The sequence below is a fragment of the Lepeophtheirus salmonis genome, chromosome 6 (assembly GCF_016086655.4).
Source record: "Lepeophtheirus salmonis chromosome 6, UVic_Lsal_1.4, whole genome shotgun sequence".
NCBI lineage: Eukaryota > Metazoa > Arthropoda > Copepoda > Siphonostomatoida > Caligidae > Lepeophtheirus > Lepeophtheirus salmonis.
This window is the reverse complement of record NC_052136.2, coordinates 55324225-55612582: the sequence shown is the minus strand read 5'-3', so window position 1 is coordinate 55612582 and position 288358 is coordinate 55324225. Positions and strand designations below refer to the sequence as shown.

At 32.1% G+C, this 288358-nt stretch overlaps 13 protein-coding genes, 2 long non-coding RNA genes and 1 pseudogene across 23 annotated transcripts; 11 read left to right on the top strand and 5 right to left on the bottom strand.

The window, feature by feature from the left end:
- The first annotated feature begins 20802 nt into the window (after positions 1–20802).
- Positions 20803–25136, top strand: MED16 (mediator complex subunit 16). 3 transcript variants are annotated; one of them, XM_071889745.1, is made up of 6 exons: positions 20803–21231; positions 21311–21933; positions 21999–23427; positions 23494–23687; positions 23744–23936; positions 24007–25136. In XM_071889745.1, the coding sequence occupies exons 2-6, from the start codon at positions 21781–21783 to the stop codon at positions 24378–24380; spliced, it is 2343 nt and encodes a 780-aa protein (XP_071745846.1). In that variant the 5' UTR covers positions 20803–21231; positions 21311–21780; the 3' UTR covers positions 24381–25136. The 3 variants fall into 3 exon arrangements, with proteins under 3 accessions (XP_071745846.1, XP_071745848.1, XP_071745847.1); XM_071889747.1 differs by having other exon boundaries at positions 21128–21231; positions 21343–21933; XM_071889746.1 differs by having other exon boundaries at positions 21128–21231; positions 21331–21933.
- milt (trafficking kinesin-binding protein milt) lies at positions 24491–57296 on the bottom strand. 4 transcript variants are annotated; one of them, XM_071889742.1, is made up of 7 exons: positions 56524–57296; positions 29935–30317; positions 29437–29607; positions 29092–29359; positions 27498–29007; positions 26225–27377; positions 24491–26155 (listed from the first exon to the last, which is right to left on the bottom strand). In XM_071889742.1, the coding sequence occupies exons 2-7, from the start codon at positions 30289–30291 to the stop codon at positions 25583–25585; spliced, it is 4032 nt and encodes a 1343-aa protein (XP_071745843.1). In that variant the 5' UTR covers positions 30292–30317; positions 56524–57296; the 3' UTR covers positions 24491–25582. The 4 variants fall into 4 exon arrangements, with proteins under 4 accessions (XP_071745843.1, XP_071745844.1, XP_071745845.1 ...); XM_071889743.1 differs by lacking the exon at positions 56524–57296 and adding an exon at positions 35669–35853; XM_071889744.1 differs by lacking the exon at positions 56524–57296 and adding an exon at positions 34600–34731.
- A 5618-nt stretch (positions 57297–62914) lies between these two features.
- Positions 62915–64303, top strand: LOC121120987 (uncharacterized). Its single transcript, XR_005865300.2, has 3 exons — positions 62915–63104; positions 63172–63565; positions 63642–64303. It is a non-coding gene; the product is annotated as an uncharacterized lncRNA (long non-coding RNA).
- A 2955-nt stretch (positions 64304–67258) lies between these two features.
- On the bottom strand, positions 67259–183941 carry LOC121119773 (retinoid isomerohydrolase). Its single transcript, XM_040714561.2, has 10 exons — positions 183721–183941; positions 168093–168258; positions 105492–105747; positions 103600–103759; positions 84319–84475; positions 84034–84251; positions 83811–83960; positions 68096–68191; positions 67813–68028; positions 67259–67757 (listed from the first exon to the last, which is right to left on the bottom strand). The coding sequence occupies exons 2-10, from the start codon at positions 168256–168258 to the stop codon at positions 67455–67457; spliced, it is 1722 nt and encodes a 573-aa protein (XP_040570495.1). The 5' UTR covers positions 183721–183941; the 3' UTR covers positions 67259–67454.
- LOC121119771 (uncharacterized) lies at positions 77107–83751 on the top strand. Its single transcript, XM_040714560.2, has 3 exons — positions 77107–77492; positions 77562–82821; positions 83100–83751. The coding sequence occupies exons 1-3, from the start codon at positions 77198–77200 to the stop codon at positions 83176–83178; spliced, it is 5634 nt and encodes a 1877-aa protein (XP_040570494.1). The 5' UTR covers positions 77107–77197; the 3' UTR covers positions 83179–83751.
- Positions 120941–122351, top strand: LOC121119776 (cathepsin L-like proteinase). Its single transcript, XM_040714567.2, has 3 exons — positions 120941–121265; positions 121338–121529; positions 121600–122351. The coding sequence occupies exons 1-3, from the start codon at positions 121013–121015 to the stop codon at positions 122283–122285; spliced, it is 1131 nt and encodes a 376-aa protein (XP_040570501.1). The 5' UTR covers positions 120941–121012; the 3' UTR covers positions 122286–122351.
- LOC139905886 (uncharacterized) lies at positions 137675–138899 on the top strand (annotated as a pseudogene).
- Positions 140281–146987, top strand: LOC121119775 (cathepsin L-like proteinase). Of its 3 annotated transcripts, XM_071889740.1 has the most exons (5): positions 142896–143170; positions 143255–143446; positions 143516–144032; positions 146119–146188; positions 146249–146987. In XM_071889740.1, the coding sequence occupies exons 1-4, from the start codon at positions 142921–142923 to the stop codon at positions 146183–146185; spliced, it is 1026 nt and encodes a 341-aa protein (XP_071745841.1). In that variant the 5' UTR covers positions 142896–142920; the 3' UTR covers positions 146186–146188; positions 146249–146987. The 3 variants fall into 3 exon arrangements, with proteins under 3 accessions (XP_040570497.1, XP_071745841.1, XP_040570499.1); XM_040714563.2 differs by lacking the exons at positions 142896–143170; positions 146119–146188; positions 146249–146987 and adding an exon at positions 140281–140549 and having other exon boundaries at positions 143516–144266; XM_040714565.2 differs by lacking the exons at positions 146119–146188; positions 146249–146987 and having other exon boundaries at positions 143516–144266.
- Positions 140627–141711, top strand: LOC139905887 (cathepsin K-like). The gene is made up of 2 exons (XM_071889741.1): positions 140627–140817; positions 140873–141711. The coding sequence occupies exon 2, from the start codon at positions 140911–140913 to the stop codon at positions 141559–141561; it is 651 nt and encodes a 216-aa protein (XP_071745842.1). The 5' UTR covers positions 140627–140817; positions 140873–140910; the 3' UTR covers positions 141562–141711.
- Positions 148632–150136, top strand: LOC139905615 (zinc finger MYM-type protein 1-like). Its single transcript, XM_071889053.1, has 2 exons — positions 148632–149780; positions 149837–150136. Exons 1-2 carry the CDS (start codon positions 148632–148634, stop codon positions 150134–150136), a joined length of 1449 nt encoding a protein of 482 aa, XP_071745154.1.
- Positions 151229–152627, top strand: LOC121119774 (cathepsin L-like proteinase). The gene is made up of 3 exons (XM_040714562.2): positions 151229–151538; positions 151616–151807; positions 151877–152627. Exons 1-3 carry the CDS (start codon positions 151244–151246, stop codon positions 152563–152565), a joined length of 1176 nt encoding a protein of 391 aa, XP_040570496.1. The 5' UTR covers positions 151229–151243; the 3' UTR covers positions 152566–152627.
- On the top strand, positions 158023–161750 carry LOC139905888 (uncharacterized). The gene is made up of 2 exons (XR_011780999.1): positions 158023–158502; positions 160708–161750. It is a non-coding gene; the product is annotated as an uncharacterized lncRNA (long non-coding RNA).
- On the top strand, positions 164367–166100 carry LOC121119777 (cathepsin L-like peptidase). The gene is made up of 3 exons (XM_040714568.2): positions 164367–164939; positions 165001–165195; positions 165267–166100. Exons 1-3 carry the CDS (start codon positions 164690–164692, stop codon positions 165947–165949), a joined length of 1128 nt encoding a protein of 375 aa, XP_040570502.1. The 5' UTR covers positions 164367–164689; the 3' UTR covers positions 165950–166100.
- An 82927-nt stretch (positions 183942–266868) lies between the features above and the next one.
- Positions 266869–270911, bottom strand: LOC121119847 (TATA element modulatory factor). 2 transcript variants are annotated; one of them, XM_040714652.2, is made up of 8 exons: positions 270523–270887; positions 270014–270466; positions 269638–269955; positions 269401–269535; positions 269069–269252; positions 268861–269005; positions 267234–268808; positions 266869–267184 (listed from the first exon to the last, which is right to left on the bottom strand). In XM_040714652.2, the coding sequence occupies exons 1-8, from the start codon at positions 270710–270712 to the stop codon at positions 267071–267073; spliced, it is 3114 nt and encodes a 1037-aa protein (XP_040570586.1). In that variant the 5' UTR covers positions 270713–270887; the 3' UTR covers positions 266869–267070. The 2 variants fall into 2 exon arrangements, with proteins under 2 accessions (XP_040570586.1, XP_040570587.1); XM_040714653.2 differs by lacking the exon at positions 269401–269535 and having other exon boundaries at positions 270523–270911.
- A 3069-nt stretch (positions 270912–273980) lies between these two features.
- Positions 273981–275205, bottom strand: LOC121119840 (uncharacterized). Its single transcript, XM_040714640.1, has 2 exons — positions 274908–275205; positions 273981–274843 (listed from the first exon to the last, which is right to left on the bottom strand). Exons 1-2 carry the CDS (start codon positions 275203–275205, stop codon positions 274362–274364), a joined length of 780 nt encoding a protein of 259 aa, XP_040570574.1. The 3' UTR covers positions 273981–274361.
- On the bottom strand, positions 275086–276411 carry LOC121119838 (schwannomin-interacting protein 1). Its single transcript, XM_040714639.2, has one exon. The coding sequence runs from the start codon at positions 276276–276278 to the stop codon at positions 275244–275246; it is 1035 nt and encodes a 344-aa protein (XP_040570573.1). The 5' UTR covers positions 276279–276411; the 3' UTR covers positions 275086–275243.
- Between the last annotated feature and the right edge of the window lie 11947 nt (positions 276412–288358).

Sequence of the window (288358 nt, the reverse complement as noted above, 5' to 3'; positions counted from 1 at the left end):
TAGATAGTGAAGGGATTTAGACCTCGTATTGAGGCAATTATAAGAGCTGAGGGTTCAATTATTGACCTCTTGTTTAAGTTTGACTCTTGAAAAATTGAAAATAATAAAATCTGTACTATTAGATAAGATCAATCTTGTGTGTATAATTACGTATAACCTCCTTATAACTGTGTTTAAAAGTCATGAAGAAGAATATAGTCTTGTGCGTGATCATCACAATACTATCCTAAAAATTTATTAAAAATTAAGTATTTGGCAAGGAATATTGTGAATTAATCTTCATAATATATCAGAACGTGATCTTTAAGATATCCTCCCTTCACAGCGACTAGCTTTTGGAAATAGACAAAGATCCTATGCATATTCCTTTTAGCTATTTTAATTGAATTTCATCAAATTAGTTGACTCTTGTATGATATAAAACAGCTGACTCTACGTAGTATTAACTCAAAAAGGGTAAAAGATAAGATTTTGAATTTTATATTGATTTATAATAATCAAGGAGTTTAATTCAATGTATATTGTATATACAAGGGCGTCCACAAATTTATATATACAGGGGTGTTCAAAGGTCTTACACCCCTTAGATTTGGTGGTTAAGTATACAACCTGCAATCTGATTGGTTGTTATGCAATCTGAGTGCAATCCTGCTCTTCTGATATAAAAAGAGGACCATTAAAGATACTTTTATTAGTCAAGATGCATCATCTAAGAAAAACATAGGAGAGTCTTCATCGTGCTGGTAAATCATCCCTTCAAATTTATCAGATTTTGAGACCTTCAATCAGCCTCAGTTTTGTTAAATATAACGTTAAAAAGATTCGAGGGACTTGAAACGTTGATGATAGAGAAAGAGGTGGACACCCAAGGTCCGCTCGGAACCCGAATAACGTCCGGAAAGTAAAATTAAAAATGTACAGAAGCCCTAACAGATCAATGGCAAAAATGGCTAAAGAGATCAAAGACTTCGATGAAGCAAATCATCCATAGGGACCTAGGGATGCTTTCTATGAAGTTTCGTTACGGTCAGAATCTCACAGAAGATACACAGATGAAACGGATTCAATAAAGTTAAACGTTATTAGAACTATGAGAGGAGAGGAGATATTGTCTTTTCGGATGAAAAAAAAGTATTTTTTTTAAAGTAAACAAAGAAATGTCAACAAATTTTTAAAAAAATGCTAGTTGTGCAATTTCGGCCCAAATTTTTTGCTTCGTTGCCTTACCCCCCCCCCCTAAAAAAATATCATCTCCTGTGCTTACATATATAAGCACGTAGAAATATTATATCTTTATCACCCGTATTTCATCAAATTTATCATGTTTACATTTGAGCTTTTTTTATTACATTTTTATGAGCCCCTAAGGTGTTTAAAATTGGACTAAAGTAACTTTTGTCTAGACCATCGAGTCTTTGTACATAATATATAATTTGATAGTTTTCATTGAATAATGATATTTGTGAATGAATGTATGTATTTAGAAAAGCAAAAAAGAAATGGAGAAGTTACTCGTGTAGAACTTTGAATTCTTGATTTATTCATGGAAAAGCATGATTCTATAGGAGTATTATAATCGATATTCATAATATATGTGTAGGTACAATGTTTTCATATCAACTATAATAATAATAGAGTTATTATTATACCGGACCAACCTTTAATATTTACTCATCTCTATTATCCAGATTTTGAAAGGTTTTCACAATCTTCCCATGAGCAATGTTGTAGAACACATAATTAGCTGTCTATTGCCAAGAAACACATTGTACTAGTCGTCACCATGAGCATATAGTACGAGAAGAGGATTGAGATAGCGGAGCTCCTCCACGCCGAATTTCCTAGAAGGCCTTTCTGGAAAAAACTGGGGTCTCGAGACAGACGATTTTCCATGGTTCCCAGCGGTGGAAGGACTTTGTCTCGGCTTGGTATGGATCCTTTTTGCAAGCATGATGAGGAGCTCAGATACTCTCTAGGAACATACTGGAAACCCTCCGTGTGTGTCAACCGCCTGAAATCCCTCTTTAAAAAAAGCCAAAAGTCCTTAAATTTCCTAATAATATAACCTAGCTTCGAAATGATTTGGTCTCGTCAGGCTTGACGAAGTTAATATTGCCTAGAGCTCACCATCAATTCCGAGTTAGGATACATTGAAAAATTTATAATATTTTATATAATTATAAAATATATAAAACTTTTATACATTTTTTTATATGTAAAAAAAAAATATTCCTGTAACCAAACCCATATCTAGTTTTGTAAATTGTGTGATTTTTTTTACCGTGCGCATTTTTTTGGAATTGGTAATTTTAAGAAGGCATTTTCTTTTCCTTAGCGGTTATTGTTATAATTTAATAGTGTGATAGTAGTGATTTATATTCAAAACCTGATTCAACATTCGTTTGTGCTCATAAAAGACGGATCGTAGTCCCGAGGATTTTTTGCGGAGTTATAATTGTAATTGCTTTTTACACATAGAGTAGAGTTGAGAATCGACATCGGAGTCGTTCATGGCTTCTCCCCCTACTCACTTTGTCTCAGCTGATTGTAGCTGATCTAATGAAACCTCATGACAGCTAAGTGGCTACTCCTCCAAAACATTCTTCAAATTGTCAGAGTTACCATGTTGATTTTCAATTTATTTTTTAACATAACCAAAATACGTACGATTTTCATTTCTACCGATGCCCCTGGAGGGATACTCCAAATTCGAGGAGGGCGAGGATTGTGATTTGAATTTCTCATTGGGTTTGACTAGCTAAGGAAGATATACATATAAATTTCACATTTTTTTCAAATGTCGATTACGTCTAGTTCGGAAAAGTTATTATATGATAAGAAAATAACCAATGCAAAATAATTAAAAATGTCCACACGGAATTTTTTTTTTGATGAAAACGAAAAAAATTTCCCCGTTTTGGGCGTGTATCCAAATGTTTTATCATATTGAAAACTATATTTTTTTTAAATTGGTTCTAGAGTGGAAAAATCGTAAAACGTTATTATTTTTTCAATAGGGAAATCTCAAATGGTCAATGACGACATTGTCATAGCGTCAGTCTAATTATAACTATTAATTAGATTAGAGTGTAGTATTAAGTTGATGATTTGTACTCAAACGTAACACGGAGTAGTAGCTCCACTTCGTCATCCGTCCACTTAATAGTCCCAGGATTTTTACTTGTCGACATTTTCTTCTTCTGAGTATGATATTTTAATCATCCTGAATGTAATCACCATTCATAACCGGCTTGGATTAAGCAGATTTTTTCCCCGTGTGGACAAAAATTTATTTGAATCCGAATAAAAGACTATCCTTAGTATCTATGTTGACTGAGTAAAGAATTATCGCCTTTTTTCACAATTTGATCAAGATGTGCGACCTATAGATGACCACCCAGGACATTGCAATTTTGCATTGATCATTTTCATACCATATGACAACTTTTCTGAACTAGGCGTTGTCGTGATTTATATATTGTATTATTGCTATCTAGTTAATTTATTCTTCTTTATCACTGATGTACGCCACCTGTGCTTACTAGAATTTATTATTAGTCTTTGTCCTACACTCTAACCTGATACAACAGCATGTTATCTACTCCCAATATCCCATAATTGGTGGCCGCAGTGAACATGGAGCAGACGGGTGTTACCATGGAAGTTAAATCTTTAAGGGGAGTATGAATTAAGGGTTTCTTATTTGAGTTGAAAGATCAACCCAGTAAATTACACCCATACAAATAATGAGATAATCCTCGAGAAGAGCATTGGTTTGACTTTGTTATTTCCATTGCAGAAGCCAAGGGTTTGTAGGGTGCATATTTTTTTGACGACGGGGCAATGAGTTGTAAATCTTGATGTATTTTATTTCACAAGAATGGCTTAGTCATTGAACATCCCTCTCGAAGTGCATCGCCTGATCTTAAATACTCCAGCTCATCTTCTCCTCCTTCCTCCTCTAAAACACCACTCAAGAAATCGAAACACTGAGTCGGAAAATCTACGCTACGACTACAGGCTTGCCATTGTTGAGGATCGTAGCTAAATTTGGGAACAACAAAACATAATTATCAGTAATCATGTATCGGAGCATCGGTATCTATCGTCCCGATTTCGTACATTAAATAGATTACATTAATCCTTCTTCTCTCATTTTAAAAGCAGCAAATAACGCTCCTATACAAGTGGTCGGAGAAATTAAAACCAGTGTCTTGGTCAGCTCTCTTAGAAGAAGTAATTCTTGGACTTTTATCGTGACAGACGTTTGTGATGCAATTATCAGAATGAATTTTCCACGCCATCACAACTTTCAAATAAACTGCAAGAAATACAAATTTATAGTTATAGTTAAAAATAACGGTATATCCTGTAAGGCCATATTTTTTAATCTTCCTCCTCTACAAAAAGACTTTATAACTTATCATGAAAAGGTAATATTATTCCTAATTTTGCAAGAATTGTTTACCCTTTGATCGAAAAGCTGCATCTTTATGATTTGAATTCTCACCTTGTGGGGTCTGTAGAAGAAAATTCGGCATTTCAAAAAATCAAATCTGCACTGAAACAACAGAGACCTTACCCTTTTTCAATCATGGATCACATATATTTTCCTTAGTCACTGCAGTACGCACCTAAGGAAGCTGCAGGAGCAGCGTTACACCAAATTATTAATGGTTATTCCTATCTTGTTGATTTTTATGCCACTAATTGAAGGTCAAACGGTTAAACTTTTACAGACCATAGACCTTTGGAATCCGCATTTAAATCGAATAACCAACCAAAATCTGACTCTTAACAAATATATCAAAGCCTTTTGATTGAATTTATTCAAGATGTACAATACATTCGTGGAAGAGATAACGTAGTTGTTGACTATCTATCTCAACAAGTGAAGGCTGTCTCTTCTAGTGTAATTGATCTCTCTAAAATAGCTCATGAATAATGATCTACTATGTAAGCTAACGATGTTTTTAAAGAATATTTCAATCCCAATAGGGAAAACTTCAATCAAGTTAACTTGTCTCAAGGACTTTGAACTCATTTGTGAATCATCTTTAAAAATGATTAAATCATGCTACTTTTGGTCACCATGAATTCGGATATCAAGCAGTGGGGGATGTATTAATGCCAAGGTAAAAAGAAATGACAAATCCGAAAACTCAACTTTTTATTCCGCTGGAAGATTTGTAACGGTACACTTGGATATTGTTGGACCTTTTCCTCCTCTAGACATACCCGTAGAAAAATTCGATTAACCATAGGTTATGTTTAGATAATAATGATGACGACTGTTTACTATTTTATTAACACAATAATATTATATTATATCATCAACTAATAATCAATACATTAAATATACAACGTCATGGTAAATCCCATATTAAAATGATTTCCCTTGTCCAGTACCTAATGCTAGAGAGAGCGACTTTCTAACCTGTTTAGTAAACTCCAACATCTCCCTTCCTAGTACAAATTCTTTTGAACTCTCAGCGATCTTCTTAATTCTTTGCCTTTAGGAATATCGATCACCTTCTTAAGTTTACTAACTCCGTATTCCACTCTCAAATACCTCCGGTTTCTCCATAATATTTTCCCGTACTCAAATCGGACGCGGTAGCTTCTATTGACTCCCTTTTCTAAGACACTACCTACATCTGACCATCTCTGAGTTCTATAATTTTGGACTTTTACATTAGTTCCCACATCAAACTCAGGTAAGTCCCTTGTATTTAAATTGTAATAATCCATCAATCGACTCTAGACCATTGTATCATAAATTTTCCAATACTATGAGATGCTAAATCTGACTTGATGACCAAATAACATTTCAGTAGGTGATTGTTCATCAAATTTCGATGTATTCCTAAACTCAAGTAATCCAAGAAAAACTCTTCTGGCCAATAATTTCCATTTACTTTTTCAAATAATGCCTTCATTGCATTTACTATACTTTCAGCGTGACCATTACATTGAGGATAACAAGGAGATGATGGTCCCCTTAATTATCCTCCATCTCTTCAAAAACTCCTTAAATTCTTTAAAATTAAACTATGGACCTTCATCCATGCTTAAATTATTAGGAATTTCAGTATCCGAAAATAAATTCCTCAACATTAAAATTACATCCTTAGAATTAAGAACTCTCTTAAATTCTTCTATGTATGGGCAACCCGATAGTGTTTCACAATAAGCTATATAATGTTTACTTTTAATCTCAAAAAGGTGAGTCGATCCAATTTTGAACGGTATTGTTGGTGTTGGATCACACACAAGTTATTCCTTTGGTAACGTTTCTATACATTTTCTACTTGACTGTACCATTTTTTGAATTTCAATATTCATTCTCAGCCAATAAACCGTTTGTCTGGCTCTTCTCATTGTCTGTTCTATTCCTTGATGTAAATAATGAAGGTTAGGTTGGGTGAATATTATTATAATCCATATTCACGCAGCCTTTCCAACTTATTATATTTACATTATTTAATAAATATTATAAACGTAATTGACCAAAAATCAATCGAAATCGACCTTTTTCAAATGCAATTTTTTTTTAAATTGAAATATGAGGTCTATTCTATAAGTTCAGCTATAATATAAAGCATTTGAAGAAAAAATAATATCATGTTGAAATATGGCACTGAATCTTAGTTATACCCTAAAACCTTTATTTAAAAAGAAAGACTTTAAAGGCCAAACCTTCATGACTTGAAAGTTTTAATTGTCATATTCGTGTTCTACGGCTTAAATAACAATAATAAATGTGGGTTTCAGCCTGCGTGCAAAAATGTTGTTGCATTGTATTATTTATAAACACCACTGTTCAAAAGGGTTGAAACCCCCTCAATTATCCGTCAAGGAAATCATGGAGTCCTAACGGCTTTATTATAGAGCCCATAGTTCTGAAGAAGTAAAATGCAGATAACTTTCGTTATGACTGTGCCAGTGTTTAGGTGAGCCCGAGTCATTCATTTTTTAGTTCTATTCCGAGGGGGTCTCTAATTTTCTTATCCACAATTTCCCTTACAGGTACAACTCTACTGCATTAATAAAAAAGATGGAAGGATGACTCCGTACGATCCTTGCAGAAAGAGTAGAGCCTCTCCGTTTAATCTTTTTTTGACTTGTTGGTGAAGCCTGTTAACGTAGCAAGACAATACAGTAGCCATCTCTCTTGAGTCGGTGAATGGATATACTCTTGATCTCTTAAAGACTCCACACGAATACCTTCTACTAATGCATCAACTATCAGTGACTTTTTAATTTCTTCCACTTCTTCATTCATTTCATTATTTAATGTTGTTATTCAAATCTAATTAGGGAAATTCCCCGGAATTAACCGAAGCTCTCTACATACTCTTCATGAAAAATACACTTCAGTAACATTCTTACATATAATTGCTGATTCTTCTACTCAGATATTATTTCAAACAAATGATAGTTATATTGTCCCCCTAATTCTCAACTTCGACCCATCGACACTTGATAATTGTCCTACAACATTGTTCTCCAGCATTTTGGTCGATAATCCCATACTCTTAAGATGATCAATACCCGCAACGGTTATTTTAGCTCCGGTATCTAGCACTGCTCTTAACTTTTTAATTTTTCTTTGTCTATACATTACATCCAGGGATACCATTCTATCATCTACATTCTTTTTTTTCACCAATCATTTTTACTGCATTATATTTGAAAAATACTCTCTTAGACATACACATTAATTTAATATGACCTATTTTTTGACAATGATTACATTTATTCCCACATAATAACACATTTTCTCCAATTCTATGATAATTTCTTCCACAATAAGAACATCTTTGAGTTTCTCTTATCTATTCCTTTTTATGATTTGTTTTTATACTTGATATCGAACTTGATTTATGTACCAAAAGTTCCTCTTTAATTTACCCTTTTCTTCGCTTCAGAAAATGAAAATAACTCCTAAAAGTGACAACCATTTTGTTTGTTTCATTCTGATCCCCAAATCCAAGAGCTAACAATAATTATCCCCTAAAGTCTTCTAATTTACAAATCTTTTTTTTTAGGTTTTTTTCCATCTGAGTTAGAGATTTAAAGTATTTTCATTTCTTCATTTATTTTTGTGACACTGATTTCCACCAAAGTTCGTTCTTCTATTTTGTCAGAATTTTTGCAATTAAATGCTTTAAACGATTTTTCCACCATTTCACGTTGTTGTTCGTCTCTTCTGATGGACTATTCAAGAGCTCGATTTACTCTTCCAGCAAGATTATCATCACTCTCATCGTCGGACCGTCTTTCTTATTTTTAGATTTCCTCTAACATTTTGACCTTCTCTTTCAAACCTCGATTTTCTTCTTCTAATTAACCCTTCATAAACATTCTTAAATCTGTCTGTGAACTCGATCTTGATAACCTTCCGACTGCGCCATGTCATGTTTAAAACGATCAAATAATAATGATGACTGTTATTATTAACACAACTATATTATATTATATCATTAACTAATAATCAATACATAAAATATACAACGTCATGGTAAATCCCTAATTATTAATGATTCCCCTGTCCATTACCTAGTGCTAGAGAGGGCAACGTTTTAACCTGTTTAGTGAACTACTAAAACCCCAACGCCATACAGCTACATTCTTACGTCTATGGACCGTGCTACCAGATGGGTTGAGGCCCAAAATATCACTAATGTACCATTATTCATAAAAACTGATCATGGTACGCAATTTGAAGCCAATCTATTCAAACGCCTTTCCGAATTAGTAGGTTTTCATCTACTGTGAAAAACTTCCTATCATCCCAAACAAACGGCACGATAGAACGTGTTCATAGAGTAATTTAAACTGCTCAAAATGCTCTTCAAGACAATTGGTGTTCATCTCTTTCCCTCGTATTGTTAAGTATACAGTTGAGCCCAAAAGTATTCTTACTCTTTCAATATTTCCCCTATCTATAACTGAAATCTTTAACAATTGTTTTTAATTTTCTTTTTACTAATGTTTTTGATAATAGTTAGTATTTATTGACTAAAAATAACAACTTCCTATATTATTTATTTATTTTTTTGCCTCGAAAACAATGTTTGTTTGTTTCAAAAGTATTCAAACACCTCCAAAAAAAATGAAGATTATAAACACATTTTCTGGTTTTTTTATCATAATAAAGTCTGGAAAGATTAAGAGACTTCTATAAACTATTCGAGAGATGAAGAATACCCCTTAACTATCTTTTGAAGTATAAAAAAGTGATGAACCATGTTCTTACTTCAATCTTATTCAACAGCAAATTTTAAAAAATGATAATTTCAAGAATCTTCCTCGACATGGTAAGAAGTCCAAGCTGAGCTCATACAAGTGAGATATGCAGTCTGAGAGGTTGCCAGGAATCTAATAACAACTCTCAAAACTATGTTGCAGGAGTTGGAAGCAACAGGAACTTTGGTTAGACAATCAACGGTGCAAAGGGTTTTGCACAAGAATGGGTTCTGGGGTTGAGTGCTAAGAAAGACTCCATTCCTCAAAAGTAGGAACATAAAGGCCAGGCTAATAACCATGAAGATGATGAGTGCATTTCTGGCGCACTGTGTTGTGGTCAAATGAGACAAATGCGGAGTTTTTGGGCACTACCAGCATTGACCCATTTGATGACAGAAGGGCCAAGCCTATAACCCCAAAAACAATATTCCAACAATGAAACTCGGTTGTGGAAGCAACATGATTTGGGCTTGCTGCCAATTGAACTGCGGAACATCACAAAATTGATGGCACCATGAAAAAGGAAGACTACATCGAGATCCTTGAAATGCCTCTGCATCAATCAGCCAAGATGCTTAGGCTTGGAAGACATTGGTGGTTCCAGCAAGACAATGACCCAAAGCAACCATCCAAAAAAAGTTCAAGAATGCTTCAATAAGCATAAGGGTAAAAGGGTTAAAGGGTAGTGTAAACACTCTGCCAACCTCTGTATTATATGTACATATATTCTTATCTAGTTAATATATTCTTCTTTATCTGTGATGTATTCTACATATGCTTATTATAATATATTCAGTCTTTGTTCTACATTGATATAACACAGTCCTAATGCTGATAAGAGCGGTCCTGAGACAGGACTATACTGAATAAATAAAGACTGACACTACACTAGTTACAAGTACCATGTGGTCCAGTGAAATCTGAATACTTACTAAAGAAATAAAAAATGATAGTTCAGGGATTGAAATTAAGTCTATTTTCGAAATATTCAAGCATAGATACTTTGTTACAAAACTTAAAAAATCTGAACACTCTAGCCTACGTAGAAGTTGAGAAAATGACACTTGAACGTGATAGACAAATTTCAATTCGTGCACTCCAAGCAGTTGGGTGTCTCCAGGACCACTGTCTACAGCGTCAGGAAATCCAAAACATTGGAGAAGAAGAAGGGCTCTGTCAGAAATGCCAAGCTTGAACTGGAGGAGTAAACAAAACCAGCCCAGGTCAATCCCTTGAAAATCATGAGGGCCTATACAATAGATTTCTAGGTTTCACACCAGACTGTCTAGAGAGCTATCAAAAAAATTGGTGAAAAGAGACTTGTGAGGGTGGAGAGGCCACTTTTGACACCAACAATGAAAGGAACCCATTTCTTGCGTTGCATGACTCTTTTTAATGAGTCTTTTGACTTCTTTTGAACTCTTTTTTGACAATTTTGGCCCACTTACAACCCTGATGCCAACCACCTTTACTACACCTATTGAATACATATCATGAGCAAGGCCTGCAGCATTTGTCCTCCAACCACTAAGGTCCTCAAAGCCACTATGAGCCAGCACTGCGTCGCCATGATAGATGAATACATCTACAGTGGGTGCTAGACATTTGTCACCAACTGGAAGCCATCATTGCTGCTAAGTACGACTACATTAATGATTAATAATGCTCAATCATACATCTATTTATAGTAATTATTTTGTTTAAGTTATAAAGTCAATTAATGAATTAGATCTTGTTGAAGTTTAAAATTGAAAGTTTTCAAGTTTTTATTGATCCCTCGGTATATAGATAAATAATAGAAGCATAATCAACATACATCATTGAAGTTTATTTATTCATGTGTTAATGACAATCACAAACTTGATGTGATTTCTTCAATTTTTGCCAGTTGACAGTTGAGAGACAGACTGGCATTTCCTCATGAATACTTTGAAGAGTTCCTTTCTATTATTACACTCAATTGTGACGAGTGTTAAAAATCCCAATTCACATAAATATGAGGTGGAAAATTGCAATGAAAAAATCACAACTAAGTATAGCAGCTTGCTTTTGATATCTGGAGTGGACAAAATAGATATTTGAGGAATGGAGCATATCTGAAAAAGCTGTGGGGCACCCCAATCTACCTGGGGGTACAGTTTGAGAACCTTTTCTTCAGAGTTTCAATATAATTTTGTTATAATAATTAATTTCAAAAATATCCCTAGTTAACAAAACCAAAAATCTTTTGGTAATGAATCGAAGTTTTTTGATAACTTTTTTTTACAAGTTTTAAACTAATTTTAAGAACGAATAAATATATAAATAACCAAAGATATGATTAATATTGCATTACTCCTACAATTGCAAAGCAGGATCAGCACAAGGTCGCCCGGACCTGCCAAAGCTTATGGCGTCTTGTGGCTAAGGTTATCCAGAAAGGCGAATGTCATTAAATGTAGGTTTCAAATAATAATAAAATTATGGTTCTAACCCATCTAGTTTGTTCGTAATACCCTTTAAAGATTTTCTCAATTTATCTGGACCACCCTGTACAGCTCCATTTAAATTGTTAAATCCTAGGAATTATTTAGTGTGGGATTTTTTTTTTTTTTTTTTTTTTTTTTTTTTTTTTTGTTGCTGTTGACAGCTTGAGCGAACTTTTTTATTTTCTAAAACTGTTAAGATTATTCTTTCATTCTTGAATAAATAACATCCAGCAAGTTTGAAGTGTAACCATGAGTGTTTTTGCTCATGATTGACGGTGAGTAACGGTGATGATTTGTTGGGGATTTATAATTGAAATTAAAGATATAAAATGGAGTCATGCCTGTCTGTGCCCTTCTTGATACAGAATGGGCCTTGGGTTTACTTGCTTCTTCATCGCTAATTTCATTTTAATCATACGTCATGACAGTTAAGTTCCTTTCCTCCATAACATTTTTCAAAATGGCAGGGTTACCAAGTTAATTTACAACCATGGTTATGGGATAGTTTGCGGAATTCTTTTAGAATAATAATTTGTCAAAGAATTAAAAATTTTGAGAAAATAAATATACAAAGGAAATTGTTAGTGAATCGATATTATCATAGATATTATAATAGCGTTCCCTAATGTACAAATAGTATAATGCATTAAAGATGATGCGGCAAAATAACAAGAATACACAAAAGGGATCGTAATAGATATTGCTGTTTGCAGCATACATATTGGAATATGCCCAAAACTCACTGATTTCAAATAAGTAAGCCTTTTAAATGCGTCTTGTACTTCTTCTTTTTCTTTTATTCAAGATATTAGATTTGGAGTAGATAATTTTGGGATTTGGTGTAAAATTACACAGTGACTGTCGGATTGATTAGTGCATTATAGTTTCAATTGACAAAAGATTCGTAGATTTTCAATTATACATAAGACTTTGAAAATTAACTTGGTGTAAATTGCAAGACTTGCAAGTGGTCCTTTAATGATGTCAAATATTTCAGAATCAAGCCTTGCTGTATTTATATTTATGGATAATTCCACGGCCCGCATGATGGAAGAAGTTGACCTACCGAGGTGTCCATTAAAATCTGAACAATTTTAATTTTGAATTTCAACAAAATATTATTTATTAATTAACAATAGAATTTCAACCAAACTTAAAACCATAAATAGATGTAGTCCTCGTTCATGGCTACTGCTTGCTGATAATGGCTTTAAGGGTCTCGGTGTTTGGATGATGGACACTGCAGGCCTCCTACACCTTTTAAGTGCATGTCGAGGGTGTAGGAATCAGGCTGTAGAGGGACCAAAAGTGTCAAATAGAAGTTCAAAAGACTCATTTAAAAGGATTCTTCCAGTGTAGAAGATTGGTTTCTTTCATTTCTGGTGTAAAAAGTACCCTCACAATGCTCTTTCCACCCAATTTGTTGATAGCTCTCTAGACAATCTAGTGTCAACCCTCTAGATATCTTGCATGGGCTGTTTTTTTAACTCCTCCGGGTCCAGTTTGGCCTTTTTGACAGAGCCCTTCTTCTGCTCAAACGTTTTGGACTTGCTGACGACGTAGACTGTGTTCCTGGAGACGCTCAACTGCTTGAAGTGAGTGAATGGAAATTAGTCGATCACATTCAAGTGTAATTTTCTAGACTTGTGCTTAAGCTATAGACAACCCGATATGTAGATAGATATCTTTTTCTTTGAGTATAAATATTCATATATAAATTGATAAAACCAAGTCATTGCTAAGAAAATCGAGCCTGTTTAAATGCAAACTTGATACTTTGTGATGTCTTTCCACCTTGATTATTTACATACCAGTAATGTGATAGGGTTACTTTTTAAGCTATATGGTATTATACTTACTTTATCCCCGATTATAAATAACAGTCATGAGTAAAAAATGAAGGATGTATGACGTCAATTGTATAAAAATAAAGAAGAAGGAAACGTAACATGAAACATTATGCGTCAAACATAAATTTTAAAAGACCAAATCATTCAAGTGATTACTATTAAGCTTCATCAATTTATATAACATAAAGAGCCTACTTTAATCATTACAGGGTTCTATCCGAAACCGATTGCATGGGTCTCAAATAAATTTCCATTTACCTTTCATATTTTTAGAAAATACTTTCAAATTTTATTTATTGACTTAATTTTAACTTTTTAATCTTTAATATGGGCTCCATTACTGTGTGTTTGTAGTAAAACCGGTTTGTATGGGTATGCAATGAGGGTAGAAAAGATTGCAACGTTTAAAGGAGCATCACTTTAGTCTTACAATTAGTCCATCTGATCTAGGTATTGTCTATGAATTCATTACACATAATCTATGTGGACTTCTCTAGGAACAACTGAGACACGAACCTATGCACATTATGTTCAAGAGAATAATTTTTCCCGAGGACGTTGTCCATTGAGCGCCGTCGTTCCACCAATTTGAATTTGATTAACAAGAGCATGTCTAAAGTTACACATTTTCAAACTTTCTAAAAAATTGTCAAAGGAACACCAGCTGACAACATCGAAAGCTATGTTACTTTTATGTTGAATTGAATATAAATAAGCCTAATATTTTCCCCCCTCCCAAAAAAACAAAACTGATTTAACGCATTGTTTATTTGAAGCAAAATGCATTAAGTAAAAATAAAAAGAAGACCCTATATTTTTTTAATATTAACATTAATTATAACTCTTTAATTAATATAATACACTGTGATCCTCAATGACTCTCTCAACCTTTCCTCCAAAAAGAGAAATAAATGATTGAATGACGTAGCTCAATGAACAACGCGCTTTGTGTATAAAGAGGGTAGGTGTGTAAAAAAAATTAAGTATAGCGATTAGAAAAGAAAAGACGGTTGCTGCGTGTGCTCTTTCTTCTTTTTTGTTCGTTATTTAATAAGTCACGATGTGTTTATACCTCTTCTAAAAGTTTGGGGCAAGAGTAAACACAAATTCAATTTTAGTTTTAAATTTTAAATTTTTTTTGGATGCAGAATGATATTTTAAGCACTCCAGGGGAAAAAATACGGCCAACCGCCCTCCCTTACACCTATAAGTATTTTTTTAACCATGCATGGGTATTTTTTTAATCTATTGTTAAACTAATAAGAAGAAACTTGCGAATTTCGAGATCATTAAAGCCTTTTTATGCTGAAAGCAATAGACATGTAGCCATATTCGATAATTATATAATTCATCCATTATTGAGCCACTTTTGTTTCAATAGAATATAGAAAAAATACATTTAAAATGAATTATAAGTGTCGTATTATTTGTACCCAAAGAGTCTCAATTCTTTTGTACGGACCAGTAGAAGTCAAAAAATGCTCATTGAAGACAAAAACTTTACAAAGATAACTTTTTCATTAAAATACAACAGTAGATCGAATTAACGGGTCACTCTAAGAATTGGACACCGTAGTAATTTTTTTTTAAGGAGAATTGACCTTTTTTGTGACCTTTGACCTTGTATATGACCTTAAACCCTTACTTTATAGACTTGAAATGTTATATGACTATACCTTTAATCATAAAAAAGGTTTCAAGAAACACGACATTCTCGAGTTTTTTCTTATTACTTTTAAAATTGATTAAAAAAATACGCATTCATTAACACAAAAACAGTCTTGAACAAAACTCAAGAATTCTACAGATATCTTGTGTCTTTGAAAGAGGTTATGAACTATGATTAAACTTCAGCGACTCAAATGACGTAGTTAGTAGTAACTACGTCATTTAGAACCGGTCCTAGGACTGATAAATTTTATTAGGAATAGAATGCAGTCTTTTTTAGACCCATCCAATCCTACAGGGAACAAACAAGGAAATGTCTACAAAGTATTGTCATGGCCTTAAACAATCATCTGTGCTCCCAAAATACTTAGAGCTGTATATTGCTCCACTACCTTCCTTTCCTCATCCCCCTCATTTACAGGAGCTCATTTAAGCTTCTTCGTTCTCCCGTTGTTCTCCTTCCAAAGATCCCACTGAGCTCCCACTGTTTTTAAAAAAAGAGAAAAAACTTCAACCTCATCGTAATCGAGCTCAAGGTAACACAGAACGAATTTGCAGGCAACACTTGACGTACGGTATGTCTGCAAGGACATGTTTGGTTTCCAACTGCCTATTCAATGGACTCCTGTAAAATAATTAGTCCTTAGCTCTTCAGATCTAAGGTAACCAACAGTGATATTGAACTGATTCATGTGAAGGACAGTCTCAGGAATATATCATTCCTTGTTGACTCAGGAGCTCAAGTCTCCATCTTACGAACGACTTTAGTCAAATCCATCAAAAAAGAATCCAATCTCTCCCCCATTATTGCTTTTGGAGGGCAGCAAGTCATCCCGATCGTCATCAGATACTCTTGGAGATTTTATATTTTTGACAGCGCCATCCCTATTCTTGGCATGCACTTTTTAAGAAAGCATCATTTTTGTATTCATGTTGTAAATAAATAACTTTTCAAACAATGGCATCTGAACGTGACACTCTGTAATTTGAGCCTCCCAACCTCGTCACCTCTTCTCAAAATCCCGATCACTCACAATCTCAGGAATCATATGAGAGAGCAAATTGAGATATTCAAGACATTCTTATGATGTGACTACCTGACATCAAGACAAGTAAGTTGACTGCTGGATAGTGGTTGTTTCAGTATGATAAAAATAACCACTTTCACTAAGGTATTGGGCGAACATCATACGAATCAATGTTTGGTCATCCGATAAAGGTCGGACTTTATGGCTTACACTTATCCAAATAGTGTAATATATAATATATTGACAATTTGCTCAACACAGGCTAGTGCAACAGAAAGGAACAAATCAAAAACAAAAAGAACAAGGAAACAGTAACTCTTCTCAAGGCAGTTTCAGGAGGCTGAGGTAGGAAAGTGCGTCAAAGTCCAAATTCAATATATCGATCGTGGAAAACATATCTCACTACATCTTGGCTGTTGTGATCCATATAGCTGAAAACAGATATTCTACATTAGGGACAAATCATGATGTCTTAAAACAGCTCAATGTAAGAAAGCAATTTGAGCTGGGACTGACTGCATCAATTCTGTCGATGGAAATGAACAAGACTTTATGTAAAAAATTAGGCAAGATTAGGTATGTTAAAAAAGTTGATTTTTTGAAATTATTACATTTGATGTTGAAAAATATATCTAAATAAATTTTTTGTGAATGTCTATTTTGAAGAAAATAATATAATTTATATGAAATGTACAACTGTGTAGTTTGAATATTATTAAATAGGATCAACAATTTTAATGTACATTTTTATTAGATCTTTACTTGTTGCTGTAGTCATACTGATATGACCATATTTTATCACGTTCATTCAAATTGCTCACCTTTTTGGCTTACATTTTAGTATTTGAAAACACCTGAGCCATCCGGTTGCAGAGGAGCTGTATGACAGTCATAAGCCACCACTTAAGTTAAACATACCTTTACAGAGAAACTCTAAGTATAATACCAAAATTAAATTTAATCCTTTGAGTTGTGTGAATAACGAAGGTTCTTGATGCTCAATCAAGGGGTGGCTAATGATCCATCTTTTTGGCCAGCAGTTCGCTTGCACAACCCATAGGTTGGGGTGTATTATGGGATATTGAAAGAGGTCCTTGATACTTAGGGAAACGGTGGCGGTGGGCAATGATCCACCTTTTCGACCAGTGGTACACTTGTACAACCCGTGGGCCGCGTTGTATCATAGGATATTAGAAGGGGTCCTTGATACTCAGGATAGCAGCGGCGATAGAATTGATCTCCCTCGTGGGCAAGCGGTTCACTTGCTTAATCCGTTGGTCGGGGTGTTTTATAATATATTCAAAGGGGTATTTGATACTAAGGATAGTGGTTGTGATTGGTTTATATCCCCATTAGGTACCAGCTGTCCACCTGCACAACCTGTTGGGCGAGGTATATTTTACAAAATAGAATTGAGTCTCTCGTGATAATTTCTTATCATACAATTGTTTGATTTTGTGAATAAAATCTAAATTTTAAAGAAAATATACTAGAGTATCAAATTGCTTGCAATGAAATTGTATTATAATCTAATCCTTAATGAACAAATTACTTAACAATTAATTGTTTGATAATCAAATTACTCACAATCATTTCACCATGAAATATAACTGAATTTAAAATGAACATTGACAACTCCATTAGAAATTTTATAGATTGCCTGGGAATTTAGGAAAATGCCCGATTTTCCATATTGCCTGTAACATTTATATACCAGTTGGGCACTACGTGCCCAACTGGTATATTGTACGACCTGTGGGCATAAAAGTTTTTAGAATGTCAAATAAGGGTGTCCATTGCCAATTACAATGTTTTGGCGGTGGGTTATGAACCTACTCCGGGTCATAATCACGGCTGTCATACATTACAGCGATATTTTTTATCAAAATATATTTGGCCGCGCTTTTTTCAACGAGGATTTTTTTGTCGTGTTTTTTATAGTGAGACTCATAAAAATTTTATGTTGCAAGTCTTCACAATCCAAAATCCACCTTTGGTAAAATAAAACCATTGAGAATTCACTTAAGATTCGTTGAGGAACTATATGTTGTCCAATTAATATATTGCACCAAGAACTGTTTGGATCAATTTGCAAAAATAGAATAGCTTTATTCAAATCTTATGTAAATCAATTCAAAGAAATGAAAAAAAATTGTAAACTCAATAACTGAAGTAGCGGTTCCATTAATTAAGTCGTCTATAAATGTCGCCAAATGTCATTAAATTAAAAAAATTTAATTTACAACATCTCATCATAGCGACTTCAACCCCCCCACCCCCCACCTCCAAAAAAACCATATAGTAAACCTTAGTATTATTATTATGAATATAAAAAAATAACCTGTTATGGACTTCAAATAACATACCAACATATATGCATCTAAAAAATTGTCTAGATGAGAACTCCATTTTCTATTTTCTTAAAAAAATTCCCAACTCGAAATTCGCGAAGTAAAATGCAAAAAACTTTTTTTCCACTAATTTTGGAAAAAAGTAGTTTATAGCATTTATTGGAATTGTAAAAGAAACACAAACCTACCAATATTTTTTTTCGTACTTGCAAAAACAAAAAAGTTATGAATAATAATGTTGTCGAAAAAATAATCCTCGATAACTGGTTCATTTTTGCAAATATTGCAAAAATTATGTTACAAATTGTTCTGGAAATTGAAAATATTTCCTTTCTCAGAGAGAATCTCAAATTTTATGTCCAAAATGTATCCGTTTTGTGGCATATCTTTTAAAAATATTGAAATTTGACATTTGATGAAAAAATGGGGGGGAAGAGAGAAAAATAGACAAATTATTCAGAAAAGGGCAGATATTTCAGTTAAACATCAATTTTTATTTGAAAAATTTATATGTAAAGCAATCTCCAGACAAATTTCTGCAAACTTTATTTTATTTACTAATCCCATTATCCATTGGATTTTTTTTTTCTTGGCCCGGATTTAGTGCGGTTTCTTGTCCTCAAAGTAAACACATGAAAGTAACAGCAACATAACTACCCTCCAAACAAACAAACACTCAATAAAACATATAATATTTACATATCTAAAACTAGTTTATCATTTAAAATATACCACTCATAAGCAATAAAACGTCCATCCAGAGCTTTTGATTTCTTTTCAATCGATAATAGTCTATAAACTGTAGATACAAATTTCAATGTAATAATATTAGCTTTCATTAAGTAGATATTCTCATCAATAATTTCTAAATATTGTTTTATTCTTATTCTTCGATTCTGTGAATAAGGACACTTCATGAATAAATGAATATCATCCTCTTCTTCCTCCTCACACAGTCTACAAATACTTGTACCATTCTTTTTCACTCATTTATTTGTAGGCAGTGAATTTGTAATCAGCCTATAATTTACCCACCATGTGTAATGGGAAATCAGAGGGATTTGAATACTTTTTAAAATGACCTTGGCACATTTGTTGATCCCCCATCTCTTCCTAAATTTTGCGATAATCCTCAAACCAGATGAAATACTTGGAGTTATGAAGTTATTGATCCTCTACTTCGAAACACTCCTTAATTATTGGAAAAATGCATTCACAGGTCTTTCGGGACAAACCAACGACGTATTTCTTTTAAATACGTATACATTTATCGAAGTGAGCCCATCATTTTGTAACTCCTCCAATTTTATATCCGCCACCACGTTCCATCCTCTTTGGGTCAGTTTCCTCTGACCGTGTTCTCTGAAGATCCGAAAAACTCTTGGATTTCGAACTAGAGGTTCAGCTCCTTTCATACCCAATAAAACATTCAGAAGCTACTTCGAACATGCAGGACCTATACCACACCATCAGCTTCCCTCAATTTCAAATAATTTAATAAGGTCGGCATGACCATACTCAAGATGGTCTTGAAGATCATAACCATATATTCATTTCATATCCACCTATATGATGCTTGTCCATGTACTTTGACTCACATTCAATCTTCTAAACTATCTGAAATTGCTCATAATCCAGCGTTTCTCGGTGTCTACAAGTCCAAGACCCCCACAAGAACTTTTTTCATGAAGTCTAGTCCATGATATTGTGCCACGCATTTTCCCATCGAAGATTAATCTTCTCTTCATTTGGCCAATTATTTTCTTTTTCTTCAGTGTATGGAACAAAACACATTAAATGACTAATCTTGGACACGATCATTTGATTCCACATAAGTACTCTTCCAGGCGGATCCAAACGGTAATTTTGAAAATGAAAGCACATTTGTTTCACTCTACTTTCTATTTCTTCAAAGTTTAGGTCACTTGTTCTCCCGACCTCCATAGCTAATAGCTTAGTATGTGTAGTTATTCTTAGTTGTGATTTTTTTTCTTCGGTTTCCCTCCCCATAGTGATCACTTCAGTTTTCCTTTCCTTTATTTTTAATTTATACTTTTACTTCCAACGCATTCTAGCACTTCCATTAATTTTAAAATTGCTGCTTCTCTTTCTCTTTCTTGAGAAGGTTTCTTGAGACTGTCATGTACGTCTTCTTTTGTTGCCTAGAACTTTTTTGATTTTGAATAAGTTTAAAGAAAGTAGTCATTCATATAGTTGTTGTTTGAAACGCCAATCTTTTTTTGATAAATAACTCAAATCCCTACCTAGTCTCAATGAAAACGGTTTTTGTGTTTTGGGCATAGCATAAACTACCCTCATATGCCCCCCTAAAAAAATCGACACCCCCGTCTTAGCACGTCCAAGCTCAAAAGGGGGACCCAACCAAAATTTCAGCCCCCTAGGTTCAACGGTGTGGGAACGTATAAAGGACATCATCCACACACACACACACAATTTTTCTTTTATATATTTAGATTAGATCAAGGACTAGATAGATAAAATGTTAGTATAAGAATGTACATACTAACATTCACGAATGCAAGCTGAGATTATCAAAGAAAGTAGAATAGCTTCTTCTACTATTGGAAGACGAAGAATATGTATGCAAAATTAAGTAAGTTAAAGAAATTATTATTAAAGTAATTATTCCATTTTTTCATGATAATTAAGCTCAAATAAAATTATTTTTTTAGTATTCATTTATTGTATTAAGTTTTTTTTGGAGCATTTGATATCTGTCACAAGGGACGCTGAAATCTCGTGACGTAACTCTACCAATAGGGATCTTTGTACAAGAACTGAAGAATGGAAATTTATAGATTTTTAGGACTGATATTCATAACTGAACTGGAACTGAAGATTGACGCAAGAGTAGTTCAATTTCATGAGATCTACAAAAATAAAAATTTAATTATCCAACATATTAATGTATATTATATTGAGCACAATGATTAATGATGAATGAATTTTAGTTAATACGTTATGGATTATTTCTAATTAATCTAAACCAAGCAATGTTCTGGGGAACGTAAGAGAAAGTGAGTTTTCAGAGCATTAGATGATGGAAAAGAAGAAGATGTGTTGGAGGTTGTGTGAGAGAATATTTTCCTCCTCTTGTGAGTGGAGCCGATTCTTTCAATTAGTGGAATAGAATCCCGAGACGATGGAGCTCATTTATTCTGTTTCATCAGAGGGAATCATAGGGAAAGGTACGTGTTTCATACATTCCCGTGATGAGGGCTTTGTCTTGAGCACTCCGGAAGGGATTCGAAAAGTGGATCCCAATGTTCCATGGGAGTCTGTGAATCGAAAGATCGTAAGTAATTTTGTGAATTGAGTGTTGATTGAAGTGGGCTGACTCCTATTGTTTGTAATTTGTAGACGTACAATGTCCGTTCGCTGGCCGTGAATAGTGATGGAACTCGGGTGCTGGTGGGAGATGAGAGCGGGATTGAGCTCTATGATGAAAATGACGTAGTTTTAGGGCGATCCACCAAGTTTTGCGGGGAGACTTTCCCCACTTCTGGGTTTATTTGTCGGAAGGAGAGAGTTTACTTGGAAGCTCCGGATCAAGTGTGTCTCTACGACAAGTTCAGCTGCACTTTTGAGGAGGACGCGGAGACTGAGGACGTGGGAGTCCTTGTGACCACCTCTGGGATCCTCATTGCAGTTCAGTATGACTCGGAAAAGAAGACATTAAAAGAGTATGCCAGGTCCCTGGACAATGGGATTCGATCACGGGTTGAGGTGGCTGAAATGGCTCGCATCAAGGACGGTAAATTTGTTTTAGCCACCTCGGATGGGCACCCAGAGGGGCCTATTAAAATATATGCTGTCTCTTTGAATGATGGGCAACTCTCTATTGAGACTTATGTGAGTTTATTTCCAAGTAGTAAGGGTGGAGATGATCATTCGGATGTTCTCATGATTACTCGTCTTCACTTCATTAATCCAGACGATAGTGATGCTCTTCTCATTGCTATGAAAACAGTGTCTGGTGTAGGACGTGTAGAAATGTGGGAGCTCAAGGACTCGTATGTGAGTACTCACAAAATTCTCTCGTCCAGTGATGCCTCCTCTCCTGATATAAACTCAATCTCAACTAAAGGACTGACTATACGCATGTGGGTTTTTGCGGAGTCTTTCTCAGGACCTGTAGCGGAAGTGGTTTCCATTTGCAGCCCTCCATCTTCCCTTGTAGCTTCTGGGAAATCATCTGGGCCTTCATATTATATAGCAATTGCCTATTCCGATGGATCTATTCAATGTTTACTTAGACACTCACTCCAGCAGGTAGAAAGTGTGGATCTCCCTTCCATTGGGGTTTTATCAGACGAATCAAAAATGCTTCGTATGTCTGTTAAAATATCGGACATGGCATTCACGCCCACTGGAAACGCTTTAGTTGTAGTTGACACCTCAGGACAACTTTATTTATATCGCATGAGTCCTATTTCGGACCCCGGAGGTCCTCATACCGTTAATTATGCTGTTACTATGTTTGAATACTGCCTTGTGTCAGGTCGAGATTGGTGGGATGTTCTCATCTGCTGTAAGCCCTCCATGGCAGAAGCTATATGTGATAAATTGACTGAATCATTTCAAAATCAAACCCAGGATACTCAGAGATATCTTTTTGGGAAGTATCTCGCCATAAAAATGTCATTGTATAGGCTCAATTCTTCTACAGAATATAAAGCAGCAGATTGTTTTGCCAATTTGATGCTCACATCTGTTGCTGGAGCATTTGAGTCCATACTTCGTCCTACAGAACTCTCAGAAAACGTTTCTACTATTTATAAGTTACAAGGTAGTCAAGGCTTACATATTTATAGATGCTGAGTAAATAATAATATACGTTTATTTATTTTTAAAGTCATTTTACAAAATAACCAAAAAGGAGAATGGGACATAGACAAGTTGGTTGAGAGGCTCAAATCTGTCCATATGGAATTTACTGTAGATCCTCATATACTCCAATCTTTTCAACAGCTAATCCAATGGACAAGTACATTAGCATTACATCTTATGGCTTCGGTTCCTGAATTTAAGCAAAGGAAAGGGCCTGGGGTAGCATTTTCGTTTTTATATATTTATATAAATGTTTTGATTTTGTTGTCTTACAGTTTGATTTACTAAATGACAAAAAAGTTCTTACCACACTTCGAGAGCTTTTACTTCTTATTAGAATATGGGGACTTCAGCGACAAAGCTGTTTACCAACGTTCACACGAACAGTTGACAATTTTGATGTTATCGCCAAAGTTTTTTCATTGATCACGAAGTTCAATGAAAACTCAAATGACGAATCAATTTTAGGTATAGTTGAACCTCATTAATATAATTAGAGTGTTTCACATAGCAGATGTATTTATCTTTATTTATATAGATGACTGTTTACTTCTACCGAGTCAGGTAATGATTCCTCCATTGAATTCTCGAATCTCTAATCGAGGTATCCTCGCTACCGCACGCATACCATCATTCTACGCATTTGAAGATGAACCTGATTATCCACAAGAATCATCCCAAGAGTCCTTATTCATAGAGGGCACCATGGGTACGAATCAGTCCATTGACATTATTCGCTACGTATTCCTTGGGCGAAACCCTTGCAGCGTGAAAGAATGTACAAGGTGCTGCGGAGTTACTTTAGTGCAAAGCTTTATAAAAAATTGTCCCTCACGCTCATGGGATAAAAGATGGTTGAGGAACTGTCCATGTGGAGGTTATTGGCGCATCAAAGAAAGGAAAAGGCGATAATATAACTTGATTCACACATTTAGTTACATATTACGAAGCATTAATTTCCTATTCTCCACATGAGAGGATTAAAAAAATAAATATTTGATTTTCTTCATAATAATGATGAATTTTTTTATCGATATATTATTTATATATTTTACTACTTTAATTCACGATTTCAAATTTTCATTTTTTATAAAAAATAATAAGTAACAGAAGTGTGTATGATATAATAATAACAGCAAGAATTTGAGATACGCTTACAAAGACTAGAGAAATTTATATAATAATAAATATAACACACTTTTCTTTGTAATTTTCTAAATAATTTCATAAATGTCAAATTTAATTCGTTCAGAACAAACTTAATAATAATTCTTATTACAAAATAAACGGAATGGGGAAAACTATAATTTCGATTCTTTATCTTTAAAAAAACATCATGTCAAGTAATTTTTTATAAGTGAATATAGCACCTTTGCCACTCTACAAAGATCAAAAACAGAAGGAATAGTTATTTATGTAAATAATCGTTTTCTAGTCTGGGATAAAGATAAAAAGAAGATGATGAATACTATCTGTCTAATAATTTTTAATAGATTTTGTGTTTTAAGTTTTTTTATATACATCTTTTGAATACGAGTATAATAACATTAGTAACAAGTCATCCTGGGATCAAAAAGTGATATTTAACATATGCGTGATGATCAAAATGAGAATAACTTGTAGATGATGACATAAACTGCAGCTCAGATAATAATAAATACAGAAAAATTATTCAATTTGTTGTTACAATAATTTAAGTCATAAGAGGGGGAAGACCCCTCTCTCCCTACCTAATGCATTTGCTTCGATAAAACTTATTAATAATAATATCGAAAAGAAAGCAGTAGTTGATCATATATAATTTTTTTTTTCATTTCTGTTTTTTTATAACTATAAATAATCATTTGAGACATGAGCTAAGCAAAAAATAGGGTATTTTGATTTGATTTTTTTTTATTTAAAAGAAGAAGAATTAAAAGGCAATAATTGTTTTATTACGGAATCCATTAAGCTCAATTCTAATTTAAAAACTCAGACGATTTTTAATTAAAAAAATATTTCTCTTTAACTGGATTAATAATACTTCTTCATTTTGTAATAAATAATAATTAAATAATCACACTTTCACTACAGAGTTTTCTCTAAAAATAGCTCTATTTTTTTCTTCTCCTTTACTACAATAACCCCCCTTTTCGTCCAAAGAACATGGTCGTAATATTTCCCATGACACTTGATGAGTTCTTCATAGATCGATTCTCTAAGGTGATGGGAGACAAATTTTCCGGAACTGAGCCAAGATCAGGCCTTATTTTTTGCAATGCGTCGGTTCCAGGGATTCCTGGAACCCCCAAATATCCTACATTTAAATTGTCTCTATGCAACATAATTCCAGGACCATGTTCGTCCAAATCTGGAACAGTTCCTAGCTCTGCGCGATTTAGACTTGGGCGTCCATACGTTGTAAAAGAAGGAGGAACAAGGACCCCACTGAGATCAGTAGCTTGTATAGATTCTAGAGGAGGTGGGGAAAAGCTTTCTTCTCTGGAATTGGAGCTGCCAGGGCCATGGCGAAGAGTTATTGACCCTGGAATTATATCTCTGAGTTCATCACAATCACCTAGTCTTATTTCCTCAAACTCAGTAAATAAGGAAGAAACGCTGGACGAATGACTGAGTAAATTATCCAAACCAACCTCTTCCACTTTCTTTAAAATGCCGAATCCTCTCCTCTTCTTTTGAACACCACCCTGGAAATTAATTAAAAAAAAAGATGAGTAACTCCATGGCTCTTACATCAATTATAATATGTATAATACCTTTAGTATACTATTTCTAATATTTTTAGAAGGCTTCCTAGAGGAATTACCATAAAATGAAGCCTTTAATGAAGCAAATATAGAAGAAACAAAGCCACTTGATTCATTGGGGGGAGAATGAAGAGGACTATTAGTTGGAGTTCCAGTAGGGGAAAATATTTTATATTCTTCGATAACATCATTGAGGTCTGTGATAGATGCCCTTCGAGTTCCTATTCTAGATGACATTCGACTCGTAGTAGACATAATGGATGGATCATAAAAACTTTCAGCTATTGACGGCTCATAATAACTTCCAATTTGCGACGGTTCATAAAGGCTTCCTATTTGTGAAGGTTCATATACACTTCCACCTATCGAAGGCTCATATATGCTCATGTTACTACCCCCGTGAATATTTCTTTCGTTTAAGAGAGAAGCAATTCCAATATTCGTAGAAAATGTTGATGTTCCAAGTCCAGATCCAACGAATTTATTGGTGGTTCCCACAGCTCTTAAATCTGTTGTTGACTGAAGTCGACTGGAAAACCGACTAGATGCGAAACTCGAAAAACGACTCATTTTGTTTATATTTTTAAATCCACTAGCAAGTTGATACTCGGAATAAGTGGAAGTAGTTTCCGGATTTTCTGGATGAATTACAGTGCTGTCTGTATAAGTTTGGCGGGTATTAGTATCAGGAATATTATGGCTATGATCAAAGCTGTTAGTACCACTTCTTATGAATGAAGAGTCACCACCAAAGTCGGAATATCCAAATTCTGACGAATCAAGTTCATCACACGTGATCCCCATGATGTTGCCACCTTTAATGACAATACCCGACTTTTCCTCTAATATACCACTTAGAGAAGGACGAGCTAATTGGGACCAATTATGAAGGGTCAGAGAGCCTTCAAGTGGTTTAACTATGCGTAGTTTATCATGCAGTTTCCAATTACTATTGCCATTAATGTTGTAGTTGCTACCACTTAATCTTCCTGATCTTCCAACATTCCAGTCTTTAGAAGACAATGAATAAATGCTATCTGGAGTTTGTACTCCATAGGGTAAATTGTACTTATTCGATCTCAAATGTTCTTTAGTATGAGGATCTTTTGAATCTGCGTTGACATTTGGAGGACTTCCATATCCTTCAGACCCAAGATCAAAGCTACAACGAAAACATATATACAATTAATATTTATAAGCATAATATACAGATGCATATTTAAAATATAAAGTATTATTAGAGATATAATTTATTTATTATAACTAAGGAGTAATGACTTGCCTGCAGTGTTGACCTATGAGTTTTCTTCGTCTTCTTTCTATGTCTACTGGATTAAGCTTTTGAAGTGCTCTTTCAAGTTCTCCATTATGAGTGGGAACAGAAAATTCAATATCTCCACTTTCAGAGAACCCATCAGCGGCACCACCTCTAACTTCATTATAATCGCCGGATAAAACACCGCTATCCCATGATCCAGTTATGGCAGAGGAGGCACTTCGTTCCTGAATTGTAGTGGGTTTATGCTCATCAGAATTTGAATCTTTATCATTGGAAATTGATGTGACTGTAAGAGGGGGTGGCTGATTCAAGGTATTAGGATGAATTGTAAGATTGAATGCTGGTTCGAGTAATTCATTTTCATAATCACCGCCACCAATAGCACCAAGACTTTTATTTTTAGAAGATTGAGAAAATCCTGGAACAGATCCTAATGGAGCAGATCCCAAAATACCGACAGATAGAGACTGTGGAGGTAGAGTAAGCCCACTGGTTGATTCTAATTCTTCAGATTCATTTTGATCTTTCATTCCTGGAACTGATCCCAAGGGAGCAGATCCAAGAACACCAACAGGTAATGATATTGGAGGGAGTGTAAGATTGTTAGCAGATTCGAGTAAATCTTCTTCACTTCCGTAAGTAGTTTCGCCACAAAGACCTGGCACTGATCCCAAAGGAGCAGATCCTAAGACTCCAATGAGTAAAGATTCTGGAGGTAGAGTTAGATTTGATGTTTGGCATTCAGCGTGAAGTGAACCACGTCGGCCATGACTCATTGGAAGTAACTTCTCTATATTATTAAAAACATCACAACTTTGCGATTCCTCATTGGGAATAGATGAATGCTCTGGAACTGGCCCCAATGGTCTTCCTCTATTCCTTATTTTAGAAGGTACGGAACCCAGTGGAATACCTCCGGGAACTCCTTGTATATCTGGAGAGCTCTCAAGCCAAGAATTGATGGAAGCAGGCTTATCTTGTCCAGGCACATATCCTAATGGCATAGCCAAAGCTCTTAAATTCCTATTGGATTTTGCTGAGGGCAAACTTAGTTCTCCGACTGTTTGCACTATCACATTATTATCTTCTTCGATCTTAGCTTCATTAGATTTAATTTCAAAATCAACGAGTTTGAGAGGCTTTTCCTCTTTGTGCGAAGATATTAATGACAAGGAAGAGCCGTATATTGACTTGGTAGATAAGGGTACCGCAAGTGGATCCTTTCCTAAGGGTCCACTTAATTCACACAGATCTAAACAACTATTGTCCCTAGAAATGGTGTATGATCCATACGCATTTTCAGATGCTGTACGTGCAAGATAACCCCCAGTCTGATTGGCATATCGATATGTATTAAACGCTCTGTTGTAAGCTGTACCACCAGACAAATACTGATTGCTTCCGCTTCCAGTTCTTGAAGAAAATTCAATCTCTTCATTGCTCACATTAGGATGTATCGTTTTAGAAGCCTTAAGAGTATCGTGGATTTCATCCAACAACGAATCTCCCTTTCCTAAAAGAAGATATAAAAATGTATTTAGTATTTAAGTACATATTTGTAAAAAATTTAAAAATGAAGAAGAAAAATGAATCTCACCTTTTTTGCTGGGAGGTTCATTCTCGGATGGGAACATTCCATGTAAATTATGTGAGCCAAGACCAGGATAAAAAGCTCCTTTTTTCCTTGATACTTTAAGTTCTTCTTGAGCATCCTTGAGCAAATCTACTACCTCTCGATATTTTTCTTTAAACTCCGCCAATTCTTTTGTAAGTTCATCTTGAGTTTCTTTGTAAATCAAGACATTGGCATCCAGATCCTCATTTTCCTGTTTAAAGGTTCGTACCTTAGTTTGCAAATCGCAAACCTAAAGAAGAAAAAAACATTATAAATTAATAAAAATGTTTCTTGTCTTTACAAATATGTAAGAAGTATGAATCATACTTGGGCCAACAAATGAGTTATCTCTTCTCTCTGTTTGAAGGATTCATCCTGTTTGACAGTAAACTCTTCATTCAAGTAAGATATTTGAACATTGGCTTCAGTTAAATGCTTAACGGCATCCGACACTAATTTTTCCTCCTTTTCTTCGAATTCATAGGCTTCCTTGGATAACTAATAGTACAAAAATAAAAACAATTAAATTTATAAGGACATTTTTTGTTTAGTATGTACACACAATGCAAATGTCTCATGGGAAAGCTTCTAAGGTGTGTTAACGAATGACACTTAACACTTGAAAGTGAGGTTAATAAGGTCTTAAAAATTCAAATATATTCATCATATCAATAGGGGAGCATTTTTCTAATTTATCAAAGCTTCATGTCTAACTATGACTTAAAGAGAGATAAGTTCTTAGAAATTCAAATGTGATCATACTTTAAAGGGTTTCTATGTTTAACAGGACCTGAATAAATGTATAAAAAAAGATATTTGTCTTACTTCGGATGCTTCTTCCTGAAGTTTCTTATTATCATCTTCAAGATCTTTAATTCTTTTTTTAAGAAGATCAATATTAACATTCCTCAATTCGTCGGGACTCGCATCATTTAAAATACTTGAATTATCATCATTTGTGTATGCCCTGAGTAGACCTGTTTTAATAGTAAGGTCATGTCGCAATTGCGTAATGAGTTCATTGGAGGAGAGTGCTGAGCCTTCGAGGGAGGTCACTCTTTCATCAAGATACTTGTTTCGCTCAAGTAATTCTTGTCCAATCTTTGCTGCAAGTTCGAGATCCTTTTCCTTCTCTTGCAGCAACCTGGTTACGGCCTCTATGTCATGGTATGTTCGAGTCATTTGGCTGAGTCGATCCCCGCACAATACTGAAATAATGAGATAAGGGATTATCAGGAATTCCTATTAACAGTAATATATGAGAATAATCAATTAAACAGTAAAAAAGAAAACAGATGTATGTACATAAATAATCAAGAGTGGCTTGAGCCTGCTCTGCTGAAATGGAGGCTGTGGCCTCCGAGGCCTCTTGCGAGAGAACAGGAGTCTTTATAATGGAGAAATCCTCATTGGAATACCCAACAAACTGAGTGCGATAATCTGCTTTAAGTCGATAACAAGGGGTCTTATCTTCCTTCAGCAGGGACACAATCTCCACTTCCGGAATGTCATCCGAACAGGAGATTTCTGTGAGAGACCAGGAATCTTTGAAGGAAGCCACCGTGATAACTTCATTCAATCACTATTCATTTATTAATTAGTTATTAGTATGACTGGAAATGGACTCTTCACAAATGACTAATTCTAATTCAACTAAACGCGCAGGAGAGTCCAAGGAAGCGACAACGTTGCCAAATTTAACAATTAACACATACATATGCTGCACTCTTAATGTTGAATAAGAACAATCATTTATATTCAGCTCATCGTTGCCACAGTAGTCTGTATCATGTATGTATGGACTATGGTCTGAATGGAATGGAAAAAGAGAACAGAAAAGAGAGAGAGAGAGAGAGAAACAGAGCAACAAAAAGCGCCCTCTGTTAAATCCAAAATCCCCCCTCACTAAGTAATCATTCTATAGAGCAGAAAAGCTATCGATCCCCTCCCTTAACGCCTTTCATTATTTACGCGATCCCTTATTTTACATAATTTATGTCCTTCTTTAAGTAATGAATCTGCATTATTGTCGTTATATACAATTACCGTCTTGCTCAAAAAATACAAAAAATATTTCTTCTGACAATTTTTAGTTTCTAAAAAGAGGTACGGAAATCTAGACTCAGTCTAGAATTCCATGAAAAAGATAAAACACTAAAATTATACCGGGTGCTCCATTGAAATCTGAATACCTACGAATTCAATCGTTAATGTAGAATGAGTGATTAACATCATTCATGTATCGATATATTAAAGCATAAACAATTAGTTACAAAACAAAACAAACTTAAGCTCTCTAGCTTAGGTACAAGTTGAGAAAAAGATAGTTGAACGTGATCGACAAATTTCCATTCGCAGACTCAAAAAAAAGTAGGGTGTCTCTAGGACTACTTTTGACACCAGGAAAGAAAGATCTTTTGAATGGCTATTTAAACTCTTTTGGTCCCCCTACAGCCCTTGTGGCAACCCCCTCGACTAAACCTTATGGTTGCATATCGAGGTTAAGGCATGTAGTGTCCGTCATCCCAACACCGAGGCCCTCAAACCCACTATCAGCAAGCACTGGAATACCATGATAGAGAACTACATCCGCAGTGGGTGCCAGGCCTTCCTTTTATTATAAATCCCCAATTGTTTGTATGAGCAGTCTCAATTATATCAATTCTAAAAAAATATTCCCCACGTTGTATGTATTTCGTCAGATTTTTATGTTATATTGGAAATATTTTTCGTAGAATAAACCCCTCCCCATAATTGTGTATAGGTTTATGAATTTATCATGTCTACTAAAGGATAGAAAGCCATCCTAATAATTAATCTACAAATTTTGCATGAAAATTGCATCATCATCCTAGCTATAGAGTGTTTTCATCTGACGTCAGCATTGTTGTTGTCGGCCATTTTAGGGCCCTAAACAACTGTATTTTATAGCTATAAAATATCTTTTTATATTAGTATTATAGAAAATAGTGAACTATTGAATTTAAAAATGGGGCTAACAAATGAATAAACTTAAACCTTACTGTTCTTTCACAAATCGATACCTCTGTTGCCTAGTACTATTACAAATCTGAACCTAAAATGTATTAAAAAATATGTTGTAACAACGTTATAACATATTTTATTTCCATATTGTTTATAAAAAATAACTATTACAATTGAAAGAATAAGGTATTTTTATTTAATTATCCCATTTTTCTAGTCCCAAATCGATAAAATAATAATAATGAATTGTACAAATCTACCCATTTTGAGGGATTTTCAGTACATATTACATTAATTGAATTCAAATATCGTGTTTATCATTGGTATTAAGAAGTATTCAATGCAAATGTTCAATTTTTTTTAAATTCTAAAAACCGTTTGATGGAGTTTAATCTAGACTTATTAGAAATTTGTTCATTTTATGTAGTAAAAATATCAACTTTGAACCCCAAGATGGTGTTTCCTTCAATTATTATGTTCTATTCATGTTGACAGATAAATGTTTCAACATAGGAATGAATGAAGAGCACTTCAAAGGAGTCAAGACAACAATTAACAACTACATAATCAAAATGTATTCAAAATAAATCACGACAGCTCTTCTATATATATTATGTGAAGGCTTCATTGTTACAAATGATAATAAAAGAGCTGATTTGTTGCTTATTAATTAGTGAATACAAGCAAAGCTTACTAACGATATCATATATTTTTATACAAATATGATTCCCTTTTAACTTCAATTCAAACTAATAAGAGAGGAAAGTTGAGTGATTCTAAGATATTGAAGAAGATACCATTTTAATATTATGTATGCAATACTGATTATTCTTGTTCCTACATATTAAGTAGACCTTAAAAGGTTGATAAATTCTAGATAATATTTAAAGTTCTGAATGGAGTTTAGACATTCACATAACTGTAGCAAGAGGAGGAGAAAAATACTTTTTTTAAAACTAATCACAATCATGAACGCTGTACATCAACTATGCATTTTACTGATGAAATATTATTCTATAAATATAGTTAATATGATTTGGTAAGAAATGTTTTGAATAACCTTTAGAAAAATCATGATTTATTAAGTAACTCAGTCACACTGCATTACTCCCCCCTCCTATATATGTATGTATATAAGTATATCTACGTGTCAACTACTTTAATTAGTGGACTAATTGTGTAACAATTGTGGATTGAAGACTTAAAAAAAATATATATGTATTATACACAATTTCCTAATTTTATAAATTAAATAATAATATGCCATTTACAATATTTGAAGCTCACACAATATAGCTACCAAATAAATTTAATTACAAACGATGATGATAGTTTATATATATATAAATCACTAAAGAGGAGAGAAATCATGAGAAATTGAGGAACCAGATGACATGACCACATACAATATATATTTATACCGTGTACAAGTTATAATTTGTTCGGCTACTTATTTAATTACAACACCAGCCATTATTTTAAATGTCAACTAAGAAGCAATGAGCTATCACTTCATTTTGATATACAGTAATACCTTGACATATGAGTTCAAGAGAGCTCAGACACACATCTATTTATACTATTAATTCTGTTGAAATTGTAAGGTTAATTAATAAATTATATCTTGTTGAAGTTTAAAATTCAACGTGTTCAGATTTTAATGGACCACTTGATATGGAACATTTAATCAAACTAAACATTTTATGTATTATGTACGTCAATTTATTACAAATTCGATCAGTCCGATTTTTGAAATTGAAAGTAAATTCGTCATTTATATATAAAAAGATTAAAATTTTAGTTGTTCGTAGCATTGGCACACATCTTATGTCTCGAACAGTCCGGTAGTATTTCGTCTAGGCCCCCTCGCCCGAGTTTAAAAAATATTTTTACAAAAGGAAAATATTAGTCAAGTAACTTTGTTTTGGTCATGACATTGAGACATTGTCGTGACTACAAGGGGGATTAGCAGGCCGTGTAGCCCAAACAATGTTTGTCCCCCAACTGAAATATAGATATCAATAAAAGTAAAAAATTTATTCTACTAAAACTGCAAAATTGTGATCACATTCAAAATTTATTGTGCTTGACAATTATATATTTTTTAATGTGTCCTCCCTCCCAAACCTCTGACTACGGAAGGTTGATGTAAAACAAAATATTATTTTTTTTTAGAAACCAAAGTTTAGTAATTTAAATTTCGGGATTTTATCAAAAAAAAAAAAAGTCATTAAAAAATAATTAAATCGCTCTCAGAGTCGACTCGAAAAGAAATCCCCCTCCTTGAATATAAGTTTGATTAAGGGACTTCAAAAGTAGATCTTGAGAACCACATCAAACAATCATTCATGTCCCCAAAATTTATGTTACAAACTATTTGTATACAACATATTTATATACAAATATAAATTAATCTATTATGAAGAAATCACTAATATATTATAAATAATACAGGATGATGATAGATACGAACTATGCCATGGGGTGTGTATAACTTAATCTTACTTCGGTTTTTCTTCCGTCTTCTCAGTGAGGAATTTATTGTTTCAATCAAATAATCTCTTTGCCAAGAACTAAATTGATTCTTTCATGTTACAACTTAAAGATGTCTAATACTAGTAAACTTCTGTTGCATTAGGGGCGAGAAGATAAGGACAAAGAAATGAACGTAAAAGAAACAGTGTCAATATTTGAAAATTCATTTTCTAAACATAGGTTTTACTAAATTTAGTTATAACTTTAACAACACTTCAAGGATTAGAAATAATCATAAAAAATGAATTATATTGATATATGATTCTTTTTTTTATAGAAAAAAAAGATAAGACGGTGAGAGATTCATTATAGATTTAATATGATCATTCTACATATTTATAATCGACCTTAAATATTGTGATGAACTCAATCGACAATCATATATTTAGACGGAAATACCTTTTGGGCTCACTCTTCCAATAATAGTATCTTGAGAAGACGTTTTCACAACCTACTATCAATACAAGGAAATGCACTCTCGAATAAAAGCCCATGTTGTACTCATTGGATTAAACATATCGCATGTACATTGTAAATATGTATACATTTGATAAGATAATATTTTAATACCGGAGATTAAAATTGTAAATTCAACTCCAGGATATCAAACAAACTTATTGAAATGAGTAACTAACATTTAAGGCAATAAACATTTTGGGAAAAACGCGTTCAGGAGTTCGAAAGAGGAAAATTTGAATCCATTAGTCATCATCATATCTTTAACAATAAAATAAAGCATCAATTAGGTCTAAGAGACCATAAAAGTACATATACACTTAGTGCTAATTTAAATTTGTAATTTTCTTAGATTAACCGTTCCCTATCCATGTCGCACGTAGAATCTAGCTAGTTACAACCTACATTAGACGTAATAAGAGGACATTCATATGATGCAATATAAAAGTTGTCAAATCACATGTTTTTATAGCTAAGAGAGCTAAAGAGAGAAAATAAAAAAGGAGATAGATGGAAAGAAGGAAAAACAAGATTTAAAAAAAAACAAAAACCTATCATGACTTATTTAAATAAATATCCTTACCAAAAGGCCTATATCCATAAAATTAAGAAGTGTAATAATACAATATTAATATACGGTTCAGTCATACCACTCAACTGAAGAACATTTATATACACAGGATAGCCAGTAGCAACTAAGACAAAATTTCCTTGAAAACAAGAAGAATAAGAAGAGGGGGGGGGGAACTTCTTCATAGATTTTTTGCCAAATAAATCTATTATAATTTTTACTTCTATTGCACGCGCTCATAAATTGTTCTTAAAATAGTCGCTAGAGGGTGTGCGTACTTAATGGAGACTATATTATTCAAGTTCTTAATAATTGAATTTATATTAATATACATGTTACATTTATTATAAATACATTCTTTAGCTAGGACCTAAAAAGACGTTAAGGATATATATAAATATAGATGTTAAAAGTATAAATAAGATCTAACAACTATTGCTCACAGGTGGATACATGGCAACAGAACACTTATATATACATACAAATAACGGCACATGATACAATCTAAAATGTGTAGACTTCTTTATATTAGATGCTAAGAGCTTTGTTAAAATTTGAGATATAAGAGCTGAACTTTATATTTCAAAATTGATGTAGAAGGTTTTTCTATGACTAAAAAAGGACATAGTGGGATAAGGGAGTTAGTTCGCAGGATAATATATACATTTTTTTTGTTTGAAAAAAAATCCAAAAATTGACATTTATTGGAAAAATTTTAATAAATTAAATTTTTCTAAAAAAAAATTGAAAAAGTAAATTTATAGGAAAAAAAAATTAAATTTACTGGAAAAAAAATTCAAATATTAACAAAAAATTCAAAAATCCAAAACTATTCACAATATTTTTTTATAAATCTAAAGCTGTTCACAAAATATTAAATTTTTGGATAAAAATTTCTAAAATCCATAGCTATTCACAATATTTTTTATAAATCTAAGTCTGTCCACAAAATATTAAATTTTTTGGAGAAAAATTTGAAAAACCTATGGCTATTAACAAGAAATTTGAAAAAATAATTTTAGTTTCAAATAATAAATACAGCTTTTAGGCTACCCCCTGTGGTCTCTTGGGGCAGAGCGGGGCTAGTTAGCACACGGAACAATTTAGGTTTCTCCATTTTCAACAAGTTTCTACGAGCTGTACTCCAGCTCTTTCGAAGCATAGTCACTTAATAGTCTTTGAATATGATGAGTGCACCCGATCCTAAGTTGTGACTCAGGGGTCTAAATTTACATACTTGGAGTAATCTATTAATTTCCTTCATGGTTGATTTTAGATTTTAAAAGAGTCAATTGGTTTTGTATTCAGTGAGATACTAATGTTTGAAGTCATGCAGTATCTAGGAAGCAAGCTGCCCACGCTAGTTGGGCAACAAAAAAAGAGAACTATAAACGAAAAAATACTAAGCCAAAACCCTCCAAAAAAATAAATTAAAAATGTATTTTAATCTTAAATATCAAGCTGTGATATTTTCTATTATTATTTATCGATATAACAAAATTCAGATCTTGGAACATGCACTCGCTAAACCTTACATTTATAATTGTAGCCGTAGAGTAGATAAATCACCATTAAAACCTTCGACTGCAATAGGTTTGGTCTTTACAGCCTTTTAAAAAAATCACGTTTTTAGAGTATAATTTTGATTTAAAGCCATATTTTGATGTGAAATTACTAAATGGATTAAAATTAAAGGTAATAAGGAATGATAAAAAACATTCCAACATTCGAAAGATAAATAATTATTTATTAAGTCATCTAGAATACAGTTCAATATTTTTATATTTTTTAAATTGCTTTATTATAGATTTAAAAAAAAAAAAATAACCAGAATAAGGTTATAGAAAAAGAAAATCTCTCTTTTCCTCTTAATAGTGACGTCATTTGCACATTTGTTTGAGTAAATTTAATTTATCAAAAGTAAAAACTGTAGTCATTTAATTTTGCTTCTTTCATTGATTCCTTATATATTAAAGCTAAATTTAGGGGGTTCAATAATTATCTATCGTTATATTCCTGTATTTGGGGTCCCCATGACGTCATTTATTATGCTAGTAAATTTTCATTGGGAACTAAAAATCGTTGCTGACTAAACTTGTTATAGTAAGAAACCTTCTTTAACAACTTCAAAATATTTTTTGTAAAAAAAAGAGGTTGATTTTTTTAAAATTAACTTTTAATTTTCTTAAAGAGTCTATATTTAAAGGAAGGTGCGTCTGTAGATATTTTGAAAATAAGTCATTTTTGAGTGTAGATACTTAATTTAAAAATAAGAATCATAATCGAGCGAATGTGTCATATTAAAAGAAAAAAATTATAGAGTATTTGTATTTGTAACTATATTGTATAAAAACGCTATGAAAAAATAATTAAATCTCGCAGGAGTTTTGATCAAAAAATAAAATAAAATGGGAAGTACTTTATATATATATATAAAAATAAATGTAACTTTACATAGGATTCAACAACGAGCTAAAGTACTCTCTGGCACATCAGAAATATATATCTATATATTACAAACTAGCATATCCCAACATGATGGTCTAACCTTGTATTTCTATTAACCTTGCTATATATTAGTCATTAAACACTGTCGCAGAACCAAGTAAAACAACTCCCTAAAGGATAATATTTTTTAACTAGCAGTAGTACCCGGCATGGCCCAGAGTTATTAGGTGTCGGCAACATACAAGTTTTGCTTAAATAATGTGGAAGATAAAAACCCAACATATCCTTGGCGTTACACGCCTTTTTTCCTAAGCACACTCACACTTAGCTACTTACTCAATAATTAGATAATATGTGCCCTTAAGAAATACACAGATTGATAAATAATAAATATGATTTGATGACTTTAGGTCGTTTCTAAACCTCATCTTAAGTCACATTCATTTTTTTAAGTTGAATTTTATATAAAGTACTTCCTGCTTTTTTTCTTTTTTTTTAATATGAGTTTAACTAAACGGCTGCGAGATTTCATTCACTTTAGACGGTGCCACTTGTATATTACTTGTACATCACTACCTTTATGTAAAATTTTTTAAATGACCATATTTATTTTTAAAAAATCCAAAATAAATGTTTTTAGTTGGAAGTTCGTGTTTTAATCATTAAATATACTACTTTGAGGACCTTTAAAGGCGTTTGAGAGTACAAAAGAAGCGCATTTAAATCTTTTTCGGTAGAATTAGAGCAAAAAAGGATTTAAAATGAACATATTTTTTTCCAAAAAATCCAAAATAAATGTTTTTAGTTGGAAGTTAGTGTTTTAATAATTAAATATAACCCTTTGAGGGCATTTAAGGGTGTTTGATAAACAAACTGTATTGGTTTATGAGTGAGAGTGTCACTATGTACTGTGCACCCGCGGACTCATTTTCATAAATTATTTTTTACTCGCTAGATGACTCTCTAGTTGAACCCATGTTACTATTTATAGACCTTTTTCTGGACAATTTGCAAGATTTTTTGGAAAAATATAAATATTTAATTCAATTCAATTCACTCTAATCACATGTACCTCATGCTCACATAATGAAATACTATAATTTCCCTAATGGATCATCCTTTTAGATTGAAAGAAGTAAGTGTTGATGTTATTATAAATACTCCGGAGCGCAAATTTATTTCATTAATAGAAAAAATTATTTATAATAAATAATAATGGTAATGACAAATTTATAAATAATAAAATGAGGTTATTATCATACATAGAGGGCGCTTTAAGCTATTATGTATTTAATTATTAAGTAGGAATACATTTATAAATGTATGATATTGCACAGCCAATCTAAGTAGTTTCAGAACAGATAATAGGTATTTTAACAAATGCCAATTTACGGAGAGAGAAAATTTTACAGGAGGCGTGTGCGGAAGTCTTGAAGTATTTGGGGGATCCCCGTAGAAATGCTGGATGTTTATTGGGGAAATCAATTTGACGTCATTTATATTAAATATAGATATACTCTTAATCTTTCACCTAGTCTATTTTTTTTTTCAATACGTTGCTTCGTTTAATCGCACCATTCGATGGCAAATAAGTAATCTCAAGAAGATGGCGGATAAGGTACAATGGATCGAATTAATTTATAAAGGACCATAAACCATTTATTTATCTAGTTTCTTGTAAAGTTTTTAAAAAATTCGTTTATGCAACGTACATCAATATCAACCCGACATTAGCACCACCAATCTTTATTATGATTTGATTCCTGAGTTGTGAACATCCTTTCCTAAATAGATACAATTATTCATAATCTGATAGATCATTCGTGTTTGCTTATATTAGACGGAGCTTAATCCTGAGGATTCCTTGGTGAGCTATAATTGTAAGTCCTTGTCTGATTCAGAGTAGAATTGGGGATCGATATCGAAGTAATTCTAGCAAATGTGCATATTTATTTCCTTTTCTCCTCCTTCCTCCCTTGTCACAACTGATTGTAGATGATCAAATGAAACATCATGAGCAGTATTCTTTCTCTCCTCCAAAACATTATTCAAATTGTCAAGGTTATCAGCCTGGTTTTCAGTTTTTTGTTGTTTTTTTGACATGCCCATTGTACACAAGATAAACTATGGATTAACGTCCAGACTTGTCTGAAGAATCACGGCACTGGTATCACAGCAAAACTCAATAGGATTACATTAGGAAATGAAATAAATCCAAGCTCAAAGGAAAGCTTATATCATAAGAAAATGATGCTACGAATTAATTTGAATTTTTCGACCGAAATTCGACTACCTCTTAGTGTTTTACAATTTGAGGTTTTGATTGGATATTTGCTTCCAAATATGATATACTTCATTTTACTTGATTTTTGTATGATTTGACACATTTTGCAGGAATACAAGGTAACTTAAAAAATTATTTATCTTTCGAATATTGCAATGTTTTTTCATTAATTGCTACTATTTTTAATTTTCATCTATACTAGAGTAGGTATGCCCGGCATTGCCCCGGATATTCATCAATTAAGAATTCTTCTGCTTAATAAAAAAACAAAAATAAAGACTGTAAAATTTGAAGTATTATTCCCATTGCATGTTGGTGTTGGTATGTCACTTTGCACCCTTTTTTATAAGGGTGCAAAGTATATTTGCCCGGCGTTGTCCGAGACAGTAAGAAATTAAATTTAATTATAAACTCTTCGGCGGGATTTCCGTACAAACACACACATATATTTGCATTTTATATGTGGATAGTTATTACACGTCGAAATATGGCTGTGAATCGTAACTATATTATATAAGAATTTGATTTTAAAACTATAACCTATTCCAGTTGACGGTTTTAATAGTCATTTCAGAGTTCTATGGCTTAAAATACAATAATAAATGTAAGGCATAGCCAGTGGGCAAAAATGCTGTTGGATATGGTGTAATTAATCACTACTGAGCAAAAATTAACATTGATATTAAAGCTAAAGTCGTATTAACAATATTATGAAATTGGTGTGGAATATTTTTTTGAAGTTTGCATATTTAAGCATAAAATCCATAACCGTCAGAAGGGGAGGGGGCCCTTTAATTAATAAATAACTCCTCTCTATTTTTTTTGGGGAAACAGCTGTTTACGAAAATTCAAAATTAAATTTTTTGGACAAATATTTCAAAATTTAAATAATAAAAAATTCAAAATTTAAATTAAAAAAAAATCAAAATTTAAATTCAAAAATGAAATATCAAATCTTTAATCTGTTGGAAAAACATTTTCCAAAATCTATAGCTTATCACAAAAAAAAAAAAAATTTGAAAAAAAATTGAAAAATTAAATTTTCCTAAATTTTTATATTGGGGGTGGGGGTGGGGAAGGGTAGGTACACCACCTCCAGTCCATCCCCCACGGACGCCTCTGGCGTCGATTATGCTTGAATATTACTCAATAACTATATTACTCCATGAATTCAGCCTTTTAACTGAATTAACAAGGTGAATTCTACAGAAGAAAGAAAAAATTACATACTTTATGGTGAAAATAATAAAGTTACGTCATCTGTGGTACCATAAAAAGGGACTTCTTGCACGGGAAATCTATCCCAAGCTAACAGTTAGTTGCGTTTTGACACTTTGTTTTAAAGCTTTAGATCTCAATATCACTTGTACAAGCTGAGAAGTAGTATTCCAAAAAAGTAAAGAGTGTACCAACTCGTACCACTCACTAATATATAAATCCATTTGTCTCCCTTTCTTATATTTGTTAATAATGTCATGTCTGTTTGTTTCTCACATATTTATAATATTCTATAAATTATATATAACTATAGTAGAACCCGTATAATCCCGATCTCAAGGGACCCACAAAATCTCTCTGCTAAAAATATAATTGATTGTATACTATTAAAGGAATAACTTGGGACTTGTGCACCAAGAACGAAGAATATTCGTATTAAGGGTTCACGCCTTAATCACTGGGTTTTACGTACCTTATAATAAGAAGATGCAATCATTATTATGTGTAAAAAAGGGTCTTTCAAAATAAATACAAGCCCTCCACAATGACCTTGCCTCATGTATGTATGTACAATATTAGTATATACAGAGCCGTAGAGTCAATCAGCACAAAAATCCTTAAATTTGTAATTTTTACAAAGACTAGGCATAATATCAATTAATCATCAAAGTTCATCATATGTTTCATTGTCTTACATTAATTTGTTCATAATTTATTTCAGTTTTAATGCATGATGCATTTTTACTTAGGCACACTGTACAGGGTAAATCTGGACAAAATTAAATTGATAATAAGACTGGTATCCTTGCACAAAGGTCACATCAGAGTGTTTCAACTAAGAGGTTGCAGTCTTTTGTATAATATTATTCCAATGTTTTATCAAAATAAGCACTTACAGTCAAGTAGCAAACCAAAAGATCTACTGTCATCGAACTCTCTCGTACAGGCCATGGAGCAGTAGCTATCATCAAGCTCACGGGATACGCTAAGAGCACTGTCTACAACATCTACACCAGGTTTAAAAATGGAGGAAAGATCCCCACATAGCGCCAGAAGGGATCGTAAAGTCACTCCTAGGTTTCTGGTAAGCCTGAAGAGGACCGCGACAGCTGATCCATCCTTGAATTAGATAATACTGACCAAGAGGAAGGGTGTGGCTCCCAGCACTATCCAAAAGGCATTGGGGGAGCTTGATATGACCTTCTACAATTTGTCTGTGCGTCATCTGTTGACTGAAGAACAGAAGGGGTAAGGTTGGCCCACTGCAAGACTCCGCTCTCTAGGGTCAAGACGTCTAATGCAGGTCAACCCATCATTTTCTCAGATGAGAAAATATTCACTATTGAACACTAAAGGAACTCTCAAAATGATAAATGGCTCTCCACGTCCAAAAACTATGTCAGTCCAAGAACTCCAGGTCCATCATGGTCTTGGGCGTCATCACCAGCACAGGTAAGGTCATGCTACCATTCTTCTTCAAGAAGGGAGAAAAGGTCAATTCTAGTGTGTGTATGTGGAGTGATTGAGGTCCACAGTGCTTCAATGGGTGCAGGCAAACGTCCCTGAGCCCTACGTTTGGCAACAGGACTCTACCCCCTGCCACACGACCAAGATCAGCTAAGAGTTCATCAGTACCAAGTTGGATTACTTCTTCTAGGGAAAGTTGGAGAGGGAGGTTTGCTCAAAGCCAACCATAAAAGAGTTGGCGAGGATTAAAGGAGTTGGCGAGGATCTCTGCTGCAGATGTGGAGAATGCCTGCAAGAGCTTCATGGCCAGTATCGAGAAAGTGATTGCCACCGAGAGCAGCCATATTGAATAAAATAATACATAAATGTCAAGCAAATCATTTTTGTTTTATTGCTAACATCTCTATCTAGTCTACAATTTTAGAACGACACTTTTAAATTTTGTCCGGATTGATCTCGGCAACCCTGTACATATAAAAGCACAAGTATTCACAACACAACAATTGGTCACCTTGAATATTATAATATGGATATAAAGTTATTTTAAATAACTTAATTAATAACATAAATGAGGATTTTAGTATTATGATCACTTTAAGAATGTATTATGTCTTGTCCACAAAGGGAAGAAAAGTACATAATTATTCATATATTCATTTGAATAAGGTATGCAGCATCCTATAATGGATTTTAATTATTTCACAGGAGTACATTGAACCAATGTGTTGGTGAGTCGTCAACGTCTACTAAATATACATATTTACTGTAAGACGCTAGGCCACCGGGTTTAAGTGTAAAGTGGGGCCTGGGGCAAAGATAAAAAGACAAAGATCCTTACTTTAAGAAATCATATAAATTTCATTTCCTTATTTTATTCCGATTGACGAGTTTTTTATATAAGGTAAATCCTTTTTATGGCTCTTTTTTAATAAATTGGCTGTATATTTCATTGAATGACGTTTTTAGGGGGAAAAAAATTACTTTTTGTAAATGACCTCTCCTCATTTTAATTGGTATTTTAATAGCCCTTTTATACTGTTTATGGTCTTTTTGTAACAAAAACTTTCGGTCAAAATATTATCCAGCGTGGAGCCACAATCAAGGACGGGGCCTGGAACACATGCCCCTAAGCCCCTCTCCTCTGGTGGCAGAATGTATTTTCGATTGGGGGATGGGCAAATTAAATAATAGTGACGTCATTAGGGGTGACTGCAAGATAATTATTTTTGGTTGAAGGCTGGTTTTTTTTTGAAAATTTTGTCTGGAAAGATATAATGTATTTTATAAATACCAAATAGTTTTTTTAGAGAAGATAAAACACTTTTTTCTTTTAATTTTTACGTTAAAATTTTACCAAAGAGAATAAGAAGAATTTAATTTAAGAAGGGGAAATGATTTTTTTCCTTTCGAAAATTAAGACATTTATTATTTGTTAGACAAGAGGATTTTTTATCATTGTGATAACTATAAAAATCTTGCAAAAGTGGGGAGAGACAATAGTCCCTATTGTTCCGACACAGCCAACCCCCCCCAAAAAAAAAAAAAAAATTGATCCTGGTAATACGTCAAATTTAAGTTTGCTTTAAAAAACACATTAAACAAATAACTCATAGTGGCATATTACCGAGTGGTACATTAAGATCTGAACACTTTGAATTTAAAACTTCAACAAGATATAATTGATTAATTAACAATTGAATTTCAAAAAATTAATACTATAAATAGATGTCTGTATGCGCTATCTTAATACATAATATAGCCGCTCTTAGTGACGACAAGGATGACTTCCAGGTGGCGGTGAAAGGCCTGGCACCCGCTGCAGATGTATTCATCAGTCATGGCCTCACAGTGTTGACTGACAGTTGCTTTGAGGCCTCGGTGTTTGATAATGGACACAAAAAGCCTTCCCCTCGATCATGCACCTTAAAGGTGTAGTCAAGGGGATTGGTATCAGGGCTTTAGAAGGGCCAAAAGTGTTCATAAGAGTTTTGCAACGGAGGAAATGAGTTTTTTCATTATTAAGGTCAAGAGTGGCCTCTACATCCTTACAAGGCTCTTTCCACCCACTTTTTTGATAGCTCTCTAGAATGTCTGGTGTGAAACCCCGATATTTTATGCATGGACTTGAGGGGATTGGCCTGGGCTGGTTTTTTTTAGCTTATCCGGGTCCACTTTGCCTTTTTAGACAGAGACTTTTGTCCTCTCCAAAGTTTCGAACTTGCTGACGGTGGTCCTAGGACGCCCAACTGCTTGGAGTGTGCGAATGGAAATTCTTCGATCACATTCAAGTGTCATTTTCTCGAATTGTGTATAAGCTAGAGAGCTCATGTTGGTTGTGTTTCGTAACTAATTGTTCATTCCTTAATATAAAGAAATATAAATAAATTTCAATCACTTGATCTTAATTCATTATTGAACTAGTGAGTGTTCAGATTTCAATGGACCACCTGGTACAATATTTGGCGGCCAGGGTGGAGGTACTTTAAAGAGGGGGAATTAATTAAAGACTGTGTGGTAAAAACTCACCCAAAACAAAACTCAATTATTTTTCTATTAACTATAATGATTATATAGAATAATTAATAGTTATATTCATTTAACATTAAGATAAGAAATTAAACCAAAAGAAGAAATAATTCGTTTAGCAGCCACCTGTGACAATATTATCTCTACGAAGTTATCCCAGGATAAGGATATAATTATTAACATTAATTTATGCATTTATGTTCAATGAGTATGTGAATGAATTGATTACAGCCAACTGAATCGAATATCTTTTACGTTTAACTTCTAGATTAAGAAGAAGTCTTTGAAATGATCTTTATATTCTAAAATAATAATAATAATAATGTAAGATTATGTGTATTTCATTAGAATAAGATATTGCTAATCTCAAAAAGCCTTACTACGGGAAATCATTTTGATTGGCGTATAAATAGTATAAGAAACATATCACAATTGTAATGAACTATAATTTATATTGATATTACTATGCAATTTTATAATTTATAAAATAGAATCCGTAGTCATGTAATTTAAAAAAAAATTAAACTGGATCAAGCGTCAACTATGGTCCCCTTCAAATGATCATTACTTCTGAATGGGATACCACTGAGACTTTTCTTCAAATCTCCAATATGGTGTTGTCCATTAATGGAGCATCAGATGAGTGTGGAGGTCAACCTTCCTTTGAAAAGAAGCTAGGAGCTTCATTTATCAAAATATCTTGCGTGACTTTGGAGCTACAACAGCTGTCGTTGTCCTGATGTAGCCACCAGTCCTTTGCATAGGTTCTCCTGTCCCAAGGGGAAGATATATTTTCTCAAATAATTAATAAAGATGGATGAATCCAACTTCTCACTAGGTTCAAGGAAGACGAGATCGACTTTTGTGCATCCGATCCAACCACTGCAATCATTTGCAAGTTGGCCGGTTTGTTTTGCCACTTTTTTCAAATTCGATTAGGCAAGTTCGGAAACTTTGGGATTTGGTAACAAAATAATCTATGCAAATTTCATTTTGCTACGATGTCATCTTTAAGTAGCACATCCTGTTCAAAGTTTGAAAGGAGACAAAAGTTCTTTATTTCATAAATAAGGATTAAAATACAGCATTAATTATCAATTTATACGAATGAATTCTAATTGAATATAAAAAGATTAATAAAGAGTTTTTTTTTTTCTTTCTAAAACTACCCTATGTAGCAAAAAGAGTGAATAACATAAGAAAAATCTGATACTTCTTTTCTGAAAATGTAAAAAAATAATGCGCGCTATACGCAGATCATCTAATTTTAGAATCAAACTTTTTTTAAATACTTTTTTATAGGTAAGAAAAATGTCTATCAAAACTATTTAATGCAAAATAACTAAAAATATGTTTTTAGTATCTATATTAGCTAAGTAAAGACTAACTGTAATCAAAAATTTCAAAAGAAGTTGAATATCAAACCGCTCTAACCGGTAGTCATAAGTATCGAACTGACCATCCCATTCCTAAGAATGGACTGGACCGAATATATACGGACTCACACAACACTACTGATGTATATATGATGGTACCATTAAGTTAGGCAAATATTTTTCTTTGGGATTGCTTTTGCGTCCGATTTTGTTAATCTTTAGGTGAGAGTCGGATGAGACGTCAATTTTTTTAGACTGCTACATCCCTCAATTAATGGTTAATTTATTTAGAATAGGAAATCTAAATCGGGAAAGAGAAAATGATATATAATTATATATTTGAGAGGCATGTCATTGCCTATTTTCTATTCTCATGACCTTCTTTTCTCCTCCATGTACGTAGCATTCTCACGGATTCACTAATTGAAATTGTATGCATAAACTTATAAAACTATCTTCACGTTTTTGTGAAAATTTTATATTACATACGTATATGTATTTTGAGGAGAAACTATTCAGAGAAACTCCTAAGAAGCAATATATTGTGAGACTAATCCACGTACTTCTACTGGGGGGGGGGAGAGAGAGATAATTTTGCAGTGAATGCAATTATTATTTTAAAAGCTTTTCCTCTTATAAGCAAATATTTTATACATTTTCATGGAAGATATGTAATATTTCCTTTAAAATATTACATGGAGCAAGAAAATATTTTTCAGTTAAAGATCGTGACAAAAATTTGATGACAACCAAAAACTAATGACTAAATAACCAATTAATATCTAAGTACATAATTGGTCATTTATCTTTTATTTTGTTAAAAATCACTTTTACAGTTACATTCTTAGTAAATAGAGATGTGAAAATTGTTTAAATCTTCGGCAGCATATATTGAAAAAAAAGTATGTGTTGTGCACTAAAAATATATTAGTACTCTAATTAATTATCCCCAAAGCTATAAAATAAAGTGACAAAATGTGCTTGTTAGCTAAAATAGCATATTTGCAGGGGGTCAACAGGGGAATCATTGCTTTTTACTAGAAAATTTAATATTAAATTTTTGAAATTTTACAAATTTTGTTTCCAAATAATTAAATTTTTCTAATTATTTTCCAAAAAAAAAAATTTTCAGTGAGAATAGATATGGTTTTTGTAAATAACTGGATTTTTTCAAAAGAAATTCAAAAACCAAGTCATCCAAAAAAAATTTATTATTTACACACATAACGTATGAAACTTCTTTTCTTCGCAGAACTTAGTTCGGTTAACCTCCATGAATTCATGGAGGTTGTTGCATGGTTAGTTATGGAGCGATATTCAAGTTGACTGAACGTCCTTACCAGGAAAAAAAAATTATTTAACCAACGGTATTTGGGTAAATATTGATCACGTGGTTTAACATCTTTGGCTTACAGCTTTGATTATTCCTCCCTAATTTGAAAATTATAAGGTCTAATATTACCGAGCAAGGATAATTATAACTCATGTAGCAATTTTTGTTCGTGGTGTTTGTCTAAGTTACCAGCATATACCTACATTTTTTCTTATCACTCACGATGATTTCTAAAATTTTCACATCTCTATTAATAGTCTTCACAAAAGAGTAGCTCATTTGAAATAATACATGTATATAATAATTAATTATAAGTTAGAAAGTGGCTATATTATGTGTGAGAAAATCACACAAATAACGAAAACTATCTCTTGTTAAAAAAAGTATAATCGCACTTCAGGATCAGTTTATTTCTCACGTCCTTTTGTCTTAGGTTAATTAATGGATGAATACCATTTCCTACTCAAGATGAAGTAAAAAAATCTTTATAATAACAGCATAACTTTATATCAAAATCATCGGTAATAAAGTGAATTCTGCTTGACAAAAAATTGTCAATCAAAAAATGGGTACGACTTTCTCTCAAAAAGCCCCTTCGAATGTATCTATTTGTATTTTCATATGTTATTGTTCATTCCGTATTCACAAATGATTATGTATTGATAGATGATTCTACTTATTCCAGATTTTAGATTATGTATATGAGTCAATATGACAGCCTATTTGCTAAATGACTGTATAAATAAATATTAAGTAGGAGTATACATGCAACCGTGTGTGTTTATCAAAAGATGCTTTAAGTCTATTATATAGAGGTATTGTTAAAAAGACATTGATCTACATATAATGGAAATCAAGAGTCTAGAGATGTTCAAGAGTAGTTTATTAAAAGTATCAAGTCTTTGAGCTGAAGTTCGAGTCTAGTTTAATTAAACTTAAGTCCAATTCGATTCCAAGACAATCAATCATATAAACGGAGCTTAACACAGTGTTATTTAAGTAAAATAAAGATTCAAGGGCGTCCGCAAGAATATATTTTAGGGAGGGCTTGGTTTTTGGATTTTTTTTTCTTTCAAAAATCCATAGCTATTCTCAAAAATTAAAAAATCCACAGCTGTTTACAAAAAGTAAAATTTTAAATTTTCTTGTAAAAAGGAAAAAATCTTTTTTTTTGGGAGGGGGGGGGGAGTGCTGGCTAAAGCTCTTCCAGGCAACCCCCTGCAGACACCCCTTGAGATTGAAAAAGTATTTTGCAGTCAGTTGTCGATTTTTCTGCTTCTTGAAGCGTTATCAGGGAACATTTGTGTAAGATCGGTTGAAAAAGACTGCAATCTCGTCCTAATAAAATTTGTCAGTCTTTTAACCGGTCCTGAACTAGCTGAAATGACGTAGTTACTAACTATGTCTTTTCAGCTGTTCACACATAACCTCTTTCAAGAAACGATATAGTCGAAGTTGAAAGTACGATGTGTGTGGTTAGAACTTATCACGTATTATACGTTCTAGCTATCATTTATTATTTTCTTAGTTTTTATGAAGGTTAATAGAAATATATGATTATTCCATCATATAATCAGGCTTCCCATAATTTTCAATTTGATGTATGGTACCGACTGCTGTGGAAGACAGCCAGATTTCTACGTCATAGAGTATAACAGTAAAGGAAGGCAATATATAGATACTCTTAGTAATAGTATATACTCTTTGACGTCACTATTAAAAACGTGGTGGAAGTCAAACATGAGTTGGAAAAGCGTTATGGTATAACCGGTGTTGTGTTGTTCCTGATTTAGGACAGAGGACTACGGTCCAGTCCGGTCCGATTTGTCGGTCCTTACAGAAGGTAAAATCGATCCCTCGTGACAACAATGAGGGTGTCTTCCCTTTTTTTTAATTATGCCTTTATATAATAAAATAAATAATATGACTAATTAACATAATAATATGTTCGTACTATATAGTAATGAAGAAAACAAAAAAATTCCCAAGATATGTGTAATAATCTTAATAAATATTCCATATATCATATTTTTCTTAATAACCATCAATATTTTTATGAAAAATTCCAATGATTGGTCCCAAGGACTGATAGGGCCGGTCCTATGACTGGCCTGGACTGAATAAATAAGGACCGACACAACATTAGGTATAACCTTGTATTTCTATTAACCTTGGTTCTTTTATTATTCAATCCTAGCTATGAGTGAAGAATAGCTATACAGATAGCTAGGACGGTATGGCCGAAAGACGGACGTATCGGTCCGAAGGAACGTTAAATGGGAAAAAAGATCGGACTGATTAAAAAAAGACTGAAGAGGGGGGAGGGGAGACTGATTAGGCAATCTGGCCTAGGACCAATCCAACACTAATGAACGTTGATTGGTTGAGTTTGAATTAACTCTTGTTTAATTTTACGTAATTATCACCAATTATTGAATGGTAATTCTATATTTGGGAAGAAGAATTGGTTATCTTAAATCTACCAACTGATTTTGAGCCTTGTTTCGTATTCCCTTTGCAGGAAGGGTTTGAGAACCTGTTAATAGAGGTATAACGTGTTAAATAATATTAATTTGAAATAAACAAAGTTATAGATGTATCGACACTTCTTATTCAAATATGAATCTTATAATTTCAGATTTGGCCTGTCTTTTCACGTCAAATCTAAAGTACGAGCTTAATTATACTAAAGGCCAACTCGAGTAGACAACACACTCAGTTAAGTATTATACGAAATTGTGCTCCAAAGTTGAGTATATAATTACATGATATCAGATGTAAGATCCCAAAGGCCAATACCATTCTCTTTATTCACCCTATGAAAGTTATTAAAAATAACACATTTATCATAATTTTATGTATCCTCGTCTCCCTTTGATACATCAAAGACACTTGGAGATGAAGATATCAAGGATGATATCATAATGAGAAATGAACAACATATGAATAAGTAAGTATCTCAGAGAACTTAACTAACAATAAGTAGACAACAAAACATGTATTTTGTATATGCCTACATGATATATATATACTAAATAAGGGAGCATACATATCACAAGGAGTTTGAAAATGACCATACAAAATGCCAATAGTGTGCACAAAGCAATAAACTATGTAAGGGGCGAAACGAAGAACACGTGATCAATATTTTCCTAAATATAGATGTCTACAGGACAATTTTATAGTCTCTTTTATTAGCCAACTATCTACGCAGTCTATATTTTCTCTGACGTCTTCAATTATTATTGCATAATAATTGAAGGAGACGCCATCTTGAGAAGCTCAAAGTCGATATTTTACTACATAAAATGAAGTAACTTCCAATAAACCCTGATGTAACTTCATCAAAATGCATTATTAATAAATAAAAAAACTTAACACCTGCATTTAAAACTAATTAATGTCAATGATAAATAGTAATATTTGAATTCAATTAAAGTAATGTATACCTTAAATCCGTCAAAATGGCTAGATTTGTAAAATTCATTCATTTTTATTTTAATAGATTTGGGACTAGAAAAGTAGGATAATTAAATGAAAATACATTATTAAAGTGTCCAAAAAGAATATAATAGATTTCAAAAAGAGTCTAAAAACGCAGGAGATGGGATTCTTTCATTAGTGGTTTGATAGCTCTCTGGACAGTCTGTTGTGAAACCCCGAGATCTCTTGCATGGGCCCTCATGGACTTGAGAGGATTTCTCTCACTCCTCCAGGTCCAGTTAGGCCTTTTAAATAGAGCCCCTCATCCTCTCCAACGTTTCGGACAACAGCTCAAATGACGAAGTTCCGAACTAGCTAATTAGTATTTCATCTGTGCAACAAAGCCTCTTTCAAAGAGACAAGATAGCTTAAGTTCAAAGTAGGAAGTGTGAGGCTAGAATTTATTATTATACGAGGTATTGGCCCAGGAGCCGTCGAATGGTTATAAAAGATCGGACTGATAAAAAAAAAGACTGAAGGGGGGGAGAGGAGACTGATGAGGCAATCAGTCGTAGGACCAATCCAACACTATACATAAAAGTACTATAAAAGTCGAATATAATGGGAGTAATTAATCTTTATACAAAGATGAATAAAGTTATTTCTTGTGGTTCGTTTAAATACATATAAATTTGAATGCATTAATCATCAAAAACAAGGTGCTCAAGCTGTAATGACATATAACGCATCTAATTAAAATGTTGCATTATTTTGAAGTGGGCGCAACCATCAAGGCAACAAAATCCAGAAAAAATTGACAAAGGCATATAAAAGGAAGTATGCAACATTCAATCAAGCCTTTAATTACTTTTATTTCTACCAAAAATAATACGGAAGGAAGAGAAATGTCAGTATCAGTCATTAATGATTCGATATATAGGAGAGTTCGCAGGAGGGGGGCTAGAGGGGCTATATCCCCCAATTAAGGATTTTTTACTTGTTACTAGAAAATTTAATATTTGAAATTTCATTTGATTTTTCAAATTATTTTTCAAAATAATTAATTTTTTTGTGTATAGCTATGAATTAATAAAATTTTTCTCCAAAATATTTTATATTTGAAATTTGTAGTCAAAAAATGTAATTTTTGGTTAATAGATGTAAATATTTGAAACTTTGCTAACAAAAAATTAATTTTTTTGTGAACAGCTGTGGAGCTTAGAATTTTTTTTGCAAAACATTAATTTTTTTTTCTAGAAATGTAATTTTTTGTGAATAGACGTGCATTTTTTGGAAAAAAAAAGTAATTGTTTGTGCATAGCTATGAATTTTTGAAATTTTTTTCCAATAAATTTAATTTTTACTGAGCAGCTGTTTGATATTTTTTGTCAAAATTTTTGAATTTATGTTTTTAAAAAACACCAAAAACCAAGACCCAAAAAAAAAAAAAATATATATATATCCTCCGGATATTTATTAGAAAAGCTAATTATTTCATTGAAATTTATAAAGATAATTGCTTATTAAAAGTCAAAAGTACTTCTTAGAGGATCAAGGCATGAATGATATATAAAAAGATCTTTAAATTCTTAAAAAAAAAATTGTCATAATTCGTAGAAATATCTACGAATACAAATATTGTATATGTACTTGAGAGCCAAAATGTCAAATTTTATGAAAGTTTACAATGTGCCATTTATTATTTTTATGTTAGAAAGAATAAAAAAATTATATTATTCATTTGTTCTCATGGAACCATAACTTCCAATATATACATCCACTTTATAATATTTAGACAAATGATATATGTATGTTCCTACAATGACTTAAGATAAATCAATTTCTGATTTTTTGTTCGTTCTGTTAACGAAAAATTAATCAAAAAATCATCGATATATCACGGTGTTATCCCACTACAGTCTACTCAGCGTTACCTCCATGGCAATAAATATATACAGTTTATTTTACCGTCGACTGTCGATTTTTCACTAACATAAAAATGTACACTGTATTTCGTTGTCTTTTCCTATTATGAGTATTATTAACGTTGATTGATTTAACTCAAAATACCTCTTGTTCAGCTGTGAATAGTTATACCTACTTAACAATGAAAAAGAATTCCACAGTAGGGTAAAGATGGGTTAAGATTTGTATTTTATATACAAGGTCTATCAGATAAATCCCGTCAAAATTTTACTTCCTCAAGATCAATAACTACAGTTACATGCTCAAGGCCTACGGTCTTTATTTAACAATATAAGCATAGAAATTTTATTTAATTCGCCGGCGTCCTCCACGAGCTCTATCTTGTACCTGAAGGTGGTAGAGGTGTTTCTGACGTAAACAGGATCCAGCTTCTTGGCCTAACGCACTATACTGTCCTTGAAGACCTTTGCAGAAGGGTGAACTTGGCATAAGCCTTGCCCTTTAACTCCCCCCTAGACGTAGAAATCAAAAAGGTTTATATCGGGGTAGCTGGAAGGTCAAGTCTCGACGTCAAAGAAAGCTGGGACATTGGATTGGAGCCAATCTTGGCGCCATGAGTCGGTGAAGAGTCGTGTTGGAACAAATAAAGAGGCCTAGCTTATTCATCCACTGGACGACAGTGTTCTTGAGAAGGTTATTTATATCATGCGGCGTTTGTCGATGAACTGGCAGAAGGTCACCTTAGGTTAAGCGTTACTTGTTCATCTGGCCTAGCAATAGTTTTTCTGGACGAGCTTTCAATTTGTCTGGAAGAAGAAAGGCTGGATGATGTCTCCCTCACTCGAGACGACAACCATGATTACATCTCTTCTAGTTCAGTATGCCCTCAACCTTTCTCTCGGCGATCCACCTATAGTTATTTTTGTCACTTAGAGGCTTTTGAGGTCTTCTAGTGATGTAGCCGGATTCGTGCAGGTGCTTTAGTAAATCTTAGAGGGTAGTGCTAGGGTACCCAGTTGAGTTGATTAGAGGCCTAGCACCATTTCCTATTCGAGCTAATTCAGTAATAGTCGCTCTTTGCCTCACTTCTAGGGTTGTTAATATTTATAAGGCAAAACTGAAACCAAATGGTTTGGTCAGACTCTCAACCTCTGACATATCGACATTAACTCGATCACAATGCCCTCGTTATTCATCTTGATAAAGTCAAACGTTGTCCGGATTTATCTTTTATATCTGGAGTCCCAGGAAAAGAGTTCCTATTTAGTATTCTGAATGATGATTGATTGTACTCGAAATCAGCTTTTGTTAAGTTGATGATAACTATTAACTAATAACATGAGATTAAGAATAGTCGTTATTTCACAGTTTTAAAGAATTGGCTAGCTACCAACTGATTTTAGGCCTTTTTTCTTTCACTTTTTTGAAAAAAGGTTAAGAGATGGATGAAATAAATATATTACTGTGAGATGTAAAAATGGAGACAAATTACAATACAATCTTAACAAAGGCACGCAGGTAAAAAATCATTAACTAATGAATGTGTACACATTTTATGCCATATGCTAGGGTGGAGTAAGGCATTCTTGTCAATTGTAATTGTTATATATTATGGACATTGTAATAATTATTTTAATTCAAATAATTAATAATTAGAATAGAGAAATAAACCCTTTTCAATGTCTTTTAATACATACCAACCCAATTAACCAAATTAACGTGGGTGTTCAAAAGAATAACACGAGTGAATAAAGAAATAAACCAGTTTTCAAGTGCTGGAAAGACAAAAAGAGACACTTTGAACAGAACCGATTTATGCATATACATATTAAGTATCGATATAATGAAGGACCAAATACAGTTATTCTCCATGAATGAACGATTCTATTAAGTCGAATAATACTTTAATATCCTACAATGTTATATATTGTCTCCTTTACCGTTAAAAACGAGAAATTCTGTCTGATAAGTCTACTTAATTCATCATTTCTCAATCCATTAAGGCCTTAAGCACATACAATTTAAAAAAAAAAATTAGTATTATTATTTATGATTTCCTTTTTGGAAATATTATGTACATATTAGACAATAAGTTTTCACATAATGTGCACACAAGTAGTGCTACTCATTAGCCTGTATACGTATCAAGAATGCAAATATTTCTTTAATAAACACTTAATACCTACCATCAATATTCTTCACTAGCTAAATAAAAATAAATGTTATATTTCGCAATAGTTTTTTTCCATAAATATTGTCTGAATTACCATGTCACACGTGAATTTTTTACATCTATATATTTGATATTTACAAAAAAAAAATAAGAGGATCAGTGTAAATACTACATACAATCGATACGTTAATACCAACAAATCTCATTTTAGACATTCATCTTTGAGTATAAAGAATTTCAATGGAGAGGGAACTATAATTATAATTTATAATCTATTAAGAAACAATAATAACTTCATGAATGTATGAAACGGCATTAAGCAAGCAAATATTTTTAGATTATGAAAGTAATGCCTTCAAAAAAATAGATTTGAAAAGAGGTCTATGAGGAAAAATGGATTATGATGGATGTGTTAAATTAATGAACGGAATATTATATACTAGGCACTCGTCCAAAATTGCGTGGAGTTAGTAGCATTATCTTACGTTAGATGTCGCCTTTCTTTTCAAAAGAAGTGTGCATTATACATATAACGATTATGATAAATAACTAATAAGTCGTACGAAAGTGAAAAAACTCTCTTGAATTCTCTCTCAGTATGAAATAAAATACACACTCAAGAATTGCTCATTCATTGTGATGCAATATACCTTTACTGAATGAGGCAAGACTTATTATTTATTCAAGGCTTACCTTCGTTCCTTGGGCCTATATATTCAATGGTGCATCCTCAGTAATATGTACATTAAAGTCCTTCCAGATGTATCATGAGTGACCAAAGTGAGTTCCAACTCTTATACACCACTTTAGTTTATCAGTAATACAAATTTTGAGACTTGTAGTTTAATTTGAACAAAAATAGTATGCTGTATGTGTGCTAAAGTGGGAGAAGAGGACGAGAACACTACGACAAGGAGAGGGCCTACCTTACTACTTTCTTCTTATATGCTGATAAATACGACCATTTGCGACTTATATTATTAATATAATATATCACACAAAGGGAAAGGCTTTTTGCTTCGATCAAAAAGTCATCCCAGTAGAAATAATAATAATAATACGTCACTTTCATGGAGTAAGGAAGCACTGACGTCCTAAGAACATAGTATAAAACAAATGCAATGTTGTGCTACATACAATTTCAAGGGTGGACACACTCGCCAATACAACTTAAGCAGCAGTCTGCTCTCCATGTATGAATTATTATTATTATTTATTATACAGTATAGTATAGACTATAGACTTATAGACTATAGACTAAATAATCCAGTTGTCGGCAAGCGAGAGAGTGTGTGAATGATTCCGGCGCACAGCCCAAGGAATTCCACATATATATTAGAAGTATCAAAAACCGGTAGTAGGTACAAAACTTTGCAAAAATAAAATCAAACTACTTCTCGTACATGTATATTGAAGGCAGATTACATATATATAATATTGACTCGATTCATGTCAATCCTCATACTGCATGATTCATCGCAGGTATTCGAGTCATGAGGTACTTCATGCTATTATTATGTGTTGACCCTTGATTTCTTTATTTGCAAAAATAAAATGGAAAATTGCAATATATATCAAAATCCTGCCTTGAAAATATGCCAATAAACAAGGGAAATGATGGCAAATCATAAAATGAATCGATTCAAGCTTTGATCTAGGAATAATTAAGTCGTTTTTTGTCGTTATGTAGAAGACAACAAGTATTTCGGCTAGGCCTAGCTTCTTACTTAGCCCCTTTTAGAGTTGCTATGAGTGATTTTCATTGCTCACAATCTCATTAAAAAAATATTTTGAGAATGATATTAAGGAAACTTGTTTGCAAGTGCATACCTTCTATTCAGGATGTCTGAAGGTTAGACTATAAATTTTTGATAAAAGCAATCCCCTTTCATTTTTATATGGAGATACGTTCTGACTAACGATGAACTACTATGAACATAGAAATAAATAAAATTTCCTTTCAAATGCATTTATCATAGAACGTAGTCTTGCTGATAGAAATCCTTTTTCATTCGAAAGGCACATTATCTACTTTAACTACGAAACTTTTATGCTTTATAATAACGCAACCTCGCAATTTATTTATTGACTACATCATTGGCAGTGATGAAAATCCGGCGTATTTATTAGCTGGCCCGTTTTTTAGAATGGGTAATTTGAAGAATGAATTTTCTTTTCTTTAGCAGCTGTTATTTTATTTAATTTATGAGTAGTGAACATCCTTTCTTAAATATATTCAATTATATTAAAAACCTGATTGAACATTCGTGTATGCTCATAAAAGACAGAACGTAAACCCTGATGATTTGTTATGAAGTTATAATTGTACGTCCTCGTGGGACTCAAAGTAGAATTGGAGATCAATTAGGGGTAATACTAGCAAATGTCTTTGTTTATATCCTTTGCTCCTTTCTCCCTTGTTATTGCTGATTGTAGCTGATCTAATGAAACGTCATGAACATTATTTCTTTTTTTTAACATGCCCATTCTACACTGGATTTTCGTTACTTATTATAGGTAGTGTTGAGTTGTGTATCATTCTTGTTTTATTTACTTTTATTAATATGACGTAAGGATTTTTTTAGCAGTAGTGTTTACTTGTACATATATTTTATTTATCGTAGTTTTAAATAGTAATACCTGACAAATATAAGCTAGTTTATTATTGTACCCCCAATCCAATCCCCTACATTTCCTCCTGTCCGTTACTTCCGTACTTAGGAAGCGTTCCTGGAACGTTACAGTTATGCTATTCATTATTTATTTGGTCCAGTCCATTCTTAGGACCAGTCCTTCGGACTCTCATTACTAGAACTGATTAAAAAAGAAGAAATAAAATTGGTTTACGTTATCAAGGACCGAACTTTATTGGTTTTTAGGACTGATATTCAGAACTGAACTATCCGGAAATGTAGTCTTCAGTCCTAAATAAAGACTGACACAACAATAATTATAAGGTTTTATGATCCTTAATAATAATATGGAACTTGAAAAGGGTCGTTTGAAAAGTTTAAGAGGTGACAGTACTGGGATGTATCGAGGTTATGTTGAGTTAGTAGTATCTCTTTGGAGAACACACGCCAACTTTCAGCCAGATCGGTTTATTTCTTTCTGTTTGGCATTTGTTTGAATCGGCCGGAAAGATTATGGCGAAGGAATCATCCTCATCGACTATCTGGAAAAGGGTAAAACTATTACAGATGCATATTATTCATCGTTATTGGACGGTTTGAAAACTGAGTTGCAAGAAAAACGCCACGATTGACCCACAAAAAAGTCCTTTCCCATCACGACAATGCACCAGCTCAAACCTCAGCAGTTGTGTTCGCATAAGTATTGCAAATAGGTTTCAATTTAACATGCCCATAGCACTAGTAAACCCATGCACCTTCACTCTTCTGTCATTCATCACAATGTCATAAACAATGATTTATTGGGTAGTATCCTCAAAAGGGCGTCCAGAACATTCAGTGTCGCTTGTGCCCATATGGCCACTCCAAAATTTTGAAACCATTTATAAACTTATAATCAAAGGTGCAGAGTCCCCATAATGTTTATCAAGGTTCTTTTTAGTTCCCTGAGGCGTTTTGTCTTCCATAAAGTAGTGTTTAATCAACACACGAATTTTTTCCTCGTCCATTTTTTAAAAAACACTCCACTTCCTCAATTCAAAGGAATGCTTAACAGAAAGAAATAGACCATTATAGCTGAAATTTTGTGCATGTCTTTCAAGAGATGCTACTAACTAAGAAAAAACCTCAATACGGGAAAATAGTGACATCTCTAGAATTTTTCACGGACTTTTCAAACGACCCCTGTAATATAGGGGTCTATTACCAGTCCTTCAAAAACGTCACATATTTTAAAGTGTTCTCTGCTAATTAGCAATTTCATTAATATCATCGTATTCAAAGTTTTTGAATTAGTTTCTTAGTTTTTTTTTTTAATCTGATACCTGATGATGTTGTGATCAGTGAGTTTCGTTTCGTGGAATCTTTGTTTAGTATCCAGGTTTATCTTCTTTATATATATATAGCGTAAGAGATGGGACGATTAATCGGAATTTATTTTTTTGAAAACAGCTGGTGATTTTGGAAAATTTCTCCGAAAAATTCAATTTTTGTGAATGGCTATGGATTTTTGAAATTGTTTTCCAAAAAGTATAATTTTTTGGGAATAATTGTAGGTTGTTGAAAAAATTTTAAATATCAAATTGTAAATTTTAAATTTTTTATCCAAAAAAATTAATATTGGAAATTTAATTTAATTTTTCAAATTTTTTTTCCAAACAAATAAATTTCTATGTAATAACTATTAATTTTTTCTCACAAAAAAATTTAAAATTTGAATTTTTTTCTTCAAAACATTTTATATTAAGAATTTAATTATGAATTTGTTTTTGAGAAGTGGAGATTTTGTAAATTTTTTGTAAATAGCTGTGGATTTTTGAAAAAAAAATCCCAAAAATGGAATAATTTTTGAATTTTTGAAAAAAAAAAAAAAATATCCCCCCCCCCTCCAAATATATATATAAGTATATATATAGTCCTTTGGACACATTGAACGCAAAATGGTATCTGTTATCTGTAACTATTATTTAAAATATTAAAGAATCGGAATTGATATCAGAATCGGAATCAGTATCGGGAATTTTTAATAGAATTGCTTCAGAATGGGCATCGATAAATTTTTTGGAATCGTCCAACCACACGTAATAATATCATTAATGGCATGTCTATGGCATAGTTTGATAATTTCAAATCTTTATTTTTTGCAAGGATTTTCGTCGATATCTCCCAATGAAGTCAACATCAACACAAACCTTAGATATACCTTTTCCAGGGACTTAATCAAATTGTCTCTGGAAGGATTCTAGATTTCAGATCTAAACTTTATTCTGTAAATAGTTTTTGGATTACGTTTTTTATACATATTTTGGTGTAATTAGTCATTGGGTCTTGCACGATATTAAAATTGACACTGCATCATCTTTCTCTTTTAAACAAAAATTGAAGCCTAGAATCGCTCTTTAATATACCTTTCCTCATCTCATTTGATTTGAGACAATAATTTTTCATTATAATATGTACTATATATTAACATAATTAGATTAATGGAATAAATTTGTATAAAAATAAAAACAGAGTGTTCCTAAAAAAATAAAATAAAAGCTTTGATTTCAATAGTTGAGAATCATGATTTTTTTTTACAAATAAATATATAGACGATATATGAGAAGCTAGTAACAAAATTATTGATATAATTTCTAACAAAAATATTTCACGAATTCTTTTGATTTAATATTCAATATATACCTAGACATATGTTTACAGAAAATTAATTTTTTTGAAAGAAAAAAATGATAAAAACTAATTGTAATATATTAAATCAATTCCATAATTGAGGAATGGTCAATTAATGACGAGTTATAAGGGAAAGTTCTTGTTGGACTAGGACCAGAATTGAGTATCGAAGTCGGAGTGATTCCTTATTGAATTTGGATTAGCATTTATTTCATTCCTCTAATAGTTGATTGCAGCTAATCTCATTATAAGTCATTAGGTGGGTGGTATTTATCAAATTCTGGGGAATTCTTTCCAATTATGGAATTCATAGCTAAAAAACAAAACATTTTAGTTTAACGAATCCATATTCAGAACACTGATTATAGAAAAAAAACATTGACAGCTGACAACAAAATGATTATACATTTTGTGCTCGTAAGGTAACGCCGTGAGCCAGAACTAATTTATAAGTTAAAGAGACGGGGAATTTTTTGACTATAATTATGGTATTGATGAAATTAATACATATCTTTTAGCTGGCCCGTTTTTTGTTTTTTTTGAATTTGTAATCTGAAGAATGAATTTTCAGTTCCTTAGATGTTGTTATAATTACTTAACTCCTAATTCCCTTTCTTAATAGATTAAAAGCCTAATTGATAATTCAGGTGTGCTTGGGGAGTAACCTTGAGAATTATTTCGGTATTATAATTTTTAAGTCCATGTTGGACTCAGAGTAAAATTGAGGATTAACATTGTTGTAATTATTCCCAATGTCCTTGTTTATTTCATTATCTACCTCCTCCCTTGCAGGGGCGTCCGCAGGGGGTGGATTGGATGGCCAGTAGACCCCCAATATAAAAAAAAAAAAATCATATTTTTTTCCAAAAAATTAAATTTTCTATGAATATGGATGGATTTTTAAATATTTTTGAACAGCTTTTGATTTAAAAATTTTTTCCCAAAAAATGTAATATTGTGTGAAAAGGATTCGATTTTTGAATTTTTTTCCAAAAAATTTAATTTTTGAAATTTTTGTGAATAACTGGATTTTTGAAATTTTTTTCAAAAAAATTTAATATTTGAAATTGAATTTTTGATCTTTCTTTGTTATGCTCTATAACAGTGATAACCAAGTACCCTCAAAAAAAATTTAAATAATACTGTAGACGCACCTGGGAGGTAATGACCCCATAGTTCTACCAGTTTCAATGTAATCCAGAACATAATCTTAAAAACAATATATTGTACTTCGTCATCGTGCATATAAATAAATATTTTTTCGTGACTTCCTATGTATATAAAAATAAAAGAATTTTCAGGTTAAATGTAAATCTATATTATAATTATGTGGTAAAATAAAAAAATAAGAGATTTCACTTAGGTATATTATATTACCAAGAATGTCATCATGTCAGAAAGTTTTCAATTAAAAATGAAATTTAAAGACCTATTACTTCGTTGTTCACAAAGATTCGTTTGTAATCATAACAACAGTACGTGGGGCAGTCTGTTGGCAAAATAATAAAGTTCCCTTAAATATAATATGTAGGTATGTTAAGAAAAAATCATAATTTTGTATTTTTTATTTAATAAATATTATTGCCTTTTTAGCTGAAAAATGCAATGATGCAAAAATTATCTTACTTGGTTGAATATAGACGGAGTAATTGCAATTTTTCTTTGTCAAAAATTATAACCTTTTATCATCTGCAATCGTTATAGTTTTTGTTAGTATTTCTTTGTTTAGTCTATTTGAACACTAGATGGTGCATCAATTTTCAAAACATCGTCATAAAAAAGCATTGTTATTAGGACTAAATAATTTATCTTGAGGTTGGCGTTAAGACTATTGCTATTCAATATAGCATAATAATATTCGGCCACTTAATAGATCAAAGACCATAGTTTACCACAGATATATTCAAATATTCCTCAGATCAACCAGAGATACTCGGAAGTCGAAATATATCAAACATATAAGCAATGAAGGTATGTGAAAAATGTTACAATTTCTTAAACAAAAAAAGGTTGTTAATTAATTTGTTTATTTCAACAGGTATACTTGACTACTCAAATCATTACTTCATCTGTAGAAGATGGGGTCGAGTTCTGTAATAAGGATCTTCAATGACCAGAGTTTAGAAACTCTGAAGGAACAGTCGAGTATCTTAGAAGATTTGATAGACTTTTTGATTTCAGCAGAAATCCATTGGCAAAAGGATTCAAATCTCCTCTGAGAATTGAAAATGAAGGCTATTGGAAACCAATCGTTCAAGATATGTTTTTATATATTTCTGAATTGAAGGATTAATTTGGTAACCTTTGGTCAAAACGCGTAAAAGAACTGATTTTATTGGATTCATGGCATCAATTACTCAATTTGCCACATATTTTACTCTTTAGTTAAATCTAAAAGGATGAAGGATCTTCTAACTTACAAATTATCTCAGGTAGATATTTTATGCATTTAACCTAGTGTATGTTAATTCTACTTTAATATTGTTCCAATTTTTAATTATTTTTCAGAATCATATAGCGTTATTCTTTTGTGCCATAAGGCCTCATTTAGGAAGCAATAATAATCCAACATGTCCCATGTTTTCCTCCATTTATAAGTGGCCATTAGTTAGGTGTCATGTGTTTGACAGTGGTGGTAATTGCACAAGGTTGGATAAAAAAACAGTTGCATATTTCACTACCTCAAAGAACAAGAGGAAACCATCAGAAGTTTTCCTATTCCTTGATGATGACAAAGATGTCCTCCTTCCGTCAATAGCCTTTCTCAATTTAAAAAATGTGTTGTTGTTTATTTTGTTGGATATGTTATCAAATCAGTCTCCAAGCATTTAGTATTTCCTGAGTGCTTGGAATCTCTTTACAGCTATGTAACGGACAGCCATAATTATTTTTTATAGCAAAAAAAATATAATGGTGGTATTTTGTTCTATCAAAAGACGTAATAGAAATACGCAAAGAAACAGAGAAATGTCTTTTGAGACTAAAAATCCAAGGAGTTCTAAAAACCAAGGCAACATTAATTCAAAACGCTATTGCCAGCTGCGTATTACAAAAATGTAATGACAAGTCCTACATATTTAAGGATCTTGAACCGCACACTTTCGAATGTTCTCCTTTAAATAACCATGTTCTAAAATTACAAAAACAAATTATATTCATTTACTCTAAAATTCGATTGCATCATTCAGCTAAAAACATCACGGAACATTTCAAAACAGATCTTTTCCGTAAGTCCCTTGCTAAGCAAATCCTTTTTAAGAATCAGTGATTCAAAAGCTTTATATATCCTCTATAAAAGTCATTAAAACAAATTATAATTATACATAATAAAAACACATGATCAAAATGAAGTAGACATATTTAGGATATTTGTCTAGATGGATATAATAATAAACATAGATGTAGGTGTAGCCATAAAATGGCTGCCGACAGCTGAAGGGCGACTCTCCTTTTTATTGTATAGGTTGAGTGTCCAGTTATTATATAAGGTCGGTGGTCTGAAGTAGACATTTTTATGCAATAGATATCAGGATGTAGTAATTAAATTTTGAGGTACTTTACTGACTTTTTCTCTGGTCCTGCTCTTTTATCAGTTGTCCCCTAGTTTATTGTCATTACCGCCTGGGACTAATAAAAGGGGGGACTGATCAGATATCACTTATTTTGATGATCTACAACTGGAGCCAAAAGAGGAGAGAGGAACAACCGCATCTATTTTCCCTACATTTAGTATCTACGTCACTAAAACAACAAATAGCTATTTCATAATTAGGCAAACTCATGATAGAGTGACGTCATCGCCCTATCGTAACTAAAAATTCTGGTAATTTTAAAGGGTGATTTAGCGGTAGAGTTGAATCAAAGTGGAAGAATGCCCCCTTCGTGTGGGATGTGGATCAGGCTATTCTATTGAGCGCAAATATAATCATATTGTTATTCAGCGGTTCCCCTTTAAAAATGAAGAACTTTTTCAGAGTTGGGTTCGTGCTAAACCAAGAAAAAACTAGGAAGTGAATAAAAATTCAAGATTATGTAGCAAACATGGAAGAGGATCAGTCATTTGAAAACGAAATATAAGATATCAAATCTATTACCAATTTCTTCAGCTTTCTATCGTCAAACTTTACTTTAACTTAATCTCACGCAAACATGTTATTTTTCATATCTGGATATATGACATCTTCTATAATTAAAGCATTTAAATTAAAAGATTGTGATTGCTTGAAGTTCCTGGTCTCTAATAGGACAATCAATGAATGTGTAGATTGCAATGGAGAGGATCGTGAGCTGATTGAAATTTTTCAAGATCAAATTGATAGAGGTGGCCTAAAAAGAGCATCGGATTTGCTGTATTTAACTGCACTTTCCGAAAATCAATTACACGAAATTATATTTTGATCAAAAGAAGTAAAAGATGTCTTAATGAATTCTTCAAATCCTGGAAGGCTATTTGTGGAAACATTTTTCAATATATTAAAATGTGGAGAATGTATAATTCCTACTGAATTAAAGTGCGATGAAGGAGATCATTTCTATGGATTATGCTGTACATGTTGCTTTTAAATGTTGTAACTTTTGTTAGTAAAAATTAGTTAATGAAAAAAATAGCTTCATACATCAACCTAAAAAACGTTCTCTCTCAAATTGTCCTGCAGGTAGATGTTTACTTCAAAATCTTGAATTTTTGTTTCGCTCCCCTTTTAATAAATAAAGTATTTGTTAAATGCTAACTATATTTTTAAAAACATAACATCACATTGTATTTGGAATTATTGTGTTCTACTGGAATGCATAACATGATATTGAATATTGATTCATTGTGTCTGAGAAATTCATGCTACTTAATAATTTATTGTGTCATTCTTATGATAGAATATATATTAAAGGAAGCAGAACATTGAACAGGACAGAAGTCATGCAAGGAATGTTCCTGCAATAGGAACTTAAGTAATGTAATGTACCTACTACTACTATTCCATCTTCTCGGCTCCAACAGTAGAGAGGTTTAAGTGATTGAAAATAAGTGATCAGTCCCCTCTTTTATTAGTCCCAGTTATGGCAATGCAGGCTCAATTTCTCACTAGGCCATCAAACTTCGATTAAACAGACAATGTATTCATCAGAGCTTTGTAAATCGGAACAATTGGTCTTTTCAAAATGAAGAATTCACAACTCCTAAAAGCTCATTCGAATTTAATCAATCAACATTCAGAATGGCAGTGAAAGAGTAGAATGTGAGAAAAATCAGCAGCAGGAAAAAAAATAAGGTTTGACATTATGCTAGTGAGGTAATAATTCTTCAATTATCACGGGGGAATGTGTACAAATGAATTGAAGACAAGAATCAAATTTATCTATGAGCGCAGAATCTAAAAATGATCTCAGTTTTTCTCTCAGTAATTTGAATTCTGAAATATCTGGGATTATAGTAATTTGGAACTATTTTCCTTCAGAGTCATTTTTTAACCCTAAAATAATCCTCAAATTGAAAGTAGTCTACCTCGAACTCGATATATTTCAATTTTTTGGCTAAAAAATGAGAAAAACGACACTCTTCTGTGTGCCCTTACCTACAACTTATTTATAAATCATAATACATATTGATGAGGAATATCATAGCTTATGGTATGGAAAAACATTCAATATATAATTTAAAGTCAATTAGTTATAAGGATCTAAAGAAAAGTGTCGTTTTTTTATCATTTTTCAGCCTCAAAATGGAAATATATCGAGTTCAGATCAAGATACTGAGTAAAAAAATAAAACACTTTTAAATAAGTTTTAGTACTCCCACTTTTAAATAAGTTTTAGTACTCCCACTTTTAATTTGGGGATTATTTAACGGTTAAAAATGATCCTGAACGATAATAGTCCCGAATTACTTTAATCCCAGATATTTCAAAATTCATATTACTGAGAGAATAACTGAGATCCATTTTGATAACTACACTCAAAGATAAATTCCTTTTTTGACTCGAATTCATTTGTACAAAATGATTGTTGCACTGTATTATAATTCAACATGTAATAGGCATGAACTGAACTCCTCCTTAATCATTCCTGGTTCCACTACATCATTTTTTTTGTCGAAATAAATAAATAAAACTCCAATTAAAATATCTAAATTTGAAAAAAAATGTACTTATGTATATATTATTATTATAGTAATTGACGGATCTCTATATAAAGTTTAATATTTATACATATTTTATTCTTTGTACTTTGAAAGGGATTTCAATTAATTAATTATGTAATAAATGTATATAATAAGGTTAAGAGGGGGTGATCCTGGTTCATCGTTTGTATTATTCTATTTCGCTCCTAATATCTAATGATTTGATGATTTCGTCGAACAAAGATCCCATGAAAACCTTCCACAACTTCTCCCTTTGTCAAAAATTTAATCCTTGCCAACTCCTTAAATGTCTTTCCATCAAGGATTACGAGTTGAACTGTATTATAAGGAGATGTGTTCAATAGAGTAAAAATCACAACACCATCATCTTCTTCCATCTCTTGTTCAGGCAAATGTATATTCCGAGCTACGAAAATGGGCTCGGACACAAAGTGACCAGGCTCTTTCCATACGACTACGTCACGAGACTCTGTGTCAATCTTTAATATCTAAATAAAATCATGGATGATTAAATAAGTTTAATTCTCAATTATAGTAGGGTACCTTATTAGGATGCAAGTACTCGTTTCCAAGTCCATATAGATATCGATATTTCTTTCCACTATATTCGTAGTTTAACCGAGGAAACTCCAATGTTTCAGGGACGAGATCTTCTGGAATCAGTTGGATTTCTATACCTTTCCTTGTGCTGGACACAGATTTTACATTGACAGAGAATCGGTTTTTGTAGAGAAGATCCTCACCATTTTGAACTTGAGTCTAAAAAATAGTATATTGATTGTATTATATTAATTCATATATGTATATATCTATTCAAAGGACTCACGAGATCTACTGTCAAAGGCAGTACAAATCTTTTGATTTTGGCTGTGGGACAACGATCTGTTTTTTCTATTTTTGCAAATTTTAATTCGTTTAGGATCTGAAATTGAGAGAAAAATAAGTTTGGATTGTAGATTTTTCGTAAGATCATTGGACAAGTTGCAATTTCTTCCTTCTAAAATTCATTATTTAATTAAATCCTTTTTCATTCTAATTACCAACTACTAAATGCCACTACCATTTAATTTTAATTTATTAAAATACTTTGATTATTTTGATATTATTATGTATTTATGACCAATATAACTGTGGCTATTTGAACTTTATAATGTGCTACAGATTAATTATATTTTAATAATTTGTATTAAAATGGTCAAAAATTACAGCATTGATCTGTCTATTATCCATGGAATATTCAATTATTTCATTATCCTACAGCAAATCCATTATTTAAAATTATTCATATCCTTTTTTGACTGCAACCTTGACAAATTGGTTGTACAAGTTGCAAATTAGACAAACTGCAACTTGTATACAACATATACATAATAAACCCATTTATACAAAATTAAGAATTTTTTTTTTTTGCTAGAAAATTTCATATTTGAAATTAATGTTATTTTTTCAATTTTTTTCTAAATTTTTTCCTAAAAAATTTAATTTTTTGTTAATAGCTATTTGTTTTTGAAATTTTTGCCAAAAAAAATTAACTGTAGCTATTGTTTTTTGAATTTTTGCCAAAAAAAATTAATTATAGCTATTGTTTTTTAATTTTTGCTAAAAAAATTAATAATTAAATTTTCTTTTCAAAAAGGCCTCCTCCCCCCAAAAAAAAAAAAAAAAAATTCTCATCCTGCAGACGCCCCCCTGCCTCTTCCAAAAGTATATTCTATATAATTTGTTAATATCATTATTTATTTATCCTAACAACAATTAGAGTGAAAGTCTCAAATCGTGGAATCTGTTTCTTATTAGATTTAATCTATTATATTATGTCCCACGCATCACTTTTTGCTATTTATTTTTATCCATTAGCAAATTGAAATAGTAATAATTAAGCGTGAAGAGAATCCGTCAAACATATTTTACAAAACCTATTACAAATATGGGATGGATTCAATAATATGTAGTACATACCAAGGTTAACAGAAATACAAAGTTAGATCATCATGTGATCTGGCTTGCTAGAATTCTCAATTTGGCGTATCGTACCGACTTCTGGGCAAGACAAATAGATTTTGACAAAACACGCCACCAGTCATAGTCTATGACGCCATCATTGCTACTATTTTCAATTTGATGTATCGTATAGACTGCTGGGTAAGAAAGACCGATTTTCACGAAACACACAGCTAATCATACTTTATGACGTTCATGATGGAAGTACAACATGAGTCGTACATACCTTAGGGTATGACCTTGTATTTCTATTAACTTTGGTACATACTACTAAAGAGAATTTAAGGGAAAGATGCGTCCTTTATTCGATCAAGAATGTTTTTTCTTATCTCTAATTCTGATTTAACTAAATCTTGAATATGCGCTATTTTCATCAATGCGCAGTTCATTATTTTAATTTCTTTTGACTAAGATTCATCTAATTTAATTTAATAGAAGTCAATGTTTCGGATAAGCTGATGCATTTTTCCTTAGAATAAACCAGAAACATACACAATTAATTAAAACCATAGTTTATAGTATCTGAACTATAATTATGCTCTAAAAGTTATTTTTGAACAAAAATACATAACTCTAATTATCTACGAAGGGTATTTATATTTTATATTTTTTGATAGAGGTTCCATGAATCTTGAACTTAATTTATATGCATAGTTTTTGAAAATATTTCAAAAATTACATTTTAAATCCTAAATTTTTGAAGAATTTTTTTTCTCGAAATTTTTTTCAAAAATCCATAGCTATTCATAAAAATTAATATTTTTGGAAAAAATAATTGAAAAATTAAATTAAGTTTTCTAGCAAAAAGCAAAAATTCCTTAATTTGTGGGAAGGAAACAGCCCCTCCAGTCCACCCCCTGCGGACGTCGCTTTTCTTCATCTTATCAGTGTTCTTAACGTTAAACTGGTTGAATTTGAATGAACACTTCGAAACTATGAATAATATTCAATCATTGTCTAATAATTAGAATATATTTATGAAGTATTGGCTTTCGACCAATTGAATAATAAACTGTCTTCTGTTATTTTTTTTAGGAAAAGTTGAGAGATAAAATAAAATTCACGAGGTGTAGATTAGTAGACATAAATGATTTCTAAGAAATTTGAGAATTATAGTTTTCAAACATCAACAATTTTCCTTTTCAAAATAAATAAGTTTTGTGAATGCAAAAAGTATGAAAGAAATGAATGTATGTAGGAAAATGCCACGAAAAATGTGCAATGACCGGCAATGACTAAATTTTATTGTAAGTAATTGTATTTTGCCTTCTATGAAATAGGAGATACAAAGTATAGATAACTGCTTGAGGGGGCTGATGTCGCATAAATTCATGTTGTGCTGATTTGGGAAAGCCGCACCAATATAAAATTCTAGTATGACAACAGATCTATTAACATCGATTTACGCTGTCTAGCCCTATTATCTATGGAGTAATTTGGGCCCACAATGGAGGTCACAATAATATCTGCACGGCGTTCGTATTCGGGGGACACCTCAAGGAATTGTATTTTTTCTTGTACAGTTTTTTCAGCTAAATCTGTTGATTACACATCGTTAACTTAGACCTAAGGGTTACCAAGGTTAATAGAAATACAAAGTTAGAATATCATGTGGGGACGACCAATTTGATTTTGACCTTCGCAAAATTCCTTCTGAGATTAGTTTGAATATCTCCGCCTTAACTATAGTCTATAGCTTCCTTCTCTGGAGTTATTTGACGAGTACGCGAGTTACAAGAGTGCCCTATTGTGAAGATCTCGTGTTTGAAACCATGATGAGGCTCAGGAACGTAATTTCTCCTGAGAATGAGGGGTAGAAAATTCGAAAAATAATTTATTGGCTATATAACAGTGCTCTGCTATTGCTGTCAACACTTCGTTACGTCGTAACATCCTACATTCCATATCGACAGATAAACTGAAATGGTATAGGAAATCGGCACCAATGACACCGTATTCTATGTTTGCCATAACAAACTCCCATTCAACCAGGTATACAGGCTCGAATTCGATCCATAATTTCCTCAAGACATATTTTTCTACAGGAGCTCCGTTGGGAGCAACAAGCTAGGGAGGCGCTCGATCAATAAGGCTAGAATAGGATGTTTTCAGAACTATGGACCGCTGAGATCCAGTATCGATGAGGAACTGTTTTTCATTACTACTGACAAATAAAATATTATTAAGTATTGAACCTGAGTCTATACTTGATGAACTGCAAATTTTTAACGTCGAGTTGTACACTCGACGACTGATCCGTTTTTTGAACTATTAAGTTTTTGGACAAATGCGAGGCGTTTTGCATTTTGTCGCTTTTTACCAAATTATGATGATAGAAGCATTTCATGCGTTTACTAGTGGGGAGAAGTGAAGAACCAGAAGGGATCTCGATGGTACTAAGGGTACTAGGTTTGTCAGATGCAGACGAATTGTATTTAACAATCATAATGAAGTCCGACAAATTATTATCAGAAAACAACACGGACAATCCATCTCTTTGGCCCTTTGGAAGACTCCTCACGAGGATTTGTTTGATGATCCCCCAACGGATGTCCGGGATGTTGGAGATGTAACTCATAACAAGGAGAATTTATGGCTTATTTAAGGAGATGAATCAAAGACTTTGTCATTAATAGATTGAAAGGCCTAATTATTTTTCTTAAAACCGATATTATACGAAAGCTGCCGCTCTACAGGTAAAATTATAGGCCCCACATGTCGGCATATTTAACTTGGGACTATATATACTATTTAAATAATATAGGCTTGTTGTAATGATGTGATGTAATGAATAATCAGATGCAAATTATGCCTTTAATTTGATAAAATTGTTGGAGTTTCTAGCAGGAAATATTATGTTTTCGATTATTTTGGGCAACTTTTTTTTTCTCGTCTGCTGTTGCTGTTATAAAATATTTTAAGGCAAAATTACCTAGCACCAGTAAGAACATATAGGCTGGAATGATTCTGATGCAGTTATAACTTCTTCTTAAGAATTAGATAATAATAATAACAGCTTTGAAAAAAACAAAAAGCCTTTTCCGTTTGTCAACTAGAAAAAGCCGTTCCCACTTTCTAGGACATATTTTATGCATCTTTGCTTGTACATATAAGTTCTCGTCATGGATACAATTTTGTGGTTGTATTTAAAGAAGAAAATCGAGTCAACATACTTTCCTGATAGAATATGGAAAATATGATAATTATGAATTTTCACTTTCACCAAGAGTAAATCATTCACTAGTATGCAAATACAGTCTTAACTACCTATGTACATATTTATTATGGGAAAATCATTTTAAGATCAATTCCCTTCACTTAATATCAACGTACAAATTATGTAAATCATCCATATGAATAAGTATTCCCCGAAGGCTTAAAATATAGCTTTACATTCTATTTTTGTCCTTTACATATCTACCTAATGCACATTAGGTAGATATGTAATATCTAATTACTTACACATTAGTAATGTGTCAGTAATAGCTTAAAACAGTGATTCCCAAACTGTCAACCAATTGATACATAGAACGTTAAAATTGTCTACACTCCCTCAATGTATTAAATTGTGGGCTTTTTATTTCTATTTAAAGTAGGAGGTTTAATTCAGACTTGATATAATATTAATAGAGATAGGCTTTTTGCATGGATATCTCAAGCTATCAGGACTACATGCAAAAGAATAAAAAAGCGCGCCGGCTCCAAGACGAGGCTTATTTTAAAATTGATTAGTCATTGTTTTTAGTAGTGAAAGATACTTATGGCTTTATTATTCCGATCGTTACTCTTAAGTTTAAGGTGATGGGATGGAAGTGCTGTGCCCGCGGATACCGTCAAGGTTATGGGGGCATCCCCAAGAATCGTAAGATCCTATACCAGTTTTCCTGGATTCAATGTGCCTCTTAATCTGGAACTTGAATCCAAATGGGAGTGGACTGTTCCAAGACAGAAAATGGATCTCAAAGTGAATTCAAAAATACATTCAATGACTGTGCAGCCTCCATTTCACGAAGTGGGGTTATATTACCCATTCTGTAGACGAAAAACAGGGTACTGGTCGTCAACTTAATCGGCAACTGGAACTAAGGTATGGCTATGATGGGCACAAACTCAAAAACAGGTTCTAGCTTTGGGTAAAAGGCTAAGTTACTTTAAAATGAAAATATAAAACTAATTCAAGGATTGACATAATGTGTACTTAATTGAATTACTTAACTTTTCTGAAGACTGAAAAAGAATAGTCAGCCTTGAGTGTGGCCAGACCTTCCGCTCTACCTCTCTTCTTCTCCGCCTCTTCCTATATCCATCCGAGTATCCACTAGTGGCCTACAAATCCAGCTTCAGACATCCATGGTTTTTTGTTAGAGCACAAGGAGAAGGCAGGAGTGAGACATATGGTACACCTGAATAAAGACCTTTGTGAATTTCAGGTGCCTGCTTTATAATTTTGGAAGGAGAAAGTGAATTACTCCTATGTAAGGATTCAGTGATAGTTTTTCCCATCTGTAGAAAAACATTTGAACATGGATAGCTGCCGTCGAAGCTTCCATTATGAAAAAAATATATTGGAAAATTAGAAGGGGTATATAAGCTCATTAAGCCGTGACTTCAGAATCTACTCGAACTTTAGCTAAAAGCCTCGTCTTTACTCATACTCGTCAAATGACTTGTGATTAACTATGTTACATACTATGATTATTAATTAATCAAGGTATTATCATTTTTAGATGCAATCCTAATTATTCCATCGTAAAGTAAGATGAAAACATATTTTATTTTTGAAAAAGATACATTACTATTCTACTTGATATTATTGAAAAGGATTTTCATTCTCTCAGATCGATCACGTCATGAATCCATTATCAATACCATTTTATGTAATTGAAGTGCTATGTATCAACTCTACGTCTTCTTCATTGGATTGCATTGCAACTCCTAGTAGATGATTTTCTAAATTATATAATTATTATTACTGTGAGAAAATGACAATTTCTCTCAAGATTACAGTCAAAAATAAGATTGAATAGTTCTATCGATGGAGAAGATCAGCCTTTTATTCCTATCATACAAAATGCCTCCTTTTTTTATTTTGCAAGTTTTTTTTGTGTCATGATTACAAAACTACTTTCATTTGGTCTGCAATTTTTATGCATGGCATATGAGATAACTAAAAGAAAATAATATAACCTGCAATGTATGAATATATGAGATTCAAGCACAATTGAAGAAAATAATCCATTGCTACTCATTCTATCTCGAAGACATTGTTTTTTGTTTTTTTTATACACTGTCAAAAAATATTTAGGAAATTGAAGATAAAATTAAATGATCACAAATATATTAAGCAAAGAGACTGTTCGATGTCCATGAATGGTCACTAGGGCACCCTCTATCCAATCAATTTGCCAAAACTCCGAGAATTACAAACTGTAAACACTAAGAGGAAGTTGGAATTTCGGTTGAAAAATTCAAACTACTTTGTCGCTATCGAACACATATAGAATATATTGCCATCACTGAAATTAGTAGAAAAGGCTACATCCAATAAAGTTAATTATTGCCTTTAAGTCTTAATGTTTTGGAATTGTTTATGAGTACTTAAAATATATTAAAATGACAGTGGTTTTCAGTCCAATCTCTAGCAGACTAGGTATGTCAAAGATCTTTAACAAAAAGGAAAGACTGTATTTTTATTTTAGTTAATCATTCATTTGAATGATCAATCATTCTTCTTTAAGATTTATTTACCTTACACTAAAAACGACCACCTTAAAAAGAGACATTCTTCACACAAATCCAATGAATTAAACTAGTTTGTGGTACAAAACTTCACATCTTTATATCTACTGACCAAGGATTTCACAACAAATTATCGTTCAATTTGATTAACAGTATGTTTAAACTGTATTGAAAAAAATAAACAAAGACAATTTACTACACTTAAATTCTTCCACCACTTCTATAGTTAAAAATGCATAATAAAATAAATATATGTATGTGAATTTATATATAACTATACACGTCGTTACCTTTATTGTGTCACGCAACCTTTTATTTAAAAAGAAACAGAAAAAGGCCAGAAATAATTTGGTAGTTAACCAGTTAAGTAAATCATACCAACTGCTATATATAGCTTATGTACTACCAGGCTATCATCGTCATATTATTTCTTTAACCATTTTTAAAATGAATTACATATATAAATTTCGTAATATTCAAATCTACATAGTATTTTATTCGAAACTGTATTATGATATTGTTTAGTAATAATCAATTAAAAGCGTAGCTAGAAATTTGTGTTTCTATATGATAGCCAAAATTTCTTCATATAAATAATCAAAAGCAATATATATGTTGCAGTTAAAGTAAGAAATCTAATAACTGAACAAGACCGTTAATGTGCATAATAACTGAAAAGGATTGATGATGTGCAAAATCATTGAAATCATAAATTTCACATTATCTTCCGAGACCCTTTCCTAAGGCAAGGATTGATGCTCGGCTCATGAGATATGTAGCATGCCCACAGGGCTTGATTAAAAGTAAGCACCCTTCGTCAATTCATGTATTATGATAAGGGACGCCATCCACTATAACCCCGGTTGATATTCCGGCCCACAGGCTGTGTTGCGTGGCAACGTGACTAACAAACGGGTTGCAATCGACCGCCAATTCTTGTAATATCATCAGAGACACCATCAACTATAGCCACAGTTCATATACCGGCCCACGAGTTGTCTTGCGTGCCAGCATTAACTTTGGTCTGTGTAAAATAGCCAAGACGTATCAAACAAGAGGAAAGAATCGACAGCTGACAACAAATATATAAGGTATTTAAGAAAAAGCAGGGAAACAAGAAAATGAACCAGTTATCGAGGGTTATTTTTTCAACGACATTATTATCAATAATTTTTTTGGTTTTTACAAATACCAAAAAAAATCCTCTTTAAAATGCAATAGGTGTTATTTAATACTTCTTTTTTTTTAGCAAAATCAATGAAAAATAGTTTTAAGCAATTTTTTTACCTTAATTTGACCTTTTTTGATCTTAAAAAAGATCCATTAAAAACTGATAGTATTGTTTCATCCTAGCTTTAAAAAAAAGATATTATTTTTTTGAACGTAGCATCTCTATTTATCTTGATTAGTGATTGCTGATTTGATTGGAGCTATATCTACATCAACAGTTGCATCGCGCACGTCGATATCTTAATTATATTTATATAACGAAGCCTCTCATCTTAAAATGAATAGAAAAAAAGGCCCAAAATCAGTTAGTAGTTAGCCAATTCTTCCCTAATATGGAACTATTATTTAATAGTTATTCACAAATGTCAACGGCTTAAATGGAGCTCATTCTCATTTAATGCTTTAACTCATTCTAATTCTAAAATTTGAGATAAGATCCTTCTAATTTTGATTTCGGATCTGGATCTTAAAGTTAGGGGACCCCAAGGTTAATAGAAATACATAAACTTGGGTACCTAAGATTTACGTCTATAGATCCGAACTGACCAGGAACTGATACAACGATGATTATTTCTAGATTTAATTGAACTAATAAATTAAATTGAATTCCGTTTCAGCATTATATCTAAATAAAACAACTATATAGCGGTACATTATAAGGAACTCTGATGTCTTTCCTTCTATGATAATTTAAAAGAACCGTAAATTTATTAATTTTGGCAAAAAAGAGTTTTAAAGATTGAGACACAAATATTTGGGTGATAGTCAATTACTAATTCAATTACCAATTAGTCTGATAGTAACTCAGGAAAGAGTTATAAGGTTGTAAAAAAGATTACAACCCACCATTCCATTTTATTAGCAGGATCAGATTAAGGCTACACATAATATGATAGAATAAGAAGAAGACTTCCTCAGTTGAAATAATAATTCAGGATCGCTAGGAACAGTGTGTGGAATGGGTTCTTTTAAATCAAGTTTAGAGTCTTTATCTACGTCTTTGAATCTTTCGTGGGGGAATGGAGATTTTATAGAGTGGATCATCGATGGGATTTCAGAGTCGAAAGGTACTATCGCTGCCGATAGTACCATTGGCAAGGCAATCAAAATACTGGAAGGATCTTTTCCTCCTGATGTATTAATGAATCCCGAGTACGGAGATAGTGAGATTACTTATCTTAGAATATCCTTATTCATGGCCTACTTTGCCTCGGTTAAACATGGTTGGCAGCCCATCAAAAGAGCTCTTCTTGGTGAGTCTTATTGTATTAACAATCAATGACAGTTTTAAAAAAATAGTAATTTCAACTTTTATTTATTAGGATTGAAAGTTCAGGATCAACGGGCCATTGAAAAAATGTTTTCTCTTATACTGGAAGAAAAATGGGATGATCCTCTCTTTAATGAATCCCAAGAATTTGATGTAATAGAAGTGAGTAAGCCTTTACCATGTCCAACAACCCCTATCAATAGATTTAGAAAAATGAAGACTCGTTCCTCACCGTCTACCTTTCATTTTTCTCCAAATTCATCTGCCCATTTCCCTCTTAAAGACTTCTTTACCTCCCCTGTCACTGCTCAAATATCCAAATATCAAAAAATTGCTGAGGAAAAAACAAAGTTACTTCGAGCCACTCGACTTGAACTAGATCAAGAAAAACTTGAAACATTTAATTTAGCAAGAGAACGAGTAGAACTGATTAAACAACGAAAAACTTTGAGAAAATCTTTGGAGTCTGCAAGAGCGAATCTATACTCAAAGCAACTGAGTGATGAGAATGAAGGAGACCTAGAATTATCAAGTGGTTTGTTACAAAAACGTCTTGCAGAAAGAAAAGATTATGAAAATCGTGTTGCTGGACTCGAAGAACAACTAAGGGACGTCATTGACGACAGAAATGAGCTAATGAGTAAGGTTGAAAGTCAAAACTCGAAACTTAGAGAAAAATCAATTGCTAATACAAAGTTTGAATCCAGAGTAATTGAGCTTCAGACCTCATTAAACTCGGAAAAAGAACTTAATAGAGATTTGGTTGACAAATGTGAGGATTTGGAAGCACAAGTATTTGAATTGCGGGAGATTCTTGACTCCAAGCGATCAGCTCTAGATAATATGAATCAACCACCGAATTTATTTGGAAATACCAACGGTAGTAGTTGGTCCATATTCCCTAGTGCATCCATCGGTGATATAAGTATAGATGACCATCTAGTATCAATGGGCTCTTTACCTCTTCTCCAAGGTGAAAATATGGCTGACACACTTGTCATACCTCAATTAGAGGAAAAACTATCCATAACTACAGAGCAGTTAGATGAATGCAGATATAGACTTTTGAAATTAGAAGAAGAGTGTCATACTGAAAGAGTTGAATATGAGCGACTTGAAATTCAATTGTCATCTGCAAATCAAAGTAATAGTGAATATAAAAATTCGTTGGAAAAGTTGAGCCAACTCAACGAAGAACTTAGAGTAGAGTGTCAAAGTCAACAAAAGAATAACGAAGAAATCATAGCAGAACGTGATTCTCTTTCAAAATCACAAGTGTCATTAAATGAGAAATATAGTAAACTAGAAGAAGACTTTCATTCTGGAAGACTGGAAAATCAAAGACTTGAAATTCAATTGTCAACTGCTAATCAAAATAATAGTGAATATAAGACTTCATTGCAAGATTTGAACCAAGCGAATGATGAGCTAAGGATAGAGTGTCAAAGTCTAAGAAAAAATAATGAGGAAATCTTAGTAGAGCGTGACTCTCTTTCAAAATCTCAAATGCTATTAAATGAAGAACTACTGAAATTAAAAAAAGAACATGATGCTGAATTTGGAAATATTCAAGCTCGATTGTCAACTGCTAATCAAAGTAATAGTGAATATAAGACTTCATTGCAAAATTTGAGCCACATCAACGAAGAACTTAGAATAGAGTGTCAAAGTATAAGAAATAATAATGAGGAAATCTTAGTAGAACGTGACTCCTTTTCAAAATCTCAAATGCAATTAAATGAAGAACTACTCAAATTAAAAGAAGAGCATTATGCTGAATGTAGAAATATTCGAGCTCAATTGTCAACTTCTAATCAGAGTAATATTAAATTTAAGGCATTGGTACAACACTTAAGTGAAGCGAATGAAGAATTAAGTACAAAATGTATATCTGTTAAGGAAATGTACGAAGAACTTTTAATTAAACATGATACTTTTTCAAAATCTAATGTATTATTAAATCCAAAGAATGAAGAGTTAAATCAAGTGCCTTCATTGATTAAAATTGAATCCTGCTCCAACATTTTGTCAAACTCTGTCGGATCCTTATTTGATGAGGTAATCGAAACGCCTCAAAAATGGATTGAATTTAAATCTCTCATACATTGCGTTATTAATGAAGTTAAGGATATGATTACATCCCAAAGAAAGGATGAAAAAATGGGTTCTATGTTTGAAAATTCAAAAGATAACTTTGAAATCGAGTCGTTAATTCAAAAAATTGATGATATTGAAGCACAATTTATAAACTCAGAGAATGGTTATTTGTTAAATGGTTTGAATGAAGAACCATTACTTACTAATTCCCTAGATGTTCGAATGGAATTAAAAAACAAGATGGAAGAAGAATCCAAAGCATTCCAATCGAAGATTCTGTCCATGGAGGTGGAAAAATGTCAAATTATTCGCAAATTAGAGATCATTACTTCGGAGAATAAGGATTTAATGGATAAAATACAAGTCAAAGATGAGAAAATACATGTTTTGGTGAATGCAATGGAAGAAAATGCTTCGGATCTACGGGCTCATAGATTAGAAATTCAATCAATGCAAAAATCTCTGAAAGAATTAGATCAATCAAAAGAATCTCAGATTATGTGCTATGAAATAAAATTAAATGAGCTATTTTATCAACTCAATAATATGAAAGTGTCTTTTGATGAGCATCATACGGAATATAATCTTGAATTAGGGAAAACCAATGATCTATTTGATGAATTAAATTCGAAAAATATTGAACTCAATGATCTCAAAAAATATTATAGTAATTTGAAGAAATTGAATGATGAAAAAGAAGATAAGATATTAGATAAGTTGAGGAAATCTGTAGAAGTTCAAGAAAACTCGGAAAAAATGTATAACGATGCCGTAGAAAATACTTCGCTGTTGAAAGATGAATATGAAAACAACATATTTAATCTCAAAGAGGATTTAAAGAAGCAAATTAAAGATAATCAATCGATTAAAGTTAAAGTGAGAGAAATTGAATCTGCACACACGCTACAACTTTCAGAACTGCATCGTCAAATAAGTGATCTCTCTTCTATAAATAAAGATCTTAAAAACAAGCATGATGTTGTTGAAAAGAAGTATGTTTCTAACCAAAATAATTTAAATTCAATGAATAACTTATTAAGTGATCTTGAACGTCAGATTGCTCAATCTCAAAAGAATCTTGAAGAAACAAAAGTGCAAAACCGTGCTCTGGAATGTAAGTTATCAAACATGTCTGAAGAATCTCTTCAAAAAGAGAGTAAGTTGAACTCTTTAGTTGATCAACACAAAAGGAAATTACAAATCCTTGAATCCGAGAATTCAAATATTCATTTCGAAATCAATAAATTGAAGGAACTTAATCTTGATTTGGAGCAATCGAGGACGAAACATGAGCATGAACTTCAAGTGATTCAAGTTGAGCTTTCTCGCAAGAGTGAGGAATTAAATTCAGTTACATCTGAATTTAAAACAAAATGGGAAAATAAAGAAAATGAATTAATCGAGAACATGAGGCTACTCAAAAAGGAACAAATTCATATAACCGATCTCAAAAAGGATTTAAGCCAGCAAGAAGCTGCAAATCTATCCCTCAAGAAGAACATGGATGATCAAGCCTATGAATTAGACAATAAAAAAGCAAAAGTACGTGCATTTGAAAACGAAGTTCATAACCTTAAGATATCCCAAGAAGAAGATCAAAGGATTCACCGAAAGGAAATCGAGTCCCTTGATACGAAATTTAAAGTTGAAACGGATTTGCTTAATACAAAAGTTTATGAATTAAATAAAAGATTGGAATTTAAAGTTGAAGAGCTCAATGAAGTCAAAAGAAAGTTAAGTTCCCTTCTAGATGCAAAGTTCTCAATTGCATTTGAAAATCACATGTCTTCATCATCACTTCAGGAGTCTAAAGAAATCTCGGATGTAAATCGTATGATTAATGTTTTAGAATCTGAGAGATTGCAATTAAAACAAGAGCTTGACACAATGAAGCATGTCAATTCGGAGAAGAAAGAAGTAGTACATCAAAAAACGATTGTGGCGGCTTGTACAAGTGTCTATGAATCAACACGAGAGGAGACAACCCTGGGTGAAATTTTTGGAGATGAAATCATAAAAATGAGGAATGAAATGGAGATAAAATCTCGAAATGAATTAGCGGCACAAAAGGCGAGGTATGAGACTCGCATTAAAGTAGTTGCTGAAAACATATCAAGGCAATACAAAGATAAATTTGAACAAATTGTCAAATTAAAGAATGCAGAGATAGAAGAGGCTAAGAAAACTGGAAGTCATCGTGCAAATGAGTTTGAATATAAATACCGATCTGCCATAAACAAAACAAATGAGTTATCAAATAAACTCGACGAGACAACATCTGAATTTGTAGCTTTAGTGAAGAAATATACTGCCACCAAAAATGTGATATTAAGACTCAAGGAAGAAAATGAAACTCTATCTAAAGAAATTAAAAATGCCAATACGATAGATGCTATAAAAAAATCTCTAGAAGTCGAGCAATTAAAGTCAGAGTTGAAGAAAATCAAGTTGGAGAATCGTCAATTATCTGTCCAATTTTCTGCTGCTGAAACAAATATTCGCCAACTACAAAAGAATTTAGAGTCAAACTCTGAGCATTCAGGGAATCATAGTATTTTTAAAGTACCATCTCTTCCTCATAAAGATACGCCAGGAAGAGCCAAATCAGGACGAACTCGTTCTGAAATTCATATTCATAGTCGTCGACCTCCTTGTGGAAGTGGGGTTTTATTTAATATAGATGATGAGGACGGTGAATCTTTCTCCAATTCATACTTGGCGGAATCCATTGACAAATCATTAAGTAATGATAAAGATCGATTGAGTGAACTAATGCGCCGAAATGTTTTGCAGCCCGCTCATTTAAAGTCCTCATATCCAGTAGAAACGCAATTTTATAATACAGATTCTTTCAAAGAATCAGATTTAATGGAAGGGGGGAAGACTGAAAGACTTTTATCAGTGACGCTTGGTCCGGAACAATCATCCTCTAATTCTAGTATAAACAAACCCCTGCGCCCTCATTCCATAATAGGTGCCTATGACTCCAATGCGCCTTCCTCGCCTTCACCCGTGTCTCGTAAAAGACAAAAGGGTTCGTTTCATCGGCATTCTTTTCATTCAAACACCTATTTTATTAGGAATGAAGATGAAGGGAGTCCTAGAAATAAAGAGATTAAAGTCTCTGAAGTATTGGCCAATTCTCAAACAAAACCATCATCACATTTACCCATTCTCAGAGTAGCAAGAATGAAGAACCTCGAATCAGTTTATCTGTAAGTTTTATTTGTTGATACCCTTAATTACGAATATACATTTAATAATTTTTTTTCTTTCTATTTTTTATGGTTATATTAATAAAGTAAGGTAAATAAAATGACAATTTATTAATGTATGCTAAATTTTTACTCTTATTTTATTTTTCTTTGGAAATATGCAATACTTAGGTATTGTACATACATATATTCCTGCGCTTTGAAATAAGGAGGGGAGGGAGGCGGACATTTTATGTGCAAAGGACATCCACTTATTTTATAATTTCTTTTTCTTATAGGATGAAACTCTCAGCCTTCCAAGTGTTTCATCATCGACGTCCTCATTACCCAAATCTCCAAACTTCAATAAAACATTGAAATCCCTTTTAGTACACACTCCCTTCAAATTGAAAAGAGTTGTACGAGGTGCAATGAAAAAGAAAAAGTCCTATAATATTCAGCAAAAGGATCATGATGAAGGAATCTCCTCTGCTGAGTCTCAGGGTAGTGGTGCTGGTGGTGGCGTTCTTCTCGCATTTTCACCACTTGTTATCAAAAAGAAAACTTTAAGCAAAAAGAAATTGGGCAAAAAGAAACAGTAATTCTAGTTCAAATGTATTTTTTACTCCGTCTGATTTACACATATACATGATATTCTTTTACTCAACCCTTATATACATACAAAAATGAAATTTGTCAGAATTTTTACTATATTTTTTTAAAACTTTTTTAAATTACTTGTCCTATCGAGGACATTGAAAAAATATCCCTGTTAATAAGTCTATTTTGCAAGGGAACTATGTACAAATAAAGGAAAAAAAATATTTGTAAATGTACCTCTCAAAGTTATACAATCCAATTAATGGTTTATTTGGATATACATATGATTTTGTTCCCTTCATCATTGCTATCTTTAATTGAATAAATATAATAATGATAATTTCACCATAATTTCTAGTTGGATTCATTTCTCAAAAATAGATTTTAATAAACTTTAGACCTCTACTTACTTCAGCATTGTCATACGCTACGACTTCGACAATGAGGTTTCCATCTTTACTCTCATACGTGTTAACTAGGTGAAAAAAGAAAAAAGGAATGGCTGTGTATTGGATTGGAAGAACTCGTCCACTTAATTTATTCACGATATAAAAACGAACCTATGTAAAAAAAAAAAATATCACAATTGGGTTATGAGGTTTTAAAAAAGTAATGAAATATAAATATTCTCACTCCTTCATGTGGTCTCCATTTGAGGTTTTGATACTTGTAGTCTGAGTTCTCATAAATATACTGTCTACTCCTTCCCGGATCCTCGTAGAAAAGAGGTTGTTCGATAAAGAGAATGTAATTATCACTCAAACCAAAGCTGTGGTAAAAAGCGGGAGAACATCGATGTCTACAGGGGATTTGGCAATGAATTTCGGCAGAGTCCAAGCGAGAATTACAATCTGAAAAGAGGCGAATATGTCTTATACTAATTTTTCCTATTTATGGATTTCTCCATAAACTTCTTACTCATAGATCCCTCAATTTCTCTCATATAAAAAATTGTATAGGAAAAAGATTTATCTTCTTTAGAGTATGATGTCCCGATGTTCCAAATTGTTCCATCATCTTCAATTTGGGGATGAGGTGTGGCCATTAATATTGGAAGGTAATCCTCCAACTCACACTATAAATATGAATACATAAGTAATTCATCAGTTTTTATAGCTGAAAACTCAATCAAATATATACAAATGTAAATATATTTTGCTTAATCAAAAATAGAGAATTCAGTCAGTATTTTATTGATTCTTTACTAACTCTACGATTAAATAACGGGACATTTTTGAACTAATCTGTTCATGGATTTATAATATTTAGTATTTATTGTTGAAGGTAAATTCTTATCCCCATATAGCTAGATCGATGGTCAAAAATTATTCAAAATTTCTGCCTGTTTTTAATCCCAAGTTATTTCCCTTCAAATTCTAACGGGAGCTTTATGCTACCCCAACATACCATAAAATAGTTGTTACATATGATACCTACTATACGTACCAATGAACCAAAAGAAGTACTTTTTTACCATTACATTTTATACCTGGGATATTATAATCTAAAATAGTAGTAGAAGAAATGAATATTAAATTTTGTAGACTGTGATGAAGGATAAATTATTTCTAAATGAATAAACTATTATCAAACAAAGTGTGAGTCTTTTAGTATCTTGGCGTGTCAGGGGCGTCCGCGTGATTGTATTCAATGTTACTAGAACCAAGTCAGACTAAAGCTTTAAAACAAGTAATAAACTGCGACCTTTACCCATAGGAGATACAATGGTGTAGCGTTTTAACGCTTTTTCGGGGGATGTCGCTTCTCATATGACGTCACTCAGTCATTTTTTTTTTTACGGTGTAGGCTGGGATCAAGGAATACTAAAAACAACATTATGGGGAAATCTCTCTGCTATATAACTTTCTCTAGAGGATCTTCAACACCAGCAAGGAATAATATTTATATTGTCGGATATATATCACAATCCTTATCCAAAAACTTGCTGTGTCTGCACAACTCTAAAAATATATAACTATGATATGACCTTAACTCATGGAAAATAATATAAGTAAATACTCAATTACCGTTAGTTATCATAATAAATTCAACTAGAAATGAACTTCTTAGAAACTTATGTAGAAGTGAGATACGTTCAAGTCTTTTAGGGTAATATTATAGTTTTTAATAGGTAATAGTAATTGAGTATTTACCCTCTATTTTATCCAATATTATATTTTTATTATTACATACGAAATAAAAAGCTATTTTTATACTTATGTAAAAAAAATCATATATGGTAAATGAATGTCGAAGTAAAATAAATTAAGTTTTAATTTGTCTGGGTATAAAATGAAATTTATTAAGTTCCAGGATAAATATAATTTAGGATAAGTTATCAAATGGATTAATTTAAGATTGTGATAAATTGTTACGAGTCGGAAAAATTTATCAATGTTCATAACTCATACTAGTCATCTCTCCTTTTTGTAGTTACAGGAAAAGAGAGAGTCAGCCTTCTTGTGTGAGGGCGATATTTTTGTTTCCTTTCCTGTAGTTCTAGTATTTCTTGCTGGGATCATACAGAAAGAAATACATAGAGATGACAATGATTTTTACTTGGCTGCTTGGCTTAGTTAGGCAGACAGAGAAGAAACATTCTGATCTTAAAAATGGTGTACAGCTGTTGTAATATGTGTAATTGTAGATATGTTTAAAATCCGAAGGACAAAATTGAACTTGATTTGACTTGAGCACATCTTTAATTATTTGAAACGTCGTTTTAATTCTATTTATAGGAAGATCTATTTAGGCAATGAATATATCTAATAATTCATTAATTCAATTTATGGCTGTTTCGGCGTGTTATTAATTCATTAACAAATAATCGGTAGATTAAAAACGAAGGAAGGTTTAAACTATTTACAGCGATTGGTTGAGTACTTATAAATTATAATTAACGTATTTGCTTTAGTTTTTTGCTATTAGTTTCAAGAATAATATCTTAACTGCTTGTTGTTTTAGTATTCATTGGTTTAAATTATCATTTGACATAATAATCATGGTTCTATATTGTTATGCCTACGACTGCTCAAATAAGAGAACTAAACCTGGTTTTAGCTTCCATAAATTTCCTAGAGATCCAGGTCCATCAAACTTAATTTCCTTCAAAAATAGATATGCACTATAAATGGATACGTTCTGTTCTCCTATTTCCGTCCTATGCTCAGAGCTCTTTTTACCCGAGGACTTCTTGTATGGACAGAAATATAGAATTCTGAAAAAGTTGCAGTTTAATGCTGTACCTTCGAAATTTGAAATTACACCCTTGAATTTTCCATCGAAGGGGAGAAAACGTCGACTTTCACAATCCCATCAAGAAGAAACAGATGTGAGAACTTGGATAATATTCAAATGATTGCTGTTGAAAATAAGATTGATGCTATTGAATCCATCAACATGAATCATTCATATGATTTTCCATCTGATATTGTAGTGGCAAAACCCAAGTATAATCGTCTTCAATCTTTGATAGAACAATTTCATCTTAAAGAGAAGAAACAAGGACGGAAGCTCCATAACGCATGTCTTAAGAATCAGAATACAAAATTAGAATTGAATCAAGTTATAAAAAGTATTAAAGAAAAAGAGCTTTTAACACCTTAGAACATTTCCATTCGTCAAAGACGTTTCAATAATGTTCAATTTGAAAGCGTTAAAGGATTGCTGGAAAAGAAATCTAAAACAACTGCGTTTTCACCAGAAGTGAGAGATTTTGCTACAACTCTTTTTGGTTACAGTCCAAAAGATTAAAATAATTGCTTCTAGGCGATGCACATTATGATTAATTGCCTGCATATATTCTCTAAGGCATCTTGTTGAACTAATAAAGTCTGGTGAAATAAATATGCAATATATTTGTTCTTCGGCAAGACCATTTGGAACATCTCTTTGCTGCAATCAGACAAAGGAATGGATGGTGTTTCAATCTCAGTCCGAAACAATTTAGATTTGCCTTTATGTAATATTTGAAATGTTTAGTGGTTTAATTTTGGTTCATTGTTTTGTTTTTAATGTTAAATATTTAATTTTTATTATAAATATATGTATATATTTAGAAAAATTATCTGCCATACTGGTAGAGGAATCATTCAAAATGTCAACGAGAACTGTATTCCACAAGATGAAACTATCTTGTTAACTGTGGCCAATGTTATTGATGAACAACGTCAGATCATTGCAATACACGATCGAACGACTCTACAGAGACACGTTTTGAATTAAACTGCGGCCATGACGAAGTAAATCTTAAAACATCTCACTTAAGAGGGTGTAATGCTTCAGACTGCAGAATATGTAGCGTATCAATTTCATACATTGCAGCCTATTGTGTATACCGGGTGTCCCGAAAGTCTTGACCGGCACCTTCGATGGTTTTTTTTTTGAGGTTTCAGAGACTTTTTACGTAACTGTTGCATAAATAAAAGTTAAAGACCGTTTTCAGATTAACAAGTTTTGTTTCAATAACATTTCGAAATTCATAATCGTTTTTGACATGGAGGTTAAAAGACATGAAGTAGCTGCTCTGCTTCGTGCAGGAATCAGCCACAAGGAGATCTCTGAGGCCACCAGCATGTCCGCCAGCACCATTGGCAGGATCAAGAGGAGGTTGGACAAGGGGGAAGGCCTTGAAGACAAGCCTCGAAGTAGGAGACCTGTCTTAAAGGCCACCAAGGCCACTAAGAAGAAGATCAGGGCCCAGATCAAGATAAACCCTCTTCTGAGCATCAGAACAATTGCCAAGAAGAACAACATGGGTAAGACTACTGCTGTCAACATTGTCAAGGACATTGGGGGCAAGGCCTTGGTCTGCACACCCCGTCCATGTTGTCCATGGCTAATATGGAGGCCAGATACATCCGATGCAAGAAGATTTTGAACAACATGAAAAACAATGGGGACAGAATTCTCATTTTTTCCGATGAGAAAACATTTACAGTGGATCCAGTCTTCAACCGCAAAAATGATCGCTACATTAGCCTTCATGGTTATGTGGGATCTGAGAAATATGTGTCCATGACCAAGCAACCAGCCAGCATCATGATGCTTGGAGTTTTTGGCTCAGATGGTAAAGCCATGCCTCCAGTCTTCTTCCGAGAGGGCTACAGGCTCACTTTGGAGGACTACATCAAGGTGCTCAAGACCAAGGTGGTCCCATAGATCAGGAAGGAGTATCCTGGCAAGAGGGTGTGTTTCCAGCAGGATGGGGCACCCGCACACACAGCCAAGAACACCCAGAAGTGGATGAAGGAGAATGTGGAATTCTGGCCTAAGGACTTCTGGCCCCCCTCCTCCCCCGACCTGAACCCCTTGGATTTCAGCATCTGGGCGCACATTGAGAGGTAGGCTTGCAAAAAACGCCACAACAGTACCAAAGCTCTCAAGGCCTGGGCCAAGATGGACCCCACCTACATCAAGAACACTAACTCCTCCTTCTGTCCCTGTGTTGTGGCTGTTATGGAAGCTAAAGGCCAAATTGTTAAAACATATTATAGATTATAACCAAGCGAAGTTGTTTTATTAATAAAATTTCTCTGTATCTCTACTTTTAGTCCTTGTAGATCTTAATGAAGTTGGAAGTTAGAAATCAGTCAGGACTTTCCGGACACCCGGTATGTACTGCTAAAAAATATTAAATGTGTATTTTGCAAAAGAGCATTATTTCATAATGAAGAAGATCCTTGTCCAGACTCATCTTTAATTTCGTTTAAAAATTATTACAGTATAATCCGAATAGAGGACTTATTATACCGTCAGGCTCGATGCATCGTCTTCTTTTTCTGTGTGAAAAAATATTTCGTCAGCACAATGGCTCACTTGGCAGTATTAGCATTCTAGAAAAATTGTTAATAAAAGTCCTTACAAATATCAATATGTCAACCATATTTCAAGGATTATCAAGACAAAAAAGTGGCTGGCAAGCAAAGCAGATTTATTAAATAAATCGCTTTCTCTCTCTTTTTATTTCTGGTGACGTCATTGGGACGAGTCTTGGTTATTGATACTACATAAATTTAAAAAGTAAAAATTTAAATAAATCATATCATTATCGTAGAAGTGGTTACTCAATATTCCTCTAGCGGTATTTTACTAAATATAATGTCAAAAGTAAGTTTTTAAATTTAATAAATTATCAAACACTGAGGATCAAAATGATGAGCACAAATGTTGGCTTCATCAGTTTGAATTTGTCTTTTCTTCGACAAGCCAAAATCCAAGCCTTCCTTCTTTCATGAACTTAAGCTTATCCGCTGTTATTGATATTAGGATCCTACCCAGAGGTGGGTGTATTTTTTTTGGTAGATTTTTTTTGGTCAGGATTTGAAAAAAAAATCGGGAAAATAGGGGTATTTTTTTATGAGAAAAATTTCAAAAATTCGAATCTATTCACAGAAAAATTAAATTTTTTGAAAAAAAAATCAAAAATCAAAACCTCAATTTCAAATATGAAAATTTTAAATTTTTTTTCAAATATTAAATTTTTCTCTGAAAACTATACACAAAAAATTAAATTTTTTGGAAAAAATTTGAAAAAATTATTTAAATTTCAAATATTACATTTTTGAACAAAAAAATCAAAAATTTAAATATTTGAAAAAAAAAAAATGAACTATGACATTTTCTATTAAAAAACAAAAATCCCTTAATTTGAGGGGAGGGGATGCAGCCCACCCCCTGCGGTCGCCCATGTATAAGGCTTCACATTGATATAAGAACGCCTAACAAACATTCTTTCAAACCTTGATAATATATTTCAGAATCCTCTACCCCTAAAAAAATAAAAAAATGATACGGGAAGTAAAAAAAGAAGATAAACAAAAGTGGAACAAAAATACGATAAACAATAGATTTGACAAGGGTATTTTAGTCGAGACCCTATTAAAACAGGGTTAAAGGTAAAAATATCATATTAATTTAAGGAATTATGAGTTGGGTTCCTATGTGACAACTTATAAAATAAAAACATAATAATATAATTAATCAATTAAAAGTTAAAGTAGATTTTTTCCCACTAGAATACATCAACTATTACTCACATTATAAATAATATTCAAATGTTATTCCATTCAAGAACCATTATTTAATGGATACTTCCAAATCATTAAACAACATTACAATTCATATTAATTATCAACTAATGAGTATTAATTAGGTACTCTCATAATACCCGTTGGAATAAGTCATGATTCATGAATAAAATAAAACCTACTTATAAAACTGTAATAAATTATTATCGCCATACACAAATTTCTAAAGAGTTGAGAAATCCAGGCACTATGTTACGGCTTTTTTGTCCATGGTCAGAAAGTCACATTTGTTATTGTTCTTTAAGCCGTAGAATACAAAAATGAACATTAAAACATATAAAAAAATAATAGGTTTGTTTTTAATATTAATTTTCTAATTGAAGATTTCCATAAATAAGCAATATAAGATTGCGTTTTAAGTTCCAAAATTAAAAATAATTAAGTCGGTTATATAAGTAACTGAAATAAGGCAACTCATCATCACCATCATGATTCACCAACACTATCACCATCATCCTCTTTTATTGCCGTGGTATCCTCTATTTCTCCATTTGGATATTCAGATACTGCGTCGGCAACTGCATTTGTTTTACCTGGAGGATGTACGATTCCAAATTTCCACATGAGAGTCCGTTGTTTTAGTAGGAACAGTCGCATAATCGGAATTTCATCAAAAATTGGATATCCCAACAACTTAACAAGTGGCTTATATTCTGACACCATCAACAATTTATTAGAACCTTGAGTAAAGTATCTGATTTGCTCCAATGACCAGGGTACCGCTAGCATTTCCCCTTCTACAGATGCATATCGTTTTTCCCTCTCAGATAAGAAACGTGAACCAACGAAGGTAACTTTATAGTCATTGTCACAACATCGGGAAGCTCAGAGTCACTGAGTCATTATTAAGTAATAACCAAGACCTCCGCCAGACCAATCTGTCCAAAGGCACGTAAATTTACTCGGATCAAATATTTGAACTCCTTCTTTAATTTTTTCAAAAACTTGATTTTTATATTTTTCAAAAGCCTTACACCGTTCCATACAAACACCGTTCATGGACTAAGCAAGTGTTTTAATGGTTCTATAATTTCCCTGATCATACCAAAATGGACAACTTGGTTGATAATCCAAACCATGATCTAATATCGATGATAGATTTGGGACTTGAAAAGGAATAGATTGCATCTATATACATAGGCAAGTGTTCAACCGTGCAATCATAAAATTTAAAAATAGCAAAGTCAACAAGTTTACAACAGAATCGATACTTTTTCTGGTTGAGAACGACACTTGATCTTCTCATATGTTCCAAGAAGTCAATTATTCTCCACTAATGAGCTCCCAACTGTTCGTCATAGAGTAAAGGATCGTCCACACAACGTACCCTCATCACCACATTAGCTATAATTCCATCAATACGTCTATTGTAACCATCTATACATGATAATAATCCCTGTGGAGCCTATGTGTATCGAAATCTTCCAATTGGTGAAATGAATGTAGTCATGTGCCGGTCTTCATTTTTTATCGGGATACTATGAAAACCATTTCAGGCGTCTGTGACAGTCTTTTAAGGTCAGGAAGGAATGAATTTAGTAATTTGAAATGAAGATTTCCTAGGATTTGTTTCCCTCAAGCAATGTTTACTTAATGGAGACCAGTTTATCGTACGCTTTGTCTCCCTATTGCTCTTTCTTGTCACGAACATTCACTTGGCTCTCCCATGGGAACTTGCTCTATGATTCCCATCTTTTCATCGTTTTTGAGGTACTCTTCTACTTTGTCCTTCCAATGTATAGGTATTGATGGTGAAGGGACATGAACTTCTTTGGGAACATAATTTTCTTCTAGAAGAATCTTAATTGGAGGTCCCTTTACATAAGGTAATAGTTGATGAGGGCATGCATTAAAAGTGGACGCTACATCATTAAGCCACTTTCTCATCAAAAGGATATTCATCTCCGTGCACTCAAAAGGTAGGGTTCTAGGTATCATAGGAGGTTCTGTTTTTGTTTTTTTGAAGCATCCACAATCAGTGTTATTTCTGTTTGAAATCACTCTGTTGATATGCATAGGAAAAGAATTATTTTACATAGTTGTAAAACATCTCCATAAAGTTACAAACTTTTAGTCTGGGGACTTAGATACATATAGATACTTCTCATCTCCAGTCGGACCCTAACAAATGGTAGACCTCGGGTGCTACGGGACAGCAAGGGAAAAACCATCATAGAGGTCTGCAGATATACCCTACCTATGTTGGAGTTAAAGAAGGTCCAGATAGGGGGGTTATGATGCTCCTCCAGTGACCAGACCCCCGACTAGTACAGAAAGGCACTTTATTCAAAAGTAGACACAAAGGGCTAGAGTCAAGTGTGACAGGATATCAAAACTTCTCCTTCTTGCTGACACGGCATATGAATGTTTCAGACAAAGAATTTGCCCTACTGTACAAATAATAGCTGGGTCTTTCAGCAATAAAGCAAAGCAGTCCAGATTTAGGTCACGAGAGGGGGGTGCAATAAATGCAACTTATACCCGGAAAAAGTAAAAAAAACCTGGCTTATATCCTCCAGACATGTCCAAAATTAAAAAATGTGTGGACCGGAAGACACAATCTGATTCAAAAAATGATTGTTGGCTCCCTGAGCCAGAGGGGAATAAATGCCCAGGAAGGTAACGTTGTGGCAAATGAGGGATCGTCCTAGAAGCCAGATATTATAATTTCTAAGGGTGACAAGTTTTACGTGGTGGATCCGACCATTTTATCAGATGCGTGTGAACTTGCGGATCGAGAAAAAGAGAAAAGAGATAATATGTACGGGACGGACGAGTTTAAAAAATCAATAATTGCGCATCTTGAACTCGCTGACATGTATGAACTGAATGATATAATTGTAATACTTGTAGTAATAAATTGGAGAGGGGTAATGTCTAAACATACCTATACTGACCTAAAATAAGGCTCTTAGCATCCCTCCAATTTTCATCAAATGGATCCAACTCAAAGTCCTAATGCTCTATACAGAATGGATCGTAACATATACAGAGACCAGGGTTTTAGAATAACTGATTTACGTATATTTAGTTCCACTCCCTTTTCCCCCTATTCACAAGCGGGTAAAGGAGGGAGTTAGGTGAACAAGTAACTAATATTTCAAATTAAGTAATATTAAAGTTACAAAATATTTATTCCTGTTTTTTTTCTATTTTATTTATATATGTTATGTTTTTAAAGTGAATTTATGTATTCCCAAGCGTGGGGTTTATTCATTTTAGCTCTCACCCAGCCCCCAGTGTAGATGTGTTGAGGGAAGAGAAATAACAGTAAATTTTAGCACAGTTTTGTAAAGAACTTGCAAGAGTCAATTATTCATACATATTTTAAAACAAACTTTTATTTCATTTAACTTCCTTATGACCCAATCAGTGTGATTTCGCACTAGCAGTCATAGGAGCGCACCAACTCACAAGTTTTTATTCTTCTTCAACTGGATAAGTAGTATTTAGTCTAAAAACATTAAGTATTATATTCTATTTCAGCCAGTAGCCAACTCTCCAATTCATAGCGTGGGCAAAGTGGGTGAATTATTAAGTTTAATTAATTCATTTAAAAAAAATTATTGTCTAACTTCTGTATTTACTAACCAAATATCTTTAACCTCTAATTAAGTGCTGGGTGGCAATTGGTTTATGGAATTACAATATGGACAAGCTTCTAAAATTTTAAACAACAGATAAATTATACGTTTTCAAACATTCTCCATGGGTTTTAATCGGATAGACATCTGACGCTTAATAACATGATGGACTAGTCGGAGCCAATGCTGTTTTAAACTATTATTTTCAATTTTAAACTATTCTAAAAATTCTTTCTGATTATCCCTTTGATATATTTTAGTTTAATGTACATTGTTTTTATTTTATTTTACATATATATGTCTTAACTTTTTAAATTTTCATATATGAATGTAAATATTTGTACTAGAACAAAAAATACAAAGGGAGACAGAGAGCAAATAACTATGGGGAACATGGTCCACAAGATATCCCTGTTTAGGGAACCAAAACATGATTAAAACACCAAGATAAGTCCCCGTTCCGAAAAGGACAAAAAATTCCATCACAGAAACGAGGCAAGGCCTATTTCCAACAGAACAGAGGGCCGTGTTTGTGCAAGTTTCAAGTCTCTGCCTTCCTTATTTAATGTAAAACATCTTCATAAAGGTACAAACTTTTAGCCTGGGGACTCACATACAGAATTGCCCCTGCTTCTTTCCTATCTTTTCCCATTGTTTCCACACTTACGAAAATAACACCATCAATATTGATCTGCTTTCCATTCATGACTGTTGCATAATCTTAAACCTTTATCAGTCTTTGAGTCGTAATCCAAATTTAAAAATTATTTTCTTTCCCAAAGACATATAACTGAGTACGATTGTCTGCACCCACTTCTACTATTACAACACGACTTCTTAGGAGATTGCTTCATAGAGAATATATCCGTCTGTTTCACATATTTTATCTCCTGTATTACCACAATTGATTTTATGGTATATAAGACAGTCTCTTTGTCTTTATTTAAGATGCCAGGGTAAATTTCAGAATATCATTACCCAATATCGTTTCAAAGCAGTCAAAAAGCTGGTCGACCTTTTCTTCACCCCCAATCTTAGTGAATCTTTTGAACAATTCAAGAGGTATTGTCACAGCCTCAGAGTCATTTTCTACTCATCTCATATTTGGGAAATGGACACTCCATTTTTGGTGGGACTTTTTTGCATTTTGAAGACTTAACTTTTATATCGTACTTCTAACTTAGACAATATCTAAATACATGAATAAAAATCCTCTTGAGATATATGTTCCAGAAGTATTTTTCTAAAAAATAAATATAAAATTACATAAAAAAATGAAACTAATTAAAACGGATACACTTACAAATATTAAAAAGTTCATAATGTCCATAAGAGATAAAACTACAACTTAATTAATATTTAAAATGCAACACGTATGTCTCACGCAATATTTCTAATTAATCGTCACTCAACCCTTTGATATTTCTTCAATGTAGAACTTGTTACTTTCTAAATACCATGAAATTCAAATCATGGTGATTTGATTCTAGACATTCTGATCTTAGATAGTTATGATTTCAGATGTGACAAGAGTAATTTTCGATGTAAATTAAGGAGGGTTACCATATTTATCATGTGGGTACACTGTACACATATATACTTGGGGAAAAAATTGATTTAGAAGAACTTTGGATATTATAATCTCCCAGCCTCAAGAATGATCCCCTTCACTGTCTATTTTGTAGGAGAGAAAATGTCATGATAAATTAATATTTGGATGCATGAAAATTCCTAAGGTGGGATCTTCTCCACCCCAAGTAGGAAACGTTTTGAATCACATAAGTTCTTCAACTTGAAAGGGGGAATTGTTGAAGTTTGCAGATTACAAGTATTTACGATATAGGTAAATCCGTGAAACCCAATACGGAGGAACACCATCAAAACAAGTATTTACAATATAGGAATTGGCTTGCACGGAATATAGCCCAGAACGTCATAAAGGGTATCCAAATAGCATAGTCTACGACGTCTACAAACAGTGGAAGGAGCAGGGGGCATATAATAGAAAAGTCTGCAAGTCCGGGAGCTACAAAAAAACACTTGTTAGATACCTCGTAGGCCTGAAACGGTCTGTGAAGGCATTTCCTGGTACTCCTATTAACGTTCTTCACAAAAAAAAACCACCAAAATAAGCCGTGCAACACTCTCCAGGCCCATAAACCCTGACCCGAAGATGAAGTCAAACCACCTCTACAAAAGACATATCCTTACAGACAAAATGAAGGCAACTCAAGTTGCCCAAGGAAGAAAATTGATGAAATATTTGTATTTCTATGATAAACAAATTTTCTTTTATTCCGATGAGAAACAATGAACTCTGGACAGATCCCACAACATCCAAAACAACAGATGGTTAGTCTCAGGGAGAGCCAATTCTCCTCACGTCTTTAAAACAAAGTTTTTGGCCATTATCATGACGTTTAAGGTGATTGGGAGCAACGGCAGGGCGGGTACCGAGAGATACTAAGAACTCCAGTCAATCCAAGTGACACCTTGGATTAAATCTTAGGCTAATGTTGTCGAGTTCCTGTTTCAAAAAGACTCGGCTCCCTCTCACAAGTCCCAAGACTCAAAACTTGTTGAAAGAAGAGAAGATGTCATTTTGGGACGCCCAGACCTTACCCCCTAATCCCCCTGATATGAATCCTATATATTACTTTTTTTAAGGGGAGTTAGAAAGGAAGGTATCAGACAATTCATACAACAGCATCGAGTCATCGAAGGCCTTCATCATCAACTACTGTGACAAAGTTTCCCCGCGGAAATAGTAAAGGCAGGCAAATCTTTTAGGTATTTTATGGAGCGAATGATCGGGAAATATGGAGAACACATTGAATAACTTATTTATTTTATATTATTAGAACTTGTAAATCAAATTTCAAACTTCTCCTTGCTTCCCTTATTGATCAGGATGCAGTTAAAGGTTGTCCAGATTTAACTGAACGACCGTGTAGATGTCAAAACATACCAATTCACCAGATATTGTGTCTTATATGATAATTAAGAAAAAATGATTAAGAATTTAAGAAAATCAAAAACATAATAAGGTTTGAAAGTAGAGATACAATAAAAGAAACATAGTTTATACTTTCTAGTATTACTCATTTACGAGTATATGTCTGTTATCCAATTGATATGATTTAGGAGTTTCCAACGACTGCCCAAAATAGTTATTTTTCACATCTCTAGGGAGTATTATTTTAACTCCATTAAATTCTTATCCTCTTGGCTGTTGGGATGGCTGTGGCTATTTCATTTTTTTATAAATTTTTATTAATGTAAATTAAATATTCAAAATACTCTTATATAATCAATCAACTTTGGACAATCATAGTCCTCCATCTAAAATTTCATTTCTAATAGAAATTGTTTATTTGTAGACTACAAAACAATTGTGATGAATTTGTTATCATAATCACATTATTCAAATAAAATAAAAAATCCTTGTTCATTCTGTTTGCCCGAAAATTATGGGATATTGCTTATCCTTAACAAATATAAATTTAATGATTCATTTTTTCATATTTATTATATATATTTGAGTACTTTTATTTAATTTTCTATTTTTAAAAACAATTATAGATGATACTATTGCATAAAATATAGTACTAATTTGCATTAACAGCCACATTGATTTATTTTTTTCTCTAACAAATTTTTGAAAAATTTACAGGTAAACATAAAGGTACATCACAAGCCGGGTTTATTGTAAAGATGTTGTAGGACCACACTTAATTTGAAAATATATCTTATTAGCTTTATTTTCCATCATCGATATTTAGTTTAACTGAATTTATTATAATGTAATCAGCACTGTTAAGGCTATTATTTGGGAGAAGATAGATTGGCATACAAATTCAATCGTAACAAAGGTGATTTAAATCGTTTGTATTTTTTAGCTGGCCCGTTTTTTTTTTTTTATAAATTGGTAATCTGAAGAATGAATTTTCTTTCGCTTTTTTAACATGCCCAAAATTCACATGATTTTCATCACTAAAGATGCAATTGTTTGACAGAATTCAAATATGAATAACGTATGATACATTAATTAAAACTATACAATATTTTAAACATAGATGTCTAACAAAAAAATATGATTAACAAGAATAAAAAGTTATAAAGGTTTAAAGTCATTTTTTTCAAATTTTGAAAAAATACTGATAATTAGTAGCATACAAACTATTTAAAACTCACTTTTGATAAATCATTATTCAATATAAAATATAGGGTGACATCTTAGCTATTAAAAAAGAAAGAAAAGGAAACTCATTTTAAAAACAAATCCAGTAACCAATATTGAATTTATGGGGCAAGCTTTCATTAAGTAATTAAAGCCTCTTAATATAAAATTCTCAAGATGTGCTTGTTACTTGACAGGAAAACTGTACTAAACAAGGAGCACAAGTCCCTCCAGAAAACAATACGAAAAATAGTCACTCAAAAACAAGGTTGTGTCCGGTTTAGTTTCAGCGCTTCTATCGGTTCCGGCTCTTTTATTGCAACGGTTTCGTTCTAGGTTCAGCTTTATCGGTTTCGGTTCTTTTTTACACAGGCTTAATTTTGTAACATACACTAAAAACAAGGGCACCGCAAGAAAAATCGGGCCCAGGAATTGATATTAGATACAAACGGGGCTGCAGTTATGTTATACGCAGAGTACGTAGTGCCCCAAGTTCTAGGACGGACCCTGAAAACTAAAGTTGCTTAAGATAATGGTTTGCAAAGTGGGCGCCGTTTGGGGAGACTGGAAGGGGGCGCAGGAAGATGAAAAGATTGAAGATAAAGTTTAGGAAATCCTGGCTAAAGAAATATTGTAGTTATCATATTATAGGGCACTGACAAGCTTACTGGCGGACCTGGATCCAAAATATACCCCACCCTTCCCTCTTTTATTTACAGCAACTTGTGCCTAAAACCACTTTTTCAGATCCATAAGAAGCCTTTAGCTATTTGGAACTCAGATACTCAGTGATTCTCAACCAGGGCTCCACGAGGTTATGCAGGTAATTAAGATATATATATTTTTTAATAAAAAAGTCATTAAAAAATATAATTTTAAGAAATAAGAATCAAAATATTAGGCAAAAATTAGATGTTTCGTTTAACAAAAACACACACACATAGGAGCAGGGCGTCCGCAGGGGCAGGATGGGCAGTAGCCCCCCTAATCAAGGATTTTTGAACTGATGTAGAAGAAAAAAGTATCATGAAAAAGACAGACGACATTTTTTTAAGAATTTCTTCTCTAAAAAAAGTCAATTCATCAAATTATGCTCTGGAAAAAAAATATTAATTTTTGAAATTTTATATAAAATTAAAAACATTAGCTTTAATTCCCCCCCTCATATAATCCTGCAGATGCCCTTGAGGAGCAAGGAAGTGATAAAGTTTGGAAATTACTGATCTATACACCAGTAGGAAAATTTAGTTTTCACATCTCTAAAGAAATTATTTGAGTTAAATAAATCAACATTAAAAAAAATATTAATATGTAAATCAATAAAAAATACAAAAGAGCTTTTGATGTTTTTGTAAATTCAATTCTGCTTAAATTAAATTGCATTTTAAAGCCTTTAACCCTTTATATTTTTATCAATATCTAAATTATTATTCTATTTTTTGTTTAAGTTTTTATTAAATGACGAAAAAAAAACTCTTTATTTTTCGTTAAAAGAACAAAAAATAAAGTTTACTCACGAAATTTACCTTGTATTTATTCCTGTATCAAAATTGATAACGATATTTCTATACTTTATCAATTAGAAATATAACTTAAAATCCATCTAGCGAGTTAAAAATAATGTATGGATTTGTAAGATTTTTGAAAATATATCCCATTCATATACACATTTTGATCTAAGAAATATGTCATATTAACGAAATGTTGCAGTTGTTCTACATGTATCATCGAGTGTTTATAGAGAGGGCGCTGTATATTGTGGTCCCTGATGTGTAGCATATTCATATTTTTCATTTAAGAAATATTAAAGTAGGAAGACAATAGAAATACAAGGTTATATGATAACGCTTTTCCGACCGTTGTTTGACTTCCATACCGCTTTTTAATAGTGACGTCAAAGGATATAACTGTCATCAAGAGTAGCTATATATCATCTTCCTTAAAAGTTACTGTTAGAGTACCGCTGTTATACCCTATGACGTCAAAGTATGTCTGTCTTTCCTCAAGCTTTAAACAAAGTAGCGAAACAATGATCCAGGTGATAAATAGATAATAAATGTCGTTGTTCACAGAAACTTGTTTTTACCCCCAGAAGTACTGTTTAGTATTGTATCTTAAATTATACATTATTTTATTTATAATTGACTTATTTATGTTAAAATTCTAAATTAAAACACTTTACTATGATTATAACAAAAGGTAACTATTGTATAACACATTTTATGCTGTTTCTGTCCGTTTGATGTAAATAAAATCAAACCTGCACCCCCTTTTGACACTTTTGAAAATGCAACTTATAATAGGCAATGTGAAAATCCTGATTTTGGTAAATATAAAGTAATTTTTTCAAATGTTTAACCCTGTTATTTATTTATTATCATTGCTATTACTAACTTGTCATATTTCTTCTTCAACCATAATGAAGAGCCATACAAAGATTAACTCGTTCATCCTCTGCATAATTCCCTTTTTTAATTCGTATTTAATATACGTTCTCCCTTTTTCTGTTTGTACAATAATTCGTTTTTTTTTATCTTTAATTTCTTTTGGTGCATTTTGGAATCCACAGGCCTTACTCTAAAAAAATTGAGACACGGGGAATCGATCTTGTTTTATAAAAAAATCAACTTATTTGCAAAAAATTAAACTTTCCCTTCAAAGCCAAGAAATCTGGTTTGATCAGAATTAAACATAGCCTTACGTACGTCACTCAAAATTCTGAACAACTTTTATTATATATAAAGTCTGTATTTGCCTCCATTTTTTAAATAAATGCGTTTATATCATTGTTTTTCTAAGCAGGATATGCATCACAAACATAATTATTTGAATACTTTGTAGGATTAATAAATCAGAAATGTATGATTGAATTGAAATTTCTCTTCTCTTTTGGTGGGATACTCAAAAATAGAAAAATCACACAACTTATAGAAGCCGAGATTATAGCAATTGAAATGGTTCCCATTTTATCTGGACCACCCTTTAAGTTTAGACTACCCATAATTAATTTATGGTATTCTAAGGTCTAACAAATAGGTGCATTCAGAGACAAAGCTACAAAAAGTTATGTCCATTAAAAGTAAGAAATTTCTTTTTCTCAATTACTCGAAAACTAATAGGATTAGACATAGCAAATATTTACTAAATAAACTTACATCTTTTTACCATGTAATAATAGTCAACCCAATTAGAAGATAAAAAATAACATTAAAAAAAGATATCTCTGCGGGATCATATTGTTTTTGTTGTATCTTGTAACCTCTACTACAAAATAAACATATAATAATTTTTTGTGTACGTTGCTCGCAAAATTTGATAAGTCACCTTACTTTTTGAACACACCTCATACACTCATATAATATATATACACTACACCCTGTGACTGTTTTTCATACATATAAACTTTGCCTTATTAATAATAAATTTGATTCTTGGATAAGATATAACTACATACATACATAATTATGATTCTTTATCCTTCTAAGAAAGAGTATATTATTAATTAATTCAAATATTTACTCATTTTTATAGGGCTAACTCCAATAAGGATTTATTAAAGATATGCTCGGTATGCTATGGCAACTATGTTTGTATGTGACTCAAGTAGGATGTAAATTAATTTAGTTGATATAATTAGGCACATCTATAATATAGGTATACATATATGGGAAACTGTATTGTTTAACATCTATGAAGGGACATTGCTAGCTTTCATTATTAGGAGCTTAGCCCAACATATTATCAACACCATAATAAAATTATTTATAAATGAAAATGGGTTTATTATATCGAGTAGAAACTAAAGACTTAGACACATGGAAAGAAAAAAGAAAAGAGCCTGTCATTCTTTACTATTACATTGAACAAAAGTCTTTTTTAATCTTTTTCTGATACATAAACAATGTCAAATTGATTTAGTATATTTGGACAACATCTGGTCTAAATGATGGACAAATTCTCTTGTCCCAGAATGGGATGTTGTTAGCTAAGAATACCTGAGTAATTTTTTGCCATCTGAGCGGGGGATCCATCTTGCTGAAAGATAACGTTGCTGTCAGATAAGTTTGCCTGGACCCAGAGGAGCAGGTTGCCCTAGCAAATACTGATGTACATGGCTGTCATGAGCCTTTAATCCTCCGGAAACAGATCAGGAGTGTACTTGAGAGCATCCGTATTAGTGATGGTTTTTCCCCTAGAGCTGGCATTCCTCTCTATGGTCTCGTTGTGGTCTAACCTCTTCTTAACATTGTAGAAGGTCTTATGAGCCATTTTCGTCATACTGATCACCTCTGTTGGAGTGTGACCCGCACGAAGAAGAGTTGATTCCTTAAGCCTTGAATCTCGCTGTAATGACATTTCTCATCCGATTTTCAAAAATTTAAAAAGCAGCAGATGCTTGATAAACATGGCTACCTATAGATAGTTCTCCTCACATTGAACCTTTCACATTAATATTTTATACAAGTTTGTAAGTTTCAACTTTCCATTCGGTACTTTTATGTTGTGTACAACTTACAAAACTAAAAAATGAGAATAATAATTTGAAACAAAAGATTTTCAGTACTTTAGATAATGATAATGCAAAAATTGAATATTCCATGGATAATTGACATATGAATGGTGTCATTTTTGACCATTTTAATACAAACCGTTACAATATAATTAATCTGTAGCACAATATAAAGTTCAAAAGTTGTCATAAATCCATAATAAGATTATACATTTAACAGATCAAAATGAAATGATAATACCAATTTATAGTTGGTATTTAGAATGACGAATATTGTAATTAAGGAATGCATTTTAGCACCAAAAAATTCAAACTTGTACAAAGTGCTTATAGAATTTACAACTCGTACAAACATTGCAACATGTACACAACAAATATGTATATAGGTATAAGTTTCAAATATTAAATTTTCTTTGAATTTTTTTTCCAAAAATTCACTACTCTTCACTAAAAATTTTTTTTTTTGGAAAAAAAATTTCAAAATTAAATTTAAGTTATTAAATTTATGGATAAAAATTCATAGCTTTTTACAGAAAAATTACTTTTTTTGGAAAAAAATTTCAAAATTAAGTTTAAAATATTTAATTTTTTGGAATTAAATTCAAAAAAATCACAGCTGTTCAAAGAAAATTACATTTTTGGGAAAAAATTTCAAAAATTAAAATATTAAATTTTCTAGTAACAAGCAAAAATTCTTTCATTTTTTTTTTTTTTTTTGGGGGGTACTTGAACCCCCTCAAAAGGGGCTAGTGACGCCACAGCATGTATATCTGCATAAGTAAATACAAACACACGCACAATATGAATTAATCAAACAAATAAAAATCCTTTCCTTACTTGACTTAAGGTTTCTAAATCCTCAGAATTAATTTTGATCATGTGTGAAATATCAGAAAGAATATACAGATCCGACCCAAAAAAACAAATATTGTCGTTGCAATTATCAGCTATGGTGTTATTGACGTGTTTTGTTCGATTTCCAAATTTATCTCGTAAACTGTAAAGCAAGAGAATATTTATTATACCATGTATACTTATTTAAAATAATATCTATGTGAGTATATATCATAGGGACATACTATGGAATATAAATCACAAAACCTCTATTTTTTATACATGTGAATTAGTAAATCACTGATATGGGTGGGATTTTTGTAGATTAATAATAATAGTTGGGGATTAGAAAAGGAAAAACGTTTTTCTTTTTTTTTGTTAATTCTTGAATATATAGTAATGTTGAAAACATCTCTCTCTAGAAGAAGGATTCACCCCCTTCCGTTGGTATAATTAAAAAGAAAATACATTAATAATATAATAGGTGAAGTTAGCAGTTCTGAGCCGTTTTTGGCTTTATTTTGACAATAAAATTAACATAGTTAGGACTAGCATTATGTAAATGCTTCCAAACAGTTCTGGCTAATCTTCAGTTCTTAGGCAATGGAATAAGTGCTAACATCCCGGTTCAACTCGACAATTTCCATTATTTTGTGGACATTTTCGATGATTGGGCTACAAGAGGGTGTCTCATCTACGACGCCCATATTTCCAGAACAGAATTGTTGGAACCACCACTTTGCTGTTCCATTCGATACTGTATTGAATCTATAAACAGTAGAAATTTTTTGCCCGCCTACTCCGCCTTTTCAAATCTGTAAAGTAACTTTTTTAAGAGTACGATAAACTTTTAAACATTATTCAAGCTCTTTTTTATTCCATTTATTTGTTGTGAGATATAGATCACTAAAGACTTCAAGCGAGAAACGCTCAGAACTTTATACTTAACCCAATATATAAATATAATATCTTCTCTAAAGCTATTTTATGTTAAATGCTCTACTATTTAAGGCAATGAATAATTTTCTCTCTCCCCCCCACCCCCCACCCCAAGAATATTATAAAAATAGCTGATGTAAAAACTTGTACCTCAAGTCTTGCTTTTCCTTTCTCCTCCTTCTCTACTAAAATCCCATCCCTACATACCATGAAGAGACTGATTTTGGAACAGACCAATGGCCAATTTTTTTTTAACTTGAGATCGTCAATCCTTCGGATTGTCAGTACTAGAACTTATTAAAAAATAAATAAAGGTGAGAACGTATGCTCAGGACCAAACTGGACTGAACTGAGGATGAACTGGATGGGACGGCAGTCTTCAGTCCCAAATAAGACCGACACATCACTAACATATGTGTACAAGTAAACCACATGTTTCGGAATTGACGCCTTATTTCTAGGAACTTTTCATATTATAATCTTAAATCTCAACAGGTTTCCTTTTGAGAATAAAGAGGTTCTGTGATTTAAAATGTTTCTTGTTTAGAAGGGAGAAAATGTCAGGAAAAGTTTAATTTGTAAACACATGAGTAATTACTGAGTTTCTAAAAATTTGATAAGTTCAAACATTTTTATTCCAACAAACAAGAATCTTTCCGTCTTTTAAGGGATAACTGTTGAGTTTTGAAAATTATTATATAGAAGCAATTATTAATAAGTTGTTTATTGGTCTGTTACAAAAATTTCTACGCTAATTACGGGGTCTTGCATAATAGATGGTGTTTGGAATCGGAACATTTCCTCTCCTATGAACAAGAAATGTTTCAAATCACAGAACCTCTTCATTAAGTAAAGAAAAGAAGGATAATTGTTTAGCTTTCTTGATCATAATGATGGCGTTTTTTGTGATGGTCAAATTCATCTTTACAATCTGTATCAAGGGAAGAGTTCCCTACCTTTGTAGCTTCAATTTGAAGGGATCTTTGGATTGTTGGTGCTTGGATAACGAGGAAATGGCTTGACTTCTTTCTGTGAGAGACCGAAGTTTAGAGTCTACAATTTTATTCCGATAGGTGACAAATGAAGGAGAAATATCAAATTTTTGAAGTACAGAGAGCATTTCAAATGGATGATTATATGTGTGTTCGCCTACTTGAAAGACACCCGGACCCACACGGTAAAACGTTCCATCCAACCATTCTGGTATCGTTCCTAAAATATGAGTAATGATAAAGAATTAATTATTATTAAACGTATATCCATTTATTGCATGGTTTTGATAGTGAATGTATTATTTAAATAAGCAATAAAAATCCCTTTCTTTTTCAAGTTATCATTAAATTGAAAAGGGTGTAATTGAATAATAAAAATGATGTACGTAAAATGGATTATTATTATCTTTTCAAATCCTTCAAAAGACCCTTATCATTCTTTAACAAATGCTGATTCATGATGAATATGCAATTGGTAACTATAAACTTATTGGGATCTCTTTCAAACCCACAAGAACATTGAATATAAATTTTTTTGGAAGATTAATGGTTCAAAAATTAAACTTTAAATATAAAATTTTATGAAAAAAAAGTTAAATATTATATTTTTTTATAAAATTTTGGAAAATGAAATTAAAAAAAATTCAAATATTAAATTTTCTAGTAAAAAGTAAAATTGTTTTTTTTTGTTCCTTTTTTTTATTTTTTAGTAATAAATAAGAATCGCCAACGAAAATTAAACATTAATTTCACGATGCCGATTCTAGAAAAATAAACTAATTCTCCTATTCTCGATTCCGATTAATATTCCCATCACTATATATATTCATTGATAATTTAATCCAAATTAATATCAATGACAGATTATAAAATGTCATGAAATCAACCCCGAAGGCACTTGATTTATATTTAAATTAGTAATGGGACTATTAATCGTTATCAGGAATCGGAAAATAGAGTGTTTTTTCTGGAATTGGAATTTGCATTGGGAAAACAAAATTTTATTTAATATACAATTCTGATTCTTATTGATTACTGGTATTTAACTATTTATTAATTTTTTTTTTTTCCCCCAAAAAAAAAAAATTGTTATTTATCAGAAAATTCAATATTTGAAATTATTTTATATGAAAATCTAATAATTGAAATTTGTATAAAAAAATTTTTATTATTTTTCTTTTCTTCAAATAAATCATCTTTAACTAGATCCGGAACAATAAGGAAAATATTTTACTCAATTATTTCAATTTTAAAGTGAGAGGTTGAGTGTTAACTTGAAGTTAGTTACACAACTTTGAGTTCAAAACGAGTATTTACGATGGAGGAGACCCGGAGGAACACCATCATGGAATTGGCATGCGCAGGACATAGCAAGCGTACATCAAGAAGATGCACGGGTATCCAAAGAGTACAGTCTACAATGTCATAACCACTGAAAGGAGAAGGGAGCATATAAGAGAAAATCCCGCAGTCCTGGAGTTATACAAAACGCACTACCATATTCCTCGAAGGCCTGAAAGGGTGTGTAGAGGCATTCTCCTGGGATCCGATTAACGTTCTTACCAAAAAGCGTAAATTAAGCCGTTCAACAATCTCCAGGGCCATAAACACTGAGCTGAGGATGAAGACATACCGCTTCTACAAAATACATATCCTTATAAACAAAATGAAGGCCATCTGGACTGCCCACAGAATAATTATAGTCCCATTATAACCGAATCATCTTTTATTCGAACGAGAAACAATGGAGTGTCGACAGATCCATAACATTAATAACAACAGACGGTTGGCCACAGAGATACCTAATGTCTCGCATGTCTTTAAAACCAAGTTCATGATCAGCATCATGATCCTTTGGGCCATTGGGAGCTACGGCAGTGTCATACTTCCATTTTCTTTCAGTCAAAAGAAAGGGTGGATGCCAATAGGCGGTGATCCCTTGGATGAAAGATGAAACTAAAGGCGTCAATTTCCTGTTTCAACAAGACTCGACCCCTTCTCACATATTCTGCAAGACCCAAAACTGGTTGAAAGAAGAGCAAGTACAATTTGGAGACCCCCAGAACTGGCCCACCCCCGATATAAATCCTATGGATTACTTATTTTAGGAGGAATTAGAGAGGAAGGTCTCTGCCAATTCACACAGCAGCTTAATGGCCTCCATTATCAAATATTGTCTCCCTGCGGGCGTAGTCAAAACTTACAAATTATTTAGGCCTTGTATCGAGCGAATGTTTGGGGAAGATGGAAAACACATTGAATGATTTCTTTCTTTTATATTATTAGAACTTGTAAATAAAATTTCAAACATCTACTTGCTTTCCTTATTGGTCAGGATGCAGTTAAAGGTGGTCCAAATTTACCTGAACGACCAAGTATATACTACAGTGGTTTGAAAAGCTTCGACCTCAACCTGAAGATTCCAGCATTCTTAAATAAAAGCTAGTCACATTTATCTAGCATCTATTGAATGTGATTCACCAAAGTTTCCGCCATTTTGGACATGCTGTCGTTATTATCATTCGCTTGAGTGAATTGATTTGAGTGTTTTTGTGAAAATGGACAAAGTTGAGTATCGAGAAATGTGTGAAACAGATAGCCATATTTATTTAGTATCTGTCGACAGTTACCTATCAAAGTTTTAGCCATTTTGGAAAACAAATATTTAATAACGGCTCGATACTCGATTTTTTCCATTTTCACAAAAAAAAAAAAAAAAACTCTCTTACATATTGAATAGTTTAGGCTTTACAATTTGGCACAGATATCATAAATCACAGAATCAATCCAAGAACTGAGGATGAAGAAGATCAATAATTGGAGGCAAGGTAAGAATAGATTTTTTACTTATAAAAAAGGATTTTTTTCGGACAGTTGTCCTCAACTTCTGTCTGCAGGGCGTATCTGGCCTTACCTCAACAGAAAATCCTTTGTTAATACCTAATCTGAATTATCAAAATAATCTTGGTTATTTTTCAAAGCTATTTGGGTTGAAGAAGGTGTTATTATATTTTATTTGAACACATGACACTCTATGATAGCTAATTTGGTTATCTCACTCTAACTTCTACGTTAGTAGGAAGCTTAGAAATTAGAGCATTAATTGATTATATGGAACCATGGATACACTAACAAGGGATTAAATAGGAAAGATATAAAATTACATTAATCGTCATAACAAAACTTAGGGACGCACACTAAATATATGATATTTTTTTCTCTCTTGAATACAGAGAATATTTTCCACGCAACGGCGTTTTCTTTTTTTCAGAAACTATCGCCAAATCTGGACCCTTCATTGATATTATATTTATTTAGTCTTAAGCTCATTTTTGGCAGCACTTGATTGTTGTTTGAATTTATAATTAACTTTCAAAATGTCTTCATAGAAATTTCTTACAAATAAAAATAATATAGATGGGGCGGCGTCCGTAGAATCATATCTTTTGTGGGCTTTGGTTTAAGAATGAATCCATAAAAAAAGTTCTAAAAACTAAAGTGTTTTGCGAAAAGAAAAAAATTCAAAAACCCACAGCTTTTCACAAAAAATTCAAAAATTAAACCTGAAATATCCAAAAATCCAAAGTTATTCAAGTAAACTTAAATATTATATTAATACTGAAATATTAAATTTTCTAGTAAAACACAAAAATTCCTTAATTTGGGAAGGGGGCTATAGCCCCTCCAGCCTACCCCCTGCGGACACTTCTGTATAGCTATATAACATTTATGATAGTGTAGAGAGGTAATGCAGTATTAGAAGTTTCTTAGCATTTGAAGGATAAGCTTAATTGGCCGTAACTTCTTTTAATAACCTTTATATATTATTCTCTCTTTGAGATTTGATGAGAACTTATGTGGATATAATTTACTCTTCATTTTTTATGACTGGGATCAGCAGTTGTACATCTAAGGGTAACAAAACGCTCTGGCATCTTCACAAAAGTTGAAATCTAAAGTTTAATAAATTATAAGAGTGAAAGAGCTCATAAAAATAATATATCAACTTATCAAAGAAGGTAATTTTAAGACGACTAATTTATCGAGTTGTAACTTTTATTGTATCACAATACCTTTTCTCAAAAAAGAAACAGAAAAAAGCGTCTAAACCATCTTGTAGTTGGCCTAAAAGTTTAATGACACAAATTGCTATTTATTTCTTAAGTACTGACAGAGTATCATTAAATATTATTTTTTTATTTATATCATTTTTTTTTTTTGGAAATATGTGTGGTATTTTTGTGGCACGTTAATGAATCATAGTCGTGGCCTTAGTTGAAGAAATGGAAAAAACTCCATCGATAGAAAGAAATGAATATTTATTGATGGATCATAGGTTTGGTCCGAAGATGGTTGTTAGTCTCTAATTTCTCTATCGTATCTACTTTTACTATCAACGAGATTAAATGGCTCACGAAGTTGCATCTCTTTTCTTGGATTAATCTCACTTTGCCTTAGTCTGGAGCACTATATACATGGAGAGTGCACGTCTTTTCAGAAAATACATAGATTGACATAAACAATCTTTAGTATATCTACATAACATTGAAATGTAGCTTGATTTGATAAAAAATTATAGGCATTACTTCTTCTTTTCTTAAATAATTAATTAATTTCCACAAATTTGGGTGCATGCTTGTAATAGAGTATTTTAATTCCCCATTTTTTAGGAATATAATTAATGATACATAAGAGCAGATTATGTTTATTTCTACAAAAGTTACTTTTTTCAAAAAGTAACTTTGACTTCATTGTATTTTATTAAAATAAATATATATTGACGTAACTAATTTCACCTAGAAAATACCTACAAAGACAATAATGAAATTTACATTTTTAAATATCTTTTTTTTTTAAACTTTCAGATCATTTAGTAATTATGCAATTCTACACTTTAAAATTTAATAAATGTTCCTTGAATTTTGAGTTATGCCGATTTTTTGTAGCTCAAAATCATTTGTTACAAGTGTGTTACTTATGTATAACATAAATACATGTCTAAGCCTAAAGTTTATGAGGCTAAAGTAGAATTTATGCCTCGTGCCTCCAATTCCTAATAGGGGATTTTTGGTGGATGTTTTCTGCCACAGTGGATACAATTATCAAAGAGCAAGATAATGTAACGTGGATAATGAAATCAAAATGTGAAAACGGTCACTTTTTCAGTAACTTCTTGGATATCATTCCAACAAATGTTTAATTTCTTAGTCAAAAAACAACCCTTAGAAATTATTAGCCAAGTACATTTGTTAACGAAAAGAGCCCTTAAAAAAATATATACCACAAAATTAATAGCTTTAATTGAATTAAAAGTGAATATTTATTTAGTTCCATACAGGTACATATATATGAAATAGCCTATGGAATAATATGGTAAAATAAAAAATATTATAATAATTTAAATATGTTTTTAAATGGGTCAGTATTCTGATATACAAATAATAACTAAATTTTTTGTATGTAACGTAATCATTATTCTGTACTTGTCTGTAAAATTATAAATGAACTATGAACTACTTTATTTGCTGAATCATCACTCTTGAATAGGGTGGGACCTCTATTTAATAACTAACACGTTTTTCTCCTACATTAGTCATCGGATGTGAATAAAAACCAATACCAAATAAAGGCTAAGCAAAAAAAAATATTATTCCTGAATAGTATCGTCTTTGGCGTAATAACCCCCTCGACTCGACCTCAGAAATGGGAAAAGGTCGTCTTTGGCAGATTCCGGAATTCCCCCCGATTACTAGATATCAGCTTGGTTTTTGTGTTTAAGGAAGATCATTATGTTTGTCGCTCAAATGCATCCCACACAAAAAAGTCCATGAGGTTGAAGTTTGATGAGCTTGGATGCCAAAAACTGTGTCCAATAAAGTAAAAAAAAAATTTCGACAAGGGCAACGTTTTATTTGTACTTTGGATTAGCTGTTGATTCATAAACCCTTACAGACTCTTCCAGGTCATTCCTGACTCTCCAGACTAAGGACCAATCTAGGTTTAAAAAGTTTGCAATCTCAACAATGGTTCGTCCGGCACGGATTGCAATAATTCTACGCTTGTAGAAAAAATAATTTTTTGGTCAATGCCATTTTTTCAAATGAAGCCAAACATATCTAGCTAGCTGTCCAAATAAGAAAAAATGTCGTAACTGCGCATTCGCTCAAAGTTCGTTGTTAAACAACAACTGCACACTGTATAAACGTAAGTGCGTGTAAAAACGGTTACCCACAAATGAAAAAGAATCCGAATATTTTTTTAACCGACGACTAATTATCCAATGGGTACCAGATATTTCATATAATATACGTCTATTTATGTAATTCTAAATTCTAAAAACCAAGCCTTCCTCTCAAAAAAATATAATGTATATCCTGTGGACGCTTCTGATGGCAAAATTGTAATTTTAACGATTAGTTAAAATATTAAAGAATCGGAATCGGGAATTTTTACTAGAATCACATCAGAATCGGTGTCGGGATTTTTTTGGAATTGTCCCATTACTAAAATATTTATTTTAGGTTGATCTAAAAATATCATCAATCTCAAATATTTTGGAGTAATTTATGGCATAAAAATATTGTATTATGTTTAGATGTTGCGACTTTAAATAAAAGTTTTACGTTTATTGGGTTTTATGGTTTAACAAAAAATATTATAATGGTTCACAAGGAAAAAAGTTAAGGTGATAGATCTACGAGCTGCCCCTTTTATTAAAAATCCTTCTGTAACTTACGAAGGTGGTCTGAAAAGTTTCCAACCTCAACGTGAAGATAGTAGCATTCGTAAATAGAGGTTACTCACATAGTACATCTAGCATCTCTTGACAGTTACTTACTAAAATTTCAGCCATTTTATACTAATAGTTGTTATGAAACAGTCGTTTGAGTGTGTTGATGTGTCTGTTTTTGTGAAAATAGACATAATCGAATTCTTATGTATTGGTTTTTGAAACTGTAACCTCTAATAAAGTCCTGTCTTAAAATTTTAAGGCATCTAAGTCAATCTTGAAGATATTGAGCCAAAAACAAAAAGTGTTTCTTGAATAATTATTTTGAAGAGAAGTATAGGAGCATATCTGGGATAAGTGTGTAGAGTTACAAGGAGACTTGGAGTTGTTGGAAGAAATATAATAAAAAATCAGAAAAAATGTCTTGTATCTTTATTAAATCGGAAACTTTTTAGACCACCTTCGTAGGTCATTATCTTGAAGACTTAAGATTAGTATATGATGAACAAAACAAACATTTTGCAGGACAATTTCATAAAAAATGTAAAGGTTGAATAAAACTATTCCCAGGATGTAATTGAAAACTTTTAGAGGATATAACAGCAGAAGAAGTTCTTGACGGATTACCAATCTCAGTTTCTAGAAATTGAGCTGATCAACTACTTGGTGTACTAAAACTGACTGATGGTACACTAAGAATACATAAGCCATTTTCTATGGAATTATTTTGAAAGGGGCTGTCGGATCACTGTCGTACATGTGTTTTGATCCGACTGCCTCAAATACGGGATGTAGAAAATGGAAATTGCATATTACTTGAACAGAAATAGAACAAAGATATCCTGTGGCTCACCTAACGTCATCATATTTTGTATATTGTGAGAGTGTCGATTTTTTCCATCTCATTCTAGTCTCATCAGGTACAAATACTTAAATATTTTAAAATAAATTAGCAAGGGGTTACTTGGTGTTGCTTAGGGCAAGGAGAGAGTGGGGAATCACATTGAAAACGGTCAATGAAATTTTACTAATGTTTAGACCCCTTCGGCAAGGACGAGCGTTGAGGTATTATTACAGGCCTGTTAATAATACATCTGTATATAGTATGAAATGTATTATCATGAATATTAAAAAAAAAAAATAGAGGTATAGACTTCAAATAACGTACCAACATATAGGCATGAAAAAAAAATTATAGGTGAGAAGTCCATCTTCTATTAATCTTAAGAAATTTGCAAAAACCTGTTTTCCACTAATTCTGCAAAAAATAGTAGTTAATAGTATTTATTGGTATTTTAAAGAGGAACAAAGACCTTATACGTATATATTTGTATAGGTTTTTTTTTGAGACGCCAGTCACTTTTTGATTTATAATTTAACCACCTATCTAGTCTCCTTCAGATCTAAAAAATAATTAATGTGGCTCGGTTATAGAATATCTAAAACATATGTATGCCCCCTCCCCCTCAAAATTGGGACCTCCATCTTACATTGACCAGGTCTAAAAGAGGCATCCATGCTAAGTTTCAGCCTCCTAGGCCCAACGATGTGGACACCCATAAAAGACACAACCACACAAATTGAATTATATATATATATAAGATTAGTAAATTGAACAAATTATCATTTTATACAGCTGAAGAGGAAAAATAAATCGCTTTTTTAGAACTGTGGCTATTAAAAATGATACAAATCATATTTTCCAAATAAAAACTAGTGACTGCATCTTCAGGCTTTAAATTCAGGCTTCATGTTAGAATATCATGTGGTTACCACAACAAATGGTAAAAGTTATTTATTCTGTAAATATTTAGACTTTCAAGGAGCAGTTTAAATTGATACATTAAGATGAAAAGGGACTGAGAGACATATGTTGCTTTGTAGTTCAATAAGTCTTGATTTCAGGACTTTGAACTCTTGAAGTTTTAACCAAACACTATGAAACGAACAAAAACTATCAACAACAAAATCGAATCATCTTTGGACTTTTTTTTGAGGAACTTATAGTTTTTACTTTCTTTGATGAAAGTTCCCACTCAGACGAAGAATTTAATTTAATTTTAATTAAAATACCCATATCAAGTATTTACATATTCAAATTCTGTTTTTTTTTTCTGCTCAATACTCCTTTAATATTGAAGTTTCAAGCACGCTTATGTTATATGTTAATTTATTGGAATATAAATTACATACTTACAAAATTAAAACTTTTTTCATCATAAATGATTACTTTGAGGGTCATTATTAATGAAGTGTGGTTCATCAAATTGATATTTTATGTAGTTTTGTCAGTATGCTTTAAAACTCTTATCTCAAAAAGATTTCCTCACACAAATTTCTACTTGGACATGAATATAATAACGACATAATTTATAAAGGTGTTGTTGAAGTCATTTTGTAACAAAATACCCATGGAATTTTGTTCATTAATTTGTATTCGAGTTCAAAAATATTTTTTTCTAAAGTGTTAACCAAATTTCAGAAGGAATTTGAAAAATTCTATGTTCGTTTAAGCTCCGAAAATGCAATCATCATTGCAAAAAATGCTTAATTCCGGGAGTAAAATAAGGTAAACAATTTTAGCATTATAATTGATTTATTTTGATATATTTAAGATTCTTATGTAGCTTCAACCATGCGAATTCTTACAAAATCATTATTATGTGGGATTTATAAGCCTCGAGTGCAAAAAGCTATTGTAAAAGGAATAATCTTTGAGGAATTCATTTGCTAAATCATATTTTCAATTTTACGTTTCATTACATTTATATGCCAGTTTGATAATATAAGAATACAGCAAACCTAATCTGTTTTTCTATGTTTTATTCAAAACCCGTTAATTTTGTTGGATTTTTGCTCCAAAAGAAGAACATTCTAGTGTGCATCTTCTATTAGTTAACATTAGCAGGACAGCTCTCTCATTGGCTCGCCAAATTATTCATTTTAATGATATTGTTATTGTAAAAACCATTATTTTCCTGGAAATTACTGTTTTGAGAGAAAGTACATTTTTTAGTTGCTAATTTACCATGGTTACGAATCACTTTGTTGGTACAATTTCTATTTAGAATGCAAATGATGAGTACGTTTTAAATTTTTGAAATATTCACTATATGTAATGGTTAACATAATATTTTTTTTCGAATTGGACTCCTCATTACTTTCCGTAATAGTTTGTGTTCATAATTTGGATTCATTTTTTTTGGCAAGGATATTTTTTGGGACCTGAAAGTTAGGTTGTTTAATTTGTTTTGGCTATTATTTCCAAAACTTATAGATCTTCTAAAGATTTGATCAACTCTTTGAGTGAGATTATAACAACTTTTTAGCATAAGTATATCATTATGGGTTTTTTTTCCCGGTTTAGTGTCAAGTAATTTTTTTCTAGACTAATTTGGTCTGATATTTCGATAGAGACTGCAATTTCAGACGTGTATCAAAATTTATTCGTTTTCAAATACTAAATTGACATTTTCATTTTTGTCAATGACCAATTTTCTCCCTATCCCAACCTAATTTTTATAACAGACTGATCAACACCAACTTCTTTAAATGACTGAATAAGTTCTGTTCATCAATAGTTATAATCGTCTAGGACGGGTCTAGAAACTTCCAGAACGAAGCTCATCACTAATGATTTTACTGCGTATATTAATACGTGAAAGTACCTACTACAACCCTATTTTAAGACTTTTCATTCCCTAAACTAATTAAGAACATAAGTCTAGGTAATTCCTCTTAACTAGATACTCTGAATTAATACTCATTAAGTATAATTTCCCAGAACTTCCAATTAAAGAAATATAATGAATGAATGAACACTACATTATTCTTTTCTTATTTTTTAATTTGACTCTATTGTTGACATTGAGAGCATCTTGTCATTTCCTCGTTTATCTACCCAAGGAATCACATTTTGGTCATTTAGCTCCAACAAATGCAAAAAAAAAAAAATAGATAATATAAGAATAGAGTAAACCTATTTTTAAAGGGCTGGGGAAATAAATTAAGCTGTATATATTTATACCAAAGACAATTTTACAAGGCCATTGCAAAGATTTTTTTTTTTTATAAAATGGATTTTAATTTTTTTCAAGTAAATAATTTAGAATCCTTTTTTTCTATAAAATATTTTAGTGTGTGCTATGGTGTGTAATATTTTTCAAAGCTGTTATCATTATTCTTTAATTAATTTTGAAGAGAGCACATCTAAGTATAAAGTAACTACTCCTCATAAATAACTGATAATGAGCTGGGACTTCTTAGGGTATATCTCTGTTGGACTCAGATAAGCTTTGAGGATTGACATCCGAGGCATTCTTGTCTATGACCTTGCTACATAGATACGAAGGAGGGTTTGTATTTATTGTTTTCCTCTCGTAGCTGTTAATCTAATGAAACGTAATGGCAGCTAAGCTGTTCTTCTACAAAACATTCTTCTAATTGTGAGGGCTAACACGAAATTTGACAAGTCATATGATTTACAGCTTTAAATATGATAATCAATATCGATGTAAATCCTATGAATTTTTTAGCTTCCCGCTTTTTCGGAATTGGAAGTCTCTTTTCCATACGAGTTATCATTATTTTTTAATTATTAAGTTGTGAATTTATTTTCCAACTACATTCAATTATACTCCAAACCTTACTGAACAATCGTGTGTGTTCATAAAAGTGTTCATAAAAGACGGAGAGTAAGCTGACGGAATCGTTGCATAGTTAACATTGTAAGTCCTTTCTGGACTCAGAATAGAATTGGGGATCGACATTGGAATAATTATTGCAAATGTCCTTGTTTATTTCCTTCTCCCCTCCTTCCTTGTCACAGCTGATTGTAGCTGATCTCATCCGAAATATTTTTTCAGAGTTAACATAATGATATAAATCATATCGTCCAGTTGATTGTTTATGGAATAGATTCTGAGCATGGACCCTACTTGATCATTCTAAACTCATATGGAAACGCTTGAAAAGATATTGGAAGAGTTATATAATAAGCAACAATTGTGAAACTAATAGTAACAGTAAATTTAGTGTCCAACGAATATTTGAATTGTTAACATAATTCTTAGGAATCCCGACTATTCAATTGATGCTACATGAGAATAGTCTTCATTTTTATTTTTTATGTCAGTGATTCATTAATTGAATAGATACTTTATATCTATTTTTGTTTTGTTTGTTGCATAAATTGTACCTCTATTAATAAACGGCTTTATTTTTCATTTTGAAATTAGCTCATATTACAAAGGGTTTATATTATAATAAATATGCAAGTATTATTTACTTTAAACCTTATTGAATTTTACTTCACATCTTTATTTTCACTTTGATTCATTTTCAAGTTCATTTAGTTGGGATAAATCCTCAAACTACGAGCCAGATGTGTGTCAAAGAAGAGTTTACAATAGTCTCCTTCTTATAATTTAAACCATCTTTAAGTACATCCTGAACAATATGGAGAACATTTAACTCGGCTATTTCAATTTAAAGTGGGAGGTTGAGTGTTAGCTTGAAGTTAATTGTACAACTTAGAGTTCAGAACGAGTATTTACGATGGAAAATACCCGGAGGAACACCATCATCGAAGCAGGACACAGCCAGCGTACATCAAGAAGATTGCACGGGTATCCAAAGAGTACAGTCTACGATGTCATAACCACTGATAGGAGGAGGGAGCATATAAGAGAAAAGCCCGCAGTCCTGGAGTGATACAAAACGCACTCCAAGATTTCTTGTAGGCCAGAAATAGGTTGTGGAGGCATCTTCGGGACTCCGATTAAGCGTAAAGTAAGCCGTTCAACAATATCCAGGGCCATAAATACTAAACTGAGGATGAAGTGGTAGCACCTCAAAAAAATACATTTCCTTACAGAAAAAATGAATGCCACCTGGAATAAAATTGCTTATCGATTTGATGTCCCATAGTAACCGAATCTTCTTTTATTCGGATGAGTAACAATGAACGGTTGACAGTTTCCAGAACGACAGATGATCTGCCACAAAGAGAGCTAATGCCCCCCCCCCTCGTTTTAAAACCAAGTTTCCATACAACATCATTACCTGTGGGGTCATTGAGAGCAAAGGTAGTGTCATTCCCCGTATCTTCTTTGAGCCAGATAGGGTTGGTGTCGACAAGTAATGTGCAGTGATACCTCGATAAGGAATATGAAGTGATACCTTGGATTAAAGCTGAGGGCAATGGTGTCGAGTTTGAATTTCAACAAGACTCAACCCACTCTCACAAGGTCCTCAAGACCCAAAACTTGTTGAAATAAAAGAATGCGCCAATTTGCGAAACTCCTGACCTGGCCCTCTAACTCCCTCTGATATGAATTTGCATGGACTATTTTTTTTCGGTACAGTTAGAGAAGAAGAACTCTTCTATAGACACAGTAGTATCGACTCCTTGAAGGCCTCTATCACTCCTGCGGAGGTGATCAAGCCCTGCCAGTTCTTTAGGCATCGTATTGAGTGAATGATTGGTATAGATAGGAAACACGTTCAATGATTTTTTTTTTTATCTAAATAAAATTTCAAAACTCTACTTGCTTCCCTTATCGATCAGAATTCAGTTAAAGCTGCTCAGGATTTACCGGAACGACACTGTAGTGTTGAGAATTGGTTCAAGACCAACTTTTCCCCGGTTCGGTCATAAGGGATTTTTCTAGATGGATTCAGACATATATTTCGGTTTAGACTGCGATCTCAGACCGTAGATCGAATTTAATCATTTAAAATTATGGCCATGTTTTTTAAAATCAATCTATGGATCGATTTTCTCACCACTCCTGATTTATGGGCCTTACAAATATGATTTATGTAACACATTTAACTTTAGTGTGCTGATGTTGACATCATATGCAGATCATATGATTTACAGCTCTACAAAGATGTGAGAGTATTTGAAATTTTGGTATATATAGAGCTACGTCTCTCCAATATAAGTGAATTGTGCCAAAATTGCTCAATTCTATTAGAATGGGTTACAAAAACCATCCAAAAGTAGGTATAGTCTTCCAAAAATTGTCTCTATCCACTAATTAAAAATCCATATTCAAAAATTTAATTATATCTACAAAATTTGTAAATAAAAAAAAATGTAATATTCTATAAAAATTAAATTAAACTACTCGCTTTGTAAAATTTAGGACATTTTTTAAATTGTTTCAAAAGTTGGTTTCTAGTTTTCAAAAAAAAATTAGTAATTTGACATAATCTTTTTTAGGTTTGTACAAAAATATGGAGAATGGAGCTTGAAAATGAATGATAGGTTTTTTTTTCCAATAAAGGGAAGACAAAATATTTTGTGAGTAAGACCACCTTTATTTATCTTTTATATTTGTTATTCTTTTAGTTACTTCCTTGCCTATCGTTAAGTAAATATTATTGATAAAGTGCTACAATTTCTTCACGTTAGGATGAAAATGTATTTTATAGGCTTTTAATATAAAGCTATATATATATGGCGTAAGGTTTACGTTTGTTTTCTTACCAGGATTGTATTTCACTCCTAGTAGATGCTTGCAGAGTTTTACACACTAAATTGTTCTCAAAGTACGCTTACGAAGGTTCCATTAAATTTGACGTTGTCACGTCCTTGTATCTTACAACATTTTCTACAAATCCCCCCCAAAAAAAAAAGGCTCAAAATTAGTGGTGGATAGTAATTTATCAATTCTTCTGGACTATATAATTACTATTCACTAAATTATTCAAAACTTAACAAGAGCTATTTTGAGTTCAACCATTTAACTGTGAAAATTGACAACTTCGACAAGTCCCCGAAATGAGGATCAAGTTGAGGCAATATCCTCTATGAATAGGAGCTCAATTTCTTTCTTGCTGGCTAAATTTGAGGGAGTCCATGGTGTTGGGATTACTCTCCACAGGGCTCCACAAATAATAGTCCCGAGGGTTGGGATAAGGAGATGATTGGGGCAGAAATCTGAGACCCATAAATTTGAAAATTTGGACTGGAAGAAGGTATGTGGTTCTTCTTCGCTGTGTGGTAGGGAGGTCCATACTGCTGCCACAAATAATCACCCTAGGGATAATTTACTTTCAGCCAGGGTAAGACATAGTAGACAGACTGTTCTAGTTTGAAAAAGTAGAGAGAATCCTCTTCACTGTTGATAACCTAAAATACCATAATGGAGAAACGATGCTTCGTGCTTTTACCTCTTCTCAACTCTTGACATTGTAGCGACCATTTTCTAAAGTTGTATAATCTTAAGGTCTTCTTCAAGGAGAGTGCCATTGATTTTCTATTTTTTCCTAAGAATTCATGTTTTAAGCTATCTAAAATAAATTTTCCGAGAAAAACAAAAAATAACCTTCCTGTATTTTTATTTTTTTTACTTTAGGCAAACTGAAAAAAAGTAGTTTATCAGATTTTGTAATTTAGCATTAAACTGTGATACAAAAAAAATACTGAATAAAATAAAATGGAGAGACATCCATGTATAAAGTATTCCATGAACTGACAAATCAAATAACAAATACTGATCTACATTTTTAGGGGGGAGCATTTAGAGATTTAAAACAATTTCATTTGAATTAATGAAGAATAGGACGTATTTAATTAAATACAATTTGTTTGTTCAAACTAATTTTGATTCTCTACACTATAAGTTGACGAGTAAATATATGTAAGATAAACTAGAAATTTACTACGCATATATGAAAGATAAGATTGAGCATGTATGTTGATATATAAGTCTAAAGAAATTAAAAAAATATATCACAATTCAAAATGAAATTTAAATGGATTTGTCTATTAGTGGCCTTCGTTTCCTATACTGAAGGGAAATTCTCAAGTCCAACTCAAAGAGAAATCCAAGAGTTTGAAACTTTTGTAAAAAAATATTCCAAGTCCTTTCACAACAGGGCCGATCGTTCCCTCAAATTGAAAGTATTTGTGAACAACTTGAGAGAGATTGAAGAGCACAATGACAATCCTGAGAGAACATGGGATATGGGAATCAACGAATACTCGGATCTGACAGGTAAATATTTAGAAAATATATCTTCATTTGCGAAAGATTAACTCATTCATTAACAATCCAACAAATATACAGACGAAGAATTTGAAGGCAGATACATGGGTTATACACCAATTTCATCGAGCTATGGGATTTTCAATAGAGCAATATCTCCCAAAGTAGGGAATATTGAGGATCTTCCCAAAAATGTGGATTGGAGAGAGAAGGGTGTTATCACAGACGCTAAATCTCAAGGTGCATGTGGGTCGTGTTGGGTATTTACATCAGGTGAGAGGAAAATATAATTTAACAATTGCAAAGTAAGTAATTGTCTTCCATTGATTGAAATATTTGTTAGTCCAACAAATTGAGTCCTACGTTGCACTTGAGAACAATGTTCCACCACCTCTTCTTTCTGCGCAACAAATTACATCTTGCTCAGCCAATCCCTACAAATGCGGAGGAGCCGGGGGATGCGATGGTGCTGTAAATCAGATCGCCTACATGTATGCACAATTATATGGCATTGCAACAGAAGAAGAATATCCTTACACCTCTGGAACTACCTCAGTAAACGGCGAATGTTTGTTCAATACCTCATCAATCAAGGGCTCAATAGCCCATGTGCGGGGGTATGAAGTTTTGCCATCCAATGATATGTACTCTGTTATGGAGCATTTGGCCACAAAAGGTCCTCTAGGTGCTTCGGTATATGCATCTCGATTCCGAAACTACAAAAGTGGTGTCTTAAACGGCTGTGACTTTGATTCAAATATCAACATCAACCATGCCATTCAGTTGATTGGCTATGGCACAGATAATGAGATTGGACCCTATTGGTTAATCAGAAATTCTTGGGGACCTACTTGGGGAGATAATGGAGTAGCTAAACTTAAGAGATATACTACCACTAAGTGTGGAATCAATAACACACCTGAGTTTGGGATCAAATGTGAAGGGGACGGAATTGTGACACAAAAAGTCTGTGGAAATTGTGGTGTTATTTTGAACACTGACTATCCTATTGGAGTATCCATGTATTAGCACTTATTATTATTTAATCATAATTATTTTATCAGTAATAAAATATTACTAAAACTATACAAGAAATACCTTCATAGCATTTTTTGAATAAATAGACATAAATGGTAAAATCCCCGAAAATTAAAGTTGGAAGCGTCATTTAACATTTGACCATATAAATCAAGAAATCAAAAATAAATAATTAGTAATTTCGATTCATGACTAATAATAGGGGCGTGGTCCAAGAGATAGTTTTTTAATTCTATGAAAGGAACAAAGAACAAAACATTTTGAGAATGACTAAACTCAGAAAACGATAAAACACATTTCTTAAAGTTCATTGAAAGAAAGATAAAATTACTACCATTGAAATCCATCCAATAGATGTGTTGAGGACCCTCCAAAATGTAGTTTTTGATTCTTCCTTATATATGTTAAAATGTCGAATTAGGAGAGTAAAAATTATCACTCACTATATTATGTAGGGAACTCCAAAATTTGAGTTTACATATATTTACATATTATTCAATGCATGCCATAGTTAATATACTGGAGATTAAAACTTTCAAAAGATACTGAGAGTTCCAAAAGTATTTTCTTCTCAAATTTTGTAGAATACATTCCGCCAAAAGATACTTCCAAATGCTTCTGAACTCTATGGCTCCAAGTCCAACCAGATTTTGGTAAGTAGTGGTTCTTTTATTGAAATATTGTGTTTGCGTTGAAGGTCAATAACGTCATAGTCAAACATGTATATTCGTAAAATATGGGTTGCTTTTGGAACTATCCATAGATTTTTACTTACTCCCATCTATGAAAACTGAGAGACTTAATTAGGTTTGAATTTTCCTTTAACTTGGAAATAATACCTTGTTTATTGGATTCCATTTGATCTTGCCAATAACAACACCCAACACTTAGGTTCTTAATTTAGCAATTGGGATGAATCATGACATAAGTTTCTGTATTTCCTTGATTTATGCAATTGTTAGAACTTTTTCAGCGTCGATGGTTCTAAAGATATCATCTGCATAATCATTCATGTATTCTATAGCACTATCCTTGTTGTTTCTTCTTCAATACATCTTTGCTCTTTATCCGGTAGCATGAGGGATCTACAGCAACTATAAATAGAATACCAGCTACGGAATCTTTTTGCTTCCATCCACTTTCTACTTTGGCAGATTTTACTGTGTTTTCTGGACTATAGCCTGTATTGGAGTTAACAAGCAGTGTAGCCACAGTTCTTTTTCAAGAATATATACAATTTTTGCCAATATATGATAATCTATCGGAGTCATATTCACTCGTCTCATATCCTGAACTGTCGCTTGGAATAAGGAACTTCATCCTCGGAAGGCATCATCCTTGAATGAAGGATTTCCCAGAAATTTTTCGTGGGTGTAAAACTCAGAAAAAAAAGAAGAGATCCCGGAGAAAAACCCTAATTTTTATGTACATATGTGTATTCTATCAAAATTAACCCAAATAATATAAGGTCAAGTAAGAAGTTCTGAGTTTTTTTCATTAGATGTCTTTAGTGAGGTATATCTCAATAATTAATGCATCGTATAATAGAATGCTTAAAGTTTGCGTAAAGGTTAAGTGTACACTAACAAAAAGTTCATTTACAGTTTTGTGTTTGGTGAAGCCAGTTGTGTGTTATAGCGTACCAAAATTGAAGTAAAAAAAGGGAAAATTCCATACATTCTTCAGTATCACTACAATCAAGTTGAGAAGGTGGACAAGTGGCCAAAAAAAGAAACTCCTCTGGTAGGCCAATCATCGCAAATGTCGATAAAATAATGGAAATTATCGAGTTAGATTGGTATGAGAGCACTTATTCCATTCCCCAGGGTCCGACAATAGTGTAATCCTCCAGTCAATTTTACGAGAGAACACTGAGAAAACTAGGAAAATACAAAGGTTTATTTAATGAAAGTAGAAATGCCGCGCCAAATTGTATCGGGTAGAATCTACCCCAGTGTCAACCATAGTAGACCATAGAGGGACTAAAGATTAGTCAGAGAGCCGTTTGAAACCATTTGGATAAGGTTGATCTTAAGAAGAAGCTTTATGTATGGGTGTCACACGAATTGACGCAAAATAATATTTTTGATCGAATTGATGTTTGCGACTCTTTGCTTAACGAAATCGATCCATTTTTGAAGCGTATCGTGACTGCCGATGAAAAGTGGGTCACATACGAGAACAACTTTGGAAAAAGATCGTGTTCAAAACACGGTGAAGTGGCTCAAACGATACTAATCCCAGATTAATGGCTAAGAAGGTTATGCTTTGTGTTTGGTGGGATTGGACATCAATCATCCACTATGAGCTGCTCTAATCGGGAAAAATCCTCAATTTGGACTTATATTGTCAATAACTGACCAAATTGAAGCAAGGGATCGTCCTTAAGTGGCCAGAATTGGCCAGTAGAAAGAGTGTTGTATTCCATCAAGACAACCTGAGGCCACACACATCTTTAATTATGCAACAGGAGCTTCGAGAGCTTGGATGGGAGTTTCTTTTGTACCCACTATACAGCTCATACCTGGCACAAAGCGATTATCACTTTTCAATTATTTTTTCTTGATGATACAAAACTGGCCTCAAGAGAGGATTGTGAAAATGAGCCGTTCAAGTTTTTTACCAATAGGAAGGAAGACTTCTTCAATTGTGGAATTATAAAATTCCCTTAAAATGAAAAGAAGTTATCCAACAAAATGGCGCTTATTTTATATAATTCGGATAATCCTTAATATGTTAATTTTGTTGTCAAAATAAAGCAAAAAGAAAACACTCAGAGCTTTTTACGTCACCTATTATATACATGCATAAGTGTATTCTTCCAAAATTATGAATAATTGAATTCAAAATATATGTATGTATTGCTTATTCTTTTTTTCAATGCTTGTGGGATGCAAAAGTAACGACATTACTTACAATCAATATATGATAACTAACTGAGCATTACATAAATTAAATATTTGAATAGCTATAATATTTGTAAGTAAATATAAGGAGGGATTTAAAATAAACATTTGAGTTACTTTGCATCCATCACATAACTATTTTCATTGCATCTCTCAACTTTAATTCATAAATAGAAATAAAGAAAGAATTCAAAATCCTATGAAATGCAACAAATCACAACGAGCTTTTCTGTAGCACAAAAGCTTATCAAAGTTATGTGAAGTCTTGCTATGCTTAGGCAATGTTACTAAAACAAGGTTAGGTAACAAGCAAATGCCTGGGCATGCAGAACAGATTTAGAAAATAAATATCTGTCTTTCTATTTCTGGTGACGTCATTGGAACGAGTTTTAGTTATTAATACAACTTAAATTTAAAAAAATAAAAATTTGTGGCTACTCGATGTGTCTGAAGCAATATTCTACTAAATGGTAAATGTAAAGCCAAAAGTAAGTTTTTAAATTTCCTAAATTAAATTATTAGAAGATAGACGTGAAAACAGGCGGTGTACAAACTAGGAGGGATGTATCATTCCCCATTTTTCGAAAAGAATTTAACTGCAAAGATATTTGATTACAGTGTAAATACTATTTGACGACATTTTATAAAAATGCTCCCTATGGACTAGTGATGGGACGATTAAAAACAAAACAAAAATCGCAATGCCATTCTTTAATATTTTAAATAATAGTTAAAAAATACTATTTAGAAATCAGGGGCGTCCACAGGGTTATATTTTAGGAGAGGCTTGGTTTTTGGATTTTTTTGGGTGAAAAAATCCACAATTATTAACAAAAAAATAAATTTTTTTCCTCCGACTCCAATTAATCGTCCAATCACTACTATGAACTTGTTGTGGAGCTTCTACATCCCCCCCCCAACCCTCCATTTTTTTAAAGTAGCATTAGTCACTGTTTTGCTTGATCTAGTTCGAAATAAATAATTGAAACTGTTAAGCAATAATTGTAGGCAAGATTAAGTGTAGATATAAATTCAAAACTTAATATTTAAGCAGAGTTCTACATTTGTATGTTAATTTTAGATTCCAAAGATCTTAATTGAAGAAAAAAGCATCAGATTTGTTGGTATAAGTTTTCAGACTCAAAAATATTTTAATTGTTCATGTATCTTTTTTTGAATCGAAGAAAATATCTTTGAAGTAGAAATAAATTTAAAAAAATGGGTTGTGATTCTTGCCGGCCCTATAGACTGTCAATATTTGGAATAACTCTATTTAAACAATATTTATGATGCCAAAAATGCAAAGAACATTATCGTCCAACAAGTAAGTCCTTTATTTTTGTGGACAATTTTGACTTCAATAGGCTCAAATTAATCTGGCAGCTTGCTGCCAGATCCCCTTAGCCTGGAACCTGTCATAACAAGATAGGGGACCAGGCTTAAAGCTACATTTTACTACATGTAAATTTTTGTTTCTATCCAAATATTTATTATGGAAATGGAGAAGGACAGTCAAGCCATTTTTCAGGAGAACGATCTTTTCTAAGATACGGAAATTCCTTCCCAACTCTCAACAATAAAGATAAACTTGATGCTCGGAGTATCCACGGTTATTCCATTGGAAGAACGAGTCCTTCTTTCTAAGAATATTGACCAAACTCCAAGAATAGATATCTCTGGAGCCATTTCAATCAAAACTATAACAAATTTTGGAAAATAATCCTGGCTTTAAGAAAATCCGCAAATTCTCCAGAATCCTTCGAGGTTCAAATGAAGTATCTTGGAGAAGATAGGCCTGAAAAAGTTGCTATACCTGCTAAAGCCCCGTTCGTTACCTTCGATTCTAAAAGAATTTTCAGCCAATTACCAAGTATTCATTCTTCTCAATGCTCCAACAATTCTGAAAATCCTGTTATTGACAATGATTAATTATTCAATACAATAGTAATATTGTCGTATTTCCAATTTTTCTAACAATGTAAAAGTTTTAATAAAATTATAAAATCAAATTTTTGAAGCTAGTTTTCTAGTTTTTTGAGCTAATATTGATTGGTAGAACGTTTTTACCATCAATAATCAAAAATCATCATACCACCTTTATATTTTTATGTAGATAACTTCAACTTATATCAATATACCTTAAGTTTGATTTGACTAAATATTTGTATTTTTATCCTCCTTAATAAATAATTTACCAAATGAAGATAAATAAATATTCAATGGTCAAATTAGTTTTGAAAAAAAAAAAAAACTTTAGTTGAAGATCGATAAATGTTTTAAATATATATTTGTTTATCTTTGAAATATAATATGAGGGATAGATACGAAGGTTAGAGGAGAATTAACAACTCTTTATTATTCGGATGAACCAATGAGTCTTTTGATGAATTTTATATGCTATCATAGTTTATGCGTTTATATAAGAATCAAATATAGTTAGCAATTTTTTGAGGCAATTACTTTAAGAGGTTTTGTATATAATGTCTTTATTTTTGTTCCGACCATTTATATCCGCAATAATATAATTTAAAACATAGTTTACTTAATATCTCGATAAACTATTCTATTTTATGAGTAGTTTTGATTTAATGAATTATTTTATTTTATCGTCAACTAAGTATAAATATATGTAGATTTTGAATAGAAAATGATCATTCTTCGTAGGCGTGAAATAGGTCATCAACTTGTGTAGTTTCTTATTGCCTCACTGATGAAACAGTTGGTCTAAAGCTCACAGATAAAACATAACAGCTTTCTTGCATTAATTTCTAACTTCAAACATCAAAATTCTAAATGAGTAATTACCTAGTAAAAAATATTTGATTTCAATTAAAGTAATGATAATAATTATGAGTGCATAAATACAATTATTATTGAATATATAGTTAGAAAATTAGTTAAATAGAAAGTTAAAAGAAGAAATAAAAAGACTTATGTTAAGAAGAAATGCTATAACATCTATAGGATTAAAAACAGAAGCGACAATCAAACCAAAGACTAATATAATGCCAATGGCGAATTTGAAGCGTAAACGCAAAAGTGATGAAATAGAATTAAGAACAGATGTCATTTAAAATTTGTTTGAGCTCAAACAAAAATTAGATACCAATTGTGTACCTACAAAAATAAGAGTAAATTGGTAGGAAGATGAAGTTCAATCTGTCCATTACAACATCGGCTCCAGGGATTTTGCACAACATACGAAGTTAGTTAATTTGTGTTTCAATTCAATATGTCATTTTTTTAACTACTAAGTATTATAATTGAGGACATTACCAAACAAGATGTAATTATTGGGATAATAATTATTTTAAAGGTGAATTACTCTACACGAGTGTTCATCAGCTTCAGTCAAATGATTTCCGAGCTAGGTTGCTTAATTTTAGGTGATAATATATCATTATTTATGATCAGTGAAAGCTAGTAACTCAACCCTCTAGTCAGAAAAGATATTTAGCCTCCTTTTATAAAGAATTTATAAGAATGTTATGTGGGCCAACTATGTCATATTTAAAACTAATTGCCTATATCCTGTGAATCATGTCATCATTCCTTTTTTTAACTCCACCAACGAAAATGGAAGAGAGGTAATGTTTTTGCCTTGTTGTTAGTCACCAGGATCACGGCAAAAGTTACAGATCTGTTATGATCAAACTTGCTACGAAATGGTCCCAGTAAGATGTCACAAAATTTTGAGAGGTCAAGTTTCAAGATCAAGGTCAAAGTAAGAAGGAACGTACAAAAGTGTATAATCCACCAAAACTTTGGAACAAATTGAGATACATGGCTCAATTTGATTTTATGCACTCTACCGAGTGTTGATCCTGGATATTTTGTTTTTATGTTAGTTAACATGATTACTTCAAAAGTTACAGATGAATTTTGATCAAATTTGTTAAGAAGATTATATACAGTTCCAGTAAGAGGGTATTAAATTTTGAGAGGTCAAGGTAACACAAAACATTAAAAAAATACATAATCGACCATGGCTTAGTAACTAATTAAGATACATAACTCAATTTTGATTTTAAACACCGGTTTTGCGCTCAACACTGGCGTTGAGTAATTTATAATAGGATTTTCAAACAAAAATAACTATTATAAAATTTAGAAAGTATTTTTAAGTTTTCTTCATAAGTTTATTATAACATGTTGTTATTTTAAAGATGAATAATTAACTGTTTAATGTTTTAGATCATTAGTTATTCAAATTCAAGAAGATTCAAAACAATAATAAATCTTAATATAATAATTATTATTTGGTTAAAAATACTTGATGGGAATTAAAAGTTGAACTTGTTGTCACAATAAATTATCGAAATCAATTTGAAATAGTAACCAAACATGATTATGTCCCCTGTCTTTAATTTAAGTCTCGCCGATCATAACAATTTGTTGCATTAAAACAACCAAAATATATACTAATTTATGAATTGCTGAACATGTTGAGTAATCAATAATATAAGTTTAAAATGTTTGATATTAAAGATTTATACAGATATAATCCCAAAATATTGGGGGAAAACGAAGCATTCTTGATAATCATTGCTTCACAATAACTCTCAAAAACATATAATGATACAGAAAAACTATTCTTAAAACTTTTACTCAATTGGGAAAGGGAGATCAAATCAATAGATGAAAATAGGTTCATTAACAGACGCTCTTCTCCAATACTAACGAAGTATGATGAATTATGAAGGAATTGACAATTTAAGAAGTATTTTCCTGGATATTCCCTAAGAAATGTATTTCTTCGATGATTTTTTATAAGAGATCCTTCCTCTATGCTCACTAATAAAAGAGATCTGTAATTAAAAGTTAGATTTTAATTTATTTCTTTGTTCAACCAATTGAATCATACTTGATAATGGCTTTTGGAGCACTTTTTCAAGCTTCACATCCTAAAAATGAGATTTCCCCGCAAAATTAATCATCAGACGCTCTACTGCTACTTGATTAATTACTTAGATTACAAATGAGGGGTTTCAATGGACGATTTGATAAGTTTCCGTCTCTATATAACAGATTGATGCAGGATTATATTTTGGGGTGGGCTTATTTTTCTAAGAGACAAAACTTTTTGTGCTAAATATGACCGACTTACTTAATTTTTTTTTAGAAAAAACAAGTTTAAAATCCACTGTAACGCCGATTGATATCCCGGGCCACGGGCTGTGTTGCTTGGCAACGTAACTAACAAACGGGCTGTAATATACCGCCAATTAATGTAATATCATCAGAAACGGCATACCCTTTAGCCCTGGTTGAATTGGCAGTAGATTACAAACCGTTTGTTAGTGACGTTGCCACGCAACACAGCACGTGGCCCGGGATATCAACCGGGGGTACAGTGAATGATGCCCCTAATCATAATACATGAATTGACGAAGGGTGCTTACTTTTAATCAAACCTTGTGGACATGCTACATATCTCATGAGCCGAACATTAATGTTTGCCTTAGGAAAGGGTCCCGGAAGATAATATGAAATTTATGATTTCAATAATTTTGCACATTAACCATCTTTTTTAGTTATTATGCACATTAACAGTCTTGTCCAGTTATTTATGCACATTACCTAGTTATTATGCAATATAACGGATTTCTTACTTTAACTGCAACATATATATTAATACAGCAAAGTTTGTCTTAAGTGAAATCATTATTTACCATTTTAAGGTCTACTGAATTTCATTCCTATAAATTATTACATATAAATAACTAAATTACTTTTTATTTATTTTAAATTGAAGAAAAGATAATAGAAAATATTTTATAAAAGTCAATGAAATCCTCTTTTAGTTGTGAAGAAGGAGTGCTTATTTTTACCCTTTAGTGCTCCTATTTACCAAAAATGCGTCTACTGTATGCGTTTCAATTAGTTATAATTTTTTTTTGCAATTTCGTAAATAATAATACAATACACTGTGTGTGTATGCATTCATAATTTTATTTTATTCAATTAAATTCTAGTTAATAGACCATTAAAATATCAAAGGTTGTTAATTATTTAACTACAAAAAAATAAATAAATAAGAGAATTATTTTATTCAATGATATTTTAATTGTGATACATTCCAAAGGATCCGACTTTAAACAATGGAATATTGAAAAATTTACAAATGAACTGTTTTAATTCATCCGATGAAAAAAATATTTCTCGGAGGGTTGAGGCGGTTTGTTCACTTAAGGTGGGTCCAATGACGTATAAGTTATGACTTATTTTTCTCTACATTTCGATCATCCCTGAGTATTAGACATCAAAAATTCAGTTTAATTTCTTTGCCTTGACTAGCTTTGCGTTGTGTCATGGTGCATTGTCATGAAGCAAAATCACTTTGTGTTGGCTTTTTTAATATTCTGCTCGTTTTTCACAGAAAACTCTATTCAATGTGATCATTTGTTGCGTTTAGTTTTGCCAGGTTTTCGCAGCTCATAGCAAACTTTCTCGGGGGGGTTTCTCAATGCTCACCGTAAGCTTCAACTAATATTCGATCCAATTTTGCAGCAGTTTTTTTACAAATGATTACAGAAAATCAATGTTCTTCCTCAAATCGTACTTTCCAGGTACAAAATTTGACATTTTCAACGCTATTACAAATGTAAACTGTTAAATGAAACTTGTATTGTCGAGGATTGCCAGAAGTTAGAACAATTTCGGTTTCATAATTGCACACCTTGTATATATAAATAACAAACTTAGAAAGTAGATTAGTAACTTCTTTTTATGCACCTATGTAATCTGCTTACTACTATGAAAAATAACAAATCTTAAAGTTAAAGTCCTTAGAATTTTTATTACTTTAATTAGGATTTTAGAAAATGTAATAGTCCCAAATTCTCGTAGACTTTGACAACACATTTTATGTATTCCAGAGACTTTGAAAAGTCTAGAATTGTGTCAAGCCTATTTCTAAGTAATATAGAAGATACTTAGTGATAATAAGTAACTCCATTGAGGGCAAAATTGACTTTAATATACATAGGTAGATATAAGTAGTTATTTAATACATGAAGCAATTCCATAAAAATTTGGGAGAGATTAATGAGTTAACTCACGAAGAACATAATAAATAGATATGCCCATCTGCTCCAAGACATTATGTTCTTTAAATATTTCATGCTAAAGTCTATAATTGAATTAAATATTCATGATCCAATGCTAAGTTCTCCTCATAGCAAAGAACAAGATGGATGTAGTTTCGTTTAGTTATTTTATTATCAGGGGCTCCCAGGGGGTGGACTGGACGGGTAGTGAAGGAATTTTTGAGTTTTACTAGAAAATATAATATTTGAAATTTAATTTTTTAATTTTGATTTCCAACAAATGTAATTTTTAGTGGGTTTTTGACTTTTTTTATCTAAAAAATTTAATATCTTTTAAATTTTTAGTGAAGAGTTGGGTTTTTTTAAATTTTTTTTTTACAAAAAACTTAATATCTACAAATTTAATTTTTCAATTTTATTTCAAAAAATTCAATTTTTTGAGAATAAGTATGAATTTTTGAAATTTTTTCTAAAAATATCATATTTCTTGTATTTTTAGTGAATAACTGTGGATTTTTGACTTTTTTTTGAAAAAGTTAAGATTTTTTTAGTGATTAGATGTAGATTTGTGGATTTTTTTATCAAAAATATATATATATACAGGGAGTGGGGATCAAATTGTCGCCAAAATATTTTTCTACAAAAACCAACACAAAATATACATTTTTTAACTTTTTATTGAAAATCAAAACTATGACGAACATATAGGTATAGAGTAGCCATTCATTCGATATAATCACCGTTGGTATCAATAACGGCCTCAATACGGCCTCTGAACCGGCCTCAGGCTCTTCTGACCATCTCATTGTCCATGTTGCCGAATATCTCCTTGATGGAGTCCATCAGGCTGGCCTTGGTGCTATAGGGATGTCTGTTGGTATGTCTCTCGACATAGCCCCAGACAAAATAGTCCAAAGGATTAAGGTCGTGAGAGTTAGGAGGCCACAAATCCTTGGTTACGACGTCATAACAGTTCTCGGTTAACCACTGCATGGAGATTCTGGCCCACCTACATCTTGTAGGTCTTGCACCTTAAATCCTCAGATACACAGTCCCTTATTGTTTTCTCATGGCAGCCCAGATCCCTCACCATGGCCTTCATGGACCTGGTAGGGTCATCCTCAACCATCTTATTCACCTTGTTGACAAAGTCGGTGTCCCTGACTCTCCTGTCGGCGCCCTCCTCCTTGGTTGCCTCTTTATGGTGGCATCAACATCCCAGGTGTCCTCTAGCTTCTCACGGATACCCTGAACAGTCCGTAAATTCACTCCTAAGGTTGAAGCAATCGTTGAATTGGAGATTTCACCTCCATTATTAACCAATGCCATGAATACGGCGGACTTCGAAAGCTCCTCTTTCCACTTATAGCTCTTTATCTCTTCATATGATGACGGCATGTTGCTAACTGAACTACTTATCGTCAGCTGACCAGAATAGCTTTCCTATTTGGTAACCGGTTTTTTATTTGATAATGTTGTCTTCAAGTTATCAAGGTTCAAAGTAGGCGACAATCTGATTCCCGCTCCCTGTATAACCCTGCGTACGCCCTTTATTGTAGTTACGGCCATAATGTGGCTCTTAAAGCAGGAAGATATACTCTAGTATATTATTTTTGTGATCAAAGAGAATATACATAAGTAGAGTGACTTTTTCTCCTCTTTACTGGCTTATCAAATAAATGAAAAATCTTGACCTGGCTCGACTTGTTGGGGAAAGAGGAATTATTTTGAAACTAGTTGCTGAAGTAATTGCCATGGATCGGACAAGGTGAAATTAAACCAAATTTCATTTCATCGGATTCTACAAGATCCTCAATTTAGAATTGAATAGCTACGGGCAATTCGCCGCGAAAATTTTAAGCCATCACTACACACCTATTTGTGTCCAAAACATTTTAAGGAGTCGTACTTTTTTTCGTTATGGTGTTGTACAAAATCATTGTCTCCAACAAGGAAGTATTACGTCAGTATTCCTAGGTATTCCGGATAGACTATGTTTCCTAGTCCGAAATGACGCCGACTTCTTGTTCGTCATTCTCAGAATGAGAGTAAGACGAATAAATATATGCAATGCAATTCAGATGTTCCAGAATCAAATACAAGTATTGAGGTAATGTAGTTGTCTATGTATATATATGTTAAGATTTAAATATCTTTATTTTAAATAAGTAAAAATGATCATTCCTTTATACAAAAATAAAAAGGAAAAAAGTATACAAGGTACTATGATGAATATTTAATATCATCTAAACAAGTCGAACTCCTACATATATCTGTGGTTTTTTTTCTATGGTTTAACATAAACATATCTTGCACCAAAATTGTATATAAAGATCACACCTATTCCTTTCCCCCAGATATAACGCAAGAATCTCTACATCTTGAATGCAATCACTTAAAAACTATTTTAACGACCAAAGCAAGATTGAAGCAAACATGGGAGAGGAACTGTTCGCTGAAACTAGATAGCCAAACTGCATGAACTTCAAATTGAAAAAGGTCTTAGCTTGGAAAATAAATGAACTAAGAAGCACATCAAATTTCATCAGAATAAAATGAAAGTTGCTCTAGCTCCAGGGTAGAAAGAAGCACGGAATAAGAAACACTTTCATTTTGAAGAAAGTATTTTTAAGGATTTTGAAAGTTTATACGAAAATCTCTTTTATCCAAGTAGGATGAAAGTAACAATTTCAATGAAAAAAACAGCCCCTCTTGCCATTCTTGATGATATCAAATTGTTTGCCCTTAATTAATCTATTAGTACTAATTGAGATACAACAACTTACCTTCTTCTCAATTGATATTCAATTGATTCTTAATTTGCAAATCTTCTTTATAAGTTACTAATTTACTACATGCTTTTATTGTTAAATATAGAAGGTTGCCGTCACTGAGCTAGGGACAATATTCACCGTAATATACAACTACAACAGCGCCAATAGTCACTCTATTATGGTATTAGCTCTATGTTTATGATTCTTAAAGCCAAAATAATGATCAATGGTAAATTTACACCAATTGTGGAGTTTATAGAAAATATTCTTGGCAGTCTTCAATGAACCTTGAAAATCCTAGCAAAAAGCCCTCTGATCATTTAATGTCATTTTAAATCAATATATGGATATTTTGTGTACAGATTGTAACTTTTATGAGCAAGTTGTACAATGTGTAACTCAAAAATGGGATGAATAATTTGGAGTACATTTGATGAAGATAGTCCAACTATAAATTGTTCCATGTATGGGTGTAGAAAAAGTAATGAGATCTGCTTCTCAGTAGTCATTAAAATAATCATATCTAATTGATCAGGATGATGCTGTACATAGAAAATTTGATATTATAATATTTTTTACTATAACAATGCACATTAATTATAAATCTGGCCACCATCAGCCTCAATGACAGCCTCCAACCCCCTGTGGAACTCCTTGCACACATGGGCAACGTAGTTCTTTTTCATGATCCTCAACTTGTGGTTAACGAAGGGTCTTCAGGATATCAATATTCGGATGGCGGACTTTGCAGGTCTTCTTCTCAATTTGCCACAAAATTGAGTAGTCTAGTGGATTCAGATCTAGGCTCTGAGGGGCCAAAGGTTCTTGAGTCATTAGTTCTTGTTGCTACCCATCCACTCTTGTACTATATTAGCAGTATGTGCCAGAGCCCCATCCTGCTGAAATACGAACGTGGCATTGTTGGACTGCTTCATGGTCTTTTTGACCTATGGGACCACATTTTCTTTCATCACCAACAAGTAGTTTGCCGCAGGTAACCTGTATCCAACAGGAAACAAAATTGGAGGCATTTTTTTCCAGTTAATACCATAACCCCCAACATAATTAGAGAGACCCGATGTTAGGTCTAGGTGACTGTCATGATGCTGTTGTCAGCATTGTCAAAGCATAACACCCTATCATTATGCTTGTTGTAGATGGAACCCAGTAAAGGGTCTTTTCATGTAAGAAAAAAATTACCCGGTTGCTGTTGTGATTCAGATCATTCAAGAGTTGTTGACATCTCTGAAGACGGAGTTCTTTTAGACGTTGGGACAGGAGTTGCCTCTCAAATCTTCTAAGCGACCTTCCTCCTGCCTTTCAGATGACCTTGCCCAGAGTGGACCGATGCACCTTCTTCTTCTAGGTGTACTCTGACATTTTCATTTAAAAGATAAGTATTGCACTAAATAAAATTGTAAGATACTTACTATATATCAATACTTTCCTCTTATGATCGTAAACATTAAGTTAGCAATTATACATTTTACTGCAATTTTTGCTAGCATTACTCGCGTATTATGTAGATAAAATGAAATATATAAGGTAAAATAATTATAATCCTCATAAACCTTTGAAATTAACAATCAACTTCTAAAGCAATATTATCTTTCGTTTATTCTATGAGGTGTATAAAATAGTTATGAGTTCAAAATTGAATACTATTTATTTATTTATGACGTAAATATTTTTTTAGTTCAAAATGAAACCTTTACCATAAACTATTCAATAACGATAAATCCCATTGCCATTAATGACTTTTTTGTATTGAGTTGATGTAAAAGAAAGATGAGATTATAAAATCAAAACACTCTTGTCCTTGTTGCTTTATATACATAAATATTTCAATACATACATAAACACTTGCATCTTTGAATGAATTTTTCTATTTGACGAAATATTTATATGTAATATATCTACTCATAAGGGTTAAGATTTTACTGAAATGATCACTAAAAAAATGAAACCAAAATCGATCTTTCTAAAAAGTGTGTCGTTTCGTAAAAAAAAATTGAGTTGAAATTTATCTCGGATTGACGTTCCTTAAAATTACCTTCAAGTCTCAAAGATATAGAACATATTTTATAATACACATACCAATATCGTGGATAATAACAAATTCACGTAAGGAGCTAAGGATTAGTAGATTAAAACAAAAACAACACTAATTTTCTCATTAAATTTTGAACTTTAATCAACTTTTGCAACCATTATTGACAATCGGAGAGCAAATTGTTTAAAATAAAACGATAAAGCGATAGTAATAAGAGTATTTGTTCAAAGAAGTTCAACTTCAATATTCATTCTAACGAAAGATGGATATTGAAAGATATCTACATAGTGAGAAGAGAAGAGTGGGGAGAGAGAGATACATATAGAAAGAGAGAAGGAAAGGGAGCTTTTATTCCTGTCTAAAAAAAAACCTTTTAATGACCTCAAAGGCCCAAAATGATATCAAAAGGACATACTTGATTTTTTTATACGTCTAATTTGCTAAATTTTTGACTAATCTATTCAACCATTTTGGATTTTGATAACACTAAAAACAGACATATAAATATATACCTATAAGATTTGATAAAAATTTTGTTTGGGCTTCAGAAACAATTGAAGGGCTGAAGCCCCCCTCCCCAAGAAATAGGAGGCCAGCGATGCCTCTGCACATAATTATGCTTCCATATAAATTTTCTATATTTTTAGTCGAACAGATTGAATCCTACGTTGCTATTGAGAATAACATGGCCTCACCACCTCTTTTATCCACCCAACAAATCACATCTTGCTCAAGCAATCCCTACTCCTGCAGAGGATCCGGTGGATGTAAGGGTTCGATAAATGAAATTGCCTATATGTATAATCAGTTATACGGAATTGAAACTGAGAAGGAATATCCCTACACTTCTGGATTTACACAAGAAAGTGGTGAATGTTTATACAATGCCTCGTCGGTTCAAGGTCCAATGGTTCGAGTGTTTGGATATGAATCCTTACTCTCTAGTGATATGTATTCGGTAATGGAACACTTGGCCAACAAGATTTGGTGGGTTCGTATTTGCTGGAAGATTTGAGAACTGCAAGAGTGGTATTCTAGACGGTTGTAACTTTGATTCAAATATCAACATTAATCATGGTATTCAATTAATTAGTTATGGAACAGGTGCTAAGTTAGTCCGAAACTCATAGGGATACACTTGGGGAATTAATGGAGTAGCTAAACTTAAGAGATATACAACTACTAGTGTGGAATCAATAGTACAACTGAATTTGGTATCAAATACAGTAATGATGGGCTTGTAGAGCAAAAGGTTTGTGGTAACTGTGGAATTATTTTACCTACCAATTATCCAATTGGAGCAAGAATGGAATGATGGTTATAGGTTACTTCTTCTTCCGATTTTATCATTGAATTATAAGAATTGTTGGTCCAAACCTTTGAGAATAAGTCAGTTGAAAAAAAAAATCCACTGTTGTTTTACTACTAATGCTTCATAATGAAATATCAATATGAATATAATCACAATTATATTGACTATCTTAGAGTATTAGATAACAATATTTAATAACCATTGTAGTAGAATGAAGATTGAAGAAATCATATATAACTTATATCAAAGAAAAACACTGGGAGTAAATGTCATTAACTGGTTTACGTCGTCAATTACAGGAAATTGAACATCTAATGAGGATTAAAATTTGAGAATGTAGCGTTGTCATTACATAATAGTATGTAAGCGATTTTGGCCAGAAATAACGGAACCGTATTTTACCGGTTCTGAAAATAATCTTTTCCTACACATACCAGTGATGTTTTTGTGAATGCGATAAACTTTAAAAACTTGTATATGAGTTTGCAAATATTTCTAAATTGTCAATAATTTGAGGATAAGTGTGCAAACATTGGATGCATCACCAGTCAGGTCGTTTCAGGCGTTAAAAACCCATTCATAGATGGGAAACAGGGAGACGTTCTTGACTGTATTGTATTTCAGTACTTTTTTTTTTTAAATAAGAAAATACATAAATAGGGTGTCTGCAGAGGGAGGCCTGGAGGGGCTGAACCCCCCGCAAAAAAAAAAAAAAAAAAAAAATTTCATTCGAACTGGATAATGTAATATTTGAAAACAAAAATTTAAAAATTTAGTATTTCAAATTTAATTTAATTTTTCAAATTTTTTCCCAAAAAAATTCATTGTCTGTAAATAGCTACGGATTTTTAAAAATTTTCTCCGAAAAATCTAATTTTTTGTTAACAGCTATTCATTTTTGAAACTTTTTTTCAAAAAAATTAATTTTTGAGCAGAATTATGTATGTTCAAAAATTTTTCTGAATATCTGTGGATTTTTGAAATTTTTCTCCTAAAAATTTTATATTTAAAGTTTCTTTCCTAAAAAATCAATATTTATAGTTTTTTCAAAAAAATGCTATATTGGGAATTAAATTTATTAATTTTTTTCCAAAAAAATTCAATTTATTAATTTTTTTCCGAAAAAATTAAATAAAAAATTCATAGTAAATGTTAATAGCGTGAGGTTTATTTTTTTTCCTATACATGTCCCTATGTATCATCTTCTGATGACGATGTCAGTCATAGTTCAATGCGGAATCAGATTGGGGGAAAAATGAATCCACATTAAGAAACTAAATTTGGTATTTCTTTTAGCATCCGAACGTATGTGGATATCAATATTGGGACACTCCATTTCAAAGGAGCTATGATCTACTACTTACAGGTGTTTAAGAATTTCATAACTTTTGGCGAGTATCTTCAATTTACTTTGAAAATAAGAATAATTATGTATGAGCCTATGGGATTACCTGTATAGGTTTTATTGAGACTGAAATTTATTCAAAGGTTCAAAACTTTATTCTCTCCCTCTCGTTCATTTTCCAAAATGTTAATACCAATTTGTTATAGAAAGATTACAATTTCAAACTGTATTTCTATATATTTGGGTAGAGATAAAAACGGGTCAAGATGTGTGGATCTCAAAAGTATCATTTTAACAAAAATTGACCCGTTTTTTAATTTTCCCAGTGTGGTCCTACTTTAATTTTCTTTCATATTTTATAATTCAATAATCTGGCAAATTTTTAGGTTAGCTCATTTACTGTTGCCGTTCGTAACTCAAACTCAAAGGGGAAGTAACTTTTTCTAATCGCAATATTTTTATATACATAGGTAAGCATTCCTTGTTCAAATAAGGGATAAACTGATAAAATGATAGTGGCTTAAGTATAAAGTAAAAGAAAACTCAACTTCAATATTCATTTCAAGATGAAGTTTCTTGGTGTATGTTTTTTGTTCGGATTAGCAGCCCTTGCTGCTGGGACATCAAGTCCAACTCAAAGAGAAATCCAAGAGTTTGAATCTTTTGAGAAAGAATACTCCAAATCCTACCATAACAGGGCTCTTCGTTCCCTCAAACTGAAAGTATTTGTGGACAATTTGAGAGAGATTGAAGAGCATAATGCTAATCCTAAAAGAACTTGGGACATGGGGATCAACGAATTCTCGGATCTGACCGGTAAATATATATATCTTGTTGTTTCATTTGAGTTAGAATAATTAATTCATTGAATTTACAAACCAACAAATACATAGACGAAGAATTTGAGGGTAAATACATGGGATATTCGCCAATGTCCTCCAGTGCTGGACTTGTAACGAGAACAGCAGCTCCAAAGCAAGGAATCATTGAGGATCTTCCCGAAAGTGTAGATTGGAGAGAGAGGGCGTTATTAGTAACGTTAAATCTCAAGGATCCTGTGGGTCTTGTTGGGTGTTTGCCGCTGGTAAGATTACAGTTAAAAACCCTTATTACTAATAATTATTTTCCCTTACTTTTAGTCGAGCAGATTGAATCTTACGTTGCTATTGAGAACAACATGACGTCCCCTCCTATTTTATCTACCCAACAAATTACATCTTGCTCAGCCAATCCCTACAATTGCGGAGGAGCCGGCGGATGTGATGGTTCGATAGAGGAAGTTGCATATATGTATACTCAATTGTACGGTATCTTGACTGAGAAGGAATATCCCTACACTTCTGGATTTACACAAGAAAGTGGTGAATGTTTATACAATGCCTCATCTGTGACTGGTAAAATGGCCCATGTACGAGGATATGAAGTACTACCATCCAATGATATGTACTCTGTCATGGAACACTTGGCCAACAAAGGTCCTCTTAGTGTTTCAGTTTATGCATCACGTTTTAGGAATTATAAATCTGGTATCCTTCAAGGCTGTAGCTTTGATGAAAATATTGCTATCAATCATGCCATCCAAATGATTGGTTACGGAACTGACCCTAAGAATGGTCCCTACTGGTTGATCAGAAACTCATGGGGGAACAGTTGGGGAATTAATGGAGTAGCTAAGCTTAAGAGATATACTACCACTGAGTGTGGAATCAATAGTACACCTGAAAATGGAAATAAATGTGATAATGATGGTGTTGAGAAGGAAAAAGTATGTGGAAACTGCGGTATTATTTCGACCACAAGCTACCCTATCGGAGCTACACTGGAATAGTTGTGCATACTTTTCTACAATTAACTCTCATTGTATTTAAAGATATCTCTAGTCACAGAAAATTTTATTTGCACATTGATAATATTACAAAAATACATCTTTACATTTTTATACCCCCATATTATTAAAATATATTTTGAGATTATATAACTTATGCATTAGTCTATTATTTGTAAATACATATTTTTAAGGAAGATAAGATAAGTGATTCTCTAAGCAAATAAATACCCAATATGTAAGGTAAAATAATTTTTAATAAATCTGGATTACGCTGGGGCGAATATTTTAAAATCTAGGTTGTGTTAGTAAAAGTAAGTACTATTCTAGTTAATAAAAAAATAAAAACTTTTCTAAATCAACTGTTGTTATCATGGAGGAAAAAAAAGGGAGCCTGATTTGCTGAAGTGAGTGATGAGGAGGTTATGAAGGTCGAAGAGTGTTCCTGGCGCCTTGTTTACAAGATTAAAATCATGTTGGCGTCAGGTCAAAGCCTTAAAACCAGAATTTCCCCCTGGAAAGTGTACCAATTCTTCTTAAAAGGAACTGCAGACAGGGATGCCAGGTGTCTCCCTTTCTTTTTATTGCTGCAATTGAGGAATTTGCTCAGGATATTAGGCGTAACTACTCTGGGTTTGAAGTTAATTTTGGAAAGAAAAAACATCTTTTAGACATATATGAGGATGATATAACTATTCATGTGGAAGGGAATTCGGAATCGCAGTTGAAGAAGAGGATTGAAATTTACTTTCATTCTTCGCAAAATAAAAAAAAATTCTCAGGTGTGGAATTCAATAAAAATAAAACAGCATCCTCCTATTGGGAGAGTGGACTCCAGAGAAGGACTCTGAAATTCAGGGATGCTCAGTTAAGGATTGAATTAAGGATCTTGGAATTGAATTGGTAAGACATGGGGAGTCTGTTTCAAATAAAAACTATTCATAAAAGTTTATAAATATTAGGATAGCTCAATGCAGGAGATAGAAATTTACAAACGCGTGTCGACATGTACAACGTAAAGTTGATTCCCTCAGTGCTTTATTTAGCTACCGCGTTGCCATGATTGGGCAATTGGGCGATCGAAGCTAAAGAAGATTACTATTTACTTTTATTTTCATCTATATACTTCTTTCATGTAGAAATATGGCACTGAATTATACTCTCAGAACTTGATACCAAAAAGGAACGTATTTATTCAAAATAAAATTGCATAGATAATTAAGAACAGTAAGTAAATACCGTTTGTCAATATTTGTCATTAATATTTGCAAATGGAGTTAAAACATTTTCGATAAAATATGACAAGGTGATAGTATTATGAATATAAATTCAAGGTAATTCAACTTCAATTTTCATTTCAAGATGAAGTTTCTTGGTGTATGTTTTTTGTTCGGATTAGCAGTCCTTGCTGCTGGGGCATCAAGTCCAACTCAAAGAGAAATCCAAGAGTTTGAATCTTTTGAGAAAGAATACTCCAAATCCTATCATAACAGGGCTCTTCGTTCCCTCAAACTGAAAGTATTTGTGGACAATTTGAGAGAGATTGAAGAGCATAATGCTAATCCTAAAAGAACTTGGGACATGGGAATCAACGAATTTTCAGATCTGACCGGTAAATATATTTATATATATATAGATAGTTTTATTTGAGTAAGAAAAATTAAGTTATTGAATTTACAATCCAACTAATACATAGACGAAGAATTTGAGAGTAAATACATGGGATATTCGCCAATGTCCTCCAGTGCTGGACTTGTAACAAGAACAGCAGCTCCAAAGCAAGGAAACATTAAGGATCTTCCCGAAAGTGTAGATTGGAGAGAGAAAGGAGTCATCACCGACGTCAAGAGTCAGGGGTACTGTGGATCTTGCTGGGTATTTTCTGCAGGTTAGTTTTATATCAATGTTTTTTATTATTCCAGATACATTTTTTAAAATTAATTTTCCATATTTTTAGTTGAACAAATTGAATCCTACGTTGCTATTGAGAATAACATGACCTCACCACCTCTTTTATCCACCCAACAAATCACATCTTGCTCAAGCAATCCCTACTCCTGCGGAGGATCCGGTGGATGTAAGGGTGCCATAAATGAAATTGCCTATATGTATACTCAGTTATACGGAATCGAAACTGAGAAGGAATATCCCTACACTTCTGGATTTACACAAGAAAGTGGTGAATGTTTATACAATGCCTCATCTGTGACTGGTAAAATGGGCCATATACGAGGATATGAAGTACTACCACCCAATGATATGTACTCTGTCATGGAACACTTGACCAATAAGGGTCCTCTTGGTGTATCTGTGTATGCAGGAAGATTTAAGAGCTATAAGAGTGGTATTCTAAACGGCTGTAGCTTTGATGAAAATATTACTATCAATCATGCCATCCAAATGATTGGTTACGGAACTGATCCTATAGATGGACCCTATTGGTTGGTCAGAAACTCATGGGGAAACAGTTGGGGTATTAATGGAGTAGCTAAGCTTAAGAGGTATACTACCACTGAGTGTGGAATCAATAGCACACCTGAATATGGTATGAAATGTGACGGAGATGGTATTGTTGAACAAAAGGTGTGTGGAAACTGTGGAGTTCTTTTACACGCCAGTTATCCAATTGGAGCCACATTTGATTAATTGTTATATTATTTGTTCTCTTTAAGCTCGTCAATAAATCCTACAAAAATATTGCAAAATGACATTGTTTTTATATTATCTGGTTCCTTTGTCATATTTTTCTGATGCATCCAACAAAAGAAACATAAATTTATACTTGATGTGTAATTTCAAGTGATGATTTGCTACTATCACAATGATACTCATCATTTTAAAACTCACCAAATATAACTTTATTGTTATGACGTCATCATTAAAGAGATTAAACAGATTAAAGCCCGAATTACCATGGTTGATCACATAAAACTTTAATTTATGCCGTAATGTAATTTATGTCTTGCATCTTTGAATATATTTAGATCTGAAGGTTTGGGGTAATAATTATTATAATGTATAGAATGTCGTTTATTATTTAGTTTACCTGAGACCATCAGGTATTATATATAATGCCGGATTTTCATATTTGCCAGTATCATAATTATATTTATGCATGTTACTTCATTTACAAATTAATAAACTTTAGTATTTTTTTTCTCTCAAATTTTAATAATTTTGATTTAAGAAATGGTCTATATATTTTCATAATTTTAATACATTTGATAGGATACAAATCCTATTAATTCGTGAGTTCTCAAAAACCAGAATTGTACAAGTTTAATGTTTCAAAATATAATTATTTTACCTCTGCGCTGAAAATTATTATGTGGAAGATTGCGCTGGAGAAAATTGCCATGTTAGAAAATTACCAGTTATAAAAACTGCCCTGGAGAAAATTGCCCGTATTTTGTTCATACTTCATGATGATTAATAACAAAATATAAATTATCTTAATATTATTTATGACAAATATCTGAACATATTTGTTTGTTCCATCCCCAAGGGAGTACCTTTAAGTGTAAATAATATAACTGCATTTAATTTCCTTGCAATTTTGTTAAGTTCAGACCAATGCTCTAAGAAATTGATTGAGAGGATTTGTTAAAAGGGGGAGGGGGCGATAAATAGCTTAGGAGCTCACAAAATATGTTGGATTACCCTACACCCTCGGATTGGCCTGGGGGTAGTGTGGGATTGCTTAAGACCACCCGAGGACAGAGATGTTGAAACTATTTTTTGGTATTAGAGGGGTTCTTGTGGTATATGTGATACTTTTTAAGGATCAAAGGGTAGCCTCATGTACTCTGCACAACTCGAGGGCTTGGAACTATTTTTTGATATTAGGTTGGGGGCTCCTTCGATGTATTGGATGACTTAGGGGTGGTTTTCAGCAATCCCACATCACCCCCGGTCTAATCTGAGGGAGGAAGGTATTCAAACATTTTTTAAAGAGGCACTAAGCTATTTCTCTCTCTCCCCCCTCTTTACCAATCCTCTCGATCCATATCATAGAAGATTGGATTGAATTGGAAAAATGATATTTGTCATAAATAATTTTAAGTGAATTTATAATGTGTTATTATTCATCATGAAGTTTAAACAAAATATGGGCAATTTTCCTAACTGTTCAATTATTATCAATTTATGATACTCTTTCTTTTCGTCATTAACGTAATAACTTTAAGTCTCTGTTGGACTTTGAGTAGAAATGAGGATTGAATTCAGAGTAACTCCTGCCTACATCATTTTTATACAAGGAGAGTTATTTGTGTTTATATGTATAACTCATTTCTCATAGCTGCTTGAAGCTAACCTAATGCCACGTCATGATAGCTAAGCTGATCTTTTCCAAACATTCTGCAAACTTTTTTGTATTTGAATCTATGCTTATTCATATTTAAAAAATAAAATGGTGAATTGAGCAAGGGCTTTTATTTTTTAATATTAGGAAATTAGATTGATTATGTCTCTAAGAATAAGTCTCAAAGGATACTTGTGTGGAGAATTTATTTATGTATAAAAAACTTTGCATATTTTTGTCATCAAACCTTAACTATGATCCTTCAAAGTCAATAAGTTTTGTGATTTAAAATCTGTCCTGTTTGTAGGAGTGAAAAAATTATAATAGGTAAACTAAATTTTTGATACACGACAATGACTAAGATGGCATTTTCTCTACCACAAACAGGAAATACTTTAAATAACTTGTTACTACAAGTACATCTATCGTCCATGTACGGGTATATACAGTGACCAGGACCGTACGTCAGTATTGCGCTTTGTCCGCTTCAGCGGACCAAAAAACAACAACCTTACTCAACCGTCCACCAATCATATAGGTATGTAAATATAGATGAATTAAGTCATAATTAATTATTAAAATCTATTATATATATGTAACTTATGACCAACTCATAATAGTACTGAGTCATTATAATAAAATTACATATTTGTAGCACGTCCACCCAAAAGGAAGCTAGATAATTTTTCTCAAAATTGAACATGGAATACATTTTCCAACAAATTATAGTTCATTTAAATGAAAAAATGATTCTGATTAATCCTTTGGAGGCACCACAAATTGTACCTAAAGTAGCCAAAATTCACCGGCACATTTATAGAAGTAGTAAATTAATAAATTATATCTCTAAGACAATATTGGGGCCAAATTAAGTCAGATAGATAAAACGGAGGTTTTAAACTACAGTTAACACTCTCGGGTATCTCAATTCATCGCAGAAATTTGAATTCAAATCCTGTAATTTACCGTAATATCTCTTTCAAATATTGCCTGTCATTTTATAAATATAAATGATTGGACCTTTGAGTATGAAACGCGTTTTCCGCTTCCCGTGATACATTTTTGATAATTAATAAATTACTGCAATTATTTCAAGAGTACTTTACAGCCAAAAATAAAAAACAAAGACGCACACAACATTTTTCGTATGGATTTAAAGTACTTCACATTGAGTGGATATTTGAGTTAGATATTACGTTTAACGTTACTGGTTGCAAATGTGAAGTACTTTACAGCAAAAAAAAAAAAAAAAAAAAAAGACGCACACAACATTTTTTGTATGGAGTACTCTTGAAATATTTAAGAGCGTGAGAATTTGTTTCATTGAATACAAGATAAATTAAATTATTACTGCTTAAAAGGGACATAAATAATAGTTATGTACTTTTTAGAGTGGATTGTTGCAGTAATTTATTAATTATCATATATGTATCAAGGGAAGCGGAAAACGCATTTTAACAGAGAGTTGGTGATTTGTTCTATCTGTCAGAAGGAAATACAGAAGGACAACTTTAATGATGACAAAGTTAAACTCCATAAGAATGACCCCAGCTGCAAGTATCAAGTGAAAATTGATCATAAGAAGCAGAAAACATTGAACTTTGCTGTTAAGAAAACTTCCTCTGCTACATCCTCATCCTCAGTCACTGCCTCCTCCTGTCCCGATGACCCTGCTCCAGTTGAGGCCTTACTGCCTGAACCAAGATCTGAAAAGTCCGTTTCTGCTGAAGAGAAAGTTACTGCAGATACAGAAAATAATGGCGACTCATCAAATTATCCCAGCGGACGGATTTCTCATGGAATAACACTTCCTAATCTCGATATCGGACCAATCTTCACTCCTGAGCAGCTCTCTGTAGTCAACAACAACAATATTCCCTCTGCAGAGGACTCTGAGACTAGCGACAATGTCCAGGGAGGTAAGAAGAGCAAGACTGAGGAGATGGAGTTTGTGGACGGAGGCCCAGAGTACCCTGTCGTCTTCACGAACCAGCAGGGTGACCCGATACTTACCGAGCGGGAGCCAAAGCGGAAGGACATCCAGACCAGAACCAGAGTGGAGACTGAGTGGGAAACTGTGCCTAAAGTCGAGAGAGATCATCCTCTACAGCCCAAGTTACAAATATACAGTCCTCAGATAGATGACAAATACTCCAGAGACTTTCAATATGATTGGTTCCGTAAGTTCCCGTGGCTAGAATATGACGAGGTTGAAAAGTCAGCCAAGTGTTTCGCCTCTTCCAAATTTTCCATTTCCAACCTTGGGAAATTTGAGTTCAAAACATGGAAAAACAGTTCCTCGTTGAAAGTTCATTCTAACAACAAAAAACACAAACTGTCGATGGAAAAGTGGATCAATTTCCTCACATCAAAGAGAAAGAATACCTCGGTTCTCTGCCATGTTCGTCTCAACAGAGGTAGTCGTGAAGTGGCGAGCTTATTTGAGGTATCTTTTCCAAACAGTTGGGTTCCTCGCAATGCAAGGATTGGCTTTTAGGGGCGATTCCGAAACAAGAGAAAAGTTGACGGAATCTAATGAAAACAATCGAGGAAACTTTTTGGAGCTTTTGTCCCTGCGTTCACACGACAATCATATTCTCAAAGATAAACTGGAGGCCGAAGTCAAATTTTTTGGTTCAGCTGGGGCAAGTTTTGCCAAATGGACTTCACCTGACATCCAAAATGAGCTGAGATTATAGCATCCAAAGTGACGGAAAATATAATTGAAGATGTCAAGACTTGTGCCGGCGATGAGGACTACTGGTTCTCTATGATTGTTGATGAGACATCAGATATGTCGAACACGGAGAAGTTTAGTCTGTCACTGGGATATCTGACGAGTGAAGGCATCAAGAAAGAGAGCTTCCTCAAGTTTGTAAAAGTTACCCAGACTGACGGCAAATATTTGTTTGAGAAGCTTCACGAGGCTGTCAAGGATCTCGGCCTTAACCCCGACCGCACTGTCTCCCTGGCCGCGGACGGCGCCTCCAATATATCCGGCATCAAGAAGGGTCTTGCCGCCAGGTGGAAGGAAGCAGCCCCACTGTGTGTCTACATCCACTGCTACGCCCATGTCCTCAATCTTGTAGTCAAGGATCTTCTCTCAGATATAACCCTGTTGAGAAATACAATGGGGACAGTACAAATTTTATACAACTTCATTGAAGGGTCACCAAAGAGGTCAGCAATCTACAAGTCGGTGAAGATAACAAGTAAAGATGAGGAGCATGCCAAGGTGATGCCCCTGAAGAACCAGTCTGCTACCAGCTGGAGTCTCCGCTACAATGCTGTACCCGCTGTATCTCTAGGGATGGTCAGAATCAGGAAGACCCTCATAATAATGAGAAAAGATAAAGATACATTGTCGAGTTCAACAGCAACTTCTCTGCTCAACAGCATCTTTAGTCACGAATTTGTTTTCGGCATTGAACTGTTGAAGACACTCCTCAGACACACATCTAGCTTGTCAGATGAACTTCAAGGCAGAAAGGTTGACCTAACAAAGGCCCGGAAACACGTCAACCTAGTGATTAGGACTTTTGAAGATCTTAAGAATGAGAAAATCTTTGAATCAATGTGGAAACTTGCTGAGTTGAAGTCGTCTGAGATGAAATCAGTATTTGACCAGGAGGACTCAATTGATTTGGAATTCAAGGAGGCGAAGATTCCAAGGAGAATAAAGTGGAAAGGAACAACTGAATCCTACTTCCGTGAAACACATTTCGATGTTGCAATCAATAAGATTGTATTAGAGCTTGAGAGCAGATTTGCCACCGATGATACAAACATCACAATGGATCTCATTGCAATCGTCAATGACAGTGAAGTGGAGACCCGTGTCATTGAGCGTGTCGCCAAGCACTACAGACTTGAACTCGAGCAGCTCCAGTCAGACCATGCAATCTTCCAGCAATTCAAGGTTAATATTATAATGTTTCATTTTGCTTTATATGTTTAAAATTTATGTTTCTCTAGGCAGATATTGACACAGAAGACATGGTTTTGTCACAAATTGCTGCGGAGTTAATAAGCTGGGGAGTGTTCCGCCTGATGCCGGAGCTATACAAGGTGATCGTTATCCTGGCCTCAATGCCCATCAGCAGCTGTGAGGCGGAGCGGTCATTCTCCTGTCTCAGAAGGCTCAAGAACCACATGAGGACCACCATGGACCAGGAGAGGCTCTCCTCCCTCACCCTCTTGAACATGGACAGGGTGATGGTGGACAAGGTGCTCCATGAAGACATGGACAGTTTGATTGACGCCTTTGCTTTTTGATCAAAAAAATCGAGGCTCTATTCTTCTTCAAACCAAAATCATTAAAAATGGTAGTTTTATAAACCTTCAAGGCGTATTTTTTTCGGGATTTGAGGACTGTAGATAAAATATAAAATTATATTTGAACTTAAGATATAATTTTATACATTTCCAATTTATTTTCATATCGATTATTGATTTTTTATTTATTCTAAAGTAGTAACAAAACTGTAAAAAGGGTAAAAATACTAAGAAAATCAATTCTCAAATTATCTTGAACCAAACAAAATAAAAAAATCAGATTCGTGATCAACATGTCAATTAACACATATTGAAACATAGAATTAAAAAGATATTTTGCAAAGGAAGTCCATAAATTATTAGATGAAAAGATGATTTTAGGAGTACTTTGAGTTACGATTTTTTTTTAGATACGAGCAGTTCGATAATTGGCGAATCAAATTTTTTTAGGAGTTGAATTGTTTTTATTTTATTTTTACACTCCGTCCTGAAACAAACTTCACTCGTACATCAATGTATTATTCGTTAGTTACAATTATTATTAATACGTGTTTTTAATAATCAACCAAAAAATAAAAAAATTGAAATACATCAAATATCCAAGAAAAATCTATGTTTAATTTTTTGAGCAATGTATGAAGAAAAACAACCTACTATAAGACTCAAAATTTTAAAAAGTTTTAAATGTAATAATACCAGTTATGTATCTGTTTAAATATTTTTAGGAACCTTGTAATGTGACAAACATTGGTAGAATAACAGTAATTTAATCTCTAAGTGAAAATATATAGGAGTTTTTAATACCGAAAATGAACGTATTTATTATAAAAAAATTGTATAAATAATTAAAACTTCTTAGAACCTATATATATCTATATATGATTTGCAGGTATTTCATGTAGGTGAAATTCAATCCATTTTTTCTAAGGAAAAATACCAAACTAAATTAATTAGTAACTATTTGGTTCCCACGTTGTCGTAAGATATAAATTCAAGATTAGATGAAAAAGTGAACAGTAAGTAAATACCGTTAGTCAATATTTGTCATTAATATTTGCAAATGGAGATTAAAATTTTTCGATAAAAATATGATAAGGTGATAGTATTATGAATATAAGTTCAAGGAAATTCAACTTCAATATTCATTTCAAGATGAAGTTTCTTGGTGTATGTTTTTTGTTCGGATTAGCAGCCCTTGCTGCTGGGACATCAAGTCCAACTCAAAGAGAAATCCAAGAGTTTGAATCTTTTGTGAAAGAATACTCCAAATCCTACCATAACAGGGCTCTTCGTTCCCTCAAACTGAAAGTATTTGTGGACAATTTGAGAGAGATTGAAGAGCATAATGCTAATCCTAAAAGAACTTGGGACATGGGGATCAACGAATTCTCGGATCTGACCGGTAAATATATATATCTTGTTGTTTCATTTGAGTTAGAATCATTAATTTATTGAATTTACAAACCAACAAATACATAGACGAAGAATTTGAGAGTAAATACATGGGATATTCGCCAATGTCCTCCAGTGCTGGACTTGTAACGAGAACAGCAGCTCCAAAGCAAGGAAACATTAAGGATCTTCCCGAAAGTGTAGATTGGAGAGAGAAAGGAGTTATCACCGACGTCAAGAATCAGGGGTCTTGTGGATCTTGCTGGGTATTTTCTGCAGGTTAGTTTTATATCAATGTTTTTTATTATCCCAGATACATTTTTTTAAATTAATTTTCCATATTTTTAGTCGAACAAATTGAATCCTACGTTGCTATTGAGAATAACATGACCTCACCACCTCTTTTATCCACCCAACAAATTACATCTTGCTCAAGCAATCCCTACTCTTGCGGAGGATCTGGTGGATGTAAGGGTTCCATAAATGAAATTGCCTATATGTATACTCAGTTATACGGAATCGAAACTGAGAAGGAATATCCCTACACTTCTGGATTTACACAAGAAAGTGGTGAATGTTTATACAATGCCTCATCTGTGACTGGTAAAATGGCCCATGTACGAGGATATGAAGTATTACCACCCAATGATATGTACTCTGTCATGGAACACTTGGCCAATAAGGGTCCTCTTGGTGTATCTGTGTATGCAGGAAGATTTAAGAGCTATAAGAGTGGTATTCTAAACGGCTGTGATTTTAATGCAAATATTGTTATCAATCATGCCATCCAAATGATTGGTTACGGAACTGATCCTGTAGACGGACCCTATTGGTTGGTCAGGAACTCATGGGGAAACACTTGGGGTATTAATGGAGTAGCTAAGCTTAAGAGATATACTACCACTGAGTGTGGAATCAATAGCACACCTGAATATGGTATCAAATGTGACGGAGATGGTATTGTTGAACAAAAGGTGTGTGGAAACTGTGGAGTTCTTTTAAATGCCAATTATCCAATTGGAGCCACATTTGAGTAATTGTTATATTATTTGTTCCCTTTAAGCTCGTCAATAAATCCTAAAAAAATATTGCAAAATGATATTGTTTAAGATTAATTACTTATCATCTACATCAATTCAATTATAAATTTACTTTTAAAGTTATCCTTACAAAACCCAGTTTTGAATACTTGAAATGATAACTTTCTTTAGAACTCGAGTTCATATGGATAGAAGGGAAAATAAAATCAAAAAATAGGTTACCATAGAGTAATTATCAAAGTATTGGAAGTATGTAGTATTTCAAGAACTTTTCTTGCAAGTCTTGTCAAGTCTGAATCAATTTTCACGTAACTTATGTCAATGTTATCCATTCATACTCATAGTTATTTTACAAAGATACTATTAAATCTACTCAAAATAATAGGTTTATAGTTTATTATAAAAAGGGTTCAATATGGCAATTTATATATATTATGTTGCAGTCTGTAGCATGTTTTAGCTATTTGGCGTTCCAATCATAAGGTAATACTAGGTATTAGGGGGTATCATGGGAGCACAAATAGGAGCCTTACACGAGGGTAAATGGCTTACCAAGGTTTATTCGCATTTTGTGATATTATATATCGAATAAATATACTAGCAAAACCCTCTTAAAATTGGTAGCATTTATCTTAAGCTATTACGCTCCAATGTGGCTTGTAATTAAATTTCAACAAAATTGCGATGATGTTTCGAAACATTTTCAACTTGCAATTTCACTATCAAGAGGTATTGATCTGGCCCCTATTGTACGAAAAAATTTTATCCCGAAATTCATTCTTCGCTCATCATGAAAATATATTGTTAGCAGCATTGGTAGATGAAGATTCAGAAGTTCTTAAATTTGCATTGAGCAAAGTTTTGAGTGCAAAAATTTCATATGACCCCCATAGGCAATTCATAATTCCTAATAAAATAAGCTATGAATCTTATCATTTTATGAATATGATTGATTGGTCTAAGATAGTAATTTCAGTTCCTTCAATCGTACAATATTACAAAAAAAGAACTTATGAAAGCAAAGAATGAGCATTTGAAATTAAAAAATATCCATACCATTCCCAATCTGTAGAAAGGGCAATGAAACTAGCTTCTGAGGCTTCCTGTAAGGTTTACAGATATGACCAAAGACATGGATACATTTTGTCAACTTCAAAATCAAGAGATAAACTAAGGAAATTTAAAACTAAGTGTCAGTACCCAATTTGATATATTTTCATATTTTATCTTTGAAAATAGCATTCAGCAAAAATTAAGGATAATTATCCAAATTATTATATATAACTTATATAGAAATAAAAAAGGAAAATATATTGGTATAAGTTTCTCCTGTACATAAGTAATTTTTATCTTTTTTGTCTATTTTCGCACTAAATCCGGGAGTGTACAATTTTTATCTCACTGTAGAAGTAAGGGATTTAACTTTAGCAAGAAAATACATTTCGTGTAATGTCATTGTTTTAAGCACATAAAGTTTTTTATAAATAAGAAAAAAAAAGTTTGTTGGATATTTTTTTTTTTTTACTTCATACAGCCCTTCCGGACAAAAAAGAGGGTGGGGTAAAAAAATTTTCTCAGTGATTTTTTATTTATTAAAACTTTGGGAGGTTAGTATTCGTGAAAGCTAAATTTTGGGCTTCCGTGATACCCACTACTAGGCATACTCCTAATGAGATTGCTAAATTGGACTGACCACAGAAAAAACAGAACACTTTCATGTATGTCAGGGGTCCCAAAGTTATTTTTTGTCGGAAATGTCTATGGGAATCATAAAAAAATAACAAAATTAAAGTTCAAAATACTATTGTCGACGAAAAATAACAATATTTTATTTTCACAGAAGTAGAATCGCTATATCTGTTGTGATTCATATCGATCTCCTCTTAATCCCATATATAAATGAATTAAGTAATAATTAATTATTAATATTTATAATATATAACTTATGAGTTATGAAGAATCAATGAATAATTTAAATAGAAACTTTATTAAAAAGTAATTCACTCCTAAAATTAGAATAGAAAGATAGCAAAAATATAATTTTGCTAAATAACAATTTAATGACTTGGGCCTAATGTGTAATAAATTTCATATAAATATGTGTTTTTATCATCATATCTTCAATAACCAATTTTATAGGTTTTTTTTTAAAAAAATGTTGAGGAAATCTTTTTACAATAAATATATTGCGTAAGTTCAAGATAAACAGGGCATGAGGAGTTGTGTATAACGTAATGATACCCCCAAATAATATTTCAATTATCTAGTTCCTTTGTCATATTTTTCTGATGCACCAAACAAAAGAAACATAAATTTATACTTGATGCGTAATTTCAAGTGATGATTTACTACTATCACAATGATACTCATCATTTTAAAACTCACCAAATATAACTTTATTGTTATGACGTCATCAAAAACAGCTTCAAGCCCGAATTATCGTGGATAGCCATATAAACACTTCAATTTGTGGAGTAAAATCTTGCAAAATGTTGCATCTTTGAATATATTTAGATCTTAAGGTTTAGCAAATGAAAATTATAATTGAATGTATTCAATGCTTCAATTCTAATTCAAATGCTTTAGTTCATGCCAGCTCGATGAGTATGTTGATGATTACAGGAAATAAGTTAAAGTGGACAAAGCACAAGTACCTATGCACTATTCTTAACATTGTATTGTTATTTACAAACTGTAACTTATATATATTAGATAAAAATTACCTACGTAATGTATAAAATGTCGTTTATTATTTAGTTTGCCTGAGACCATCAGGTATTATATACATTACCTTGGTATAATATATAATGCCTGATTTTCATACATTGCCAGTATCATAATTATATTTATGCATGTTACTTTATTTACAAATTAATATACATAAGATTTTTTTTCTTTCAAATTTTAATTATTTCGATTTAAGAAATGGTGTATATATTTTCATAATTTTTAATTTTAATACATCTGAAGGGAATAAATAGTGATTCAGATGGTTAACCATTTTTTTATATTATAACTTTATTTTAGAAAAAAGATAGAAAATATTAAATGGGGAAGAAATTTGTATTTATCATAGCCTCCTATATTCTATACGACACTAATGAAGTGCTTCACAACTGACAAGCAAATACATATAACGCAATGTGTTCGTATGGATTTTACTATGCCTAATTGTTATGTTAATGTTGCATTTAGTAGGCTGGAAAAATAATAAAATCGCATTTTAAAGGTCTTTTGCATGTTTCTTAATGTAAAAACAAGGAGGGGCACACATCTCAATCCAAAGGCAATACAAAGTTGAAATTTGGTCGACTATTCTTATCAAATACTTAATTAAGTATACTTGACTTCTTTGTGGCATCGATAATTAAAAAAATCAAAACAATAAGGGTTCTATTCTATGAAAGGATATTTATATTCAAATTCCTTATATCGAAAAGAGTGGAAATCACAATGCAACAATAATTCGAAATAAATTTATTGATATATTCCTTAGGTTTTTTGACAGATATGTGTATATTCTTTGGCGTAATAAAATTAATAATATTGATCATTACATATACGAGTACTTGAGACGTTTCTTACAAAGATTAAAATGAGTAGATCTAATTTACTTAATATTAAATTGCACTTTATGATATTGTTTATATTTTTGATTTGATATCCCTCATATATCATTAATAAGTCTAAAAGGATAAAGATAAAGTTGAAATAACTTAATACTTAAGTAAGTAGGCCAATCATGATAAGCTATCATAGTTTGAATAATAAAAATGGAATTTAAGCCTACTATGAAAAAAACGAAAATAAAATAAAATTTGGCAATGAAATTTCGGAATTCTATGTTGCTCTTAAATCATATGCAAGGGATACCAATGGATAAATATTTTGACCCTTTTATAGTTTTCAAATATATTAGATTGACTCTTTTAATTTTAAGTCAAGGTTTCATCGCTGTGGATGTATAAAATATGTTTTAAAATGAACAATGAGACAAAAAAAAAAAATATATAAAAGTCTTTAGTCTCAACCAGGTTTATTCTAGCTAAACTGGTGAAGGAATTGCTCAATTGTTTCAAACAAGACACGTGTATTTAATGACGTAAGGCGTGGTTAATATCATATAAGAGAAGGGAAGAAGAGAACTGTCATCAAGGCATGAAGTCGATTTTGCAAAAACTATGTGCAGTTGGTTATATAAATAAACTAATCACTATTACAAAATAAATGTTCCAACTGCTTGAATTATCTTGTAGCCTAAATGCCCCTCTAGTGTATGCATTTACAAAAGTGAATCCTTTACTTCTCATTGCTTCACAATCTTTTGGTTAAAATGGAAAACCCCTTTCAGACCTCCTTGTTTAAATGATATGTCATTCTGGAGTCAGGTAAAAACAATGAGTGTCAAATTAATTGGAAGACTATGGTTGCAGTCGTCATTGGATGTGGTAAAGTCGGTATTAAATCGGAGGAGCGTTGATGTTTCCGCTCCTCAGGCTTGGTTGAGCTATGCCAGTCATCTCCTTACTCCACTTCAGATATGGTTCACGTATCGAGTAGTGACAGGAAGACTGGAGGTATCAGGAGATCTATCAAATAACCCTAATTACTATTTCTGCAATTCAGAAAGAGAGATAGCTTCAACCCTTCTGCGGGAGTGCCCAGTTTTAAAAACTGTGACCTCTACTCTTGGAAGCTGGTAATGGAACAACGCTTCGGAGACTCGGTGAACCGAAATGATTTTTTTCATACTAGCTTCCAATGACGAAATATATCATCACGCAGTGAAAGTATTCAGCTCCAAGCTTGACACTGGCCTGATAATATTTTAAGAAACTATATTAGCATTTTAAATACAATTACTTACGTCATGAATGTTTGTTTCTGTTTTATATGGTTTTTATTACTCTATTAGGTCATTCTGTAAGTTGTTTACAGTATTTCAAAATCTTTGAAATAAATTATGGTTATGAAAAAATATATATATATTTGAAATTTTATTTTTCAAATATATTTTCAAAAAAAATAATAATCCAAAAACCAAGCCCCCCCCCCCTCAATTTTGCGGACTTGACTGACATAGCACATTCATTGGGATTTTAGGTTGAAAATTGTTGGATACAGAAGGTTGTCAATGAACAAAAATGCTCAGTGATAATAATTAATTTATGAAAAGCAAATATTAGTCATATATAAAGTGTATTGACGTCAATGGAATAGTTAAAATTATGTAAACAACCGATAGGTCAATTATTCAGAATTTTTTTATATCATTTTAGATATGTAGTAGTACTTGTGTAGAATTAATACATTACAATAATATCAAAGGGAATGAGGTTATCTACATACTTTTATCAATAAATCTTTCATGATTATTTTCCAGATAATTCTCGTTAGAATCCTGTTTAGAATTTAAACTCTCTAAATATAATTAATCTTCTTTAATCTTCTCAGGTCCATGTAGATCTTATATTTGCATAAATTGTAAACATAGGTGTAAAATAGACTGAAACTTGTGGATTTTTCAAAAACTCGAAGACGTGTTTAAACTAGAGTTCCGTTTTTGTGCACAGATAAGGCTGGTCTGAAATGTTTCTGACATAGCAAGGATAGAAGGCATTTTTCTGAAAAAATACTACTCGGTGTTTTTATCTGCAAAATAGTTGTTCACGAAGGGGATTGGCTCTACGTTGAAGGAAAAATCTTTTTAGTCCACTGTTTTGACTGTATTTATGTTTCGGGCGTGTATTGGTCTATCCAACTTTCATCTATAGCAATTAATCGTCGCCAAAACGCTGATTTATTTTACCGAAACCGTGCCTTCAGAGCGATACTCGATTTTGTCCATTTCCATACACACACACACCAACTCACATCATCTCACTCAAACGATCTTTATATAACAACTGCGCGTTCAAAATGCTTGAAATTTTGGTGAGTAACTGTCGACAGATGATAGATAGTTGTGAATTGCTTTCATCTTCAGGTTGAGGTCGAAAACTTTTCTGACCTTGCACGTATTTTGTACGTGTTTGAACTTGGATAAATATATTAATTATACCACTTACAATTTGAGCATAACGTAAGGTCCTGTGGGTACACACTATATGTTTGCCATCATGTCATACTTTCTCTTTCTATCTCAAAATTGGAGACAGCGACAGCGTAAAGTTGAAATTAATTTATTGAAACCTTTTTATAATAGTAAAATAACTATATTACTGGAGTAGGGAAAGAAGGGGAGGGTCTAGGATTCGATCCCTGGATTGAGGATGAGGCTGGAGGAGATCACATCTCATTATGTGTAGTTTTTTTTTAATGTAAAGAATTTCTAGGATGTGATCTCCTACGGCCTGTTTCCACAGTCCATAAATCGACTTCAAGCCCCACTTTTCCCTCCCCTGCCCCTGTATACTCCATAAGATCCTTCATATATTGCTAATTGTACAAATATCTCGAAATAGTCAAGGCCCTCTCTTCCAACTCCAACGGCAATAATATACTCTTTGCTTGGCGAAGTTATTTCCACAGTATTTAAAGGTTGCAATATGTTGAATTTCAACTTTCCACTGTTGCTGTCTCCAATTTCGTTATAGAAAGAGAAAGGGCACCCTGTACCCGTACATCTTTTAATGTTTTAGCCCCCACATTATACTATTTCTTGTACAAGAACATTTAAAAAATATAACTTCCTTAATTTTATTGACGTGTGAAAAAATACACTCCCTCATTAAAATGGATGGTACATAAAAACGTTAGGGGATATATACTTGAAAATTTAATCGTTTTTATCTGAAATAGTATCCCTTAGGCAGAAGTGATTTACTTTCTCGTAGAACGTTTAATATTTTCGATTTTTTTTTTACAATTTACGCATTTCAAAAGTTTAAGCAAAATTTAGCTTTACGGGAGGCTCTACGGTAATACAATAAATGCGGAATGAGCGATATTCGTGGAAAGTTAATCGATTATGTGGTGTACTAAACTAATTTTTATTCCCGTCAGATTAGACATACTTTTATAAAAATAAATATATCTAAAAAAACAATAATATATTTTGTATTTCTGATTTCAGATGAAATTTAATTTAAATTTAAAAAAGCTAAATTACTTATAAGAATTCGAAACTTGATATTTTTTTCCAGTTTCGGCAGCGAACCCAGGGTTGAATCTCAAACCATGTCTTATTTGTTATAAACAAAATCAAATTTTATCATATTGAGATATAGTTTATAGTCTATAATTATGTGCCCTGTTCAAACTTAATTATTGGTTTGTTACCTATATGATCAGTGATTAAGTATCGCTGAATTTTGTTATAATTTTATCGATCACAATTGTTCGAATAACTTTTTATGTTTAACTTGGAACAACTGTCATTTCGGACGATTGAGCACCCTATTGCAACCTTGGGAATAAGTTAGATATGCCACACTTTACAGCTGTGCAAAAGTATGACTTTGTGGATCCATTAACTAGAGCTCATACTCAAGTCATCTCAAGGCTTTACTCAGTTGGTTAGGAGTAATGAATACCTCTAGAGAGCTTTTCCAGACATATCTCTACGAGTTTATGTGGAGGAAGCGTCTCAAGGATATGTGTCATCATTTTTATAGAATTCTTGAAGACATGATGAGCCAATATCTGATATGAGGTTCTTCCATATTTTTCATTTATTTTTTTAAAGTTCCTTAATGCTCCATTTTTTGTTTTGTTTCATCACTTAATGGATTTAATACCATATATTTGTTCCTCACAACGATACCCACTACTTTCATCCAGGAAGAATCATAATGAAATATTATTCCCGTTAGATAGCTTAGAATCAAAACATTTTGTTTTGGAAGGATTGCAAATTAAACAAATTAGACATTTGGACTGCTATATATATGATTTTATCTGTTATTTTCTATAAATTTTAAGTTTATTTGGTCATTTGTTATATATCGTAATTTATTCATTCCTATGATTGCTCTATTTTGTGACATGTTGATTGATTGGTGTATATTTTATTTCTGTTGCATTTTTGAATATGTTTAATTTTTTATAACTCCTTTATTTTTTGTTATCTTTTAAATTTGTTAGTTATTAAATTTTTATATATTTATTAATATACTCCATGATTTTAATTTATTTTAGAATGTTTCTTTTCTTTCTGTAAGTATGCCCTTCCACACAATGAGACCTTCCATCTACTTTCCTGGCTCTTCGAAGTGCTAATTAACTGAATAACTCGAAAAAGTAAAGACCTCTGTCCTCTTCCTCCGTCAATATATTCTTCCCTTCACTTCGCGTCCCTACACTTGACGTACCGAAAGTATTTATTTATTGAAAGGTTGGGATAATTGAATTAGAAGATTCCCCTATGCGGTCTCCAATTTTGAGGTAAAAAGAGAAAATATGACGTGCGGGCAAACTTGTACAGAATACCCCATTCTTCATCAAATATGTTTCATCACAATTTTTGGTCTCAAATATCCAAGTTACAACTTGTACAAAATCCTAACTTCTACAGAGTATATACAAACGTAAATAGGGACAAGTATATTATATAGGTATGTCAAAAATCAGTGAGACATTCGTTTACTAGGTTAGGAGGGAATTTTAAATCCTCTAGAGGTGATATTGATTTCCCAGCACACGTTATGGTGTTTGCCTCCTCATTTGTTGCACAAAATCTCAAAGTCAACACTGATGCCTACTAGGACGTGCTAGAGATCAAGTTGAATGCTTGGATCGACATTTTTGCCAATAGGTAGCCTAACATGTGGTAGCAGGACTCTACCAAATCTAAAAAAAAAAAATTCAAATGACTTCAAAATAATTTTGACGACTTCATTTCGTCGGAATTTTGTCCTCCAAACTCGCTGGATATAAATTCCTAGGATTTTTTTCGTGTGGGATGCAATCAAAGGACCAACCAAATCCCCTGCAACACCAATTTTAATCTTCCACGCCACTGACGACACAAATGAACTGGAACTTATTACTCGGATCAAGAAGGAAAAATGTTAAAAACAGGGAAGGTGCTTAAAATATCTTTATTTTCATTATCATAATCTATTACCATAAATATATCAACTTAAGAATGTCAATAGATTAATATTTTATTTTTGAACAGATTATTTTATTAGTGATATTAATATTTTATTCCAAATTTAAATATAATTTTATTTACCCTTTCGATATAATAATAATGGATTTTGAAGATTATTCTGACTTTAATTCAATTCAAGGATCAATAATTATTGATTATTAAATTGAACAATATTTGTAAGTATGCTCCAAACTTTGGTCCTTTGAATCTTCTCACTTTCACATTTTCCAAATGATAGATAATCTATTCATTTTTTTAAAATATGAGACTAATACAGTACATTTAGTCCATGTCTACTATTTTTATAAGAATATAACCCAAATTAATTATCCTTAACATTGTTCCTTCAAAAAAGTATTGAAGATCCTCTAGATTTATGTTAAAAATATTCTGATTCCTGAAATACCTAAATTATAGATTAGTCTAATATTAAAATTTCTTAAACAAAAAGCATGTACATTTTTGCCTCTCCTTCTTCATTTTTATTACCAGCTTTTTGAATCGTTTCTTGCTCGGGATCACAATCTTCATGATTTATCTAAGAATTGTTCCCATATCAACTGATCAAGTGTATATCCCACCATGATGAAATATATACTAATCAAGTTTCTAAATGTCAAAGGAAGACATAACATATGGCGTCGTTTTTTCCCTTACGAAAAAAAATTGAATCGTCTCTAATGAAAAACCCTTGATATATCTACTTTAAATATCATACGTATGTAGTTATGATGGGCAGGTTGATGTGATCTAATGACCAATAAGATGAAATTTATGTATTAAAAAAAAAAAAAAAAAAAAATGTTTGATCTTATGGCGGAAGTACTATGCTTTCGAATGTTTTGGGGAACTCTCAACTTTCTCTTGTCTATTGCTGTGGTGTCAACAATTTCACTTGCTATTGCTCAGTATCGTCACTCTATGTATTTTATTTCTATGTTCCTAGTTAGTGTTGTGTCAGTTTTTATTTAGGACCGAGGACTGTGGTCAAGGCCAATCCTATCCAGTGCGGTCCAGTCCTACTTGTAGGTCCTTAATGAAGGTAAAATCGATCCTTCGTGACATCAATGAGGGGGAAATTCCTTTTTATTTTATTCCGTTATTTAATAGAATAAATTGTATAATTAATTAACAATATTTCTTATATATTGTATTATTATGAAAAAAATTAATATTTTTTGCAAGATATTTGCAATAATCTGAATACATATTTCATAACCATTTATTTGAATTAATAAAACATCGATATTTTTCTGAAAAATTCCAAGGACCGTCTGTCCCATAGACAGACGGTTTGCGTTTATAAAGTTTCCATTTGATGTCCAATAACCGTCTGTATAATGTGCATTTTCCTCATTCCAAATTGATATACATCTTTCTTTCATTTTCCAACCATATGTGGGCTCCATGTCTTCCTTTGCACGTACCATTTATATATTATGAAAATCATATCTTCTTTAACTGAATCATTTATCAGAAGTTAATTCCTTCAATTTGATCTCCCATTTTTTGTATCTTTTACAATAATTTTTTTCATTATTCCATTGTTGGATCAGTCTAACAAAAACTGCAGTCATATTAGTGGTCCAATAAAATCTGAACATTTTTTATCTGAAATTACAAAACATCTACAAGATATAATTTATAAATTAACAATAGAATTTTGACAAAATTAATACTATAAATATTTGTGTGTCTGAGCCCTCTTAATCATTAATGTATCCGTCCCTAGCGGCATTAATGGGTTCCAGGAGGCGGCAGAAGGCCTGGCACTCACTATGTATGTAGTCCTCTATAATGAGGTACCAGTGCTGGCAGACAGTGGCTTTAAGGGGCTCGGTGTTTGGATGAAGGGCACTGCATGAAATGCATACTAAAGGTGTAAACAAGGGATTGGTATCAGGGCTGTAGGGTAACCAAAAGAGTCATAAAAGAGTATTGCAAGGGCGGAGATGGTTTTTTTTTCATTGCTGGTACCAAAAGTGGCCTCTCTATCATCACAAGGTTCTTTCCGCCCACTTTTTTGATAGCTTTGTGGGCAGTCTCGTGTGAAACTCCGAGATCTCTTAAATGGGTACTCATGACCTTTAGGAGATTGGCCAGGGCTGTTTAACACTTTAACACCTCGGAGTCTAGTTTGGCCCTTTTTGACAAAGCTCTTCTTCCTATCCAAGCTTTTGGACTTGCTGACGGCGTAGGTAGTACTCCTGGAGACGCTCAACTGCTAAGAATGCGCTAATGGAAATTCATCAATTACGTTCGAGTGTGATTTCTGGACTTTTATGTAAGCTTAGAGCTCAATTTTTTTTTCTTTTTTGTTAATAATAGTTTATGCTTTAATATATTGAAATAAGAATTAATTTCAATCGCTTATCTTCCATTAATTATTGAATTATTAGATGCTGAGATTTCAATGGACCACCTGATATGAAATGTTGCTCACTGTGAGTCACAATACCAAAAACTGTGGATTATAAAGGTCATTTTTCTGTTTATCGAAGTAAAAACAATCAGAATCACATCATAGCTACATAGTTAGTGACAATTTGAATGTATATGAGTCAATTTAATCTTGTTATCGAATGTAAATGTCATGCATTGCATTGAATACATACGTACTCGTACATACCTATAAGTCGATAAGAAAATCGTTAATCTTCTACGTACGTAATCAGTGAGGCCCTATATTTTTATTTAGTAATAGACAGTATCCCATAATGTAATATTGACAAATGCTTATGAATTTGTTTAAAATAATTTTACTTCTATGTAATAAAGGCGATGATTTTTTTTTGTCCGTGTATTTAGATTATGATATATAGGTGTTTGTTTTTTTTTGTCTTGTTTTTTTTTCCCGAATAAATATTGATAAAAAAAAAAAAAGAAGCTCATTATCTATAATTCTGCTCATATATATATGTATGTCTGTATATTAAGTAAAGTATAATTTCATTTGTTTATAGTCGATATTGGAATACCTAACTCACTCGGAATATTGATAGTGCCTGCATAAACGCTAAAATAATGAAGATTTTATTACTTTGTTTGAGTTTTTGCGTAGTTGCTTCTTTTGCAAGTTCCTCTAAGTTCTCTGTCAAGGAAATTCAAGAGTTTGAAAAGTTTGAAAAGGATTTTGGTAGAAATTATGGAGTAAGATCTGATCGATCTTTAAGAATGAAGATCTTTGTTCAGAATCTAAGAGATATCCAGGCTCATAATTCCAATCCAAAAAGAACTTATAATAAAGGAATAAATCAATTTGCTGACATGACGGGTAAGTATCCTTAAATTTCCCCTCAAACCCCTTTTTTAACATAGTTTGCTTATATTTGTAGAAAAGGAATTTCAAGAAGGTTATTTGGGATACCAAAAAGTTCCGGGATTAGTGAATGGAGTAATTGCTCGTAAGACGAAAGAGGAGGATCAAGACTTTAGTAAATTACCTGAGAATATTGACTGGAGAGAAAAGGGTGCCATCGGAGTCATCCGTGATCAAGGAAACTGTGGATCTTGCTGGGCTTTTTCATCAAGTAAGGATTATACCCCTACCTAGTGTAACCTGCTACTACTTAGTCTCCTTTTAAATTTTGTTCTAAATCAGTGGAAAATATTGAGTCCTATGTCTTTATCGAAACTGGTGTACTCCCCACATTAGCTCCCCAACAAATCACATCCTGCTCCGTGAATCCCTATCATTGTGGAGGACAAGGAGGCTGCGAAGGAGCTATAAGCCAAGTTGGATATATGTACACTCAGCTCTACGGTCTTTCAATGGAAGAGGACTATCCCTATGTCTCAGGAATGACGGAAAATACCGAAGAATGTACATTCGATTCCAAGTCAGGAAAGCCCTTAGCTAGAATTCGAGGTTATGAAACTCTTCCTTCAAATGACATTTACGCAGTCATGAAGCATTTAGCAGAGGTTGGACCCCTCTCTGTGAATGTAGATGCCACAAACTTCCGCTTCTATTCCAATGGAATGTTGGATGGATGCGACTTTGATCAAAATATTAATATTAACCATGTGGTTCAACTCATTGGCTATGGAAATAATAGTGAGCAAGGACCATACTGGCTTATTCGAAACTCCTGGAGTACAACTTGGGGAGATGAAGGAATATTGAAAATGAGAAGATATCCGGAAACAAAATGTGGATTTGACTCCACGCCCCTGAACGGAACTGGATGTGTATATGATGGAAATGATGTTCAAAAAGTATGTGGAAATTGCGGTATCATTTTCGATACCAGCTATCCCATTGGAGCCTCCATTCAGTCCTAATTTGAATAAAGCCATAACGTACCTAGTTATCTTCTCACACTGAAATGAGTAATACGCATTTTCAAACCAAGAAATAAACAATCATATCCATACACATAATTCTATATTTTTAGAAAAGTAATTCGTCAGGAAATATATAAATATAAACATATGTTAGATGTTATTTGTCTCCCATAATCTACACAACTTGACTTTAATGTGTCAGATCAACATGGAAATGTGTATTTTCATTCAATGATGACATCCTGATTGCAAATCTTTAAATGTTGGTACATTTTACTGCTGGATTCAAGTTATATTTCTCAAGTTCGAGTAATTGAATATTGAGTGAAGCTGTGTTCTGAGTTTTTGAACATTGAGTCAAGTAGTGCTCCGATAAAATCATTAGGCAAAGAAAAATACATTTCCATCAAATTGATAAAATCTAAGTTACCTCAATAAGGTAATAAATTCACAGAGGAACAATTTTGTCCAAATGAATTGAAGACAATAATCAAATTTATCTATGAGTAGAATCCAAAACTGATCCCAGTCATCTAAATTCTGAAATATTCAATGTCATTTTTTAGCATTAAAACAATCCCAAATTAATTATATGTACGATTAATTAAACTTATGTAAAAGTGTTTTTATGATTAAAAACTTTTTTTATCGTTTCTGTATCTTCTTATGAACTAGATATATTTCCAATTTTAGGCTGAAAAATGATGAAAAACGATATTCTGTTTTTTTATGTTTTTTTCTTTACCCTTATAACTTTTAAAAAATACATATTGATTAGGAATATCATAGCTTATATTATGGAAATATATTCAATATATAATTTAGAAAAATATGTATTTCAAGGAGTTATGTTCTATTTTGTATTTTTTAAGTGATCTCATTTTGAAATATTAAAATTCTGAATCGTGAATGATTGCTTTACTGTTTCGATCCTGGTATATAATTCCCAAGGAAAGAGTCCCTTATGAGGTACGGTAGTTTTCCTTGGATGAATTCTCCTCCCATGGTACATCGTGGAATTCGGAATCTAATTTCGAATATGAGATGGATGATCAAATTCAAAGTATTTTCCTTCGAGTACCTTGATCTTCCTTTTACAGGACATGACATCATTGAATTGGCATTGAAATCGGAAAAAAATATGATGGTAATGTTGCTATTTGCTAGTACACCCGTTATAAAAAATGGGATCACTTCAAAATACAAAATGATAAAAAAAAACAATTTTTAAATAGATTTTTTTTAAATTATACATAAAATATTTTTATATAATAAGCTATACTAGTCCTCATCACTACCAATGTATTATGAAAAAGTTATAAGGTTCTGAAGAAGAATGTCGTTTTTTATCACTTTTCAGCCTACAAATGGAAATATATCGAGTTCAGAACAAAATACGGAATCAATAAAAACACTACATAACTATAAAAAATACCTGTACATAAGTTTTATTATTCCTATTTTTTAATTTGGGGATTTTTTTAAGGGTAAAAAAGGACTTTGACCAATAATAGTCCCGAATTACTATTATCCCAGATATTTCTGACTGAGAGAAAAACTGAGATCAGTCATGAATATTGCACTCATAGATAAATTCGATTATTGTCTTCAATTCAATTGTACAAAATTCCCAACTTTCCCTTAATTGTTCCGCTGTGTCACATACTGTAGGTAAATAAATATTTATTAATTATTTAATAAAAAATTATTTTGAAAAGTTGTATGACATATATAATCACAACAAATCATAAAATAATTTGATTTAGGTTGGCATGTATGTAGAGTTGAGATTTTTGGTGGGAAGAAATTAATTTTATAAGTTAAGAAAGGAAAAACACTTGTTCCGTGTGCTCTTCCTCCTTTTGTGTTCATTATTTAATAGTTCGCGGTAGTGTTAACTTCTACCTCTAAAGTAAGAATTATCGCCTATCTCTGGTGTAAATTCCTCAAAAATGCATAATCAAATAAATACATATGAATTTATGTAAAATTATAATATATTCCCTGCGCTAATGCTATTTTAAATGTAAAAGATTCTCCTCTTTATAGTCAAGTCTAACACTAGTATATCGCAAAAATCCTGATTTGCGCAATTGCTTTATACAATCGATTAGCATGAAAAAATACAAAAGGAACTTACCCACAATTTCTCCTTCAACTGGCTCTAAAGTTTCCAACTCTGTGTTTCGAGCCCATATACAATTCATAACGGTTAAAGATAAACGTCTGTCTCGAGGACTTCGAGATGAAGTTACATCCTTGACACGCTCAAATGTCTCAATGCTTGCTCGACGAATAGTATTCATCTATTAAAAAAAAGAAGAAGAAGACAAATATTATATATATTTAAGGCAACCAGGAATAAATAAGTGATATAAATTGATTCATTGCTTTTATAAGATATTTAGAAGGTTTTTTTCCTTTGTTCATTCACGTCTAAAGGAAGAGGAAAAGGGAGCCCGCATCATGAATTACTAACGAGTCTATTGCACTAATTATTATATAAGCTATTTGTTTCCTGTCTTTCTTTGATTCGTATGTATTTTGAACACTGAACAACCTTTGACGAGAGATATAAATTATATCTGTAATAGTGATTGGACTTATTCTATACCAAAAGCCTAAAAAAATGTTTTTTGGAGCTCAAGAAGAATAGATAGGGGGCTCAGTTAAAATCAAAAAGTAACAGTCGTTTAAAAAACAACTATACAAATAAAAGTATTATCTAAATTTATTCAAAATCAAAAAGGTTACGGGCAAAATAAGAAATCGGTGAAAATTGCACTTTCGTTTCTTTTATTTTTTACAGATGCGAATAAGTACAAGGAGACGATGGAATATTGGATATGTAGATAAAATAATGTTTGTAGAAATTTGTCTAGCAATTCGTTTGCTCATAAATTTGACACATAAAAATTGATTTCTAATTGAAAAATCCATCCTTTTCTGAATATTTTTTTCCCCCTTTTTTTCATCAAAGGTCCATTTTCAATTTTTAAGATGAAACGCCACAAATCAATGCCCTTTGGACATAAAATTATAGACTTGAACTGATTAAATATAAAGTATTTTCAATTTTCAGAACATTTTATAAGACAATTTTTGTATATTTGCAAAAATGAATCACGCATAGAGGGTTATTTTTTCGACGACATTATTTTCCATAAATTTTTGGCTATTCAAGTGCGAAAAAAATCTTGGTGGATTTGTGTTTCTCTCTACAATTCCAATAAATCCCCTCAAATACTTTTTTATTTTTGCTAAAATAGTACAAAATTTTTGCCATTATTGTTTGAAATTGGTGCAATAAGATGTTCAATTAATATATTTTCCCTATTGTTTACTCATACATAATAAATTAAGAATTACATGGATTCTGAAGGAAAATGGCATATTACATGGAATGATCATCACAGGAAAATACTATAGAGCTCAAATATATATCTTACTACTATTCCTATGTAATTCTTTGGGGCCACATCATGTCTACAAAATTTTAAAATGTTATTTCTTTTTATATGTTTAATTTAGTAATGCACATTATGGGTGTATAAAGGTTTAAAATTGTATTCAATAAACGCACAATCACGCAACATCAGTATGAAAATGTTTGATGATCTGAAGAATACTCTGATGAAGTAATTATAATCGAACAGAAACGTCTCGTCAGAAATAATTATGTTCTTGTTCATAAAATTAGTTAGATAAAAAAAAAAAGAGAGCGATGATCATGTTCCTATTAAATTTGCCAAAATAAAAACAGTCTTGAATAAAAATCCCAATTATTTTCTTTACTTCATATTAGTATACAGTCTAATGTTTTATAGACATATTTGAGTTATTTTGATTTTGTTCAAAATTGGTGCACATGAGATATATACTCGTATATATATAGCTTTCTCTCTCTCTCTCTTTGAGTCATTTATAGTCTTTGTATTAAAATTTGTTCGATGAGTAAAAATTCTCAAGAATTTTAACGTTGATTTAGATCCCAGGTGCGTCCACAGGCTAGGATTTGGGGGCAGAGGTTTTATTTTTCGAATTAAAATAAAAACAACAACTAAATATTAAAATTAAAAAATCAAAAATCCATAGCTACTGGGGTTAAAAAATTCAAAAATCAAATTTCAATTATTAAATTTTTTGTAAAAAAGTTCCAAAATTTAATTACTAAAATCGAAAAAAAAAATCAATTATTTATAGCTATTCATAAAAAATTGAAATTTTTAAATTTTAGAGATTGAAATTTAAAATTTTTCAAAAAGAATTTCAAAAATCCACAGCTATTGACAAAAAATTAAATATTTTGCTCTGCTGCATAATTTGTCCGAATAAACTTTTTTTAAGAAAATAAATATTTCAACCAAAAATTTTGCCACTATTTTACTGTACAATTTTTTTTTTTCATTTTTCCCTTATTTTCATAAAACGTCTATAATTTTAAGAAGAAATGTAACAAAACAAAGCATTTTGGACATAAAATTTTTAATCATAACAGTAGAATGTAGAATTTTCAATTTCAGGATAATTTTGGGAATATTTGCAAAAATGAAACAGTAATAGAGGGTTATTTTTTCGACGACAGTATTGCCCATAAAATTTTTGGGGTTTCAAGTTCGAAGAATCTTGTGTTCCTCTTTACAATGCCAATAAATGCTATGAACTACATTTTTAGCAAAATTAGTGTAAAATCGTTTTTTCTTAGTTTCTTGGAGAATTTCGATTTGTCAATTTTTTGTCAAAAATGAAAAATGAAATTATCATCTTGACACTTTTTTTATGCATATATGTTGTTGCTATGTTATTTGAAGCTTGTAATTCATTTTTTTTATTTATAATAATGCATTTCATAAAAATTATAGGCGCTATCTTTTCATGCCTGTAAGAAGAAAATCCTAACACTTGCCCGAGCAACACCGGTTAGCCGTTTGCTAGTAAAATCATATAACGATCACATCATAATAAAATGAAAACCGGAAAAGCTTCTTTTACAAATTACATTTCTAATCAAACGTAATATATAATTCTAGCTTGTTTATTGATGACGACCCACGTGACGTGAAATAAAGCATTTTTAATTGGATCTTAGACAATCTTAATATGTATATGTATGTACACTGTATATGTAATCATATAGTCATCACATCATAATAAAAGCTAATTAAAAATCTTTTTTCCAATTAAGTGGACCAGATAATAAATGAAAACTTATTGCCATTTGATATGTACCAATTATTATAGGCATAAATAGAGTCAGATAAAAATTAATGAAGTGACAGTATACTACTCCATACACAAATCTCCCAATTCATTCTTTACAAAAAGTAAAGAACAATATTATATTCAAAATATGAGTACAAAGGTTTTAGTCCCCAAAGAATAAAACCTCTTTAGCTACAAAATTATACTAAAAATTTATACAATAAATCAAGAGTAAAAAAAAAAAATCATCGATTGAAAGTAAAACTTTCTATAAGTTTATCTGTCTATAATATTAATAAAAAAACACCCAAAAAGTCAGACATCTAAAAATGGGCACCTAGGATGAAATTGTTTATTGAAGGCACCATTTCACATTTACTTTATAGACTTTTCCTTAAAATACCGTAGAATATCCACCACTCTATCGATCCAGATGTATTTTCCTTAAGGAGTTTCAAATCTAAAGCCATGTGCACCTCTTAAATCCATAATATCCATTGATTCATAGAAGGTTAACTTTTTTGTTATGTACGTCTAAAGATTTCAAAATAACGACACCGATTGCTTTTGCCTTCTCTCTTGGAAATAACTTACTTTTTAGTCAGCCAAAAATAATTATGGCCGCGAAAAAAAATTGACAAAACCAGATTTCAAAAATCCAGAGATATTCAAAAGAGAATACTATTAAAAAAATTGTGGGAAAAAAATTCTACCCAATAATTTATTACATAAATTGTTAATAGCTCAGGAACTAATGAATATCAGTCCCCAATAAATTGGATAACGGAAGTATTTGATGAATTAAAGCAATGAATAATAAACAATAGCTCTTAGATAATTTAAGAATGAACTAAAAAAATTGATAAAGACTAATGAAAATAAATCCCAAATTTACGTTTCAAAAGAAACAAACAAAATATCAATTCGCGTGTGAACAAGAAAATCTACAAGTTTTGTAAAATATTAGTTTCCTAAGAGCTCAGACCTTGTATATATTATGTATATATATGGGGTCGTTTGAAAAGTCCGAGAGGGCACTACTGGCGTGTATCGAGGTTATGTTTAGTTAGTAATATCTCTTGGAAGAAGACTGTTTCTTTTTGTTTGACATTTGTTTGAATGGAGGAATCGGCCGGAAAGATTATGGGGACGGTATTTTGGATTCCCAAGGAAATATCCTCATTGCCTATCTGGAAAAGAATAAAAGTATTACAAGTCCAAATTATTCATGGTTATTGGACAGTTAGAAAACCGAGCTACAAGAAAATGCCCACGATAACCCCACAAATAAGTCCTTTTTCATCACAACATAGCACCGGCTCACACCTCAGTAGGTGTTGTCGCACAAAATTAAAAGAAATATGGGTTGAACTCAAGATTCCAACAAAAATAGCAATCTCACGCACCTTCACTCTTCTATCATCCATCCCCATATCATGGATGTTATCAATGAGTTCTGGAGTAGTAACCCCAACAGGGCGTCCAGAACGTTCAACGTCACTTCTGCCCATATGGTCACTTATGGGAATATTGGAAACCGTTCTTATACTGCTCTAATTAAAGTTGCAGAGTCCTTATAATGTTTATTATGCTGCTTTTAAATCTACTGAGGCGTTTTGCCTTTCATAAATTAATGTTTCATCAACCCAAGGTAATTCTTTTTCCCGCATTTTTTGAAAATTACTCCACTTTCTCGATTCAAAGGAATACTAATACTAATAGAAAAATAATTTATTTCGAGTGTGTTGTACACTGAGCGACGTCGTTCCATAAACATATAGAGCGTTTTCACATTAAGTCATCCTTTTGGAAGTTGGGAATATTGGAATTATACACAAACAAATCATATGAAAATGAATAATCTATAGGGACTTTCCCCCATTTTTTAAAGCCATATTCATTTTATTCCATAACTACATAATATACCAACAGCTTATGGTTTTAAAACCAGTCAGTAAAAGGCTATCTCAATTTGCTTTTATATATATATATTTGGCTATAAATAGTGTCATTTTTTTTTGCATTTAAGGGGGACTTTATAGATATCTACCATAATTATTTAACAAAAAAGATATTGTGTACGGATTTTGTAAGTATTAATCCAAGTATATTGTATATAATTATATGTAAACTGTTTTTTTAATCTGTTTGATTCATCTCGCCCCCCTTAAAAAAAAGTGAGGAAGAAAAACCATTATTGAACACAAAATTAGCTCATAAAAAAGTGAAAATAGCTAAAAGTGGAGTTTATTCGATAGAAGGGAAAGTGAAAGGAGTTTTAGAAAACTGATTAACTTTTCTTATTTCTAAATTGATCTTTTAATAGACACTAATACAATAGAAATATTGTTTTAATAAAATTGGTTAAACATATTTCAATATGAATTTATTCAACAACTTTTCCTTATATACACCTCCTTTTTTATTTATTTATTAATTACTAAACTTTATTTACTAAACACACAAACTGATCCAAAAGTATATAATAATTATTACTAATGACTACATAGAGGCTGATATATTGAAATTTAAATACATACTACAAGTTATCGTGAAAAAAAGAAGAAGATTGTAACAACTTCTCCATTATTTGGGGGAGTGTAAAATATAATTCACAGTCCAGTACTAAAGTAGTACCAGCCTTAATCAGGGATGTAAATCCGGTGTGTTTTTTGGCTGTCCTGTGAATTTATAAAGAAGGAATTTTATTTTCCTTAGCAGTTGTCATTATTATTTAATTCCTGAGTAGTGAACAACATCCTTTCCTAAATACCTGATTGAATCTTCGTGGGTGCTCATAAAAGATGGAGCGTAACCCTGAGGATTTGTTATGGAGTTATAATTGTAAGTCCTTGTTGTAAGAACTCAAGCAAATGTTCTTGTTTTTATCCTTTTTTTCTTCTTTTCTTGTCACAGTTGATTGTAGCTCCTCTAATGAAACGTCATGTCCTCATACATCGATGTCGTAAATACATTTTTCTATTGTTAGGGTTACCATGTTGATTTTCGGTCTCTATTTTTTTTTTCATGCCCTTTCCACATTGGAGTTTCACCTTTGTGAATAATTAAACAATTGATAAGACTTTTTTTTTCTCTTCTCCCAATTTCATTTTCTTCCCCCCTCCTCCTACATAAAGAAGATCATTTATTTATTATTATATATATATAAATAGAAGAGGAACCCTGAATATTAAAAAAAAAGAATTGTCAATATTTGTGAGGAGTTATATACACCTTCATGTCAAAGATTTTTGGTAATTATTTTTCCTATTTAGATGGGGAAGTAGTTATTCTCTTACTTTGATATAGAAATGAGCCAAAAACTCTTCTCTTATTTCCCAAGAAACAAACAGATAGTTACATCAAGAAAAAATTGTGTTTACTTTCCAACAACACACAAAATAAACAGAATAAATTTATAACACATAAATAGAAAACTTCATGTATAATTTTTGGCTCTGGTAAGAGAAAATAGTTAGGGAAGACAACAGAGAGTCATATATGTATGCTTCACCTCTCCATCACATCAAAAACATTATAAGGCTCCTGTTTGTGTTTTTGGAAAGTGATGTGTAATTAAAAAAGAGAAGATGAAGAATTTATATATATTTTTTTACATACTTTTTTCCCATCAAATCTCTGAACCTGGAAGAAATATACTTTTTCCAATACTCTATTTGTGTATAATAGCAGGGGTGCCCACATTGGGTGGGTTAGAGGGCTGTAGTCCCCTCCCCCACCCTCAAAAAAAAAGGTAGGATTTTTTGCTTTTTACTACAAAATTCATTATAATTTTTCTTTTTTTTTTCCAACAAATTTAATAGTCTGTTTATTGATTCTTTTCTCCAACAAAATGTAACATTTGTCAATCATAATTTAAAAAAATATATAATTGAGCCCTTTTTTTGAATTTTTTATAATTTTTCGTGTACAACTATTGGGTAAGGAGGAAGCTAACTTGTCATGACGTTTTATCAGATTAGCTACTAGGAGCTTGTGCCGAAAGTCCAACCCCTTCTCTCTTTTGAATGTGTCTTGTGAACTCTTTTTTGGCCTACTACAGCCTCATGCCAATATCTCTGAATAATATCACCGGTCGTTCCCTAATTTAATTAATTACATCTTGTTGAATTTTAAAATAAAAAGGGTCGACATATGATTTCCAAAAAATAAGAATATAATTTAAATTGATACTACTTTCAGTGGCATCACAATTTAAATAATGATGAATGTATATATTTTTTATAAGTGTCTTCTAGATCATTTTTAAAGTATTTTTCATGGATGCCCCCTTTTACAACCCCAACTAATCATCTGTCGTCTAACATGGATGATGTACTTAGCGAACTTTCATATGCCCAAACACTAAACACTGATTTTGATTCCTAACCATTGACGAATTCTGGATTTCCATGATAAATAAGATAAGTACCCACTGCTGGCTAAAGCAGTTTTGGATTTACTTATGTTTTTTTTTTATTATTCTTTAATATATGAGAAATTAAAGTCTTTATTTTTGATAAGTTTAGTCGAATAACTTATATTCTTTGCCTCTTGTTGAACTTTATAGGGTAGATATGGCCTTTAAGTCATTAATTTGTATAAAATACACTCCAAATTCTATATTTATATCTCAGTGTGAGGTGTAGAGATCGCAAACTGTCAGCCACATATTTTAAGGGCTGACCTCAAAAACTCAACTTTGGGGGACCTAACTAATGCCTACATTTGAATCAACTGAGAAATAGTTTTTTTTGTTTTTATGATTACTTTACTTTATTATTTATTACTATGGTGATGTAATGAGACAAGTGTCAAAATATCAATCAATCAAGTTCGAAATTGAATCATCTAAATGTATCTATGATCTACATATCTACTGCGTACACATATTGCTTAACTTCGAGTATGTATTTATTTTAAGAGTTGAGGAATAGGTAACATACTTACTATGTATGAGAAATTTATAGAGCACGTGCTGAAAGCAAAAATTATTAATTAATTGTATGTAAGAGCTTTTGTTATCTGAACATGATGAATTAAGATGGCAAACTATGCCAATTTATATTGTTTTCTCTCACTATTGTAAGGGTTGTATTCACTTTTCCTCTTTTTGTTGATTGAGGTCAATATATTAAATAATAAATTATACATATTTTAAAGGCTTTTCATTTTATACAAATGTATCATCATTAAATGTTATTATCTAATTCTATAAAAGAAACTTTCACATCCAGGGCATTTTTTTGATTCGCTATCGAAATATGTAAGTATATATTTCTATCAATAAATCATAATTGCACGTCAGAGTATTTATATTCACCTCAACTCTGCCTTTTTCAATCTAAAAGGACTTTCAATTAAGGAATTAGGGCCTTCCATTATGTGACCATGAGTTACAATTTAAGTATTCAGAGAGTTGATACAATTTGACTGAATTGAGTGAAACATTTGTTCTTTTGCAAAAAATCTTCCTAAATGTCATGAAAAAGTCTTTGAAAGTATCATGGATTCCACTTAAGAGCCATATAACGATTAAAAAAATAATTGATGGATGTCTGTATGTATAAAAATACTTCACCGGGTGCATTCTATATGTAATGCCCCCTGATTCATATACCAATACACCATAAAGAAAAACGGGGAGATAAATATTCAGGGAGCACTGTATAAAATGAATGAAATCTCGCAAGCGTTTAATTCAACTCATGATATTAAAATAGAAAAAAAGCGGAACTTCCAATCTGAGTTCCTAGAGCTTCTAGCACGTCTTCAAAGATGTGTGGGTCCAGGCGTTGTCTTAATGATGTCTTGTTGTCTTCTATTCATCAATGCTCTCCACTTCCGTTGGATTGGCAGCTTCAAATGGTCGAGTTATACACAGTAGAGGGGATAATTAAGCAGCCCGTAGTAGATTATTCCCCGCAAATCCCACCAAACACACAGCAACACCTTCCTGGCTCGGTGACGGTCTGAACAACTTCGTCTAATCTCTATCGCTTGACATTGACGTAAGTGATCCATTTTTTATCACCAGTTACAATCCGCTTCATAAATGACGCATGATAATTCATAACCAAACAGGTCAAGCACAATAGTCTTAAAAACGTTTTTAGTATAAAACCACACCTTTACAACTCTTTATCGTTTAATTCGATGTGTCCAATAATAAATCAGAAATACTTAGTTAAAAAAAAGATGCGTGAACAAAGATAGAAGAAACTACTTTCTCCCTAGCCTAATATGATTTTGGTGGGAGAAAATATATTACTGCTATAGAAATGAGAGCCTTCTACAAGTAAATTACTATTAGTTCCAGGGAAAATATTGTACGATTATATTTAAACAAAAATAATACTAGCGGTAGTACCTGGTGAAGGCCAGAGTTATCAGGCGTCAACGAATGCACAAACTTGGCTCCAATAACATAGATTTGCTTTATTAGTATAGAAGATATCTCCTTACAAAATCCTCAATGTTACTCTTTGTTTTTAAGAAGAATCAGACATAGCTTATAAATACTTAGGTGTTACATCCTGATGAATAACATAACAGTTATAACAGCTTGAGAAAAAAAAAATGTTGAAGTTGTCAACAACAACAAAACTAGAACAAGAAATGATAAGGATCTACAAATGCTGGATGGTAACTTGAAACTTATATACTTGGATTATTTTGATTTGAGAGGTTCCGTCTTAGGAAAGTTGAACTGTTTTGTAAAGGAGTAGTCATTTATATGGAGTACCAGCTGGTTTTTGATTTTTGTAAGTCGGACGAGAAATATTATCCCAGTGAGATTCAAGGCTTAGGGCATTAACTCTTCTTTGTGCGGGTCACACTCTAACAGAGGAGGATAGGCTGACAGGAGTGCCTCGTAATGCCATGTATAATGTTAAGAAGAGTATAAACCAGAACAGGACCCTGGAGAAGAAGGAAGGATTCGGGAAAAAGATCATAATTTTTTTTATCATTATCTTTCCAAATGTGTAAGTTTCAAGTTTCCACCCGGTATATATAATACATATACTAACAAAGTGTTACCTGGCATTGCTCAGGCTAAGGAGGGAGCGGGAAATCACATTGACAATGGTCTGTATAATATTTGTATATGTATTATTATAAATTTAAAAAAAAATTGCCCTATAAAGTTTAAAAAACATAGCAACATATATACATAAGAAAATGTACCTATGATAGATTAAAAGCTAATTTATTATTTTTTTGGCAAAGAATTTGCAAAGAAATTTGCAAAAAACTCTATTACATTAAATTTATCAAAAAAATGTAATATCATTTATTGGCATTGTCAATAGAAATATTATTACCCCAAATTTTTTCATACTTGCCAAACCAAAAAAATAAAGTATATGATTAAGGTCAATGATTTTATTTCCAAAACACATCATTTTGTTACAATTTTTCTTAATAATTCACGTTTGTTGAAAGAAAGGGAAAAAAACGCTTCCTAAAATGAATATTTGGAATTGTTTTTAAAAGAGTATTTCCTTTTGATAATAATTTGCTCAGTACAAGACATTTAAATATAAATAATAAAACTACAGAAGCTCTTATCTTTTAGTAAGAAATTTAAATATATTTAATAGTCACAAAACTCTTATACTTTAAAGTTATATATGTAGATAAGTCAACATCATAAACATGGGCCTCAAAAATGAACCAAGTTCTTATAGTAGTAGTCCAATATGAAGATGCGACAATTTGACTTTCAAAAAAATAACTATGACAATCTATTTAATGGATTTTTGATAGCTCATAAATATTTTGTATTTCACAAAAAAATTACTAAATCAATAATTGTATATTATAACATTGATTAACTGACTCATATGTCAAATAAAATATTATTCATTAACTTAAAAGATAAATTTTAGATCTGTAGCTCAATTTAGCTCCGAGATCTTAATTATCATGAATTAGATCAAAAATCGTCTTGAAGCCCCTTGCGTTTGATTGCACTTCGTAAACCACTCAAAGTTGACTTGAACCATATTTTTTTATTTATGATATCTCAAATATAATAATATCAGATTTCAATAAACTTATATCAGAACAAGATAACATTAAAATATAACTTTAAAAAAAAATTAATAAGAGTGAAAACTCTGTGGACTTGGGAAATATGAGACAAATAATGTCACATTTGATGGTTTTTTTTTTGTGTGGTAATGCTTACAAAGTTAAGCCAATTTTGCGATTATGAACCAATTTACGTTTAACTCAACACAATATTTGATATTAGGGGTGTCCACAGGGAGTGGGGTGAAGGGGCTGTAGCCCCCCCACCCCGAAAAAAGGAATATTTGCCTTTATACTAGCAAATTTAATATTTGTTTTGTTTTTAAATTTCATATTGGAAATTTAATTTAGTTTTTCAATCTTTCCAAAAAAATTAATTTTCTGTGAATAGCTATGAATTTTTTCTCAAAAGTTAAATATATACACTTTTTCTTCACAAAGAATTTAAAATTTGATGCTTCTATTTTGTTTCAGTTACATTTTTTGTGAATAAGTGTGGATTTTTGAATTTTTTTTGTAAATAATTTAATTTTTATGGAGCAACTGTGGATTTTTTAAAAAATTTAATTGTTGGGAAAAAGCTGTGGATTTTGACCATTTTTTTTTCAATTTAATTCTCTGTAAATCGCTAAAAAATTGAAATTTTTCTCCGAAAATTAATATTGATAAATAAATAATGGAATTTTTTTTTAAATATTTCAATATTTGAAATGTGTTTCCAAAAAGTGCTATGAATTTCTCATATTTTTTCCAAAAAATTTCATATTTTAATTTTTTTGTGAATAACTGTGGAAAGGAGGATTATTAGGCATTAGAAGGGGTCCTTGATGCCGAAGGAAGCAGTAGCGGAGGAAAATAAGCTGCCTTGAAGTTCAGCCGTTCATATTCATCAGTCAAGTGTTTTATTGTCCGAATATAATATAAATTACAATCAAATTGCACACTATAATATTGTCTTGCAATAATATTACTCATAATTATATTGCTCATCATGATTTTTTTAACAATCATATTGCCCACAAATTTTTGTCTCACAATCAAAATGTACACGAGGATGTTTCCACGCAATCATATTACCACAATCATTTTGTCTCCAACCTTTTTAATGCAATCTTTTTAGAGTGAACCCTGAATTTTTTCTTTGTTTTTGGTATGATTCATTAATTTATTGGCTACTCTGTTTTTAATTTTCTTTATATATGACACGCAACATGCAAATTAATTTACAGTTTCCTTTTGGTTGTCAACAACTGAGATATGTCATCTGGACAAGAACTTTGGAGCGGAAAAGTATTACGCGAAATACGTAAAAATCCTTCCACATGAGCACACAGTGATGCATACCTCATAATAGTACCTTCTTGCGGCTAAGACACTGAAACAAAATAAGTTACATAATTTGTTTTTGTTGATTAGTAGCTTGTTGACTTATTCGTTTATAAAAATAGCTAAGTACAGTCGCACCACTGTGAATAAAGTTATATCCATCAATACAGATAACGAGTACATGCCGCATTGATATTCCTTTCTCTTTTTATATATTTTAAACATCGTCAATCGGCTTGCTTTTGGTAATGGATTTCTCTTGGTCATCCTGGATCTCTCCTATTATAAATAAGCTTGCGTCTCTCCCTCGTCAAGACGCAACACTTCCCAACCCAACAAGCAATATATTGAACAAAATATTAAACTGATATTCTACTAAAATATCAGTTAACTTAAATATACAAGGTATATTGTTCATAATACGAATATTTACAGTGTATGATTATGAGACTTTTAATTAACAAAAGCTCAAATAAATTATTTATACAATAAATCTTCAATAATAGTAAAAAATAGGGAGCAAGGCTTTTTAATTTAGTTGTATACTCATTGAACCATATAGACTTAAGAAATGATTTATCGAATAGATCCCTTTAGAAAATTTTTGGGTAAATAAACTAAATGGATTTGAAAAATAAAAGAGAAATCAATAGAAGAGATTCTTTCCATGTTTTTAGTTTATCTATTTTGTAATTCTTTTTCGTAATAAAGAAGGCCTTTGTTTTGTACAAGGTGGTCCAGATAATTTGGGAAAATCTTAAAAGGCTTATAACAAACGAACTAGATGGGATAGAACCATATTTACAACGGCTGACAATCCAAAAAAAGTGCAGGATGTCTTGGCTACAAAATGTATCAACTTTTGTAGCCATGATTTTTGGCCTATAAATAGCCCGGACATGATGAATACATGCTTTATTTTTCTCTGGAGGAGGATCTAGCATGAGGACTGCGTCAAATATCATTCATCTGTGGAGGCCTTGAATAAGTCATTTACTTGTATAATGTTAAAGCTGGATCTGCACGAGGTCACCGGGTCCTGCCATAGCTACCGGTGAGATTCGAGACTGAACTTGGACTCAAAGGTTGTATATACAGAACTCAAGAAAAGGATTGATACTGGATCCTATAACATAGTTATGGAGTTGAAATGAACTAAAAATATATTTCATGACTCGAATAAAATATGTTGGACTTGATAAAAATATTGAAGGATTTTTCTTTGTGAGCAGAGACTTGCAACTCGATTGGGACTTGCAATAAGATGCATTCCCCCCTTCTTTGATAAATAGAGATATTATGAGGGAGTACTTCTCAAAGAGGGTCTGCAATCTAAAAGTAGGTCGGATCAATAATTATAAGTATATAATTATCTTGATCTCTGGTTCATTTATTAAGAACTATCACAACTTTGCAAAGTGAGAATAGAGCAAATTCACTACTTTAACATTTAGGCTCGGAAAAAAGTAATTTCGTATATCCTGGTTTTTTTTTTATAACTAAGTGTATGTTCTTCATTATTGATCACATAGGATCTTAGAATAAAATGTTGTAACGGGGTGAGTATATACTGCAGTTGCTTTTGATACAGTATTGCACTTTACCTTTTCAGTTGTAAATTATCGTGTGTCAAGTATGGAGGTGCCAAAGGGAAAATATCCCCATATTTTACATTTTTACTATCTGAAAGTGTTGAAAGCCACCAAGAAAATTTGGATGTTGCAGGGCCGATACTCTTTTGGTTCATGTTACACAACGGTGGTTCGAGCAATTTCCCCCCCGCACAATTTTCCTCTACTGTGAACAACTCCGCCTTTTGAAGCTTGAGATCAAACAGAAGCGAACAAGACAACACCAGGCTACACACATCTTTGATGACGCACCAGAAGCTCTGGGAGCTTAGATGGGAATTTCTTATATATCTACCCTACAGTATGTTCCATACACCACGTAACTACCACCTGTTTCTGTTTATGGCTCACGCTCTTGGTGGTACAAATTTTGCCTCAATTGAAGCCTGGAAAAATTAGTTGTTCGAGGTTTTTTTCTAATAGGGACAACAGTTTTTACAAGAAGGACATTATGAAGTTGGATTCTCGTTGGCAACAAATTATATATCCAGTAGAACGGGGTATACTTTACATAAATTATGAGATTGTACATTTCTTATAAAGCATTGAAATAAATCAAAAAAACACGGAATTACTTTTTCCCAACCTATTATTACAAATTACGTTTTGTTGTCGAATGATACAGATATAACAAAACAACTTGTCCATTTGCTTAAACATAAGGTGGTCAAATTGAGCCTGAATCAAATTTCGAGTCTTTCAAGTATTCATATTTATGTCAAGTTGCCAGTTTTTTGACTTCGATTTGAATATTTAGTACGACTCGAAAACGGGTTGTGCATACAAGACCCCATCTCTATTTCAATCATCATCAATATTCAAATCCAATTATATAAAAAAAGTAAATAGAGCTTAAATTATTATATAAATATTTTGAAATAATGAATGTTCGTATGAGGTAGCAGTTTAAGGAAACTTTAGAATAAGCCAATAGCTCTGCTCTTATAACAATTAAAAACAAGTTATGATTAAATAATCATAAGTGAAATGCGGGTCTCAGTCCCAGACACATTTAAGAACCTTTACTATTCTTAAGTGGTGAGTTAACAATTAAAAACATTGAACAAAAATCTAAAAAGGTTTAAAAAGGATCATTCCTAGAGAAAGAAATATACTTTTTTTTAATTGGATTTCACACAAGATTCCCAGATTACACCTGAAGTAAACGTAATACTATAATGTTTACTTATATTTAATAAGTGTAACCCCAACTGACCAATTTAGGGAACATTAAGAGAAAAAAAACAACGAGAAATGCCCCATTTATTTTCTTACATCATATACAATTATGTACACTGTACGAACCAATATTTGAGACATACCACATATCGGTCATTTACAGCCATTGTATTCAAATTTATTACTTTTGATTTATGATACTTAATTTGACCCCGATATCAGATGAATCTGAATTATTTTTAGGTAAAATTTAACAATAATTTGTTAAAGAGCACAAAATATAAAATTCAGACTCTGTATTGAGGGGGGTCCTTCTTACTTCCTTGTTGTATTGACGTGGCAGAATTAGGTAAGATACATTAATTTAATTTTAAGAAGAAAATTATTTCTTACCTCAATCAACAAGTGAACTCTCGTTCCACAGCTAAAAAGATAAATTTGAGGGAATGATGTTTTTCTTGAGAGAGTGAAGATACTGAAGGCCAAGGATCCCTTTATGAAGAGATGTGTCACTTGTAAAATAGTTATGTGTGTAAGCAAGTACAAAAAATAGACAATGAGTATAGGGAGGTGTTTTGAAAAGTACTATTATTAGGGATTTCGTTGACTGAGGAAAGAAGAAGGTTAAAAAAAATGTTACATTCAGACACGAGAAGAAGCGATCCCCTTTTTTCTTTTGGAGGTGAGAGTAAAGTTGCGTGGAGAGAAGTGAAATAAAGAAAGGTAACAGAAGAAGGGAAAGAGAGGACGTGAAAGAGATGCGGAAACAATGCATTAAAGATTGAATTATATTAACATATTATGTAATTAATAGAGCAGCACCACAGAGAGTAACCAATGTTTTTAGGGGAATTCCTCCTGACGTCATATATGTATGTATGTAGATATCCTTAAACCTGATTTTTAAATTAGACAACCGCCAATTCTCTTAATTGGACTTAAAACCAAGAAAAGAATCTTTTTTTCGGGAAACAAAATATATTTCTCTACTTTTTGGGAGCCTTTTCAGTTGTAACTGTTTGGAGTGCTTGATAAGTGAATACAAACTGATAATTATGTAGAGTACACAAAAGCAGAAAATATCCAAAACTATTTTTGAAAAACAAATCATACACAGTACTTTTCTTTTCTAAAAAGAAAGAAACTGGGATATTGTGGTGGAAGTACCTATTATCATGATTTCCTCATTAGTCCGGCTCTCTTCGTATTTAAATTATAAATCCATTATCCTCTTTTGGTCAACCTCATAACTTCTGTATTTGGGAACTTCTCCAATCTCTTATTCTCCTCTTTTGATGTAATCCACATGTTCTTCCAATGTATAAAAGCATATATATATTGGCCAAAAGTTCTCTTTAGATATTGAAAGGTATAAGAATTAGTTACACTATATAAAACGATTAATTAATATTCATAAATATTTACGAATAATAATATTTATATGAAATAAAATATTCCATTAGTTTAAATAAATCAAACAGTTGTAGACATTAATTCTTGAGGTAATAAATATGCTCCTATTTGATGTACACTACATTGTCAGTTGCGTTCATGTACATAGTTTCCATTTGACCCCTAAGAACCATCTATATAAATTGCATTTTCCTCATTCCATTCTTCTATTCTGAAGTTATATATACCTTTTTGCCATTTTCCACTCATATTTGAACACATGAGCCATCAGAAGTGTTCACAGGCAGTGGGTTGGAGGACAGTGCCTTCCTCCCAATTCAGAAGTTTTTTGCTTTTTATTACAAAATTTAATATTAGAATTTTTTTTCCCAAAATTTTATTTTTTCCTGAATAGCTGGGGATTAAGGTGTCCCCGAAACAAACAAAAAATATTTAGGTATTTTGAAGTCTGTGTTTCTTTTATTGTAAGGTTTTTCAGTATATAACTAAAATAACAAAAATCATACAGATATCTTAAAAATTTACCCAGCGTTAGAGGTTTAAAGAGTTACTCCATTTTGAAGTAAAAAATTGCTACAAATTTTATGGTTTCACCACATGAAAACATACATTTCAGTCAATATGATTAATTTTATGAGTTAAATTATTTTGTTTGACCTATATTTTCATTTGGATACAACTAAAAATCAATATTTTACTTTATAATGTTTTAAACTAATTTTTCTTTTATATTTTAGGTTAATTTTTGTTTAATTTTAGCCTTTTTCTACATAAATATACTAGTTGGAGTCATTTATATGAACTTTCAAATACATTATAGGTAAAGTTAAAGCTGTACACTGAATAAAGCTAACACAACCATCTCTTCTATAAGGTACAATTTGTGTCTTAGAAATACATCGACGGTAGAAATAGTGACTTCGTGATCCAATTTTTAATAGTTTAATAACTCCTTTTAAAATTTTAAGTTAGTAAGTGGAGCTTCAGTAGATAAAAGTGTTTTAAATCAATAACCCCCATAAACAACACTTGTGAATCAGACCAATCTTTCTAAAGCATTGATAATTTTATTACTGTTGTTTAGTTGTTCACAGTACAAATTGTTTTACTTGCACAAAGTTGACATGCCATAAAACGAGCTCTATGAATAGCTCCTGATTTTCTAACATGTCCTAACTCTGATGGGTTTGCTAGTAAAGTCATATTTAGCTCTACATACTCCAAATAATTATCTCAGGGGAAAAATTGTTATTAACACTAGAACTACGAAGGGGGTAATTTTTGACCCTTTTTGAACTTGGATATTTGATTTCTCAGGCAAATGATGGATTTAGATTATGATTTTTTGTATAGCTTCCTATATCTTGGAGCTTAGTAACACATATATCGATCTTATTCCTAGCTCTATTCATTCAGAAAATACTAACGACACCCCCTACAACTACGAAGGGGTAATTTTTGACTCTTATATAATAGAACATTATTTTATGAAGTGATGTTTCTTCTAAAATGCACAGATATTCATGTGGATTATAACATATTCTCATGTAAAGAAGGACCCTGTCTCAGTTGTTTCACAAAAAATCATCATAAACTCCAAATTATCAGCTTTAAGCCTAATGAATGATGAGAAGATGCTTCGTCACATTATATAATGTACTGCTGTTGAAGGAAAACGTGTTATGGATGATTGGGATTTGACAATGAAAGAATTTGAAGAGGTTATTGGGCTTATTAATGCAAGAGCTCTATTGAGGTTGGCGAATATAACCGTTGAACTACTTTGGTAAAAAATGTGGGGGGTTTAACTATTCAAAAACACAATGAGTTGAAATCGTTTCCGAGAAATTTTTAAGATTTGATTTGCGATCAGAACGATCACAGATACTTGAAAACAATAAATTTGCTCTGATATCCCAATTGTGGCATGGATTGACGGACAATTGTTCTAAATACTATGTTCCCAGTTATGAATTAATAGTTGATGAACAGTGATTCGCAACTAAGTTACGGAATATATCAGCAATAAACTGGATAATTTTTGAAAAAAGTTATGAATTAACAATAGAGCTCTGAGCTCTTTTAATCATTAATAATGGATTCCAGGTGGGGATGGAAGATCTGGCACCAGATGAGGATGAAGTTCTTTTTCATGGTGTCCCAGTTCTCACTGTCAGTGAACTTTACGGCCTCGGTGTTTGGATGACAGACACTCCCGGCTTTCCCCTCGACATGCCCCCAAAAGGTGGGCTAGAAATGGTTGGCATGAGGGCTGTAGGGGACAAAAGTGTCAAAAAAGAGTTTAAAATAACTCATAAGACTCATTCAAAAGAGTCTTGCAACGGAGGAGATAGGTTTCTTCCATTGTTGTTGTCAAAATGCCCACTCTCACAAGGCTCTTTCAACCCACTTTTTTGATAGCTCTCTGGACAATCTGGTGTGAAACCCTGAGATCTCTTGCATGGGTCTTCATGGACTTGAGGGGATTGAACTGGGCTATTTTCTTTACCTTCCCCGAATCCCGTTTTACCTTTTTGAGAAAGCACTTCTTCCACTCTATTGTTTTCGACTTGCTGACGTCGTAGACGGTGGTTCTGGAGACTGCTTGGAGTGCGTGAATGGAAATTTGTCGATCACATTCAAGAGTCATTTTCTCGACTTGTACGTAAAATAGATAACTCTGCTTAGTTTTGTTTGAAACTAACTGTTTATTTTTAAATATACGTACATATGAATTAATTTTGAATCACTCAACCTTCATGAACTATTGTATTAGTAAGTGTTCAGATTTTAACTCCCCACCTGGTACCTACTAATAACAAGTTTATTTTCAAAGAGTGAAAAACTGGACAACAATTTATGTATAAGCAATTCAATCCCTATTCAATATTTCTTAATGAGTGATTATGTACTTACATTCAAGAGGTTAATGCTTCAGAGTCAATCAGAAATAGTTGATGCACATGCGTGATAATTTATTCATTAGAAATTAATCAGAAGCGTATACACATTTTTTGAATTCAATCAAAAACACCAATTTTTTAAACTTGTGTTCATCAAGAGACGCTCTTCTAATACACAAGTAAAAATATTCTTAGGTATGAAGGAATTAACTGCTTAATAACACAGATAAATATGACACGGATTGTAAATAAAAGCCTTTCTTTTTTGAGATTTTAGAGTATTTACTCAAAAATCAATATTATAGAACATATGAAATTGCATAAATAAGGAATATAAGAAAATTTGATATTGAGATTAATGGTTCCTTTTATCAAATCGATTAATCTTGATTATCATCTCAAATTGTTTCAGCAAATTTTATTTATGCAATCTTTCATGAAACATTTAAGGTCATTCTCGTCAATTAAATGGCAGAATAAATAAATAATTATTCTGTTATTCTTATAAATTAATGTTATAGAGGATGCAATATGCACTATTATTTATTTATATGATTAGTAATTCATTGGTGAATATACTTATATAATGATTGGAAAACTGATTCTTACTAAATTTTATATCAAAGATTTGAAATGAGGCTTATTTTATTTTAAAATATTTTTTGTATCGACAATATTGTCGAAAATGATTGCAAAATAAAAACTTCCATGGGAAATCTCACAAGGATATCAGCAGGGAAATGTCCATCAACGGAACGTTAGTTTAACAGATTGTAACATGCTATAAAATTCGAAGAAATATTTCTACAATATTTATTTAAGGGCTTTTGTGAAAACTATTAAAGATGAGATTGTACGAAATCTCCACTGAATCATCAGAGCGATGTCTAAGGACTTGGGTAAGTCAGCAACAACTATAAATAAAAATAAAAACTGGACCTTTGAGCTAAGCCAAGGTCTAAGAGTTAAAAAAAAATGGTAATACAAGGGAGGAGAGGCTCGCCAGATCTAAATGCCTCCTCTCCGTCATGAAAGCAGGCTTATCAGTGATTTTTTTTTCTTTTTCATTATAAGTTATCCCAGGTCTACAGAGTCTCCAACGACAGGACAAACAAGTATATAACCTGCAAGAAACCTAATTAGTTATTTTGCAAAATTATATTCACTTTTAAAAACCAACATGCTGCTTAAATCACGGTCTTTGGGGAGATATCTACTTGAGATTTTCCCTGCAGGACATTTCAAACTAAAGTTTTCTTTTATCTTCCATTTCGGACATAATGTTCGTAGAAAAAATATTTAAAAAAACAACAACTTGAAGGTACGTCTTTATCATGCACTCCCATAATTTACAAACCCTGCTTCCATTTATTAAACTATTTTACTTTAAATATGGAACATTTGGAATGTGGAAGAATGATAAAAAAATATTGTCCTACAAGTATACAGAGTGGTCCATTAAAATCTAATCACTTTGAATTTTAAACTTGAACAAGATATAATTTATTAATTAACCATAGAATTTCAACAAAATTAATACTATAAATAGATTTGGGTCTGAGCTATATAAAGTATTAATGTATGCGTCCTTAGCAGCAATGAGGGTTTCTAGGTGGGGGTGGAAGACCGGGCTCCCGGTACGGATAAAGTTATTTGTCATGGCTTCCCTAGGCTCTCTGAAACTGGCATTGATGGCTCAAGGTTTAAATGACGGCACAAAAGGCATTACCTCCGACAAACCCCCAAAAGGTGTAGTCGAAGAGGTTGGCATTAGGGCTGTAGGGTGTCCAAAAGTGTCAAAAAAGAGTTTAAAAGAAATTGCAAGACTAATTTAAAAGAGTCTTGCAACGGAGGAGATGGGGTTATTTGATTGTTGGTGTTAAAAATCGCCTTTCCACTTTAGACTTCCTGACGGTGTAGACGGTTTTTCTGGAGACCGCTTGGAGTGCATGAATGGATATTTTTCGATCACTCTCAATTGTCATTTTCTTAATTTGTATGTAAACTAGAGAGCTTTGTTTAGTAACTAATTGTTTACCCTTTAATATATCGATATATGAATTAATTTCAATAACTCAACTTTAATTGAATTAGTAAGTGTTCAGATTTCAATGGACAGCCTGTTATTATATATGCTAGTGTTTAAAAAAAGTTTACCTATGAAAATCTGAAAACCTACTTATTTTTTTTTTTTTTTTTTGGTACGAAAGTACCAATGTCAGTTCAACAATTGTGGTCGTTCAGTAAAACCTCAAGTATATTTTTTGTAAGATTCATTTATAATAGTTTGTCATTATTCTTAATTAAGGCTTATGGAGGAGTATTTCTCCTTTTTTTAAGCATTGGTTGTAAATAACCATAAGATAGTCGAAGTAAATTGATGACGACGTCACTTGCTCATATCCAGGGCCCTCAAGTTTTCAAATTATTTCGGCGTGGTATTTTTTCTCAGTGTGATTTAAGTCTTTAAATAAGATCTGCCAACTGAACACAAAAAACAAAATAATGTATTGCCTTCAGATAAAACATTAAAAGGAACTTTTCACATATTTGGATGCCTTCATGACACCGGTATACGGGTCTGGCTTGAAACATTTTAATTCTAAATCAGCCCTGTTATCATTGATGATAGAGTAAAAATGCGTTTGAAATACAATGTGTATTGAAATAGCATGTCATTCGTTGGAAATATGGAAATTGGCGGATACTTAAATGATAATGACATTTAGTATAAATTGTTCTATAGAACGTATTTTTGCGTCCAGTTTGGTATTTTTTTTAAATTCAGGAGGAGACGTTAGATTTTTGAACAAATACATCCCGAAACTTTGCTAACAATGATGATTAAATCAGACCCGGGGCCTCGTACTCACAACTTATTTAAACGGCGTTACCTGACTTATACAAAAATAATCTAAGGATTTTGTTGTCAGCTGTCGATTCTCTCGTCTCACTCTAACTACACTATACCAATTGCGATTTCCAGAAGGACCAAAATACAATTTCTTGTTGATCCCTGGTCGTTTATATATGTACAAGGGGGGTCTAATCAGTTTCCGACCTAACAAAGATCCAAGACATTTTTCTGAATTTTTATTTTTCAATATAGTCTCTTTGTAACTCTATATAGTTCTCCCAGCGATGTTCCCATCTCTGTAACCCGTCCCAATAGTATATAGTATTTTTCTCTGCAAAATAATTGTTCACGAAGGTAATTAATTGCCTTTTCATTTGATGAAAATCTGCCTTCAGATTGTCAAGTAATGATTTGTAGTATGCTCCTGTAAGGTTTTGTTTTTTTTCCTTTATGAAGATAATCAATTAAAATAACTCCATGAATATCCTGGCAAACAGTCTCCATCAATTTCCCAGGACATCAACTCATAGAAACGACTGTTACATAACAACTGCTATTAAATGGTTGAAACTTTGGTGAGTAACTGTCGACAGATTCTAAAGATATGTTACTCGCTTTTATTTGCGAATGCTCCCATCTTCACATTGTGGTTGGAAACTTTTCAAACCACCTTCGTATATATTAACAATTTTATTATTTCTATGAATTTTTTTTTGTCATCTCATTTCATGGAAGTACCAGTCATTGCGTAGATGTCCTTTAACGTCCAAATCTGTTACTATATTATACATTGGTTCTTATACCCATCCGTTCCTCTATATCTTTTATGGAATTGCTTTATACTTCTATAATAACTGAGGATATGTTTAATCAAGAGGAGCAATAACGTAAATACTGGAATGAAATGTACAGTGAGGAACAAAGAGATTTATCGTCCTTCAACTGCATCTCTTCCAGTGAAACTCTTTCCAATGTCTACTATATTTTGGCTTGCCAAAAAGTAGAAGACGATCCTGGATCGTGAATTCAATGTAGTCTTCCTTTCTAGATATCTTTAAAATCCGCAAAACATATTCAACTCTCCTATTACCTACATATGTAAATGTATAAATGGTTCATTGGAACTCTTACACGATAAATATGTTAATAAGTTATCGGTGATCTTATAACTTTATATTGGAAAATATGAATTTCGTTTAACATATTTTAAAAGTTAGTGAGTTGGAAATCATTTTCTGAATTACTAAATCACTTGTTGTTATATTTAAATATTCCTCGATCGTTAAGATTTAGGATCTCTAAATCAATATTCAATAAATAAATTACAGATAACACTAAATACTTACGCTCTAACAAACCAGTATACAATAACGATTATTTCAGTGTTCATTGACACTAAATAATAGATTATTTTCCATGACAATTGGAAAGCGGTTTAATATAACATTAAAAATTAAAATTATTTTTATTTATCAATTGTAAATTATGGTGCAATGCAAATATGTATTTATTTATGTGCTTCATTGATTTAAGTATAAAACTTTATTTGGTATTAATTATTTAGTCTTATAATATATTTGATAATTGATTCATTTACTACAATTTACACTTATTACAATTATCTAAGTCTGTAGTAAAAATGTAAGATTTTGTTGACTAAACTCATTGGTCAAAGGTTTATTCAGTGTTTTTTCTTCGATCCAGAAGGCCGTATATAGTTAAAAGGAATCAAAGACTAAAAAAATTCATTATAGTACTTACTTTTCTTAGTGTCTACGTTTTTTATTCAATATTTTCATAAATTATAAAAATGATATCTTCTACAAAAAAATAAAAAGAATATTTTCACAAATTATAAAGTTTTAAAATTAATACCGAAAGACCTATATTTGCTAGTAATTCTTGACGTTGAATCTAATGAAGAGTATAATTTTTGATCGTTTTATATTTCGGTCAAATTTTCAAGTACATGACAAAACAACTTGTTTCTGAAGTAAATCATAATATTCAAAAAAATATACAAATTGCTTAAATATATAAAAAATTAAAGAGTAAAGGATTAAAAATTGAATAGCAGGGATTATAATGATGATTTTTTTCATTAGGAATATTGATAATGTTCTTCAACCTTAATAAAATTTTTGTTTGTTTAATTGTATTTTACAATATTATTATAAATATTGAATAAAATCATTACAATCTACTCTTATTTATAATAAAATACCGTAATATACCTCAATGAAGTAAAACCACAAGAATATCCCATACCGTATCTCCTCTTGCACACTTTTTCTTCCTTTAGAGTAAGTATTCATTGATATACGTAATTTATTTTTAAAAATTGTGGAGAAATAATATAAAACTGATCGTCTGAGAGTACTTAAGAGATAAATAAGAGGTCGTATGATTGACTTATTTCACAAACTACCGGGTGATTTTTGGGGGGGAAGGGTGTCTTTTTGGGAAGGTTGCGTGATATAATCAAGGTAGCAATGTATTAGTAAATAGCAACTAACGACTGGACTCGGAGTAGTAGTGAAAAAACGCGCGTCTCGACTAGTACACGAGGGGTTCAAAGCCACAAAAGATAACTTGGTGTCGTAGAAAATTATTCATGAGTAATAGTTTTATTTTGTGTACTAATGTATTTATTATTTTGTGTAGAATACATCACTGCAAGGAGGGGTAACTCTCCAGGTGTTTGTTTATGTATACAATATACACACAAGTAGTTCATGTATAAAATAATGTTTTTTACATCGAAAAAAAATAATACACCTTTTCCTTATAGGGGTTCATCTTTAATCTCCATATTAAATCACTCATCTCCCTTTATTTATAAATGTTTCTGTCAAAAGAGGGATCTAGAAGGGCACACAGTCAAAGTGACGCATTATACTTGTAATGACTCGCTCCAATTTTTTACGTATTTTGAGACCAGTATACATTTCATTAATAAGATATACCTCAGCTAAAGCTTTAACCCATTACAGGCGATTGGTTAATTAATTTACTATTATATATAAGTATGCATTTTTCTTCCTTTATGCAACATTTAATAATTTATTTCCGTTTATCCGTTGCCTCGATTACTTAAATTTAATAATATTTAAATTACTTAATGAGTCTAGCTCTAATCCAGAGTATTTTTGAATTCAAAACTATAGCTTCAAGAAAAAGACAAATATTTCGTAAAGTACCAGGTATACGTATTACATTTTAAGTAGAGATATTGTTTGATCTTTGATGTTACTCAAAATTATTTTTTAATCAATTCCATTCATTTTTACTATTTTCATTTCATTTTTAAAGTTAAGTGATTCAAAAATTATCCTCTCGCCAGTAAGGTAATCATAGTGATTTATAGGAAAAAATTGATTTCATAGGAAATGTATCACTGTTAACAAAAATTTTGAGAGAGTTTCAAAGATATTTGATTTTTTAGAACAACGTTGAAAACTAGTCTGTGAGGAGGGATAATGAGATAAAGGAATGGGTGGTGTACTATAAATAACTTGTCAGTAGTGCTTCTGCTATTCATGCCGGCAACTTATGAAGGCTAAAACAATTGTAATCTGTCTCGTTTATAATTTATGTGTCATATTGATTCGGTTTCTATTTATTTTTAGAGGAGCAGCTAGCAAAAACTTGATAGGAGGCAATGGTATTCTCGGTCGAGACCTTGCAAAGGTCCAATATATAAGGTAGAAGCAAAATTTGAGTGTTTTAAATCCAATATTGGTCAACAACATCCACATCTAACCTTTCTATAATTATCACAAATAATCAAAATTATTCTTGCATTTATGATATTTTTTTTAAATTTTGTTTTATGTAAATACAAAATAAATATACGGAATATCTTTATTTATTTTCAAGATCTAATTTAATAATAAATATTTCTTTGAATCTTTGGGCGGAGAGGGACTCAGAGTCGGCCCGTGGTCTGAGGGACGAAAAATAACTTATAATGACCTACATAGTGATATGTCATCTCCTTCGGTCTCATCTTTCAGTCCACGGATTGATTCCTAGTTTCGTTCCTTCTAATTAAAAGGTTGAAATAATTGAAAGAAAAAGTATGACGTACGGGAAAATTTATACGGTGTAGCCTCATTTCCCCCCGGAAGAATAAAGAAAACTAGGAAAATTGCGACACTAATTGGAACTCATCTCTTTGTATTGAGGCTTACAATATATCTAATCAATTCTCAATGGGTTTATTTTGATTTACAATAGTATCAAATGATAGCAAATGAATTATAATACAAAAATATTGTAAAAACAATGAATACCTAACTACTTTGATTCCTCAAAATCAGTTTTTATATAATATCTCTAAGAAAATTTAATTGATTTTTGTACATTACAATATTGATTATTGTAATGTATGTACAACTGTGATGTAAATTTTATGGATGTGGGTGGCTCTTTTGATGTTCGAGAAAAATAAACTTTTGCAAATGCACCCGATTACCCACATTGCTCTAAATATTTCTTTGTATTAAAATTAAATTAAAAGGGAGATTAATGTATCCTGTACATATATAAAAAAAAAAAACAGTTATTTAAATTTATTCAAATGTATACTTTCTTATGAAGCGAAAGAGATAAAACAAAGTATTGTGAATTTGTAGACTTTATTCCCGTAAACACGTGAACTTTAAAGAGTAAAAAGCTTCCGTTTCACCAGTAACGACATTTTTAGAAAACGTCTTTTAGAGTGGAATGATCTAGAAGCCATTTCTAGAGAGACGACACCGTAAAATAACTTGTATAAGATAATTGTCCAAGTTAACAGGAGGAGTAAAACTTTACACGCCGAATGCGCTCATTTTCTCTTCTCTAACAATAATATTCCCTAATAGCAGAGATCGACAGCCACGCTAGCCCACTATATCTTGGCTAATAAAAACCAGTAAGGCTAGTAGAGAGTGGCTTTATCTAGCCCGTTTGGCTACGTAATACCGCACCTTAAATAGCACATAAACCCAGGCAATTTTTGGTACAAATCATTAGTATTACTTTGTGTCAACGTCGTATACGTCGAATTGACATCGAAGGCAAATATGGTGGGTTATTTTTCAAGCAAAGGAGGTAATATTTCGGTCAAAAACAGCCTCTTAAGGACGTCAGAGACCCAAGAAATATAAAAGGAAGATACTTTTTTTTTTTTAATTTAATAGGTATTTGAACTTTAATTTAAAAAAAAATTCTAAGAAATTTAATTTTTTGGTGAATAACTATAGAGTTTTGAATTTTTTTTCCAAAAAAAATTAATTTTTGCGAATAGTAATGGATTTTTTTCCAAAAAATCTGAAAACAAGGCCTCCATAAAATATAATTCTACGGACGCCCTGAAAAGTGTTTGTCTATCTAGAGATGGAAATATTACTGGAAATCATATTTTTCCATATATCTAATTCCTATCTCCAATTTGGGGGGATACTACTTAATTAGTTTTTGAGTTATGAACTAATTTTGTAATATAATATCGAGTTTTCAAATAATCTTTTCTTGTCCATTGTTATTATTTATAAAAAAATAGAGATGAAGGAAAGTGGAAGATGTTGTATCCTGTATAAAACAAATCTTGCTGGATAAAAACTTAGAAATTACCAATCCTCAACAGTCTTCAAACTTTTATTTTAAATTATACAATTACAATTTTATTAATTCACAATTATAAAATATAATTAAAAAACAAAAAAAAAAAACAGTATTCCATTTGTTCACTTATATTTAAAGGATGAAAAAAATTAAGGGAGCAACTTCCATATAATTGAGCGAATAATTACCAAATGTGGCGAATTAATTGCCCTATTATTGCTGTGTATATTAGGATATCCAATATTACCAGCTTGTCCTCTCCTCTCCTATGCTATGCATATACTACAACCGCAACGGGCACATAAAGTTTTATAATAATGAAACATCTATTTTAATAGTATCTGGAAAATTCCACCTGGTGAATACCTCCATTGTGCATTCCCCCCGGTGAATTTCCACCTATATTATTAAACCAATTTGATATAAAAAGACAAAAAAGTAAGTCAATTTTTTTGCACATCTTTTTTCTATTAACATTAACAGCAAATATAAGCGTGAGATAATAAAAAAGTATCTCATAAATAATCAAAATTTTAACAATTCTCCCTATCATTTAAAATAGTCACAATACGTTGGTTACAATATCGTCTTCTTTGAAAAGGTGGAGGATGACGTGCAAGCTGTTGAATGATTTCTATGCGGATCAAGTTTTAAAAGTTCGAAAAACTTCCGGAGAACTGGATGCACAACTTGCGAGGAAAAACGACGGTATCCTCCTTCCACATTATTGTTTTTTCCGTGGTTATCCTTCATCCGTTTGATTGAACATTTGATGAAAAATCAAGGACTACCACGATGTCTACAAGAAGGTGTTGACTACTGGTTTGAGAACATTTGGATGTATACTTAGACGAAAAGGCTACCATTGTAAGGCAACAATCAAGATCAACGAAAACGATGAACTTATTGAACAAATCACCGATCATACACACGCTCTATTACAAACTGAGGCACAAATGACCATTATGACATCTAATATCAAAAGAAGGGCTCAAAAAAACAATGGATACTCTACAGAAAATTATATCAAAATAATTAAGAAACGTAAATCATGATGTAACTACTAATCTTCCTGCAATGGAAATATCCGAAAAGTTGGGAGAAGAATGACCTACCCCCGAATCGATTGAATAGGCAAAATGTAATAGTTGAAATTGAAATTGTTTTATTAATATAGGTGGAAATTCATTAGGGAAATTTCAAAGGGCTCCGGGAATACATTTTAATATTAGAGTGGCTGAACATGTGTAGAAAGAACTCGTGTTAGGAGAGAGAGGGAGGTTTAGTTGATACATATGTGAAGAAAATAAAGAAAGAGTGTACGATTGTTTTTACTAAAGGGCTCTAGTCAAAGTGGGGACACTCGAGGCAAGGAAGGTAGGCTTTAGTAGTTCTCAAGTGAAAAGAGAAGAATAATGCCGTGCGTTAGGAACATAGTCTTCCTTGTTTTTAGATTGAATTGTTTATTTTTCCCTCGAAATTAGACGACAAGTCAAGTTAATTATTCATTGCATATTGCTCTACAATTTCTATTAGAGGAATACTTTAATTAGTTCTCTGTAAATAGCACCAATTAAGGCTAATTATTATTGACATATATCGCTAAATAGTAATTAAGCCGTGGTAATTAATACTGCTAAATTTTATGAGAGGCATTTGCTTAAATGGGAGGAATAATGACATGAGTCCATTAATATATGAGTGTAGTGAAACTAAATTTTAAAATCTTCAACTACACCGAAACATAAATCCATTATTCAATTTTAGGAATTTAGGTATTTTATTATGATATGAATTAATTGAATTAATTCTAAGATTTGCAATTCAATTTGATAACATAGTCAAAGACTCACGACTAGACTTGGACTCAATAGTAAGACTGGCGTCTTGATGGCTAATTTATATTCAAATGAAAAAAAGCCTAATTACTAGTGAGCCTCTATTGAAAGGAGCTCAGAATACATCTGAGAACTCAAATAAGTATTTAATGATTTGGATTTGTGAGCAAAGTCTTGATACTTAACTTTTTTCCACTTCTGTGGAATACGATTCAGCTTTGGACAGCTCTTTTTACATTAGTTTTTAAGTCACTTAAATTATTTAAACTCATTACATTAACCCAATTATGTATCTTCCAGAATCCTATGATTTGACTTGGAATAGTATTATATATTGTATTCTCCATGCAGCAAATTTCTAATGGCATTCGCATATATTCTTTTCTTTCAGGATTATGAGGTGTAAGTATTTCATATTTTATCCCTGAGAACGTATATAATAACGACAAAATTACCATAAAATTTGAATATTTGAAGCTACTCCATTAAATTTACAAAAATATACATTCCAAATGTGTACTATTCAAAGCATACTACTTTACTTAAATATATATCTTTTCTCAAACTGTAAAATATAATTTAAACTTTCTGAGTTCAATTAATTAATATTATTAGTGTTGTCTTTTCATCGATTAATTAGTATAAATTTGTAAATTTATGGTTAGAAATCCTCGTTTGGGATCAAAATATGTAAATGTTTGTACTATCAACGTTGTGCAATGTGTCTCAGTTTTAATAGAAAAAGTGTATATTAAAATATAAAAAATAAAGCAACGGAAACGAGCGAGTAATACCTTCTAATAAATTAATCCAAGATGATTAGGAAGTAATTTCTATGAAATATTATTTTGGTAAACACAAAATTGATAGATGGTGTATATAGGAGTAGAAGTTGACGGAGGTACACAATTGATATGTATCGAGAAGTGGGCAGATGCACTAAATTGTTAAATTCGAATCAAAGATGGAATATAAATTTATTATCTCTCAGATAGGTTTGATTCATATGTTCTAGACTTTAATATATCCTTTACAAGAATCCAAAGGAACGACATTCTTCACACAATATTCCATTATTTCCTCCGGTAATTTTTTTGGGTCATCAAATCAGAGGACAAAAGTCCAGATTGTAATAATTTGATAGAGTTTTAAGAGTTAATGTTCTACTCCAGGCAGAGTAGATAAGAAGGTAAATCTATGATACTTCTTTAATCCTTTTAGAGCGTGAAAATAATTAACTGAAAATGTCTTCAGATTATATCATTCTATTAGTGGATATCCAATATTCTTGGAAGACTAACTCTAAATTTATTATTGTTTTAACAAATACCACAAATAACCATATATGCTACAAACGCCAATAAAGTGTAATTATTATTCTGGTTTCTGTAAAAGAAAATCAAATGTGGAGAGTGGAAAAACTTCAAAAACAATTACCTATAATTTTCTTACACACAAATATCACAATGAATTTAAAGACGCAGAACTGGACTTATAAGCGTCAGTTCATGCTATGGGAGAGGTGGTAGACAATTTAGTCTTTCCTTAATAGTTTTCTATAATTATTAACAACTGAGAACGTTATAATTAATAATGTACCTGTTCTGCCTCATCAAATATATAAATATTTAGGTATATGTAATGGTCAAACGTGTAACTAGGGATTCATGAAGGCCCTAAAAATGGTCCAGTGATTTTATGAAATGCCTGATGATTATTGAATCTAAAAAATGATATATAGATTAAATAAATCCATAAAAACTATTATCTACAAATCATATTATAAAGGGTTTTTCAATAGGAACGCTCACATTTTGCGTTGATAGGTTTTGAAAACGACGTCATATTTGTTATTTTTTCCTTAACAGCTGTGTTCAAAAATAATTGTAGTTTTATCATGGAGCAGTACACACTCGAGCAACACTTGCAAATTATTAAAATTTATTACGAAAGTGGCGAGTCTTTGATCCAAACTTTAAGATCGTTAACGCCAATTTAGGGTCAACGTAATGGACCTGCAAAATCAACAATTCAACGTTTGGTGTAAAAATTTGAGTCCACATACACGCTACATAATGTTCCTGTGGCAGTGAGACAAAAAAATAAAAGAAGTGTAAAAAATATTGTTGCCGTAAGGGCATCAATTCAAGATGACCCAAATTTGTCTCTTACGCGCTGTTCTCAATCGTTGGGCATCTCTGTGACATCGTTGTGGCGAATTTTGCGAAAAGATCTCGGCCTACACCCGTATAAGATCAAGTTGACACAAGAACTGAAGCCGCTTGACCACTTCAAACGTCGGGAATTCGTAAAATGGGCTGAAGGAAAATTCGAAAATGATCCTAATTTTCTACGTAAAATTGGCTTCAATGACATCAATGGCTTTGTTAACAAACAAAATATGCTCTATTGGACCTGAAAACCCCCATACGTGATTCATGAGGTCCCATTACATCCCCAAAAAATTACTGTTTGGTGTGGATTGCATGCTGGCAGTGTCATGTGGCCGTACTTTTTCGTCGACGATGACAATCGCCACGTTACTGTGAATGGAAATCATTACCGCGCCATGATAACCAATTTTTTTGGCCTGAATTGGAAGATATGGACTTGGACGATATGTGGTTTCAACAAGACGGTGCCACTTCACACACAGCAAAATGTTACAATCGATTTATTGATGAGTAAGCATGGTGAGCGTCTTATCTCCAGAAATGGACCAGTCAATTGGCCGCCTCACTTGTGCGATTTAACGCCTCTAAACTTTTTTTTTTTTGGGTCACGTGAAAGCCCTGGTCTACACCAATAATCTGTCGACGTTAGAAGAGCTCAGAACAAATATCCAACGCGAAATTGCTGCAGTTTCAGCCAATTTATGCGGAAAAGTAGTCGAAAATTGGGTTCAACGATTGGGCTTCGTAAAACGTGCACGTGGTGGTCATTCAAACGACATCGAATTTTATTTATAAATTAACGTAAATATATTTTAACGGCAAATAAAGAAATCGTCGATATCTCACACCGTTTTCGTTTTATTTTTTTTAAAAATGGGAGCGCTGTTAATGAAAAACCCTTTATATTCCAAAAAAAAATTATTAAAAATAAAGTTACCGGCACAATAATTATAGTAATGTATTTCCATCAAATGTATCATAAAGTTAGTTTTTATTTGAACAGTTAAATAATTGATGCGGCATCTGTTGTTACAAACTATTTTTGATTTAAAGTACTAGCATCTATTGGTCTGACAGTGCGTCTTGTTTAAACGGTCGTCACAATGGAAAAATAATTTCCCTTGTAAATGCTCAGGACAAAGATCCAAGTAGAATACCTTATTCTAACAAATCTCGGCAATTTTGTACATATCCTTTTTATCTCGATTAATGGTAACTCCAATTATATTTCTTAGATCACCCCTCCCTCTTTCAACCATAAGAATGAAAACTGCAATGTTGTCGACAACTTCACCTGCCTATAAGTTTAAAAAGGAACACGTCAACATTCTCTCTACAGTGCATAACAGGAAATCACATGATCTTCTTCGCTGAATGACTATATCTTGAAGCTGCCTAGGAGTGAAGGACTTTGTGGAGAAATACTGTCACTATGATGTTGTGGAAGAAACATTTCTAGATGGCACATTAGTAGCAGGAGTTGATTCATTGACATCTTCGAGAAGTAAATCATTTAGAGATAAAAAATAACCTTCCATTACACCTTATAAAGATTTGCTAGGAAAACAAGTTTGATTTTGATTGATTTTTTCAGTTTAAATTTTAATTCCCTTAGATAATATTTGCCAAATAAGCAATTCCAAATCCCATGAAAAGTTTTCAAAATTAAATGTAATTGTTTGGATTTTATTTAAATAATTGTAATAAGTTTTAAATATTTTAGAAGCAGTAAGATTAACGTCAATTAAAATATTTTTTTAAATCCAATGTATTTGATTAGATGAAATTTATCAAATGGACTTACTTATGTTTCATTTCTGAACTTTTACTGCATCTTAAAGATTAAGGTACATATTACAAGTACCTTAATTAATAATTGAAAAATAATAATTGATTATTCTTTCTTTTTTATCAATAAATAATTCAGAAATAGTGCCAAGGTAACATGGAGTCACATCACAAACATAAGAAATTACGCTTTATTTTGTTGTCATCCGTCAAACTTTTTGCTTCTTTCTCACTAATCTGTGTTCTTAAAATTGATTGGCCGACATTGAATTAACTTATGTTCAGCTATGAACAAGTATAAACAGTTGGCCAATAATACTTCAATAGTTGGGAAAAATCTGGGAACTACCAATTCATTTTGGACATGTTTATTTTTGGAAAAAAAGACGCAAAGCGTTAATATTATATTAATTCAACAATCAACCTACTACTTGCATAGTCTGTTCTAAATAGTATATAATTTAGTGATGATTATTTTTTATTCTTTTATAATACAATATTTAAAAACTGAAATATATTGTTAAAATTTCTTGTTGGTTGTGTTTGATAGTTATTTTATAATAAAGTTTTTTTTTAATAATTTTATTTTAATATTATTATAGAATACAATATATAAATTACTACATATTACAAAAAGCTCTCCATTTTTGCTAGGAAATCGATAAAAAGAAGCTTCTTATGCTCTTTCACATCTTTTCAAGCAATTTCTCCAATTTTACAAGATAGAAATATTCATGTATATGGTATATACTTTTTAATAAAAAATAATGTTAAAAAATTTAGTATAAAATAAATTTAGAAGATTTATACGGATAATTATAGTCAATAATATTTATATTCTTTATAAATATTTAAATCCCAAATATTCCAATGTAAGACTTGTAGCTCACTCCCTGTTTATAAATTCAAATAAAACTATTTATTTATGTCATCATTCAATGCATTTATGAAGGACTACTAAAGAGTTAACATATTTTTTCTTCGTAATTATTATAAGAAAAAGGTGAGCTTCTGAGATTTCGTTGACTTATAAAATTTCCACTTATCCATATATCTAATAATTCAGGTTTAATGGTAATGCTCTGAACAAAGGTATATACTATGATCTTATGCACAAGAAACTGCTGTTTACTGTTTATCTATCGAATCCTAAGTCATCGACATGTTTTTGTTACATAATTCGCGTTGATACCATTAATAATTTAGAAACAAGATTATACACCAGTCAAATGGATAATCTTCTCAGTAATGCGGATTCTCTGAATTTTTGTAAAACTCCAGAATTTGCTCAGGCCAAAATAAAAGAAAAAGCTGAGTTGGAAGGGTTTGCGTGCAGAAGTCTTAAGAAATTTATTAAGAAAGATAGATTTTCTGCCCCCAGTGTTAAAAAAATTATTCATGAAGGAAAAGTTATAACTAAGCCGGTAAATGTGTTAGACTACTTTCATTCCCATTTCCAAAACATTGTTGGCACAAAAAGAGGCCACTTTCAGAAAAGAGATGTAATTTCCACTGTTCAAGGGAATTATATATTCTCCAAAGATATTATATCTAATTTTATAGAAAAGTATTATAAGGATGATAAATTCTGTGGTCCAGATGGAGTCTCAGGTAAAGTCTATTCAAATTTTAGCGATGAAGTCGTTCCGTATCTTTTAAAAATTGGACGTTCTATGGAAAAATTTGGACGGACCCAAATCACAAACAAAAGGAAGAATTGCATTGATTCCGAAAAAAGGAGATGGATCAAACTATAGCCATTGGAGACCAATTACGATTCTCAATTAATCATATAGGATTCTCTCTGGAGCATTGGCTAAACAAATGCAACCAATTCTCAACAAAAAAATTGGGATTAAACAAAAATGATTTTCATAATTTAAATGGGGAAGAATTGCTCAACGATGGTAGAATAAGATTTCCACTTGTTAATTTTTCAAAATATTATTCAATGCAATGCCCATGGCACGTCAAGATGGTTCCCCTAAATTTTGATGCAGCTGTGAATGGACTCTGGAGCTGCATAGTAAGCATTTGGGACTTCCTATGGGTTGGAAAAGACGCGAAAGACTGAAGATTTGCATTACCAACGGAGCTTCATATTGTATTTAAGCAACCAAAAACCTTAAAACACATTTTCCAATTATGTTGTATATCACTTGCCTTGCTCATAAGCAAAAAAAAGTCCAGACCCCTCTCCCCATAATCAAATAATATATTTTATTATCAACTTTTGCAAGACATATGAATATTCATATCTGAAAATAATTTGTTTTAGCTGGCGTTAATTTGAAAGTAGTATAAAGAATGGACAACTTTTATTTTCCTGAAAGTTTATTTATTATTTAATTCCTGGGTAGTGAACATCCTTTTATCAATAGATTCAATTATATTTGAAACCTCTTTGAACGTTCGTGTATACTCATGATAGACAGAATGATAACCCGATGAATTTATTGAACAAATTACCGATCATACACACGCTCTATTACAAACTGAGACACAAATGACTATTATCGACATCCAAATATCAAAAAATGGCTCAAAAAATCAATTTGCTCCATCCTCTATCAAAACTAATTAAGAAATCTAATGAAATATCAAGGCATAACATTTTATCAATAATCAACAAAAAGGAGTTCAATTAATGATAATGAGTTGATTGTCTTACAGGAATGAAAGTCAAAGTGTCATCTGTTAACATGGAAATTATTTTAAAAATAAATAAATGAGTCCAAAATATGAAGCCTTTTCAAACATATTCAATTAAACGATGAAAATCAACAATATAAGATTTCTTTTAAACATATATTCAAAAGTATAATTTTAACCCCATTATTCTTCTCTTCTCCTCGAATGATAAAACTCATTTGTATAAACAAAGCAAATATATGAATGTTCAATACGAGTAAATTTGAACCGTCAGAACGACCATTAAGATAATAAATCTATTCTTAATTATGATTTCAATTTCTTATGAACACATAATCAAAAGCAGTATCCTTTCATCTTTGTAATCAAGAAAACAAATATAAAAAACTTGAGTTAAACTTTTTTGCCTGTTACAACTCAAAACCTAACTCAAATATTGCAGTAATTTCTTCACTTTTTCTATCGTACATTGACGAAGATAATAAAACAAGTTAGATAAATTTTTTGATCTGTGATCGTTTAATATAATTACACAAAATATTTAGCTAGACTATATTTTATTTTATTTTGAAGCATGAAGGCCTCATGCCCCGATAAAACCTTATAATTTGCAATAATTTTATTAGGTTTGAGATACGTCCCCCAAGGCTTATGAAATTTATACACTTCCATGTACCTAGCATCGAGGAACCCTTCTAATATTCCAAGACAAATGTCAATAGATTTTTATTTTTTTAGAATAACATTCATATTTAAGACTCGGCTGTCTAAATTCAAGCCAGATGATTTTAATAGAAAGAAGAAATGACCAAGGCAACATAAGACCTGAGGTATGGAAGAATTCCTAGGTGTAGGTATATCCGTCTTCTAATTCTAAAGATGCCAAGCATAGATAAAACATACCCATTAATATAAAACTTAAGATCATAGAGGTATCAAAAGATTTTATTTTGACACCTCATGGCCCAGGGTATATCAAAAGCTTCTTGGAAGAGGATGCTCCAAATACTTTTAAGATTAAGAGGACATTGGAAATAATAACCTGAGGGCTAAGTATTTTAGGATATTATAAAAGTTCCTTGATGCTCAAAACAGGCAAATCATAAATTTAAATTTTCTCTCAAAATTATCTAACATGTGAGCCAGGATGTATTATAGATATAAAATAAGAGTTAATTAATGTTTAGAAACTTAAGGTAGTGGGGTTTAAACTGTCTCACCTAAAAATAAAATCACCTGTACAACCAAGTATCATGGTTGGGGTGTATTTTGGATTACTAGAAGGGTCCCATGACGCTTAAAGGAAGAGAAGGCAGATACATTTAACTTACCTTGTTGACTTGAAGTTTTTCTTGAATGAATCTATCCCGTTTTTTTACGTTCATGAAGAAAATAATTAGACAATGGAATGAAAAGACACGATTAGGTTCATGATGAATTATAGGGTTTGGAAGTGTTCTAAACGACATGTTTTTTATTAATAAATCGTCCAAATATAATATAAATTAGAACGATGTTTGCACACGTGATATTTTCCTGCAATGAAATTACGCACAATCATTTTACTGTATAATAAACAATAATTCACAATGATTTCTCAAACGATTATGCATCACAGTGATATTGTAAAAACAATTTGGTACGCAGACCTTTTGGATCAATAATTTTACCAGACATCCATAAACATTGACGTTCTGTATACCTCAGTTCATATTTTTTGAAAACACCTTCTAGAGTGAAAGAATTTGAAAACGGTTTACAACTTCAAAATCACTGACCTTCTGGGGGTACAAGATAAAAAAACAACGATTAAAGGACCCCACGAAAAAATGTGGATATGTCTGTAATAGCCTTCGAACTGAAGTTTGACTGGACGAGGGGAAAATCAGGAAACATGTGAAAACGAAAATTTTGGATTAAGCATTACATCAGTCCTTAACAACCAGATGGTACTTTTTTCGACAAGGACCCCACCTTTGCCACCTTGTTTACGGACATTCTTAAAAATGATAGATTCAAAGAAGTTCCCTGTCTTGATTTATAATTTTTTTGATGGGAAAAAATTAAACTGGCGAAAATTTTTATTCACCGTGGATCAGGTCTACAACCATCAAACGACCATTTGTCGATTTCTGGTCGTACGGACACCGATGATGTCAACGCCTTGGTGTTCAAATGACAACACATTCCGGGAAACCAATGGAAAACCCCTGAAAATCGTGGCAATCGCAACAGTGAAGTTGTAGGAGATAGCTCCACTCTTTTATCAAAAGGCAGTGTTTACACCATCAAAGAACGTTTTGCTGTTGAAAAAGCTGTTTTTCTAATGGGTGCCGGATTGTCGTCACAAAGAGCAAAGCAAAAACGAGCAGATGATTCAAATAACTGTTTGGATTTTCGCAAATAAGAAATTTTTGAGAGTCCATATTCTGGCCTGGAATAAACAACAAAATTGACATGATTGTTGAGAACTGTGAAACTTATGGAAGAAAATGGATAACCCTCACAATGCCAAGAGAAAGTTTTTTAAAAGTCATATACCAGCACTGTTTTGATTACCATGGATATAAAGATTTGTTCAAAAGTTAAATGGAAAATTATGCATTTATGTCAGGATATATTATCAGATACACGGTAACTTTTTTTTAAAAAGATCAAACGGAAAAAACGTTGATTTCAACGGGATACTAAAATGGTTTTTAGATTTTGGAAATCAATATTAATCTGAATCAGAACTCAAGGGAAGGTGTTATTCTTTGCATATTTTCAGAGTTACAATGAAAAAGAATGGCACCATTTGGTCTCTATCAACTGGGTCTTACAATACTCAAAGCAAGGAATAACGGAGCTCTGTCTGTAAAAAAAAGATGGCAACTAACTAAATCTGCCCAAAAACAATCAATTCGGAAGAGTTTAGAAACGGGATATTAGAGTAGTAACGAAATACAACCCGCGAGTGCGGATACATTTCCAATCAAATAACCATGGACAAATCCTACGGTCAATAGTCCAAGCACACAGTAGTGAACTGAAGAAATTAGTTCATGACGCCCCATAACGCTAAGACCATCGTTCCATCTGTAATTTTGTTCAAATACATATCTCAATGAAGCTATAGATGAACTCTTTTGATAAGAAATCGGGTTGCTGCAACAAACCTGTATGTATTATACATATATTGGAGATTCATTATTCCCAATGGCAATATAAAAATAAAGAAACTTTCTTAAGATAAATGAAAATGTGTTTTATTTGAGGAATAGGAATGAATTTTGCTTCAGAAATCCCAAAGACAATAGTGTAAATATTTTTGATGATATTTAATGTCATAAACAAAAGAGTTTGTAAGAAAAAAAGAGAGCATTTTTAAATTAACTACAAGACCATATTCTTCAGAATGACCAAAAAAAGAAATAACAACATCGTGATGCCGACCTATTACACCCAATTTGGGACACAAATTCTTCCAATGACGAGCAAAATATAACAGTTGGTCTACTGCAATAAATATCGTACTCTTGATCAAACATGATGGTATTATATCCGACTTCTATGTTCCCATGATTTGAGAAGCAAAGAGTTTAGAAGACACAAAGAGATGCAACTCTTCCAGGTTCAAATATGTCGTGTTCCTTAAATAGATCCTTCCATTATATGTTTAAAACCTTTTCTTTATTCGTTAAAAACGGGTTATTAGATGAATTTACAGTGAAATTATGTTGTTAATGTGTGAATCCATCTTTGCTCTGGTAAATATTACATGTACCCCAGTTATATTTGTATCTTACAGTGCTCAACCCTGGCTGAAAATCCAAAAAATACAGTACCTTTTTGACAGTGAAGAGGGGGGGGGTTAATTTGAACAAAATTGAACAGAAAAAAAATCCAAAGATTGTTTATACAGATTGAGTTACTTAAAAACTGAACAACTCCATTCAAATATCAGTAAGAATGAAATAATTCAAAGAGTTCATGCTAAATTTAGACTCGAATGGATAAACCTATTTCAGATTTTCTGGAAGAATTCTTAAAAACAAACAATATGTGAATGTTGAATAAATAGTTATTTACATTCGTCATTGAGAGTGATTGTCTCGCGATTTCCGAGCGCAGTCCTCCATCCAGCAAGCACACACCGTACGATGTTCAAATGTACGACTTCCAATGTTCGACGAGGAGGATTCAGAGACCTTGTTCTTGGGGGTATGATTCATTTTCAAATCCCATAAGGTAAAGGAGGTCTCTGACAAGCTAAAGATTGTCGTATCTGTGCTACTTTTGCATACATCCTGTACCTCCCCAACTATGTGCTCAACTATAAGAGCTTCAATGAGATGAAGCATGCTCCACCAAGAGTTATCCCCGAGCCTCTGGCGAGAGTGAGGGCCGTGTTGGAAGCTATTAAGAAGTCGGATTATGTTTTGGTGAGAAATAAGCCGATTAAACAATCCCTGCCTCCTACACATTTGGGCCCTTTTAAAGTCCTGTCGAAGTCGCACAGAACCTTTAGTTTGGACATGGGATATCGAACAGACTTTGTGTCAATCGACCATTTAAAACTGGCTATCGGAGTTAGGGATATTCTTCCTAATTACAAGGACAACTCTCAGTGATAAGAATCTGCATCTAAAATTATATTCTTTAATTTAATCAATATTTTGTTTTACCATATTAGTTTATTTGCATGTAACTAATTTAATTATTTTACACAGAAATTAATGGGTCGTAATTGACACAGACTCTTGGAGGAGTATTATAGGACTTTTAAAACAAGACAGGTTGAGATCCCTCTTATATGTTACATATATGAGAACTTTGTTGAAATACATTCAGTTTAAGTAAGTAATTCTACGTGTCGTGTTCCTTCATATATTCATGAAAATTGTTATCATTTTGGGCATATAAAAAAAAGTAATGGAAAATCAACATGGTAACACTGGCAATTAGAAGAATGCTTTATAGAGAGTAACTTAGCTGTCAAGATATTTCATTGCTCGTTAGATCAGCTAAAAACAGCTGTGACGAATGCGTAGAAGAAAATTAACAAGGAATGGCAAGAACTACCGTGTGGTACAATGAAATCTGAACACTTAATAAACCAATAATTGATTGATATTAATGCATAATCAATTAGTTACAAAACAAAATTAATTTTAGCTCTCTATCTTACGTCCAAGTCGAAAAAATGACACTTGAACGTGCTCTCCGAATTTCATTTGGACACACCAAGCAGTTGGGCGTTACCGTCAGCAAATCCAAAACGTTAGAGAGGTAGAAGAACTCTGTCAGAAGGGCCAAACTCGACCACACCTTTTGGGTGCATTTCGAGGGGAAGGTTTGCAGTGTCCGTCATCCAAACACCGAGTCCCTAGAAAAGCAGTGGGTACCAGGCCTTCCACCTCCTGGAACCCATTATTGCTGCTAAGGACGACTTCATTTATAAGAGCATTTATTGTATCAATTTTGTTGAAATTCTATTGTTATTTAATAAATTATACCTTGTTGAAGTTTAAATTCAAAGTGATCTGATTTGAATGTACCACTGGGTACTTTTTAGTACTAAAAAGTGTCCAGTCCCCGTCCTCCTCTTTAATTTGCCAACTCCAAAGAACAGGGGAACTAAGAAATACAACCGATTTTTAGGGGCATTATAACATATATACATATAAGAGAAGAAAGTATGGGTAGACAAGCTTTTGGTTAGTTTAAACATATATTACTTGAGTACAAATAATTCTTAAAATTGGGCAACTTTTTCTTTGTTTTCAATTAATTCATATTTGAATTCTTACTTAAATTAAAATTACATCATGTCGAAGGGATATCTCTCTCTGGATCATGGAAATGAGAGCATGATTATTGAGAAAATATTAAGAGTATTTAATCCTAGTTCACATTTATTCTTTCTTATTAAAATTTAAAAAATACTTAAATTTTGCAGGATCCCAAAGACAATTTTGCGGGAAATAAGAGTCCCTACTAAATACATGTTATTTATACATTCGGTCAAACATAAAAAACTCTTATTTTGATTGCGACACTTTCATTGAAATTATTTCTAAATAGCTACAATAATTTATTATAAATAAATAGTTTAATTTGTTTTATATTTATATCCTCAAAAGATAGTAATTTTCATTGTGTCTTGTTAAGATCAGTATTTTACATAGGAACTATTAGTGTCTTTATTTATCCTGTCCAATCTTAACACCAGTCTGTTCGACTGTCAGGTCTATAACTGATTTAAAAAAAGAAAAAATAAATGAACGAACTTTATAAAATTTAGGACTACTCTCTACTGGATCGAGAGTGAAGTGGACGGAGCTACTGTTTTCAGTCATAAATTAATAATAACACGATACTACCTTCTAGTGCAGGGATGTCCAAGCTTTTAATATAATGGCTCGCGAATGTCACTTGAAAATTTTAATGGCCCATAAAACCTATTAAATTAAGCTTAATGAAAAATGGTTTTATAAAACAAAACTAGTAAATACATATTTGTTTCAAATTTAGGCCAGATCTATTTTTTTTAACCCAAACTGCTTTAAAAAAATCTGGCTACCTTGTTCAAGGGTATCCGTACAATTTTTTAATAAATTTTACTAAAAAATTAGAATAAATTCATCCACTGCATAATTTGATCGAATGGCATTTTCTTTTTTATAAAAGAAATCCTTGAAATTTTTTTTTCTCTGTTGTCGGATATATTTTTTTCTCCCAAAGCGACCATTAAAAAAAATAATACTTGAAGTCAGAGTGAGTAGTGGATCGCACTTAAATATTAAATAGGCTGCAATGTGGCCCACTGGCCAAATGTTGGATATCCCTATAACTATTTATAAAAATCGATTTTTTTTCCAGTTCGGTCTTAAATGATTATTTCTATTGTAGGTTGATGTCCGCAATTTTGAATCACAAGTGAAGCAATAAATCATTATTCATCTTTAGAACCGGTCTAAACCGAAATTAAAATTAGACGGTTTCTTAGGGCGTCTACAGGATGACATTTTTTTTTTTGGGGGGAGAGGCGCTTGATTATTTTTTTTTAAACTCTATAAATTCATAGTTAGTCACATAAAATTACTAAAACTATTTTTTTTTTTTTTTTTTAATGTTACTTCTTTTTTAATTTTTTTTTTTCAAAAATGAATACCTATTCACATAAAATTTCAAAAATTGAAGTTCAAGTATTGAATTTTTTGAAAAATAATTTCAAGAATCCACAGATATTCAATAGTTTTTGTTTTTTTTGAAAAACGATTTAAAAATCCACTTATACTAAATTAAATTTAAAAATCCTATTTATTCACAAAAATGTTTGTTTTTTGGGGAAAAAAAATAATTAAATTTTTTGCACTGCTGCATAATTTGCAAAAATGACGATAAAATTTTCTAGAAAAAAACCAAAATTCTTCATTTTTTGGGGGAGTGGGGATATACAACCCCTCCAGCCAACCCGCTGAGGATGCCACTGGATTCAAACCAATTTTTTTTCTGTGGGACCGATCTAGACCAAACTTATTTAAATGATTGAGTTAATTCGGTTCAATACAAATAATATCGGTATCAGACCAGTCCAAGAATTTCAGACTGAAACCCACCATATCTTCATATGTTTAATGTCCCAGTTATTTTCAGGCTTGTAAGCGATCAGGAAAAAAATGGCGATTCGATCAGAAATTTACTGGGATATAGCGATTTAAGGATCAGGGTCATTTGCGATCAGCGAGTTGATCAATTTAATTGCAATCCTATTCAAATATACAATTTCTTTAAACCTATAAATATTTATATATGTACATTTTTAACTTAAATAAACGATTTATACACATTTTTCAAATGTATTTATTCACAATATTTTACCTTAATAAAAAAATGAAAAATATGCAGAAAAAAACTGAAATATAGTCTTCTGTTGAATAACAAACTATTTACATAAATTATTTCTCTTCTAACTCTTTATTTGACATTAACAAGAGCTAATTATCAAAGATATTATCGTTTCTCAACCACTGTCAAGTTCTCCTTAGGATCTGTTTGGCCTTGATCCATTAAACTACCTGTGTATACATCTTCTCCATATCTGGCCTGATGCAACTCAGTGGCCTTTGTCGCTGACTGTATCCCAGAATTATCTACAGGGAGACAAATTGTAGGAAATGACTGTAGAGAGCTTTTGACTCCTGCTTCATTAGATGCTTTGGAAAAATGATCCCTCCTTATCTTGTTCAGTTCGGCATTGCTCTGAGGTCATTTGCATCTATGGTTGAGGGTGCTACTTTTATAATCTTAAGCCAGACTATGATAAAAAAATTCAAGATTACTGGAGAAACTACCTGAAATTTATGCTCCAAGTAACTCCAAAATTTAATATTGTATTTGTAAACTAATTTTAGAAGATCTCAAGACGTAAAAACAGTTGAGAAATTGCTTGGATTGTCAACTTGGACTATATTCTGGATTTTTCAGTTCTAGGTCGACCGTGTCTGACAATGTAGATATAACTTATTTCGGTTCTAGGAAAATTGTCCTGGAGAAAGTTGCCCTTGAGGAAAATTACCATAGCAAAAATGTACAGTCATTTGATAACCCAATCATCCTACCTCAACCTATAACTTGTTTTTGTGAATGTTTGGACCGCCAAGCAGGTTAAAAACTACTTCCGCCGCTTTACAGAGCATTTAAGCCTCCTTCAAATACTTCAAAATTAATCCCGAGCCCATGGGTCGTTTAAAAATACGGCAAACACATCAAGCAAGTTAAAAACTACCGCAGCCATTTCATAAAAAAACATAGAAATGCCATTGAAATGCTCAAAAATAAACTCCCGTCATATGAGTTGATTAAGACTACGCCAGGGGCACCAAGCAGGTTAAAAAACAACGTCAACAATTTACAAAGTATGTAGGGTCCCTCTAAATACTGATGAATAAATTCGAGGCCCCGTTATACTGTTCATATGTTAATTTTTATATGGTTAATGGTAGGTTTACAAGACTTGCGGTATCTATGTAAAAATACCTTTCTACATAAATAATTGTTTTTCTTTGTTAGCTGCGTAGTTAATGTAGCTTTGAATTTTTGAACCCATGACCTCGGTGTTCATTTTGAAAAATAAAAATATATTTGATTAATACAACTCTCATTTATGTTCCTGAGATTTTCAAGCTTCAAATGTTTAGTAATTTACTATGACAAATAATTGAGTGCTCATTGCTGATTCATTTCATGAAAATGAGGGCACTTTCATATTAATTTAATTTCCAATTCAAGGAGGAAAAAGTCATTATATAATAGAAGTCCAAGTCCAGTCTCAAGTTTTTCCTCAGATTTCCTTTGAGCTCATTTCAAGTTCATATTTATAATATAGAGTCCATAGTTTTGAGGCTTTTCTTGAGCTCCGTATAAAATTGCTTTTGAGTCCAAGTCGAGTCGCGAGTCTTAGTTTTTGAGTTTATGTCCTTTTTTTATCTTTTTTTAGATCATAATAGGCATATATCTATTTTTGATTATGACAAAAACAAAAATTTAATCCAATCACTAATCATATCCAAAAGAACAAAGTAGAAAATCAAGGAAAAGCGACAGTAAAAATCTTTTGCTTTATACTTTTTCTTCTTTTTCCCACGCCACCTTTTATAGTTTAAAGTTAAATTAAACATAGTATAAATTAAAAACTAAACAAGGTTGATTTTGCTACATTTTTGTCCCCAGTAACACCTGTTTGATAATTAAATTCAAATATTTAGAAATCCGAGTAAATCGTCATTGTCAGAAAAATTTGCAAAAACGTTCAGTTATTTAACAATTTCACATTCCAAATTTATAAGAATAGGTTTTCTGTTCTATCTGCTTGAATAAATTATTTCCTGTATTCTGCTGAGGAAAGGTTCGGATCCGTGGCCATTACTTAATCTGTTTTTGAGATCCTGACTTGTAGTTTGCCATATATATTTTGTTCAAACATTCGTATTAAAGGATTCATCTTAAGACATTTGTATAGAATGTGTACAGAAGTTTCTAGTTTCTAGCTATGTTGATGATAAATGGATGAGCGCTTAAGATGTTTTATGTGAACAAACACTAAAAACTGTTTTTGATTCTAAAACACTTGACAAATTCCGAATTTATGTGATGAAATTAAACAGGAAATAGACCTGCTTTGCTCAATGCAAAGAGCACATCCGTCACATTAATACCTTGATTCGTTTATAAACCGATTTTCACATCTACAGCCTCTTATGTTATTTGTTAGTAAGTCTCAACTTTTTAATTATTTATTGCGAAAAAAGACAATTGATCGTATAAAAATAATTCTCAGTTCTACACATATCCCTGATTTTATATTTATACTATATTCCATGATTTAATCGTCACATTTCTATTTTTTTCCTTAAATTTTTGAATAAGCCTATGTGGATTTAAACCTTTATTTTTGGTCAAATAATCAAATAAGTTAAATATTATTTGCCTCTGTGTTGAACTATATGGAATTTAATTCATAAAATCCACTACAAATTTTATGTTCATATCTCAATGAGAGGTGTAGGGGTCATTGTCTCATTATTTTCATGGTCGAACTCAAAAGAGTTTGGGAACTCTCTGTTCTTAGAACCCACAATAATTGTTTCTCAAATTTTTACCATATATATGTGGAATAAGGTGTCCCGTACTTTCTCCTTAAATTATTTTTCCTTAAACCATTTTGTCTCAAGCATATTTTTCCTTAATATATATAAATATATGAGGTTCATACGTTGTTATTACTTATATAGGTTGAAATTGATGTTTTTATTAAACTAATTAATCAAAATATCTAATATTTTTAACTATAAAACTGATTAAATAGTTATTTTCTGTTGAAATAATGATAGATTCATGCTCTTGCCTCATATTATGGTTGTTGGTCAATTCAGAAGTATTTTCTAGTATGAACAGTTTATTATGTCTAGTATAAATATATTGTACTGAAGAAGTGCAGCCTATTTAACATCAGTTGTGTTTATTATTTTTTTAAATCTTCTTTTTGTATCTACCTCTGTTTTAGAAGTTTTTATCATTTTTCCCCTAAGCGGGAGAAACAGAAATGCCACTTAAACTCACTAATTTTTTTTAGCAATATGTAGGATTGTACTAGTTTAATTTGAATTCATTTCAGAATTTCCATTCGCAACTCTTATATATTATTTTTATTATTGGTATTTAACTATATTTTACTTTTTGAAGTTATAAAAAAAAAATACCCACACCCTTCAAATAAAGAAAGATTGCTTTTTACAATAAAATTTGAAATTTAATTTAATTTTTCAATTTTTTTTTCAAATTTTCTGTGAGCACCTATGTATTTTTGAAATTCTTCTTCAAAATTTTTAATATTTGATTTTCCAAAAATTTAATTTTTGAATTTTTTTTCCTTTTTTTCCCAAAATTCAATATTTTGATTTTTTTTTTTAATCTTATATAAGAAATTTTATTTCCGAAAAATTTATTTAATTTGAAAACGGCTGGGGATTTTTGTAATTTTTTTTCTACAAATTTAATATTTGAAATTTTTTGAGAATAACCATGGGTTTTTGAAAAAAAATTCCAAAAAAATTAATTTTTTTGGAATAGTCGTGAATTTAAAAAAAAAAGTTGAATATCAAAGAGTATATTTTAATTTTTTTTTCAAGAAACTTGATATTCAAATTCTTGTTTCAAGAAACTAAATTTTTGAAATATATTTTTATTCCATAAATCACACGCCCCCCCCCTGCTCAAAAAAATTATATTTATATAAATATATAGGAGGATCCCACTAAGTTGATGAATCACCTAGCCAACGACTTCTCTATTGCTCCTAGGACCATCAGGACGGCTATAAAACATAACTAGAGATGAAATTTCTTTCATAAGTACCCCACGTCATGAGAGGGCATAAAAGCCAAGAGGCTCGAGAAACGTAAGAAAACATTATCGGATAAGAAGATTATCACAGTTAATCAATATCATTAACCGCCAAAACAACCGCTGGCTTGTGGAAACAAAAGAAGAGGTCCAAGAGGTTTACCACACCAAATATCCGGCCCTAAAAAAGGTATTTGGGGTTGTGGCCTCTGATGAAAAGAAGATGCATCTGTTTTTTTTCAAGGCTGGACAGAAAATCGGCCAGGAGGCCTACTATAAGGGGATCAGGTACACCATCTTGGCATAGATGAAGACCAACTGCCCGGAGGATAATAACGTATGGACTGAGGACGGCGCCCTCTCCCACACATCCTCCAAGTGCCTAAAGTTCTGCGCAGATAACATGATTTGATTCTTGTGCAAAGAGATATGTACCTCTTCCTCACCAGAGTTGAGCCCAATGGATTTTTCTGCATGGGGCACTTTGGAGAGGGAAACCAATAGACCTCACACACAAATGTGGACTGTAGTCCTCTATAGTGGCTGCATGGCACAACTTGCCAGAGGAGTTTTTCATCTACTATCACATGGCCTTAAGGCGACGTGTAAAGGCTGTGATTGATAATGAAGGTGGCCATACAGAGTGAAAAAAAGTTTTGCAAAAGCCTTTTCTACATGTTTTCGTAACATTATTTTTTGCTTATTGATGAAAATATAAAATTATTGATGTATTTAACAAACTATGTCTCCAGTCTACGTTTTTCCGTCCTACCGTATATAATCTCTTGAATTACATCATAATAACATAAAATATATTGTATAACAGCAATTAAGTTATTAATATTTTCAATGACAAATTTTATAACTTTAAGTTATTTACCTATATAAACTAATAACTATTAAAAATGGTCATCGTTAACAGTCAGTACCTCATACTAAACCCTTATTATAACAATAAAATGAATGAAAATCGTGTTTATTGGATCTTTATGAAACTTATTTTTAAAAGTTGTTTGTAAAATAAATGTTTTATATCTAACTATATTTATAACTTATTGTTAATGATAAAATAATTTTAGTATTATCAATACATTTCTTATTAAAAACCTATTAATTTAACTTATTTTCTCTGAAAAAAAATCGCTCAAAAAGAGCTTAACATGGTTTTAGGCATTACTAAGAGTCAATTATATGTGACTATGGGGTTCATGAATATTATAGTAATATGTATGTTTGATAAGTAAAGTTCTAAGTCTTTGCAAAGGAAATAAATACCGATCTCAAAAAAAGAACATTATGGATGATTACCTATAAAATATCAATTTTCTCAAAAATTACTCTAAATTAATACATTTCATTATGTCTGATTTAAGACACTTTAAGAACTTATTAATTTAATATTTAGAGGGACATCATATTTTTTCATTAAATTCCATAGGACACGAGAAAATATTTTGGTTTGAAGAATAAATTATAAATTAAAGAGAATCTTCCGTGGTATAATATGAATATATATCCTCTGAGATGAAATATGTATACCTATTTTGAGTTGATAAAAGTTGATAAAAAGTAAGTCAGCTCTTAGGAAATTGGATCTTTCCGGTTTGATACTTTGTGACGTCATGTTTCCATGTTCATAGCATTGATGGCATACACTCAATATTTAAGCTATTTGGTATTTGTTTCCTTTACTCCTGCTTATAAATTATGTTAAAATTTATTTTAATATTTGTTCACAGTTATTTTTAATTATAAGGTTTCATTACGAAAACAGACGACTGTTGAAATAAAAATAAATTTAAGTTTGGTTTTTATCCCATGTCTCCAAGTGTATAAATGTCGGAGCAACAACAAAAAAGGCAACCTCTTCTGCACCAGTGTCAGTACAGAGAAGGCTACATCTTCATCCAGACTGCCTAAGTCATCTGCCAGACATCAAGAAGTTAATAACAGTCCCATACGGAGAAGAAGAACCATACTTCTGCAGCAGTTGATATGGCTCTCTTCCAGTTCTGGCCTCAATTCCGTGTACTTTGCAGTTTAAGACGTCTTGGATAATAATTTCTGCTGCATCTCTCATTCCAAGCTACCCTCAGGAGAGCGAACTTTTTCATGCACACATCCTTTATCGTCAAGAGCTGTTAATCTGTTCACCGGTGTGTCAAGGCTGATATTGATTGTGAAAAAGAACAAATTGAATAAAAAATATAGCTAAATGTAGTATTTAAACATATTGCAAATTGGTTACGCGTTGTTTTATTTGATTCCAAAAAGATCACGTTTTTGTCATTTAGTCATGCTACAAAAGTATCTTAATAACTATCAACTATTTATCTATGTATTCAAATAGGAATGTCACCATCGCCTTTTGCTATGAAAATAAACCTCATACAGAAGAGGTGCAGGACTTACAGGTGTAGACCGGAACCATTTCAATCCAGGCATGGTCAACAGCGGCCTTCTTGATTTCACACACCTATGTCGTCATCGATATAATTTCATCTCAACTTGAAGCTAGAAGGAATAATCTCGAGATTAGCATCTAGGCTATAGGGTGGCCACTTTAACATCTCCCAGTAATTGATATTGTTAGGCAAGAAGGATATGACAATTTTGCCGTGTGGGCTGTAGTTCCATCCTGCTGGAAGATAGCATTGCCATCAGGAAAGGTGTTTATACATTATAAACAGACCTAGTATTGAAATCTCAATTGGATTGTGATCCGTACGTATTAATTGAGTGACTTTGACCCTAGTGTTCTACTCTAATGACATTTTAAGCTAAATTTAAAAATATATATAATTACCGATTTGGTTCATAGATACTACTTAGCACCGGAATTTTTATGATAAGTCACTTACACACTAAGAATTTTGAATTGTTTGAGTGTGTAAGTATCCACTTGGTATTATTCTGAGAGAAGAAATATGTTTCCCCCCTTCCCCACTGCTCAAGAGAGCAATATTGATAGATTAAACCCAGCTTCTTCAATTTTTTTCGATTTCCTATCAAACATTTTCCCATAGCACATCAGGTGGCCTTCCACGACATAGTAATAAAAACATTGGTTTTTGAATTTTGTTTTTAAGGAGGATTTGTACAACCTATTTAAAGTTTAATAACTATTTACCATCATATATAGGTAGATGAATACTATTTGATGAACATTAGTAGGAAACTTTCTTCACATATCCATTTTTTTATTTCTATAGATTTTTTTTTTTAAGATTCATTTTATTTATATAAATTAATAAAAATCAAACGAGTAAAAATTAGTGATGGGACGGTTAATCGAAATCAAGAATTGACGAATTGGGTTTTTTCTGGAATCAGGATCGGCATCGGGAAAATAATGTTTAATTTGCAATTACGATTCTTATTTATTACTGTTATTTAACTATTTGATACTATTCTAATTTATGAAAAAAATAGCACCCCAAATTAAGGAATTTTTCCTTTATAAGAAAATTTAATATTTGAAACTTTTTTATTTTTTATGAACAACTGTGGATTTTGAAATTTTTTTCCACAAAATTTATTTTTTTGAGAATAGCCCTGGGTTTTTGAAATTTTTTCCGAAAAAACTAATTTTTTGTTTATGGTTTTTTATTTTTGAAAAAATAATAAATTTCAAATTGTATATTTGATTTTTTTTTTTATTTCATATACAAAATTTAATTTTTGAAATTTATTTTCAAAAAATTCTGACTTACAGGTAAGCTAAAAAAAATCGAAAAATCACATGATAACCCCAGAAAAATATTTGGGAAGGAGTGGCTAAGTTGTCATAACGTAATATTAGACAAGCTACAAGAAGTCCCATCACAAATGAACACCAAAACAATTATGTATCTAGCAAGGACATATGCAGAAAGTACAATGGTTTCAATCGTCAATTATACTCCGAGTACAACGATAACTTCAACAATGTTACTCTCTGTCATTCGTGAGCACATCCCCAAGTAATTACTTGATACCTAAATGTTCTTTGTTCAAGAACAATGATAATCAGGGGCGTCTGCAGGATTGTATTTATGGAAGGGATTGGTTTTAGAATTTTTTTCAAAAAAAAAAAATACCAAAATTCATGGCTTTTCACATATAAATTAAATTTTTTGGAAAAAATCCATAGCTATTTATAAGAAATTAATTCTTTTTGGAAAGAAATTGTAAAAATTACATTTTTGGAAAATAATTTGTAAAAATTACATTTTTGGAAAAGAAATTGTAAAAATAACATTTTTGGAAAAAAATTCAAAAATTAAATTTAGATACAAATCAAAAAACATTAACAGACAAATTAGTTTTCTGAAAAAAAAATTCAAAATATCCATAGTTATTCATAAAAAATTTCAAAAATTACATTTTCTGCTCTGCTCGATAATTTGCCCGAATGACAAAAAAATTCTAGTAAAAAGCAAAATTTCTATAATTTGAGGGTGTTATCTCTCTTCTAGCCTACCTCCTGTGGACGCCCCCCCATAATGGATAACATCTTTGGAAAATAAAACTATGAAAGGTCTTGCGCTCGTCTAATGCTATGTTTTTTACATCAGAAGTAAATAATATATCAGAGTACACACGAATCTCATTTGTATTTTTTTTAGTAAGTTAATATTTGAAAGTAGTGCATGCACTTGTTGGCAATTCTTTTTTTTTTTTTGCATCAATATTTAAGAATTATAATTTAATGTCAGCCAATAATGATGTAATTAACTTGTTTGCAACATATTATTTGCAAAATGAAATGCCAAGTATTTGGTGATTTTTTCTAGATCAGTTTGGATCTTAAGATCGAAATATTCCAGTAAATTTAGGGTACCCAAACGTTTCTATCTAGATACGAAACCAAATTTAGACGGATAATTGTTTTGGATTTTTGAGTGCATTTCATCCAAAGCTCGGACCCAAATAAAATAGTATCCAGTTTAAGTATACATTTATACTGATTACTGATGCTGAAACAATGAACATCTAATGATGTTACTATTTTACCATAATTATTAGTTATTATTAGAGTTGTACTGATGCATAAGACCTTTTTTGGAATTGGCTCAATTTTGCGGATCCCATCAATACCTATACACTATTATTTATATGGATAACATGACATATTTGAGATCATTTTTGGAGACAAAATGACAGTTACAAATCAAAAAAATGGACGACGTCGTTTAGACAAATTCAAAAACCGAAAAGAAGGGGAAATACAATATATATACATAGATTATACAAATTTGCAAGTTTGTACATGTAATTTACTGATAAGTAAAAACATATAAACGTTCACATTTTTAGTGTCCCATAAATTTGATTGGTAGCATCTAATCGATGCTTTTGAGTCCTTGTTTAGCAAATATGTATCTTTGCCCGTCGGAATTGTATTATGACTAGAAATGATACCAATACCGAAATTTCAGCCAATTCCGATTCCGGGAACTGTCCAAAGGATACTTTGGAAAGGGGCACGAGTCTTTTTATCCTATTCTACTATTGACATTGTGTGTCAGAATAGTTATAAAAAGTTTTTCTTTAAAAATTTCATAGACCAGTTTACATAACAAATGGGACCATTGAAAATATAAATTTATAGTATAGTAACTTTGCTATTTTTAAGAAAATGGAGGAGAGCCTATTCTAAAATAAAAACATATTAACATATTATTCAAACTTCAAATGACTTTTTTTATATCTATCGTACATAGTTTCATCATTTTGGTTGGTGTGTAAGCAGATCCGCAGGGGTGAGCTGGAGGAGCTGAAGTCCCCCCAACCCCCCAATTTTGGAATTTTCGCGTATGAATAGCTATGGATTTTTGAAATGTATCTTGTAAAAATTTTAATATCTGATCATTTTTTTCTAAATATGTTATATTAGAAATTTAATTTTTGAAATTTTTTGTGTGAACATTTGTGAATATTTGAAATTTTTTCCAAAAAATAATTTTATGTCAATAGCCGCGGGTTTTTGAAATTTGTTTCCATCTTAGAAGCTGTGGTTATTTAAAAAAAAAATATTCTGAAAAATTGAACATTTCGATAATAATTGTGGATTTATTAATTAATTTTTTTTTTGAATTTTTTCTCAAAAAAATCCGAAAAACAATATATATTTATAATCCTTCGGACGCCCTTGGTAGGGAAAAATAATGTTGGAGATCAATTATCCGGAGTTGTTTTTACCTCAATTTAACATAGTTTAATAATTTCTTTTTTTAGATATTATAACTGTCATTAGTGCAAATGCATGTTGTCAAATATTACCACCGTATTCGTATCAAGTAATGGAAAGAAAAAAAAAAGCAAGTTAACCATAACTAAATAATAACTATTTTTGATAAGTAAATAGCTAGACATTTCAAGGTGTTAGCAAGGGCGTCCGCAGGACTATATGCATATATAAATATTTTTTGGGGTGTTTGTTTTTGGATTTTTTTTTTTAATCCAAAAATTTTCTCCGTTAGGATTCCAAGGTTGCATCAGTCTTCATGGAACTATGCTATGGACATGTTATATATATTTTTTGTATATAACTTCTCTAAATAAATAAAGTCCTTATCAAAAATTAAAAAAATGATTTACTTTTTTTAATTTTTAACTTTTTATTAATTAGAGCTTGACAAGAAAATACATAAATATCAATCATATCAATCATAATTAGGATGATTATAAATAGTTGTACATAATTTGAAATGAATGTTATTTAAAAATTTAGTTTCTCTTTGTGTTTTCAGGAGTCAATTTATTCCTGGTTGGCTCATATATACTGCTTGCACTAATGAATAGACTTTCATTTTCAATAGATGAACCTTAATTATTTTATACGGATCTGTTAATATTGCACTTATGATATGTAAAAAGTAGGAGCCCCTAGTTTTAAACATAAGTATTCTATACTTATAGACCATACTTGCAAGGAAGTGTTGAAGATATTGCACGTGGCTCACCGGGGCCCTCAGCAATGATATTTCATGCGTCATCATGTATGTTTTGGCCAGGAATTACAAACAACATTAGGCGTACGAGGGATTTATGTAAGTCATGCAACCCCATTGCTCCTTCACAGCCTAGATGTCCACCTATATGTACTTTCGATCGTCCAAAGTACACAATTCTAAGCCATTGTGTACCCACTATTGTGACATTGGATGTTCATGTACCTTGTAATTGCAGATAGATTGTTGGGATGGACAAAGGTGTCCGGTTCATCTGATTCTGAAAGAGTAAAGGGATTCTTGGGAAGCTTGAAAAGTTTCTTCCCAACGTTTAGAGTTCCTGTAGAAATCTCAAGCGGCAATGGGCCGGAATTTGAATCCTATGAAACGGCGGAACTTTTAAGAAAATGGGGATCACCCACCGCTCGTCCTTTGCTTATTTTCTGCAGTCTAATGGAGGAGCAGATGTAGCAATTAAAAAAGTCAAAAGAATGCTGCAAGACAACATTGGTCGTAATGGAACATTGAACAGTGGTGAATTTGTTAAAGCTATCTTCACTGTGAGAAATACAGCAGGTCCTGAAACAGGAATTTCTCAAACCGAATAATTTTTGGTACACATATGAAAAACTCTTTGCCTCGGTTGGACAAAAAAGAACAAAATTTTAATTCCAAAGTTGACCCCAAAGGGTAGGACTTAAAGGAAAAAGCGATGAGAGCGAGGATAATTAGGGTTTATGAAGACTTAGTGGCTGTATCTCAGAGAAGGGAACCCTGGAGAATACATAACCGTTTGAATATCTAGAACCAGCATGGACCTTGGCCAACTAGATGGGATAGGTCGGGTAAAGTAGTAGAATTTGGAAGGCACGATCAATATACAATAATGGTAGATGGTTCTCGACGCTTGACTAAAAGGAACAGACGTTTTCTCAAAGAAACTTGACGATCCATTTTGGGAATCTGGGGATGAGAATAATGGAATCACAAAGGGATGGAATAAACAGTGTGACAACGACGATACCACAGGGAATACCTAGAAGGGCATCGAGAAATAGAAAAAAATAATAATTTATGAACCTGACACTGGAATTTACCTAAGCCAGGATAAATACATGTGATATTTACATTTATAAAAAAAAAATGAAATTTTTATTGTCTTAAAATATCAGGGAGGTGATGAAAAATTATATAACCTCAAAAGGGAGCCTTCCAGGTTATTTAATTGAGAGTAAATTCTGAAGGGATCAATTGAGTTCTTTTTTAAAAGGGACTCCATGGGGAGGCTTTATTCACATAATTATATATTTTGTTATTGGTAAGTATATTGACTACTTAATTAATGATGCGTAATATTTAATTATAAATCTCTTTTACCATTTAATCATCTTGAAATATATTGTTTGTTCAAAAGGATTTTTATTCAATAACCAATTATATTTTTTTTTTCCCCGGAATAGTATTTTAATCTATATTACACGGAGCCTAACCAGCCTTTTTCAGTAAATATCTTAATAAGTATAAAATCTCATTTGAACAAAAATCAATCAAAATCTACTTTTTTGAAAGGCTTTTTTAAAAAATTAACTTCAACTATGATTTAAAGTACTGAAAGAAAAAATAAAATCTAGCTTCATTTTACTCGATTTTTAAGTGGTTAGATACATTTTTCTTAATTGTAATCAAGAAAAAGGGATTTATTTTTCAAATGAAATGTTTGTATCAATTTGTTATTTACTTTGATTTTCATCTATTTAGTTCTTTCATATATAAATATGGTACGGAATCGTAGTTATACCAAAAAAAAAAAAAACATGACCCATTTAAAAATACTTTAAAGCCCTAAACTGAAGAGTTTGAAAGTTTTAATGGCCCTTCTTGTGTTCTACAATTTAAATAACAATAATAAATGTAGGTTTCAGCCTACGGGCGCTCCAGTATCTTCGTTTTTTTTTTTTTTGCATAGTTAATCATTTTATTAGAACTAAAAAGCTAATTTTCGAATCTTATTTGGAATGAAAGTTAAATATATGTATATATTGAATTAGATTATTTACTTTAAAATGTTATTTAAAATTAAATGTAAGCGTGAATGCCTCGTTAACTTCATTCAATTTTTTTTCCTTTAATATAAAACGATAAAATTACTCCACCATTTATAATAAACAATTGAAATTGAAGCCCTCTTTTCCAAACTGAATTTATGCAACGTCATATATATTTAATTATGAATTATTAAAGATGAACGTTTAAATATACCTAGAATGAAAGGGTTTTGAACGCAAAAAAGTAAAAAGGCAATAACAAAATCAGCTTTAATGAAGGAATGTGCAAAGAAAAGTTCCTAATCCATCAAAAACGATAATTCAAATAGCATATCTATACAAAGAGATTGATGCTGTAAAAATGGGGATATCTCTTTGTAAATCATTGATTTATTAAAGCTTAGATATGTATACAACGCTTATAATGTCTGAGAACAAATATCCAATACAAAATATCTATATATACAATATACATATATTGTAAAAAAAATGTAGATAGGATTGAGGAAAAAACATTTCTGAATTATTACCTCTGCAAAAAAGCTAAAGGGAGATGATAGTATTGCTTCTGTTTGATTGTTCATCACCAGGATTACATCAAAAGTTACGAATCGATTTTGATCAAACTTGCTACATATATTATTCAGAGGAACACTCATTTTATACAAATGAATACATGACAAAAAATGAATTTATCTTTGAATGCAAAATCCAAAACGGATTTCAGTTTTTCTCTCAGTTATCTAAATTCTGAAAATATCAGGGATTATAGTAATTTGGGTATTCTCGTTCAGAATCATTTTTTACCCTTACAACAATCCCCAAATTAAAAGTAGGATTAATAAAAAAACTTATTTAAAAGTGATTTATATGATTAAAAAGTGTTTTTATTGATTCTGTATATCGTTCTGAACTCCATATATTTCCATTTTTAGGCTGAAAAATGATGAAAAACGACACTCCTCTTTCAACATTTATAACTTATTCATAATACATAGTGATGAAGAATATTTTGATTATATTATAGAAAAATATTCAATGAATAATTTTAAAGAGAAGATTTATTATAAGGATATGCATCTTTAAGGATTTTTGTTACATTTTGTATTTATTAAGTGATCCCATTTTGTATTATTAAAATTATTTACTCTTCGGGAATGGATGACTTTATTGTTTCGATCTTGATATCTTATTTGAACAGAAGGAGTTCACTCTATTCCCTTATGAGGTCTGATAGTTTTCCTCGGATGAATTATTCCCCGTCGTCCCTAGTGGAATTCGAAATCTGAATTTAGACCCATTTTCTTTCGATTACCTCAATCTTCCTTTTGCGGGAAATGACGTCATGAAATAGGCATTGAAATGGGGGGGGGGAAATGATAATGTTGACTATTAGGGAGTATACCCTTCAAAAATAATAAGATCACTTGAAAATTTAAAAAAATGGCTTCAAATTATTCAAAATTGAAGCTGCAAGTGGTCTGATATGTTAGGACAAATTCTTTTTTCAGAAACAGTAATTTGATTAATCCCATAGACTAGCGAAATATTCATAAGAGGTTGCAGGGAGGACCAGAGGGGACGGATTATATTGTCAAGAGGACTAAATCACCGCCAGTTTCAAGAATTTCTAAAACTAACCGAAGCCGAGTATAGCTACCTAACATATTTATAAATGTTTGATGGCTTTCCCGGGGGAAAATGCAAGAACGAGTATTTGAATTGAGAGAACATATATCTATGTTTTCATCGAGCAAGGAAAAAAGATTTCTCCCTTTCAAGATCCATAGTGGGTTGGCAAATTAGGTATTTTTCGTGGAAATCATGACCCACGTGAACACTTTGAACTTCAAGGAAAGAAAGGTTTGAGATGTTTGAAATTTTTTTTTAGATTAAGGTTCAACTTTGGGAATCGCAACTCCAAGAAGGAATACTCTCATTTCCCAAGCCTCCGAAACCACAAGAGTGATATAATAACAGATATTTTAGTGAGCTCTATTTATGCTTTGAGAACAGACTTTTCCTTTCATTTTGCTGACTTCCAGACATATAAAATTATATTTAAATTACTTGGTAGTCCTTACAAAACAGATCTGGAGCAAGCGCCAGAAAGATATCAGTTGGAATTAATGGACTGGCAATTAAATGAATTTTTGAAATCAAAGTTTCATTTCGAATCCACTTGTGACGTCTACAAGAAATACATATATATTACCAACTGGAAAGTAATAAAAATATTAGTAATAACACAGAACTGATGATGCCATTGTTTGGAGGCACATATGCTGGGGAAGAACTTTTTCCAAAGTGAAGGTCATTGAAAGTAATTTGGATACAAAATTGCGTGACAACCAACTGGATGATGTTTTGCTCCTTTCAATGACAAATATTTGCGTGATATAGAAACAAATATCACAAAATAAGTAGGAACAATTGTCTAATTAAATAATAAATATTTTTCCTAATTCCATTCTTTCTTTTTTTTTGTTAAAAAAAAGATTTTTCTGTTAAATTGTGTTTATATTTTATTTCTTTATTAGAATTTCTGGGTACTGTGTAAATAAAATTATTATTGAGTTATAACACCCAGGAATTCAATTATATATCTTATTACATGATTTTCTAATATGAATCTACAGCGATAGCTGGTTGGCACTATCGCCAAAAGGTTGCCATCCCCATACTTATGTTATAAAATACACCAAGATCTGTGAACTAATAAAACATGATATGTGAATACAACAACAGAGCTTTTTTAAACATCGAAAGAATTGAATGAAATTTTTAGGAATTACAAAGTACATTATTGTGCAAAAGTTTTTAATTTTAAATAGCTGCAATTAAAAAAAATAATAATAACACATAATATTTTTTTTTAATAATCCTCAGTAATAAAGAGCTAATGTTGAGTTGAAATTTATTTACTTTGCATTATCAGAGATATTAAATTTTTTTGCAAGATACCAATCCTTGGACTGACTAATTTTCCATTTAAATGATGCAATCAAAAAGCAACGTATAGAAATAAAATATAACTGGTTGAACTATTATGAATTTATCTACATGAAATATAACTGACGTTGAATTGATTTCCCCCATTTGAGTAATGAAAATCCAACAAACACTTCAAAATCCCCCTGCACGCCTCCCGTAAGTTGTTTTTTTTCGCACCGTCAATCGGTATCTTGAAACATACCTACAATATTGTTATAATGACAACAATACTATGAAATTATTTACCAATATGCATTTTTTTTATTATTTATATTCAATTATTTGCATATCCATTCATCAATCTATGTTTGAATGAACTCTTGAAAAGAGCAAATATACATAATTGGAAATTGAAAACGAGCTTACCAAATGAAAATAACCTAATCGAAGTTTAGGCAAGATACAGTTGGAGATTCAGTTACGAATGAAGAATTACAACCAATTCTTCAGACTTATTCTCAAAGGTATTTAATTAGTCTCGGCGCAATTTTGCTCCAAAATAACAGTAAATTCTCTATACAATAAAACAAATTGAACAAAGTGGAATGGTCAGGAAAGTTAAGATGCTAAGTATGGATGCATGTGGCGGAGTGGAGACAAATCCAAAGAAGGTGACCAAAATTTTTAATAAATATTATCAAAAAATGTATAGGTGTAGAGACTGCATGGACTTTAATGAAAAGTCATCCTGAAAATGAACTTTCAACTCACCATACATTGCTGAGAGGTTAAAAATGGTGATATATTAAAAAAAAAATTAAATGGACAAGTCTTTTAAGAAGTCGTTAAAGGAGAAAATTGGTGTTGAAAAAATTAGAGAATTCATTAGCTCATATAATAAAATAAAAAAATCCCTTGGAACTGATGACTTTCCAATGGAATATTATAAGAAATATACTACGCTTCTTTCCCCATCAATGCATCAAAATATATAAAAAGTATCCGAGTGAGAGAGATGGAAAATAAAATTGAAGTTTTCGCTAATGATATTACTATGATTTATACAGGAAGCCAAAAGATATTTAGACCTCTTTTAAGCAAACATTGCATATTTTAGAGGACAACGGAAAGAAATCTGGATTAAGGATTTCATCTTTAAAAAAACATGGACAATAGATGATTTTAATGATTTTTCTAATTTGAACGGTATATGTGTTAAAAAAATAGGATGAAAGTACTTGGAACATTCATAACTTTGGATGGAAGTGATGTATTTGCAAACATGAAAATTATTGCGCAAAATATCCTAAAAACAACTTCAAAGTACGCAATTTTTGTAAACAAGAATATAGTGGCAAGAATTCATGTATAGAATTTACTTATTCTATCTAAAATAACTCATTTTTTGAAACTGATACCTTTTCAGATATTGTATGCAAGAAGATTGACAAAATACTTGATAATTTTTAAGCACCGGATGGAACAAGAAAAAGGATATCTTGCATTCCTATTAATTGTCCCAACATGTTAGGTAGGCTTGGTTTATTAAGATTTAAGGATTTTTGGAAAAACGATGCTTTTTACAAGGTTCCGACTAATTTTTGATAAGGATTCCGAATGAAATAAAGTTTTGGAATAAATGTTCCTTGAAATAATGGCACTGTACTAGAGGAAGGTAAAGGCAACAGACCACGCAACATTATATGGATAACTAAGTATATAAGCCCATTCTAGGAAAAAATGAAGCAATTAATGGAGAATTGGTGGAGAAAGTTTTAGAAAGAATAGGATGGATGGAAACAGATTTAGAGAATAGCAGATTGTCATATATCTCGGATACGTCTATCAAAAGAAAAATATCGTTCAATTTTTAGATTGATTAAAGAAGAAGAAAAATATGGTTTGCTTTAATGCCTCGGCCGGGGAGATCATTATCAGAGGGATTAATAGGATGATAGACTATTCAGTATTTTGGATAAAGTACAGAGTGGTTACTAACTTACTCACCTTGGGTAGTTCATATGTTAGAACATGAGGGAACATGTTTCTTCTGTACATTTTATCTATTTATGAAATTGAGCTTGTGTGTCAAGAATCTTCCAAATCTGAAAGGGTCAGGTTACATTCCCTGATCAATTTGAAGGTAAATCAAAGAACAATATATACAATGCATGCTGTTGACTATTTATCCTAAATACATATAGGCGAACTATTGATAGGAAGATTTCACTCCATTGAGACGGAAATTAAACAATTTTTAAACCAATCATATATCATTGACTCATTATCAGTGGTCTAATGATTCTAAATCTAAATTTTAATAATATTTCCATGAAGATTTCTTATGTACAACATTCTCCAGGTACTTCCATGTAAACTGAAAATAGTGTGTATTTTGGACGTGTTAAAAAAAACCCCGTAAATGAAGACAGTAACCCTGACAATTAGAAGCAGGTTTTGGAAGAGAAGAGCTGAGCTGTCATGATGTTTCATTAGATCAGCTCCAATCTGCTCTGACAAGGGGAGGATGGAGGGAGGGAAATAAACAAGGATATATTGGATTCTACTCTGAGGCCAAAGAAGGCTTACAATAATTATAACTCAAAAAAAAAAGTCCTCAGAGTTACGCTACATCTTTTATGACCACCCACGCATGTTTAATCAGGTTTTGTATATAAATGATTGTATTTAGGAAGGGATGTTCACTACTTAGAAGTTTAATATAATGGCAACTCCGAAGGAAAAGAAAGTTTTCATTCTTAGGATGACCAATTCCAAAAAAAAACAACTAAAAAAAACAGGTCAGCTAAAAAATTTACAGGATTCACGTCATTCATGATAAACAAAGATGTAAATCCGATGTGTTTCTTAGCTGGCATATTAATTTGAAATTGGTAGTCAAACAAGGACTCACAATTATACAATTATATCTCTTCAAAAATCGTTAGGGCTACGCCCCATCTTTTATGAACACACACGAACGTTCAAACAGGGTTTGAATATACCTGTTTGAACGTTCGTAACCCTAAGGATTTGTTGTGAAGTTATAATTGTAAGTTCTTGTTTGACTCAAAGTAGAATTGGGGATCGAAATCAGAGTAATTGTTTATATCCTTTTCTCCTTCCTCTCATATTACAGCTGATTGTAGTTGATCTAATGAAACATCATTAGAATTATTCTTTCTCTCCTCCAAAACATTCTTCAAATTCTCAAGTTACTATGTTGATTTTCAGTTCCTTTTTTTTAACATGATCATTCTACATTGGACTCTCCTCATTGATGATTAATAACACATAAAAGTAAGCTTCCGGGGGAATTTATGTAAAAGTACATAAATAAAGGATAAACTATTTAATCCAATATTTAAAGAAATATTTCTTATATACAATTAAAGTGATGTTTTGGATTTTGAAAATGAATCAAAGGAATAACAAAAAGTATTTTGTTTTTTTCAACTGAAAAATATATATATTTTTTTTTTTTGCAAAATATCATATTTTAATCAGTAACAGTCTACAATCTAATTAGTGATATCAAATTATCTTTAAATTCCAAATTAAATCAATATAATCAAAATTTAAAAAGTAACGTTATTGTGATTACAATTTAGTGATTCTTATGAATGATGATATATTGTTCAATACTTTGTAGAATATTTCAGTTAGTTTTACGTTAAGAGAAAACTTAGTTTCTACTTTTTCACTTTTCTACTGTTTTTTTTTTTCTGTTGAGCTTTTATACTAATTAAATACTTTGTTTAAATCATTAGTATTATGTGGCAAGGAAAGGTCAAATGAAATATAAGACGTATTTTACGCCAACATTACTTTTCTTGGAACTGACATCTGAGTCAAAGTTTGAAAAAAAGGTAAAAGTAATGTTTAATCAATAAATCAATAAAAATATTAATATAGTTTTTTTTTCTTCTAAAATAACTCTATGGAATAAAAATAAAGAATGACGCAAACAAATATATTTTTGACAACTATAGCAATATTGAAAATGCTATTACTACCGGGTGATCCATTGAAACCTGAACACTTACCAGCTCAGTAATTAATTTAGTTTAAGTTATTGAAACTAATTCATATTTCGATATATTAAAGCATAAATAATTAGCTACAAAACAAAACCTCAACTCTTTCGGTTACCTAAAAGTTGAGAAAATGACACTTGAACTTGATTGAAGAATTTCCGTTTGTGCACTCCAAGGATTTGGGTATCTCCAAGATCCCCGTCTACGCTGTCATCAAGTCCGTAACGTTGGGAGGAAGTATGGATTTGTCAAAAAGACCAAACAATGACAGAGAGAAAAACTGAGATCAGTTTTGGATTTTGCACTCGTAGATGAATTTGGTTATTGTTCACAATATATGTATGTGTTCAAAATCTTATATACAAAAAAATCAGAGGGGCAGGATTAGAAAATTGTATAATATTTTATTGTAAAGTCAAAATGGTATAATATATGATACTATCGTATTTTTAGGGTTTAAAACCCCTCCAGTGCATCTAATGTTTTTCCCTCTCTTTAATCTCTCAATACTGTGTGGAGTTGTATCCTATTGGGAAAAACCATTAAGTGAAGTAAAAAAAAAATAATGAAAAGTAAATTACTTCAACCACTAAAAGATTTATAATGATGTGGGGTGTATGAGGTAAATCTAATTGAGTCGAGTTATTGTTATATAAGATACACTACATATTGCATATTAATGGATAATTTTCACGTAATGGGATCATTCTGAAAGTAAGCCATATTGTAGGCATGAATGGTCCTCATATATAGCGTTGAAATGTAAAAAAAAACAATACTACGAATGTACAAAACGTGGAACGTACTAAATGTCGAATGGACACGACCTGGAACAGTTATCGAAAATGATATCATAAATAATATACAGGAGGCTCAACAGTCAATCCTTTGTAGGATACCTTTTCTCAACTTTGCCGAGAACCACTTCACTACGGATGGTAATTATGAAGCCTTTCCTGAAGTCATTGTGACAAAATTGCAAAGTTTGGAGCATGTAAGCTAACTTTAATAAACATCATAGCTTTTGGGTGGTTATGTTAACAATTAAATCAATAAATATTTACAGAAAAAGTTTTAACTGATGCATATTCCGTAGAAAATATTAGTTTTTTTGAAATTTCTTCATATCTCAATCCTAGATCAAATTACAAAAAGATGAACAAACCCCGTAAAATCTTAAAAAGCAAAAGTATGTAAAAAGAGAGTATTCACTTGAAACCCTGACAAAATTTGTTTACAAGATACTAGATCTAAAGCTAGCACTAGCTCCTATCCTTTATGCCTTCCTGCTTATTATGTATGTGCAGGATTAAGTCCTTCCGAGAAATAGTCAATTTTGTTGCTCAGTCAATTGGAAATCTTGAATACTTAAAACATTGTTAAAATTGTATTACAAAAAACCTGCATAAATCCGAATACTTCTGTAATAATGAAATAAACTAAAAATCTGTGATGTGTTTAGAATATTAAATGACAATAGGGACTCATGGGGGAGTAGCAAACTATTGTCGAGGATAGATCTTGCTCTAATCTCTAGTCGTTTGTTCTCTTTGACCAAGAAAGCTTTGTTAATTAAAAATTATTCACCACTTCTTTAAATAGAAATCGAAAGATCCCTAATTAGATCATTCATCTGAAAGAATAAAAAATAAACTAAAATTAGACTAAGGATATCTTACAACCCAGCTCTGTCACACAAAAAACGTTATAGCACATTGATAAAGCTTGTTCAGGACCCAACATATTCGTTCATGAATTTGAGAAGAAAGAAAGAAGAGAAATTGAAGGTAGATGTGAAAGAGATAATGAATTATGAGTCAATATTTATTCAAATCTTTGTTTTAGACAGTTTAAACGTTTTTTGGATTTTAGAAATCGACAAAGAGGAAAAGCTCAGGAATAGTAAAACTGAAAGTAATTATTACAAAAGATTTAAAGCTCTTTCATCAAGGAAAGGTTTCTACAACAAAAGAATAAATAAAATGTTTGCCAAAAATAATATTGCCTCTTAGTCCAAATGTATTCTTCAATTATTTTGTTATAATTACTAGAAAATAGTAGGTTGTCCTAAGAGGGATTCCCGAGACAGAAAAAGTGGTGAATATTCTGTGATCACAAAAGAGGATTTTAAGATCCGATTTGTGATGAAATCAAACATTTATTACCTGTTATTAGTTTTAACATTCAAATTAGTTCTTATCAACTGTGAACCAATAATTAAATAATATTTAGCAAGAATTGACTTTTTAAGTCACCAACTGATTTTGAACCTTTCTTTCTTTGTTTTTTATTCAAGAAAAACTTGGGAGCAATGCAATGAAGATCACATATTACCCTACTTTTAAATAAATAATAGTCAAGAAGTGAGGAACTACAAACTGACTTTGGTCCTATTTTTCTTACTTTTTAGGAGGACTGAAGGTTGAGAAATTAGTGAATGCTATATTATTGCATGAATCAATAGAACTGAACAAAATCCCTTATTGAACGATTTTAGTTAAATGTGTACAAATAATGGGAAAAAAGTATCAAATAGCAATGCTAAACCAGGTCGGGATGTTGAGCAAAAATTAAGCTCCTTTTACGCCTTCTGTCCATTATTATGCAGCTCAGAGGGTAAATTGAGCAATTAACGAAAAATGGCGTTTACTTAGCCGTTAATTTATTCACTCTTTATTTATTGCGTTCTCCAAAGACATGGTCAAGGGGTAATCATGCAGTGAAACAATGACGAACTTTTGTTCAAATTTAGTTGCATAAACTCAAATCCAAGATTATATTTGGGGTGCAAGAAATTTTTTTCACCTTTTAAATAGATTTACCAAGTGGCCCATTAAAATCTGAATACTTAAAACTTCAACTAGATATGATTTATTAATTAACCATAGAATTTCAACAAAATTAATACTATAAATAGATGTGGGTCTGAGCTCTCTTAATCATTTAATGTAGCCGCCCTTAGCGACAATGGTAGCTTCCAGTTGGCGATAGGCCTAGCACCCAATGCAGATGTTATCCTCAGTCATGGTGCTCCAGTTTTGAATGAAAGTGAGTTTGAGGACGTCAGTGCTTGGATGACTGACACTGGAGGCCTTCCCCTCGACATGCACCTAAAGATGTAGTCATCAGAGCTGTAGGGGTGCCATAAATGTCAAAAAAGAGTTCAAAAGACTCCTTCAAAGGAGTTTATCGACGGAAGAAATGGGTTTCTTTCATTGCAGATGTCAAAAGTGGCCTTTCCACCCTCACAAGGTTTTTCCGCCTTGCTGGACAATCTGGTGGGAAACCCCGATATCTCTTGAACCGGCCCTCATGGACTTAAGAGAAGAACATGGGCTATTTTCTGTAAGTCTTCCGGGTCCAGTTTGGCCTTTTTGAAAGAGCACTTTCTACTCCAACGTTTTGGACTCGCTGACGCGTAGACAGTATTCCTGGAGATGCTCTCATTTTACACAAATGAATGCAAAAATGCATTACAAATGATTTCAATTGGGGGGCAGACTCATTTTAAATCTTAAATTATATGTGGAAGATACATTTATTTATGCTAGAATATGTGTATGAGGGTGAAAATCCCGTAGGGCGAACCTTCTACAGGGCAAAACTTCCCAGGCCAGAAATTCCCAGCGCGAAACTGCCAGGGGCGTAACATCCTAAACCCAGTATATATAGCTCTGATAATACGAGTATGCTCAATAGGTAGTAGCGTGTGTATGCGTAATACCACAGCCTGGTATCGTGGTGTCTAAAATTTGACATCATAATTTCTTAATTGTTAGATGCGAAGCTAACCTCCAAGAGGTTTAACAAAAGACTGGACGTTCCTGGGATGAAATAATTATGGTCTCTTTGAGGATTATCAGTCACGGTAAAAAATTTACTGCCCAGTTTCAGATATGTGCTAGTACTTCATGTGAAAAGACTGTTGTCAAATATTTAATAATGTTATACACACTCTTTACAACTGTCTTGTTTTGCCGGTTGTTGGAGTATTTATATTCCTTAACCATAACTTCATCAGAAATATTGGAACCAATCTTACGAAGCTCTATTTCTATTTGGTGTTCCTTCTCATCCATGGCGTCGTTTGGAAGAAGAAAAAATGATTAAAGCTACTTTTGGAAACTGTAAAGTATTCATAGCTCAGCATATTACAAAGTATGGAGTGAATGATGGGATGGATCTGATCATGTGCTTTTTTGCGTGCGTGGAAAACTGCCCTGGAAGAAATTGTCAGTTAAGAAAATTGGCCGTATTTTGTTCAAACTCAATTCTCATAATATTATTTATAACAAATATCTAAACATATTTGTTTTTTCCATTCCAAAAGGGAGTACCTTCAAGGGTGAATAATATTATTGCAATATAAGAGGAGGGGATAAATAGCTAAGGGCCTATAAATATATAGTTGAATACTCTCCGCCCACGGGCATAAACTAATTTTGGCATTACAGAGATTCTTTGGATATATTGGCAGTGGTTTTTAGCAATCCCCCACTACCCCTGGGCCAATCCGAGGGCGGAGGGTACTCACCCATATACTTTAAGAGGCCCTAATCTATTTTTCCATAAAGTAATAAATATGAATTGGAATTAAAAAATAAGCATTATTTTCTCGATGCCAATCCCGATTCTCCAATTCCGATTAATCGTCCATTAATATATTTTTGTATTATTTTCACCTTCTTGACTGTTATCAGTGTTTACTTCAAACCATAAATCAAGCAACAGCAGGGTACGCTGAAAAATGACATTATTTATCTTTATTTGTTACGGAATTGTTTCAAAGGCTTACAGTATAACTGCATCAGTTATCAAAAGACATAATTCAGGGCTATGGATGTCCATTATACATATTTTTTATATGTTGTATGATTGGAGTTATTCTATAAATACCGGTTGAAAACTTGAAACTTACACATTCGGAAAGAAAAATGTAAATAGCCTGTCTTACTTTAATTATACATTCATCAAAAATCTTTATTTATCCTTCTCTGATAAATAGCCAATACCAAATTGAATAGTTATATTCGGCCACCATCGGCCTCTCAGATGGTGGCAAGCCTCTTTCAAACAGGGTTGCTAGTATTGCAAATGAAGTTTGCTTGAATACTCGTTACTCCTTTGAATATTCGTTACTCACCTTAACACTTTTCCTCGCTAAAAAAACTCGTCCGACAAAAAAATCATATTTTTAAAGAATTATTGAAACTTGTAATTTAAAAATTGTTTTCGAAATTTATTGTCCAAGATTATCTTAAATTAGTTTAAATTATTTAAATCGTTTTCATAACCGTAATTTAACAGTTTATATAGTCAACACATCAATATATTACTATGGTCTGGTTATAACGTATCACTAATATATTTTTAGTGATACTCATGCTTATTAATATGAATGCATATGAAAATATTTAGAAACATAAAAGTTTTTAGACAGCTAATATATACTTTTTTACATATTCATCTTTAAAGAAGGAAATTGGATTTAAAAAAATATATTTATCGACTACGAATACATATTAAAATTTTAACCAGTAAATTCACTTCAAGTTTGACTACTATTTAAAGAAAAAAGATAACGATAGTTACTCAGATAATACTCCAGTACTGAAATGCTCCAAGTGCTAGAGGAATGGAGAATATGTTGAAGCTTAAATCTCAAGGAATATGCCAAATGGATTATTAGATAGTAGATTGAAATTCAAATTAGACCGTTCAAATTTATGTTTAAAAACGGCCCCTCCCTTATGCATTTAGAAATATAAATATATTAATTATCCTTCATCTACATTAATGCAGGTAAATTGTTCCTATATATATTGGTCTGCAGAGGACTTTTGAGTGTGTGCTTAATTAACTGCGTAATTCCAAGCAATGTCAATTAACTCCCGCTAATCTTAAAAAATAAAACAAGGATTACTTTTCAAATGAATTGGGATTAAGAGTTCACATTGCACAAAAGTCAATAAGTTTGTACATTGTGTTGCCTGTGGGAAAACATAAATTCTAAAAGTGAAAGTCAGTCTTGGAAGATTTATATGTTATAATGGGTTCGAAAAAGAAAAACAGAGAATCCCAAGTTTTGATCAGCTCCGAAGTTTTGACGGGTTGAGAACTTTTGTAAAATTTTGCAAAGCCGATTTTTTCTAGATTCCTTTACAAAACTTATTCCCCTTATATAACAATATCTGCACCGACCGCATGAATTTACAAAACATTTGTTCCCGTTTAGTGTTCAATTTGTTTCTTCTCAGTTTTCGAGCTTTTATTATCATAAATTATTTTATTACAATATTTATAAAATTATAAGACTCAAGTACCAAATTCACATGTTCATTTTTTATATCAAAACGTATATATTTAATAAGTTAGTTAAATAATAAATAGTTAAATAACATTACTAAAGTATAATACATAAGAATCGAAATTGCAAATTAAATATTGTTTTCCCGAAGCCGCTTCCTGAAAAACCAACCAATTCTCCGATTCCGATTAATTGTCCCATCACAAGTTCTTAAAGCAAACTCTACAATACAGCATTTTGACATTTTTATTTTTTATTTTGCGTGATATATGAATTTTGGTCTTTCATTAAATTTTAGTGTCTTTTTTTTAGTGGACTTATATAACTATATATTATGTTATTGATTTCAATAATTTCACTTTTATCTCAGTATTAAATTGAAATATGGATAAACCTTGTGGGTCACGAAACAAAATCAAATTGTAATATAAACTAATTTAAATAAACTTTTGTTCGAAATAGCCATCCTTTGCCCCTAGATTGCATGGCGGAGACGAAGAGGCCCTTGGGTATAGGTAGCACCGGTAAAGTTGTTCACTGTTGAGGCCATCTACAACGGTCAACAAACACATCTAGAAGGTCATGTTGGTCGACAAGATCCTTCCCTGTCTTCAAGACACATATACTGATGCCTTTTACATCATCCGCCAAGACAAGGTACCCTCTCAAACTTCAAAAATAGTGCAGGAATCGTAAAAAGCAATTTTCAAGGGTTTCTCGGAAAATAATATGTGGCCGTCTTGTAGCCCTGACCTGAATTCCGTGTACTTTTCTGTGTGATCCATCCTTCAGCCCAGACAATGGACTTCTTGGACAGAGGCAGCATGGGCAGTTTCTTCAAATATATATGCCCATTGATGGATGAAGGCACACTTCAGAGTGTCTATGGTGGGGTGGTGCTTGGTACAAGGCCTGGCTTGAAGGATATATCAAATAAAAATTCCAGGGGTTTCAGCTCAGGAAGATATAAGAGACATCACTATATGGGTTTTGAAGCCAAGGAAGGATCTTGTCGACCAACATGGTATTTTAGACTTTTGATTGATCTTCACACCCTCTTCCCATCTGTAATAATACCGGCCCATACCATGGCACTGGCCGGATTCTGGCACCTGGTTATGAGGCAGTGCTCCTAAGGGATGCTGGCAATGGGCTTGCCTAAAACACAGTCATTTTTGGTGTTGTGGATGCCCTCAATGGTGAAAAACTTTATCCGTGTTACCTCGGTCCAAGTGCTTCGTTATCTGCGCCATGTAATCCAGGCAAAGTTTGGCTATTTGGAAAAAATGTCTTTTTAATCAATATATATTACAATTTGATCATTTTCTCATAAGGTTATGTAAATTAATAAATTTACATTGAATTGATAAACTCAAACATATTTCACGAACGTATTCCTCATCTTGATATTACATTAAATTTTTTTGGTATACAAATGTAACAAAAATTAATAAAAAGAATTATCACTTTCAAATCCTTAATTCCATGTTACCAATAGATTTTCTTCATCTGGCATTCTTATTTATAAAAATCAAATGACAAAAACAAGAATGTTGTATGCTAATGTCTACTACCTAAATACATAAAATAGGTTTAAGTGCCTGTGAGGATAGACGTTAAGAGCTCGGTTCATGAGCTATAGCCTCATTCCTAATCTTACGACGCTCTGACTTCAGAGAGTATCTCTCAGTATTATTATTATATTGTATTATGTAACATAGAGAACTCATGTGAGAAATTGAAAAAAATAAAATTGTCTATTATAAGATTACATTTTACATTGTTTAATTGATCTTATGGTAATCCCATATGGTGCAGTCCTAAAGGCTTGGTCGAGGACATCATTGTAAGACTCTCCAAGAAGAACCCTCCTCCCATGGATTCAGAGATCGAAAATATCTCCATCCATAGCTCGGAACGGAGCCATACCTTGTAAATCCCGTCATGCTAGAATGGTCAGGAAAAGTGCCAGGAAGAACGCCAACCCCAAGGCAAACATTACTCCGGCGCACAGAGAAACTCCAAATGACGATCCCTTGATAACTCCTAACTCCAACACCCTCAGCAATCCGGACCCTGCTGGAGTAGAGTAACACAACAATTGCTTTCACCCATACGGTAAGTGACGGCGAAAGAACTCGTCAAATCGGAGAAGAAGCCAAGCGGAACTGCGACGCTCTGGTCAACGAACTCTCAGTAAAACAGAAAAAGGGTTCTACAGATTTTGTAACGAATTCCAAATCACACTAGCGAAGAATACTTCTTACCTCGACGCCCAAATGAACACTCAGACAAACAACCTCTTACCACAAATAAGGGTTCTCTTATCTTAGAGCTTTACTTCAGACTCACAGACTTCTACGATGCAAGATTCATCCATGACCTCTCAGCCAACCGCAGCGACTGTATCACAGGCTGCACTAGCATCCTCACCGACCTTTTCAGTGGCACCCAGCGCCTTTCGTCACGAGCATCAACAAAAAGACACTTTATGCCGTATACAATACAAGAATTCAGAGGCTCAATAGATCTTTGACCTCTTACGACTTCACAGTTTGGATGAAATGTTTAGTTAATCGTATGGCTGGCACACTCTCCCGCTCACCTATGGACAAGCCCACCCAAGGGACGATGTCATCACCCAGGATATTTATGGATCAATCCCCACAATAACAGTAAATCTCCATGACACTCTTAGCATCTTGGAAATATCTCAAATCGAGTATGAACCCATAACCATCGAGGGCATTGCACGTGATCCGATCTTGGAATAAATTGCTCAACCATCTAGGAACGATCCCATCATTGGCCTTTTAAAAGACAATATTTTAGAAACAATTTATTTAAAAAATATCAATCCTATGCTAAAGTCATACGCAAAGATTCTTCCCCATCTCACCGTTGACGACGATCTCATCCTCTTAGAATCATCATCCTACGCTTGAAATGGCACCAAATCCTCCAACGACTACACTCCAGTCATGTGGGTATAGAGAATACACTAATATAGACCCGCCAAATTATTTTTAGGTCTAGAAGTAAAGCAGATATGTGCAACCTCATCGAAGCTTGTGAAGAATACCAAAGTCGTCGATCAACCCTACCACAGTAACCTCTGAAATCGGACCCTGCCACTACAGATGTTTTCCAAGAGATTGCAACCGATTTTTTTGACGTCAGAGGCAATCACTATTTGGTAATAGTCGACAAATAATCCAACTTCCTTCTCGTCCACAAACTCCATTCAGCACCAACATCTAACTCCCTTATCAGCAGCCTCCTTCACCACATCGCCACCTTCGGTAGACCATTAAGAATTTTCTCAGACGGAGGATTTCAATTCACAGCAGCAGAAACACAAAACTTCTTCGCTCGCTGGGGCATTGCTCACAGACTATCAATTAAGGCTCTACTGAAAACACAGAATATGAAGCCTCAGGTGGTGCCTCTCGAATTGAGAAACACAACACTTCGACATGGCTCACTGTCTTCATCCCAAATCGTCTTCGGAAGACCAAAGCGATCAAGACTGCCTTCGCACAATCTATCACTTGCCGAGGATTGGCAGGATCACCTCAACAAACATGGCCACCGCATCGCCAAACAGCATGAGTAGGCAAGACCCACTACGACAAGACAACAAATCAACTCAAATCCATCCTTACTGGATACAAGGTCTGGATCCCATGTGGCCTTCATTTTGTCTGTAAGGATATGTCTTTTGTAGAGGCGGTATGCCTTCATCCTCAGGTCATTGTTAATGGCTCTAGAGATGTTGCACTTTTGGGCAAGAACGTTTATCAGAGTTCCAGGACTTGCCTTCACGGACTGTTTCAGGCCTACAAGGAAACAGGGAGTACATTTTTTATAACTCCAGAACTTGTGAGCTTTTCTCTTTTATACTACCTCCTCCTTCGAACCAGCTGAACTCTTTGGATAATTAAGCATCTTCTTGATGTTCGCTAAGCTGAGTCCTACACAAGCCAATTAAATGTTGATCTTCCTCCGGGTCTGCTTCATCGTAAATACTTGTTTTGAATTAAAAGTTGCACAACACACTTAAAGCTAACGCTCAACCTCTTACTTTAACATTTAAATAACCTAGTTACACATTTTCCTTATTGTTTAGGATGTAGTTGAATATTTTTCGGATTTACCTGAACGACCTTGTATAACAATCTTCAATAAATATCAGGTAACAAAGTCATCATCAAATTATCTTCTTTAATGTTTATCAAATTTATAAATACTTCAAATAGGTCTAAAATTAAAATGATCGTGCATAAAGGATACTCTAAGTTTTAATAAACGTATTTCAATTGGTAAACTGAGGTACTTTAATATGAAATAAGTAAAAATGATGCCGCTTGTAGTGCTTTCTAAAATATGATACTTTTTAAATACCAAAAATAGGAATAAGACCGATATTAAAGACCAATACTACCCTAATATTTAATGTAAAAACGAACCTGTTGAATTTATTTCCCCTGAAATCATTTCAACTACCATTTCAAGAGGATTTAACTATTCGTATACGAGTTCTCTTTTCTCGGGATTTTTTATTGATGATAAACACGCAAGGTTTTGATGTTTTTGGGGAATATGTTTGCATATATTCAAACGATACATTTAATGGTTCAGTTTTCCGATAATAGTCAATACAATAATAAGTTTCCAGAATTGCCCATTTTTGCGTTTCTTAGCAATATATATAGCATATTACAGATATTATCATTATACTACAAACACACCAAAGTATTGATTATTTTATTCCCCTATCATGATAAGTATATATATAAACTCAAGCGTGACATGAGTTAATTGTTTTTAATTATCCTTTTGAATTAGGGCTAAATGAATTCCGCAGAATCTTTATTTTTATATATTATTTGTCATCAAAGCTGTAAATACTTTGAATCTATCTGCTGGCCCGTTCTTTTTTTTTTTTTTTTTTTTAAATTGGCTAATGAGTTTGACGAAGCTTTTTCGTTCCCTTCAAACTGCGTCTTTCCATGAAATAGAAGATTAAAACATCCGAAGACTCCAAAAGATTATTCTTGTCAAATGACATGATTTATTTATAATTTAAAAGTAATATAATTAACTAAATATATAACTATATAAAGACTAGAATATGATATAATATAAGATATTGATATACAAAAAACACGTGTTACCGTCTTCAGTATAAATAAATGAATGAACTCATAGGAAAAGGGACATCTAGCGGGGGAAAAAGTGAGAAATACTGACCATACTATTTTCTCAGACTAACTATCGCGTTTCGATACTTGGTTTGAAGCTTTAGATCAGCTACCATCAGCTTTGACAAGGGAGGAGGGGAATAAGGAAATAAATAGGATGTTAAGTAAGAAATATACGGATGTCGATCCTCAATGTTCAACAAGGATTTAGAATTGTAACTCCGCAACAAATCCCCAAGGATACTCTCCGTCTTTTATGAGCACATACTCATATTCAATTAAACTTTGAATGTAATTCAATTAGTGGAAAAAGAAGTTCACAACTCAGGAATGAAATAGTAATGACAATTTTCAGATTAACAATTCCAAAAAAACGGATATCTAAGAAATACACACGATTTACATCACTACTATTATGTATACTCACATGTAGGATATGTAATTTAGCAAATATAAGCATATCATTTGAATATTATGTAAATCCTGTCGAAGATCTCTTCTTTTTTTTTTTCTGTATAGGAATTATGTTTTTTATACAAAAAGGAAGTTGGTATATAAACATATGATCACACAATTTATTGCCCTTTTTAAAGGAGGTAATATTTCATAATGAAAGTTTAATTATAAATAATAGTTTGACAAAAATACATGGCGTAAATGAAATTTATATATATTCAATAGTACATCAACCTTAATTTTTTCTCAAGTATAACATTTATCAAGGTATCTGTAGGATTATATATATATATATATTTATTTTATTTTTTGTGGGGGGGGGGGGTGCTTTGTTTTTGTAAAAAATCCGAAATTTAAATTTAAAAAAATTGCAAAACTAAATTTTTTGAAAAAAAATTTCAAAAACTAATTTTTTTGTACAAGAAAAATTTAAAAATCCGTAGCTTTTCTCAAAAAATTAATTTATTTGAACAAAAATTGAAAATATTTAATTTTTAGGAGAAAAATTAAAATATTTAAATTTTTAGATTTTTTTTTTAAATCAAAAGTTGTTCACAAAAAAAAATATTTTTTGGGGGGAAACAGTTTCTTAAAATCAACTGCTGTATATAAAAAATAAAATATAACATTTTTGGAGAAAAATTTCCAAAATTCATAGTTTCTCACAGACTGTTAAACATTTTGGTAAACAAATTTAGAAAATATGATAGAATTTTAAATATTAAATTTTCTAGTAAAAAGCAAAAATTCCTTAATTTGTGGAGGGGGTGCTACAGTCCTTCCAACATGGTTTTGGGCATTGTGGAGTCTATGAATATTTGAATTTTCAATGATGAAAAATTCCATTGATATAATCAAATATGAACTTTTATTTTTAAAATCCTCAGTGCAATCTATAAAAAATAATTGTAATAATTTTGGTAATTTAAAACTCTTAGTAAGATTTCATAAATCAAATATCATTTCAAGTTGGCTCAAAAATAGATTGATCAACGGTCTTTTTATAACTTAAATAGATGGTCAAGAAAAAGTGTGACTATCTTACGGTACATAACTCTTAGCATAAAAAGAAGAGATAATTATTTTATATTTTGAATCCTTAAGGGATCCTTACTGGTCATAGTTGGAGTTTGTTCTATATAAATATATTGATTTATGAAATGTTAAAAATACAAGATTATATCATGTAGAATCTATATTTATTCGATGTCACAGATGTTTGTCGTAAGTTTCCAACTTAAATGAAGTTAATAAGAGTAATAAGAGCTTGATAGAGTAGAAAAAAATGCAATAATTTCAACGTCACTTTGTATCTCTCTATTTCTAGCTTTAATTCTTTGCAAATGTGGAAACTTAAATCCCTGGAAAACAACCCCTTAAAAATAGCCAATTCCACTCTGATTTTCCGTCACTCTTTTGGTAAAATGACTGAATCATTTTAAGTTTTCGTAGAGTATACCAGGCCAACCGTTATTATTTACCCATTTCAACACACAAAGTTGAGTTCATGGCAGGATCCTGGGTGAATTAAGGAACAAGTTTATGAGAAAGTTAAAACCCTAGGAACTCGTCTCAAAAATTTGAAGTAGGAAATCATTTAAAAATATTTTGAAATGACGATGGTTTAGGATTTTGTAGTTGGTGGTTGCAAGGAAAAGGAAGACACCCAACGAGATCAAAACTATAACTGATGAGTCACTGAGTCCAAAAACAGTGTCCATAAGTAAAAAATAAAAAAAGATTATTTGTAAGATTAGAGATGGACCTAGGAAGTTCAAGAACTAATATTCAAGATGAACAGTTTATCCAGGCCTTGGAAGAGGATATTAAAAAGAAGGACATGGAATGTGAAGGAACTTGTGAATGCTCACGATATGTATATGTGTTTGTACATTATACATATGCCTTTAGGATGATTTGGTCGTGGTAAAGACTGTACATAAAGGAAAACATTAATATTTTATTAGTGACTAAAGAAAGGATCTTAATAAGTTTTGTTTGCTAAATTAATGTTTTTAATTAACAAAGTATGGATATGTAGCATTAGATATAGCAATTCCCTTGGTACATAGTTGGGTTTTCCCTTATTTTTTATCAAATTAACTTAAACTATTTTTTCAACTTTTTCGCTTTCTTTCATGTTGTTGTCGTCTTTGAAGCCATAAAAACTAAATAAATGCTGCTTTATTATTCAAATTATATTCCCAACTACGAGTAAAGTCCAAAATAAACAAATTGGTATTTCCATATGTATTACGTAATTACATTTAAACTTCAGTATATATAAATAGCCACAAAACAATTGTCTTTAAAGTAAAATGTTTCTCTTTTTTTTTTCATAAGTTTAAATTTCAATGGTTCTGTTTTTATGTACAGGTTAGGGCAGCAAAACGTGGACTGGGAATAAATGTATATATTTTCTCATTACTTTGAAAAACTTTAGTAATTATTTTTTGATATTCTGTTTACATAAACAAACTTTACTCATCATTTAGTTATTTCACCATCATGAGCAAGCAAGAAGGAAAAAGGCAGCGCATGTCCCAGATGCAAAAGTTGATGTGATGAAGTTACAGACATTCTTAAGTCTTTGAGGAGCCCGAGTTGAACAACATTAAAAAAGTGGATAAGACCTCTCCAGGATGTCACAAAGTTAAGAACATAATTTAAAAGGGGATACGAAGTTCTTGCTAAGTTTGGAGAAGAATGTAAAGGAAGGCCCTATTAAGTCGATAAATCGCCTCGTCAACGACTTCTCTATGGCTCATAAGACCATCAGAAGAGCAATAAAGCACAACTTGGGGTTATTTTATTTCAAAAGGACCCATGCCACCTTCTCACCTAGGGGATGAAAGCCAGGATTGGTAAATTTAAAATCAGGAAAATTAGAATATCAACAAGATATATAATTTATTAATTAAGAATATAATTTCAATAACGGTATATGCAGGGAGCGGGGATCAAATTGTTGCCTACTTTAAACCTTGATAACTTGAAGACGACATTATCAAATAAAAAACCGGTCACCAAATAGGAAAGCTATTCTCGTCAGCTGACGATAAGTAGTTCAGTTAGCATCATGCCGTCATCACATGAGGAGATAAAGAGATATAAGTGAAACAAAGAGCTTTCGAGGTCTGCCGTAGTCATGGCATTGGTTAATAATGGAGGTGAAATCTCCAATTCAACGATTGCTTCAACCTTAGGAGTGAATTTACGAACTGTTCAGCGTATCCGTAAGAAGCTAGAGGACACCTGGGATGTTGATGCCACTATAAAGAGGGCACCCAAGGAGGAGGGAGCCGACAGGAAGGTCAGGGACACCGACTTTGTCGACAAGGTGAGAAGATGGTTGAGGATGACACTACCCGGTCCATGAAGGCCGGAAACAGGCCCTGGGTGTGGCAACAGGACTCAGCAGTGCAGTGCAGTGCAGTGGTAACCATGCAGTGGTTAACTGATAACTGTTATGACGTCGTAACCAAGGACTTGTGGCCTCCTAACTCTCCCAACCTTAATCCTTTGGACTATTTTGTCTGGGCTATCTCGAGAGACAGACCAACAGACATCCCCATAGCACCAAGGCCAGCCTGATGGACTCCATCAAGGAGGTATTCGGCAACATGGACAGTGAGATAGTCAGAAGAGCCTGCGGCCGGTTCAGAGGCCGTATTTAGGCCGTTATTGATGTCAACGGTGATTATATTGAATGAATGGCTACTCTATACCTATATGCTTGTCATAGTTTTGATTTTCAATAAAAAGTTAAAAAATGTATATTTTGTGTTGTTTTTTGTAGAAAAATATTTTGGGGACAATTTGATCCTCGCTCCCTTTTGATGTGTGTCTGAGCTTTATTAATCATTAATGTTATCACCCTTAGCGGTAATGATAGCTTCCAGGCGAAGGCAGAAGACCTGACACCCGCTGACATGGAGTGCTAGCTGACAGTGGATTTGAGAGCCTTGGTGTTTGGTTGATAGACAATGCAGGTTCTCCCAAATGGTGAGTTAACATAAGGGCTGTAGAGGGGTAAAAGGTGTCAAAAAAAATAGTGCAAAAGACTCATACGACTAATTTAAAAGAGTCTGGGAAAGGTGGAAATGGGTTTTTTTTCGTTGCTAGAGTCTAAATAAAATTTCAAAAATTCAAAGTTGCATACAAAAAAAAATCAAATATAAAATTTTTCCATACTTATGCAAAAAAGTTCTAGTGAATTTAAAAATTCATTAATTTGGGGGGGGGGCTACAGCCCTTCCAGTCCACCCCCTGTAGACACCCCTCTCCTTTAATTGGAAATCGATTCCCCTTAGCTATATTTTATTTTTTGTCAAAAAAGTACCGAAATAACTATGTTTATATTGGTACCGTACCCAGTACTACAATATTAGTATCGTGACGAAACGATAATTGACAAAAGCAGCAGCTCATAAAAATTTAATAACTATGTTGATATTTTTAAGACCATACCATTGTTTTTTATGATCGACAATATTTGATTAAGTCACACAGATTATGAATAACTCAACATCTGGATAAACATATTCACTTTTAAAATAAGACACAACCTCCCTTTTGTAACCATTACTGATTTGATTCAATGATTTATTTTATTTTATCGTGAAACATGAATTACTTAATATTAAGTAATCTATAAATAAAAAAGCTTCATTAAAAGACGTTCTTCTCCAATACAAGCGAAATATGATTAATTCAGAAAATGTCTTCCTTCGATGAGATTTACTAAGAGATCTTCCTCCATACCCACTAATAAAGGAGAAACAGGATTAAAAGTTAGATCTGATTACTATGTTTACATGTAAGTAAAAAGACATTACTCAATTAATCAGAGCTTTACACACGTGATAAAGAAGTAAAAACAACTCCATTAATCAACTTAATCATACATAAAAACACCCATTTGATTACATACACATAAGTGCCGTGGAAAGGATTTATTTTCAAACACAATTTTCTTTCCAACCAGTAATCGGATTTAAAAAAATTAAACCAGGTTCTGCAAACTTGAAAGATTCTGATTTATTTTATTAAATAAAATCACATCCAGCCTCAATTACAGTCTATATACGATGCCGAAATCGCGAGCAAGGCTTCATCTGGTGCTTTGGCAAATCCCGGAATTCCTTCTTGATCCAAATGAAAAGTTCGTCTATGGTGTCGCAGATGTTTGAATTAATTTGTTGTTCGATTGTGCTTATACATAAAAAATCCATCAGATTTAGATCCAGTGATTTTGCCGGAGTCTGGCAAAATGAAGTTGTCAAAACTGTATTGGAGCCGTTTGACCTCAGACCACATTACTCATGCCTCGAAATAACCTTTAGAGCCTTCAAATTCCCTCTTAACCTTGCAAATGAACGTCACACTGAGTCCCAGATATTTGTACTACTAGAAAATCCGAATGGGCCGGAATTAAAATTCATGAAAGCTCTGGTTTTGTGTGGAATTTCAATTGGACACCAGGAATTGTTACGTTGTTGCCCACGGGTGAGGATTCGAAGGAGGGCTCAGTGCCTTTTCCAAATATTTGTGACATCAAATTCGTTATTTGATTTCATTTTTTTCCAGGTGGTGCAGTTTGGATATTTGGGTCCGAAATTTAATCGTTTTCAAATTGTGTACCTATTTTTTCAGTGTCAATACATATATAGACAGATTTTCTCCCCTATGCCGATCATTTTATATTTACAAATGGCATACAAAATGAATGAAGGAGGAAGGATCAATAAAAAAATAACATAAATACACATTTTAATATATAATTATCCTCTCTCTCTTAAAAACCTACATAATCATTATACATACACTAGAAAGCAAAAACAACTAAACATTTCCGTCAATATACTATAGTATTTGGAGGGCATTTAAAAGCACACATCAAGAAAAGAGAAGTATCAACAATTAAGACTGAACCAGAAAAAAAAATCCAGTGAGTTTCAATGATTCTCAAAACTATAATATATCAAATAATTTCTTCTCCAATGTACATCCAATTCACCATTGTATATGTTCCTATTCATGCAATGTTACTAAGCCAGAGTTATACTCCGATCGTATCTTTATTGTGTCACTCAAAAAACAATTCTTTCAAAAAGAGTATCAAATTAAGTTATGCAGGATAACGCCTGATAGAATATGAGTAATATGCACAAATTGTGATTTTGAACAAGTTGTAACTTGTACAAGCAGATTACTGAAATTAATTTTATTATGTGCCTCACAATACATATAAATTAGTAACTTGGATCACAACGTTCAAAAATTAATATACAAGAGTGATCTGAAAAGTGTCGGACCTAACAAAAATGCAAAATATTTCTTCATAATTTTAAATTTTAACATAATCTCCTTGTGACTCCACACACTTCTTCCAGCGATGCTCCCATCTATGTAACCCGTCCAAATCGTAATACGCGTTTTAATCTCCAAAATAATTATTCACGAGACAATTTTTTGTTTTTGGCTTATTACACCGATTCAGAAAAACTAAGACGCATCAAATTTTATCACAATGAGCCTTCATAGGTCTCCCATTGTTTGAATATATCTAAAAGTTACACATTCAAAAAAAAAATCTTTAATGACAACTCAATATTCGATTTTGTCCGTTTTCACAAAAAAATAAACACATCAACTCACTTAAACGACTGTTATATAATAACTGGGTGTCCGAAATGGCTGAAACTTTGGTGAGTAACTGTCAACATATCCTAGATACATGTGACTAGCTTATATTTAGGAGGACTGCCATATTCATGTTGAGGTTGGAAACTTTTCAGACCACCCTCGTAAGACCATACATTCTACTTTAAAGAGCATGAATATTTTGCTGACATGGAGGGGTAACATCTAAGAGAAGGCAGTATATATTGCAATAACTCAAAAAATTACAGCTCTTATTACCTCAGCGGCTAAGGATTCATAATTGGAAATTTGCTGGCAATAAGGTCAAACCATAATGTGGATGTTTTAGTTGTACAAATATAATTTTTGCAACACGTAAGTCATTTTTGTACAACTTAATATTAGTTTGGTCTACTAAAAATTATAATGGTCTCAAAACGGTGCTGGATTTTCTTACCGAAGCCAAATTCTAGTACATCATACTCATACAAAAAGAGAAAGACTTGAAATTACTCGTCTTCAATAGGAATCAGTACTCGTATATGACAAATACTCTGGTAAAAACGGATACTTAACATAAATAAAGATCCAAATATATTTTTAATCATCCACCAGGTACGAGTACATGTATTCTAGAACAAGTACGTGTAGTACCTTTACCATCCCTATAAGTAAATATATCTATCTGCTAGAAGTAACTAATATGTACTTGATTATTAATGGAGGTAATGTGAACATTGTACATACCGAGGGAAACCTTGAAATTACACACATGGAAAGAAGAATGAAAATAGCCTGCCTCTCTTTTCCAAAAAATGTTTCAAGTGTTACGAATGAAGTTCGGGTATATTGCAGCACCTTCTTTGTCGATGAAGGCCTTAAACGTTCAGGGACGAATACTAAAGGCCCTCCTCTCAATATGCGCCAGAAAGAAAAGTAGAAGGGATTGGCATCCGGAATAATGGTAGCCACATTCTCGTGTCCCAGAAAGCGATGTTGTTAGAATGTTTGAGTAATTTTCGCTGTGTGAGCGGGGGTCCCATGATACTGAAAGACGACATTGCAGTCAGGGAAATTTGCCTGGATGAGGAGAAGCAGGTTGGCCTTAAAAACACCGATGTTACTGGCTCTTGTGAGCCAGTAACCGTCCGGGAACCAGATCAAGGTGTCCTTGAGGCATCTGCATTCGGAGCCCTCCTTCTTTTCTATGGTCTTTTGTGGTCTAGCTTCTTTTTAACATTGTAGTTGGTCTTACGAGCCATTACCGTCAGCCTGGCTACCTCTGTTGGAGTGAGACCCACACCAAGAAGGGTTAATTCCCTTAGCCTTCAATCTCGCTGCGATGACATTTCTCATTCGATTTAAAAAATTCAAAAAGCAAGAAGTGCTTGAGATACATGACTAACTATAAAATTACAAGCAGTTCTAATTTTACTAACATAGAACCTCTTAAATTAATAAAATACAAGTATGTGAGTTTCAAGTTACGACCCAGTATGTAAATTGTATTTGCATGTTTTACAAATATTAATCCAAAGCCTATTTATATTGAACATTATCTTATGCAATGGGAACAATATTTATCTACACGAAATTATATACGAATTAAATATTTAAAATTGTACTAAAAGTTATTTATGTATGGAATTCGAATTATTATTTTTTGAAAATTACATACATATTAAATAATTTACCTAACCATAAACAGCAAAAAAATAAAGGGTGCTACAATATATTTTCCTTTCCCATAGGGCAACAAACAGTGATGAAAATCTGGTGTACTTTTCATTTGGCCCGTTTTTATGGATTTTTTAGGATGAAGAAGGAATTTTCTTTCCCCTAACAGTTTTCATTATTATTTAATTCCTGACTAGTGAAGATCCTATTCTAAATATGCTCAATTATATACAAAATCTGATTGAACATTCGTGTGTAGTCATAAAAGTCGGAGCGTAACCCTGAGGATTTCAAGTCCTTGTTGGACCCAGAAAAGAATTGGGGATTGCCATCTGAGTCATTCTAGCAAATGTCCTTGTTGAAATCCTTTTTCCATTCCTCTCTTGTCACAGCTGATTGTAGCTGAACTAATTAAACGTCGTGAGCAATATTCTTTCTCTCTTCTTTTTCTCCATAGGGTTGTTATAGAAAATAAAAATTCCATATTTTTTATAGGTTAGAATAATGTCTGTCATAGCAAATAAATGCAAAATAATGATTAATGATGTATTTTAATCTTTATTGAGGAAATAAAGCACTTTCAAAACTTTTAACTCGAAGTGCTACCTAAAAATGACATTATAGGTCAAGGCAATTTGGTATAGGTTATGAGTTTACCATATCACAGCTTTTTTGAACTAGCTGTAATCAAAATTCTAAAACAGTTTTTATTTTTAAACCCATGTGGGAAATCTTTGGTGATGAAAAAGTTATCATCAAGTCGAAACATCTTCTTTGTTATCAAAAAAAAAAAAAAAACCTACCTTTTTGGAACAAGACAATGAGTCTGTCATATTCAACAGACATGAACCCGTTGAGATTAGACCTTCCCATCGAATGTGGAGAACAAGGCCTATGGCAAAAGCCACCCCAACACTGAGGCCCTGAAAGCCTCTGTCAATGAGATTTGGGATAATATGGACAAAAAAGTGGTCAGGAGGGCATGCTCTGTCTTGAGCTCCAGTTAGAAGCCATCTTTAAGCCTAATGGAGGTCATACTGAGCTGTTATAAACATACTATGTAAAAAAGTACCAAAATAAAACAGGTGTAGTTACATTAGACTCACGAAGTAAATCGTGTATAATTAAGTTTTGTGTTTCAAATTGGGAAATATTTTTACACTGAATAAACCGGACGTCGGTATTTTAATGCTCGGTTATTTTTTCCATTTTCTGTTTCTCTTTAAATAACTTGTCATTAAGAGACTTTAGAGGGAGAGTTATTGTTTTGTAAAAAGCTGCAAAATTTAATAGACGACATATATTGACCTGCCGGAGCGTTCACAGGACTAAGTTTTTTGGGAAAAGAAATCAAAAATCCATAGCCATTCACAAAAAAAAAAAAAATTTTGAATAACATTTCAAAAAGTAAATTATATTTCATTTATTAACTTTCGTGGATTAAAAATTCTAAAATTTAATTTCCAATTAAAAAGCAAAAATTATTTAATTTGGGAAGAGGGACTACAGCCTCTCTAGCCCACCCTCAATGAACGCCCCTAGTATAATTAGTTATTGGAGATGGTCAAAGATCTTTAAAATAATTTAGTTCCAATTAAATTGCACTAATTTAGAATTATTGTAGGACATCGGATCTGATAATATCAATTTTAACCCTCTAACATCCTTATGCAGGGAGTTATTTCTGTTTAAAGAATTTTGTAAATTTCAAATTATGAAAATAAGTTGAAAAATCTTTTTATATATTAGAAATGGAAGTATTTTCTTGTATTATATCTTTTCTACGGCAAAGGCATGTTCCTCACTACTCCAACGCATGATAGAGACTGACAATATTTCTTTTAAAAACCTTGGTATTCTCGCCTCTAGAATGTAACCACGGCCATTTTCTATATATCCAATGATGAAAATCCAGTTTAGAATGAGCATGTTTAAAAAAAAGGAAACCAAAAATCAATATAGTATGAAAAATGTTTTGGAGGAGAAAAAGAATAATGCTTATGGCATATCATTAGATCAGCTATAATCAGCTGTGACAAGGGATGAAGCAGATAAGAATATAAAAAAGGACATTTGCTGGAGTTAATCCGATTTTGATCCCCAATTCTACTCTGAGCTCCGTCTTTTATGAGCGCATAAGAACATTCAAACAGGTTTTGAATATAATTGAATCAATTTAGGAAAGGATCTTCACTACTCAGGAATTAAATAATAATGGGAACTACAAAGAAAAAGAAAGTTCCTTCTTTATTTTACAAATTACAAATTAATAGGCCAGCTAAGAAACACATCGGATTTACATCTTATAATGAATAATCGATAATTTTTTCAAAAATTCCTATATGTGTGGAGTATGAAGTACTATGTGCGTATAATGCACATTCTACGCGTTCTTATGATATTGTGACAATTTTGATAAAACTTGACTTGAAGTGAGAATGGGTAGTGAGTGATCCGAACTTAAGCATAAAGCGGACCACTTGTTGGATATCCCTACTTTAGACCTTAAAAAATTGAACAATTTACACGTATACAATCTTTGAACATAGTTCAATTCTTGACTCCTTTCTATTATTATCTAAAGACATAGATTTTCTGATCGTAGATCGAAATTTAATCGTAGAACAATTTTTTGAGTCTCAATATATCTTATTTATTTATAAGCCCACGGGTTAAAATTAAAAGAGGCAAAACGACGACTGCATGATCCATTTTCATTCACATTTTCTTCACTACGAGAATATTTATTTCTTCACCAGGGAGCGTTGAGAGCTTGAGGGTATCATGAATTACTCTATAAGTAACTATTAGACATCTATGAACTCACAAGCCGAATTCTGCGAAGGAAACAGTTTTTTCGTTGGCAACTAAATTTAGACAAAAATTGAAACGTTTCATTTAAAAGAATGAACGAATTATTTGTGAAACATTTACGGATGAACAGAAATAAATTAAAATATGAATGTCAAGAGAGATTTTTTGAGAAAAGAACATTTGAACAGGAAAAGTGTAAACGGGTCTAAGACCTTCGTTAATTCCCTTCAAATCCGAACGCGAGTACATCTCTGGAGTGTTTAGAATAATAAAATGGATATGTTATCAAAATTAAACTTTATTTTCCTTTTGTAGTTGTACTCATAGATTAGAGTTGAGTAGTTTGTAATGAAAAAACTACATTTAAAAATAAATAAAAACAGTTGTTGCATGTACTTTTTCTTTCTTTCTTTGTTCATTATTTAACCGATATCAACATATGATACTTAAAGAATGGATCCATATAAAGAAAAAACTAAGTTTACCGATCATAATAGGAAAAAGGTGGATACGTGTGCTCTTTTTCTTAATGATTTAATAGTTTATCCTGGTGTTGTTAACATCTCCCTCTGAAAGAAGAATACTGCTCTATTATTTGAGTAAATTGTTTAAAAATGCATTATAAAATAAAAATATATGAATTTAAATACAATTACATTATTTTCCCTGCACTAATCCAATTTCAAATGTAAATACCTCCTCCATTTATAACAGTAATTCATTTTCTCCCAACAAAATCATAAAACAGGTAGCTGATATTAACAAGGCTCTTTGTTCAATAGTACCCCTCCCACCTTCTCATCACACTCCTTTTTTTCCTTACATAGCTGACTATTCTACATTTGGTACTATAAGCATCGGTAGAATACTTTTTTCTATATTTTATACATGACAATTCATAACCTAAAATACCTAGTAGTTGATGAAACGAATATTGATTTTTGTAGACTGTTATATAAATTATTAAACAAGACATCATGTTCCATTCGGAATAAGGCATTTCCTTTTTTTCCCATTTCCTTTTTTCATATATGTACCTATGTAAATATAAATGTTATTTCCTCCATTGAAGAAATTGAGTTTTCATTCTAAAGATATTTTTTTACATATAAAAAAACAAATTTTAACAAAAGTTACTGAAGTTATCCCGTATACAAATAATCCTGTAGTTGTAAGCCCAGTTTGGGAAAAGGTATTTAGTTTAGTCTCTAGAAAATCCCTGGTTTAAGCACTACAAGGACAAATGGACTAACTTGAATAATGAACATACAAAACGCCTACCTATTAAAAGATTATGTCATAAAGGAATTTGTGCAATTTGTGTTTAAAGAGGATGGAAAAAAATGTAGAAATCAGATAATTCTTCAAGAGCTCATTATCAAAAAATGGTATAACTCACTATAATTGCAATTCTCTTCTAGGTAACTACTGGAAGAAACCAGGAGCAATTCATCAAGTACGATGGATGCCCATAAATATATACTGGTCATACTTAGATGTGTATATTGATTGAAGAAAGCCAATATGTTAAAAGTACAATGAAAGAGCTGGATAGGATGAACAAATTCCTAACTTGGTTTTATACACCATTGCGGATGACTTCAGCTGTTGCGGCAGATGCTCCTATAAATGTCTTGAAATTCTCCCATACCTTTTTATTGTTTAGAAAAATTGACTATGATTTAGCAGAGATCGTCATGGAGAAGCTTCAAAATCAAATGTGGTATTTGACACAGGAGTTGGTTAGATGATGCTCAAAAGAGGAATATAGCTCTGAAATTATATTACTCTAAAAACATGGGAGCTTTGGAAGAGGCAACCCGATATTTTAGATTATAACTGAAAAAACTAAATTATCTTATTGGTCAAAATCCTTTCTTTAGCCATACTGAATATAGGATCAAATTGCCTTCACGGGCCTGATGCATCATGGTCAGGAAAGGAAAACTACATGAAAGCAAAAAATTATATTAATGATATTTGGTATGAAGAATAAAAATGATTACTGACTATGCGAACATAATAACTAAAAATCTCAAGCAGAAATAATATTTCCTTCAAGCCGTAGAATATAATAGGCAGTGATTTGATTGTTTGAAAAAGAATGTCCTCAAAAAATAAATGAATAATAAAAATAATTACTTTTTTATGATTTTTGTGTTTTTATTTATAAGTCTAAGAAAATTCATAAAATGTATATCATTTTGATTTTCAAATTTAAAAAATTTGAAAAATGATTTCACAATAAAAAATTGAGGTAAGTATATAATTTTTCGAAAATATTTATATCTTTTCCGCAAAAAATGGTTAAATATAAGAGAAAATAACATTGATAGATGGGAGTATACAATTTTAGTACTGCCGGTCTGTGCACCTAGATGTTTCTCTTTACATTCATTGTACTGGGTAATCTTGATACTTAGTTAATAAAGTATATAAAAATTATCATTCAAAAATGGTTCTATTTTAGTTTAATGTCTTTTTTTGGCATTCAATGCTGTTATACTTTTTGTCCAAAAAACGCAAAATCATCAAATATGCATTTAAAAAAAAAAATTAAGGCCGATCAGGCAGGGTAAAGGACATATTTATATCCATAAAAAAATGATTTTTGCGCTTCTCACATCTTAAAGCATAGGGAAAAATGTGAAAACATATCAAAATTCAAAAAAGTATATTTTTGAATAGGTCCTGTATGTTCTTAGTACATATTACTTATGTGTTCAAAACTAAAACACTACCAAAATTTTGGAAGTCAAACATCAAGCTTTGCTTTATAATTTTTAGTTTAAACCTAAAAACTACCTTGACTTTGAAGAATTGACAAAGGGCAAAAAAATGTATGAAGCCGTGAACAAACATTTTTTTAAGGACTATGATTATCTAATTAGAACTCGATGCCAATGAAATAATAATAATAAAAATAATTTGATATTGGAAACTTCTGACTCCAATCAATTAATAACCACAAAAACCTATGTTAACGACTAAGTATTCTGTAGCTCATTATAACATATAACTACCCACTAATTGAATCAATTAATGGTTCGAAATTAAAAGAACTTGTTTTATAATTGATTATAACGTAATAAAATGTACATTATTGCAATTTGCACAATTTTTTTGTACAAGTTACATTTTGAAGATGGAAGCAGTCGTAAATATAAGCTAGTAACATCTATCAATCATCTGTTAAAAGTTACTCTATAAAGTGTCAGCCATTTTAGACGTGCATTTGTTATGAAAAAAGTCGTTTCAGTGAGTTGATATTAGTGTTTTTGTAAAAATGGACAATATTGAGAATATTAAATATTTGTTTTAGAAAGTATAACCTTTGAATAGTGTCAAACATTAACAGACATATTAAGTCTTGTTGTGGTAAAAATTGATGCATCTAAGTCAATCCAACTCGGAGTAATTGGGCAAAAAAATAAAAATTATTTTGCAAAGAAAAACGGCGAGTACTATTTGGACGGTTTGCAAAGATGGGAGTATCGCTGGAAGAAGTATGACGAATTACAAGGAGGTTATGTTAGAAAATATAAATTGATCTTTGTAAGTTCGAAACCCTTTCAGACCACCCTCGAATATGAAGCCACCATTCCTTCTGTCAATTTTAGATCTTTATAACCTTTATCTTCATGAGATCCTCTCAAAGGTCTCATTTTTGGATAGTTAGGGGGGTAAAAATAAATTCACAAGAGAAAATAAATTTTTAGTGTCGATAAGGCAAGGTCGAGGTTTTAATTGTCCAGACAAAAGCTGTATGAGTCGCTAACAAAATCAGGGTTTTTAGAGTCGATGGCAAGTCCAATGGTGTGAAGGCCTATACTCTATACACATTAATCAAGTTTGTTGGGCAAATATGACTGGTCCCAGTGTGGGTCGTTTGAATAGAGTCTACATTTTTTTATGTTCCTTTAATTAATCAGATGGAGTTGCACTGATTAAGTATACAATATAGGGTAGAGGGAGGATACTTGTTACAAAGGAGACATGTTACACTACCAATAACTTTAAAATGTAAAGCTATCGAAACACTCTGTTCTTATACAATTGAATGCCTTTTTTTACTTATCAAATCAACATAAAATCCGGGTTGCCTAATGCTTACACTTATAGAGAATTTCGACATTGAAATTTTTCACGCAAAAACTGAACATTTTAGGAAAGTGTTTGTTGAGATATTATAGAACATGAGATTTTAATTATATTTTATTAAATGGCATAGTCTAGTATGTCGTTCAATTAATTAACATGATTGCTATAAATTATTAGATTCAATATTTAGTTCAAATCATTTATTCTAATTCAAACACTATGGAGGAGACTTGTTACACCCCATTTTTATTATATACAAATACCCGTACTACATATATAAATATATTATATTTAATTATGTTTTGTTTTTTGTGTCATTTCATGATATACTTTAATTATCAATCACAGTAAATAGTGGAAAAAAATATATTTTATTATGAACTATGCTCTATTTCTGTAAATTTTTTATTTGTTTATCTTATATTTGTAATTATAAGTATTTACTTTATGCTGACAAATTATAATAAAAAGTTAAATAAATGCTGAATATAATAAAGTACAGTTTTTATTATAATTTTATTAAAAAAATATATATATCTATATATACATATAATCCTGCAGACGCCCTTGAAAATATATGTAATATTACCCGCAGGCTCAACACTTAGTTATAATTTGTGGTTTCAAATTTACTAACCTAATTAATATAATGTATTTTGTGTTAATTTTGGCCCTCAAAGCCACTCTCGGCCAGCACTGTGACGCCATGACAGAGGACTACTACCGTAGCGACTGCCAGGCCTTCTGCCCCCCCCCTGGAAGCCATCATTGCCATTAAGGTGGCTTGCATTAATGATTAAGAGAGCTCAGACAAGCATCTATTTATGGTATTAATCTTGTTAAAATTATATTGTTCATTAATAAATTAGGGCTTGTTGAAGTTTAAAATTCAAAGTCTTCAGATTTGAATGGACGCCTCAGTATCTCCTCTATACAGCAGTGAAGTTTTGTTACTTTGTTTTAGAGCTTTGGTCGACATTTTGACAAAAAAAATAAAGATTTTATGGACTTACTCTTTACAATCTACAAGGTTTTACCAAAATCGACTGGTGGTAAAATAAGAAACACTAGAATTAGTCTTTAAATTTTCTACTTAGCTATGTCTTTACTCAAACGAGAACTTTGCCTACGCCCCAGTTTCATGTCATGCGTCATAATTCATGTATGTATGTTGAGGGATTTCAAATGTTTCTTTTAATCCGATTTGAAATCCATACATGACCCTAATTATTCAGTAAGAACATCCGGCTTAGAATTAAAAGCAAAATGGAGGTAAGCATTAAGATCTATCAAATTGTTGGATATAAATGCGCATGAATCCTTCACATTTCAGTATTATGTTTGTATATACAGAGTTGATCTTATCTTGTGGTACACATTTTATTATATTCAATCCGGAATGACATTGGTGCAACATCATGGAGGAGGATATGAAAACATCTTATCTCTGAACAGAGCAAACTGAGACGGGTAGAAATAGCAAAGAAGATTCTAAATTTTCTCATGGCCAACAAAAAATCAGGCAAAGCTTTGCTCTTTTCTGATGCAAAAGTGTTCCCCATTCATAAATAAGCAGAACAGCCACTACATCACAACCAAACATCCGGACAATGTCTCAGTTTGAGTTACATATGCCTTCAGAACAAAAAATCCATTGGGCACAACAGTCAAAGTCTACCCTCCTATTTTTATAGAGAGGAAGGAGCAGTTCAATGCATATGCTTACATCTAACTTCTGAATAAGAAAGTACTTCCTCGGACAGGAAAAAAGTTTGGGGAGAACTTTGTTTCCACTCAAGACGGAGCTCCCTTAAGACCCAGGTCTTCCTTAGAGACAACTTTACATAATTTTGGGACCTCAATATTGACCACCCTCTTCTCCAGATGCGAACCCCCTTTAGACTACTCTATCTAGGCGAGTCTGGTGGAGAGGATGTGGGCTATTCCTCCCAGGAGTGTCCATCAAAAAGTGGACCAAGCTCGAGTCTGACTCATAGTCAAGGTCTGCAAGGGATTTTGGCCTTGTATTGAGGCAATTATTAGAGATGAGGGATCACATATTGAATAAAAGTTGTGCACAGTACTATTTTCAGAGGGTTTTGTACAAAAAGTGTCCTCACAAAACCTCTCATTTAAATTTCAAAAATTGAAAATAAGAAAATATGTACCGCTAGACAAGATCACACCTGTATTTAGTAGAATGAGACCGAACAGAATTCCAATAATTTTTGTTTTTGGCTCAATAACTCCAACTTAACTTAGGTCGCCAAACTTGAGAATAACATAGCAACATATGTTTTCTATTTTTTTAATCTATTGAAAATTTAAGCAGTCCATCTTTTTCCACAAATCGTATATGTATGAAACCTGTCAAATGTTGTAACTTTTTCCTTAGCCAAGGACGGTTGCAACATTAAAAAATATCGAAATTGAGTTAGAAATTTAAAAAACTAGACTTAATAAGTAATTTTTCGTGATAGGAGTAGGCAATAATAATTCTAATGCCAATCTGAGTTACGCAGAATAATCATTGCCAATGCTGTTCCCACTACTGGGAAAACTATCATAAGTTCAATGAAAGTCCATAAATAAGTTTATAGCTACAAGCCGAATAACTCCATAACCCCAATTCCCGAGCCTACTATTGGGGCATCAACGTGAGCTAGGGGAAGTCACATGTGTAGTGAAAGTTTTACTAAAAAGGCTAGAACTATCATTAAGAATATACTATACCTTTCATGATTTTTAATTATTAAACTTTAATATAGTATGAGGTTGCTCTTAAAAGTTTCCAACCTAAACGTGAAGATGGCAGCACGCGTAAATAAAAAGTATTCAAATCTATTAATCATCTGTTGAAAGTTACTCTATAAAGTTTCAGCCATTTTGGACCTGCAATTGTTATGTAACAGTTGTTAGAGTTGTTTTGCGAATAAGGACAAAAATTGTTTTTTCGGCTGGGAAAGTGATGGCGACTGTTCTCCTCCAAAATATTCCTGAAATTGTCAGTGTTACCATGTTGATTTTCGGGATTTTTTTTTTGTTTTTTTTTTAATAATCCAAAAATAAACACAATTTTCATCCCTACACATATCCTTAGTAGATGTAGTAGAATCATATAAGGTTACAATGTTCATAATATTAAGAGTGCAATTAAGTATGATGCAAAATTACATATTAATTTAGGGTGGTTTTTTTTAGCTGCCAAATAACCTATCTATATATATTATTGTAAAAAAATGGCCTTAGCCTCATAAACAAGTTGAACAATCCTAATCTATGCAACCGCGTCCCTTCTTTTACTCACGATATCATATTATTTACATATATGTCAACTTCTATAAACGATAGGTACACAATATGTTTTAAGACAGATTTTAAAATGGCTAAATTCAATTTTAGGAAATAAATCCTACACAAAATATCATTTTATAGCTGCTGCGCCCATTATTTTGCGAAATTTTTGAAAAAATAGCAGGTAGTATATTCAAAATACATAATTAGAAAAGAGCACGATTGTATGATGACTTTGATTAACTTTTAGAAGAGAAAGGAGCTCACATTACCGTTTGTCCTCTACAAAGAAAATTGTGTTGAGCTTTTAAATCAGACAGTACAGTGCACATATCTTCCGAAATTGTTTAAAGACTACAAGAGCGTGAGATGGACACACTTAAACAATACCATGAATAATGAAAGCATATAGACATGGCCAACAAACCTTTATTTACATAACTTGATACGTTTCTTCTGATATATATGTGTAGAGATGGAACAGAAGGGGTGAAAAAACAGAGTCACATAGAATACTGGGTCTAGAGGATAAGGTGAGAAGTAATCAGGAAAAAAATGCGGCAAGTGAATGATGAAGGTTTTTGATCACAGAGAGATTGAAGGGACGAAGGAACATCAAGCAGAAGAAAAGATTTAGTTTATATGTTGTTAAAAAATGCAAGTGCATGTCCATCCAGTAACTTCAGTACAAGAGGTAAAGGATTTGATTGTGAATAATGCTTGTAAGAATTGAGGCTATTCCTTGGGCAAGAGCTGCAGCACCAACAAGTGACCCAACTGAGAGATGTGATGGTTATACTTGGACTGGATAATGTCAAGGAAGTCGAGAAAGACAAAATGAGAGATAATCTTATCAACATGTTGAATGATATATGTATGTGAAGCAACAGAGCCCATAATATTTCCGACTGAGTAATATTGGATAAGCTAAAAATTTATTTTCTAGAGCTATAGAAGAAATAGAAGCCAATGAAGAACGACAATGACTCCATACATTATTGTGACAACAATGTGGGACATTTTTGGTCAACTTCGGTGGTATTAAGGGTTTTACTTGGATTGAAACATGGATAGGGCACACTGTATAGATCATTTAGTTAGGGTTAAAGATGGGAATAATGAGAAGTATGTGCATAAGGAACAAATATGACCAGTTATCAAGATTGCAGGAGTTTGGGATTGTGCAGGAATAAAGCTAGTATATATTTTGTCTAGTAAAAATAAAATTATTGATATTTATAAAATGATACTGTATTTATATTATAGAGAAAGAAATTTATCTATCATTTATGTCGTTACATGTATATTAGGGTGTCCCAAGAGATATAACCAAGGTTGTCCTCTTATCGGGCTAGCGATTCAAGTGGTCACGGTTCTTGAACTGCTAGAACGGACAAGGTCGTACCGAGAGTGCAGAAAACCGGAAAAGGAATATGCCAATATATTGTCATATAAGACAAAGGAATGGATATTAATATTAGTTATACACATTAATAAAGTGGGAGCCAGATTCTCATTCTGAATTGGAGTGAATGAAAATATAAAGTTGTATTATTAGTATTGTTTGATTAATATCAATGAAGTTTATTACTACAAATGAAGTTACATATCCAAATATCATTGTATCATATTATGAAAATACATTCAAAAATTCGTTGAACGAGTGTATAAGTAACTTGTTAATCGTAACTTACCTTGAGATCCATTTGAGGTACGCCCAGTTCTAGATATATAACTCTGGTGATTCAAGTCCGTTGAGTGACTACGTTGTGCAACCTGCTTCCTACACTTCAAATAAGAAAGAAGATTAATGAAGAGACGAAGAACATCGTTCTCATCTCTGTATTTCAATTTTAGGTTGCTCCAAATTTTTCCTCCCTCAAGTCTCTCATTTCTTCGTGCTCTCCTACGAATCGACGTTGGAGTGCCTCCTCGAATCCTCTCAATGATTTGCATCACTACATCCAACCACATCTTTTACCGATAGGTCCTGGCTCATAAGGAAGAGTAAATCACCGTTTTTGCCTAGTTTGATGTTATGCTTGTTCATCCCACCATGAGTATTTTCCAATATGAATAATCCATCATGTCTAAAGTCTAATGACAATTAATAATTAAGTAAATAGCACTTTTTCCATTCGAATTATTGTGTTTGTTTATTTTTCTTTAATCATATATTTATTCAATGAAGGTATCAAGCCTTCCTTGTATTTATAAATATTACTTATTTTGTATCTGGTTGAAACAAATTAGTCATTACATAAGTTAGATTATTATTTATATTAAATGAAAGAAGGCGAGTCTTCTATCAGGCGAGCTTTATCCTATACAAATTTTCCCAATGCGAGTAATCCCTGTTCAAACTTTTCCTATACAAATTTTCCGTGTACGAGCTTTCCTAAATCCATCTTTCCTACTTTAATTACAGAAGATGACGAACAAAAACAATTTCTAATACGTTGTATTCCTGAATACAAGAAGATATGTCTATAATGTAAAATAAAAACAGATAATAAAACAATAAATTAATGATATTGGATATATTTTCTTCTAAGCAAAAATTATCCAGATATATGAAATTAGTCCTATTATTTATCAATTCTGAAAGATAAGCTCAACATCATGCCTTTATCATGAGTAGGATGGACCGGAAAAAGTTAAAAAACGTTATACTGAATTCCTTGGAAATAATTCAAATTAGACAAGCCAATGTTTTAAACAACAGACATACTAATACATATTTATTAATAGTCAGACGAGTTAAAATAAATTTTTGATTTGTACTTTTTGTGTAATCTTCATTTGAATGTAAAATTTTTCAGTCCACCCTCCGATCAAGTCATGGAATTGACTTCAAGCTTTGGTTGAGCACCTGCTTCCGCTCTCGTTCAGATTTTTTTTTTTTTTTTCAAATTTGAGTAGCTGAGATCAGATTAGAAAAAAAAATGGAGGGTATGGATTTTTGAAAAATTACTTTTGATTTTATGGGACACCCTAATGGTTTCATCCAATCTGCTTTTTATCATAATATCAATAATTACAATTATTAATCTAATTATTTAATTACTATTCTAATTAAAAAAATACTGGTAATTATCAAATTAAAATTTGTCTGAATATTGGGTTCTAAAATAGTTTTTTTTTTTTTAGATTTTTGTACTAAAATCGAATATAAGTATTCCAAAATGTATTTTAAAAAACATCACGTCTAAAAATACAGAAGGGTTTTTTTAAAAACCTCGTGAGTAAAAAAAGAGTGCGGTCACATAAAATGGGATTGCTTACTTTGCTTATGAGGTCAATATAATTTTTTTGCAATAATATGCCAAGAATATTTGGAAGCTAAAAAATCCTGCTTAAATGGAAATATAAAAATCTATAAAATGACCCGACATATAGGCCACTCCTGATAATAAAAAAAAATTATAAATTATCGTTGAAATAAAAAAGTTTTATTTAGCCTTAAGTTGTGATATTGTATAAGACTTTTCGGATTACAGATTAAAAAAAAAAAAAAAAAAAGAATACCTCCCACAACAAAGTGCTTCATAATTAATTTGATTCTTTAATGAACCAATTATTGAATCTCACTGGTCATGAAATCCTAATTTAATTTTAATGTTCATAACTCTTGTTCACTATACAACCTTTTTCTATAGATATTAATGTTGAAACTCGCTAAAAAGCTGATCATGATCTGGACTCCCGTCGTTATATGCGGAGAAGTGATGTATCACATTCACAAGTTATCAGCAGTTAAGAAATATTCTTATCCAAATCCAAAAATTTCTATATTCGTATCCGTTTATTACCTGCATTTTGAGATTTTCGATACATCACGCATGCAGATGATTTCAAAGTTGATTGCATATTGAATAAAAATTAAGATACAAAATTAAATATTAGTTCTAGATTAAATTATCAATATGTAATTTGAAAAACTCTGCTCTAAAATTATCAATTAGAAGTAAGAAAAAACATTTATTGATACTATTTAAAAAACAAAAATAAAAACACAACAAACTAAACGAAAACAAACGATATAGAATCATGTTTGACGCAAAAATTAAAACGATATAAATATAAATCTAAAATATATATAAAACTTGTACAGTTTCTTATGACAAATATATCACACTTTATAATAAAATAAGAAAAAATAACTATTTCTTAGCTATTCCGTTGAGACTGTAAGAGTTCTTGAATTTGAACCTTATACATTTCTTTCACATCTTGCAAATCTAATTTAAGTTCTTCCGTCTCTTCAACTTTTTCTCCATACATCTAAAAGATAAGGATGAATAATGAAAACTTTAACTAAAACAAAACATACCGTGAGCATTGTTTGGTATTTCTCTTCCGTCTCCTTGTAAAGCTGAGTTAAGCTCTTGACTTCATCCTCAACTTCATTCAGTTTATCGACTTTAATAGATAAATTACTTAGCTCCATTGTCATTGAGTCTCTAATCTTTTCCAAACTGGATATTTCAGCTTGGAGCTGCGACACTTCTCCATCTCTTTGCCTCAGAGAGAACTGATAATTTTCTACAAGGGAGGCTAACGAACTTCCACCGACACGGACCGAATCATAAAAAGAATTATTGTTTCTCATTCGAGAATTGTCGAAAATTGACTCATCCCCCCATTGCTCAGAGATGGATGAAAATTGGGAAGGAGAGCTACGACAGGAATATCGTTCCAAATTATTCTTATCTAGATTTTGTTGCATTTCTTTCATCTTAGATTCCCTGTCCTGGTATAATCCCTCTAAATGATTTATTTTGGTCTCTAATTTGATTTTTTCATTTTGAAAAACTACTTCATGTAGCTGGCATTTTTTTATAGCCTCGGAGAGTTCTTGGGATAGTGAAGAATTTTTGCTCAATATGGAAGACAACTCTCTCTTTTTAGACTCCTCAACAATTTTAAATCTTTGTTTGAGATCAGTTAGTTCATTATTCTCATATTCTTCTATCTTGATTAGCTCTTGATATTTTACCTCTAAACTGGAATACTTCGCTGATAAATTCATATACTGCTCCGACACACTTCTATCACGCTCCTGTGCAGCTCCTAATTGAATGGTCATATATTGGAGTCGCTCATTAAGAGTTTGTTCTAATTTGTCACTAGAGGACTGAGTTTCTCGAAGGGAGGTCTGTAGGGACTCAATTTGTCTCTGAAGAGGTAACGTGGCTGCACTCACAGTGCTTGAGAGCTCTGCAAGACGATTTTCACTTTCCTCTAGTCTACACTGTAAGTCATCTCGTTGACGACACAATTGTTCCTCACGATGTGAAGCTCCTCTCTCTGCTGAGTTTAAGCTACTTCGTAATTCATCCATTCGAGTGTACAACGTTTCTTTCTCTAAAATGGATTTCTCCTGAAGATCCCGTAATTGTTCCTGTAGAGCAATTTTGGCTGTCATTTCTTTAGAAAGGGCAACTTCATGAGCTGCATCTTCTTTTTCTGACATTTGTCTCTTCAGCTCAGCAATTTCTTTATACGAATTCTCAAGACTACTCCGGAGATTATCACTTTTTTCTGTGACTTCATCCACTGATAATTTCAATTTATTTTTTTCTTTTTCTAATTTGGAATTTAAGGAGGATAGATTTTGTATGGCAAGAATGTGATTAGACTCATTTTCATCCTTTGTCTTAGATGACTTTTTGAGACGATCAAAATCAGTATTCTTTGTTTCAAGCTCGGACTTGAGTGCTTTAATTTCCTTATCGTTATTTTTATCTTTCGAGCGAAGTTTTTTCACAAGCTCCGAATATTTTCCTACTTCTTTGGATAGACTTTCACCTTCACATCGGAGATCGGAAATAGTCGAATCCCTTTCCTCGATCATTTCCTTCCATTCTTCCTCACGTTTACGTTTTACAAACTCTTGTTTCATAGCCTAAAAATATTCACTAGAGTTTTGTTCGATTCTAAATTTCTTAATCACTTACTTTGACCTCATCTTTTAAACTATCTCGTTCAGCAAGGGTTTTTTGGAGTTTTTTCTCCATATTAGAAAGCCTAGTAGTAAATTCTTCAGCAGTAAGTGTACTTTCTGTTAATTTATTATTAATCTTCATTGCTTCTTTTATTTGACTGCATTTAAAAAATTAACAAAGTAATGTTCCGTATGTGTTTAATTAAGAAGGAAATATATACCTTGACAAATCCGTACTTTTTTCTTGAAGCTCAATATTACATCGACTCAACTCAACAATTTTATATTCTCTAGCATCCAAAATTTCATTCATATCCTTTATTTTCTTTAACAAACGATCAATTTCTGTTTGGGACGTTTCATCAGATCCTGATATGGACAACTCGGAACCTGTACGTGTATGGCCTAGAAAGATAATATTAAAAGATTCAAAGAACAAATCTACAATACATTTAAACAATGCAACAAATCTATAGAATCTCATTTATTTTTATATACATGTATGTAAGTGCTACCGCAACCACAACTAAAAGAAAATATACACAGAACTCACTAATCTCGATAGAAGCCAGCGTATCTATTGTGTGCTTTTCATCTGTAGCATTCGAAACTGAAACTTTTTGAAGATAATCTAATTGATTATCCAAAATGGCTTCCTTAATTGTTTCATCATCAGTAATAACTGTTTCTGCAAATTTCAAATCATCGGCAGCAATAAAAAATACACATTTTTAACCATTCGAGTCTCAGGTTTTACTTAAGTCAAATTATTTTTACAATAAAACATTACCTTTATGATCGCAGTATTGCTTGTCTTTTTTGCAGCTAGGAGATATACAACGATGATGAGATGAGATGGAGCTTGCAGTACTAGGAGGAGGACTTGAAATAATTTCAATATCTGAGGAACTTGTATGTGTTTCCAATTCATCTCCAGATGTATGACCACTATTTATTGCTTTGACAACTTCATATGACTTGGAGCTTGAACTCCCAGCCTCACTTCGTTTTTCACTTTGATCGATCATGGCTTCATGTATGAGGAGTTCTGGGCCACAAGAGGTCATGATGGCACTAGTATTTTGGAATTCGGAGACTTCTATTACAGCTAAAAGGTATTATGTAAAACAAATTAAAGTACATATTTTTTTTTTAATTGAACATACGATCGCAACAGATAATGGAATTGTTTTTATTATCTTCCTCTTCTTCATTATTGGAGGAGTCGTTTAAATCGCATTCCTCGAAGCCCGTACTATCCCTTCTATTCTCCCCATTTTCCATCCCCTCAACAGAATTATCCATGATATCAAGTTCTTCATTTTTACGTATAGTAGAGCTTATTACAGAGAATCCACTCCTTGATGTGGATGTTGTGGAGGATATTAAAGTGTCAGTAATATTTGTCGTTGAGGATTGAAGAGAATCTCGAAATGCGGAGTCCGTTGATGCAATATCGTCATCTTCCTCGTCATTTTCTACATTTTCCGAGATTTTCAGTAAAGATGAAGTATTAGACAAGGGTTGAACTGTTGTTACAGATGTTAACAAGTCCGAAGAACTCTTGGGTTCAGCTAAAACAACTCCAGGCTCTTCAGCGATCAGAGATTCGCTGTCTTCTAAAAAAAACCTTAAATGAACTCATGAATCATTTCATATATGACTACAAAAATACCCTTTTCTGTTGATGGGTTTTTTAAGTAATCTTTAGCTTCAAAGAAGGAGCCTGTGAAGGAGCCCCATGTGGATTGATCCAAACCAAACTCATGTTCTTGAATATCCAAAGCAGAGTCGAGTTTCTTTTGAGCTTCTTTGACGGCGTTTTTTGCTAAACTAGCAAAATTAGATCCTTGAAGCCAACTCATGTTTTGAAGGGTTGCCTTAATAAACTTATTATATCTCCATGAATTGATTACGAAAAACAAACGTCGGCAAAATCAATTCAATACCAGTAGTTGTAAGAATTATACATCAAATATATCATATATGTACGTAAAATAAATACTAAAGAAAAGTAAAGTCTATCGAAATTGTACTAGTGGCATTTTCTCTTTGCTTTTGTACAATTCACGCTCTCGAAGTTGTACAAGAATTGATCATTTATAATTTAAAGTCACGTGGAGTAAACCCAACAATCAGAAGATAGAATATGAAAAAGATAATATGACGTTTACTGTTAATTAAGAAATTAAAGGCTCAAATATTCCAGGCCCACTCCTGAGCAGGCCTGCATCTTAAATTGTAGATGTCTGCTTTATTCGAAATAAAATATATAATTATTTATGGATGATCAGCAGACTTGATGCATACATTGATCTATCAATTCAATATTAAACATTATAACTATTTAATATTTCAAAATCTAAATGTTATATATTTATTATTATCTATTGAACCTGTAGTTCTACACCTCTGTTTTTCTTTCCTATTCACGTCATTATCTTTAGTGTACCACGCAACCTTTCTTCGAAAAAGAAGCCGGGGAAAAGACCCGAAATCATCTGGTAGTTGGTGATATAAGTCAATCATACCACCACTATTTATATCTTATATACTCTCAGAATATCACTGTCATATTATTTCTTCACCATTTTTAAAATAAATACCTACCTTTTTTTGATACTGTATTATAATATTACTTAATAATATTTGATTAAAAGAGTAGTTAGTTATTTTATTATTTCTATGAAAAAAATAGCCAAAATTTCTTCATAGAAATAATAAAATAACCAAAATCTATATATAAAAGAGAGATTGTGTGTGTCTGTGTAGATAACTTTTATACGTTCCCCCACCGTTGAATCTAGGGGGCTGAAATGTTGAACTTTCCAGTTCGGACGTGCAAAGACGGGATGTCGATTTTTGGGGTAATATAAGGGGGGCTTATTCCATGCCCAAAACACAAAAATCGTTTTTTTCAGATCATGGAGACTAAATAGGGGGTTGAGTTATTTATCAAAAAGAGATTGGCGTTTCAAACAACAATTATACGAATAACTATGTTTTCTAAATTTATTCAAAATCAAAAAAGTCATGGCCAAAAAGAGAAATCGGTGAAAATTGCAATTTTGTTTATTTCATATGCAAAAAAATGAACTTCCAATGTAATATGGGATTAGTAAATAGAATAGAGTTCGTAGAAATTTGTTTGGAGATTGGTTTGCATATAAATTTGCCAAATAAAAATTTATGTTTAACTGAAATACCTGTCATTTTCTGAATAATTTTTCAATTTTTCTCTCTTTTTCCCGCCATTTTTTCATCAAACGTCAATTTTCAATATTTAAAAAAAATGCCACAAAGCGATACATTTTGTTACATAATTTTTGCAAAAATGAACCAGTTATCGAGAGTTATTTTTTGGACAACATTATTCTTCATAACTTCTTTTTTTTCGCAAGTACGAAAAAAATATTGGTAGGTTTGTGTTTCTTTTATAATTACGATAAATTAACTATTAACTATTTTGTAAAGTTTTTTGTAATTTACTTCGCAAATTTCGATTTGGGAATTTTTTGAAGTAAATAGAGAATGGATTTCTCATTTACACAATTTTTTAGATGCATATATGTTGGTATGTTATTTGAATTTTATAAAAAAAAATGGGCGGGGGGCGGGAAGTTTGTATGATGCGACGTTGTAAATTACCGTACGAAACCGGATTAATTTACTTTGAAGAATCGAAGAGAATTCAAACAATAATTATAAGTAAATAGAAGTATTTTCTGAATATTTTTTAAATTTTCTTAATTAATTTGACCATTTTCAATGTGATTTCCCTCTCCCTCCTTTATCCGAGCAAAGCCGGGTAAACTATAGCAAGTAAATTATATAAACGACGAGGGATGAACAAGAAATTATATTCCTGTTCTTTTGGAAATGGAGCATTTGTATAGAATAACTTATTTAATTTTAACATAGGGTACATACATATAACATAGGGTATTTTTGTGTTAGCGAGATAACGCCGTGTACAGTGTTTATATTATATATGTGTGTTAGGTATTATTTATGTATTTGTACCTAATTAGCTTCGACCTATATAAAGTATAAACCCTGTCATCATTGTACATGAGTATGACAGAGTAGTGCATTTCATATATTGATTAGTAAGAATATATGTGTTCCTTGTAAATTATACTTTATCCTATTCCTCCACGTTCCTCCTCGTTTCTTTCTGTCGTCCTGGATTACTCTAATTAATAGTTTGCGTCTAGCAACTTCGTCTGGACACAACACTAAATTGAGCCAAAAAATATATCTTTATTTTATGAACTGTATGTTAAATTAAAAATTATTATGATTCGATATTAATATTTCATATTAATTAATTATTTGAATAAAACTTACTACATAATAATAATGTACAAGCACAAATTGAAGTTGATGCTTTATTTTTGATGAGCAAATTCATCAGTTTAATAAATCAATTAAATAATTTTTTTAACCTTTACTTGTAAAAACTCTTCTAAGAATATCTGGTTTGACTTTGAGTTCTAAATATGCAGTGTGTCCATCATGTTTACCTCAAGAACAATTTTTGGGGGATTTCAAGTATTACCCCAGCATAGAAGAGTTAATTAAAATACTACGTTGTATTAATATGAAAATATTGCCCGACAAATATTATGGCGTAGTAATTGTACGAAATTTATATTAGTTTACCAACATATTTTTCCATTTGAATATTCTAGCCGCACACCTTCTGATCCTCTCATCAACTTCATGTACAGGCGATTTTTTAATAGAAGGATCGTTCATTGTGCAGATGCCCCTTCACATTATTGATATCAATGTCTGTGATAGTGACTTGACCTCGTGAATAATTGCCTCTGCGCTCAAAAATACGTAAATGCTCCAGATCTTCTACCGAATTATCGTTTACTTCTATAAGAACTAAGGAATTCAATACAAAGACCCAGTGAAGAACAAAGAGTTCTCATCCTCTACAACTCATTAATTAAATAGTATCGTGTACATCACTAAAAAATACGAATAATTAGGGTACTAACTATACAAAATAAAATATGGATGATTTTTTCAATAATGTATCAATGCGAACGAATTGACCTACCTCTATTTTGATGTTTTCTGGATATAATTACCTTCTTAATTAACTAAGAGCACAAGCACTGCAATGATGGGATATATTATTAATTAAATTTTAATAGAGGACTGACAATTTCAGTAAAAACGAAATAAGAACGTAAGTATATGTACATAGTGAATAACTATTAATATACAAATACAATTAATTTAAGTAACAAGGTATTGCTCCTACTACTGGACATTGTAATCATCGTACAAAATGTAATAGCATTATTTTGTCACAGTATTGATAATTACACAAATATAAAATAGATTCTTTTCTAAATGTGTGAATAAATAAATGGTAGTTAATAATATAATTAGTATCATATAATAGTTCTTAAAATTACAAGGGAGGAAAAAAATATTGGGGGATCATTGAGTACAAATGATATAACAAAGTTGTATAACTTAGATGGATAACTACTAAGCATTTTTTGTCAAATCATAGTGAGAAACCTCTTTAAGATCCTTTCTAAGTCTATACATTTCGATTGGAAAGGATCCAAATAGGAGATTCTTTTTATACGACTTTTTCATTTTGAACCCCTTACGATAGTAAAGGTTTCTAGCTGAGTCGTGATACTGAGACGTAAGGAGCTCCACAGCCTGGAATTCCTTGGATTTACAATGACTTAGAGCCACATCTATAAGTCGAGAGCCAATGCCTTTCTCTCGATATTTGGGTTTCACGGCCATTCTGCGAAGCCATGCTACGCTTGTAGGTGGATCTCCCATATCTGGATCAGACTTTATATTTAAAGCAATGGTTCCAACTATCTCGGGAGGAGGAGAATCCAGAGGAAATTCATAGTTTGAATTCGCAAACATAAAGTCATCTGAACTATGACTAGCAGCGTCATTTATAACTTCTGCCACAAAGAAGGCTTTTCTTCCAGAGTATAAAGCTATTAAAATAATTTTGATTAGACAGTGTAAGGTCAATTTTTAAATGGATTTTCTTTTACTTACCATCAATATTGTTGAGATCATTGTGTGCCTTGATAGTCTTAATCCAATGTCCCATATAAATGATGAGATAAATGGCAAAAAAGGAAGTAGGAGCTGAAGCAATAGCGAGGAATAATGGCAAGTCGAGAACAATAAAAAGAACAGCGGCAAGCATAAGCACGATTTGTGCAGTAAACTCCTTCATCACAGTATTAAAAAAGAATGGATTAACAGTGACAAAGGTTGAATTATTGACTAGTCTTCGAATTTCAGCATCATCGCCCTTTTTATAGGGTCTAAAACGTACAATGACTGTCATTTTGAGTGAATTTCTATTTATAAAATAATAATAATAATTTAGGTTCCTTGTACATTTAGAGTTAAATCCTCAATATCTAAAAGCTGTCCCTCCTGTTCTATAGAAAGTTCGTCCTTTTCCAACAAGAGTTGAACAAGTTCTTCATTAAATGCTTGAATTTGTGAGTGGTTGTTGTTCACGACAACTTGAAGAGTTGCAAGATTTAAAGTTGAGAGGCCTTCCTCACTCTTGAGAGATTCTTCTTGAATTCCAAGCTTCGTTAAAGGATTATCCGCACTTCTTTTTTGCTTCTCCGAATTTATTTTACGCTTAGCTATACGACGACAGTTCTCAAGATCAGTACGAGCCTCCTTTTGAAGTTTTCGAATCTGTTTGGCAAAACGAGCTTTTGCTTTTTCTTCCCGGTAAGAGGGTCCTTTTGAAGGTGAGGGAGGAGTACTGAGATCAGGATTTCTTATACGTTCCCAATCGGATCTAGAAGTAGGAAAAACGTCTGAGTCTTCTTTTTCTTCCTCGTCACTGGATAGCTCCTGATTCGGGTTTAAATAGAGATCTTCGTCCTCGTTATCACCTTCAGATATAGTTTTATTGATATAGCAAACTTCTAAATCCTTGTTATTCTGTAACTCAGGATTTCTTTTAGTTTCGTTCGATCTTTCTTCAGAGGAAAAGGCAAGTTTCTTTAGGATTTCTTCGCGTGAATTTTGGGGTGCTTTCTTTCTTTTGAGACGAGGAGAGGGACTCTCAACTACTTGAATAAACTTGGAGACCACATCCTCATCGATTTGGGCCTCTTCTTCGATTTCTTCTTCAATTGGCTGATTGCAACTTCTATATTTGTATTTTTCTCCCGGAAAAACTGGGAGGGAAGCACTTTTGGGGATATGTTTTTGAAGGGATGGTTGATTCTGGAAAAACAGTCCACCGATGCGATGTACAGACTCGGATCGAATAAGACTCAAATCACTAAGAAAATTTTCTTTGGCCTTCCCTAATTCGTGATTCAACTCAGAGATGCGAACTTCTTCTAACTTCTCGCAAAGACGAGATACCAAACCCTCAAAAACAGGCATTATACTTCCATGTTTCTCATAATTAAAGCTATTCTTTTTAAACACCTTGGCTTCATCAACTTTTTCAACGCCCCAAAAAATCGAAGTACTATGTAAGCTACTAATACAACTCTTCTTTATTATTAGCTTCTTCAAGAAGCTGACTCTTTTCTCTTTATTTCTCTCTAGCTGTCTATTTCTTATTGCCCTCCTTCTTTCTAGCTATTTACTATGTACTGACATAATTATTCAATTTCCATTTATACTCATAGACGCTAATATATACAATCCCTCTACTTCAAATTACTGCTTAAAGAAATTATTATACATTAATTTAGTCCCTTCAGCCTAAATCCCATATATACTACAGTATCACACATTGAACTGAAATTAAAGTATCAATTTGAGTATTTAATATATAACTTTCTCCACATTGTTAATGGTTCCAGTCATGCTAAATATGCATGTTATACATAATATACTCAATCATTCAGCTAGACGCTGATCTCACGTTAAATGTCAAGGAGGAGTAGTTTTGCACAACTTGTATAAATTTGAAGAAATATATTTAGTAGAATTGTGTTTAATGTAAGGAGGAGTCCACGATCCATTTTTTTACGAGTCCGATGCAATTCTTGAGTCTTTGAGTTTGAGTCTTATTGGAGTTCCAAATCCTTTTACTTTGAGCGTCATTTCAGTATGAAGTTAGAGTTCAAAGGGACTTAAATGCGACAAAGATTACTAGTTCCAAGTATTGGTTTAAAGGTTAATTTAATAAAATAGAGGCTTAGTTTCCTAATATTATTACTTATTTACAATTATTAAAACTTTTTTTATGAACTAGTCCTACATATATTCATAAGTCATATATATCCTAAACTCGCCTAAAATATCAGTTTCAATTAATTATTTATCAGTAACACTTTGGTATACATTATCATTCAATGGATAATATATTATGGCTTATGTATATATGAGTTAGTTCCGCGGATACCCGTGACGTATTATATTTGATGAATATAGATCTAACATCTTTATTATATTTTGACATTGCTGTATAATTTTTTACACTAATGGTATTACGATAGTCCACTAGGGAGACAAGTCTCTTAGATAACCTAATTATGACTCTAACGGATAACTAGGACTACACTTAGTCCCCCCTAATTGCCCATTGCAATAGGTTGATAACAATGTCTGACACCCTGACTCAATTTAAAAGAGAAAAGAAAAAATGTAACAACCTGCCTTAGTTTCCCCTACTTTGTTGATAGTAGGGAAGACCGAGACAGATTGTTATATTTTTTAATATATTTAATACTTTAAAAAGAGATTTATGATCATAAAGTTCTTTATAGTAATTACTTTTGAATTTAAGTAAAGTTTTTTTTTATAGATAATTTAAATGAAGTGACATCATGAGTTTCGAGTTTGAATTTATGTCGAGTATAAACACATTAATGAAATTATTAATTTTTAATTAAGTCCGGAGCTTAGTTTCTAATCAAGATTTTAGCAAACTATTTTGTGCTTGAAAGTTATCTACTCAGCATAATTATAAATTAGAAAATGCCTCAGAGAGGGAATTTTCATTTAAAGCATGGAGATTGACTTTTCCATGATTACACTCTACATAAGCAAAATTTTTGTAAGCATGATCTGGGAATACACTAGAAAAACTATTGTATGAAATAGGTCGCTCAATAAACCCATCTTCTTAATGAAACAATGGTAAAAAAAAACCCACGTGCGGTGTGATTACTGGTTCAAGGTCATTTTGCCGAGCCGAAATTTCATCGAAGGATTAATTGTGACAATTAGCCGAAAAAGGATATTAAATTCATTTATATTTACGATTACATATTTTAATTCCATTTAAAATGATTGTCTGGTATATGTCAAAATATACGCTACAAGGATCTCTTATAATATCCTATAATACATCCCGATCCACGGATTGTGCAGATGAGTTGCTGTGCGCCGAGGCAAGTTAAATTTTTTCACCACCGCTTCCCTCAGCATCAAGGAACCCTCATAGTATCCCAAAAATACATCCCAGTCATAAAGTTGTACAGGGAAAGTGTTGGGCCAAAAAGCACTTTAAACTCTACCGCTACCACGTTTCTAAACACAAGGACCTCATTTAATATGCTATGATACACATTGGTCCACAGGTTGTGCACAATGCATCCCATAAAATCGTATATGTATAATATTTTATACGTAAATATATTTAATACATTTAACGCCATTCGTCACATAAACATAGGACAAAAAATTACAAATTACTTGCGTAGATGTGAAAGCTGCACAACCTGTTATTCAGGGTTTGTTATGGTCAGGGACGTCCACAATTAAGGAACTTTTGCATTTTACTAGAAAATTTTCTATAAATAGCTTTAGATTTTTGAAAAAATTTCCCCAAAAATTTAATTTTTTGTGAATGGCTGTTTTTTTTTTAATTTTTTTCGAAAAGATTCAATATTTGAAATGTAATGTTAGTAATTTTTTCAGAAAATTTAATTTTTCAAATTTTTTCAGAAAAAAAAAATCCAAAAACGGCCCAGCGCTTCACCAATACCACCTGTAGACTGGGTATACTAAATGGGGTATTTCATGGCAAGCAAGGTTAATAGAAATGCAAGCTTAGACCATCATGTAATTGGGCTAGCCAGAATTTTCAACCTGATGTATTTTACCGACTGCTGGGCAATACTGGCAGATTTTGACAGAACACACAACTACTTATAATCTATGACGTCACTATTGCTATAATTTACATGTTAATGAATGTTAACGACTGCTGGGCGGCGAGAAAAACAGATTTTGACAAAACATGCAACTACTCATTTACTATGACGCTAATATGAAAAGTGTGGTGGAAGTTTAACCTCAGTCGTACACGCGTAATGGTATTTATAGCCTTGTATTTCTATTAACCTTGATGGCAAGGTTCTTCATTATTCAATAATTTTATCGTCCTAATATAATATGAATTGCAACGAAATTGCACGTGATAATAATGTCTTGCAATGAAATTTATGATTAGGAAATCACGTTTCAGTGATGTGCTTCACGATGATATTTCTATTACCCTCAACAATGTTGCCTCACAATGATAATATACACAACAATTTTACAACGCAACTATTTTGTCTGCAACCTTTTTACCACAATCATTTTACACTAACAACTAATGTGTTGTGTTTATATAATGTTCCTTAATTAATATAAAATATTTTCCTGCAATAGAACACTCAATAATTTGCTAATATAAGGGTGATAATTTTGGTATGAGGCGTGCCAAGGAGAAATAAATAAATACGCATGGCATCATTAATTAAATAATATACATCTTCTTCTATCAATCAAGAACATTATTATTCCCGCCTTTAGTTATATGACATACAAAGTATATGAACAATACCTATTCATCATAATATCATTATAAATTATATTAAAATATGCAATCGAAGATATCAATTTGAATATAATTTTTTGTGCATAAATCCCAACGACGAAATGTATATTTGGCAAATTGTCCATGGCAAAATATCATTCGGCCTAAAATGTTTCGCCCACAAGTCCACTCACAGTTATTACTTGATCATAGTGTTTGATTATTATATATTTAAGTAACCTATTTTCGTCCACCCTATTTTTCGAAACAAATATTAAAAAAGGATTCAACACAACCTCCCAGGTGCATTTATTTATTTAAAACTATTAATTTCAAATATAATTATTACAATAGGGAATTATATATATAATAAACATATATTCGTGTTAACCTCCATTTTTCTTAGACGGAGGGCTACTACTCAATAATTTGACATTATCTCCTCAATAACAATAAAATAATAATAACAGATTTAAAAAAAAAATGAATTGATGAGCTAGGGAGTACTTTAACTCATTTCAGATCTTATCTAATTAGACATTAATTTTTTTAAATTTGATATAAGTACTTCCCGCCTCGGACTCAATAACCTTCGATAGCCCAACCAATCAGCATGTAGACCTAAAAGAGTTTATCGACATAATGAGCACAGGGAGTTGTCGACTCCATCCGACCTTCTCTACCTCTCCTGTCTTAATTTTCACTCCATGTGATTTAATGTTTATTTTGATTAAAGTACTTATAAAATACCACTTCTATTAGAAGTGTATAGCCTCATTTTGATTATTTTGATGATTTCCCCTCGCAAAATACTTTTAAAAACTCTTTATTTTGTAGCAAAACACTTTAAGAGAGACATTCTATATAGAATAAACAAAGATCCATATTGGAAACGCGTGAGCGCAGTATCCTGTCCTACTTACAGGAGTCCTTGGTCAAGGACTCCTGTAAGCAGGACCGGACACACGTAAACATTAATTCAAATACGCATGCAACATGGGTCTATTGAATAAAAAAACAACAATGCAATGTGTTTGGTAAGACAATAAGTAATAAGGGAAATAACTAATAACTATTAGTTACTTTGTGGACGCTATCTTTATTGTGTTTTATAATTCCAATCATGCCCACTAAGTGTTGCACTCCAGGATTTAGAATGGGCTATGACAACGAGCCACAACAGTCTGGTGTTACGATACATCTCTGGCCAAACAAAGAGAGAAACCCCGGACTTCATACGGGCTGGCTGAGAGCCATTCCAAGAGAAACAGATCTGAAATAGACAGATCAGGCACCATCCAACAGTACAAAGCTATGTTCTCTGTATTTCAACGACTCTGATTTCGTCTATGAGTCTAAAAGAAGTCAGCCCCTTAGCAAGGCTCTAAAGAAAAGGTATGCATTTTCGCAATTGATAATTTGTAAAAAATGTTAGGAAGATAGTATGCTATAACTGTCCTTCTTTTACAGGTACCTCAAACCAGATGTAGTATCATCCCTATGGCCAAATTTCCCCAACTATATCTCAACTCCTAAAGCGTCATCAAGGCCAGCTCAAGCTGCGACCACGTCTCGTAGGACTCAACAGTTCAATGACTTACAACATCATCTGGAATTTGAACTCTTGATTGAGGAGTCAGTCCTCTCTGTGGAAGAACTTGGTGACAAATTGGCCAAGGAGACACTCCCATTTGACTTCATCCTCATCACAAAACCAAGTGATGAGAAATTGGGCCACCAAGCAGTACCAGCATCCAGTTTGAGAGAGATATGACATTCAAAATGTACCACTCTGGTTTGTTGATTGACAAAAAGACAGTGTCACACATCAGCTCAGAAGGCAAGGTCAATACTGTGATCCAAGCCATCAATTTGGCTTCCTTTCTGAGAGAAAAAGAAGAATTGAATCAAACAGAGACTTGGGAAGACATTCTCAACAAGTTAGTGAAGTTTCTCAACTCCTCAGTGATTGAACCTACACAAGCTTCTAAGCTCTCTTTCATAGTGAGCAAATCGCTCTCCTCTTCAAAAAAACAACAGCTAGAAAATATTCACATTGTCTTCTTTCAACCGCACTCATGTGGTAGAATGTGAGCTCAGGACTTTATCTGCAGATCTGCTCATCTAATTTGGTTACCCTGCCAACCCCAATACACCTGAAAAGAGTTGCTGATCCAGTCAGTGTTGAGTCGGGTCTACCGTCATCCTCATTCACTTATCTAAAATTCAGAATCAAAGGCCTCAGCAGAAGAGAGAGAAATACCACCCTGACTTGTACCAACTTTGTACTTTTTGATAGCGCCTTTTCTTTTTTATGGTTTTAATGTTTATTTTGATTAAAGTACTAATAAAATACCACTTCTATTAGAAATACATAGCCTCATTTTTATTATTTTGAAGATTTCCCCTCGCAAAATACTTTTAAAAACTCTTTATTTTGTAGCAAAACACTTTAAGAGAGACATTCCATACAGAATAAACAAAGACCCATATTGGAAACTGTGAGCGCAGTGTCCTGTTCTCCTTACATGAGTCCTTGAGTTTACATACACTAGCGTGCTCGGTAAATTAAGGTCTACTGTTTCTTTTTCTACATAAAAAAGTCGGATACGCCAAATGAGATTCTTAAATTAAATTGAATGTAGAAAAACGAGAACGTTTTCATGTATGTCTGGTGCGCTAAAGGTTTTTTTGTTTCTAAAATATCTATGGGATCATTAAAAAAATTAATCAAGCTCAAGTTCAAAACACTAATAGCCGACTAAAAATAACAATATTTTATTTTAACAAAAGTAGAATAGCTATGTCTGTTGTGATTCATATCGATCTTCTCTTAATCCCATATGTAAATATAAATGAATTAATTAGTAATTAACTTTTTAAATCTATTATATATAACTTATAACCAAAATATTTTTCATTTTTGTAGCATGTCAACCTAAAGGAAAGCTCGAATAACTTTTCTCAAAATTGAACATAGAATACATTTTCCTACAAATTATAGTTAATTTCAATGAACAAATGATTCTGATTAATCATTTGGATGTACTGCTAATTTTACTTAAAGTAGCCAAAATTAACCGCCACATTGACAAAATTAATAAATTATATTTATAAGACAATATAGGTCCAATTTAAGTAAAATAGGTAAAACAGAGTTGTTAAACTAAAATTAACACTCTCGGGTATTTCATTCATCCCAGAAATTTGAATTCAATGCCTTTAAATCACTGTAATATCTCTTTGAAATATTTAATGTCATTTTATAAATATAAATTATTGAATCTTTGTATATAAATATGATTCGTGTATTTTTCATTACACGAAAAATAGTGTTTTTTTAACTAAACCCTGTCATGTAGACCACATTGAATAAATATGTTGCAGCCAACATTAATAAAAATAATATTAATCTTGATTGCAACCAGTAACGTTAAATATATTATGTATAATTTAACTCAAATTTCCACTGAATGTGAAGTACTTTAAATCCATACAAAAAATTACAGCCAAAAATATAAAACAAAGACCGTGAGAATGTGTTTCATTGAGTACAAGATAAATTAAATTATTACTGCGTAAAAGGGGTATAATTAATAGTTATACACTTTTTCGAGTGGTTAATTCATATTTACATAAATATTAATATCAGGGTGTCTGCAGGGGTGGAAGTTTTAGATCCCTCCACAATTTCAAAAATTGCCCCTGAATTTACATAGTCGTGTTTCTAGTATACTTATCCCGTGGACAACTTCACCTCTTCCGAAATTACTATCACCTATTGAAACGGAACGCTAAAATCTCATTTTTAGCGTTCAGCGTTCATTTTTCTGAAAAAAAAAAATTATGTTCCGTTCATTGAACGCACGTTCTATGGAACGCCGTTCTATATACCGTTCCGTTCACAAAATTGCATATAAGGTGTGTCGATAAGAGATTTATTTTCTTTGCTTTGGTTGTATTGATACATCATATAATCGAAGTTTTCTTTTCTTATCAGACAATACTATAAGTGTAAATTTTTACAGTCTGACGATTACGGCACTAAAATTATTTAAAAAAGAAGAAGAGTAAAAGTTGTTTTTAATAATAAAAATAAAAAATAGGTAAGAAAATACATTTTCAAATAAATATTACCATCAGTATAGCGAAAAAATCAATAATCTATCAAGAATAAGTGGATATTATATAATATAAATGGATATAGATATAGAATTCAATTTAATTATCTTGTTAAAATACCCGAATATTATTCCTTAAATACGCCTCTTTGCCTTGTGATATTGACTATTCTTTTGCAAAAGAACAGATGTTTCACTCAATTCAGTCAAATTGTGTCAACTTGCAGAATACTCAAATTGTATCTCATGGTCACATAGTGAAATGCCTTAATTTCCTTAATTGAAAATCCTTTTACATTGAAGGAAGCAAGAGTTGATGTTATTATTAATAGCCTGGAGTGGTAATTTGTTTTATTAATATGGTAACTATGTCCATTAGTATATGGACCTGAAAAAGATGTTACATAAATATAGAAAATTAGGATTAAATTTTTACTATGGATTGAATATGATATAATATTCTCCATTTATGCTTATTTTCTCTTCACTAATCGATCAAGAGATTAATTAAAGGTTTTTCAGTGTATATGTCTTTGTTTTATTTCAAATATATTTGGCATTAGTGATATTCAATCTAGTATAAAATCTTGTTTAATTCTTTAATACATATGATAGAGTTTAATCAAAATTGATATTAGGAAAACTGCCCTGGGAAAATTAACCGTAAAAAATTGCCATGGAGAAAATTGGCGTGGAGGAAAATTGCCCGAGAGAAAATTGACGATATTTAGTTCAAACCATAGTTGTAAGTAGAGCCTGAGCAAAGTTATAAATAGGTGAAGCCTCTGCACCCTATTGTAAATCAGGTGCGTCCGCAGGGCTATACATATATATTTTTGGATATCTAGTTTTCTAAAAAAATTGAAAAGTTAAAATTTTTCCCTCATCCATAAGTTTCATGAATGACGGTATTACTTGGAGATCATAATGTTTTGTCAGGTGATACATGTAAAAAGATTAGAATTACTGAAAGGGAGTAGACTATGGCTCAAATATTCCTTTATCTATGGTCAATAGAAATAAAAGGTTTTACCATCGTGTAATCAGGCTAGCTAGAATTTTCAACCTGATGTAACGTACCGACTGCTGGGCCAGACAAACAGATTTTGGAATAGAAAAAGTAATGAACCTTCTAAAAATACAGTTTTGGATAGGTGTTGTTGATTAAATCTTAAAGTTCAGATTATTTTTGCACAGCTAAGATTGTAAGCTTTTGATTGATATACAATGTACATGTTGTAAACAGAAGTTCTATAACGTCGAGATTGAGGCAAGAAGAGCCATCATAGGCAATTTAATCCGTATCTGAAGGATTCCCTCGATCATCATGAAGGCCTTAAACGTCAGCAAGGCCACAGTCTCTAGGGTCAAAAATCGTTTGCCTGATCGAGACAACCTTAAGGACAAACCCAAGACTGAAAGACCCACTAAAAAGAAGCCTGAAAACATCACCCAACGATGAAGATGTCAGAGTACACCAAGAAGAAGAAACTGCATCGTTCTACTGTAGGAAGGTCATCCGAAAGGCTGGATCAGTGTTAACTTTGTCAAGCCTGACGGGAGGAGATCATTATGTTAACAAAACTTTTTTTTATAAAAAGACGAGACAAAGACAAAAATCTAACAAAAATCATGAGGAAGACGAGATGAACACGAAACTGATGAAGACGAAATTCTGACGAAAACAAAATTTTGACGAAGACGAGACGAAATAAAAGATAACTAAGACAAAACAATGACGATGTCTGACGAAGATTATATTATGACACTGACGAAACTCTGACAAAAACTAATGATTTTCGATTGCCAACCCAAAAAATATTAACGCAATTACTGATGATGATGGTTCGTTCAACAAACATCATGGTCTTACAACAAACTCATAACACAAAACGTATTAAATTTAATTAATAATTAAGTGTCTGTGTAATGTGTATGTACCGGTAGTTGCATAAATACGCGGACTAATTTTTAAACGCTTATATCTGGAGGTTCCGTCACCGGAAATAAAAAAATCCAGCACAAGTAACTCGGTCAATCTTTTGGCTTTGTTTTTGTTTTTCTTACTCGAATAAAAAAAGTCGTTTACGATGAATGACGAGGCCAAGCGTCATATGGTTGCCATTCTCCTCCACGCCGGTCTGTCTAGGAGATAATCAAGGACGCTGGACCATCCAGGACTACTGTGTTCAAGGTCCAGAAGCTTTTCAAGGAGGGAAAAGATCTGAAAGACCTGCCCATACCTCTGGAATGACTCAAGATTTGCTCGCTGCCAACATGCCATTTTGGAACAAGAACATTTGCCACCTCAATCACCTGATTTAAATCCCCTTGACTACAGTGTGTGGTGGCAAATTGAGAAGAAGACCTTTGCTATCCGCCACCTGAATTTGAAGGCCAGCGTCGATGAGGAATGGGCAGCCATGGAAGACTAATACATCATCAATGTGTGTAAGGCCTTCTGCAGGCGCTTGGAGGGTGTCATAGCAGCTGATGGCGGTTATATTCAGTAATTATATTAAATTTTATACCAGAATAAACTCTCTAATATATGATTCTCAAAAAAAATTCGTCATATGAATTTTATTACACATTTAATTATTTGCCACAAATAGTCCGCGTATTTATTCAACTATCGGTATGTGTTACCGGCTATGTGCAAAATGCAAGTCAGAGTGGCAATGTACAAAATACCCATCAGACTGGGGCAATATACAAAATGCTTGGATAATCTATACAATACACCCCCCTTCGTTTGAGCTTCATTTTCATTGTGAGGTGAAATGATTGTGGGTAATTTGATTATTAAACAATTTTATGCTATACAATTTGGTCTTTAAGGATTGGATTATGATACAATTTGATACTCTGGTATATTTTCATTGAAATAGATATAGTGTTCACATAATCAAACTATTGTATGATAAGAAATTGTCACGAGAGACTCAACGTCTATTTTGCAAAATATTCACGGTTGTTGTGCAGTTGGACAGCTGCTCCATAAGAGGGATCAAAACTTACCTCAATCAATATCCTTAGTATCAAGAACATCTAATATATAATATATTATAAAACATCCCGGTTGTGAACCACTCGTCAAAAAATTGGATCGTTACCCACCAAAGCAATAAGGATCCCTTTCAATATCCCTTAATACACCCCAGCTCATGGGTTGTACAAGTGAACGCTGGTCGAAAAGGTGGGTTGTTATTCGTAGAAATTTTGAATTTTTTTTTTGGTATTTTACATAGTGGTCTCTGTAAAGGTATGTGTAACTTTGGTTGTGGTTTATGACCGGCATGCAACTCCTTTGTAGCCAGAGGGTAAGATATTTTTTAATACTAAAATGTAAGCCAAAAAGGTGAGCAATTTGAATGAGCTTGATAAATTATGGAAATATCAAGATGATTACAACAAAAAGTAAAGATCTAATAAAAATTTACATTAGAACTGTTGATCCTATTTCATGATATTCGAACTACCCATTTATATATTTCATATAATTATTATTAGTTTGTTCAAAATAGAAATAAACAAAAACTTATTTAAATAAACTTTTCATCATCAAGTCTAATAATTACAAAAAATTATCTTTTTGAAGATACCTATCATAACTAATGTTACCTAAATATTTCCTAAGCATCAACACATTCGCCAAATAAACTACTCTTGCTGAATGTTGTGCTATTGTGGCATTTGCTACAACAGAGGTGTCCCTTTTTTGCAAATGAACTTATTTGTTTGTAGTCTATGCAATGAGAGAAAGATTTGAGAAATGTTTATTATTGTTTACTTATACGGAAAGGACAGGAGATTCGGAATATGCAGGAATAAATCATAAAACCTCTCTATTTTAATTACATATTTGGTTATTTATTAACAATCACGTTTTGCTTCCGAACTCTGTATGACTATGCATTATAAGAATCTATCAAATCTTGACAAAGTTTTTAGGAGACCTAAAGAACGGACTTTTTTTAAAGTCATAAAATCTTTTAGAACTTTACTATTCAAGTTTTTTATGGAAAAAAAATCGATGTTTCCCAATAAAACTTTATATTACCTTTGTATGATATTTTGCAAGAATAAACGTTTTACATAGTTTTTATTTTATTTCTTCAATAAAACAGCCGCATATGACTGCTTCAGAAATGGTTTTGTTCTTTATGTTAATTGGATAGTTAATTTTTTATATAAATACATTTTATTGTATTCTACAAAATGGTATTGCAATGTACTATTGTAGGATGATATTGCTTGGTTTTTGGACCTTTTTGAAAAAAAAAAAATTCGAAAATCTAAATTAATTTACAAAAAAAATTAACAAATTACATTTTTCGGAAAAAAATTAAAAATTAAATTTCAAATACTAAAAGTTTTCGGAAAAAAGTTCAAAATCTATATCTATTCATAAAAAATTGATTTTTTTGGAAAAAAGTTTCAAAAATTCACAGCTGTTAACAAAAAATTTATTGTTTTTAAAAAAAATCATAAATTCATAGCTATATAAATAAATAGATTTTTTTTTAAATAGCAAAAATTCACAAAAATATTTCAAGAAATCCCACCTTTCCTAACAA

Coding starts and splice junctions, on each gene's coding strand:
- LOC121119774 (XM_040714562.2), top strand. CDS start 151,244: ATGAATATAAGTTCAAGGAAATTCAACTTCAATATTCATTTCAAGATG. Junction 151,539..151,615: donor CGAATTCTCGGATCTGACCG/GTAAATATATAT, acceptor ACAAATACATAG/ACGAAGAATTTGAGAGTAAA. Junction 151,808..151,876: donor TTGCTGGGTATTTTCTGCAG/GTTAGTTTTATA, acceptor CCATATTTTTAG/TCGAACAAATTGAATCCTAC.
- LOC121119771 (XM_040714560.2), top strand. CDS start 77,198: ATGGGTTCTTTTAAATCAAGTTTAGAGTCTTTATCTACGTCTTTGAAT. Junction 77,493..77,561: donor CATCAAAAGAGCTCTTCTTG/GTGAGTCTTATT, acceptor TTTATTTATTAG/GATTGAAAGTTCAGGATCAA. Junction 82,822..83,099: donor AACCTCGAATCAGTTTATCT/GTAAGTTTTATT, acceptor TTTTTCTTATAG/GATGAAACTCTCAGCCTTCC.
- LOC121119773 (XM_040714561.2), bottom strand. CDS start 168,258: ATGAATACTATTCGTCGAGCAAGCATTGAGACATTTGAGCGTGTCAAG. Junction 103,760..105,491: donor TTCAAATTGAAGCTACAAAG/GTAGGGAACTCT, acceptor CTTGCTTTACAG/TTTACGAGATAAATTTGGAA. Junction 68,029..68,095: donor TGCCTTTGACAGTAGATCTC/GTGAGTCCTTTG, acceptor ACTATTTTTTAG/ACTCAAGTTCAAAATGGTGA.
- MED16 (XM_071889745.1), top strand. CDS start 21,781: ATGGAGCTCATTTATTCTGTTTCATCAGAGGGAATCATAGGGAAAGGT. Junction 23,688..23,743: donor AGCAAAGGAAAGGGCCTGGG/GTAGCATTTTCG, acceptor GTTGTCTTACAG/TTTGATTTACTAAATGACAA. Junction 23,937..24,006: donor AAATGACGAATCAATTTTAG/GTATAGTTGAAC, acceptor TTATTTATATAG/ATGACTGTTTACTTCTACCG.
- LOC121119776 (XM_040714567.2), top strand. CDS start 121,013: ATGAAATTTAAATGGATTTGTCTATTAGTGGCCTTCGTTTCCTATACT. Junction 121,266..121,337: donor CGAATACTCGGATCTGACAG/GTAAATATTTAG, acceptor ACAAATATACAG/ACGAAGAATTTGAAGGCAGA. Junction 121,530..121,599: donor GTGTTGGGTATTTACATCAG/GTGAGAGGAAAA, acceptor AATATTTGTTAG/TCCAACAAATTGAGTCCTAC.
- LOC121119777 (XM_040714568.2), top strand. CDS start 164,690: ATGAAGATTTTATTACTTTGTTTGAGTTTTTGCGTAGTTGCTTCTTTT. Junction 164,940..165,000: donor TCAATTTGCTGACATGACGG/GTAAGTATCCTT, acceptor TTATATTTGTAG/AAAAGGAATTTCAAGAAGGT. Junction 165,196..165,266: donor TTGCTGGGCTTTTTCATCAA/GTAAGGATTATA, acceptor GTTCTAAATCAG/TGGAAAATATTGAGTCCTAT.
- LOC139905615 (XM_071889053.1), top strand. CDS start 148,632: ATGATTGTTGATGAGACATCAGATATGTCGAACACGGAGAAGTTTAGT. Junction 149,781..149,836: donor CAATCTTCCAGCAATTCAAG/GTTAATATTATA, acceptor ATGTTTCTCTAG/GCAGATATTGACACAGAAGA.
- LOC121119775 (XM_040714563.2), top strand. CDS start 140,300: ATGAAGTTTCTTGGTGTATGTTTTTTGTTCGGATTAGCAGCCCTTGCT. Junction 140,550..143,254: donor CGAATTCTCGGATCTGACCG/GTAAATATATAT, acceptor ACTAATACATAG/ACGAAGAATTTGAGAGTAAA. Junction 143,447..143,515: donor TTGCTGGGTATTTTCTGCAG/GTTAGTTTTATA, acceptor CCATATTTTTAG/TTGAACAAATTGAATCCTAC.
- milt (XM_071889742.1), bottom strand. CDS start 30,291: ATGACTCGAACATACCATGACATAGAGGCCGTAACCAGGTTGCTGCAA. Junction 29,008..29,091: donor TGAACCTCCCAGCAAAAAAG/GTGAGATTCATT, acceptor ATCTTCTTTTAG/GAAAGGGAGATTCGTTGTTG. Junction 26,156..26,224: donor TTAGAAATAGTATACTAAAG/GTATTATACATA, acceptor ATTAATTTCCAG/GGTGGTGTTCAAAAGAAGAG.
- LOC121119840 (XM_040714640.1), bottom strand. CDS start 275,205: ATGACAGTCATTGTACGTTTTAGACCCTATAAAAAGGGCGATGATGCT. Junction 274,844..274,907: donor TGATCTCAACAATATTGATG/GTAAGTAAAAGA, acceptor TTATTTTAATAG/CTTTATACTCTGGAAGAAAA.
- LOC121119847 (XM_040714652.2), bottom strand. CDS start 270,712: ATGAGTTGGCTTCAAGGATCTAATTTTGCTAGTTTAGCAAAAAACGCC. Junction 269,956..270,013: donor TTCCATTATCTGTTGCGATC/GTATGTTCAATT, acceptor AATACCTTTTAG/CTGTAATAGAAGTCTCCGAA. Junction 269,006..269,068: donor AAAAGTACGGATTTGTCAAG/GTATATATTTCC, acceptor TTTTAAATGCAG/TCAAATAAAAGAAGCAATGA.
- LOC121119838 (XM_040714639.2), bottom strand. CDS start 276,278: ATGCCTGTTTTTGAGGGTTTGGTATCTCGTCTTTGCGAGAAGTTAGAA.
- LOC139905887 (XM_071889741.1), top strand. CDS start 140,911: ATGACGTCCCCTCCTATTTTATCTACCCAACAAATTACATCTTGCTCA.